General features: G+C 45.1%; 19 protein-coding genes across 40 annotated transcripts; 9 read left to right on the top strand and 10 right to left on the bottom strand.

Moving 5' to 3' along the window:
• Window positions 1-1,914: 1,914 nt before the first annotated feature.
• On the bottom strand, window positions 1,915-33,686 carry LOC103178753 (SEC14-like protein 1). 3 transcript variants are annotated; one of them, XM_042341102.1, is made up of 17 exons: window positions 33,675-33,686; window positions 19,509-19,578; window positions 18,381-18,530; window positions 18,132-18,263; window positions 17,485-17,613; window positions 16,102-16,342; window positions 14,370-14,482; window positions 11,858-11,887; window positions 9,489-9,678; window positions 7,559-7,647; window positions 7,218-7,288; window positions 6,575-6,746; window positions 6,281-6,415; window positions 5,799-5,936; window positions 5,397-5,645; window positions 5,067-5,245; window positions 1,915-4,148 (listed from the first exon to the last, which is right to left on the bottom strand). In XM_042341102.1, exons 2-17 carry the CDS (start codon window positions 19,569-19,571, stop codon window positions 4,043-4,045), a joined length of 2,187 nt encoding a protein of 728 aa, XP_042197036.1. In that variant the 5' UTR covers window positions 19,572-19,578; window positions 33,675-33,686; the 3' UTR covers window positions 1,915-4,042. The 3 variants fall into 3 exon arrangements, with proteins under 3 accessions (XP_042197036.1, XP_042197035.1, XP_042197037.1); XM_042341101.1 differs by lacking the exon at window positions 33,675-33,686 and adding an exon at window positions 32,186-32,245; XM_042341103.1 differs by lacking the exons at window positions 11,858-11,887; window positions 33,675-33,686 and adding an exon at window positions 32,186-32,245.
• On the bottom strand, window positions 30,233-38,642 carry LOC121850275 (mucin-5AC-like). The gene is made up of 6 exons (XM_042341169.1): window positions 38,636-38,642; window positions 36,174-37,440; window positions 35,924-36,063; window positions 34,714-34,791; window positions 33,675-33,758; window positions 30,233-30,315 (listed from the first exon to the last, which is right to left on the bottom strand). Exons 1-6 carry the CDS (start codon window positions 38,640-38,642, stop codon window positions 30,233-30,235), a joined length of 1,659 nt encoding a protein of 552 aa, XP_042197103.1.
• On the top strand, window positions 38,006-42,956 carry LOC103178752 (heme oxygenase 2). 2 transcript variants are annotated; one of them, XM_042340981.1, is made up of 6 exons: window positions 38,006-38,087; window positions 39,380-39,545; window positions 39,776-39,893; window positions 40,071-40,562; window positions 40,911-41,025; window positions 41,492-42,956. In XM_042340981.1, the coding sequence occupies exons 2-6, from the start codon at window positions 39,478-39,480 to the stop codon at window positions 41,611-41,613; spliced, it is 915 nt and encodes a 304-aa protein (XP_042196915.1). In that variant the 5' UTR covers window positions 38,006-38,087; window positions 39,380-39,477; the 3' UTR covers window positions 41,614-42,956. The 2 variants fall into 2 exon arrangements, with proteins under 2 accessions (XP_042196915.1, XP_042196916.1); XM_042340982.1 differs by having other exon boundaries at window positions 38,006-38,108.
• A 2,499-nt stretch (window positions 42,957-45,455) lies between these two features.
• On the bottom strand, window positions 45,456-55,422 carry LOC103178751 (dnaJ homolog subfamily A member 3, mitochondrial). Of its 2 annotated transcripts, XM_007893665.2 has the most exons (12): window positions 55,205-55,422; window positions 53,297-53,427; window positions 53,108-53,191; window positions 51,538-51,735; window positions 51,217-51,369; window positions 50,196-50,343; window positions 48,867-48,931; window positions 48,465-48,593; window positions 48,148-48,263; window positions 47,622-47,719; window positions 47,051-47,172; window positions 45,456-46,019 (listed from the first exon to the last, which is right to left on the bottom strand). In XM_007893665.2, the coding sequence occupies exons 1-11, from the start codon at window positions 55,401-55,403 to the stop codon at window positions 47,057-47,059; spliced, it is 1,437 nt and encodes a 478-aa protein (XP_007891856.1). In that variant the 5' UTR covers window positions 55,404-55,422; the 3' UTR covers window positions 45,456-46,019; window positions 47,051-47,056. The 2 variants fall into 2 exon arrangements, with proteins under 2 accessions (XP_007891856.1, XP_007891857.1); XM_007893666.2 differs by lacking the exon at window positions 47,051-47,172.
• A 4,035-nt stretch (window positions 55,423-59,457) lies between these two features.
• On the top strand, window positions 59,458-112,591 carry LOC103178750 (coronin-7). 2 transcript variants are annotated; one of them, XM_007893664.2, is made up of 28 exons: window positions 59,458-59,620; window positions 61,841-61,937; window positions 62,503-62,577; window positions 63,743-63,813; window positions 64,055-64,232; window positions 64,851-64,927; window positions 66,917-66,967; window positions 67,637-67,723; window positions 68,297-68,379; window positions 93,775-93,829; window positions 94,464-94,521; window positions 94,863-95,008; window positions 95,412-95,507; window positions 95,734-95,868; window positions 96,393-96,525; window positions 96,868-97,043; window positions 97,376-97,484; window positions 99,521-99,607; window positions 103,655-103,797; window positions 104,170-104,274; window positions 104,557-104,642; window positions 105,004-105,145; window positions 105,584-105,673; window positions 105,969-106,085; window positions 106,797-106,932; window positions 107,149-107,240; window positions 110,064-110,150; window positions 111,575-112,591. In XM_007893664.2, exons 1-28 carry the CDS (start codon window positions 59,561-59,563, stop codon window positions 111,581-111,583), a joined length of 2,781 nt encoding a protein of 926 aa, XP_007891855.2. In that variant the 5' UTR covers window positions 59,458-59,560; the 3' UTR covers window positions 111,584-112,591. The 2 variants fall into 2 exon arrangements, with proteins under 2 accessions (XP_007891855.2, XP_007891854.2); XM_007893663.2 differs by having other exon boundaries at window positions 62,500-62,577.
• vasnb (vasorin b) lies at window positions 72,200-83,451 on the bottom strand. 3 transcript variants are annotated; one of them, XM_007893660.2, is made up of 2 exons: window positions 83,085-83,451; window positions 72,200-74,772 (listed from the first exon to the last, which is right to left on the bottom strand). In XM_007893660.2, exon 2 carries the CDS (start codon window positions 74,754-74,756, stop codon window positions 72,786-72,788), a length of 1,971 nt encoding a protein of 656 aa, XP_007891851.1. In that variant the 5' UTR covers window positions 74,757-74,772; window positions 83,085-83,451; the 3' UTR covers window positions 72,200-72,785. The 3 variants fall into 3 exon arrangements, with proteins under 3 accessions (XP_007891851.1, XP_007891853.1, XP_042196918.1); XM_007893662.2 differs by having other exon boundaries at window positions 83,094-83,451; XM_042340984.1 differs by lacking the exon at window positions 83,085-83,451 and adding an exon at window positions 81,733-81,855.
• A 4,180-nt stretch (window positions 112,592-116,771) lies between the features above and the next one.
• On the bottom strand, window positions 116,772-125,940 carry anks3 (ankyrin repeat and sterile alpha motif domain containing 3). 2 transcript variants are annotated; one of them, XM_007893658.2, is made up of 16 exons: window positions 125,892-125,940; window positions 124,968-125,155; window positions 124,640-124,838; window positions 123,635-123,756; window positions 123,393-123,474; window positions 122,888-123,023; window positions 122,531-122,701; window positions 121,939-122,064; window positions 121,274-121,392; window positions 120,637-120,804; window positions 119,882-120,006; window positions 119,511-119,652; window positions 118,901-119,073; window positions 118,412-118,506; window positions 117,939-118,029; window positions 116,772-117,603 (listed from the first exon to the last, which is right to left on the bottom strand). In XM_007893658.2, the coding sequence occupies exons 2-15, from the start codon at window positions 125,135-125,137 to the stop codon at window positions 117,944-117,946; spliced, it is 1,914 nt and encodes a 637-aa protein (XP_007891849.1). In that variant the 5' UTR covers window positions 125,138-125,155; window positions 125,892-125,940; the 3' UTR covers window positions 116,772-117,603; window positions 117,939-117,943. The 2 variants fall into 2 exon arrangements, with proteins under 2 accessions (XP_007891849.1, XP_007891848.1); XM_007893657.2 differs by having other exon boundaries at window positions 124,968-125,293; window positions 125,892-125,932.
• Window positions 125,941-126,262: 322 nt separating this feature from the next.
• Window positions 126,263-150,808, top strand: LOC103178746 (dynein axonemal assembly factor 8). The gene is made up of 31 exons (XM_007893655.2): window positions 126,263-126,431; window positions 129,407-129,644; window positions 130,180-130,290; window positions 130,505-131,215; window positions 131,586-131,694; window positions 132,698-132,845; window positions 134,270-134,461; window positions 134,778-134,870; window positions 135,517-135,939; window positions 136,186-136,351; window positions 137,173-137,361; window positions 138,390-138,578; window positions 139,310-139,504; window positions 139,971-140,087; window positions 140,449-140,593; window positions 140,996-141,314; window positions 141,896-142,005; window positions 142,774-142,928; window positions 143,194-143,332; window positions 143,472-143,603; window positions 144,196-144,390; window positions 144,851-145,183; window positions 145,478-145,543; window positions 145,922-145,975; window positions 146,408-146,577; window positions 147,222-147,417; window positions 147,923-148,017; window positions 148,264-148,383; window positions 149,522-149,717; window positions 150,110-150,195; window positions 150,743-150,808. The coding sequence occupies exons 2-28, from the start codon at window positions 129,465-129,467 to the stop codon at window positions 148,288-148,290; spliced, it is 4,959 nt and encodes a 1,652-aa protein (XP_007891846.2). The 5' UTR covers window positions 126,263-126,431; window positions 129,407-129,464; the 3' UTR covers window positions 148,291-148,383; window positions 149,522-149,717; window positions 150,110-150,195; window positions 150,743-150,808.
• Window positions 150,809-152,592: 1,784 nt separating this feature from the next.
• Window positions 152,593-157,351, bottom strand: cunh8orf33 (chromosome unknown C8orf33 homolog). 2 transcript variants are annotated; one of them, XM_042340990.1, is made up of 7 exons: window positions 157,261-157,351; window positions 156,210-156,300; window positions 155,193-155,764; window positions 154,530-154,882; window positions 154,202-154,292; window positions 153,449-153,595; window positions 152,593-153,323 (listed from the first exon to the last, which is right to left on the bottom strand). In XM_042340990.1, exons 4-7 carry the CDS (start codon window positions 154,725-154,727, stop codon window positions 153,139-153,141), a joined length of 621 nt encoding a protein of 206 aa, XP_042196924.1. In that variant the 5' UTR covers window positions 154,728-154,882; window positions 155,193-155,764; window positions 156,210-156,300; window positions 157,261-157,351; the 3' UTR covers window positions 152,593-153,138. The 2 variants fall into 2 exon arrangements, 1 of the variants encoding a protein (XP_042196924.1); XR_006085523.1 differs by lacking the exons at window positions 152,593-153,323; window positions 153,449-153,595; window positions 154,530-154,882 and having other exon boundaries at window positions 154,210-154,292.
• Window positions 157,352-159,481: 2,130 nt separating this feature from the next.
• On the top strand, window positions 159,482-160,850 carry LOC103178743 (PDZ domain-containing protein 9). The gene is made up of 2 exons (XM_007893648.2): window positions 159,482-159,701; window positions 160,593-160,850. Exons 1-2 carry the CDS (start codon window positions 159,482-159,484, stop codon window positions 160,772-160,774), a joined length of 402 nt encoding a protein of 133 aa, XP_007891839.1. The 3' UTR covers window positions 160,775-160,850.
• A 1,547-nt stretch (window positions 160,851-162,397) lies between these two features.
• Window positions 162,398-172,143, bottom strand: LOC103178744 (cytochrome b-c1 complex subunit 2, mitochondrial). 2 transcript variants are annotated; one of them, XM_007893649.2, is made up of 14 exons: window positions 172,040-172,143; window positions 169,289-169,375; window positions 168,447-168,596; window positions 168,093-168,157; window positions 167,343-167,399; window positions 166,712-166,836; window positions 166,494-166,591; window positions 166,341-166,398; window positions 165,461-165,556; window positions 164,638-164,837; window positions 164,453-164,533; window positions 163,649-163,725; window positions 163,404-163,557; window positions 162,398-162,742 (listed from the first exon to the last, which is right to left on the bottom strand). In XM_007893649.2, the coding sequence occupies exons 1-14, from the start codon at window positions 172,106-172,108 to the stop codon at window positions 162,659-162,661; spliced, it is 1,401 nt and encodes a 466-aa protein (XP_007891840.1). In that variant the 5' UTR covers window positions 172,109-172,143; the 3' UTR covers window positions 162,398-162,658.
• Window positions 172,144-173,796: 1,653 nt separating this feature from the next.
• LOC103178742 (small nuclear ribonucleoprotein 13) lies at window positions 173,797-176,579 on the top strand. Its single transcript, XM_007893647.2, has 3 exons — window positions 173,797-173,960; window positions 175,867-175,987; window positions 176,131-176,579. The coding sequence occupies exons 1-3, from the start codon at window positions 173,958-173,960 to the stop codon at window positions 176,391-176,393; spliced, it is 387 nt and encodes a 128-aa protein (XP_007891838.1). The 5' UTR covers window positions 173,797-173,957; the 3' UTR covers window positions 176,394-176,579.
• A 1,091-nt stretch (window positions 176,580-177,670) lies between these two features.
• Window positions 177,671-186,101, bottom strand: si:ch211-256e16.3 (kelch-like protein 3). 3 transcript variants are annotated; one of them, XM_042340985.1, is made up of 10 exons: window positions 185,995-186,101; window positions 184,461-184,597; window positions 183,464-184,166; window positions 182,706-182,892; window positions 182,160-182,306; window positions 181,219-181,347; window positions 180,760-180,936; window positions 179,991-180,137; window positions 179,435-179,600; window positions 177,671-179,272 (listed from the first exon to the last, which is right to left on the bottom strand). In XM_042340985.1, exons 3-10 carry the CDS (start codon window positions 184,112-184,114, stop codon window positions 179,107-179,109), a joined length of 1,770 nt encoding a protein of 589 aa, XP_042196919.1. In that variant the 5' UTR covers window positions 184,115-184,166; window positions 184,461-184,597; window positions 185,995-186,101; the 3' UTR covers window positions 177,671-179,106. The 3 variants fall into 3 exon arrangements, with proteins under 3 accessions (XP_042196919.1, XP_007891830.1, XP_007891836.1); XM_007893639.2 differs by having other exon boundaries at window positions 186,031-186,097; XM_007893645.2 differs by having other exon boundaries at window positions 184,498-184,597; window positions 186,031-186,097.
• A 493-nt stretch (window positions 186,102-186,594) lies between these two features.
• crym (crystallin, mu) lies at window positions 186,595-194,318 on the top strand. Of its 4 annotated transcripts, none has more exons than XM_042340922.1 (9): window positions 186,595-186,678; window positions 186,969-187,259; window positions 189,007-189,154; window positions 189,788-189,850; window positions 190,573-190,674; window positions 190,975-191,158; window positions 191,480-191,601; window positions 192,279-192,363; window positions 194,251-194,318. In XM_042340922.1, exons 2-9 carry the CDS (start codon window positions 187,096-187,098, stop codon window positions 194,256-194,258), a joined length of 876 nt encoding a protein of 291 aa, XP_042196856.1. In that variant the 5' UTR covers window positions 186,595-186,678; window positions 186,969-187,095; the 3' UTR covers window positions 194,259-194,318.
• An 18-nt stretch (window positions 194,319-194,336) lies between these two features.
• On the bottom strand, window positions 194,337-199,374 carry anks4b (ankyrin repeat and sterile alpha motif domain containing 4B). The gene is made up of 2 exons (XM_007893635.2): window positions 199,084-199,374; window positions 194,337-196,223 (listed from the first exon to the last, which is right to left on the bottom strand). The coding sequence occupies exons 1-2, from the start codon at window positions 199,245-199,247 to the stop codon at window positions 195,086-195,088; spliced, it is 1,302 nt and encodes a 433-aa protein (XP_007891826.1). The 5' UTR covers window positions 199,248-199,374; the 3' UTR covers window positions 194,337-195,085.
• Window positions 199,375-201,127: 1,753 nt separating this feature from the next.
• LOC103178738 (peroxisomal membrane protein PMP34) lies at window positions 201,128-209,193 on the top strand. The gene is made up of 9 exons (XM_007893634.2): window positions 201,128-201,321; window positions 202,728-202,788; window positions 203,506-203,572; window positions 205,075-205,229; window positions 206,455-206,571; window positions 206,860-207,005; window positions 207,841-207,936; window positions 208,030-208,112; window positions 208,781-209,193. The coding sequence occupies exons 1-9, from the start codon at window positions 201,262-201,264 to the stop codon at window positions 208,911-208,913; spliced, it is 918 nt and encodes a 305-aa protein (XP_007891825.1). The 5' UTR covers window positions 201,128-201,261; the 3' UTR covers window positions 208,914-209,193.
• Window positions 209,194-209,928: 735 nt separating this feature from the next.
• dxo (decapping exoribonuclease) lies at window positions 209,929-225,731 on the bottom strand. 5 transcript variants are annotated; one of them, XM_042340919.1, is made up of 7 exons: window positions 225,520-225,731; window positions 215,382-215,872; window positions 213,908-214,134; window positions 213,201-213,420; window positions 212,302-212,437; window positions 211,102-211,196; window positions 209,929-210,320 (listed from the first exon to the last, which is right to left on the bottom strand). In XM_042340919.1, the coding sequence occupies exons 2-7, from the start codon at window positions 215,840-215,842 to the stop codon at window positions 210,191-210,193; spliced, it is 1,269 nt and encodes a 422-aa protein (XP_042196853.1). In that variant the 5' UTR covers window positions 215,843-215,872; window positions 225,520-225,731; the 3' UTR covers window positions 209,929-210,190.
• Window positions 217,994-222,840, top strand: LOC103178736 (serine/threonine-protein kinase 19). Of its 2 annotated transcripts, XM_042340988.1 has the most exons (7): window positions 217,994-218,144; window positions 218,292-218,467; window positions 219,036-219,181; window positions 219,409-219,644; window positions 220,139-220,236; window positions 221,133-221,280; window positions 222,365-222,840. In XM_042340988.1, exons 2-7 carry the CDS (start codon window positions 218,353-218,355, stop codon window positions 222,408-222,410), a joined length of 789 nt encoding a protein of 262 aa, XP_042196922.1. In that variant the 5' UTR covers window positions 217,994-218,144; window positions 218,292-218,352; the 3' UTR covers window positions 222,411-222,840. The 2 variants fall into 2 exon arrangements, with proteins under 2 accessions (XP_042196922.1, XP_042196923.1); XM_042340989.1 differs by having other exon boundaries at window positions 217,994-218,467.
• Window positions 225,732-225,918: 187 nt separating the features above from the next.
• rhot2 (ras homolog family member T2) lies at window positions 225,919-240,834 on the top strand. Of its 2 annotated transcripts, none has more exons than XM_007893628.2 (19): window positions 225,919-226,148; window positions 227,965-228,023; window positions 229,281-229,362; window positions 229,724-229,767; window positions 230,572-230,625; window positions 230,890-230,942; window positions 231,342-231,450; window positions 231,703-231,804; window positions 232,493-232,591; window positions 232,971-233,079; window positions 233,399-233,519; window positions 234,302-234,386; window positions 234,491-234,636; window positions 235,122-235,222; window positions 235,363-235,493; window positions 236,331-236,405; window positions 237,099-237,221; window positions 237,936-238,138; window positions 238,618-240,834. In XM_007893628.2, exons 1-19 carry the CDS (start codon window positions 226,112-226,114, stop codon window positions 238,733-238,735), a joined length of 1,851 nt encoding a protein of 616 aa, XP_007891819.2. In that variant the 5' UTR covers window positions 225,919-226,111; the 3' UTR covers window positions 238,736-240,834. The 2 variants fall into 2 exon arrangements, with proteins under 2 accessions (XP_007891819.2, XP_007891818.2); XM_007893627.2 differs by having other exon boundaries at window positions 236,328-236,405.
• The last annotated feature ends 2,044 nt before the right edge of the window (window positions 240,835-242,878 follow it).

Genomic DNA, 242,878 nt, shown 5'->3' with positions numbered 1-242,878 from the left:
AGCGTACCGTATGTGCTGCGAGCACACAGCAAAGTAATGTGTGCAGCAATGTAATGAGCATGCAATGATGTAATGGGGACATTGTAAGCAATTCAGAGAGTTTTGTGCCTGAACCTGAGATTATTACTTGTTTGGGGGGTGGTTAGGATGCATTGGCTTCATGCTGGGGGAGTGGTGGGGGGGAGGTAAGTCAAGGTAGGAAGGGCTGGAGGGAGAGGAGTCATGGGCGCAAGGGGAGGGGGGTGGTGGGGGGTAACAATACTTGTAATGAAAACTGCTCAAAACATTGAATCGTGTTCTTAGAGCACAAACATCTGACAGAAAGGCAGTGATACAGGAATGACTTTTCTGCTTGTTACAACCATGTGAGGGGGGCAGAATTATCCACAAATCTTTAAGAGCTACAAAAAGTGACTGCTGGTACTTTAAACGTTGAGTTATTCTCAGCATCAGTAGTGTAAAAAGCACATTTTATCAACACCAGGCAGACATTCCAAAGCACCCAAAGTTTCAAAGTTCTTTTAAAAAATGATCATGAAATAGGAGAGCTAAACTCTCATTGTATTAGTAACCTCCAGTCACATATGGACATTGTCCACAAGCAGAACAAAACTGTGGTCTAAACACACCAATCTTCACATTCAAACTGTTCATGACTATTATAACTTAATAAAATTAGTAAATTTCTATTTATAAACCTTCTCCAGCTATACAAGTTAAAATGCAAACATGTTAAATCCTAAATATTCACTCATTTAATTCCAACACTAAGTAAATCGAGTGAGTTGTATACATCAAAAATATAGATTTTAAGGCAGTTAATGTTGCGTTTCTACCAAAGGAGTGCGGGAAAAAGCATTACTGTCTAAGGCAGACGGAGAATTGTGCTGTGTATAAATTGAAAAATTATTGCTGATTTCTACCATTAAAGCCCTTTAAAGCAGAGATTTGAGAATAAAGTGAGGAAACATTACAGTATCTCAACCTAGTCACATGTGCGATTGCGAGAAATACATTTCCCATTATTATAATATTCACAAAATCGGATATGGCTGTCAACCCCACAGAATGGGGATTTTGTTTTGGTCAGCTGGTTGTCTGACACAAGGTGAACTCATCACCATGTTTAAAGGTATCAAAACCAAACAACTGGAAGTTCCACATAAACATGAAAGTTTCCCTCTGTCTGGAATGTATGCTCTCCCCGGAGGGTCACATCCTGCTTAACTATCAGTTTGCCTCTGTGAAAACTGTCAAGGTTACCACTGCTTGTCCAGCTGAGATCATTCTATCTATTAAGGATTGGGTTTGCAGGGTTAATGGCAGCTGAGCAGATAGAACTCCGGCTCCCAAATGATCCGCTATGCCAAGTCCTACTAACAATCAAGGATTGGTGGTCTGACAGCAACAATGTCACAGACCTCTGTGGTTCATGAAACAGACGACTGAGACTACTACAGTGGATCCGATATTCCTTGCTAAGCACGTCAGCTTGGAGCCAAAGGGCTTACTTACCTCTCATCCCAAGGAGCATGGATGCTAATTGGTCTTGGGAGAAGGGAATGCAAGTCTTACCCTGATAAAAAATGCCAACTCCATATAGATATATAGTGAGTAACCCTAACCCTTCTGAATAAGTAGCAGTTCTGTACATTTACACAGCACATAACTTTTTCCCTGTTAATTAAAATATAGGCCAGTTAACTAAATGTCGATATTAGAGAATCACATTAAAGTCTTAAACCTGAAGTGCAGCTTGGTGCACATGTCACATGAGAGGTTCAGGTGGTGAAGAAAGGCCCTACAGACCATTTGATCTCATCTTTCCAGAATACTCGCTCTACCATCCTCCTATTGCAACACAATTGTGTCTTTTTTAAAATGAGTCCAGCGTCCTGGCCTCTCTCACCCTTCCTGGTAACCTGTTCCAGTTATTAATTACCTTCTGGGTAAAGAAATACTTGGTGTTAGTGATGAGCATTGCTATTAAATGTTCCCACAGTGCTCCATTCGACAACAACTTGCATTTTACATAGCAACCTTCACGGGGGGTAGCTTCACGGAGTGCTCAATGCAAGGACTTGCCTGAGTGCGAGGAGTCAATTCTTCTGATGCAAACACTTGCTCGCGTTGACGTGGAGAAATGTTTTCCAAGGCTTTGGTTTGACATTCCCTGTGTTTTTCCGAGTTTGTCTTTTGCAAACGTTAAACAGTTAAACTGTTTGAACATCACTACAGCACATCTCTGGAGAAGAAACCAGTGCTGTGGGAGTTGTATTCAGATTCCCAATTTAGGGACTGTCCCAAAATGTGGAAAAAATAGGCTCCTCAAATAGAGCTGTGTACAACCTGAGGTCAGTGCATCGCCCAATTAATTTTAACAAATTCTTTCCCTGTTTTGAAAGACAGTAAAACATTTTTTACAAAATACAACTTGGGAGGTATGGTCATTTGATCATCTACCTTCCACAAAAGCCTGAAATAGCAGCACTCAAAGCGATATGTATGTATGTATATTTCTATGATGCACAAAGTAAAGAGCCCAATATCTGTTCTAAGTCAGACCAGCTCCATCATGGATATCAGTCATGGATAAAGTTTTATAAGCCTGGACTCACCTAAGCTTTGGTTTTACACCGTAGGATTTCTGCTAGTAGTACTCTGTAATCTAATTCGTACTGTGGTTATCCAGCCAGTTTTGGGATATTTAGTTGTCACCTGTGTACTAATACTAATTGCTGTCAAGCAAAGCTACTGTCTTTGTGGTCAAACAGAGCAGATGTATTTGTCAGCAGTCTCACAACTAGGTGAATAATCATAATGCTTGGATTTGTCATAGCGCATTTTATGTCAGGAGGACGTCTCAAAGCGCTTTACAGTATTTACTGTAAATTGTACAGTGACTGTATTTGGAGGCAAATGATTAATTTGGAGTGTTTCTGCTCCTGGAAACAAAGGCTATAGGCCATTTTGTGAATGTCACAAAGTGCAAACCCCATCTACAAAGGGTTAATGCGTTGCCTCGAGGATATTTGGAAGGGATTGTAAATGTATGCTAAGCACTGATGGTAGTTTTATGGAAAGGATGATATGTAACATTATAACTAATAAACTGGCTGAGTATAGAGTGTAGTGTAAAAGTGGTTTGGGTAAATTGGGGAATGAATAGCAGATGGATTAACTGTAGATAAAAATAAAAAATATACTTTTGTAATAGTACAAAAGTACTACAAGTAATAGTAACTATATGTTTTTAGTAATATAGACAGAATGAGGAAAGGATTCACTCTGATTATTGATCATTGATCAATCTCCGAAGGTTTCCAGTCAACACAAACCTGTTGTCAGCAGGATTGGAATTTATCTGAAATAACAAACTAATGGAACTTTGTACAGATCATTGCGAAGCCACGTTGGAATATTGTGCGTTGTGTTCGGGCTTCCAACCTTCACAAGAACACTGACAAATTGGAGAAAAGTCAAGTAGGAGCATGAAGGAGGATTCTAGGACTAAGGACTGAGGAAAGAACTTATTTTCATCGGAGAAAAGAAAATTGAGTGAGGCCTTGATCCAGGTTTCTAACATGTTGAACGGATAATGTAGACCTAATCCAGCTGTTTAACTTGGAGTGTGAGTAGCAGGACTGTTATGCCCAAGAAGTAGATGTGAGGTGAGCAGAATTGTGATTAAATTGGTTTTGGCACAGAGAAGTCTGATGGAGTAGAATATATCTGATCTATGGAAGGGATTCGTTTTTCATGCTTGTGATGTTCTTGTGTCTGTTAGATGAAAGTATTGAAGGTTGCCATAGTGATGTGATATTTGATATGAGTCCTAGGTCAGCTGAACCAGTCAGGCATGTGCTTCTGTAAACTGAGGATCGAGCCCTGATGCAAATACTACAGAAGGGCAATATTGCACTGAGGTGAGATAGCATTACAAAGACTTGGCACTCGTACTCAGGTTGATGAAGGTCTCCAGGCTGGGCCTCAGGCAGTTTCCTGGGCAGAGCTCACAGAGCGGTGCTATCGACAAGTGCTTCTATCTGGAGATAAGCGAGCTGCTCTGGGACTGGCTAGAAGAAGTGGTGGCAGCGCTGAGGTGGGAGAATCCACTCTGACAGGACTCAAGGCTAGTCATGGAACCCCTGAAGAGAAATAGCAAACAGTTATTACAACAAATAATCACATGATACTATTGCAATTTATACAGTGTTTGATCACATCAAAACATCTCAAAGCCCTCGCACTTTTAAGGATAATGACTCAACTGTTACGTAGGCAAACACAGAAACTAGAAGCATCCCACACTTAGCAGTGAAATGAATGATTAATTGGATGAGGGGTGATCCATAACTCCCTGACTTTCTTCCAAATAGCACCACAGGATCTTTAGATCCACCAGGTTCAATAATAATAATAATCTTTGCATTTGATATAGCGCTTTATCACATTGTTGAGAAGTCTCAAAGCGCTTCATAGAGTATAAAGTGGATTGACTGTGTATTTTGTGGATGAAATGTGGCAGTCAATTATGCACAAACTTCTGTCCCTTAAACCTCCTGACGTAGAATGATATCAACCCTGGGCTGAACAAGCAGCATGTCCTCAGTAACCATGAAAACATCTCAGAACTTGTTCCATCCAGACAAGGATAAGCAAAGTGCTTATATTGTACTAATGAAAGTCCCCATAGATAGAAAAGGGGAAAGATTTGGAGAGAATGTGGTGTGGATAAATCCATACGTGTTAATGGAGTTTGCTGCACCAGAGCTGTATAAGATACCCCAATCATGGGGTCCAGCAATATTGTCAAAGGAATATACCTAGCTCCATGAACATGGTGGGGGTACGGGAGACAGAGTGGAGTAACTCCAGATGCAGGAATGGGAAACGCTAGTGTCCTGGCTAAATACCCACCCACCCAACACAATTGCAGGAATGGGGAATGCCAATCTCTCAGTTGATTGCCCCCCCTTTCCCCACCCACACACACTCCCACACACACACATACCCCCACACAAACACAGGAATAAAGATTGCCCGTCTCTTGGCTTCGGTCAGACCTGAAATCCTCTGATGCTAGTACTTCGGTGTAAAACATGATCTTGCACTTATGGGAGGAAACCTGAAGGGAAGCCAGAACATCGTCCACGCGGGGTAGGGTGGTGGAGGAGATGGATGGGGAGCTGTGCATCTTCCATTGCAGGATATAGAAGCCTGGCCAGCGGGTCACATGTGAGCCCTGAAAACAGACGAGAGCAGTGAGTACAGACTGGGGCCGTCCCAGTGCAGCAGTGTCTGACCCAGTGGCTTGCTGATGCTGCAGCAGCAGATGTGATGCAATATGACTGACACAATAAAAATATGGCATATGGGCATTGCTGGGAACTTACCTGAACACTCTCACCCTCTCGACAGATGAGCAGTGATTCAACCATGCTGTAGTCCACGCCCAACACCCAGTTCCTTTCAATCAGCTGCACATTGTTGCCTCCAGGCAGTGGGACGAGGGGACTGCTGGAGTCTTTGCGACAAGGCTGAGGCGACCTTTTGGAGTGGAAGATATTAAACACCACATCTCCCTTCAGAATGTCGAAATCCCAGGTGATGACTGAGGAAGCTTCCAGAATCTCAATGACAATCTGAAAAACACAAAGTATCAGACACAATAAACACAACTGCTGCTTGTTCAGCAGAGTGAGGGCTATCGTGTGGGATTACGGTTTAAAGAGCTGGTGAATAAACTAGGACAGGTGTGGGAGGGCAGTGCTGGGACATGTGCTACCATTCCATACCTCGTGCGGAGCTCCTTTGAAGACGTTTGCTGATTTGTAGATGGTTTCGGTCCAGAGTTTGATGTGGTCTGCATACTCCAGCGCTTCCTCGGTCTGGTACAAATTCTTGGGAACCATCCCTCCCTCTGGGATACTGCACTGATACAGCAATGATAACATATAGAGAGAATTACTCACAGTGCAACTAGGGAAGAGACCCTAAGGCCTAAGGCTGAGATCCCAGCCTTCCAAGACCCCAACTCCCCAAGACCCAAACCCAACAAGATCACAGCCCCTGCGATCCCAATCACCCCTAGAACTCATCCTTAAGCCTTCCCCCATCACCACCCACAGAACTCAAATCTTTGCTAAAACAAGTCCCAATTCCAGAGCTCCAACCCCCAACTACTTGAGAACTCAGTCCCAACCCACAATTCCTCTCCCCCACCCCCACCCCCACACACACAGATCCCATATTGCTATATTGTAGATGTCACGCATACCACACACTCTCCGCCCAAGAAGTCAGGGATAATCTCCTTGTCAATGTAGTCCACCAGGCCCCCTGCCCCCTGGTAATTGTTGCCGCTGTAGATTAGGAACTTCTGCCGAGTGTTCTCATTAATGAAAGGGCTAACCTAGGGGAGAGAAAGGAGAACAATTCTATTGATCCGGCCTCAATAGTCATTCGCAGTTATGAATAGCAAACAACCTTATGAGTGAAAATATTTCATCCAACCTTTTTTTAACCCGACATTTTCAACAGCACCACCTAAGTGCAAGTTATTGTTACTCACCAGAGTCCAAAGCACAGGGAAGACTCTCGGGGCCCTGACAATGAGCAGCCTCCCCAGGGTCTCAGGATAATTGGCTTCGACCACCTCGATGACGCGGAGCAGAGCCTTCACTCCAGGGCGCCACAGGTGCCTCATGTTCAGTCCCTCCAGATCCACCAGGCAGGTCCACGAGCTGTCAATTCAGTCACAGATGGAAATTAGTCACCAGTAGTGACCTCCAACCCAGCCACTCCTTCCCACCACAATCTAATTGTCATTAATAGCAGCACAGGTGGCACTGAGGAATATGAACGTTTCCAGGATTCTCTCAATTGATAGCACTCTTGCCCCTGGGTCAGAAGGTTGTGGGTTCAAGTCCGATGTTGAGACTTGAGCTCGTGGTCTAGGCCGATACTCTTGTGCAGTAATAGGGGAGCACTGCATTTTCAGAAGTGCCACTCTTCGTTTGAGACATAAAGACCGTAGAACCAGGCTGTTGTTCAGGTGGATAGCGAAGACATGAAGTGGTGATTGGGACGATGTGTTGCTCAGAGCCTATAGCAGTGAGTGGGATGGCATGTTACTCAGACTGTAGGGTGAGTAAATGGTCTGTTACTCAGAGGCATGAGGGTGTGGAGGTGAGTGTGGACAGTGCTTTACTCACGTAATGGGGCGGCCAAAGACTTTGGTGTTCTCTTCACATCGCTTCTGACCATCCTCGTTAATTGAAAGAACCTTGAACGAGTGAAGAGAAGGGCAGAATTAGCCGATAGAACAATTCGAGTTTTTGTTCCCATTGAATGCATGTTAAGTATAAGTGGAAGCGCTTCGAGACAGCCACATGACGTGAAAGGTGCTATAGAAATATAAATTAAAGAACTGCATTTATAACTACAATAACACTTAAATAATGTACCATTTTAAATAGCGTGTTCCTAATCTCTTAATTTCTGATCCGCGTAAAGGAAGGATTTTGAGGCAATGGGCCAGGCCGGAGTTACTCACATGCCGGAGAATAGCCTCCTCTCCCACTGCCTTCAGCAGCCCCTTCGTGTCCATCTGACCCAGGCGCAGGATGTACAGTGGGCGGCCGTCTGCAAAGAAACAACCAGTGAGGCCAATAATTTAGCACAGCATGTAATATCTGAAACCCAAAGATGAACCTATAACCATTCGGCAGGAGGGAACCCTGCTTCTCCAGTGTTGGCAAACAGGCTGTTTTGTACCAGTAGGACATACCTAATCAATTGCTTACAGTTAGCCTTTGAAATGTCCATTGTCGATATTCGTTACACAATATTAAAGAAGCTATGATGGAGGACATGTCAACTTCCTCCCCAGGTCACCAAGAGTCTGGACACGCACGGCCCACAGAAATGGCCTGTCAATAACTTCTTTCTTTGCTTTTTTGAGAGGAACTAAGTGTGAAATATCCAGCGATCATTGAATAACAGAATTTCTGATCTTGTCTCTCATGACAGGAAGCGGTTAGTATTTCGGAAGGAAATTCAGACTTGAGTAAATAGCAGAAGTAAAACTAGACCCTAAGAGAGGAAGTGGAAGAAAACATTGGAGCTGAACCTAGAATCTGAGAGTGAGATGGAAGCCAGAGTCCAACAACAGGAGCGGAACCGAACCAGTCTGAGAGCGAGCGTGGAACTGAATGCGAGACCCAAGAGTGGAACTGAACCACAGTTGAGAGACTGAGTGGAGCTAAACCAAGGCTCCCAAGGAGCAGGAGAACACGATAGAACTGAACTGACAGCACACTGACTGATTCATTTATCAATCGCTCTATTGTCAGAGCATGTGGAGTCAGGGGGAAAATAGCAGTATCGATAGCAAGCTGGCTACAAAACAGAAAACAGAGAGTATGGGTAAAGGGTAGCTACTCAGACTGGCAGGGGGTGGGCAGTGCTGTTCCACAAGGATCGGTATTGGGTCCACTGTTGTTCACAATATACATTAATGATTTGGACTCAGTAATCAGCAGTACAATTTCAAAATTTGCAGACGACACCAAAATTGGGGGGAGTAGTTGATACAGAGGAGGACTGCAACAAATTACAGCAAGACATTAATAAACTTGTGAAAGGGCATTTTAAATGGCAAATGCATTTCGATGTGGTACATTTTGGCAGAAGGAATAAGGAAGTCACATACATCCTGGAAAATAAAAAACCTAAATGGGGTAGAGCAGCAAAGGGATCTAGGGGTACACATACACAATTCACTAAAGTAGTAACGCAGGTTAATAAGGCCATAAAAAAGGCAAACCTGGCATTGGGGTTCATTTCTAGAGGAATAGAAATGAAAAGCAGGGAAGTTATTGTAAATTTCTATAGAACCCTGATTAGACCAAACTTAGAATACTGTGTGCAGTTCTGGTCCCCACATTATAGAAGGTATGTAGAGGCACTAGAGAGGGTGCAAAGAAGATTCACAAGAATGATCCCAGAACTGAGAGGCTATACCTATCAGGAAAGGCTGAACATGCTTGGGTAAGGGGTGACCTGATAGAGGTCTTTAAAATTATGGAAGATTTTGATAGGGTAGGGACATAGGGAAGATGTTTCCACTTGTGGGGGGCGACCAAAACCAGGGACCATCAATATAAAATAGTCACAAATAGATCAAATAGGGAAGTTAGAAGAAATTTCTTCATGTATAGAGTAGTGGGAATGTGGAACATGCTACCACGAGGAGTTGTTGAGGCAAATAGCATAGATGTATTGAAAGGGAAGCTAGATAGGTACCTGAGGGAGAAGGGAATAGAAGGTTATGTTTGAAGGCTTAGTTGAGGAAGGGCAGGAAGAGGCTCACGTGGAGCATAAACACCGGCATAGACCAGTTGGGCCAAATGGCCTGTTCTGTGCTGTATATTCTAATGTATTCTAATGTATTGTTACGGTGACTGCTCTCACAGATGAGCTACCTCTGTCGTGGTGGTGCCACCCTCCTGTATAGTATTCCACCAGCACCTGGGGAGGTCTCCACATTTCCAAGATGTAGTCCACTTGGTACTGCTTCCGCCAGGTCAGCGACTGGCACAGGATCTCCCGAGCCTTGTCTATGTTGAAGTCCCGGGCCCGCAGGAACCGTAAAATGTGTTCGTCTTTGGGAATCTGCAACAGAGGAAGAGTCGCAGAACATTATCCAGAAGCTGGAACTTTACAAACTAATTGCGCACGAGTGTGCAAATGTATTAACATTGCACACGCTAACACTACACACACCAATACTCTTGGACTAACATTGCACTCACACTAACACTGTGCAAACCTGAATAGTATAAGGAGCCAAGAGCTGAGCATCACATCATCTTCCAGCCCACAGCCAAGACAAGCTGTGGAGATGAATGAGCAGGGATACTTAGGCAGACCAGGGTGTAACAGTGGACAGACATATCATTTTCAATGTTGAGACTACACTCTTTAGTGCTCTAAGTCGCTATGCTGTGTGAAAGACGCTACATAAATGCAAGTTGTATTATAACACTTGTCTATACCCACCAAACAGCAGGCAAAAGTGTAGAGCATTAAGCTTCACAAAACTACTGGACATACTTTTTGTCTTATTTTTCTGATACAAGTTTATATATTTTGTCTTGGAGTCTGGACATATACACTTGTATTAGAAAACAGATACAAGAACCAAATCTCAAAGCACTTCACACAGTGAAATTACTTTGACGTGTAGAGACTCGTCAGGTAGGCACATACCACAGCTAACCTGCCACCGATAACTGCTACCCAGGGTAATGAGGTGATGACTTGGTGAATTTGCATTCGGAAGGAACATTGGCCAAGAGAGTCCGGGAAACTTCCCTCTTCTCCCAAGTAAAGTTACTTGTAGTGATTGCAACTGCAAATGCAAAGGCCAGTCTGGCTGAGCCATGCGGGAGTCTAAACTACAACTTTCTGCAGACTCACATCCCTGCCTTGGCCACCTTTCCCTTCCAGGCACCATCATAAGCTCCTCTGCCATCAGCCACTGATATGCCACAGCCCGGGTCTGTCTCCTGCCACTCATTCTGCCCTGCACAACTAGCAGTCACCTCCCTACTTGTAAGCATCTGTCTACATATGTAAGCATCTGAACCAATAGCTAACTGGTCCCCTTCCAGACATGTGACCATACAGACCATCTTTTTATAAAAGATTTCAGATATTCAGGTTGTGATGGAATGGAATTAAAATACCTCACAAATACCTTGCTGTAAAATATCAACTAACCACACAGATATCCACTGCATAAATTTCTAGGTGATGACAGTCTTATGCTGCACCGTCTCAGATCTGTTCAGAAGCTGCTTGTTCTTACCATTGGGATTCTCTTGATGTGACCATGGACAAAATTACTATTTCTACACAGCAAACACATGCAACACTTCAAACCAGCACATGTCTATCTATACATGGGTCTAGAGGTGGAGATGGGCGAATGTATATTAAGCAACGTATCCAAGTGTGTACCTCTGCAGGTTTGTAGGTGCTTCAGTAGGCATATCTCTCTCAATACTTGTGAATGCATGAAAGTATACGTTTACATGTATTCAAGGATGTATGTGAAGGGTGTGTACTTGGGTTTAGCAAAGCGTGCACAGGTATCCTGACCATCTGTGCATCTCTGCACACATGTAAACACTAGTCCACATAGGTTTGTATGTGTGTGTGCACATGCATGTGTGCTACATTTATGGATATTAAATGCACTGATGCTATTTTCTTTAGACAGGGGGACAGATAAATGTTACTGTCTCCTCCACAACAGATGAAGTAAAAAAAAGTACACATTCAACCATGGAAAGTTTTTAACTCAGATCCAATAAGGTAGTGTGTTGAGACAAGTAATAAACAGCTTAACCTCAAGGGAAAGGACCTGTTACCCAAAAATATCTCCTGATCATAGCCTAAGATCACAGTTTCAACATTTAAGACGGTGCAGATTTTGGAAAATTCTTAAATTCAATCTCAATTTGAATTGCATCTCTTTTTGAGAATTAGGAAACTGGGAATGAATTTAAGAATTTTCCAAAACTCTGCACCATGTTAGATTTTAAGACAACAATCTTATGGCTAAGACTGGGTACATTTTCAGGCCTCTGGAGGTTCTGAGGTAATTGAAGCTCCTCAGTTTTATACTTGGCGTGCGTATGGCAACTGAGGAGTAGGTCAGTTTGGGGGCTGTTACCAGAGGACACAGTCACAGTCTGCTCCCCTGTCTGTGGTATCAAGCTCTAGTACTATAGGATACTGATCACTCGCTCGCACTAACATGCTGCGCATACAGTGAAAGCATTACCTTTTCTTGTTTCCAGTCACCTGCCTCAGACTACAAAGAGCACAGAGAAAGACATTTTATTGTGGTTCAGTACTTAAGGCAAGACTGGTCTCTGCAATCCTTTCCCACGCAACTTCACCACAGATCCAAACCTCAATCCTAATAAATCAGCTCGGGGATGAAATTCTTTGGCGAACCCAAGTGTGATCCTGTATCCTCTGTTACTGGGACAATTCCCCCAATAAATATAAAGCATATTCAGTTATTGGGTCCAATCAGACTCCCTTAGCTCCACGCTAATCAATCTAGTTTTAAACCTAATGATTTTTGGAGATGATTTTAACATTACAAAGAAGCATAGGGTGGTACATTTTCCCATGCTGAATGAGCTGGCATGTGTTTGCCCCATGTTGTACTTGAACAGAAATTACATCGCACAGGGAGTTCTGTGTCTTTTCTTGGCCACATATCTGTAATTTCTATTTCTCATTGGTGCTATTTGCCTCAGGGTTCAGCATTAATCCTTGTGCCACGTCACAACCTGACTTGCTGGTGCTGAGTACGGGTGAGTGACAATGAATGAGAATGTTTGGACTTAATAGAACAGACTCAGAGGCTCGACACGGTGCAGGAAATTTCATATGCAATTTCCTGACTGTTTGTGTCTAGCTTCCTGAAAGCACCAGTGACAAAGATGCAATGTGCAAGGATGGCACAAAGTGGTAGAATGCATAGAATCGCAGTGCAGCTGCAGCCAGCACTCCATCGCTGGAGTCATTGTTTGACAGTGCAGCATAGTAACTATGCATCAGCATTAATGTCACCAGGCCAGACACTGGGGCAGTTCAGCTGAAGCATAATGTTTATAACATCTACACTCGTCTCTGGTAAGGAAAACATTAGTAACTGCAGGACACCAGTGCCTTATGTACCTCGCATTCTCCTCTGACAGAATCCAGGAAACATTCCAAACTCTCAGACTTGCAACCAAAAAGAAAGTAGAAATCACGCAGTAGAAAGAACTTGAAACATGCCTTACAATAGATCTCTCTCTCTCTTTGAATTTGGTCACGAAGTGGGATTAATAGCTTGCTCTACACGGATCATCTCAATAAACTGACCATCCAGATCAACTGAATTGGATCATGGCATCATCTGGTGGTTTTAATCTTATCTGCATATGTTAAAATTACACTGGACATTAGTATACTAAGTTTTTTTTGATTAAGTTATTATGACTACACCTCGCCCTCTCCTCACCCAACTCCCTCTATCCTCCATTCACAACCCTACTGCCCTGCATGTCTTCACCTCCATTTCTACCCCCATTCCCTATGTAGGAAATTAGGGCAGAGGTTAAAAGAAATTTGGAAATAAGAATAAGAGGGTGATTTAGAAAAAAAAGGTAACAGTACCACAAATCCAAACAGCAGAAAATCTCTGTTTCTATCCACTTTAATCACGCACGTGAAACGCAACATGTGCCTCATGACCTATAACAGTCCAACTCTTGACAATCTTTGCCCCTAAGGTAACAACCAGCATCAACTTGTCTGTCTGTCTTCCAACCTTACCCCCTTTGAAAACCATTATCACCTGAATCCTCAATTCACGTATCCACCTGTAGAGCCCTCCATTCTCTCTAACCAATGAGTGTAGTTTTGGGCAGCACACTTTAGAAAAAAATCTTGGAGGCTGTGCAGAATAATTCCCAAGAATGACACCTGGATTGAAGGTACTAAAATACCAGTTTTAGGTACTAGGCTTACTTAGAAGCACAGTATGAGAAAATTGAGGCTATGCTTCTGGGAACAGAGAAGGTTGAGGGATGATCTGACAGAGTCATTTACAATAGTAAAGGGAATTGATAGAGGGAATACAGAGAAACTTGTATATGGTTGTACATCCAAAACAAGAGGGCATAATCTAGAAATTAGACCTAAACCTGATAGCAGTGAAATCAGAAGACATTTCTTAACTTTGAGCTATGGGATTGTGAAATGCACTTACTCAAAACAATTACTGCACAGTTGGTGGGAATTTTTAAAAGGGTATTGGAAAATACTGGGCTAGCAAGGGTATCACAGGGTATAGAGAAAAACGATGCAAATGGTATTGACAGATGGAGGCTCAAAGAGCTGAATTACCTGCACCTGTTCCAATATTTCTCCCCCTCTCCATCTCTAACCTGCCCTTTCTCTCCAAACTACTGGCACTCGTTGTCTCCTCCTAGTTACACTCCTACCTCGCTATTTGAGACTCAGTCTGGATTTCATCTCACCCACACCACTGGAGCAGCCCTGGTCTAAGTTCTCTCAGTCTGTGATCAGATTCTATGATTCATTGAGAAAGTCAGATTTTGATTACTGTGTATAGCTCGGAGTAGCATGCTTTATTTGCTCAAAGTATCCGAATTCAGAAAGATTTCAGCTTTGTTTAGGTCTAATAGTACTCGAAGGACAGCCACATGGAACCTTATCACCTGCCGAAGCTCCATTGCATTCCATTCGTCATACCTTGGGACGTCACATACCTTGCCCTTGTGTGTTTCCTGCAACCACTGGCGAAGTTGGATCAGGCAGCTCTCCTGCATTGGGCACAGATGGCCCAGATACCGCTCAATGTAATCAGCATCCAGTTTATCAGCTGAAAAATACACAAAGAGGAAAGAGTGAGTCCTTTATGCACAACATTCACATCAATGTATAGACAATAGTGTGGCCATTGCTGCCCTTGGGAATCCATCCACAACCCAAACAGCAAGTTCAGCAGTTTTGAATTTTGTTTATATTTTATATTTATATTTTCAACTCAACAGCCTCTGACGTGGTTCAACAGATCAGTATCCTCTGTAGATTGAGCTGCTAGGAACAGTATCTTTTCTGTTCCATTATCACGGGCATTGAAAAGGTGTGGGGGTGAACTTGGTATATAATACAATAGCTTGTTAGGCTTAGCAATACCCCAACGCACACTCTGGGGTCCCCAAACCTTGGATCTTCCAATCTGCACATAATACTCTCTAAATTAAATAAGCAGGATGTGTCCTTCAGTGAGGGTGCACGTTCCATTTCAATACACAGGAATTCCCATGTGTAGGTGGAATCATGGAATTCTCAGTTTAGTTCGGATGCTCTTAAGCATGTGTGATGGGTTTCCGTACGTGTCAGACACCTGGCTGACCAAAAAAAAGGAGACAATTCACTGTAATCATCATTCTGAGTAATCAGCTAAGAGAAACACTCAAAATATGACTGGATTGGCGCAGCTCTGCATACTCCACAGCACTGATTCGCATACCAGCTTCAGCTCACAATTCAGACCCACAACTCGTATACAGTAGCACTAAAACTAAGCTCATTCATAACATGCACAGACTATTCTTCTCAAACTCACGTATTGCATGGTTATCACAAGTGAAATGGCAAACTTCAGCTGTCCAGACCCAGTCACTAATGCTAACGTTAACAGAACGGGACAGCTCGGAGTCCTGTTGTTTAGAAGCGCAGTAACAAAGCACACACCATTCAAATGCATTCTGCTTGCTGAATAGTTTTGTGACAATGGCATGACAACCTCTTCGGTTGAATGGTTGATGTGGTTCTAATCCTAGTTCCAGCAATGTGCTGAGTTGCTTTTCCTTGTCCTTTCTATTTGGTGTGATGCAGCCAAACACTAAACTGGTTATGCATTTGAAGAATAAAATAAAACGGCTTGAGGTAAAGGGAATTAAGATTACAGAGATCTCCATTGGTAGTGTTGATTGCATGGCTATCTCCTGTGCTGTATTTCCTATTCGAATGAGGGACGCTTAAAATCTACACTTACTTCCTGTCTCATGCCTGTTGTCTGTCAGATGACTGATACTTTCTCAGTCTCATTTAGCATCTTATATATCTCTACAAGGTTCCCTCTGAGAGGACTCTTTTCAAGGTTGAGAGGCCTAGCTTATCTAATTGTTCCTCCTAGCTCACCCCTGTATCCAAGGGGTTCATCCTCGTAGCTCCCCACTGTACTGTCTCTAAGGTTTGTATAGCCCATATGTTCTACAGGTGGAATCCCACCACAGCACTGTACAGCTTGAGGAAGTGAAAGAGGAACAGAATCAGCAGAGGCTGTTTAAAAGTTTCTCCTAAACCATATGAAGAGGAACATTCAAACAACTGAAGCCCACAGTCACCAAGTGAGACAAGGCAAGACACTTGGCCTTACGCATCCAACACTCACCCCCAGGGGCAAAGGAACCTAATGGAACAAGTACTCACCGTCTGGTAGTGGGGTGGTTGCTTCCTGACCGCTCAAGCTCGGTATTGCTTCTTTGATGCTGCTGTGAGGCAGAGGTTCTGCCGGCTCAACCCTAATGTCCAGTGGTGGTGCCAGAGGGGGCCTGCTGGATTCTGCCACAGCCTCCACCGTAGTGATGGTGGCTGGAGGCGTCCATCGCGGAATATGTGTGATGCCCTGTGCTGTCAGCTGGTTCAGGTAGTACTCGATAACTTCCTTACCCTGAAACACCAAAATAGTGTTGCAAACGTATGGCCCAGTCTCCAGCAAAGAGCTGCAAGCAATGGCCATGATACAAGCCCGTCTTAGCAGCTTATCAAACATACCATTATTTGACTAACTGCCTGCTCACTTTTGATCCTATGAGAATGTGGCCAAAGACAATGAACATTAACAACAAAGGTAATGAACTGTAGAAGAAAAAGTAACTGTAAAAAAGCTGCCTTGGTGAGGCCAGAGGAAGGAGCCTGTGGGAGGGACCAAAGTACTAAGAGGAATTAGACACCTCCATGAAACAACAAGAACAAACTACATTTGTCCTTCACATCGGGAAGAAGTCCCAAGGCGCTGGACAGTCAAGGATTTGTATCCAAGCTGGGGGGTTAGATAAGGAGGGGTGAAGGGCATCCTGTATCTTTTGGCACAGCATTGATAACCATGCCACCTCCCTTCCTCCACCCATCCACCACCACCACAGGGTAGGAACTCATACAGGAAAGCAAGTGGTTGTGAAGGGGAGGAAGGGGATAAGGAAGTACTAACCTTAAAGATGTGACTCACATGAAAACTGCAGAACAAAAAATACAAAAGCTCTCTCCAAAAGCTCAACAAGTTTATCTAGTAAATAGTTGAACCACAAACACAGACCATGCCAGGTTTACGTCTCAGTCCATGCTATTACATGACCTCAGCTAGGGCAGCAATTGGGCTACAATTGGTCTCAGTGTCCCTAGGATTGAGAAGGGAAATCAGGCCTGCTACTGCTTATTGCTATCCAGAGAACAACCCCCCCCAGCAAGCAGTACGATGACTGGTTTCTAGAGAGGAATGAGTTGGTGTGTGGTGCAGATCTAGACTGGGTTGGGGAGAGGGGAGAGGCTTGGAGTACTCTACAGTTCAATTGTACTGTTGGGAGAATCTGAAGCATGATAGAATAGTGAAGAGGAGGAACATACAGATTCTACTGAACATGAGGAGAAGGTACTATGAAACTAAGCCGAAGCACTGTTGTTTATCTGTGATTATTATGTACAAATTCATAGATAAACAAGGAATTATTTCTGTACGTGAGCTGCTCTGTATAACAATGAGGACTTCAGGTGCCTCAGCAATGACTATGCACAGAGAGATGGCTGCTCTCCTACCCTCTTTATGTTGGCTGTGTATTGTTTCATTGCAATCTTCTCCACGGTGCTCTCAAAGCCAAAGAATGACTTGATGTCCAGCGATGCAGATTGTTCAAAGCAGGTCCAGTCATCATTGTCAGGGTGAACCTAGGGCAGTGATTAACACACACATTAAGCATGATGAAATACAAAGGAACAAGTTAAAATGCTGGGAAAGCACATAGGCAGAAAATGAAAAATTTAGTTGAGTCTAACAGGTAGGATAACATCTCAAAATCACAGGGCAATGTGAAACCTCAACAAGGTTGGAAATAGAGAATAGGAGGGAAATAACTCAAAGCTGAGTTGAAGAGGTAGTTTTTTTTAGAAGGGAATGTGCTGCATTATTGGAGGTGCTATCCTTCTGCCTGTTCAGGTGGCATGGCACTATTCGAAAAGAGAGAGTCCCTCCCAGTGCCTGGCTACAAACCCCCATATTGGTTTGTTGGGACATAGCTGTGTGCAAATTGGCTGCCACATTCACCTACAAAATACATGGTCACTAAACCTTACAGTATATCCTGTAAAGTGCTTTGAGAAGTCTTCCCAATCTGGATGGCGCTATATTAAATCTAAGGATTATTAGTTATTATTAATAATGCGGTGCTAGTCTCACAAGAACTCACTATGTAGCTGCAGAGCTCATTGACGAGGACTCTGCTGGAGAAAGTTTCATTGTGAGCCTCGATCCTCAGTGAACGCTCCTTCCAGTTCAGGCTGTTCTTCTGTATAAAATAGATGTACTCCACCCCTGCAATCTGCAACACAGCAAGAGAGTCAGTGTTCTGCATCACAGAGAGGGTACGTATACTGTGACACAGTGAGAGAGCTAGCGCACTGCAACACGTATACACTCTCTCACTCATACATTATACCTTCTTTAGTAGCCGTGGTGCATCTACGTTGAGTTTACAGCTCCGCTCCACCACATGCAGGGAGGTGTCCTCACTTTGGTACTCACTGAGAATCTCACTGCCGAGGAACACCGGGATCAGTGGGCAGGTCGGAAATCGCTTCTCATACGCCTGCAACCCAGAAACATTCCCTCAGCTTAGTGAAATAGGTATACAACAACAACAACAAGATTACATTTGTATAGCGTCTTTCACATCGGGAGGACATCCCAAGGCGCTGGACAGTGTGCAGTATTTCAGACCCGAGCTGGTCTTTTCATCAAACCTGAGCCTCTCTATAGGAATGGCACATGGGCATCGGGTGGGGTGGAGGTGGCATGGGGTTGGCATGGTTTAGCGTGGAACCTGGGGGTGAGAAAGGTTCTATGAGTGTCAACATTACTGGGCTGGGGAGGAAGAAAAGATGGAGTGGATGGAAAATCATTGGTCAGGGTCTCACACGAGTAACGACGGGCAGCTCAGGCTTCAAGTGCCATAGTAACAATGGACTGTGTGTCTGTCCTGAGGCTCTGCATTCTCATAGCCTGGAACGAAGAGCTGAGGAACACAATAGACTCCAGGCACCGCCTGGAAGAGCATTAGTAGGCTTAGGAGAGGAACACTGCAAGACACGCCTCACCAGATTGTTCCATTCACACAGTTCCAAATTCAGAAGCACTGGAGTTACATTGATAACATGGTATCAAAGCTTCTCTGTAAAAATCAAACTGATGAGAATCAGGGCCAGCATAAAGACAGCCTGGCGCATATGTGTGTGTGTTTGAGTATGTGTGTGTGGGGAGTGGGGGTTGGGGTGCTCACCAGGATTGATCTCCTTTCCTCACCAACTACTTACGGCTTGGTAATCACCCTTCACTGTGACGCTTGACCCTTTACCAAGGTCAACTGGTAAAATATTTATACACTTGTCACATCAACTTAAATAAGCAGTGTTTACTTCCCCAAAGCTTCCATACACAACGGGCAGAGCTGGTGAAACACACACCAGTATTAAATGTCCAGCAATGCTGGAGCACGCCGGGTAATCGCCCATCCAGCAAGCAAGGTTTGTGCCAGGACACTTCTCACCACCAAGGTTCATTCACTCACCGCCATCACCAGCTCAAAGGGATACTTGTAAACGCGGACCGGTGACTGGTACCTCTGCACCATCTTGCCTCTGCAATTCAAACAAACAAACACTGCATCAGCTTCCAATGCAGTAAAGCAGGGATTCACAGGACATTTGTCAGCCTGCTGATTCAACCCATCACATTCCTCTTTGCCTCAGCAACCTGAAACCTCCTACCATAGGCTACCAAACAAACAACAAAGAAAAAATACATTTTATAGCACCTTTAACATCGGTAGGACATCCCATCACCCAGTCACACAGCCCACCACCCAGTCACACACTCTCCTGCATCTCGTCTCCCAGACCTGCAACCTCCCACTCGTCTCCTTCTAGTAAGATTTGAGATCAGAATTTCTTTCCCTTCCCCCACACCCCACACCCAACACACACGTACACATATAAAGAGCTTGGTGAATCTTTGGTTAGGACCAAGGCTGAGGATCTGTACTGATGGTTTCTGAGCAATGGGGATTATCAAGCCCAGTGAGGCAGCTGATCTGCAATATAATGGAAGTTTCAGCATAGATTCTCGTGCTTGTGTTCTACCAATTCCCTTTTAATTTACTTCCCTTTTGACTATTTTTAATCGACAATCGTGATAATGCCTCCCATGCCTAATAATCCTTCCCTCACACTGCCTCTCTGAAACATTCTCCCCATTATTCCTCATCTTTCCAGAATGCCCAGCCTTCTGTCTTGCCATTATGGCATCTCTTTAATCACATAGTTAAGATCTCAAGATACGGAGTGACTGTATTTCCATATCTTGAGTTCTTAAGTAATCTCTGTGAAATCACTCTGTGAAATATGCTGACAGTGCCACCCATTCTCTGTGAGAAATGTTCCCAGTTATTCCCAGCAGGAACTACTTTCTCTGTGTGTACACGCACCCAGTGGGAATCATTTTCTATGAAATACGTTCTCGGTTATTCTCACGTGATCACAAGATCAGTTCAAAGAAGAAGGCTCTTCAGCCTATTTGATATAATCATTCTAGAATACTCACCTTACTGTCCTTCCATTCCAGCATCAAGCTACTTATTAAATCAGGCCAGCCTCGATTTGTGCTTACACTGATAGCATCTTGTCACTAGCAGTTACCTGGATAGACCTCACTGCATTTCCTGTCTCACCTAAAAGGTCCTGCCTAGCTGCTGGCACCAGTCCAGGAAGGGAGTAAGTACAGGTAAAGCCCACACTGTACTATAGGCCATCCCCCCTGCAACAAACTTGCTCAGTCAGTTCCTCCGATGTGGAAATCCTACATTCTTGTTCTGCATCAGTCAACAGCTCTAAAGGTGGGTCATCCGTCAATGCATTGCAGAATGGATGTGCACCACAATATTGGAATGTTTCAATCCTATTACATGCAATTCCAAAGGACAATGCGTTCCATTTTACAACGTGCATCAATCTGGAGCACTTGGGCTGGAAACCCCAACAACAAATTACTATCCTTGCACAGAACGTTTCCTACTTTCATGCACCAATAAGGGAATCAGATCTGAGATCTGAAAAGATACTTAGATAAATAAAAAAGCTCCTCAGGCCTATTTCGCCTCATCTTTCCAGGATACCCAGCCTTCTGTCTTGCCATTATGGCATCTCTTTAATCACATACTTAAGATCTCAAGATACGGAGTGACTGTATTTCCATATCTTGAGTTCTTAAGTGATCTCCATGTATCTCAAGGTACCTACATCATTCTGTTTTAATTTTTCATTATCACTGTATTCCACACATTCGGGGGCTTGATATACCAGAGACGCCACTGCTTTATTGGTTCAAGAATTGTGTTTATTAGTTTATTGGCTGCATTGATAATATCCACATCCAATTCTTGTGCCCACAATTTCCCTTTCCCTTTTAAACAATTCATGCACTGAACCATTGTGTTCCAGCTCACTGAAGCACAACTCCTGCATTCGTTAATCAGTCGCACATTTTTTCTCATGCTCCCCACACATTTCATATGCTCCCACTCAACATAATCACAATGGATTAAATAACAAGTCCAATGAAAGGTTATGTGGTTTTATTTTCTTAATTTACTTGCAGGATAACAAAATAACTCCAGCTAACATGAATGTGGGTCAGTTTATTAATACAACAGTTACAAATTGTGGTTAGTCTCACATGGATTTATACCAATCCACAATAACTAGATTCCATTGTTAGAAAATATCAAGCTGATAACATCTGATCAATTCTGTAACACACAGAGAAAGTGCACAAGGCTGTGATGCAAAAATGGTTTCAATATTCAAGTGTTCCACAGAGATAGCTTTCTCTACCCTGCCACCTCTAACACTCCCAAGACAGGTGCAGCATGGGTTTGGATACGGAGTAAAGCTCCCTCTACATTTTCTTAATGATGTGGCTTAACCCCATGTTCAGAAGAGTTCCAGGGAGGGATTTAAAACCTTTAACTATTCACCTTTAAAGCTATTCACAATTCCTCGAAGGGAGGGAATGTGAATAGTTTTAAAGGTGAACTGACTTCATTCGCAAATACAGGAAGCCTTGCCAAGAGGGATGTCCAGATCTCTGTGTGTCTCAGCAACACACTGACACTTGTGCATCTTGCTGTCTGTCTCCCAAACTGAAAGATGTTTGTCAAATATTATTCCTTAAAAACAAAACTTCTTTCATTCATTGAGCAGCAAGGTTCTAGTATCCCCCCAGATACTCCCTCTACATTTTCTCAATGATGTAGTTTAACCCTAAGTTCAGAAGAGCACTCTTCAGAAGAGCAACTGATAGTTACTGCAGAAACAGAACAAACATAACAGTGGGGCCCTCCTTCCCCTCAGGCTGTTGAACGGATCATTTCAACCTTCTGCTATTCTGTGGCTCTATTTTCATAAGGGAGGGATTGTGAATGTTTTAAAGGTGACCCATCTTCATTCACAAACACAGGGAGCCTTGCCAAGAGGAATGTCCAGATCTCTTTCACAACACAGAAACACTGGTGCATTTTGCCGTCTCCCAAACTGAAAGAGATTTGTCAAATATTGTTCCTTAAAAATAATACTTCTTTAATTCACTGAGCAGGAAGGCTCTGGTGGGGCCTCTGAGGCTCCTCCTTACCATACTAACATTTAATATAGTCCCTTTTACATCAAAATATCTCAAGGCACTTAAGCGTCACTTTAAAATGTAGTGACTGTTTCATAGGCAAAAGCGGCAGCCAATCTGCACTAGCAATGTCCCACAAACAATAAGAAGAGTATTTGGGGGGTGAATTGGGATAAAGGAGGAATTTGACCAGGACATACTCACACACAGTGAAACACTGGGAAATTACTAAATTGAAACAGGGCAGAAAAGATGGAGATTAAGGAAAGGATTAAAAGTGTAAAAAACTAGAGACAGCAAGGTACTGTGTGTTCTGCATCAGATGCTCTGTGCTTTACATAAGTCTCAGCCCCAGCATTCAAGTGTCGTTCTCAGTGCGCAGATGATGGCACATGTAAAGCCAGTTTAGAATGCGGGAAAATCTCAGAAAAACAGCACATTTTGTGGTTTTAAATTTTCGACTTCATAACATTTATTCTCTGAATCCCCAAATATCTTTCTGTTCCTGGATTTCAATGGGAACATTGCAGATGACTCAGTGTTTGTTTCAGGCAATTTACATGATGCAAATAAAACTATGATGCTGATTATCAAGAAACTGAAGGAATAAATGTCAATGGAATGTGAAGGAAGAGGTATGAGAATGGATAGAGATGGCTGGAAAATAGAAAACTAAGAGTAACAGTAAAGGGAAGTCCCTTAAACTGGCAAGAAGTAGGAAGTGTAGATTTACTAGGTTAGTACCAGGGATGAAGGCGATGAGTTATGAGGATAGGCTGACCAATTTGGGCCTATATTCTCTAGAATATAGAAAAATTAGAGGGGATCTTATAGAAACCTATATGATCATCAAAGGGCATGATAGAGTAGATAGTCGGAGATTGTTTCCCGTGGTTGGAGAAACTAAAACCAGGGGTCACAACCTTAAAATCAGAGGCCAGCCCTTTCGCACTGAGTTGAGGAAGAACTTCTTCACTCAAAGGGTGGTGAATGTATGGAACTCACTACCCCAAAGGGCTGTTGACGCTCAGTCCTTGAACATATTCAAGACTGAGATAGATAGATTTCTTATTGCAAAAGGGATTAAGGGATATGGGGATAAAACAGGGTTATGTTATTAGCTGGAGTTAGATTAGAAGATCAGCCATGATTGAATGGCGGGGCAGGCTCGAAGGGCCGAATGGCCTATTCCTGCTCCTACATGTTATGTTAAATGGTGATCCACAGGAATTCTTACAAGGACTTTTACTGTTCACCATGTATATAAATAATTTGGACTCAAAGGAGGTTTGATAATATAATACATAAGATATTTGCTCTAGAGAGCAGTCGTACATCTAATAGGGAGTTTAGAAGGAATTTCTTCATTTATGAGAAGTTGTGGTTGAAAAGTGTGGATTTTGGGGGAATTCTGACTTTTCTATCAGGGTTTCTACAACCTCTCACATTAACTCTGTTTCAGAACCTGGAACTCCCCACAAGTCTGAACACCATATCACAGTATGGGGTAAAATTTCACTTCAGTCTAGATTTTTTTTATTAACACAGCATTGCAGGGTTTCCAGAGTTTGGCAAATTGTTGAATCTAGTCTCGACTTTGAAGCAGTTTTTCTGTAGTTCTAAAAAGAAGCGCACAGAAAACTGTCTTCAAAATGAAAGTTGTATTTAAGAATTTGCCAAATTCTGTATGCTTCGAAATGGCTCATTAACAGTGTAAACAGAGTAAATCTAGATCAGGTGGAATTTCTACCCATGCCTATAAATGATCACAGTCAGTGTGTCTACCCTGAATAAAAGAAGCTACAGCTCCTAATCCTCAGACCACATCATGCTTGCAGCTTGGGTGGAGGAATATTTACAAAATCCATATTTGCATCAGAGGCTGGTCTCCACACAGGCTGTGACCTGACTGCTGCTGGTTTTGGAAAGAGATCTGTTGAATATTCTCTGGTGCTGTGGCACTTTCAGTACTCTATACATACATAACCAGAAATGGATCATTCTCCTATTTCAGTTTACTCATTACGTCAATAGCAAGCACTACAATTAGCCCAAGTCTCCATTTCACATCGTGTCCTGTAACACGATACAGACTTCTTCGAAATTAAGGCACGATTAAACTAAGGGATGGATATATTTTCACAGTGCAAGAGTTTAAAGACAGCAGGGGACTCACTTCATCGTATCTGGACTCCAGCATGCTGCAATAGTGAGCATCTCTGTACCACTCGCTCACTCAGCATGTCTGCAATAATTGAGATTCACGCAGAATACTACTTTTACATTATACGTTGCTTCCTGAGATAAGTCTGCCTCTGTAGATAATATGTAATGAAAAATGCCGTTTTCGCAGCACAAATTTGGCAGAACTGTAACAAAGTTCAACCTCTTATTGTTTCCCAATGAGAAAGGTCTGAGCCAGCATGATCAGAACCAAGAAAAGTGATATCAACAACATTTTCAATTTACAATGATATAGCACCTCTTATGTAGGGTAATGTCTCAAAGTGCATCACAGCGACAGAGTGAAAATGTCACCAGAGCCCCTCACTCATTAAAAATGTATGTTTCCTCTCTCTTACCCAAATGAAGGGCGCAGAACCAGATAATGACAATAATTCATCTTGTCAAGAACAGTAGAACAAGAGTACATGGCCTGCGATTGAAATGGGCTAAATTCAAAACAAATCTGCTGAAACACTATTTCAGTGAGGGACTGATAAATCTATGGAACAGGCTCTCTAGTGAGATGGTGGAAGCAGAAAGTGTTGATTCTTTCAAATGCAAATTAGATAGATTTCTTTTAGGAAATAATATTTTGGGATACAGTATATGAGTAGTTCAGGATATGACATGTGCATGTGACTGCCAAGACGGTGGAATGGAATGGACCGTAGTCTTTTTTTGACTAGAATTTCTTATGTCCCTTTGTAACCAGCAAAGCAAAGTAACCTGCTATTCAGATGTATCTCCTGGTGTTAGTTATTTTTGGCAATGAAGAGTGCAAAATTTGACATCAAGTCCTGGATGAGGCAACTTTCTCCAACTCAACGTCAGCAAGACCAAGGTCCTCCTGATTGGCTCACGCCAGCGCCTCCACATCTTAGGCGCTGGCAGCATCAGCCTCCACGGCTGCAGACTCAACCTCACTAAGCCAGTCAGGAACCTGGGTGTCTTGTTTGACCCTGAACCGTCATTTCTCCCCCACATCCGTGCCATGACCAGCACTGCCTATCACCAACTCCGCAACATTGCCATACTCCGCCACTGCCTCACCCCTCAGGCTGCTGAAACTCCATCCCATGGTCCCTTCGCCTCACTTCCTCCCTTGCCTCCTTCAAGGCCGGTCTCAAAACCCTTTTTTTCGATCATGCCTTTAGTCGCCCTCCCACCTCTTTGTCTTCCCTCACCCCTACACCACCCCTTCCCCATGCTCGGACCCCAACACCTGATTGTTCAGCGCTTTGGGACGTCCTCCCGACGTGAAAGGCGCTCTATAAATTTTATTGTTGTTGTTGCTTGCCTCGCAAGTGAAAGGACCTAGGTTTGATTCCTGGGTGGGGGAAATATTAGGCAAGTTTCCTTACTCCACATGCCTCTGTTGACCTAGCAGTAAATAGGAACCTGTTTGTTAGCCGATTGGCGGATCTCTTTTCCAGGGGTAATAACCCCTTCAAAAAAATTAATAATAATTTGGTCACTCAATCCATGACTATTTGTGGGACACTTCTGTGAGCAATTGGCTGCTGCGCTTCACCCACAAAATATAGTCAATTCATTTTACAGTATATTGTGGTAAGCGCTTTGAGACGTCTAGAAGATGTGATAAGGCGTTATATCAAGTGCAAGGATTACTATTATTATAACAACAACTTCAATGAGACAAATTTCATCCACACACGGCACAATCTCCTGATGAAAGCTCTGCATAGATATTCCAATTTCCAATCAACCATTCTAAAGATTCATCCAGCCTCTCTATTGAAGCCTGCTCTGCTGCCAACCCCCTGCCAACATTCCCCCTCCTCCGAGTAGCATAGAAAGCCTTGCTGGGAGTATTTGATCCTCTCAGTTTATAACCTTCATCAATGGGAGTCCACATCCTCATTTCCCGTGTGCTGCTATGTGTGTATCTGCTATGTCTTAATGTGTGTGTATGTATGGTTGTGCATGAGGGTACATGTGAGACAATTTTTTTTGTCTATGCCCGTGTGTTTGTGTGTGTGTGTAGTTGGGAGCAGGGAAATTCTTACGATTCCATTTTAATCTTATTTGATGCTTGTTAATATTGAACCTGTACCTCCAGTTCTGAACTCACAGTCCAAGTTGAACAGCCAGTTTAAATCCACATTATGAATGCCCCAAAGCGTTTCAGAATCTCAATTGTGAAGCTTCTTAAAAAATTAGAAACACAAAGCCTCTGCCACAGCTGCCCATCTTGCTAGTACCACTGTCCCTGTGCATGAGCAGCAGCAGAGTAAAAACATGTTTTAATACATTAACCTCAATTGGTTTTGGGAAAGGCAAACAAGCCCTCAGGAAGGTGACAAGCAGCAATCTGCTATCCCTTTGCATTAATTCCCTAAACTTTAAACCAAACAAGATTCTATGTTTAGTATATTGGACATTGCATACAAGTGCAAGGAGGCAGTGTTACATTTATCTACTGCCCTCTTGAAAGCTAACGTAGATCCTGCTTTAACCACCGCAACCAACAGGGCATTCCGCATCCTAACAACTCTCTGTGTATCAAAGCTCCTTCTTATTTCCCCTATTGCTAACCTTCCTAACTCCTTAAATTAATGTCTTGTGATCACTTACTCATTGTCCAGTGGACATCTTCCTATTAACTCTATCGAAATCTCCTCATTCTTCTCTGTTCCAATGAAATTAGGCACAATTTTCACCTTTTCCCCAAGGATTTGGCCTTTCAGGGTTTCATCTCTGTGTTTGCTTTACCAAAAAACACTGTGTAACTCCCTCCCTCACCTCCTGCTTTCCCAAGCAATCTATATCTGGAAACATTTCCCTACATCCCTCATCTGTGTCCTACTTTACTATGACTGATTTGCTCTACATATATCAGTGCTGTTGCTGCATCGTGTCATTGTTCGGGCTCCTGTACTGCACAACATACAGGTGCTCAACCTACTTGTGAGATGGCTTGATGCAGGAGAGAAACTCACCACTGCTTCTCCTTTGGGCTTAGCTGAACCTCCAAGGCAAATGCACGAGTTCTGTAACGTGCCTCCTAGACACTCACTACATATCACGTTACAACACGCTTTGGAAAAACATGCCGAGCATTGTTTATGGCAGATAATAATTCTCTCAAAATGTATTCATGTTTAAAGGAGTCTGAATGCTTCGTTTTTAAGAAAGAAGATACTTGTAAGATGCAGATAGTTTTTTTATCAATCGTTAGATTGCAAGTGTTATGATATCGTTCGCTGAAATTGTCTCTCACAGATTCGTGATGTAGTCCCTCCAGGCAACCAATGTATAGTTTTCAATTAACTGCTGCCAGCAGAACTAATAATGCCATAAGCTTACTTAGCATGAACACCCAATTTCAACACACTTAGATCAAATAATCCGGCAATTAGTGGGAAAAATCGTGTTCCACCACGCTGGATGCAGGTGTTTCAACATCTGGCTTGGCCTTGTCCAAGCAAATATACATTCCAATCTGGTGAGCTACATGTTTATTATTCCAGCAATGCATTCTCAAAGGCAGCCTCAGACAACAATATAGTAGGCACATAGAAAAGTCCAGGACAAGTTAAGACTATTAAAGTCCATTCTAGCTGGTCCCAATGTCATACTGCACTTGGCTGATTTGTGTATTGATCAACCAGCATAGGCATATATTGTCTGCCCACATTAGTGGAATGGGTCACTTCACTGGCTAAACCTTCCCATTATTAGCACCTGGTTAGCTTTTTATAACCAGATCCCAAACACCTACTGATGCCATGTTGATCCATCCCACTCACTGCATCCTATTGAATTTATTAATCCCAAATACTGAGTTTTATTATCATTAGTTGGGTTCAATATGTCAATTTACCCTGTTCTACTGTTTTACTAGGTCATTGCAGATTTCTTAGTTCCATTTCCTGGCCTTTTCTTCATATTCTTTAATTCTTACCTTCCAAGGTATCTACCCATCTTGACTTTAAACATCCCAATTCATTCTGCCTTTGTGGCCAATATGGTGACTCATTTGTGGGTCGATCAGGTTACAGCAAGGACGTGTCACTTTATAATAACCAGTCCTATCATCAACAGCTACTTGCATTGGGAATGCCAGCAGCTTTTGACTTGGCCAATTTCCTCCTACCACTCCCCACCCCCCAAATCATTCAGTTTTCGTCTCACGACTTATCCCTTCTCGCATTCTGTAAATATGTGACAATCTAATGTAGACGTTCCACTTATACAATCTCTTCCCAATAGGCTCTGTGGCACCCCTGAGATTTAGTGTCCCTAGAGTAAGAACATAATAGGAATAGGTGATAACACAAAGTCTGACCAATATAGTACTCACTAGCATTTAGAGTTACCAATATAAATTATCTTTTTGTCAGACCATTAAGCCTCATAATACGCAATTGATTTTATCTGTTTTTTGTCACATAGAGAGCCTGCAAGGATAAGTGTATGAACATGCTTGAATTAATTCTTATTTGTCAAAGCAAATGAGAATCTTACTTTAGTTTCAATAATAAAAACCCTTCCTTGTTATCTACCAAGGTGCAACTGAATGTCTCACTTACACTTTAAATTCAGAGGCTGATGCTCCAGGCACATCTTAGACTTAATCATAACTTAATCCATTTACAAAAGCATAGGGTTCATCATATAACAGCACCTAAACGAGCCATTGGCCCTTGAAATCTGTGCTGGCATGTGGAGACACATAGTCTAATCCCACTCTCCTGCTCACTCCACATACATATCATGGCTGTTTGTGGGGCATTGATATGCGCAAATTGGCTGCTGTGTTGGTCTACAAAAATACAAAGTCACTACAATTTATGTTAAATTCTGAAGTGCTTTCAGACATCCTCAGATAGGAAAGGTGCTATATCGAATGCAAACATTATTATTATTATTGTTTTTAATTTTCCTCATTTTCAAACAACTATTTACTGCAATTCCTTTTTGAAACAAATTATGGATTCTGCTTCAATGGTTTGTGATAGAGAGTTCTAAATTCCAACTATCCTCTGATTTAATACACCTTTAATTCTATTTGTGATTACTTTACATTTTTAACCTATCGTTGACTCCAGCCAGTGGAAATAATCTATTATTATTTACTCTATCACAACTGGTCATAATCTTGAACATCTCTATCAGGTCACCCTTTAACCATCTCAGCTGTAGAACAAAATGTGAAGAGAGCCAATCTTCAGTGAGACCAGACTTATGTCCAGGCCTGGAAATACATTTTATTCCAATCTTCCCACTGCGTATTGCAATGAGGGATGCACAGTTTATCCCAGCTTTCCTATTCAACTACTAAATGCAGAGCCAGCATTGGTCTGATGTTGGTAGCTAGCTGATCCTAAAAAGGAAAATCTGACTGCAGACGTTAGCTGCTTCACTGCCGTACTACAGAAACCTTAATCGGGGTTTCTGCCTGATCAGATTACTGTCTCTTGCTTCATAACCAGCACCATTGTAATTTAGCGGACCTGTAATAGGCATGAAGAGTGGAGAGTAACAGTGGCCAGCTCTGTAACAGGGACTAGCAGAGTGCTCGCTGTAAGGAAATTACTGCATGTTTCAGTTCACTGTGTGGTGTTATCTCAAATCAACAATGCGAGATTGCAGACTAAATTATTTCTGTTGGCTGCCTGCAGTGACTATTTATACATGCACAGTATGATTAAAGGGTATTATCTTTATTGAACGATATTTGGTAAATTTATTTTACCATTTTTCTCTCTGCTTTTCTTCTCCAGAATGTGCTGACTTTTTCTGGGGTAGGCACTAGTGGCTACTTTTCTGGGTAAGTGTTGGAAGGTTATTCAAATGGGCACAGTTTCATAGCTGAACACAATACTGTCCTCAACCAACATTTACACACCCTCAGTCAAGAGTCCCTAAATAGTGACCAGGAGCAGAATTCCTGACCTGTCACCTCAAAATCTTGGAGAAGAGCCAGGTGAAGGGCCTCAGGTACGGGGTGAAATCAGGAAACAATTGTTGGGGGATGTCATGCTTAGCGTTTTACAACAACAACTTGCATTTACTTAGCACCCCTCACGCGGGGTAGCATCCCAGAGCACTAAGAATTAGCTGTTCAATGTAGTAGGGGAAAAAAAAACCTGAGACCAGAAAGGAGTTCCATTTTCCTGAAGTCTGGAAAATGAATGAGTTACTATGAGAGCAATGAGATGAGGTTAGGTTTTAACACAGAGAGGATTCAAAGAAGAGGAATGGTACAGTTATGTGGGACAAGGATGTGTAGCATAGTCAGAAGGTTGTGAGTTCAAGCCCCACATTGGGACTTCAAACTCAAAGCCTAGGTTGAGTTTGCAGTGTTGGGGGGAAGCCTTCCTTCAGATGCAATGATAAACTGAGGTGCTATATATGTAGTTGGGCAGTTAAAAGAGCTTCTCAAACACAGAAGGGAATTGTTCCCACCTTATACTGGCCAAGAATCCACCAGAAAAAAATGTTATTCACTGAATGGTTGTTTTAGGGGCATCGTGGTGTGCAAATTTATCTCCACCTTTCGCCTACAGTTACGATACTACTACGCTTAGTTGTTAAAACAAAACGCAAAATACTGCAGATGCTGCAAATCTGAAACAAAAACAGAAGTCGCTGGGAACGGAACACTCGGCGGGTCAGAAAGCAGCTATGGTGAAAGGAAAGTGAGTCAACGTTTCGGGTCCACGACCCTTCGTCAGAACTCGTGGACCCGAAGGGTCGTGGACCTGAAACGTTGACCTTGACAATAATAAATTGGTCATTTTCAATCTACGACTGTTTGTGGGACGTCGCTGTGCGCAATTGGCTGCCGCGTTCGCCCACAAAAAATACAGTCAATTCAACTTTACAGTGCGTTCTGTGAAGCGCTTTGGGACGTCCTCCCGACGTGAAAAGCGCTATATCAAATGCAAGGATTATTATCATTATTATTATCATTATTATTATTATTATTGACTCACTCTCCTTTCTCCATAGATGCTGCCTGACCTGCTGAGTGTTCCCAGCCAACCTCAGCTGCTAATCCTGTGCAGCCCCGTGAGAGATATTTTAACGAAGTGCTCCGACGCCACCGTGCATCAAACGCAAGGATAAGGATTACTTTAATCTTCTTGGGAACTGCGTGACTCTCCGATTGTTTTTTTTTCCCGCCCCAGAAATATTTCGCACTGAAAGCCGGGACGCGTCCAGATTGGCGCGCCTGCATCTCTCGAATATTCCCGGACTGAAAAGTGCCATCGAAATGCTATTTAAAAAAAAAAGAAGAAGAAAAAGAACAAGAAGAAGAAGAAGAAGAAGAAGAAGAGGATCACTCTCTCTCTTTCTCTTTCTCTCTCTGTCTCTCACCAGTGCCGACACGATTCCTGCAGCTGTTTGGACCTCGCGGTTGGGATGAGCACAGTTGGGATGAGCTGTCAGCGCCGGACCCCTTGAGGGGGTGAGGGTGGGGGGTGGTGGTGGTGGGGGGGGGGGGGGGGTCTGGATGGCTGAGGGACTACTGCTGGTGGGATCCGATCGCTCCTCTCCTTGTCCGGTGTCCCCCCCCCCCCCCACCCCCGACGTTAATCCTGGTTTGCAGAGCCTGGAGCCGACTGTCAGAGCCGCGGACACATCTTATTTGGCTGCTGATGGTGATGGTGGTGGTGGTGGTGATGAATTACTGCGAGGGGTCCGTCTGTCTGTGTCTGTGTGTGTCTGTCTGTGTGTCTGTCTCGCCGGGTGCTTCTGCAGTCGCTCTCCTCTGACACCGATTGCTGTGTCGGGCTCAGTGACAGCCGGTAAAGCCGGTTCCGATCATCCCGACCTCGGGCAAAGCGGATAGGCTGTGGGGGGTGTGTGTGTGGGGGGGGGGGGGGGGAGGTGGGGGTGTGTGTGGGGAGTGGGGGTGTGTGAGGGCGGATTTGTACTCAAACCACACCCCCCAACAGCTGCCGCCGAGAGAAGGACCCGGAAACGCTAACGCCGGCAGTTATTTGGGCAGAAGTTTCGGGGCAGTAAAGTTTAGGAGAGAGCGGCGCAGCGCGGAGATGGGCATCCAATGTGTTGCCATCAGCCCTGAGCCTCTCACTGGGGTACAAACCAACCCCAACCCCAACCCCAGAGACCCGCTGGGGAACAGCCCACAGCCCACAGCCCACAGCCCGGGGGGGAGCCATGAGCTACAGCCAACACCCAGTCACTTGGGTTTACCATCGTTTGCACATCATTTCCTCTGTTTTCACCGAGAGAGCACTTACGCAACACCTCCCTCGGGGATGTCTCTGAGAGAGGTGTCATCTCCCTGAGCTCTGCCGCACAGTGCTGTGTATCAAACCCGGGGCTGTTCGGTGTGCACCTCGAATAGGTCCACATCGTATCGGTGCGACAATATTAAACCGAGGGACCTTTGACGTGCAACTTGGAGAGGTACGATGATGGATGTTAGACACTGGAACGTAAGGCTGTGGACCAAAAAACAACCAACCGGCTCAAAAACACCAGGCTCAAACCTCTGCCACCTGACTCACACATGGAAATTTCCCTGAATGTGCACTCTCTCCCTGGAGATATGCACTCACTCTGCTTAGCTAAGTCCAGAGAGGTATTTGGTCCTTGGCTCTCACCAAGGCTTGGTGACCCCAGCGGCACTCCACATTGTGTTGGGATACATAGAGCTGTTGTTTTTTTAAAAAATCAGAGAAAAAAACACACATAGATTGCCATTGAGAAGACTGTCTGTCATGCTCCACATTGCTTGTCCAACTAGGACCTCCCTATCCTTTAGAACTATTCGGTTCCAATGAGACAAAGTTTAAAAATCACAAAATAAATAATCATAATAATAAAAAATCTTCACCTGAGTTCTTGCCATTGTGGATCAACGATTTTCTTGCTAGAGGTACTTCAATCTTCTCTTGGAAGAGGAATATGATGTCTAAACCTGTCTGAGGATAGAGGAAGACAACGAGAGTCACATTCATAAGTGAATGTTTGTTTAGTTCAAGATAATGCAAGAAAGCACTTTCATTTTTATGGTGTACAATTTCAAAATGCTTGTCAAGTGTAGTGTAATGCACAACGAAGCCTCACAATCAGCTTTAAAGTAGATAGCCAGTATATCTGAAGGAATGTTGCCGAGGACAGCAGAACAAACATTTTTCATTTGAGATGGAATAAGCGCTCTGAGACGCTACCCTTCATGGAGGGCGCTATAATAATAATCATAATTCTTGCATTTGATATAGCACTTTTCACATCTTCTCGATGTCTCAAAGCGCTTCACAGCTGTAAAGTGAATTGACTGTATATTTGTGGGTGAAACCGGCAGCCAATCGCGCACAGTAGTGTCCTACAAACAGTCATAGGTTGAAAATGACCAATTTATTATTGTTTTGGGTTTTGGAGGGATTATTATTAGGTGTGTGGAGTAAGGAAACTTGCCCAAGGTTTCGCCCTCTGCCTGGAATTGAACCCAGGTGTCTCGCTTGCAAGGCGAGTGCTCTAACCACTGAGCTACAGGACTCCACGATACAAGTGCAAGTTGTTGTTGTTTAATAAGCTTCTGAGTAATAAAATATTAAGGCACATGGAGAAATAGCTGAAAAGTGGAATTGATAAAAAAGGGCAATTTAGAAAAATGGGTAGCAATGGCAACAATACGATGGAATAAATGTCCTCCTTTTATGCTGAATATTTCTTATCTTAACTCTACCTGAAGAAATATTCAGAATGAGCAGCAAGGGCAACACTGAGATTCAGAAATTAGTTAGTTATACAGGGTGACCAAAAAGTCTTGATAACTACCCCATTATTGTTTAATATTTCATCTGAAGGACAGCATTTTCAACAATGTTGTACTGGAGCGTCAACCTAGACTGTGGCTTGAACCCACCAACCTTCTTCATTGACAGTTAAGACAGCTACCATCTGATACAGGCTGACTCCCGCATGTGCCTCCACTAAGGGGTGATGTCCTGGAATTGGCAAACATTCTCCGAAATCAAATAAATAAGAATCATGTCCTTGACAGGTTGACTAAACACAACTATAACAAACCATCTCTGAGCATTATTCAAGGTATGGTTATTTCTGTTGAGCTATATAGAAATAGTTACGTTGTACAATTGTTAGTAACACATTGTCCAAAACGATACACCATGTGATCTCTTGTACTGCTTAATTTATTTCTTTGTGAAGTACCAATCTAATTCCCTCTTGAGTTTGCTGACACAATATGACTCCAACAACAACAACAAAATTATATTTATATTGCATCTCTCACGTCGGGTGGATATCCCAAAGCTCAGGACAATCAGTGTTTCAGACCTGAGCTGGAGGTCGGGGAGTTTGCAGAGCAGGGGGGAAAGGAGGGTGTCCGAAGGCACGGTCGAAGAGAAGGGACTTGAGACCAGTCTTGAAGGAGGCAAGGGAGGGAGCGAGGCGGAGGGACTGTGGGATGCAGTTCCAGCGGATGGGGGCAGAGAGGCAGAAGGCCCATCCGTCAATGGTGGGGTGGGCAAGCGGAGGACGTGAAGCGGGCTGGAGCCTGCTGAACAGAGGGAGCAGAAAGGTTGGTAGGGGGTTAGGAGGTCGGAGAGGTAGGGGGGAGCAAAGCCATGGAGGGCTTTGAAGTTGAGGACCAGGATCTTGAATTGTATCCTCTGTGTGATGGGAAGTCAGTAGTGTTGGGAGAGGATGGGGGTGATGGGGTCGTGGAGCCTGATGCAAGAGAGGACACGGACTGCAGAGTTATGGATGATCTGCAGTCTAGGGAGGGAGAAGATGGGGAGGCCGACAAGCAGGGAGTTTGCAGAGTCGAGCCTGGATGTTATGAATGCGTGTATGAGGGTCTTGGTGGCCTGTGGTGTGAGAGTGGCGGAGCCGGGCGATGTTGCGGAGATGGGGGAAGGCAGAGTGGGACAGATGTGGGGTAGAAGAGCTAGTTGAGGGTCAAACAAGATGCCAAAGTTCCAGACTGGCTTAGTGAGGTGGAGTGTTCATCGTTGCATGGTGAAGCTGTCATTGCCTAAGGTGTGGAGTGCCTACATGGAAAGTCGATTCCATATACTATTCATCATGCTTGAATCTGATTTGTGATTTATTCACCTTCTCTCTCCTGAGCTTGAAGTCCATAGCCTTTTGTTGTAGAGTTTGTGACTATGTTGAAGATGTCGAACAATAAAGCCTCATTGGAAGCCAGTTTGAACAGGGGGTTGGAATCCGGGTTGACGAGGCAGTGCTTGGAGCTTGGGTTGGAGAGCCAGAGATTGGGGTCCAGGGAAGGGAAGAGAAGTTGGGAACCCAAGATTTGGAAGGAGAGCTCGGGTTCCAGTTGAGAAGGGACAAGCTTGAGGACCTGGATAAAGTTGGGGTCCCGATGAGAGAGGCAACACTTGAGGAGGCGCAGTTTGAATTCCTGATGAGGGAAGCAGAACTTGGAGTTGAAGAGGGAGAGTCCGGGTTCCATATGAGGGAGGAGAAGCTGCGGACCCAATTTGGAGAGGAGGAGGTTGGGGCCCTGATTGTGGATGAAATGGAGGTCGGAACCTGGGTTATGCTGGTAGAGGTTGGGGCACAGGTTGCACAAGTGGAGGTTCGGGCCCGAGTTTCAGATGAACTTGAAGCCTGAATTTTAGAAATCGGGGCATGGGGTGTGGTGAAGATTGGGACATAGGTTGTGCCAGAGGAGGATGGGTCCCAGTTTGTAAAAGAGATTGGGGAGCAGGCTGCACAGGAGGTCAGGGCCTGCTTTGTGGATAAGGATGGAGCCCGAGTTATACTGTTGGATGGAGCCTGAGTTGTGGTGTTGGATGGAGCCCGAGTTGTGGTGTTGGATGGAGCCCGAGTTGTGGTGTTGTATGGAGCCCGAGTTGTGGTGTTGTATGGAGCTCGAGTTGTGGTGTTGGATGGAGCCCGAATTATAGTGTTGTATGGAGCCCGAGTTGTGGTGTTGGATGGAGCCCGAATTATAGTGTTGTATGGAGCCCGAGTTGTGGTGTTGGATGGAGCCCGAGTTGTGGTATTGTATGGAGCCCGAGTTGTGGTGTTGGATGAAGCCCAAGTTGTGGTGTTGTATGGAGCCCGAGTTGTGGTGTTGAATGAAGCCCGAGTTGTAGTGTTGTATGGAGCCCGAGTTGTAGTGTTGTATGGAGCCCGAGTTGTAGTGTTGTATGGAGCCTGCGTTGTGGTGTTGGATGGAGCCCGAGTTGTAGTGTTGTATGGAGCCTGCGTTCTGGTGTTGGATGGAGCCCGAGCTGTGGAGTAGAACTGAGCCCAAGTTGTAGAAGAAGCTGGAGCCCTAGTTGGGGAGCTTGGTACTTGGGTTGCAGAGGAGGTTGTGGCCTGGGTTAGAGAGTAGATGGGAATCTGATTGTGGAGAAGCTTGGTACCTGGATTATGGAGGAGATCAGGGTCTGGAACAGCGACAAACAGCTCCGAGCTTGGGACAGGGACAAGAAGCTCCGAGCCCAGAATAGGGACAAGGAGCCCAGAGCCTGGAATAGGGGCAAGGAGTTCGGAGCCTGGGACGGGGACGAAGAACTGAGTGCCCTGGATGGGGACGAGGAGCTCGGGATACGTGATGGGAACGAGGGAGTCCCGAGTCGGGAAAACGGGCCGAGGAGCTCAGGTCACGGTCGAAGGGGCAAAGGTCAGGCCATGGGGTCAGGGGAGAAGAGTTCAAGGCCCACGGTGGGGGTGAATTGTTTGGTGCCCAGGATAGGGGTAAGGACCTCAGGAGCTAACGGAGGCTGGTTTGGGGGTGGGACCTATGGCTTGTGGAGCCTAGTAATGGGTTAGGGTTGAAGGTGGGTGGGGGGTGGTGGGTGGGGCCTCTGGAGGAGGGGGAGCTCTGGTGTATGTGGTGGGGGGAGGGAGGGAGGGAGGGGTTGCAGGTGGCCGCCCGGGACTCTGGCTGAGGGCTGTGGCTGGTCCTGCGCCCGGTGGCTGGGGTGAGGGTGAGCGTCGAGGCGGCTGAAGGAGCACGGGGTGGGGTGGGGTGGGGTGGGTGGGGTAGTGGGGGAGGAGGAGGGGGTGTGTGTGGGGGGTGGTGGGGGGTGGGGGGGGGGGTTGAGGGGAGGCTGGACTCAGATTGTTGTCACGCGACGTCACGTCTCCGTGACAACCTCGGAGCGCAAGCCGGGGTCGCGTCAGTGGCACAGTGACGTCACATCCGCCGCCGTCAGGCGAGGCCCCGGAAGTCAAAGCAAAGTCGTCCGAGAGATCAACTTGACGGGTGAGCGCGAGCTCTCGACCCCGAACTGACCCGATAGTAAGTGTGGTTCACTGACAGGTAACCTGACCCCCCCCTCCCCCCCCCCCACTCTCACCCCCCCCCCCCTGACCCCTCACCCCCAACCGTCAGGTCAACACCTAAGCCGCCCCCCACTCACCCCTCACCCCCTCCCCTCGGCCTAACCCGCCGGTAACTTACCCCTTCACCCTGAGCCTCGCTCTCTCCCCTCGGGCTTCCCCCTCCCTCCCCCCCTCCCCCCCCCCTCCCCCCCCCCCTCCCCCCCTCCCGCTTGTCCTGTTCCTCATCCAACCTCTCACTTCCCTTCTACACTGAGAGCCCCATTTTCGCAATGACCTGCCCCCCCCCCACCCCCCCCCCCCACGTTGGTCCCAATATCTTCCCGTTGCCTCTCGCTCTGCCTTCCCTATGTATTTTTTCCAGCACTTGGCTCTGTGAGCCTATCGCCCTCATCCTCCCCCATCGCCATTGGCTCCCCCATCCCTTAGCAGATTTGAGTTCAAGATCCTCATCCTCGCCTTCACATCCCTCTGCGGTCTTGCCCACCCTACATCCTCAAAACGTACTCGCCATTCCCTTTGCTTATCGGGCACCCGCCTGTTTCATATCCCCTGCCCCTTGTGCCGGGTGGGCTTTCAGCCTCGGTGTCCCCACTCTGTGGAAGTTCATCTAGAGTCCTTCTGCCTCGCGCTCTCCCTTACCTCTTTCAAGGTCCACCTCAAGACCCCGGCTTCAGGCATCTTGTAGTGGAGTCCTGTAGCTCAGTGGTTAGAGCACTCGCTTTGCAAGTGAGAGACCTGAGTTCAATTCCAGGCAGAGGGCGAAACCTTGGGCAAGTTTCCTTACTCCACACAGAGCCTAATAATAATCCCTCCAAAAAACCGAAAACAATAATTAAAATTGGTCATTTTCAATCTACGACTGTTTGTGGGACATTGCTGTGCGCAATTGGCTGCCGCGTTCGCCCACAAATATACAGTCAATTCACTTTACAGTGTGTTCTGTGAAGCGCTTTGGGACGTCCTCCCGACGTGAAAAGCGCTATATCAAATGCAAGGATTATTATTATTATTATTATTATCTTTACCCTCCTCACTCCCACTCCCGGCTTGTCAGATTCTCCCAATGTGAATGGTGCTATATTAATATTAAAATTGATTTGTATTGTGTATTATTCTCGTTTTTGATACCCTCCCCCCTCCTCTGCCTGCCCACAATTTCTTTGCCCTAGTCTGCACTGCTGTTTATCTCTCCTGCCCTGTTGGAGGTTTCTGTTTGGGTGTTGAATGGTATCTCAAACTTTGTTACAGGAGCCTGGTCTTACCTGGAGTTGTTGCTGCTACCCTGCTTGCGATTCATGCTGCTGGTCAGTTTGTGTGTTGAGTCACAACGTTCCAGCTGCTGAGTGATGCTTGTGACTGAAGGGAAAGCACTCAGTGAGGTGGAAGATATTGGAATGGATGTGGATTTCACCAGGTTTGTGCTGTTTGTTTTTGGAAATCAACGGCACTTCCAATTTCTCGACTGTCTTTGACATGACCGCGGCTTTACTCCACCTTCGCCATTCTTCCGTGTTTGTGCCCTTTAAAGGTTCATGTACACTTGCTCTCTTCCCCTCTCCTGATCCTGTGTCTTACTCTTTCTGTACTGAGCTTTTGGCCAAGTGTTACAAGGCTTCTAATCCGTTCCCTTCTGCTTTCTTACAGTCCCACTGATCTTTCTGAGATCCTAAAGGAAGGAACAAAGGAAGCACATGATCGTGCAGAGAATACCCAGTTTGTGAAGGACTTCCTGAAAGGAAAGATACACCTGGAGTTGTTCAAGGTGAGCTGCACTGGAATAATCTGAATTTCAATCACTGATTAAAATTCTATGCTCAATTTCCACATGGAACGGGTGGGTCTGGGGGAGGTGGGTGGTTAACCCCAGCAGTTTATTGTGCTGGAGGAAATGTTGGTTCAAATGCACAGGTTGGCTCCTATATTCTTCCTCCTCTTGCAGCTGGGCACTGCGGCTCTGTACTTCACTTATTCTGCCCTGGAGGAGGAAATTGAGAAAAACCGGAACCATCCTGGCATCGCTCCCCTCTATTTTCCGGTTGAGCTACATCGCAGGGAGCCTCTGGAGAGGGACCTGGAATATTTTTTTGGGCCAGACTGGAAGAATGAGATTCAAAGCTCGGACGCAACCACAGCATATGTGGAGCGGATCCACTATGTGGGTGAGTTTGAGCCTGAGCTCCTAGTGGCTCATGCCTACACCCGCTATATGGGTGACCTGTCTGGGGGACAGGTGCTGAAGAAAGTGGCCCAGAGGGCACTGCACTTCCCCAGCACCGGCGAGGGCGTCCAATTCTACATCTTCGACAACATTTCGAATCCCACTCAGTTCAAGCAGCTGTACAGGGCTCGTCTGAACAGCCTAGAGCTAGATAGAAGGAACAAGGAGAGGGTTGTGGAGGAGGCCAACAGAGCTTTTGAGTTCAACATGCAGGTCAGTGTTCCTGAGGCATTCGGCATGGAATAAAAGTGTCTGCTTGTGGTCTAGAGTGTGACCTGTGGATCTCTTTACTCTGTGTGTGTATGTGTGTGTGTGAGAGAGACACTAAAGATTAAATCTAACCATGTAACTTGTGATCATGTAAGATTTAATACAAAGTCACTCCACTTGACAGTATATCTTGTGAGGTGCCACTTTGAGATTTCTCAACAAAGTGATAAGGTGCTATGTCAAATACAAGGATTATTATTATTTCTACACTTGATGCATTGAGCCACAAGGCTCCCATGCTACATGGCCATTAGGTGACCTGTCGAACCTTTCTCCCTCTCCCCTCTGCAGGTTTTTGAGGAATTGGACCAAATCGGGAAATTGTTGCCAAAGGCGCCGGAGGGTGGACATCTGATGCATGATGGAAAGGGGAATCCCCGCATGTGCCCGTTCTATACTGCTAAAGGTAAGCTGCCAGTCTGCAGTGGAGGTGTGCTGACTAGTCCCTTACCCTCATCTCCGCCCCTTCCTTCAGTGCCACATCAGGACTTGAGCTCACAGTCCAATGCAGACCTGGTGGTGCGATGCATTGCCTGAGATGCCGTCTTTTGTACGAGATGTTAAACCAAGGTCCTATCTGTTCAGGTGGACGATAAGATCTCATGATATTATTTGTGACAAAAGGAGTTTCTCCCCAAAACTGTCCCGATAAAGTGGCCATTCACGTTATGGCTATGTGCAAATTGACTGCCATGCTTTTTTTTTTACAAAAACAGTCACTCCACAAGAGTATTCATTACTGTTAAGCGACTTCAGGTGTTTTGAAGTGATAAGGTGGTAGAAAAACATGTCCTTTTTTCCTCAGGAGGATTAGGGTGGAGGTAAACAAGCTGCACGATGCCTATTGAGGATTGACTGTTGTTTATTTCCAGGGAATGTGGAATCATCTGAATGCCCATATCGGACGGTGGTATCGTTGCTGAAAAGCTCTTCTTTCCAGCTTGTGCTGGCGATTGTGGTGGCACTGATTGCTGCCACCTATTTAATGTTGTGAACTGTGCAGCGTAGAGATGAGGACAGGACTTGGAGAGCCCTACAAGCCCCCACCACCCACAGACGACTTGGATTGTGCTAGTTCATCCAGCAGACAGGGAAGCATCCCATCTGTATGTTCTCGTGTGAATGTTGCGTTCCTGCGCTCGAGACATTATTAAACCAACTGCATTGGAGCAGTGTGTAAGAGTACAGGTAAGCACAGAAAGGAGAGTGACTATTCCCAATGTAGCAAACTTTCTATAGAAAAAAATGGGAATAGTCAATTCCCTATGAGATTCTCGCCTCCGGGAGCCGGATAGCTATGTACGGAATCTGGTCCTTCCCTCAGGTCCAGGTCTGTCCTCCATCCTCAGGGCCAGGCCTAGTCGTACCCCAGGGCAGGTCTAGTCCATCCCCCAGGGCAGGCCTAGTCCGTCCCCTAGTGCCAGGCCTCGTCCATCCCCCAAGACCAGGTCTAGTCTATCCCCCTAGGACCAGGCTTAATGTTTCTTTCTACCACCACCACCACCCCCGGTTAGGCTTTCCGTCTGTCCTCATCTCCCCCAATAAGTCTAAGATGTGAGCAGGGCAGCCCTGATGGTGATGTGGATAGAGCTGCAGCTTACAGATCAGGAAGCTCACTGGTTCGAATTCCAGATCACGTTAAATTTGCTAGTCACTCGGCCACAGTCTCCAGACTAAATTATTCCTGCCCTTTCCAAGGTCAGAGAGGGGAAACCGAGCGAGCTTCTGCAGCACCCTCTACTGGTAGTCTGAGGGTTGCAGTTGGTTGAGATGGGCTCAGCCATGATGCCTTCTGCAACTCACTGTCAAAGCTCAAATGGACAGATTACCAGAGGCAACCAGAACCTGTGGAAAAACAACCCAAGATGAGGAGGCTGGGGATCAGAAGAGGCATATGATAATTGGGAGAAATTTTAGAAAAATAACTGAACACTTTTTTTAAAAAAATGTGATCGTAGCTGTGTGAAAGATACTGACTTTTAGCTGTCGTGCACAGGGCAAAGTTGTTCTGTAGGAGCCCCATTAATTCTCCTGTACGTGCTGCAATGTTCATTTGGGCGGGTGGCTGCTGAGGTGATTGTGTTGTGGGTTTAACTGTATTGGTTTTCTGACAATATGAGTCATGGTTGATTCAGCCTTAGAAACAGAAACCAGCCACCATGGGCTGTATGTGATTGCAGATGCTCAGGATTGGCATGCTCTGTGTGTCTGTGACTGCTTTTTGGGTGGACGATGCCAGTTGTGTTCACATCGCATACTTCTGGTGAACAGTCCCGCTTGAAAACTTTCCTCCTCCACCGTGCTTATGGCCACCTCCCCCCGGCTCGGAGTCAGGCCCCACCACTGTTAAGCACTCTGAGACACTACCCTGCATGGAGAGCGCTGTATAAGTGCAAGTTTTTGTTGTTGTTGAATTGAGAACAAGATTGCTTAAGAGAACATACATTCATGAGACCGATGACATTCCATTGCTGTTTTTAAGTTAATTTACACAAAGTGCTTCGATGTATACTGTAGAGTATAGTCATTGATGCTCTTACAGGTATATGCGGTGAAGTTTTTGAGATGTTGCTTTTGAGATGTCCATCCAATGTGAAAGGCGCTATACCAAATGTAAGAATTATTATTTATTATTATCATATGAACATCAGTATTTTATTCAGTAATGGAATGCTGGTGGTGTCCTGTATGTATTGAGCTGCGTCTGTCACCAAGAGCTATTGTCCAGCAAGGCTCAAGGTCAGTTTGCGTTTGAAAGGTAATTTGCAATGAGGTTTTTCAGCAGGGTGATATACTTAGTTATGGGAAGCCCATATGCTCTGGCCGGGGGTGGGGGGGTAGAGAGAAGAGAAAGAATGAGGAATCCTAAATCTCAATGCAGTATTACTCTCTGACCAGTAATCTTTTATGCAGTTGACGTGTATGTTGTAGCTGGATTCAAGCTCAGTCACTCAGTCATAGATTCCAAGTATTTTAATCTACATACTGTAGCTGAGTTGGCCACTTGCTCATGTTTAATTCAGGCAACTTCTAATGATTGTTTAGTTTGTAGCAGTGCACCTTATCTGCCATAAGCTTCTGCCGGTTATTTTTAAGATCAGGAATTCCTGAATACACTTGATTTCAACTTAATAGTTAATTCAATGAAAGGTGATTGGGAGGGGCACAGCACGACTCTACATGCATATAATACAGTCGAACCTGTTCAAGCAACCACCTCCATTCAGCAACCACCCCGTTAAGAACCACCCTGGACAGTCCAGTTAGCACGCTAACAAACCCTTACTCAGAGGCCACCCTTATATAAAGGCCACTTTGGCCCAGTCTCCTGAATGGTTGTTGAAGATAGGTTAGACTGTAGTTAATAAACGGGTTCCAATGCCATTCACGTAATCAGCAATATACCCGGGGAGTTCGACACTTGGTTACAGGCTGGTTTCCATTCATGTAAGCACACAGGACAATTCTATTTAGTGTGAGGGAGACCCCTCTTTTCTTGCTGATATGGGCATGGCTATCTAACTTGCACTGCTTCTCCTTGGCTCCTGAATGGAGTCTCTGATGCATGTTAACTATAATTCTCAGAGACAGTGCACAGGCTGTTCTGCAGGAGACAGCTGATTAGAGAAGCTCCTCCCAACTAGCATTCACGTATGTACTAATCGAACCGCCCATCCTCACTTTACATGAGAGAGAGACTTCATCTGTGAGGAAGCAATGGCTACATCTCATTGGGACATGCCTTCAATGCTGTTCTCTGGACTTGCACTATTTTGTGTTTTCAAACAACCTACAATTAAAGTGATTTTAAAAAGCCTCTGCCTCATGCCTGGATTTGTGCTGCTCTCACATGTTAATGTTTAAGTGAATACATCAAATGGTTAAAACAGCAGTTGTATGCAGGACAACAGCTGGCAACTGCTGCCCTCCCACTGTGTCTTTGAAAGGATTAAGGTTTCTAAATTGGATTTTATCAGATGCTTTATACTGTAATATGTCAATAACCTAACAATTTGAGGCCTGGAGTATGGGCAGTTACTAGTCCAGTTACTAATACAACTATGGAGATGACTGTATCCTATCTATTGTGTAATTTGTAAAACAAGAAAATACCTCCAAAAGCTAAATACTCTGTGACCGTGTTCTTCCTTTCCCCCCCCCACCCACAAACACACACACTCTATTCTCCATAAGTGCTTCACATTAGCGACTTATTGATTTCTAACTTATGCCTAATCCCTTTTTATAATAAACCTCTACCAAACACTGGGAATTTTCTGTCACAAATCATTCGTGAAATGGTCTGTGAATTCTTTTAACTGGATGCAATTTGTACCAACCCATGGGATACCCATCTGCTTACTGGCTGGACTAAATACAACTTTGCCTGTGGGTGTCCAACACTGGCTTCCCTTCAGCTCTTTTACAGCATTTCTGAGTTATGAACCAAGGTGATAGGTGGGGAAATGCAAGGGTTCAGGAATTGTCAAACAATTTCTAAAAAATAAACATGCTCTAGTTTAGCATTTCACTCCCTGTTTTATTGCAGTAAAATAGAATGGTAGATTGTCTACATAGTTTTTCGGGGTTGGGGGCAAGAGAAGAAATTGAAAATTTCCATAACTTCCCACGAGATAAATCCTGTCACTCAAATCTATCCAGTCTGGTCCCTGTGGGAAGGTTTGGTGGTGCCTGTAACAGGTGAGTGGATGGAAGCAGACCCCAATTTCTTGTGAACGGAGGGGAGAGGACTGGGCAAGTTTTTAGTGATTACTAAACACACCCCCAGTGAGACCACAACTGGAAGCGACTATTCCTTAAAGCCACACTCGTCAGTCAGGTTCAAATAAGTTTATTTCTCATTGTTGGCCAGGGTCTCTCTGGCCAACCCAAGCAATCTGGGATCCTCAGCTCACTATCAAAGAGCGACACATTCCCCGGCTACAGGCTGCACCCACTCTGCACAGCCAGAGTTAATTAGCAACCCTTGGTACTCCGAGGAACCTAAAACAAAACCTAATCACGTTGAACCCATCAGTTTGCTTTGCAAACATCACGATGGGCTCTAACCTGGAGCTTGCACTGACCATTCCAGGTCGTAGAGCTACAATCAGTTTATTTTGCCAGAAACAGAATTAAAATAAGTCTTCATTGTGCAAGAATGGATTACATAGTGCATCTGTCACTGAATTTACACTGCTATTGACCACAATGTACAGAACCAAAACAACAAAAAACAGGCCTTATCGGGAAATAACAGCCAAGTCTCTGGGGTCTTGTTCTGGGTACAGGATGACGGGGTTCCATCAGTGTATTGGCTAGTCAGGGGGTGAACATATCCTCAGGCAGCGTGGAATTTGTAGATCTGATGTGGGAGCTAGTTTCCACTCCTTCGCTTTCCTAGAAAACAAGAATAGCAGAGAAACATGATTTTTTTCATATAAGCAGTTGTAAAATTATAAATTGTTTTGACAAGAGTAAATAATTAAAAAAATCCACTGATCAGTGAATTCAAGACATGAATTAAGAATCATCAAAAGAAAAAAAAGATGTAATGATTGCTTTGTAAGTTTCAATGCAGTGGCTTTAAACTAACTAAAGTATCCATATACAAATCCATTGGCAAGAATCCAGCCTCAGTTATTCAGCACATGACCTTGAAGAGGTCGGACACAGTAAACTCTTCCTTTAGATTACTGACCAGGAAGACCAGACATGTTTGTTACTAGAGATGAGAGGGAGCTTGACTGAGAAGAAACATAACTTGTCGCTCAGTACTACAACACTCCAGAGAGGTGACAGCTCAGGGCTGGATAAGCCGGTCAAGCTCCCATAGTGGAAGGTGAGATGAGAGAAAATGGGGGGGTGGGGTTCGAAAAGATTACACAAAAACAGAGAACACTGGTGAAACACGGCCTATCAGTATTAATAGAGATAGCTCAATATTACAGGTACATCCCTTAATCAGAACTCTAGCATTTCCCAATCTGAAATTGATGTATATCAGAGATGCAACGGTGGAGAATTTACCTCACTAAAAATTACACTGAAAATTCCCCCAAAGCCCTGTCCGTTCAGTTTGAAATTATATCCTTTCTGGGAAGGGGTTTGGAACTGGCTGAGGAGATGCAAGCAAAGCCATCATGTCTATAATGTCCAAGGCATTGCTACCTGTTTGGCTCATCTTGGAAGTGCAGACATGTTCATCCCTGCAAGCTGTAGTGCTGACAAGTCAAGCACTCGTTGCAGGACAAGTATTGAACTGCATGGTTGCCATTAGCATAACATTATACTCTTAACATCAATGCTTCATTCATTTCTTGCCATCAGCTGGGAGGCTGAATAGCAGGGTACACTTTGTGCTGGACTGAGTATTGAACAGTAGTGTAAAGGTACAATGATAAAGGGAAAAACAAAAAGAGGTTTCCTACCTCTTGTCAGCTAAACATTCGCTTTAATTTGGTAAGAAATCCCTCCTTGTTTTCCCCTGGCTCAGCCTCAGGCTTCTCAGGCCCCTTTTCCCCCATCCCAGTATTCGCCCTGGCATTAGTGCCTAGATACAAACAGTCAAAACTCAAGTTCAGAAAAGAAGGAACAAAACAGAACAGACACCCCTAGAAATCACAGAACTTTGGCCCATTAAAGTCTGTGTTGGTATTTTTATCCACTTGAGCTACCAAGTCTAATCCTATACTCCTGCTCAGTCCCCATACACTTTAATATTCCTTGTCTTCAAGAATCTATTTAATTATATTTTCAAAGAACTGTGTCTCAACTATGGTTTGTGGATGTAAATATCTTGTGAAGCACTCAAAAGATGTTATGGGAAACTGTTTATACATGATAATGACCATATCCACTGTAAAGTATCAGACTTATAACAGGAACTCTAAACTGGAACAGTAAAGGTCAGCACTTGACCCTTTGCACACACTGCATGTCTGTGCAGTGAAGCACTAGAAATCCCCTGCCACTAGATAAGGTTTCCAAAACACTTCTCACCTGTAGTTGTGTTAGTGACTCCATTTACAGTGCCTTCTACTTCACCTTCATCTTCAGCATAAGCCAACATCAATGTTCTCTGTCGGTCACTCAACTGCCTGCCAAGCACATAAAGGAGAAAAGTACCAGTTACTGTATAGGTGAACAGATCAGTGCAGCGACATTATACCCGACCAATTGACACTAAAAACACCTAATGTTTGTAATCAGGAATAAGGGCTTTCCAGTGCCATGGAATCTTTAACAGGTAGGAGGTTAATATCTTTTTCAAAGGATGGCATCTCTGTGAGCTTTGACTCCACAAAGATTCTATCCCAGAAGCCTGGACGCTACTTACAACCAAGCTGACACTTATCTTCAGATATGATGACCCTCCAGACAACTATTTGGTAAGTGGAGCAATGGCTGCTCACGGTAACATTCAAACTGGGGCTGCCCAATATCTCAGTCACATTGGAGCCCTGGAAGTAGTATGGTTATACTTTCACTCCCCCCCACCTCCCCTTTCCCACCTATGAATACTTACTTTGGGATTTTCACTTTGATGTGGATATAGTGATCCCCGTAACCATAGCTGTTGACCTTTGGAATACCCTTACCACTAAGCCGAATCTTCTGATCCATCTGAATTCCTTGCGGAATCTGAAAACAGAAAACATTGATAATAATAATCCCAGCGTTTGATACAGCGCTTTATAATGTGATCGAGGCATCTCAAAGCACTTCACTGGATATACTGTGTATATTGTATAGCCAGCGTGAGAGATGGCGAACATAAAGGTTCACGAGGCTGGCTCAATGGTTCTTTCAGCTCCGAGTTTGCAGCTCAGTGATGTTACTCACCGTGATGTTGATGGTGTCGTGCAGCCCCTGGGTGCGTGCTGTGCCTCCCAGCACTGCCTGGGCAACAGAGATGAACAGGTTTGAGTGGATGTCAGCTCCTTCTCGTCGGAATGTTGTACTCTTTTGAACCTAATAATTTGAGAAAAATTCAAAGCAATTAAACAAACTCTAGACAAAAAATTCAAAAGTCACAATGCTTTCTGATCGTCTAGTGGTTCGAGGGATCAATTAAATGTAGCACCGAGTCATCACACAGACCAAATGGTCCCAAGTTCCCTCCCTGGTATGTACTGAGTTAGCTAATCACATCTAGAAGATGTGAAAAGCGCTATATCAAATGCTAGGATTATTATTATTATTATAATCCTGCAGGACTCAGCCTCGCCTCAGACAATCACTTACCCTAAAGGTAATGAAGATCTCTTTCTTTCCCACTGGCATCCGCACGGTCTGTCCGTCCTCCACACCTGCAAAACATTATAAGTGTAGACTGAGAGCTCACAATGGCGAGCACAGTTACCTCCAGCACAACTGTGGCCCCAGAACAAACACTTCTGCAGGTAAACTCGCCAATATCTGGTGGCAAATCAGACTGGGTTCCCCACTGACTGTGAAAGCCAGGAAAAGCTGTGATTACATGATAAGAACCAATATCCAGATACCAGAGGCAGTCTCAAATTGTCATCCCAATTCAGAGAAGTGGAGATAACAAGTAGAAACAAACTAACATCAGATTGAACTAATATAAATCCATTCCCTCAATTCCATACCGTACGGATTATAGCTTAGTCAGTTGCATATACTGACTGCATTACTGCTAACACTGACCTATTGTAAGTTTCATCCCCATCCCATTGCACATACCCTCTCCAGCCAATCACACATTACAGTCTCCAAACCCAACACATATTTCACCTCCTGAACCCACCACAAATCCCATTCTTCCTCATCCCTCCACACATCATCTTTTGCTCTCAGCTCCTGATGGACAACAACAAAAAGGAAGTTAATTTGTATAGTGCCTTTTACGTCGGGAGGACGTCCCAAAGCATTGGACGGACAGGGTTTCGGACCTGAGCTGAGAGTCGGGAGGGTGGAGGGCAGGGGGGGGAAGCAGGGAAATCAAAAGCACGGTCGAAGAGGAGGGTCTTGAGATGGGTTTGCTTGAGATGAGGTGGCAAGGGAGGGGGTGAGGCGGAGGATCTGCAGGATGGAGTTCCACAGGGGCCAGCAGAGTGGCAGAAGGCCCGCCCACCAATAGTGGGGCGAGCGAGGCGGGGGACATGAAGCAGGCTGGAGCCTGCTGAGCAGAGGAAGCGAGCAGGATGGTAGGGGGTTAGGAGGTCGCAGAGGTAGGGGGGAGCAAGACATTGGAGAGCCTTGAAGGTGAGGACCAGGATCTTGAACTGTATCACTGTTTGATGGAAAGCCAGTGAAGTTGGGCGAGGATGGGAGGTGATAGGATCACGCAGCTTAGTGAGGGAGAGGACGCGGGCTGCAGAGATCTGGACGATCTGCAGCCTATGGAGGGAGGAGTTGGGGAGGCCAACAAGCAATGAGTTTGCATAATCAAGCCTCGATGTAATGAAAGCATGTATGAAGGTTTCGGCGGCTGTGGTGTGAGACAGTGGCAGAGCTGGACGATGTTGCGGAAGTGGGGGAAGGCAGAGCGGATCATGGCACAGATGTGGGGTAGGAAGGAAGGATAGTTGAGGGACAAGCAGTGCTTACCAGCGGGAACTGGTACCACTAGCGTCTTTCTCTGCTTGCTCTGACCACTTCCTCGGCACAGGACGCATGGAGTAATCACGATGGATCCGCGACCACCACATCGCCGGCACGTGGAGCGCATCACAAAGGGTCCTGTGTTTAGAGTTTCCTGCAAGAAGAGAGCCACAGAATTACACAGGACTCATTATTAGGGAAGCACTATATTCTTGTAGGAAATATATTTGGCTGAGACTACCTGTTCAGGGGGACACTAAAGATATCATAACATAATTGGAAAAGAGGAGCGAGTTTCTCGCTGACAAAAAATCCTATAGATTAATTGGAACTTCACTCCTGATTGTGGATCTTGCTTTGCACAATGGCTACGATGTTTGCCTACAAAGCAATCACTACACTTGACAGTAATTATTGACTTTGACATAACATGATGTAAAATTCCAAATTTTACTTTAACTTTCATTCATGTCCAAGAAATGCCTGGCTTCTGAAAGGAACTCCTCGTCTGGTGTGATTAACCATGGTCTCAGCCATGTCAGAGAACAGAAATTAGCATAACGTACGCAGCACAGAACGACCTCGTATGAAGATATTTAATCGCCTAATTACAATTAAGTTTGCCAGGCACAGAAGCTAACTAAAGAAAGAACTTGCATTTTAACAGCACTTATAACGTCAAGACATCTCAAGCAATTACTAATACAGCTTAAGCTCTTTAAATGTTACGTCTAGATTAGAGACCAGCAAAGGGTACATCAGCTGAAGCAAACCTTGCTCTGAAGCCAAGTGTGAACACCACATTCCTGCCATGCAGAAATCCTGATCCATTTCTTGGCAAACCATTTAAGGAACTGCAAGAATGAATAATAATCCATGCATTTGCTATAGTGCCTTATGCCGAGATTTCTCAAAGCACTTGACAGGATTTTACCGTGAAACCTGGGGTAAAGTCCCATCACCCGTAGGTGAACGCACATTGCGCTGTGCTCAGGATGACTGAGACGGTCTGCAAGCTGGCACTCACCATGCCGGTTCCATTGCAGTAATGGCAATGCTGAATTTTAGTTCCTGGCTCATGACCTTTGCCATCACACCTCTGGCAAGTGTCCTCAAGGTTCACAATCATCTCCTTATTCACTCCCTTCGCAGCCTGTATGAATGTCAGCTCCATGATGTACTGAGGAAATAGAACGTAGAGATAACATTACACATCACAACTGTGAAGCTGGAATGATGCTCAAGGTAAGGTACACCACAATTCCCCTCCCCACAAAGTCCCTCCCAATCAGGACGGCCTGAGCGCTGGATTGCAGCTGGGTGAATATTGGTACCGAGTCTCTCTCACCTCTTGGGGTTGGTCAAACATGTTGCTGAAATCTCCAAATCGAGATCCTGAGAATTCTCCGAAGATACGCTTGAAGAGCTCCTCGGGATCCATGGAGGGGCCAGACTGCCAATAGTGGTGCTGCCCGGCTGTACCAGCATCGAAGCCCGTAGTTCCATATGTATCATACTGTTTACGCTTGGCCTCATCACTCAACACCTGGAACAGTACAACGGCACAGAGCGTCAGCAGAGCATGTGAGTATCTCACACTATCTCGCACCCACCACAAGGCATGTGCTGTGGAACAGCTCCCAAAGTAAAACACCCACATATCACACCTGTACGTGGTCCATGCTGCTGCAAACTACTCTGCTAGATGCAGCCATCTGCACTCTTAACATGAGGATCAGCCTGATATAATCTTGGGAAAGCAGATATTCTTTAACAAATCGTGTCACTCTTATACGACCACTCATACTGGTAGCAGGGCCATCATAGTCAACAGCATCAACTTGCATTTATACAGTGCCCTTCATGCTGGGTGGCATCTCGGAGCGCTTAACAGTGGTGGAGTCAAGCCCCATCAACAACAACAACAAGATTCCATTTATAGAGCGCCTTTCACGTCGGGAGGACGTCCCAAGGCGCTGAAATCCTTTCCTCATCCAAAATCCATAGAACGTGCAACAGAGGTTCTCTGGACAGTAATCAGGAATTAGAACTTTAGCTGAAATTCCACTCTTCCCTAGCCCAGTGGGTGCTGAGGTCAACTGTAGCCCTGATTGCTACTCTAGCTGAGGAGCCATGGTATGTCTGCTGAGCAATAAAGAGAGACTCTTGGCCTCAGTGTCTTTCCTGCTAAGTTGCATGCTGGTCTAACATTCTATACAATCAGTAGCAATAACTTTCACTGAAGGACAAAGGTCAATTTGTTGTTCTGGGGGAGGTCACGTGCCAGCACCAGCGAGTCACAAGGCTACCTCACAGCATTCGGCTTCCTCTTCAAAATACAGTGATGGCTTTTGCTGAATAGTTCCCTGTACTTGCCGCATACACAGTCCAGCTTACAGAGGAGTGGGTTTCATCTATCCCTGACCCAGCAGCTCTCAGGCAATGAGGGAAAACAAACAGCCATTTCCCACAACAATGGAGAGCTAAGATCATGGCTCCGGGATACTACTGAGTATGAAGCGTGCTATATAAATGCAAGCTTTTGTTGTTGTACCCTACTTCTGACAGCAATTCAGGAGGAGCTCAGTCTAAGCATACTCCTCCTAAACTCAGACAGATTGAGGAGAGGTATGGAGAAAAAATGACTCAAACCCTCCTGTTTCTTTTCCCCCCATCTCAGTGCAGACCCTAACCACACTCTCTCTTCCACGCTGTCCCCGACGTAGAGCACAGACTCTTCCCCAATGTATTGAACACCAACACATCTATCTGCGGTCAGGCCACTTCTCTTGTTTTCTTGGCAACTATAATTGAGGAGCATACATTCTCGCTAATTTGGCATTCAAATGATATCTAGTAAGACTCTGGAAGCAGTGATACACCCCAACTGGAAACAAAAACATTGCAAAATCTATTACCTCGTAGGCTTCTGCAACCAGGGAAAATTTCTCCTTTGCCTTTGGGTCTTCTTTGTTTGTGTCAGGATGATATTTCTTGGCGAGCTGCATAAAACCAAGAGAAAGTGTTACACTTACAGCCCAATGTTACAAAGAGTTACATCAATCACATTCATTGTTAAGACAGTGCTTCCAATCACACTCTCCTACCTGATAATATGCTTTCTTTATCTCCCTCTGGGTAGAGCTTCGTGGAATCCCTAGCACTTCATAGTAATCGCGTTTGGCTACACGAGCGGAGGTGTGAAACGCAGAAACACAGACAGCCGGCTGTGCGTAACCTTAAGAAACAAGAAAGAAACATCCATTGGTTTTACTGCACAGACTGGTTCAGTGTTGAATCGTACAAAGACGCTTGTTTTTCTCTCCTCCTCCTGACTCAGCAGCCTTTTAAAGGTGCACCCACTCATACAAAAACCTCAAGAGCAGTAGCAATGGCACAAGGTTAGCGTTCCTTCAAAACATCTCTTCAATGTCTTTGTAGCATTGGTCACTACAAAATCCCATGACAGCCCTCAGTTGGTTGACTCCAAGTGGAGTCGGGAAGCCTGAATTTCAGATGTTGCTGGTGACACTGCTGGCATCCTGGCACTTAAAATATCACAGTCCTGCCACTTGGCTTAAACCCAGGCACAAGCAAAAATCCTTCACAGGGTTAAATCTAAAAGTTATTCATTCCTACTGACAGCCTGGTTTATCAGGAAGCTTTTTTCAGCTAGTGATCACCTTTCCAATAATGGCTAGAGGATACCTGCAGCCTGGCTTTGAATAGAACAATGTGTTTGGAGAAGATGCCCTTCTAGATATCCATCCACAGAACAAAGGTCACATACACATATGCTTGAAGATGAAATCATCTCCAAATTCTAAAAGTTCTCTAAGTGAAGAAATTCTATCCAGCCTCTCCTTCTTCTGCTTACAATCCTCAAGTTATACCTCTTATCAGAATACATACGGGAATTCTTAAAAATATATATATTTAACTTGTTATATAGAACCCTTCTGAATCTTAAACATTATTATTATTATTCTCCTGTCAATCTGCTCCAATGGAAAAACCTCTAAGTTAACTACCCTCTCTTCAGTCATAGATTGTCTCATATCCTGCATCACCTAGAAAATCTACACTGGTCCATCTCTAGAACATCCTTTCTATAATGGGATGAGTTGAGATTGAGGAATGCAAGCAGCCATGTCTCAATTTCCAATTGGGCACTGCGCTGGATTTTGGGCACAGGACAAAAGCTGATTCAATACCATCTGACATCCAGCAGATACAAATAAAGAATAACAACAACTTGCATCTATATATCGCCGAGTAGGGTCCCAGAGCACTTCATAGAATCATAGCACAGGAGGAGGCCAGTCAGCCCGCTGTGTCTGTGCCGACTCTTTGAAAACAGCTACCCAAATCAATCCCGCTCTCCCCATAGCCCTGCGAACTTGTCCTGCCCAAATAATTATCTACTTCTCTCTTAAAAGTTGTGAGCGAATCGTCTTCCACCGCCCTTTCCGGGGGAGTCTGACCCATTACACCTAAACTGGAAGACTGTTTGTGGGACATTGCTGTGCGCAATTGGCTGCCGCGTTCGCCCACAAATATACAGTCAATTCACTTTACAGTGTGTTCTGTGAAGCGCTTTGGGATGTCCTCCCGACGTGAAAAGCGCTATATCAAATGCAAGGATTATTATTATTATTATTATTACTGTGCTCTAATCATTTTGCCAAAGCGGCCGTTGCGGCCATTGCGGCCGAACTGAAATAGGTTAAAAAGGTCCGTGTAGAACATATAATAATAATAATAATTATAATAATCCTTGCATTTGATGCAGCGCCTTATCGCATCGTTGAGACATCGCTCAAAGCGCTTCACAGAATGCACGGTGGAGTGTAGTGACTGTGTATTTGGTGGGTGAAAATACCGTCCCTCGCGGCTGAGGTGAATTTGTGTGAAGGTGCTCCCGAGACAGCCCTCCCGACATTTACAGGCGCGGTGATGTCGAACGGTCGTTACTGAAGCCCCTGACGGCTCTGACGTCCACACGTGCCGGTTACCTGACAGCCTGAGGCGCGGCTCCGGGCCCAGCCTCAACCCCCCCAGGCCCCCAGCAGAGCCCGGGCCGTGGCTTTTCCCGAATAAAGTACATACGGTGCGGGACCGGAGCGGCCGCAGAGCCGCCCCGGTGTCGAGCAGCGCGGCCGGGCCGCGGGTGGCCGACAACAGACGCGAGTAACAGCGAGCGGCGGCCGCCATCTTGTTACTCCCCCCCCTCCCTCCCTCCCTTCCCGCCCACTGCGCCTGCGCCTCCCGACTGCCGCCCACTGCGCCTGCGCCTCCCGACTGCCACCCACTGCGCCTGCGCCTCCCGACTGCCGCCCACTGCGCCTGCGCTGAGGGCTCTCAGTCAGTCCCATATGGTACAGTTCATCACTGCACTGTCTGCACTACAGGTTTATTTATTCAGGAGTTATCATATTCTCCCCCACCCCCCCCCCTTTTTTTTATATATAGTGTTGGTAACTGATCCTGTCTGGGCAAGACAAGTTTGCAAAGGCTATAATAATAATAATAATAATAATATGTAATAATCCTCGCATTGGATTACAGCGCTTTTCACGGCTTCGAGACGTCTCCGAGCGCTTCGCCGACTACGCCGTAAAGTGAACTGACCGTGTATTTTTTTTTTTTGGGGGGGGTGGGGGGGGGGGGACGGGGAGGGCGAAACGCGGCAGCCAGTTGCGCGCAGCGGCGTCCCGCAAACAGTCGTCGCGGATTGAAAATGACCCAGTTTATCGCTGTTTTTGTTTTTTGGAGGGATTATTATTGTTAGGCGGTGCGGAGTAAGGAAACTTGCCCGAGGTTTCGCCCTCTGCCTGGAATTGAACCCAGGTGTCTCGCTTGCAAGGCGAGCGCTCTAACCACTGAGCTGCAGGACTCCACGCTATGGGGAGAGTGTGGAGGAGTGGGATTGAATTGGATAGCTCTTTTCAAAGAGCCGGCACAGACACGATGGGCCAAATGGCCGCCTTCATGATTCGATGATTCTGTGACCTTTCTTGGTCACTTCATGGCTGTTCCATGCTTTTCGTGCTTTCAGCATCCAGCACTTGTATTATTACAATGCACGTGGAATACATGCGGTTATAATATCTTTGCACTTAATAAAAGAACTTAGAATGTCAAAACATCACAAAGCAATTCACAGGTATTTGAAATAAAGCACAATTCAAATTTATTGATGTTGCATTTGTAGGAGAACGTGCAGCCATTTTTCCATTTGATATATAGATTGGAGAGACCCCAAGCATCTGCCTCAGTGCAATATAGGCATGTTGTCATTTCACATTTACCTAAGGCGCTATACCGAATATAAGGATTATTATTATTCAGACAGAAAGTATGAAGGGTTCCTCTAAAATCACTCAAACAATGATGTGGAAATGGCCAAAGTGAAAATTGGGAGAAGTGACTTTGAAAGTTGCAAGAACTTGTGTGTTGTCATATTCTGCTGCAGGAGCTCCTCCAGTTAATGGGTAACAACTCAGTCAATACTGGATAGCTAGCCTGGTTTTACAGTCTCTGTTCCTCTTACAGGCAGTTTCACTCACTCCAGTAGGTGACAGTGCATGAAGAGAAGGTTAAAATAAAGTTCCTTCTCAACGCTATTCTGGTCTCTAGATTCATACACTTTATGTCTTACTTTATATACTCCTCAGACCCACTTGTTCCTATTCATTTTATCTCTTTCTATCGCATATGTTTTTTGGTTCATTCTCTCTTTATTCTTCTTGCCCTCTTTTTATTAATCAGACTGTACTCCCTGCTTTCCTTTCTCAGAAGTGTTCTTAGTTTCTTAGAAGGTTTCTTACAGTTGATACTGTAGTCAAATGATGTAAGGATTACTATTTTAGTTACTTTGTGTTTTTCCAATATGCTCTCTCTCTCTACAACCCCCAGCCTTTCTCTCTCTTTCCTCTCCTGTTGCCTATTTTTTCTTTTACTTTTACTTGAGTTTACCTTTTCACTGACCTCTAGCACTTGCTGTATTCAGGCCAGGCCACTGTGCACTGCAGGATATTTCTCCCTTACTGATACCTACTGGGTTTCAGTTTGGCTCAATTGCTGGCAATCACGCTTTTGGGTCAGCAAATTTTGGTTCAAGTCCAGTGTCAAGGCTTGAGCTCATAGTAATAGGCTCACACTCCTTTACATTATATATTACAGTGAACGCCAATGTATCTGCATGTCTGTTCATCCACACGGTACTCCGATTTGCGAGCCTGCAAGGTACCAGCATAAATAAAGTGTTTTGCACATGTACTAAACTGCACGCTACATTTTGGGTTACAGAAGCCGAGCAACTTCATGAGCAACTTCACAATATTCAGTAACATGCTTTTTTGTTGGTGGAGAAGGTAAGTATTTTTACATCTTGAAATCGTGGGTTGCAGACAGAGATAGAAAGTTAAAGACACTCTCAGAGAGAGAGATTAGCAAGAGGTGTGGCACATACCAATACTATAATGATAGTAACCTGCACACATGAACCAGCACCAAATAATAATAATAATAATCCTTGCATTTGATATAGCGCTTTTCACGTCGGGAGGACGTCCCACAACCCTGAAGGGAGCTGGACTGTTCAGAAACTAGAAGAGACAACACTCCCAAATGCACAAAATGAAGTCTGTATGTGTGCGACTGTGTGTATGTATATAGAGTTCAATAGAGCTGGACTTTGGAAAAATATTATTTTAAATTGTAAATTATGGATTATACAGACAGTACCACACAAAAGCATGGAGGAAATTGAAAAGGGGGATTTAAAGGTTGACTATTTATCCTCGCTATGCATAATGCAGACTTACAGAAATCTGATTTGCCAGAATGGGGATTTGGTACAAGTGAGTTTGAAAACAAAAGTGTTGTGGCACACTTTCAGAGATTGTTTAATATCAATGTTTCGAATTATCCTTCTTTATATGGATCTGTCACGGTACAAAGCATTAAAATCAAAAGTGAGTGCCTCCGTTATCTCTTATCCAACTGGAAGCCCTGATACTGTTAACAGTCCAGATATTTAGTCCTGTAGCTCAGTGGTTAGAGCACTCACCACTCACCTTGCAAGTGAGAGATCTGGGTTCTATTACTGGCAGGGTGAAATGTTGGTCAACTTTCCTTACTCCATGCGCCTTTGGTAACCCAGTAGTAACTAGGAATCCTGTTGTTAGTCGATTGGCGGATTGCTTTTCTGGGGTTAATAATGCTTAAAAAAAAATTTGGTCACTCAATCTACGACTGCTTGTGGGACACTGCTGTGTGCAATTCGTTGCCCCGTTTCACAAATATACAGTCAATTCACTTTACAGTATATTCTGTGAAGCGCATTGAGACATCTAGAGGACGTGAAAAGTGTTCTACCAAATGCAAGGATTATTATTTATTATTATAGTATAACTTTTTTTTTAGTGTGGCTGTAGTTAACTTATATTCTGCTTGATCTCCAAATATCTGTACTGTCTACTTATCCGCAAAGGGATCGGTAGCAATTAGCTTCTGAGGGGAAGGAGTTTCAGATTTCCACGACCCATCGCGTGAGAAGCATTTTGAGATGTGTTTGGACTTGACTCGAGGCGCTACACAAATACAAGTTCCTACTGTTCCAGGGAAGGCTCTGCCAAACGTGACTCGAACTCGGAGCACGAGACACTGTGGAATCTGGTCTTGTGGCTTCCGAATCGCTCACTGTGCCCCCTCCCCAGACAGACAGAGATACACAGACAGACAGACACACACAGACAGACACACAGACAGACACACACACAGACAGACACACACAGACAGACACACACACACAGACACACACAGACAGACACACACATACAGACACACACACAGACACACACATACACAGACAGACAGACACACACACACACACACAGACAGACACACACACACACACACACAGACACACAGACACACACACACACAGACAGACAGACACACACAGACACACACACAGACAGACAGACAGACACACACACACACACACAGACAGACACACACACACACACAGACAGACACACACAGACACACACACAGACAGACAGACACAGACAGACACACACACACAGACACACACACACACAGACAGACACAGACAGACAGACACACACACACACAGACAGACAGACAGACACAGGAGGGATTGCAGCCTCAGGGGCAGTGATGAGAGTTGTCACCTGGGGGGCGGGGCTTGTGCTGTGATTGACATGTGGGGGGGAGTCAGTCCCAATAATCGCTGACGGAGCGATCGCTGCTGTCGGGGACCCACACGCTGAGGCTGAACAGTCGCTGTCGGAAGCCATCGCCGTTGGCGGAGCCGCTCAGTCGCCGGAGACACAGCGGCCATGAACCGCTTCAGAGTCTCCAAATTCAGGAACACGGCGGCGCAGGTCCCGCCGCGGGCGGTGAGTGAGTGAGTGAGTGAGCGCTCAGCCCGAGGGCGACAGAGCGGCTCCCGGTCACTGCAACAGCGCTCTGAACAGGGACCGCCCGGACCTGAGGGAAGACAAGAGGGGGTCAAGGCTCAGGGGGGGGGAGGGGCTAACCTGGGGGGAGGGGCTAACCTTGGGGGGGGGGGGGAGAGGGGCTAACCTGGGGGGGGGGCTAACCTTGGGGGGGTCGGGGCTGGGGGCAGGTGGGTCGGGGCTCAGGGTGGGGGATCGGGGCTGGGTGGGGGGAAGGGTCGGGGCTCAGGGTGGGGGATCGGGGCTGGGTGGGGGGAAGGGTCGGGGCTCAGGGTGGGGGAGGTGGGTCGGGGCTGGGGGGGAGGGGGAATCGGGGCTGGGTGGGGGTAGGAGTGTCGGGGCTCAGGGTGGGGGGAGGCGGGTCGGGGCTCAGGGCAGAGGGGTCATGTGGGGGAAGGGGAAGGAAACAGGACAGGGGGAGAGCGGTTACGGCTGTGGGGAAGAAAGGTCATGGCTGTGGAAGGGGGGGTCATGGCTGTGGAGAGGGGGTCATGGCTGTGGAGAGGGGGTCATGGCTGTGGAGAGGGGTCATGGCTGTGGAGAGGGGGTCATGGCTGTGGAGAGGGGGTCATGGCTGTGGAGAGGGGGTCATGGCTGTGGAGAGGGGGTCATGGCTGTGGAGAGGGGGTCATGGCTGTGGAGAGGGGGTCATGGCTGTGGAGAGGGGGTCATGGCTGTGGAGAGGGGTCAACCTGGGGGAGGAGTGGTTGGGTCAGGGTCAGACGTGGATGTGGAGTCCGAGCCGGAGAGGATTAGGGTGGGAAAGGAGGCATAGGGTGGAGGGACTGAGGAGGGGCACAATGACTGAGATGATTACAGGGATGGGTGTTGCTGAGGATGTGTTGTGACAAGGTTCTTGGTGCATTTTGAGTCCTGTGCTTCCTGACTGCCGGATGGGATGTCTCCTCAGCTCTTTGCCCTAAACCTGTTTCCCCACTGGACGCATTGTCCTCCCGGCGTGAAAGGCGCTATACCAATGTAATTTTGTCTATTGTATTGCCGCAGAGGGCCTGTACTTTGAGACTGTGTTCACCGTGAGCGATGGGACAGGTGCTTTGCGAGTATGGGTTGCAGGCAGCGAGCGAATAGTCACAGCTCCTGATAGTGATGGATAGGAACCAGGTTGTTTTGCAGTGTAACCCAGATTACCGCACCGCACTACACCACGCTGATGTTAATTCCCTGCGTATGGATTTGATGTGATCAGCTAATGCAGAGGCACTACATACGTCCAAGATGTTGTTTTTTGTTCCTTATTCAAGAAGAGAGTTGGCTTTGCTGTGAGGAGTTGACCACATCCTTCCTGTCTCTTTGGTTGCTAACTGCTGCCTCTTTGCCTGTGAGATACAGAGAGAGGAAATTACAGTTTGCAATAGCAGGGATTGGGCCGTGCTTTGCTTTGACCCATCTTGTCCTGCCCACAATTTAACAGATAAATTGATCATTCACCTCATTGTGGCTTGACAGGGAATTGTTGACAAGTGTAGTGACTGTGGAAGGAACTGCGGGAAATTTATGCACAGCAAAGTTCTACAAGTTGGTGATTGACCAATTTACGTGGAGGATTGTTGGCCAGGGCACTGAGAAAAACTTCTCTTTACAAGTATTATAGGACCTTTAAACAGGCAGATGAGATCTTGTTTTAATGTCTCGCCTGAAGGATGGTACCTCTAAAATTGCAGTGTTCTCCCAGCACTACACTGGAGTGTGAGCTGAATTCCTACACATTTTTTTTTTCAGCTGGAGGCAGCTAAGGCAAACTAACGCTTTATAATTCTGCTTACCATAATCTGAAAGCTACAGATAGATTCCAGATCTAGTTACATTAATTCTGAAAACTACAACATGTGAACATCAGTAAAGTGTGTGTTTTTGAAGAAACTTCCTGAATACATATATACGGGACTGAACTCACAGCTGGTTAGCTAGTCAGAGAGCAATAGACTAGAAAGTGACCCGATATAGAGAGAGAATGAGATTAGAGTCTTAGACAGATATACTGTGAGTCATGGGGTACAGACAGATGGACGACAGTCATAGGGTACAGAGAAAGCAGTCACAGCATACAACAAGGAAGAGAGAGAGAGGATTATGATTTGATGTGAGACAGAATGATGCTAATAGGAGGAGGGTGTCATGGTTCTGTAATTTGGTCTGCAGGCCTGGATCACTGACATCAGAGCAGCCCCTGCTCCTTCATGCAGCAACCACATCAAATCAAGCAGCACCCTCATCGCCTTTAGTACAAGCAACCCAGGTATGTGTACGTAAGAGAGAGAGTGTGGCAGCCCAGGTCAGGGTAAGTGAGTAGAGAGGGCCAGGTAAGTACGTATGTGCATGGGTGACTGTTTTGCTCATGTTAACCATGAAATACAGATGGAAATGGTTGTGCTGAAAACTAATAAAATGAAGGGGTGTATGTATATTAATAAGCTAATAACATAGTAGAGCTTTCATGAGCCCACAAGTGCCCACGCTGAGTGTGAGGCATTGGATTATGCCACTCCCACACACCCCACTCCTCCAGCATAAGGGTGAGACATTTAGAGCACACATACAACAATAACAGATAGGGATTTGCACCCGAGCTGGGGATTGGAAGCAAGAGGGGTGGAGGGCAAGAGAGGGTGACCAAAAACACGATCAAAGAGGAAAGTCTTGAGACGGTCCTTGGAAGAAGGCAAGGGAGTGGGATTGGGCTCGGGCGAGGGATTCCAACCATACACATACCCACCACACCCACACTGAGCCTGAATGTGGAATGTTGCTTTGTCTCAGCAGACTGAGCTCTGAGAATCTTTTTCTATCCTGTGCTCAAGCAGGAAGTCTTGGAATTGTGCCTCTAGAAAATGGAAACCGGGAACAGCAGCTGGTGTCTGAACTTCCGTGCCATGGAGGTAAGCAAGAGAAGCAGTGCAACAACAACTACAATAACTTGGATTTATATAGCACCCTCCTCGCCAGACGGCGTCTCAGAGCGCTTTACAGTTTCGGATCCCGGGGGCGAGCCCGGTGGAGGGGGGAAGGTGACCAAAGGCGCGGTCGAAAAGAAGGGTCTTCAGCAGAGACCTGTGCAACCGTCAGGGCACGTGGCCCTGTTCATCACCCGTCGTTGTCCCCCTCACCCTGCGCTACGGTTTTCCAGTGCACTTCTGCCACCACCCACCTGGTACTCTGCGTGCCACCCCAGCCTGACAACCTGCCTGCTGCTATCTCGCAGCCTGGCACCTGCCATCATTCCCCAGCCTCGAATAATGCTGTAGTTTTTCGTGGCTCGATTCATGCCCTGGGACACCGCCCACCCCACTAATTACTAATTGTCCTCTAATTGCTGCTGTTGTAACTCAAGCTACAATACATCCAACCTTCCCTACATTCTTCCAGAGACAGCTCTTAATTTATACCATTGTTTCTGATTCACCAACTAGTAGGAATAATCTTTCACTAACTATTCTCGCCAATCTATCAGAATTTTGAAGACCTTGATTAGATCCCTGTGACTCCGATACAGTAACATTCTGTGAATCTCCACTGAAACCTTTTCTTGCGTGATTTCCTTTCTGTGTTACAACCGCTGACTATGATAATAATAATAATCCTTGCATTTGATATAGCGCTTTTCACGTCTTCTAGACGTCCCAAAGCTCTTCACAAAATATGCTGTAAAGTGAATAGACTGTATATTTGTGGACTAATCAGTGTTGTAGATAAATGTAACTGTTAGACTAACTGTTTTGTGTTTAGATTCAATGACCAGATTATAAACCCAGGATCCATTTACCTTTTTAAGGATTTTTCTACTGGGTGTTGAATGGCTTTTCCTTGCACTCCCACCTTTAAAGAACAAACCGTTGATTGTCCAGCACCTTGGGACATCCTCCCGAAGTGAAAGGCAAATTACAAATGTAATTTGTTATTGTAAAGATCTATGTATCTGCACCCCTATTCAGCAGCATCATTAAGTTACCATTCTGGGTAAACCTCCTTGCTTTGTTCTTTTTCCCCAAAATGTACTGCTTCACCTTGATCAAAAACATAATTATTTTATCTCTCTCGTTACAGATGCAGTGACAGATTTTGACTTCTGCCCATTTGATGATTGGCTGTTGGCCACGTGCTCAGCTGACGAGACGGTAAGTGCCTCTTTCTTATAACAACCTGGGCCCTTCGCATAGGATAACATCTCGGTGCATCTTACAGTGGCGAGGTTAGAAGCCGAGCGAGGAGGAAAGGGGAGGTGATCATAGGCGCAATAGAAGAGCTAGGGTTTAAAGTGGGATTTAAAGATCGAGAGCGGGCAATGTGGAGAGCTAGAGGCTACGCTGGTGAATGAGTCTTTGTCATTCCTCATCTCTCTCTATTTCTCATTGTCAGGTGAAACTCTGGAGATTCTCTGGGTCTTCTGCAAAGTCGGAGGCCGTTGTCACCCTCGGGCCTGAAGCTGTGAGGATTGAATGTGTGCTCTTCCACCCCGCTGCAGATGGTGTACTCACCACTGGAGCAGGCAATACAGCCAAGGTCTGGGACCTGACTCGACAGAAAGCTTTCGTAGGTGAGAGTGGGATGAATCTTTCCTGTGCATGAACATTCATCCACTACCATTACCTTAGAGTGGGGCCTGTGTGTAATCTTGGTGCGCTAAAGCAGGGCCTGTGGGCATTTTAGTTTCTCATTCCTTGATGCTGATCTGTGCCCTTCAAGGCACATTCTCTCTTGTCCAGGCACCATGCTTTAGCTCCCTCCTCCTGCTCTGCCTGAGTGAGGGTATCAGCCAGAAGGCTGTGGGTTTGATCACCACATTGGGTCTTTGAGCTCACAGTCGAGACTATCACTCCACTTCAGTGCTCGTGCTGTGTTGTATTGTCAGCAGTATCATCCTTCAGACTCTTACCAAGGTCCCACCTGTCTGTCCAGGCAGATGTTAAAGAGCCCATGACACTGTTCAAAAAAGGAAGGAAGTTTCTCTTGGTGTCCTGACCAACAATCCTCCAGATAAAATTGGTCACTCACTTCATGGTCGTTTGTAGTACGTTGCCAATTAGTCACTACACTTTACTACAGTAAATCATATGAAGCACTTCAGGATGTTTTGATAATGAGATAAAAAGGCACTGCATAAAAATGCAAAGATTATCATTACATAATGCTGAAACCTTTTGTCTGCTGCCAGCTCTCGAAGACCATGGTGACCAGATCCAGAGCTTGTGTTGGAAACAAGATGGTAGCCTCCTGGGTTCCTCCTGTAAAGTAAGTGCAGCGATGAAGGGGAGAAAGAGCGTTTGGGGGCGGTGGGGAAGGGAAGGACCTGGTTAGAGGTACTATAAAAACTGTCTTCCCCTCTCATTTCCCACATGAACTGGCTCAATTGGTCCCTCAATCCTCTACCAGCCCAGATTCTGATGGTAAAATCTCATTTAGCCCTTCTTGTGACATCCTCCTGACGTGAAAGGCGCTATACAAATGTTATTTTGTTATTCTCAGCCCTTGGACAGTGGGAGAAACTCCCTTTTCCTTTTAAGTAGTGCCTGGGTTCTTTAACATCCACCTGAGCAGGCAGGCAGACAGCGCCTACAACAATGCAGCATACCAGCAGCACTGCATTGGAGTATCATCCTAGATTATGTTGAGTTCAAAATCTATGATCCGGAGCTTGAACCCGCAACCTTCTGATTCAGAGGTGTGAGTGCTACCGACTGAGCCAGGCTGACACCCACCCACTTATTCTTGTTGGTGCCATTCTTCAGATGAGACATTAAACTGAGGATCCATCTGCCTGGGTCAGCAATGTGGCCATCATAACTTTCCCTTTCTCACCTTTCCCTTGTATGCTGAAGCTTGGCTCAGAAATTAGTACAACAGAAATACAACCTGCTACAAAAACAGAAGTCGCTGGGGATACTCAGCAGGTCAGGCAGCATATGGAGAAAGGAAAGTGAGTCAACGTTCCGGGTCCATGACCCTTCATCAGAACTGGGACATGTTGGGAGGGGGAGGCTTTTAAGGACTACCTGATAGGGTGGAGGCAGGGCAAGGAAGACAAAGGGGTAAATGGGGTAGAGGACTGGGGATGATGGGTTAAAGAGGTGTTAATGATGCAAAACAAAGGGGGGTGGATTGGCAACAAAACAGAGAGAGAAAAGGTGCGTCTGGGACCCAGATGATGTGGTAATGCTCACAGAAGAGTGGGAGGGGGAAGGTGAACTGTCATGGTCTGAAATTGCTGAAATCAATATTGAGGCCAGAAGGTTGTAAGGTCACTAGCAGATAGATGAGGTGCTGTTCCTCGAGGTTGTGCTGTGTGGTTCATTGGAACATCATAGGAGAGCAAGGATGGAGAATACAATCTGCTATCCTCTTACTGGGCACCAGGTAGAGCTGTCAGAGCTCTGTAACATTAAGCCTGGCTGCAGGATAGGCTGTAGCACTCTGTGTAGACATTAGATGGTGCTGTACTCTCTTCTCACTGCTTGTACGGGCTCTGGAAATCACAAGATTGATGTCTGATTATACTTATAAAGATTTACACAGAATGTACAGCACGGAAATAGTCCACGGTGTTTATACTCCCCACCCGTCCTTACTCCTCCCACGCCCTTCTATTCCCCTCTCCCTCATGTGAAGGTCCAACTTCCTCTTGAATGCGTCCAGACTATCAGATTAACCACTGCTTCAGGCAGCGGGTTCCTCAGTCTCACTCCCCTCTGCGAGAAGAAGTTCCTTCTATATTCTCTTTTAGATTCCCTAGTGGCTATCTTATATTATGTGATAAATGTAGCTGTGTGATAATTGATAATGTGGGTTTGCTGCTCAGCTGCGCTTTCAGTGTCTTCCTGTCCGCTCATTGAGCTCCGGCCTGCTCCATATACCCCATCCTGCCCGCCTCACCATCGGCGGTTGAGTGTTCAGCCTTTCTTCCTTCACCCTTGGGATGTCCTCCTAACGTGAAAGGCACTATACAAATCCAATTTTGTTGTTGTTGTTGGGACCCCAATCCACAGTCGCTTCGCTTGCCCCCTCCCTTGTCTCCTTCAGGGAGGTCTCAAGACAATCCTCTTCAACCGCGCCTTCGGTCATCCGCCTACTCCTATCCTTCCTGCCCTCCAAACCCCTTAATCCCAAATCCCAGCTTGGATCCAAATCCACTGTCCAGCGCCTTGGGAAGTCCTCCCGACGTGAAAGGCACTATACAAATGTAACTTGTTGCTGTCTTGCCAATTTGTAATTTGCCTTTTTCAGGATAAGAAACTGCGGATCTTCGACCCCAGAGCAAGTTCCTTGGCTGTGCAGGTACGAGAATGGAGAGTGAGCAAAATGGGGCCATGTAGTGGTGAGCTTGCAAAAGGGAGAGCAAGAGGCGGGAAGTGAGTAGAGAGGCGCATGAGAGAAGGGGTAGAAGGATGCACTAGGTGGTGGGCGAGTAGAAAGGAGAGGAAAATCAGGTGCAGCAATTCTATCATGTGTCAGAATATTTCGGATACACTCAGTGGAGTCGTGTGCCGACACTGGGTTGTTTGTTCTCCCTTGTGGCAGCAGGAGGGCGGGAGTTTTGCTCTCCTCTGCTCCAGGCAGTCCCACAGCTGTGCCTGCCTGTGCTGTGAATCAGTGCATTGCTATAGTTGCTGATTCAGGTGGGCAGTGTGTGTGTGTGGGGCCGGTGTTTTCTCTGGCATGGAGTCACTGTCTGGTTCATATCACAAACCCTGAACAACAGGCAGCGCAGGGCTGTGACTTGTTGCTCACTAGGTCCAAACAAGGCAGCAAAAAACAAGGCAAATGGTATGCTGGGCTACACTGGGAAATTATATTCTACAGTGGCATTCCATGGGGCCACTGTTATTTACTATGTAGATAAATTATGAGGTTTTAGGAATTGAGGTAACAATATCTCTATCTCATTCATTAACTCCCTCACACACACACACACACACACTTTTCTTTTTTCTTATTATTTTCTAGAGCATTGAAGGCCACAAGACGAACAAGGATTCCCGGGTGATCTGGCTCAGTTCGACGGAGAATATCATTTCAACTGGATTCAGTCAGGTAATAGGACTGCAAGTGTTTGAGTCAGCATGTCAAATCTTCGAGTAACCTGGAAATTTGCTATTAAGGGCAGGAATCAGATAAGCTTATTTAACTTATCAGTGAGGATCTTTCTTACCATCATTTGAAATGGAAAACAAAGAAGTGCAGTTCATCTATGAGGGGTTTAGAACTGAGGTTTGTATCCTGGGGCAGCACCGAACTTCATCCAGTCCAATGCTCCTATACAGCAGCAATAGATTCTGTAATTACCAGGAGATGGCTCAATGCCACTGCAGTGCTGTGTGCTGCATTCTGTTACTTTCCTTAAACTGACTGGGCATGTGTGCAATGCTATATCCACTCGCTTCACACCAAATGACCAGTGTGTGTGGCGCTAACTCTCTCCTCCATAAAGACTAGTCCGTGTGTGTGCAGCACGATATTTCTTTCTCCCATGCGTACCAGCGCCTATCTGTGCAGTACTGTATCTCTTCCCCTTGGCAGGTTGGATTGGAACGCTGGGGATACTGCCTGTGATACAGGACAGATTGGGTCTTCCCCACATTGACCATGCACCTCTGTCTGTTCCAGCTTCGAGAACGGGAGGTCAAACTGTGGGATACTCGCAAGTTCACCTCTTCCATCAGCACATTGACACTGGACAGTGCCCAGGGGTAAGTGGCAGCTCTGACGTGCTCTCTGTGCAAGTTATATTGATTTGAGGCTTTGCACTTGAGAGTCACAGTTATCCCTGTTAACGGGTTAATTAATGTCTATGCAGACTTTCTCTCTGCGGGAGTGAATATGCAGTGAATATGCGAGGACAGCATTTTTCACATGGCCAAAAACAACAACAAGATTACATTTGTATAGCGCCTTTCACGTCGGGAGGACGTCCCAAGGCGCAAAAAGGGACAATGTCCCACATAAAGGTTTTTATAGAAGGTGACAGGCAAGTCATAAAACAAGTCAGCAGCACAGGTGGTAGAATCCTTGTGAAAGGATTGCAAAAGGGGAATGAAAAATATCTTGGGAATTAAAAGGAGTCGGGGTTATTAGATGATGTTGGCAAGAATCTTTTGAGAAGCTGTATGGCTTGATGGTCCATTTCTGACCGAGTCTGGGGCTGCATTATTAATTACAATGTGGCACAGTACAACATTGAATTTATCTGGAACTTGATGTAAAGCACACCCGAGCCTCTGTGGGAGGTGATGTGTGACAGGCTGGAAGTGTGAGTGGATGTGGAGGGAAGTTGTGTGGGAGTGGAGGGAAGGTGTGTGGGAAGAGGATGGCAGAGGCTTGACAGGTTTACTGGGTGATGTAGGAAGGGTGTGATTTCTTGTATATTGCACAATTGTGCTGGTGTCGAGGATTGCATGGAGCTCAAGGTAATGCCAAATGTCTAAACGTCTTCTACATGATGTTTCCTGGGACCATGTGTATCACAGGACCCACCCAGCAGTGAGAGGAGGCAGATCTGCACTCTCAGCTCAGACACTGGTGCACTGTTACTTACACAGAATAAACACGATAATTTTATTTCACGCTGAAAAGTTTGTCATATATTTACGCTTCTTTGGTGAGTATTCATTCAAATATTCACAACACATACTACTGCTGTTGAAAGATAACCCCTAACATACTGAGTGTTGTATTGAAAGATGATCCCTAAAATGTACTGGAGTATTGCTTTTGGAAGATGATCCCCATGCCTTTTAGAGTTGACCCCATGGGGCTCACATTCTGATGGAGGAATGTGAAAGGGAGGGGATGGGGGGAGTTCTTCACGTTCATCTTATTGTGACAGGAAGGGAGTGTTCAAACCAACGCTGCCTTAGTCTGTTCCTCTTCTAGCTGTCTCAGCAAATATCTCCCCACGCAAAAGTACTCCTTCAGAAAGACAGCAATGCCGGGGGAGAGTGTGTGGTGGAGGGGGAATCTGGCCAGCCAGAACTGCCGTGCAAAGCTGCTAATTCTGTTCCTGTAGAGACCACAGAACTGCGTACTTTTGGGATTAAGGAGTTTGAGCCAGTTACTCCTCCGCCTCCCCCGCCTTCAGCTTCTGAGATGTTTTAATTCAAAACAGGCTGCAGTGAGGCAGTCGATGAGAAAGGTTTGTATTTGATCGTTTCCTTCTGAAGTACCTGAACAATCCCCCTTCAGGCGCCGAGTTCCTCACTGGGTGCTGTCATCTAACTCAGGGCATCGTAATGATTTACACACCTTGGTTTTTAGTATCATAGAATATTAGAGGTGTTTGTCTAACAAGCGAAAGGACCCGGGTTCGATTTCCAGGCAGGGCGAACCTTAGGCAAGTTTTCTTACTCCACACGCCTCTGTTTACCTAGCAGTAAGTAGGAACCCATTTGTTATTTGATTGATGGATCGCTTTCTGGGGGTTAATAATCCTTCCAAAAAAAAATGTGGTCACTCAATCCACGACTGTTTGTGGGACACTGCTGTGCGCAATTGGATGCCGCGTTTCGTCAATAAAGTATACAAGTCAATCCACTTTACAATATATTCTTTGGGGCACTTTCAGACGTCTCAACGACATGATAAGACACTATATCAAATGCAAGGAGTATTATTACAGAAGAGAGGAAGGCCACTTGGCCCATCGTATTTGTGTCAGCTCTCTGAAAGAGCTCTTCATTTTGTCTCACTCCCCTGCCCGTTCCCCAATACCTTTTTAAATTTTGTATTCAGATATCTGTCAAATTCCTTGAAATGCCTTGGTAGCCCCAGCCCAGCCCCAAGGTTCCTGGTGTGTAACCGGCACAAGTTGATGTCAGTGTTTGGGCTCAGCACTGTGCACTCTGTGCTTGAGAGCTGATTTACACTCATGTTGTACGTCTGTACAGTCCAGTAAATGAGAACAACCTGGGACTTGCTCGGGGTCGGACTCGCTGGTAGCTGAGAATACTTTGTGCAGAGTTGCTTGCAGTCATCTGGAGCCAGTCCAGTGGTGCCCATTGTTTGAAATTCCTGAGCTAATCTGCCTGCAGCTCGGACGCAGGTCCTGGACATTTAATTAGCCCCAGCGAAGAGAGGTGTTTGGCAAAGCTGGCAAATTGAAATCAGTTGTTTTGCAGTTGTGGGCTGGCTACAGTCCCGCCTGTGTGGCTGCTCACAGGAATGCTATTCACAGCTTGATTTCAGTCACTCACGGCGAGGCACAGCCTCATGGCGGGTTTTACACGGAGACTGGGATGGTGGGAGGTGAGAGTGGCATAGCCATGTCAGACAGGACTGGAAAGAATATCCTGGAAACAGTACTGAAAATAGCAGCAAAACTCCCATCGTTCTCCCATTTCTGTAATATGTGAACAGAATTTATCATATACACCCCATTTTAACTTCCTGCTCATTCTGCACCCCCTGACCCCCCCTTTCTGTCCTGTACTCTGACTCGTCCTCTCTATCCGGTACCTTGAACCCCTCACCACCAATCCTGTACCACTGACCACTCCTCTCTTTCAGTTACCCTGACCCACACACTATCCTGTATCATGATCCCACTCTCTATAATGTACTTTCTCTGTGTCCCATTCTTGATTTCCCCCTCCCCTTGTTGTGTCCCATCTCTTTTTATCCCTCTCTAGGACACTTTTAGCTTCCTGTGCACACCGGTTTTGTACAAAGTTAATTGGAAATAAAAATCATCTTCTTTAGAAAAATATTTTATTTGAGTACAAATATTGTATTGTACATAGTGTGCTCTCCCGGGCAGCAGTAAACAGCTAAGGCGACAGCATAGAGTTAGTGCTACAGTGCGCAGAGCAGGCTACAGAACACAGCCTAGATTATAGAGTGCAATCAGTTCTGTAGCAAATAGCCCAAGCAACAGCACATATCCAGGTTACAGCACATAGCCCAGGCTAGAGCACACAGTGATGGTTGTTGCGTGCAGTCAGGCCTAGCGTACCCAGTCCAAGCTACTGTATGCAGTCAGTGCCATATGGTACAGGTAGCAGTCCCCGTGGGGTGGCACATGTCTCCTGTCTGGTTCTCAGGGATGCTGTGGCAGTGACTGTGCTAACTGTGGGCAGTGTTTTTTTTACACGTAGGCTACTGCCACTCAAGGGCTAGTTGCTTCATGATATCTGGCTTGCAAGCGAATGTGCATAAGTGTTTGCTCGTTGGCAACAATGGTATTTACAGTTTTTTCCTTCAAAGTTTCACCTTCCTATGGATTGAAATAACATAGTGATCCTGGGCTGTTACCAGCCTGAGCTCTATGCCAGTTGCGTATGTCCGAGATGAGACTGACCTGGCATGAGCTACAACCTCTGGGTTGAGTACTGTTCCAGGACTAACTATCCTTTACCCTGATGATTACATGGGCACCCTCCAGTGTACTCATTCTTTATGTATATGCAGGGCAGTGAGCAGGTGTTTGTACTGTAATGGGCAACATAGCTGAGACCCAATTTGGACCACATCTGATATCCATGTATGTGCCGGGGGGGGGGGGGGGTGGGGGCCAGAGAAGAGGCCTGGGGGAGGGGGGAGAAGTGGGGGAAGAGGGCATCTCTGGACATTGATCAGGTGTAGCATCCCTAGTTGGTGGGTTTTGCTTCCCTACTCCCTAAATAAAGTCATTTTGAGGCTAAGTATATCCCTAACTGAGATCAACTGTCTGTCCAGATCGGGATTCAAACCCCCAATTTTCCTAGATGTACATAGCTCAGTACGGCACTGGATGGCTCTTTTATCCACCAATCTATCAAGGGCACATTATATTGTCCTGACACTCTTGAAGTGGTGAAACGTGGAATGCACATTGTGGCTGTGAGGCAAGGGAGGTGGAAAATTTCAATCTTAAGAATACTCAGCATCCTGCTAACGACTGTCAGCAAATGGGCTTGTTTTTGTATCCTGGTGGCTCAGTGTTGGAGTTGGTATCTGTGTAGTTGTTCTGGATATGTTTGGATCCCTCCCAGCTCTTTTCTCCTCCACCCCCCCCCACCCCACCACCACCACCACCACCCGATAACTGGAACGTTTGCATTTGAACCAGTCCAGAATTTAGTCTGTGAAAGTGTCACTGCATTTTCTTACTACCTTTTGGAGATCAAAGTTCGCATGGTTTCAGAGGTGCAGTGTTATTGTTGCTGAGTGAGTCGGGCATCAATGGCATGTGACTCTGCAGGGCTAGGCCTTCAGATTCCTTTGAGTGACAGCGGGCAATCTCCTCGTTCTGCAGGCAGGGCTTCATCCCTTCCATGTCGTAGGGAGGTGGATCCTCTCCTAACCCTGGCTGTTTCAGGCCCTGCTTCCTCCGGTAGTGGAATATAGCAGCCACCAGGATGATGCCCAGGAACACGGCCGCGATGGTAGGCCCGAGCACCATGAGAAGGTTGCTCTTTGTCTGTACGAGTGGAGCCAACCGCAACATCTGCCGGGTCTGTATAGTTGCGCAGGGATCATTCACTGAGTCTGTCCTCCCCAGCACTCCAACACAGATCTGATAGGTTGAGTTGGGCTGCAGGCCTCGGACGCTATAAGTGGCGAGGGATGTGGGGATGTTAAGAGACACAGGCCTGGGGTCGGGTCCTGACTTGTTTTTGTAGGTCAGTCGGATTCCTTTGAGGTACATGGCGGACACTTTGAAGGGCTGCAGATCCAGTGTGAACGAAGTGCTGGTTATCTGCGTGACATTGACAGCACTCTTCTGATGGATTTGTTGATCCACCTTGTTGTCTCCCGTCTCACAGCGCTGACCAGAGAAGCCGGGCTGACAAACGCAGACGTGGTGCCTATATCTGTCCAGATGACAGACGCCGCCATTCAGACACTCTGTGGACGGGCACAATTGGACCTTTGGACTACTCTGGCGGGGTGCAGGTGTGACTTCTCTGGCAGTTGGCCCATCAAGGGAGAAGGCCATGCCTGCTGGGTGGGTGACTAGATGGCTGGGCAGATGCTGCTGGAGAGTGGTTGACAAGGAGGACAGGGAGGTGGTGGTTGTCGCAGGCATAGTCGTGGTGGTCGGGCATCCAAAGTCCTCATATCTAAGTGTGTGGAGAGGTTTGCCCGCATTGCCCGGTGGGAAATGGCATCGAGTCTCCTCCCGGCTCTGCAGGACATGGCTCGCTCTCACCCAATGGATGAACCAGTGCAGCTGACAGACACAGTTATAGGGGTTCTTGGCAGCTGCCAAGAACTTGAGATTGGGAAAGAGACCAAAGAATTCCTGGGGGACAGTCATGAGACGCAGGCTGCTGATGTCCAGCTTCTGTAGATTCTGGAAGTGCTTGAAATCCTCGGTCTTCAGCTGAGAAATCTGGTTATTGCCGGAGATGTTGAGAGCAGTCAGCTGGTCAAGGTGTCGCAGGGCGGTCACCGAGGACAGCTGGTTCCCCGACAAGTCCAGCTCCTGAAGGGTATTCATGTTGCTGAAAAGGTCTTCGCCCAACTCGCTGAGACCAAGCCCGGCCAATCTAAGCGATTCTATTTCAGGTGCTCTGATAAGCCTGAGCTCTGTAGCCAGGATGCTATTGCGACTGAGGTCCAGGAGCAGGAGGGTGGGTAGTTGCAGAGGAGGGAGGCTGTGCAGCTGGTTATCTTGTAGCTTCAGCTCAACCAGTTTCACCAACATCTCAAATGCCCCTGGCTGGATGGTTTGGATCTGATTTTTCTGCAGGTACAAGCGCTCCAACTGTTGAAGCCCAGCAAATGTCTCGTTGTTGATCTCTGTAACCTGGTTGAAGGAGAGGTCTAGGTTGGAGAGACCCCCGAGGGGCTGAAAGACAAAGTTGGGGAGAGCTGCTATCTTGTTGTGTGACAGATCCAGCAGCTGAAGCTCTGGGAGTTGTGCAAAGTCCCCCTCTTGCACGCTGGTGATGGCGTTGTGAAAGAGGTACAAGTTGGCAGTGTCGGGGGGGATGTCACTCGGAATGGCAGAGAGAGTTTTCTTTATGCACCACAGCATCCTTCCATTGTCACAGTTGCACTTGGCTGGGCAGCATTGGACTGGCACTTGGCCCACCAGCAGCACCAACGCCATCACCCCGACATAACCATCCCACAGAGTCGGCCTCATCTTCCGCAGCTGATGTCTGTCGGGGAAACAGAAAGCCATCAGAGATACGCAGCAACTGTAAACCCTGCAGCCAGTGAGAATTTTAATCACATCAAACATCCCATTTTGATTCCAATAGATCTGTCCGGGACTCCCTGCTTCTCACTCCACTTAGAACCTTGTAGTTTAGGGTACGTTTCCCTTCCTTGCCCTACTTTAATTTTCTCTGCATAAAATTCCATTTGCATTCTACCTGCTCACTCTTCTATCCACACCTCCTTTTTCTGTTGTGTTCCTCCTCACAGCCTTGTGCATTAATGGAGAGTGGGGAAGAGAGGAATTGGGCGGTGGCACGGTACTCACAGATAGAGGCAGTTTGCTAATAGAGAGGGAACAGAACAGCAGTGGGTGGGTGCAATTTTTTTTAAAAAATAGCATTTTATAGCACATGAAGGACGGCATTCCTGTTAATTCAGTGCTTTCATGCTGCTGCACTGGAGTGTCAGCCTAGACTGTGAGCTCAAGTGATAGGAGTCATTACAACAACAACAATTTGCACTTATATAGCGCCTTCCACACACGGTAGCATCTCAGAGCGCTTAACAGTGGCGGAGCCTGACTCCGAGCCCGGGGTGGGGAGATGGCCGTAAGCACAGTTGAAGAGGGAAGTTTTCAGGCGGGACTTGAAAGAGGCGAGGGGGGGGGTGGGGAGGGGCAAGGCGGAGGGATTGAGGGAGAGCATTCTACAGTTTTGATTCATTCGAGCGAATTGGACAAGTATATTGTTTGTTCCAGAACATTGCTCATTGCACAACAGAGTGGATGGATGATGCTACGGTTTAAGAGTTTGCTGGAACTCTCCCACCGACGTAACTCAAACCACTGGGGCAGCACCAAGAGTTGCCTTTAGTCCTGGGGAAGGCACCTCACACCAGAGAACTGGCCTGGCCTGCATCACACTGAGCAGCAAACTGGGAGGGGGTCACAAAGTAACAATCCTCTCCCAATCCCACAAAACACGGTGTGCAGTCAGAAAGCCGTGGTCTCATGCACCTTCTCCCCCCCCCATCCCACCTCCTCCAGAGATCGGTCTGTGCCGACAGGAAATGTTTTTGAGGCTGACTGGGGGAGGTCAGGATTCCAGAGCCTTTCCTCCGCACAGTATTTTTAGAAAGTTGGAATCGTTCTGAACAGTTTCCAGACCACATCAGGAGGCTTTTAAAGAGAGGAATGTTCAGCGACAGACTGGATTAACAAAGAAGGAAATTTAAATAATGAACCAATTCCCTGAAGTCACTCCAGTTGGATCATGCAATTTCATGGCAGCAGGCTTCATCTCCTGGTCAGGTATGAAAGAAACTGTCCGGACAAGCAGTTTTTGTAGTTAACACTCAAATGCTAAGGTTCAATTTGGCACGTCTCACCTTAACGGAAATATTAAACCTACTGCTGCCAGTTGCACAGTAAAGATCCCACTACCGTATTTGAAAGAAAGAATTAATGAGAATTTTAATGACACTTAATGTTGAATTGTCTCGAAGTGCCACACAGTATTTACTGTTATTTGTGATGGTTAGTTTTGTAGGCAAAGTTGAGCTGGGGGTTCTTTCTGTGTCCTGGCCAATAATCCTCTTTCATCCAGATTAGCAGAGTTCAGAGGCCCTAGGTGGGATTTCAACCTGTGATGCAGGGAGCTGTGCCATAGTTTGTTATTTAACCAATGTACATAAAACTTCAGCCACCAATGCAACTGAAATTGGACAAGCATTCAATAGTGAGCACACATGTATGCACTTAATTCAGATCAGGCTCAAAGCGGATTGCATGACGGAGGCACAGCCAGACCGATCCCATTCCTCTGGGACTGGAGGAATTCACAGTCGGAGTTCCAGCCCAGGCTCCCGCCTCTCACTCACTCTATTCTGCTTCCAAAACCAATAGAACGAAGTGCTGTGCCTCAGGGTAAGATAACAGAGCCGTGGCTCTTGCTCTGTTATTCTAATGGGAGCGAGAGAAAATCCTGAGATGTTGAATGTAATTTGAGAGGTTGGTTTTAGCCCATGTCGATGTCAGGAGGACAAAGCTGAGCTTTGGAAACTTCCTGCTCAGACTTTGATTGCTCCTGTGTATAGTGAACAGTTGCTAAGGGTTGACCTGGCTGAGCACAAGCACAAACAAGAGGGATCTGTGGGTACAATATACAGTACATTCAAAGTGGAATTACAGATAGAGGAAGGAGATGGTAAAAAGGGCAAATAGGACCATTGAACATAAAAACAAGGAGGTGATGATAAATCTGTATGACATCTGGAATGTTGTGTGCTGTTTTGGGGGCCATATTCTTAAAACTCACTCCAGTTGGATCATGCAACTTCACTGCAGCGGGGAGAATACTATATCTTTGGTGAATATACGAGGATGATACCAGAAATGAAAGGATATACAGTAGTTGTGAGGAGAGGCTAAAGAGTTTAGGACTCTTTCTATCAAGAGCATAGAAGGTTAAAGGGGAGAGAGGTGATACGGTAGAAGTGTTTTAAGATAATGAAAGGGTTTCAAGGAATTCATTGGAAAAACTTTTTCTGCTGGTAGGTGATTTGAGGACAAGAATTAGGTGATTTTAAAAAGAAAAGTGAGATTCAGAATTTCTTCTCCCAGAGAGTTGTCAGGGTATGGAATGATGTGCCAGGGTGACTTTTAGCCTTGGATATAAATTAGACGAGCATGTACAGGTATTAGAGGGGTATGGGCAAGAGCAGAGAATTCAAACTGGGGGTGATGGAGGGATTAAGGAACTTTCATAAGATAATGCACATTGGACAGTGTAGAAGGAGCTTTACTCTGTATGCAAACTGTACCATAGCCCTATTCTCATATCCCTCCCTTCCACTCTTCTGCACTTGGGACTACTGCTCAGCATCAATCACCCTTGGTAACTCACACTTTCTGTAACTCTCCCCAAATCCTTTCACTTTCTATCTTCACTCCCAGCTTTCAAAATCCTCTTTAAGAACTGTACGAGATATAGAGCCTGTCTGTCTGCACAAAACTGAGATGAGTTATGGACAGGAGTCGCCTTCCTCACTCAGATCAAGGAGGGTGTCTGTAGCTCAGAGCGGAGACCCCTGGATGCCCTGGGACATGGACAGTACTGCGCTGTGCATGGGACCCGGGTCTGCCTGCTGTCTGGTGATGGTTGATGTGGTGAATGGCCGCGAATGAAAAGCAGCCACGGACAGAACTGAGAGGGAGCTGTAGAGATCCAAGTCTCATGTCTGTTCAGGGGAGTCTGTGTGGGAGTAAGTTGTGCTATCTGTTAATTCAGCCTGCTCACCCCTCGCTTCCCGACATCCAGCTGGGATGGATCCAGATTCAGACATTTGGTCCCTGACAGCTTTGGTCGGCAGCAGTAGTTTAACATGATAAAGCAGTCACTGAGCACAGAATGCTTTCATCCTGTTTGTTTCCTCCCATCGGACAGAGTCTGAAACTCCTATCAAATAACTCCCAGGAAGCTGGCTGGGTCATTTGACCCCAGAAACCAGTCCTCTCTCAGCTCCCATCATTAATACTGTCCATCGTCGCCTATGAACCAAACCCCAGTTCAGTAAAGTCAGACCTATGAAGTGCAAGTTAGCATTGGGTTTTATTCAGTGCTGATGGCTCCTGGCCACCAAAATTACGTTCTTGTGTAAGCACTCTGGGACACTACCCTGCGTGAGATGTGCTATATAAATGCAAGTTGTTGTTGTAAAATCTGCTTTTTCTTGTCCTTGAGCTTTGATTTAACTGAGTTGGAGTAAGGTGGACAACAGGCCTACCTGCAGCCCAGGATGTGATGTGTGATTGATCCAGTGGTGAAAGTGTGGCTGTGCGATTTGGACAGGAAGTGTGAGCCCAGTGAGTGTAAGGTGCTGCCAGGGGAGTGTCAGCTCAGAGAAAAGCCTCATTGATTCTTTCAAAGTGGCACCATCTGTAGATGGTGAAGGAGGGAGAGGAGGGGAGGGGTTCGAGGAAACCCAGTAATGTGATTAAAGGACTCCCGTGGAGAGGGCTCCCCACCCTCCTGCCCCCGCCCGAGACCCAGCTGGTTGCACTGGGAGTGACAGCTGCCAAGAGGGGAGGGGCTTGAACCTGAGGATTTAAGGGTAACAGGATTAGAAAACGGTGACGCTTTAAAGAGAATGTCTAATAAATCTCTCCATTAGCCCAGACAATGGGAGCTGGAAGCAGGAGGCCCCTTGGCCTGCCGTCTTTGAGATATCACTAACAATCCTACGAATGGCGAGGTTGAGCTGGCTTTGACGGCCTTGCTCCTGAGTGGAGCTCTTGTGGCGGGGTTCTCAGCCCCAGTTCCCTGCTGCTCGACTCTTCCCGTGCAAACTTCAGTCTCCCAAAGACAGGGGATGGGGCAGCTGACAGAAACCCCAGCACAATGGTTCTCACAGGGGAGTCTGCACTCACAGGGGTGTCTTGTGCTGTATCTAGGCTCCCGCCCAGTAGGCAAGACATAACACCAGTTCACAGGGTGTATCTGGAAACATGGGTAGTCTGTAAAGTCTGCTTCACAATCTAATAATAATAATCCTTGCATTTGATATAGCGCTTTTCACGTCTTCCAGACGTCTCAAAGCGCTTCACAGAATATATTGCAAAGTTAATTGATATAGGGTCTTATCATATCTTCAAGACGTCTCAAAGCGCTTCACAGAGTATACTGTAAAGTGAATTACAACAACAACAAGATTACATTTGTATAGCGCCTTTCACGTCGGGAGGACGCCCCAAGCCCCTGGACAGAGTACAGCAAATATAGTAATAATTCACTATATTTTGTGAGCGACTATGCCAAATGTTTCATTTAATTTAATTTCCCTGTTTTTCTTCAAATGTCTTACCATCCAGAAATACCAACTACTGTATCTCTCACTTCTTGAACACCTGAAACAACTGTTTCTGGCTGTATTATTATTTTTTATGTTGGAGTTGAGTTATACATTCTAATTTTTAATTATTTATCAATTATAATTGACTTATAAGATCGGAGTTGAGGTGGATCAGCCATGTTTCAATAGAATGGCAGAACAGGCTTGAGGTGCTAAATTGCCTGCTCCTATTCCTGTGTTCCATTCCATACTATCATCGCACCATGTAGATTCGATACTTTTTGGACTCCCTTTTCATCACTTTATCTCTACATTTAAAGTCCTCTTCTCCCCAGAGGGGAGATTCCCCAACTGGAGTGAAGCGTTGGTCCTTACAGACGTTGTCAACACCCTTCATTATTTTGAGCACCTCCTTCAGATCCTGGAACTCAGAGCTTGCTCAGGGTCAGTGAGGCGAGTGAATTAAAACGAAGCAGGAGTGAGTGCCCGTCGCTGAGGCACAGCCTGGGACTGCGTCTGTGCAGTTCCCTGGCTCTGAGCCAGTTGCAAACTTTCAAGCCAAACAAAAGCCCCCAAACCAACAGCAAATTGTGGTCATTGTTCAGTGACGGGACCTGCTCAGTGACCAGCTGCTTTACAGTCTTTGCTGGAGACTTGCCAATACCACTGCACCCTCCTCACAGCCCAGCACACTAACCCTGTAAAGTGGATTGACTGTATTATTGGGCAAAAAAATACTTCCCAACCACAGATCTATCTCTTTTAAAAATCCCAATTTATGCTGTCTCTTCAGTCTGGGTGATGAAATGTTTTGTGATCTCACTTCTAAACCATCGTGAGCTCTAATTTTATTATGTCCCCCAGTTTGGGGTCTCTCTAATGCAAAGGGAAGGCATGTACACCGCCTTTTCCCCTTAATCCCCTTACTTAATATTGACGTGCTTTGAGACGCCTCGATGATGTTGATAAGGCACTATCTCAAATGCAAGGGGATCAAGGGGAAAAGGAAAATGGAATTAGAAAATGTACTAGTAAAACCAGTGCAACTGGCTGAATGACTTCCTGCTCCGATGTTAATTGAAAAGTTTCTCTTAGTGTCTTGCCAATAATCCTCCAGGAAAAATAGTCATTCACCTCATTGCTGATTGCTGTATGCAAATTGGCATCCTTGTTTGCTGCAAATATAGTTGCTACAATTACTCAGGAATCTCTTTTCTGTTAACACAATATTCCTCACACCTGTGATTCATTATTTTTTTGCCAAATTAACTGTAATTTCCTCTTGAGTTTGCTGAAACAATCTTGGCTCCCTGGGTAGTCTGTCTGTTCCACATAATCACAGCTCTCTGTGTAAGTTCATTACATTGCTACCAATGTCGTTTAGAATCTTGAATACCTTAATAATATCTCCCTCGAGTCCTGACTGCCTAATTCCAGCTCTGTTTAGTTACCCTTTGCTGCATCATTCCAATACCACAGTGTGCTTACTGTAACACAGTGGCCAGAGTTTTACATAATACTCTGGACCAGAGCCCTGTACATGTTCATCCTAACTCTGTGTGACTTGTGCTCTATTCATTGCACTTTGGGATGTCCTCCCGATGTGAAAGGCGCTATACCACACGTAAGGATTATTATTCCTTTAGCTACACGCCTCAAGTTAAGATCCACAGCTGACTTGATGGGGCGAATGGCATCTCTGTTCTGTACCTTTCTATGATTCTGGGAGTGAAGTCAGCCGCCTTGATCCCAGCTTTGCTGGATAAGCTGGAGGCAGGAAGCTGTGAGCTGTTAGTTGTACACATCTGACATTCTCCATTGAGCGGCTCTGGCCTGGGTGCAGTTTAGCGGCTGACCTTTAAGGAAGATTAGCCTGGGTCAAACCTGCAGGCCATTCCCCCCACAGAACCCTTTTCTCAGTCTCTGCTTTTTTTAATTAAACAACAGTGGCAGCTGAGAGCCTGTTTGCTTTGCTGTGTCACAAACGCCTGCTCAGCACTGACCTCCCTTGCTGCTGGGCTCTGAAGTGCACCGCACCCCTGCGTACCATCCTGAGGTAATGAGAACATTATTACACATTCCACTCTCCACAGCAGCCGAGAAACACTAACCTCTGTTTAAGGAACACATGAGCTGTATTCACAAAGCTCCACCACAATACCGCGAGGGCCACCACACGGGCTCAGAGCTCCAGATCAATCCCCGCAAAGGTGATTTGTTTTTTTTATCCTGTTTTAAAATATATGATTTGATCTGTAATTATTATTTAGATGCTGCCCAAATCAACAGCAACATTGGTGGTCTCTGATGCTGTACTTGCAGAAGGCACACATGCCTTTCGCCCACTCCTGTGCAAATCGTGTTGCTTTAAAGCCACTCATTCGAGGTAGACTGAGAACAGAGTCTGCCGGTGACCTAAGCCGGTTCCATTCCTTTAATACACTTATTGCTTCAACAGTGTGACTGAGGCCCACTGAATAAACAACTATTCTGCAGTTACATGGCGTTAACCTTTACCCTGATGAATAACGGCGACTGGGAAAGGTACATTACAAGACAAAGCTGTCTTGTGCTGTAACTAAAGACTGTACAGACTGAGGGATAACTCCCCTGTACTGTAGTAGAACACTCTCTATGGCATTATATGGTTACGTGCTTTCTCTCTCTTCCCCCCCCCCATCCTTATTCTGTACTTTTTTTCACCCCCCTCTCTCTGCCCATCTTATCCCTCGTTCCACTCTTTTACGACCCCACCCTGTGCACTCTCTACTCACTCCCTGCCCGGACTCGCTCCCTCTTGTCCCATGATCTAGCCTCACTCTCTCCAGCCGTTTTCTCACTCTATCTCGCTCCTACTAAGAATGCTCTCTCTCCTGTCAGGCTCTCGCTCCCTCGCTCTTCTGTTATGCTCTCCCTCTCTTCCCCCCCCACCATTACACTCTCCCTCTCTCCCCATCATACATGCTGCATCTTTCTATCTCTTTCTTGTACCATATGTGCTCTCTCTCTCTTTCTTTCTCTCTCTCACCCTCTCCTGTGTGTTCAGCAACAAAATTATATTTGTATAGCGCCTTTCACATCAGGAGGACATCCCAAGACACTGGACAGAGAGTTTCGGACCCATGCGTGCTCTCTGTCTTTCCTCGGTCCCCTGCTCTGACTCTCTCGTCCCCTGCATGCTTTGTCTCACTCTATCTTGAACGCTCTCTCTATCTTGGTCCTATATACTCTCTCTATTACTCCCCCGCTCCCTCCTTCCCAGTCACTCTGCCTCCTTCCAGTTCCATACTTGCTCTTTCTCTCTCTCTTTCTCCCTTTCTTTCTCCCATCCTCTGCCCTAACAGAACAAGGATCCTGTGCAAAAAAAAGTGTGAAATTTCAGGTGCAATTTCCTAGTAACCGATGGTGAAAAATGTAAGACCAAAGTGGCCAGTGATTGGTAGAGAAAGGTGAGGAATCTTACCTTACTGACCTCAGTGAAGAAAGGAAAAGAGTTGCTTGTACAGTGTGGGGGTGGTTTGTGAGTGTTGAACCCGCTATGGGGTAAGTGGAGGTGCTCCAGCACTGGGTGCCTGCCCTGGGCTCACCTTCAGAGGCTGCGGGAGTTGGGAGGAAACACACTGAGCAGCCCTGTCCTAAACGCACTCCTGTTCCAGTCCTGAGGCTGTCTTAATGAATGCAAAATATGTGGCTGCTCAGAGAGGTAGCAGAGAGCAAGGGAGGGAGTAGCATCACTAACCAATTGTGATTGGAGGGAGTACACAGGCTGAGTGAGCGGGAGTCCGTTAACCCTCAGAGTGCTAAAAGGGCTTCCTTTAAGTTCTCGAGAGCTGTTTTTTTCCAGTCTTCAACTAGTGTTGTTTAACTAGACGTTTAAACCGAGGTACCGTCTGCCCGTTCAGGTGGATGCTAAAGAACCCTTGGCACTGTTCAAAGAAAGAAAGAAGATTTTCTCCCAAGTGTTTTGGTGAACAATTCTCCAAATAAAAAAAAACTCATTCACTTCATGGCTGTGTGTGGAACATTGCTATGCATAAATTGGCTGATGTGTTCACCTACAGTCACTACACTTCACGGAAAAGCATTTTGACATAAGGAACTAGGTGAAATGCAAAGGTTATTGCTCTCTGCCCTCCATTACACCCTTTTAGTAAAAATAATCTTTGGCTTCTATAAGCGAGTGAGAGACACAAGGACAAGATCGAGTGTGAGAGACATGAGGAAAAGGAGTGGGAAGGAGAGAGAGGGTGTATTGTGAGGATACATAACTACTGGTAGTGTACAGCAAAGGCTGATGTAAGACTTTTGCCCGCTGATCAAACCGCTCTCTTGAGCCCCACCTCTCACTATAATGACAGGTTGTGGGAAAGAGTCAGCTGCTTCCAGGAGCCCTGGTGTCATTTAGAAAAGAACAGACGTGTATTCTACCACGTGTCATGGACGAGCAGTAAATGTACCTCCAGCTTCAGAGTGCAGCCCAGGCCCTCTTGCATCCACTGTGCATACCAGCCGCGCACCTTCTACATGCAACCCCCATGGGCCCAATGCACACGCCTCCCTAATGCATGCGCCACTCATGCATGTGCCACCCATTCACACTGCGGCACATACCAGCCATGCACGCTAATGGAATGCCCTCTCGACGCTCAAGGTGCTACGCAAATGTAATTCGATGCGGTTGTTGTCGCTTGCATCATTGCTGCACCTAAACTTTGTGCCTACTCAACAAGTCACGAGACTTAAAGTAAAAGTGATGGCTGTCCTAGCGCACGGATATGGTGACAGCCAGTCTTTCAGGGACGCTCGTGTACACTGGAGTGATGGAAAAGTACCCATCTGTTGTTTTTGAAACCAGGCCATACAAGAGCAGCCTCAATATTACATGGAATCCAGCCAGCTCCACTCGTTAATCCGTTGTTTTCCAAACACAGCTAATTCCGCAGACTTTTATTAAGTGTGAATTTCGGATCAATATAAAGAGAATTAGGAACTTTGTTTAGAGACTGGCTCGTGCAGTGTCCGGGCCAGTGATGGAACTCGTTGACCATGTTCGTTGCAGGAAGTACAGCCTGATGCTCTGATTCCCTTTCTCCCAGGTTCTGACCCGGTGCTACCTAATCTCTGACCTCTTGCTGCCTCCTGTCCTGTGATGCTTCACAAAATAGTTACACATTGCACATAGTGGAGACTCTATGTCCCTGTGATATCACCCACTCACCACCCTATTCTAGGGCAGACAACAATGCGATGGGATTGGGGTATGTGGGCAGGGGATATGCCAAGAGCAGCCTCAATACAATAATAATGATAATAATCCTTGCATTTGATATAGCGCCTTATCAGGTCGTTGAGACATCTCAAAGCGATTCACAGAATATACTTTAAAGTGAATAAACTGTATATTTTTGTGGGCGAAACGTAGTAGCCAAACAGCCAGACACAGCAGTGTCCCACAAACAGTGGTGGATTGAGTGCCAAATTATTATTATTTTTTTGAAGGGATTATTACCCCAGGAAAAGCGATCCGCCAATCGACTAACATCCAGGTTCCTACTTACTGCTAGGTAAACAGAGACATGTGGAGCAAGGAAACTTGCCTAAGGTCTCGCCCTGTCCTCTCGCTTGCGAGGCGAGTGCTCTAACCAATGTGCTACAATAATACATGGAATCCAGCCAGCCCCAATCATTAATCTAATGGAAGGGTGAGCTAACCTGAAAAATAATAATAATCTACACATTTTATACAATGCCTTTCGTGTCAGGAGGGTATCTCGAAACACCTCACAGTGTAAAGTACAGTGACTGTATTTTGCAGCAAACGTGGCAGCCATTTTCACCCAACAATGTCCCACAAACAGCCATGAAGTGAATGACTGATGATCATCAAATGGGGAAACCTGTATAAACTTATACAGAAGATGGAGGCTGGAGACTGGGGCTCTCACTTTAGAGTAGCTCAGGAAGGCCTGTGGTCGAGGCTGCATTGGCCTGTGAGGGGGACTTTTCTGTCTGCTGTTGGGCTGTTTGTTAGCGCAGCCTGGAGCTGTCCTGTTGGACCTCGGGCCTGAGAGCTGGCTCGGCAGTGGTGAGGCTCTGGAGCTCAGTGCCTTTCGCAGGCTAGCAGGAAGGAGGAAGGTTGTGGGAAAGTGTTCCGCTTGTAGTCTATTCCGTGTGGAATTGTCAGCTTGTTCCCATCCTCCAGCACACGGGGGCGGGGGCTAGTAGGTGAGAGGCCACTTAACTCATCAGAAGCCCAGGATGGTGCAAGTTATCTGGGCATGTTTGAGTGGGGCAGAGAGTAACGGGCCCCTAGAGGTGGGAACAGAGATGTTAACCAGAGCAATCAGGCCTGCTTCTCAGTGGTGGGACAGACACACACTATTTACACAGAGCAAGAGAGAGCCCCAGCTCTCACAAGCTGGTCAAGGCTAGAGAGCACTAACCCAGTGTCTCCCCGCACTCACTAGATATAAGGCAATTTGATTACTCCTTGTGTTCCTACTCTGACCTTTCGTCAGCCACTAAGGGTAGTGAGGGAGTCTCTGTAACACAAGATAGGAAATGCATGGAGTGGGGGGGTGGGGGTTGCGGAACAGAAAGACAGGACAGGAAGTATGGGTATTCCATGTTGTAATTTCAAACCTTTATAATACTGTACACAACATTATTGCGTGTCATGTAACCAATGTATTGATTGTCAGTCTCGAGTGATGATTAATGTTGCTCACACCTGGTAGAATGACACAGAATGATATGGAATGGAAACAGGCCAACCAGCCCAACTAGTCCGTGCTGCTGTTTCCCCTCACCAGCTGTCCTATTCCCCTCACCTATACTCCTCTGTTCCCTTCTTCCTCTTGTACGTATCAAGTTTTCTCTTAAATACATTCATGCTATTTGCTTCAACCACAGCTTCCAACAGCAAGTTTCACCCTCTCACCACCCTCGAAAGTTCCTCCGATTGACAAAACTCATTATCTTATTTTATGCCCACTGTGCAAAAAAAACTCTGTTTCTCTGTCTTATCTGCGATCAGTTTAGCAATATCATTTGAGGACAGAGTGAATAATGTCTTTGGAAGAGCAGCTATTCAGCCCGTCAAGCCTGCTCTACCAGTTTATTTAGATCAGGGCTGATCTTTATTTTTCTAATCCCATTTCCTTGCCTTTTCTATTTCGAAAGCCCTTATTTCGCAAGTCAGAATCTATCAGCCTCAAAAAACAAACCTCAATTGATTCTTCATATATGGTCCTCTGGGTGTTTCATTCCACATTCTCTATGTGAAGAAATTGTTTCTGCATTCACTTTTAACCAGTTTAGCTCTACTTTTACAAGACATTGCACTTGTATAGCAAAGAATGAATGCCTCAAAGCACTTTGATTTCAGAAATATGCCCTCTTACTCCAGATTTGTCAACCAGAGGGAAGAGTCTTCCCCAACCTAACTTGCCAATGCTGTTTATTATTTTAAAATCCTCAATCAGATCACCTTTAACCTCCTCAGCTCTATAGGATACAACCCAAATACACCCAGCCTCTCATCATAGGAACACCCAGGTATTAATCTCGACAATTATCACTGGAAACTCTCCAAGTCTTGCATATCCTTCCTAAAGTAGACTGTCTAAGACTGAGCACAATACTCCAGATTAGTTTTGTGTGGTTGATGAGCGGAGATTGATGCAGCAACTTGTAGGCGTAATGGTCAGTGCAGGTCGTGAGTCTGTCTCAACTCTGAGTTTGTCTTGGCGGAAGGAAGTCAGCTGAATAAACGAGCGAGGGGCATGGTGATGAGGGTGGGGAAAGGTGAGCAGAAGCAGTGGAAGTGCTGTTTGTAGTCACTGGGGGAGAAGCAACCGCCTAAAGCCTGGATTAATTCTATGAGGAAATAGAATTTGGTAAGTCATGCAGTTTGGCTGTGATTCTGTTTTGGTCTCGGACACAACTTTTCTCTGTTATCCCATTAATAAAACACATCATCCAGCTCTGGAGTGTGAAAGGACAGTGCCTCATTTGTTCCCATAAAAAAAGATGGCATCTAACCCACTGCAGCAACTAGTCCCAGAGTTTGAAAGAGCAGGGAATTGGGTCTAGGATGGATGGCTTCAGTGGAGGAGCAAATATCAGCCCTAATACAGTGGGTGTCTCACTGGCCTCTGACTGTATGTCAAAGCTTTCTTTAGCTCATGAACAACAATATGCTTTTTTTATTTTCCCATAAAATCCCCTCAGGCAGGATAGTTCAGGAAGGGTTTTTGGTGTTGGTTTTTGCTCAATGTCTTAGTGGTTACTAGCTGTTTTGACTCTGACTGTCATGTATCTTGACACGTGCTGTGCCATGGTAGTTCTGTAACACAGGGACAGTGCCACACGCACAAGTGCCAACTGTGGGATCAATGGTGCCATTGAGACCGTGCTTGGGTAGCGTGGAACTCAGTAATGACAGAGCACCGCAACCATCAGTTACATCCTATAATTTTAGGCTTGAGGTCTGGGGTCTGCGTGTCCTGTCAGTGTGTGGCCAGGCAAGGCCCCAGAACTAGGCAGCGTTTCTTCTGCATTCAGTCTGAATCCAAGGTCCTGCAAACAACTGATCCTCTGCTGCCACCAAATTAGAAAGTGTAAAGTGCCTGGGCATTGCGTGCATCATCATTAAACAGTGACCTGATCGGATCATTGGAATGAGAGTCAGGTGGAGCAAGTGCTGTGGGGCAAGAAGGGGATTCACTCCTTTTACCTGAGGAAATCATGCCCCACTGTCTACAATAACAACAACAGTAACTTGTGCCTTCACGTGGGACAGTGTCTCAATGCACTTAAATCCAGGGTCAGGTCGTGGATTGTGAGAGCTTTATTTGTCTAACAGAATCCCTGTTCGTAGGGGACCCCTTGCATCAAGTAGACTCTCTGAGCCCCCTACTCATATGCTGGAGGTTCAGCAGATGTAAATGCTGTCTGCTGGCTGGGGCCACTGATGCTGTTCAGCCTGTGCTTGCACTTGGCCTGGGTCGGCCTGACTGGGTGGAGCTCAGTAATAACATGCTGCCATCCATTCCATCCTGTAATTCAAGGGAGAATAACTAGGGACATGGCACCCACATGTCTTGATAATTTATACCTCTCAGCGTCGAATTAAAAATAGCGCAACCCAAACTGCAAATTATAATTCCCCCTGCAGCAGAGGGGAATCTGTTCTTTTGTTGCTGATTATAGGTGGTTCTGTGCAGCCATTGATCAACGCAAGAGTTTTGAAAAAGGGATAGGCCAGTGGGCAGATATACACTCAATTGTGACAGGCACAGCTGTGGTGCTGAGAAATATGCTCGAGTCTGGAATTCTGCAGAAGCTGATTCAGCGGAGTCACACTGCATTACTTGTCCCAACCTTTCTTCACTTTATTAGTAATAATAATAATTCTTGCATTTGATATAACGCCTTATGACATCGTTGAGACAGTATACAGTATATACTGTAAAGTGGATTGACTGTATTTTTGCGGGAGAACCAACAACTAGTAAACCAACACATATGATATGACTGCAAAGCACAGGGAAGCTTTCGATTCTGTAGAATAAGATTGAACGGGAAAGAGTTTGATATCTCATAGTCTGAGTCTCGTCACCCCTGGGCCCCTGTCACCCCTGCACTATAATTACTACAAGATTTCGTGATATCTGTGGTGAAATTTCATCCAGATTAATATTTCCATGGATTGTTGATGTATCATGAGAGGAGTCTCAGCTCTCCAGTTAACAGTTTCCATCTGTGATTATAATCACTTAATGAGCTGCTCCCAGAGGAACAGTAACAAACCATTGCATTGCAGTGGGGAAGTTTACAAAAGCAAAATTTCTGGTTTCACAGAATCATAAAACAATCCTAGAAACTCCAGCTAACTCTGTCCCCCCCAGTGGAACTATCAGTGTAATCCCACTCCCCTATTGGTTTCTGGACCCAATTAAATATTTTAGTAGCCAGAAATAACTACAAGCTAGCTGGATTGTGAGAATAAAATTCAGAGCATCTGATACGAGTTAGTTATGTGTTGAGGGAGCATTAATATTCTGTGTAAACCATCCGTTTTATGAAGAAGAGGTGGAACTCTGGCAAGATTTATGCTAACATGCAAGGAAGTGCTTTTAAAGCATTCTGTTTCACATTTGTTCTTATTTCATCTTCTTCATTAACTGAACTGAGCAGGGAAAGGGAATGTAGAATATTGACCAAAAGCATGGTCAAGGAAATACATTTTTGAAGGCAGAGAGAGAAAGAGAAAGGAAAATTTTGGAAAGGCGTTCAGGAGGAGAGCGACATACCACCATGTCTCTGACTGAATGCTGAATCCACCCCTCGTTTAGTTCACATCTGAAGATCTTCCTCTTTGACCGTGCTTACGGTCACCTCCCCCGGCTTGCCATCAGGCCCCACTGTTAAGTGGTCTGAGTCACTGCCCTGTGTGAAGGGCGCTACATAAATGTGAGATTTTGTTGTTATTGTTGAATGCTCGGCCAGCAATGGGAGTTGGAAAGGAATGAGGAGCAAGCGACAATCCACAATCAGAAGAGCAGAAGGCATGGCCAAGAGAACAGGGTGGCCAGAGATTGCATAGATAAGGCGGGAAGAAACTCAGTCAGGATAAGGATCTTAATGTCATTCCGCGGAAGTCAATTGAGCTTGGCAAGGGCAGGTGATGACAGTGATGGTACCTTGCTCTACTTGCAATCTCAGTGAAGAATCATTTGCCAAATTTGTGAATCGCACGTAGGCAAAGTATAAAACAGCCCTTCCCTCATGTCCCCTCTGCCCAGCCCAGGCCTCCCCTCCACTTTTTATTCTGTTTTTACATTTTTGCCCCAGTGCACGTGCATTAACAAATGGGTTAATGTTTCTGTTGTTCTCCATTATCTGCCTGTAACTACCACTAAATCCATTTTCTCTGCCTCTTTCTTGCCTCTGTTCAGTTAGGTACTGAACAAAGGCAGATTCACTGTGTCCCAGGAGAATGGATTCATTGTGCAAAAAGCCAGAGATAATATTGTTTTTTGTAGCAAGCCCAGCATGCACAACTGAGCCGGCCAAGAGCACTGAGCTGCCTCCAGAGTACTGACTGACGGCCCCTAGCTAGCCCTAGACATTTTGCCTTAATTTTAAGGTCGTCCTCTTGTGAACAATTGACCCACCAGGTGTAAAAATCTCTCTGCTTATTTTAATAATGCCCTTTATAATCATTAACACTCAATTAAATCACCCCTCGAGCTTCTCAGCTTCAGTGAAACCATTTCCCAACCTAAGTATCCTTTGGCTATAGCTGATTTCCCCTTCCTCCCGTTCCATTCCAGGATTATTCTTGTGAATCTACGCTGGAATCTCTTCAAACTCATATCCTTTTGGATTGTGGTCTCGAGAATTAATCTAGTATTACTGTACGATATCAACCCCTTGGCACAGGTTCACTCTTCACAAGTAACAAGGATCCTGATAGGGAGAGAGCTGCCTGTGCGTCACAAGAAGTGGTGATGCTGGAAACCATTGACCTTGTTGTTGATTCCGTGACCCCCAGATCTTTGGTGACAGCAAAGTACATCCAACAAGATGAGACAGGGTAGTCTGTGTTGAACTGTGTGGTCTTGTCTCTCGACCGGCTACATAATAAACATGTCTCATCTTTTCATTCGCTGATTCAGGCAAAAAAAATTCTACCAAAGACAGCTAGCCTTTGAGTGTTTGAGCTCAGCCTCTGAGCTCTGCTTGGTTCCATATATGAGCAGGCGTTCACATCAAGGGGCTTTCATTTCAACAGCTTATCACAGATTATTTTTCAAGTCCGTTTTCACATGAAGTGTTTTGCCGTCAGATTCATGAGCTCACGAGCTGACCGCTTTCCATCTGACAGCCCAGCTCGGGAACCTTCACAACCTGGTTTTGGGGAGGAGCGTGTCATGATGATAACGTGTGCTTCTTTCACTCAAAATAATCGTCTCAAAGCACAAATTGATCAGAAATTAAGTTGTGTAGGTAAACACAGCAACTAATCTGTTCCTCCCAACAAGTCAAGTTGATTTGAGTTCATTTCTTGAACATTTGTGTGTAGGAAGAGAGCGAGCAATCCTGCATTTACCATCTGCTCAGATACTGTACCCTTCTTTGGGACACTGCCAGACACTCATGTGACTGAGTGTGGGAAGCGTTGAGGTTCAGTGTATAAGTATGTAGTGTGGGAATAGAGCAGTGTTTGGTTTTTTTGTGGGGATCGGGGTGGGACCTGGCTCCAAGCCCTGGGAGAATGCATCGATCTCAGTTTGTTAAGGAGAAAGGAATGAGGGGGTCAGGGGCTGGAAGTGCAGTACTATTTGGGAATCAGGACTGGAGCTGCTTTTAAAAGAGCCACAAAGTCTTCTGAAACGTAGTAGAGCTGGGAATGGGCCCCCTTCCCTGACCAAACACAATTATACAGCCGGAAATAACACTTTCCAATATCATGGCCAGCACAGCACTCCCAGTGTGTCAGGGGAACATTGAAACTGATTATAATCCTGAACTGTGTGTTTGTTGGCGTGTGTATGTGTGGGTGTATATTGGAGTTGGTGTGTGTGTGTGGGGCGGTGTGTGTGTGTGTGGGGCGGTGTGTATGTGTGTTTGTGTATTTGTATTGGGGTTTGTATGTATGTGTGTTTTCATGTGAGTGTGTATTGGAGTTGTTGTGTGTGTGTGTGTGTGTGTGGTGTGTTTGTGTGTGTGTTTGTGGGGAATGTCTGTAGAATTCCGGGCTGTGATTCAGTGCCCTGATGTGTCTGTTTGGACACTGGCACATCTGACTGCTGACTACTGCGACTGACAGGCTCATTCTGCCCTTTAATCTCAGAAGCAAAACTGCTGAAGTCCGGCAAGGGCCGGGCAGGTGAGCGAGTGGTGGGAATAGATATCTCACAAATACTCTGGCTCCAAATTCTGTTTCTATTTCACAGAAGGAAATATTAATCTTGGGAGAATTCCAACTAATGTTTTTTAGATAGAATTCTCCGGTCTGGCACAGAACCCCCTTCCCCTTCCCCTCCCTCCTCTCCCCCTCCCCCCCCGCCCCCCCCCTCGAGTGAGTAGTGAAGCGAGTTTCTGGAGCAGCCTCAGTGAAGGGAGTGGGTGAGGCGGCTGAGAGCTGTACCTGCTCTATATATTAATAATAATCCTTGCATTTGATTCAGTGCCTTAACACGTTGTCAAGACATCTGTACTGTAAAGTGACTGTGTATTTTCCAGGCAAATGAGGTGACTAATTTGTGCACAGCACTGTCCTACAAAATCACCCAAGATTCAGCCTTCTTTTATCCAAACTCATATGACCTTATATGATCTAGTGTGCTGAGCTTTGCGGAGAAAGCCTGGGCTTGTCAGTTCTGCACATTGTTTCATCGTATCCTGCCAGAATATCCTCTCCGCCATTTTTTCCATTCCAACATCAAGCTACTTAAATGAGCTCAGCATCTGACCTCAACTATCCTTCCTGGTAACCCTTTCCGAGTGTTAAGTACCTTCTGTGTCAAGGAATACTTTCTGGGATGTGTTCCTGAAATTTCCCTCCCCCATGTGACCCAGGGAATTCTGGCACTGGTGACGGGACCTGTGAATAAATGCAGGTTTACAGCATATGCTGTGACCTACACTGCCCGCACACTAGTTACATGTTACATATTACTCCTGTCTGTGGACTCATAGAATCAAAGAGATTATTGTACAGCAGAAGGTCATTCATCCCATCGAGTTTATGCTGAATTTAGCTCCTTCACTGAAGTTCTTTGCTCTGGTCCTTTGTTTTTGTATTCTTCCTTATCAAATATTGATCCAATTTGGGCTGTGTGTGTGAGGGGTGGGGGGGGTCACTGTGCTGCGGTTTCCGCGTGTGGAGGAAGGGGGGGGTGCTCTCTGTTATGTGTATGTAGGGGGATCGTTTGCGTGGGGGGGTGATGGGTGTCTCTGCTATGGGTGTGAAGAAGATCTGTGTGTGCACGGGATGGGTTTGTGTGTGTGTGTGTATGGGGGAGGTTCTCTGTGTTTTGTAGGTGGGGGTGGATTTCTGTGTTATATGTGTGTGTGTGTGTTTGGGAAGGTTTGGGAAGTGTGAGTCAAGCTGATGTGGTTTATTCCTGATCTCTTCAAAGGGTGCTCATGCCACTGTTCGATGCTGACACTGGGCTGCTGATTCTGAGTGGAAAGGTAAGTCATGGTGTGACAGCAATTAAAGCACAATAGGAGACCAATCACCCATCAGACTGATGCTCCACTGCTTTTATCCCAGTGCCTGATCTTGCAACACACCCTTTGCAATATTTATCCAATTCTTTTTCAAATCTTGATGTGGTCTCGGCTTCAAAAGCCGCTTGTGGGAAAGAATTTCATGATCTGATAACTCTTTGTGTGAAAACTAATCTCCCCTTAACTCTTTAAGTGCCAATACTGAGCTAATGCAATTGCTTACGATTTGCCACCAACAGGACTAATCCTGTGATTTACAGTGTGCCATTACCTCATCCTCAAAATCAGGTGTGAGGGAATCACCATGTGTTACTCAGAAGAGTCACTGAGGTAAAGATAATTATCCTGTCACAATACCCACCTAACCAGTTTTCCATTCCAACATCAAGCTACTGCTTAAATAAGCCCAGCATCCTGGCCTTATCCACCCTTCCTGGTAACCTATTCCACTTGTTAATTACCTTCCGATGCTATGATGGGAAGAAATATGCTTGGCTGTGTATTCTGGAAGGAAAAGATCAAATGGGTCAAAGGGTTTTCTTCATCCCGACCTTTCCTGTGATCCAGTTTCTAACAATTTGTTCTCCCCCCTCAGGGTGATAGCTTTCTTCACTGTTACGAGGTTTCTGCTGCACAGGCTGCCATTACTCAAGGTAAGCATTGAGACTCAATATGGCAACTCCTGATTCTCGACTCAAAGCATTGCCTGCTCAAGATCAGGGCTGGGGGAGAGCAATCGAATTGTCGGAGGTGCCGTCCTTCAAATGAGACATTAAATCAAAGTCCCATTTTCTGTTCAGGTGGATATTAAAGGTTACAAGACACTATTTGAAATTGATACTGACTGGCACTTCAGCAGAGTGACCGGCTGCACAGTGGGGTACAGGCACACAGTGGGGTTCAGGCACACCATGAGGTATAGGCACACAGTGGAGTACAGGATCACTGTCAGCTTGTGCTTTCACGGCTGATGGTGACTTTGTCATTTTGCCAGTGAATCAGTGCCTGATGGAGGCCAAATCCAAGGGGGCCGCCCTGGTGCCCAAACTCATCCTGGACGTGATGGCGTGTGAGGTTCTTCGCGTGCTGCAGCTCACAGAGAATTGCATCATCCCAGTCACCTACACTGTACCCCGCAAGGTAATCTGAGGCCTGCCCGGGTCTCTCACATGTGTGCGTACCTGTCTCTCTCTCTCATCGTACTGATGACCCTCACTCCCTATCGCTCTATACTTTTTGGTTAGTTTTTTTGTTTCTCTCTCGCTCTCGCTCTCCATCTGTATATACAACTCTTCCATTTCTCAATGCTGTTGTATCCGAATTGTTCGGCTCTTTTTATAATAGGAGTGGACATTCCTTGTTCACCAACAATCCACCATTAAACACACACTGTCTCCTTGCTCACTGACACACGCATATCACACTGGTTGGTTTGTACTCATCGACAAGTGCGGCAACTGTACTTAGTTCACTGACACACATTGCGTCACGATCAGCGAATGACTCCACAAGTTATGCTTTGTACTGTGTTTTTGTGACCAAGTCCCAGAAGGAATTCCATGAGGATTTATTCCCTGATACAGTTGGTGCCATTCCTGCTATGGCTGCCCAGGACTGGTGGAGTGGATCCAACAAAGAGGTGAGGTTGAAATCAGCATCCATAACTCAGTGTGGGTGTGAGAGACTGTGTATGTCTGTGTGTAGTGTGACTCTCTGTGTGTGTGGGTGTGTGCGTGAGTGTGTAGTGTGACTGTGTGTGTGTGAGTTGCTGTGTGTGTGTGTGAGAGACTCTGTTTGTGTGTGTGTATGCCTGTGTGTGTGTGTGCACTCTCAGCCTTGAAACTCACAAGCTGCTGTTTCATCAGGTGCCGAAAGTGTGTTTAAACCCAGGAAAACGCACAAATCAAAGTTTCAGCTCAATTGCTGTCCCCGGCCCTCGTGGGCCACCAGAGGAGACTGTACGACCTGTTGTAGGAGAACCAGGGCCCAAAGAGCAGCCGGTAAGAACTTCACTCAACAGTCACACTATACAGCTCTAACAGCATGGGTTAGATATCCCATAAAACACCCTCTGAACAGTCCCACTCAGCAGTCCCAGGTGGGCTACAACTGGAGCTAATACAGAGCTCCTGGCTGTGTTGTTGTGCCAGGGTTGTCCCAGAGGCTATCTGCTAAAGTTAGGTGTGGAGTAATTCTAACGGGGTTAGATGTCTGGCTTTTCATCAATGTCAGCTTCCATCCCAAATATCTGCACCGCTGACAGGAGTCAGAGAATCTGAGGATCACACCACAAACAGCCTCCCAGGTGAATAGACACAGACCAGCTTGGGACAGGGCCTGCCTGAGAGAACATAGCACTTTCCCTCCATGGCTGTGACATCTTCTCTGATTCTCCAATTCAATCTCAGTTTGTGTGTCTCTCATGAACACTTTTCAGCCAAATTTCTAACATGTACTTCTTGTTGAATGCTTACACCTCTGTATGTTCCAAGCCGACTATCACTGCTTCTCTGTCGCCTTTCAGCTACAAAGCAACCAATCACCATCCTCAAGCCCCTTGACCTCGCCATCTATGACCTCTCTCAGCAGCACCAGTGGAAAGTCGAGTGGCTTCGTAACCAGCCCTCAGAGCCAGAAATCCCTGCACAGTCTTTTTGGTAAGTTAGAGAGAAACGGGACGCATGCTGACAACATTGGAAGCTGTTAACTGTACTGCGTGTGGCAGCTGCTTTATGGAGCATTAGCAAAAGGTGATTGATCTGAATGAAGTAGGAGAAAGCAAGTTCAGTACTAAACAGAGTAATTCATTGTAGATGCTTAACTTTGGTGTCACCTCACTGTGTCTACATGGGGAGTCACGGTCTGTATGTGGGGGCTAGGGGTGTGTGTGTGTTTAGCATCAGATGTATTGTCTTTATCAGTGTTACTGGGTGCAGGAACCGTGAAGAGAGGACACGTGTGTGCATTGGTTGATCATGTCTGTAACTATTGATCCTCAGGCTCCAGCTCCAAGTTCCGACACGTGCAGGGGTTAGTCAGCCATCGGGACACACACATCACCAACCTGAAGGGGCTGAACCTGACCACCCCCGGGGAGTGCGATGGCTTCTGTGTCAATCGGGAGCGAGCTGCTATACCATTGTCCATATCAGGAGGGCAGATCGCTGTCCTAGAGGTAAGTGTAAGATGGACACCAGGAAGTATTTCTTTACACGTAGGGGAATTCACAGTTGGGAGTGGGTTACCAGGAAGGGTGTTTGAAGCCATAGATTTCAGAAGCAACTTGATGCCGTGATGAGAAGATGGTTGTTTTGGAAGGCCGAAGGACCTCCTCCTGAACCTCTTGTGGTCTTATGAACCTTGACGTCTCTTTTTGGTTGCACAAGTATTGGCCCAGCGCCTTGCGACATCCTCCCAACGTGAAAGCTGCTATACAAATGTAATTTGTTGTTGTTGTTGATTGATTCATTATACATGGGGTTTGTTTAACCCTTGTGCCTCCCACAGCTCTCCAAGCATGGCCGATTGCCAGATGGCGCTATACCCACTATCCAGAACACAGCGGCCGTGGTGGACATGAGCTGGGATCCGTTTGATTGCTCCCGCCTCGCTGTTGGTACTGTCTGCCCTCTTAACTATAATTTTACGGTGAAAATTAAATATAAATTTTGTTGTAATCAAAAATCGGATTTTCCTTGAGTTCATGTTGTTTGTTATGAAGGAGTCCTGTAGCTCAGTGGATAGAGCATTCACCTCTCAAGCGAGAGACCTGGGTTTGATTCCTGGCAGGGCGAAACCTTGGGCAAGTTTCCTTACTCCACACGACTGATAATAATCCCTCAAGAAAAATAGACAATAATAAAATTGGTCACTTCAATCCACGACTGTTTGTAGGACACCTCTGTGCGCAATTGGCTGCGCACAAATATACAGTCAATCCACTTTACAATATATTCTGTGAAACACTTTGAGACGTCTAGACACATGAAAAGCGCTATATCAAATGCAACGATTATTATCATTATTATTTATTATTATAATCTTGTGACATTGTTCAGGGTCTCAGATCTCATAGTGCCTAGGGAGGGTGGTGGGGGGAAGGGGTCACATGTACAAAAGTGGCTTAACTGTTAAAATCACTCCGCTTGCTTCCTTAGCTTTCTCTCCTCGGCTCTCGCTGACATCGCTCTGTGAATCGTTTTCTATTCTGCAACAACAACAGCACTCAGAGTATCAAGCCAGTTTCTAATTCATTACACTATAGAACATGCTTTAATCCCGCTCCCGACTGTACTCCATACTATTTAATACTCTTCCTTTCCAAGTACAGTAACTACCTGTCTCCATTTTTGAATATCTCAATTCATTCTGCCTCAATGGCTCTCTCTAAGGCAGTGCTTTTCACATTTCCCCACGTGAAGAAATGCTTTCAGATCTTCTAACTGTCCTAGCTCTGATTTGAAGATCACTTCCCCTTGTTTTGGATCCCTCAACCAGAGTTGTTTACTATCCACCTGAGCAACTTGAGTGCTCATCTTTGAGATAAGGTGTTCAACTGAGGTCCAGTCTGCCTGTACAGGTGGACATTTAAGAAACCATAACACTATTTGAAAAAAGTTTATTCTGTGGTCATGGCCAACAATAAAATACAATTGGTCATTCACTTTATGGCTAGTACTGTGTGCAAATTGCTGTGTTCATCCACAAAATACAGTTGCTACACATTGTGGTAAATCCCATGAAGCACTTGGAAACATCCTCTCGACGTGAAAGATGCTGTATCAAATGTAAGGTTTAGGATTATGACTTTAGCTTCTCATCATGAAGAGTAAACCTCTTCCTCCCAGGTATTAATCAAGTGAATCTTCACTGGACTAGTATGATGACAGGATGCCCAAAATCCAACACAATACATAACACTCCAGATGTGGTGTGGTCAGCACCCTATATAACTGCAGTAGCACTTTCTTGCTTTTACGTTCCAAACCTTTTGTTATAAAGCCCATCAATCCACCGCCTGCTTCTTTGCTAGATCCTTACTTGCATTCCCTGGTTTGCTGTCACTCAGCCTCGTTCTCAGTGTTACTTCACAATGTGTTATCCCTTCCAGCTCGTCCGTCTCTTTCTTCTCTTACTCCTTGGACACTGATTTCCTGATGCATCTTTCCTTGTCCTCAATACCCTAACTGTTTCCCAGTGCCAGGCTGCGGACGGACTGACTGCCTCGGCTCTTCCCTCCCTCTCTGGCTCACATTTCCACCCTAAAGGTGATTTGGCGCATGTTTTGATCATTCCATATGTAAGCTAAAAGCTACTCAACGTCTGCGCAGGCAATTGTGCGTGCGTGAATGCGTGTGTGGTTGTCCCACCTCAAACCTGAGCAATGCAGGCCTGTAAATTCCTCTACCTCTCCCTCCCTCCCCACACCTCACTCTCAATCTCGTGGCTCTTGCTTCCAGCGCTCGGGGCCTGCTAACTCCAGTACTGCAGCAAGTGGCTCTCAGCGAGCAGCTCCCCCGCTAACCAGCTTGCTCAGTAACCAGCACCCGAGGTAACCTCAGTTACATTGTGCTCTGATTGATCCCATTAGCCTTGATCAGCCGGGAATCTGCAGAGCTCAGTGTGTGACTGTGTTTGACTGTTTGATTACAGCCGGGGAGGATGCAAAGATCCGGGTCTGGAGAATTCCTGATGGAGGACTGACCGAGATTATCTCAAAGCCTGAGACAGTGCTTCCTGGTGAGTGAGGGGCACAGAGTCTCTCCAGCAAATGAAGGGTACAGAGTGCTGCACAACAACAACAACAAAATTACATTTGTAAAGCGCCTTTCACGTCAGGAGGAGGTGGGGGAAGGCAGAACAGGTCATGGCGCAGATGTGGGGTAGAAAGGATAGTTGAGGGTCAAACAAAATTCCAAGGTTCCAGATTGTCTTAGCAAGGTGGGGTGTGCAACCATGGATGGTGATGCTGTCAGCGTCTAAGGTGAGGATCGCTGACGGGAGCCAATCGGTAGGGCCTCGGTCTTATTGACGTTCAACTGACGAAAGTTAGCTCTCATCCAGGACTTGATGTCTGACAGACATTCTGCCAGGACAGCAGTGGGTCCTGTAGTCAAGGGTGGAGGCAGAGGGGTAGAATTGGGTGTCATCCGCATACATGTGGAAGTTGACTCCATAAAGATATTGAAGAGGAGGGGACCAAGGACAGAGCCCTGAGGAACGCCACATGAGATGGTCCGGGGATTTGAGGAGAAGCCGTTTGTGGAGATGAAGTGGTGGCGGTGTGAGAGGTAAGATCTGAACCAGTCAAGGACACCGCTGTGAAGATTGAGGTGAGAGGAGAGGCGGTGGATGAGGATATAGTGATTGACAGTATCAAAAGCAGCAGAGAGGTCAAGGAGGACGAGGAGGCCGAGAGAGCCCTGGTTGCAGATGGACAGAATGTCTTTTGTCACTTTGACCAGGGCTGTTTCTATGCTTTGGTCGGCACAGAAACCAGATTGGAGGGGTTCGAGAAGGGAGTGGCGGGAGAGGAAGGAGCCAAGCTGAGAAGCAACAACTCGTTGCAGGACCTTGGAGAGGAAAGGGAAGTTGGAGATGGGGCGATAGTTAGGGAGTAGAGAAAGGTCCAGGAGGGGTTTTTTAAGGATAGGAGTGATGACAGCATTTTTAATGGGGTGGGAACAGTACCATAGGACAGGGAGAGGTTTACAATGTCAGTGAGTAGAGGGACAAGGAGGTGGAGCTGGGAGATCAGATGAGGGATAGGGATGGGGTAGAGGTAGCAGGTGGTTGTTTTTGGTGGTGATGAGAGAAGAGGGGGAGCCAGGTTCAAAGGTGTGGAGGGAGGGATGGGTAGGGGCCAGGGTGGGAGGAGGAGATGTGTAGGGAGTAGCATCTGCAATGGCAGAGGCAGCTGAGTGGATTCCCTCGACTTTGGATTCAAGAAAGTCCAGCATCGCCTTGCAGTTGGCATTTGAGGTGAGGATGGGTGAGGCCTGAGAGGGTGGGCGGAGGAGTCGGTTCGTGATGAAGAAGAGGAGCCTGGGGTTGTCCTCAGCCTTCAAGATTGTCTTGGAGTAGAACGACGATTTAGCGGAGGGGAGGGCAGAGTGGTAGGATTTGACATGATACAGCCAGATCTGCCGATGGATCGTCACGATTTATCTAAGCCAAGTGCGCTCAGCGGAAATCGCCTGTCCTTTAAGGAAGCGGAGGTGGCTGTCCAGTGACTGAGGTACAGAGTGCAACCCCCCACCTGCCTAATAAAACAAGAGAATAGTCTCAAAAACTTACGTCTCTAATGTGTACGCACATTATGGAACTATTTGGCTTTGCCTCATACTTAGTTCAGTCCCACAATGTCTTGGCCAAGGTTTGACTCCAGCCACTACTGGTCCCAAATCCAAGCTCTCCCGAAGAGCAGCAGTTTATTATTACTCAGCCCGGCCCATGCCAGTCGTTGTGTTGTCAGCCAGCTTCAGCCACACACCGAGTCAGGCCTCGCTCAGCAGCTTCATCAGACTTCAGCTCACAGTCCAGACCGACAGCAGCAGTACTGGGGGGGAACGCTGCATTGATGAAAACGCTGACATTCAGATGAAACATTAAAACTGAAGTCAGGTCTGCCTGTTCGTTAGATGGATACAATACCCAATTCAAAATTACATTGGAATAGTGCCTTTCACACCGGGAAGACATCCCAAGGTGTTGGACAGTCAGGGATTTGGCCCATCAGGGGGAAGGAGTAGTTGGGATAAGGGAGGATGGAGGATAGGTCAAAGAGGAGAGGCAAGGGAGGGAGCGAGGCGAAGGGAATGTGGAATGGAGTGCCAAAGGATGGGATGCTAAAAGATGACATGACGCTTCTGGAAACAAGTAAGATTCCCTTGTAATCTGACAGTAATTCAGAGTAATCAGTCATTCACTTCATGATAGTTTGTGGGACTTTGCTGTGCGCAAATTGCTGCCGCTTTAGTCTGTAGAAAAGCATATCTAGACTTAATATCAATTACCTATGAGGTACTTTCAATCATTTAGACATGATAAGGCACTATGAAATGCAAATCCTTTCTTGGTGTACATGCTACAGTATAATGAAGTGATTGTGAATGAAAAACCATTTGTGTTCCATTAGTACTGGCAGGCTAGGCTCCCTTTATTATGAATAACACATCTCTGAACCTGGGAGCAATGCCCATATTCCAGCCTGAAACAACTATGTTTTTCACTCTCAAAATCTTAACACTTGGTCACAGCGACAGAAGAAGGGAGGTCACGAAAGGAAATCCACACCCAACATGAACACAAACACATCCCCAGGAGAAATCACTGTATGATGATTAAGTGTAGTTTTCATCAGCCGAGTTATCTGACACATTCAGAAACTCATCACTCTGCTTAAGAGTCTCCAAAACAGAACTTACTGAGAGTTCCACTGGTTCAATTTGTCTGGTATAGAGTGCGCACTCTCTCCCCCGAAGGCGCTACCTGTTTAACTAATCCTGGAGAGTTTAGCTGCAGGTGGGCAAGAGAGTTTAGGTACAGGCTTGGGGACCCCAGAATGTTCATTTAGGGTAATGCCGGAGTTTAACCGACTAAAACTATGCAGCTTGTCATTGCAAAACACTGCCAAGCCTCCACTGTTTGTCTGATAACTCCTTACCTGTCAGTTATTCTCTGGAAATACTCGCTGAGCCAAGGGAGTTGGGGGGGAGGGGAGGAGAGGGAGCCCAGGTAGCGTATTGATAGAAGCAAAGTTTTTTTTTAAAGCTATAATTGAGGAAGGCGGTGTTAAAGTGCTAAAGGCATTGAAGTGACAATTGCAGTTGAATTATCAGGATATGGTAGATGCATTTGAATAGATTGTACTAAGCTGCCAAAGAGAGATAGTTACGTTAGCTCAGCTATAATGGCATTCGCAAAGCTGGAGCTGGTAAAGTGCAGCGTGTTTAATCAAGAATGTTGCAATTCAGTCTGTCAAACCTTCCCTTGTTTGAAGGCATATCAGCTATTCCCATAAACAGACACCCATCCCATATGGTGTTGACCAGCAAACTCTCCTTTGGTTGGGAATCAGTGACGAAGGTCAATGAACTCAGGATTGTTAGCAGAAAAACATGAGGGAAGATTTTAAATGGAATTTCTTCACTCCCAAGGGTTGTTAGGATTAGGAATCCATTACCACAGGTTCTGTTGAACCTGGATCAACAGAAGTTTTTTTTCCAAAGGGAACTGAATAAGCACCCAAACAGCAAAACAAAATTAAGGAAGTTGGAAAGTGGGTTTAATAAATAAAAAGGTGATTTAGAAAAACAGATAGAAGTGGCACAGACATGCTGGGCCAGAAGATTATTGCTATGTTTGTATTTGCAGCATTCTCCTTTTTTATATTGGGTGCTCCACCCTTGGCAGCCGTGCTTTCAGCCACTGCACCCCAAAACTATGGAACTCTGCCTCAATCCTTCCGCCTTCAGATCACACCTGAAGATCTTCCTCTTCAATCATGTATATGCTTCCTTCCACCCAGCTCAGTGTCAAGCTCTGCTACTGTTAAGTGCTCCGAGACACTACACTCTGTGAAGGGCGCTGTATAAATGCAAGTTGTTGCTGTTGTTGCCAATGCTGGGGATAGTTTGATGGTTTGTTACTATGGGGGTCAGGCAGCCCCTGTGGAATGCAAAGGGTGCAATAAATAGTGTATGTTGTGATGTTAACCCTGTGGGGGCAGTTCTCTGTACATCACTTTGTACTGAGATGCTGTTCCTTCCCCTCGTTCTCTTCTAGGGCACCCTGAGAAAATCTACTCCATCAAATTTCATCCATTGGCAGCCGATATCCTGGCCTCGTCCTCGCATGACATGACAGTGAAGATCTGGAATCTCGATACGGGCAAAATGGTGATCGAGTTGAAGGGGCACAAGGACCAGGTAAAGAGAGATCTGTGCTTGCATAAAAAATACCCTGCTTTAGCATCACTTGTTGTTTATAGCACAGAAAGAGATTGGTCCCCATTGGCCCCCCAAAGAGAAAGCCCCCATTGGAGCTACCAAACCGTATAGTTAATCCACTTTACAGTGTATTCTCTGAAGCTCTTTGAGAGACCTCAACGACGTGATATGGCACTATATCAAATTATTTTTTATTATTATTATTACCTCCTCAATTTACCACTCCACTTCTCTTTCCCCCTGTGTGTCTGTCCTGGTGCTAGCTCCCCAGTTGGAGCTATCCAGTTTGATCCTGTTATCCTATTCTTCCTTCTATCTGCCGCCTCGACATTCTCTTCTCTTTTGTTCCAGATCTTTAGTTTGTGCTGGAGCCCGAACGGGCAGTTCCTCTCCACTGTCTGCAGAGACGGCAAAATTCGGATTTATGATCCTCGCCGCTCAGTGAGCCCATTGCAGGTAACAGCAACCGCTCTTCTGTTTGTGTGTGTGTGTGTGTGTGTACGTGCCATGTAGGTTTCTGTGCGTATGCACATATGCCTGTGAGAATGTGGGCTTGTATGTGTGGGCTTATGAGTGCATGCATGTGAGATTTTATGGATTTCATCAGCTAGCTGTTGTGTTTGAGTTTATTTCTTCTTTCACCTATTCTCTGTGTGGGTGGTTATACACACACTACTCCCTGTGCCACGGAGCACTGCCCAGGTGTTGCTAACACTAACACTCCTCCTTGTTGTGTAGGAAGGCCCAGGTCCCGAGAGGAATCGTGGTGCCCGGATCCTGTGGGTGTGCGGTGGCCAATATCTGCTGGTCTCCGGCTTCAACAGGTAAACCCGGGGGAGTGAGGCCAGGGGATGTAGGAGTGAGGCCAGGGGTGTCTAAGAATGAGGCTGAGGGATTGGAGTGAGGCCAGCGGGGCTAGGAGTGAGGCCACAGGTGTAGGGGATGACAGACCCTGCTTGCTGGGGGCGGGGTAGGGGGATGTGGGTGGGGTGTTATTGAGGTTGGGTAAGGGGCACAGGGGCAGCAGAGAATGACCAAAACTAAAGTGCCTGGGCAGTGGGGAGGCAGCAGCCACACTTACATTGTTAATTAGAGAAACAATGAGCGGCTACCAGGCTGGGATTGGGAGCTGTGAAGGGAGACTTGAGGCACGTGGCTGACGCTGCCCATTTCCTGTGCCCACAGCCTCAGTGAGCGACAGGTCTACCTATACAAAGCGGAGGCTCTCTCAGCGGGTGTTGTGGCCACTGCCAGCCTTGACATGGCTCCGTCTACGCTCATCCCTTTCTACGATGAAGACACCAGGACCGTTTTCCTCACTGGAAAGGTAACGTCGGGTTGCAAATCTCGGTTATGCTGGGACGGGAGCCTTGGTTGTGTGAGGTGCACCGTGCCAGCAGTAGGGGACAAAGGTTGTGGGAACGATGGAGGAAAGTGTGCCGGCAATGGGGGAGTGTGCCGGCCTGCGAGGTTCTGTGTGGGGCTGTGTCAGCAGTGGGGGAGAGTGCCGGGCTGTACTGGTGGTTATAGTGGTGGGATGCGCTGGGTCAGGCTGGGCTGTGTCTCATCGGCTCTGCTTTTTGACCGTGCTTACGGTCAACTACCCTCTCCCTTTCCGCCGGACTCGGGGGTCAGACCCCGCCACCGTCGAGCACACTGGGACGCTACCCAGCGTGAAGGGCGCCATATAAATGCAAGTTGTTGTTGTTGCTAACATGTTACAGTTCCTCTGACATGTTCCTCTGACTGGCACTGCGTCTCACAGGGCGACACCAAGGTTTGCATCTTTGAGATCCAGACGGAAAATCCACACTTCTTGGAATGCAGCACTTTCTGTTCGGCGGACTTGCACAAGGTACAGGAGAGCGCTGCACTGTTTACCAACCAATACAGTCACTACACTTGACGAGATTCTCTGTGAAGGGTGTTATAGACGCTATACCGAAAGCAAGCATTAAGGATTATTGTTCAATTGATTAATAGTAAATTTGGAATCTTTGCACTCAAGAGTTTGCATTCATGTCAATGCAAGGCGGTGGGGGCAGCAACATTGGGATGGTTGAGAATGGAGTCAGTGCTGGGCGTTAGTTTGCTGACCCAGCGGCTCAATGGCTTTACTAATCTGTGGCTGTTCCTTTGCTGCTCTCCAGGGCTTTGGCTTCCTGCCCAAGACTGAGTGCAACGTGCGGGAGGTGGAGTTTGCCCGCGCCTGGCGCCTCAGCCACAGCTCATTAGAGATGGTGCTGTTCAGCGTTCCTCGAGTGAAGGTACTTTGTGTGCTCAGTGTGTGACAGTGAGGTGCTGGCCCTGTGGGAGCACTTTCTGCCCTTCAGTGTGTCGGTGGTAACCGAAACTACACAGATTCACTGTCAGCCATGATTCTTGTCAAACTCTATCAATGTCAGTCAGAAAGTTGTGCATTTGAGCCCCAATGGTGCTCACAGTTGAGGTTGACAGTAATGCTGTGCTGGGAGCGTGCTGCATGGTCAGAGGTACCATCCTTCGGAAGAGACTTTAAGTCGCGTTGCCGTCTGCCTATTCAGGTGGATATTAAACATCCTGTTGCATTGGAAGAAGAGCAGGGAGTATCTTGGTATCCTGCTCGATATCCCGCTAGAACACTTTTACCTCTATCCCTTTGCCTTGCCCCTTCCTTGCCCAGCTTTGCACCTGAAGAACTTCCTCTTCATCATGCCTACAGTCTCACCCCCCCCCGGTTCAGCTTCGTGCTCCGCCATTCTCAAAGCGCTCTGGGGCGCTACCCTGTGTGAGGGACGCAATATAAATGCAAGTTGTTGTTGTTGATATCCTGCTTGAAGTAAAACAGGCTACTGGGAATGTTGGGACAAAGTCTGCTGGGTCTGTCAGATTTCAGAGCAATTCTCCCACACGCACCCCTGCAGCTCCTGGGCTGTGTTTACAGTGTTGCCCTCGGCCTTTCTTTGTCTAATTATTATTCCTGTTTTCTGGCCTAACAGAAGGAATTCTTCCAGGATGATATTTTCCCGGAGACCAGTGTTTGGTGGAAGTTCGCGCTCTCCGCCTCCGCCTGGCTTTCCGGCTCCAACCAACAACATCAGAAAATCAGTCTGCAACCCAGCAATATGACACCAGGTAGGTCAGCATGTCAGGTACTCAGTGGCTGCTCTACACAAGCTTGTATGATTTGCACACTGGTGTGATGTTACATGGGAATGCCCACAAAATATACAGTCAATTTACTTTACAGAATGTTCTGCGAAGCACTTTGAGACATCTCGAAGACATGATAAGGCGCTATGTCAAATACAAGGATCATCATTATTATTATTATTATTATTTGACCCACAGTCAGTGCCGCCCCCAAAGAGGCTCCAGTCAGGAAATACCCTACCTCAGCGTTCTACCTGGAGGAGAAAACAGACGATCAGAAGAAAGAGGAGGTAACGCGTTTAGCCAAGTAATGTGTCTGTACTGTGATAATTCCTCATTCATTCAGCCATTATATACCAGTGGATTTTATGTCAGCTGACGGAGGAAGCTCCACTGTCTCTCTATAGTCCCACTCTGGTTAACCACCCGACTCTGCTGTATAACAGCATCACTCTGGGTTTGGTCACCAGCTGATGCTAGAACAAGCTATGTGCCCCCAATCTAATCCCACTCCCTACTCTTTCCACGTTACCCTTCCCAGTTTTTCTCAAACAGTTGTCCTTTGGGATCTGTCAGACATCAAGTCCTGGATAAGAGCTAACTTTCTACAGTTGAACGTCAACAAGATCGAGGCCCTCCTGATTAGCTCCCGTCAGCACCTCCACACCTCAGGCACTGACAGCACCACCATACAAGGATGCGCACTCCACCTTACTAAGGCAGTCCGGAACTTTGGTGTCTTGTTTGACCCTCAACTATCCTTTCTACCCCACATCCGTGCCATGTCCCGCTCTCTCTTACCCCACCTCTGCAACATCTCCCGGCTCCGCCACTGTCTCACACCATAGGCCGCCGAGACCCTCATACACGCATTCATAACATCCAGGCTCAATTACGCAAACTTCCTGCTTGTCGGCCTCCCCAACTCCACCCTCCATAGGCTGCAGATCATCCAGAACTCTGCAGCCCATGTCATCACCCCCACTAGGCTCCACGACCCTATCACCCCCATCCTCACCCGACTCCACTGACTTCCCATCACACAGAGGGTACAGTTCAAGATACTGTTCCTCATCCTCAAAGCCCTCCATAGCCTTGCTCCACCCTACCTCTGCGGCCTCCTAACCCCCTACTATCCTGCCCACTTCCTCTGCTCAGCAGGCTCACATCCCCTGCATTGCCCATTCCTCCATTGGTGGGCGGGCCTTCTGCCACTCTGCCCCCACCCTCTGGAACTCCATCCTGCTGTCCCTCCCCTTGCCCCTTCCTTGCCTCCTTCAAGACCCATCTCAAGACCCTCCTCTTCGACCGTGCCTTCAGTCACCCTCCTTCCCCCTCTGCCCTCCACCCTGCACGATCCTAACCCACAGCTCAGGTCCGAAACACTAATTGTCCAGCACCTTGGGACGTCCTACCAACGTGAAAGGCGCTATACAAATGTAATTTTGTGGCTGTTTTTGTTGTTGTTTCATACAGTGTTCACAGTCTTGAATTTCACATCTGTTTGTGCTAACGTGTTCCATAGTCTAACAGTCTTGGGAAAAGAATCAGACCTTCCCATTTGTTTTCCTTGTGATAATAAAGTTCGGCCTCTTGTTTCTGACTCAAGATTGACAAAGTTAGTTTGACTCAGTCTGGTGAAGGGTCGGTAAAGACCTCGGGACACAAATTAAACATTGGAAAGTTAAGAGTAAGAAAGGAAGTCATCTGGAACTTTTTGTTAAGGCGTAAATTGTGGAATATGTTACCAGGGAAGCAGACATTATGCTGTCATTTGTTTGAGGCATTTTGGAGAGAGCTTATAGAGAGATGGGCTGAAACCAGTCAAGACTGGCTGTTGGATCTCACTTATTTTTCTGCTCTTAAACATTCTTATGTTCAAACTGGTGCTATATTTAGAGAGAAAGTGAGTCAGAGAGAGAGAGAGAGAGCGAGAAAAAAACAAGCACACATCTCAGACAGACCCATATGCCAGACAGAGGAATGTCCTCTTCAGAGAGAAGATAGTGTCAGACTGAAAACACTGTTCCCGAGCTGACAGCAGACTTGCTTTCGTTGGAGAAGTGAAGTTTCAGAGGAGACGTGATCCATGTCCTAGAATGGTGAAGGTACGGATGTGGGCAGGTTAATTCATGTAACTGAATCAAAGTCCAAAGAACTTGCATTTTTATAGTGTAAAATACCTCAACTCACTTCGCTGGTAATTATTGCCAAATGTAGTAACTGTTTTTGTAAACAAATTTTCAAACTTCTTGGAACGTACCTATGGCTCCCTCTCCTTCCGCTCAGCATCGACCTCAGCCTCGTCCTTGTACACAACAACAAATTGCATTTATATAGCGGCTTTCACGTCGGGAGGACATCCCAATTGCTCCAAGGCGTTAACCCACATGTGCTATATAAACGCAAGTTGTTTTTATTGCCATTTTGGACACTGCAAGGTCCCCCACACAGTTATGTTGTGAATTTATCTGAAGGCTGATTGAGTAGGACATGGAGAGAAATTCTCTTTTCTTTTGAATCGTGTCATGGAAACCTGGATGTCTTCCTGAATAGGAAGATGAGTTCTCGATTTGACAGCATCTCTGCCAATGAAGCACTCTTTCACAACTTTGTTGGAATGTCAGCCTGGATTGTAAGCTCAGGCCCCGAGGTAGGTCTTCTGACCCAGTAGCAAACGTGCTACCAACTGAAATACACATGAGCTGGTTAATTATCTGCAAGCAAATTACGGATACTGGGATCTGTTGCAATGGACAGGGTAGATCGATGCGATGGTCTTTTGTTTTTCTTTACTTCTGTTCCAGTCTCCCTCGGAGTGTGACACTGTCAGTGGGTCTACTAGCACTTGGTATCCAGTACGGTCTCACCATTCTCCTGGTATTACTGAGAGAGAATGGCAAGAGGGGTTTGACCTCCTGGCTGGGATTCCCTCCCACCCCTGTTCATTTAAAGAACAACCCTAGGGAGTAAGCTGCAAATAGCACTGGTGTTGCGATACACGGCAAAGCAGCTGTGAAGTGCTCCAGGATGCTATCTCGTATGAAGGGCGCTATATGAACGCAAGGTGTTGTTGTTACACTTCAGGGTCTCACTACATTCTCCCCCTGCAGCTGCTGAGTGCAATGGTGGCAAAGCTGGGAAACCTGGATGACCCCCTTCCTCAGGATGCATTTGAGGGGGTGGACGAGGAGGAGTGGGTGAGTAAAGTCAGTGCTTCTCAGGTGCAGCACCAGGGTTGGCTAACGTGTCACAAAATCCACAAAGTATAAAAACACCACAAGCCACAGAGTGCCTGCCTTGTGGTAGCTATGCAGCTGCATTCTACTTTGGGTGGCAGATGATTTTTCTACATTAAAAGGTTTGACTGATTAAGACACATCACGCACAAACACTCACACACAAACATACCCACACAGAAAGTTGGGATAATACATGGACATGGATTTGAATTTGGCTGAAGGGAATGAAGCAGAGGTTAGTTGTTAGGTGAGCTTGCTCAGTAAAAGGTCTTTACATTTTCATATGGCTTCAAAAATCAGGGGAAACTGAGGAATCAAAGAGGCAACAAAGATCTTGCAAAGAGAACTTGATAGGTAGAGTATGCACCTACTCAATAAGACAGAACCTGCCAAACAAGCTGAACAACATATATGTTTGATGGTTGACTCATCATTCACCATGTCAAAACACCATAAGGCACCAATTAACACGACAAACAGGATGCTTTTTGTTTCGTAACATAAGAACATAATAAGAACATAAGAAATGCTAAATGAAAAAAGACCACCTTCCTGACGGTCGCATGCACACATGTCCCAAACTACCTATGTATTATATCCCATAATGTTATTTCCTAAAAGAAAACAAAATCTATCTAATCTGTGCTTGAAAGAATCAACGCTTCCTGTTTCAACCGTCTCTCCAGGGAGCCTGTTCCACAGGTTCACTATTCGCTCACTGAAATGGTGTTTGTGTAGATTCGTTCTGAATTTCCTCCCCTTCAATCGCAGGCTGTGTCCTCCGGTTTTACTATACTGGACAAGTTGAAACAGCCGGTCACAATCTATACTGTGTTGCCCGTTTAGAATCTTAAAGACAGCAATCATGCCTCCTCTCAATCTTCTCTTTTCCAGCATGAACATGCCCAATTTACTTAGTTGCTCCTCATAGTCCAGTCCTTCCATTCCCTCAATCATTTTGGTTGTCCTTCTCTGTATCTTCTCGATTTCTCTAATATCCTTTTTGTACTGTGGTGACCAGATACTCTAAGTATGGTCTCACCAATGATTTATACAGTGGCAGGACTACCCACTATTTCGACTTGCTATTCTTGCTCCTTCTGTCTCCCTCTTTCTCTCTCTGTTTTTTAATTCATTTTCTCTCTGTCTCTTCCTCTTTCTCCATGTTTTTCTCTATCTGTCTCTCCCTGTTTCGCTCATTTCCTGTGCATGTTGTTAATATCACAGCTGTCACCCTACTGCAGATTAATCTCAGTGGTTAGGTGGTGCAGACTGCATAGCTGTTTATAGGGTTACAGGTGACTTGTAGTGTGTTAGAATGACTTGTTACTCAGTGGTGTACCCAACCCGATCACTAACCTGTCACTCTCCTGGTTTTGCAGGACGAATAGTTCACCACGATTGACCTCTGCACAGCACAGTGTTTCATCTCCTAATGGCTGAGCTCAGCCTTTCTGTCTGCCTGAGTGCCATTAATCAGAAGTGCACTGACAAACCCCTAGCCTGCTCCCTGAACCTCAATGCAGCTTGTTCCTAGCTCCCCATTGAGCCTTGCTTTCCATTGCAACTTGCTTCCTATTGTAGCTTACCCTCCATTGCATCTCTCTCCCCAACCCCATCTGCCTTGCACCTCACGTCCTCTGCTTTATCCCCCCTCATTTCTTGCTCACTCTCAAGTACCTAAGCCTCACTCACTGCTCACACCTGTGCCGCACTCCCCAGCCACACACAAGCGTGCCTCATTCCTGGTCCCCTGCAGGCACAGCTGGACCTTCCACCCACATCTGTTTTGCATTTTGCCGGTTTCTTTACTAATTGGCAATCAGGGTTTGATAAATAAAAACCTTCAGGTTAAAAAAGGGAATTTTGTTGTGCTGCTTCTTTCTTCTGCTGAATTGGGAAAAAGGTCTGCAGTGTATATCAGAACCTTTCCTGTGCCCTGCCCAGGAATGTGAGAGCAGCCAGAAAACAAAAACCTTCACAAGAGTGAAATTCTCAAGTCAGGGACAGATTTTAGCTTTATAGAGTTAAGCTACTGAGAGGAAAAGAAGCTCTTTAGGCGAAAGAAGGAAACCAAATTTTCAGGCAACTTGTAGCAATTAAACACATATCAATGCTACCTCTGTTTTTCTAAATCACTCTTTTTATTAATCCCACTGTCCAGCTCTCTCCTGATATCCCTAATGCATCAGTTCTGTTCCTTATCCTGCTCTGTTCTGAATGATTCTATTGATCCAGACTCAGTAGCCACATAACATACTGATTTCCACACACTGTAACAACCCTCTGAGTGAAGAAATTCCTTCTAACTGCTCCCTTCATTCATTTTTCTGTTAACAATGCTGAGACTGTGCTGCCTTGTTACTTTTTCCCCAACTAAAAGTAATAGTTATTCCCCATCTACTTGTCATGGCTCTTCATTATTTTAAATACCTCCATCATATTTCCACTCAATCTCTGTACTCAATCTCTGTGTAATTAATGTACAGAAAAACAGCTGCCTCAACTCGAACAACTGACAAAGCTGCACCAGCCACAGCACTTTCCCCTTGGACACTGTGCAGGGACGGTACAGGATGTGTTGCTGTGAATTGTTTCCTGATATAAACATTGCAGGAAAAAAGATGGGTTCGGTCTGGACAGGGCTCCTGTTTTAATCCCTTCACGTGCGAACATGAAAGACTTTGTTTCCAGGAGTGTGTTGGAATGGTTCACAGGAAAAAGTGCTTCCTCACCTCAGGAGGAGCCAACACATCTCTACTCTTTGTAATGAGTTGTTCAACCCAAGCTTTGCCAAAGGCTGGGATCAGCCTGATTCCTGGGCTCACGGACACGGAGTGGCTGACCATCGATACACTCGATGCTAGGAAACATTACTCCTCTGACCAACTACCTGTCAGACATCTGGTCTGATTCATGTCCACTGCCACAGGTGGGCAAGCTTTCAGACACTTTACCCCTGCCCTAAGGAATTCTCTTTCTGAATTCCCCCACCTTGCCAATCAGTGAGAAGCGCTGTCAGTCAGTGAGACTCACTGTCAGTCAGTGAACACTGAGACAATGCTTTACTCTTTTGGGGCCACTCAGGGCGCCCAGGATGAATCTCTGCAGTCGGGAATAAGAGCTTCCAAGCATTTTACTGCACACATATCACATTCCCCAAAGGAGATTGAAGTTTCTTGAATCTTTAAGAAACTATAGGTATAATTAACCAGGACATCCTGAAACTCGAGGAGCTGTCTAACCTGCTTTATTTGAAATATATTTTTCCAGAACAGGGTGCAGCCAAATGGCATGTTAGCATTTGCACGTCTGTTTGTTGTAATACTCCCTCCTTCGCAGCACTTTTCTCCCTCTCCCTTCTCAATCACTCTGCTCCTGATCCTCGTCACTCCCCATTCAATTCTGCTTGATCCCTCTCTTGATCATGCTGATGACCTTCCTTTCCTAAACACTGTAGACAACTAGAATTACAGCTGCGTTTAGCTCACGTATGTCAGAGTGAGACAGGAAATGGTCAAGCACTTGAGGGTTAAACAAGAGGGAGCATCTGAATTGAGCTCAAAGTGTGAAATGTGCTGGCATTCTGCCCTGGACATTGAGGATACTTAAAACAGCCATTGTAATAACAACAACAAATTACATTTGTATTGCACCTTTCGCATCGGGAGGACAACCCAAGGCTGTGTACCATGAAATATTCTTAAGATTTCTAGTTGCAGAAACGTGAGAAACTGGAATTAAATCTAACTATATATAGAGTAAGATACAACTGTGAAAGCAGTTGCACAGGCTGTCCAGAGCAAAGGAGGATCTACATTCTGCAAACAGCACAAGGATCTGGGCCAACTTCATTCATAAAGTGGTTTCAGTTATTGAAGGTGCAAAATGAGGTGGATTATAGACTGGTTGCGGCAGAGTTAACCTGTACAGTGTATCAACAATAACAAAATTACATTTGTATAGAGCATTTCACGTCAGGAGGATGTCCCAAGACGCTGGACAATCAGCATAGTGAGCGGGAGGTTAGCAGGGGGTTAGGAGGTCGCAGAGGTAGGGGGAAGCAAGGCCGTGAAGGACTTTGAAAGTGAGTACTAGGATCTTGAACTGCATCCTCTGTGCGATGGGAAGCCAGTGGAGTCGGGCGAAGATGAGGATGATAGGGTCACGGAGCCTGCTGCAGGAGAGGACACGGGCTGCAGAGTTCTGGATGATCTGCAGCCTATGGAGAGAGGAGTTGGGGAGGCCGGCAAGCAGGGAGTTTGCATAGTCAAGCCTGGACATTACGTATGCGTGTGTGAGAGTCGCGGCAGCCTACGGTGTAAGACAGTGGTGGAGCCAGGTATGTATCAGTATGTTTCACTTGTGTCTCCAGTTGGGTTAGGGCTTTGATTTATGGATGATTTCACTGACCGCTGAGCCAGTAAAAAGAGGCATAAATTTAAGGATTAAAAATGAGAAAGATGGGATTTCTTTTTTAGATTCAATAACAACTTTTAAGAGAGAAGTGATTTGATAACTTTTAAGAGAGAAGTAGATAATTATTTGGGGAGGATAAGTTTGCAGGGCTATGGGGAGAGAGCGGGTGAATGGGATTGATTTGGATAGCTCTTTTCAAAGAACCGGCAGACATGATGGGCCTCCTTCTGAGCTGTATAATTCTATGATTCTGTGATTATTAAAGATTGTGAAATGCTTCAAAGAAAATAGCTATTTAAACCAAGCCCGTAACAACATTTAAAATGGAATTGGCTTAAATACATAGACGAAATATTGAAAGTTACAGGGGGAAATGAAGAATGAGATGATGAGAGGAAACAGTGGGGAGGGGAAGACGAACATCACATACACATTTGGAGGATACCCTCTGTACAAGACACCAAGATCTCTGCTGACACTCTGAAAGAAATATGAAATACAGATCAGTAGGCACCGCGCAGCTTGTGGATCAGTCCCTGTGTTGTTCATGTTTCAAACACACACACACAGACCTCACCTACAGTACTAATCTTGCTCCCCTTTCAGTGTCTATTTCTGTTGAGTGTTCAGTCAATAGCATACAAGCGCCCTCTAATGCTGGATTATTCAACGTACATGCATGGCACTGGCCCATTGGATGTACCCGTATACCGAGGCAAGCAGGAAATTACTGCCCTACTTTGTGTATCTCGTACCAAATTGAGACCGGAACAACTGCACTGCAGCTAGTGTGAGCACTTAGACATTTTCTGTATCGGAGGCTATTACGTCCACTTTACCTGTACCATTGTTTTCCAAATCATGTTTCAGAAGGGAGTACTCTCGTTTGAGGTCAGAAGGGGTTAAAGTCCTAAAATGGGACTTTGAACTCGCAATCTAGGCTAGGCAGAGGTGCTGACCTACAATTCTCTCTTCATAATAATAATCCTTCCATTTGATAAAACGCTTTTCACGTCTTCTAGACATCTCAAAGCGCTTCACAAAATATACCGTAAAGTGAATTGACTGTATATTTGTGGGTGAAACGCGACAGCCAATTGCGGATAGCAGTGTCCCACAAACAGTGGTGGATTGAGTGACCAAATTATTATTTTTTTGAGGGATTATTGTCCCCAGAAAAGTGATCCACCAATTGACTAATAACCAGGTTCCTCCTTACTGCTAGGTAAACAAAGGCGTGTGGAGTAAGGAAATTTGCCCAACATTTTGCCCTGCTGGGAATAGAACCCAGGTCTCTCACTTGCCAGGCGAGTGCTCTAACCACTAAGTTACAGGAGTTTCCCAATAAATGGGTCCGTTTACTTCATGGCTGTGCACAAAGTGGTTGCTACAACCAGTGTCAACTTACAGTAAATTCACGTCACAGCAATTCCATGTTGCTGTTTATACACATGGTAGCAAATGCAAGTATTACTGTATTACCAAATCACCATCTTTTTACTAATCCCATAATCTAGCTCTTCCCACAGCCCTTAATATTCTTTTTTTTACCCCTCCACTTAAGTGTTTACCCAGTTGGCTTCTAAATGATTCCATTGATGAAGCCTCACTAGGCACTTATGATGGGTAGTGAATTTGAAACTGACAACCTTCTGAGTGAAGGAATACCTCTAACCTCTACCGTATTTTCTCAGCAATCAACCGAGATTATACCCGTTACCAATTCCCCAACTGAACAGTTTTCCCTCACTATCCAGTCCTGTCGCTTCAGTGTACTAAACACCTCTATTCTATCCCTTCTGCTCCAGTGGAAATAGCTCCAATTTTAGCCTCTCATTTCATGCACTTGTTTCATACCCAGTGTCATCTGAGTGAATCTGGACTGCACCCTCCATGTGTCTAGGTCATAGATTCTATAATTGAGAACCCAAAACTGAACCCAATACTCCCAACTGCAGCCTAAACTGTCTTCTACAATTTCAATGGGTATCTTACTTTTAAATCTATTTCCTCAGTTTAAAATGCCAGAACTCATTTGCCTTCACGATAGCTTTCTGTACCTGTCACCCCACGTCCAGTGATTTAAGAAGCCATCAGCAGACATCCCAGTGTCCACGTTAGGGATGAAATCCATTGAGTTAATTTAAGAAACAAACACAGTTTTTTTCCATTGAATCTTATTTTATTTCCTGGATAAATGCTCGTTGAATCATCCACGTTTGTTCTGGGTAATCTCATACACTGCAGCTATACTGTGTATATACTATACAGGCAGGGCTGCTGCTCTAACATTGTGATTATTTGAGTAGATAGTATTTAATGCAGTAATTAACAGAGAGGCCCCTTACATCTCCCCTGCCTCACCAAAAAAGTCACATAAACATCCCAAACACATGGAAAACCCTCACCCACTCAGGGCTGCAATAGCAGGAGGTTATTATAGGAAGAAACTGTATCCAACATAGAGTGCCCTGCACATGGCAACACACTGGCCTATTACCAATAAACCATTGGCCAAAAAGCCATTGGCAGACATCCCCGAACAATGAGAGCTTTGGACTAGTACATTTGCACCCGTTTCTCTGCAGGGGAACAAAATCTCAAGTCAGTTTGAGACCCACACCTGGTCTTCACGCTTGGGTAGACTTGTCACCCAGCAAAACCAACATCCATCAAACATTGATCAGCACTGTGAGAGTAATCGCACTTTGTGAACAGTCCCCATGGCCACATTTGCTGCTCAGAGCAGGCCACCCATTCCGAAAAGCACAGACCAATCAGCAAGCTGACGGCTGCTTGTCTGGGAAGTTTTGTCCCATGGGAGCGGCTCCGGTTCCAGGCCGGGCTCTGGGCAGTCGTCCCTCGCACCGATAGGCGTCACCATCGTCTGCAAGTCTGGAGCGAGAGCAGAAATGTTCCTTTGCTTCAGGCACTTTCACCCTCCGTCCTGTCAGAGAAGACTGGATTTCACACATTCCCTCCAGACCTCAGGCTTTAAACATCCATGGAACAGAGAAATAGAAAATATTAAAACGCTGGCAACAGCAGAACTGAAGATTCCACTTGCACTCACACAGCACATTTCATGTAGGATGATCATCTCAAAGAGTTTCGAAGAGATGATGGGGAGCCTGGCATGGATGAGGTAATGGACAGCTGCAGAATTCTGTATGAGTTGAAACTTACAGTTTAGAATGATGGAGAAACATTCATATCTGTCATGCAAGAGTCCCCAGTAAAAATCACTGGATGAGTACTGATCAACAAGTTTCTCCGCTGGGGGCAGAGCTGGGTTGTGAAGAGCAACAGGTGGAACATGCAACTCACCATAGTTAGAGGTCAGCTCTCCGTGTCCACTCCACATTGTCTGAATTCAGCAGTTTTTCCAGGTTCTGTTCCACCACACGCAAAGCCTCACCTGCAATGTACATATATCCGCACACACAGTGAGACAGCCTCTTAATAATAGCAGACCAGCTCCCGGAGACGCACAGAGACTTGCAATCCTCATGGTGAGGGCAGACAAGCAGAAAGCAGCGAAAAAGAGGGAAGACTCCCAGTTGCACCTCCGCCTGAAGAAACGAGCACAGAGGAGTTTCCTACTGCAATGGAACAATAGAGAAGACAGTACCAGCTCTGGTACAATAATCTCACTCATCTAATTCAGGACTTTGCTGCCAAGGTTTGCTCACAATACCTGCTATTGTGTCTGTTATAAGCTGTTGTGGCACATGCAGCTTCTAACAGGACAGCAAGACTCCCTCTATTGACCATATCCAATACCCAAAGCAATTACTCACATTCCTTAGGGATCCTGGCTTGCTTCCTGGACTGCATGCTTCTCCTCTGCCCTCCTGCATCGATGGACCGGGCTGTCTGCTCGGTCTGGGACTCTCTGGGGGAAGGGATGATAGGAATGAGACAATCTTGCTTTGCATTAGCTCCCGTGGTCCCACATATAGTGGGTTGGAGCCAGTGACAAATCCCCAGCTCAAAGTGCAGCCCATTAACGAGAAACACTGCAATGGGTTACAGCAATTACTCATGGAGACATTCTCTTACACAGCAGGATTCTATACCACCTGGAACATCAGGAGACTTCACCTGGGCAGAATCACTGTGTGTGCCAGTGGCCAGTCTCACCTCCAGTGACAGGATTGATAATAGGTAAACATAATACTGGTCACCACTAGACGTGGCAATCATGCTGCACGTCACCAGTTTGCTTCTCTGCTGTACGCTAGCATGATGTACTTTATCCCCGCCGCTCCCTGGCCCTGCAAACTCACTGGACGTGCTCTAGGATGATGGCACCGTGCTCACAAAGACCCTGCGTCTCTTTCACCCGCTTCTGGTGCTGCTGCCAGGCTATTTTATCCTCCATCAAAAAGCTTTCCACAATGGTGCGCAGCTCCCGTTCCTGAGTCACCTGCCCCGACAGCATCTCCACCTCTTCACATTTCTACAGAAGTCAACAGCACAAGGCACAATGGCGTGAAATAACACAGGAAACCAGCCACAGATGATAATAATCCTTACCATTGATTATAGCGCTCAGAATGTCAGAACATCACAAAGCACTTCACAAATTATTGCCAAATATATTGTCTACGTGTAGACAAATGCGACATCTAATTGGCATGCAGCAACAATCTACAAGCAGCTGTGAAATGAGGGCCTAATTTATTTGGAGAATTGTTGGCTAGATGAGAGGAGCAGCTTCTGGATAATCACTCAATCTGCTCGAGAATCCACTGGACCTAGGACAGGATTGAGCACTGTGTGGGTGACACATGCATTCACCCACTGAGCCACCAGGAAGTCGCTGGTGCCAAATATATCGTAGTGGCTGGCTGTTACATACACACGCGCACACACGCACGCGCAGAGCCTTATTACCTTGTGCAGCTGAATGGCCATTTCCTGCATTTCAGTCTCGAGGCGATCGGCGTAGACCTGCTCCATTGTGTGGCTGAGAGCTGGAGCATTGCTGTGCCACCGGGCAATTGCAGCAGCCATCTTCCGCTTTGGTCCAAATAATCTGCTCAGACACCGAGAATACACACACACACACCTTAGTAACCAGGTGACCAACTATCCTTCTAACATTCCCTGCATTACATACGCTTTTGAGGATTTCTACCCATTGGTGGGTCTCACGTCCATCAGTGTTTGGGAGAGCACTGAGTGGCTGATTTCACATAGTTTGTGTGTCTGGGAGGGTTTGTGGCCTGCACTTTGTGCGAATCCTGCTGATGGCGAGTACTCACGTGATGCCAACTTCTCTCAGGTCGGCCTCAGTCAGAGTGAGAAAGACCCTCAGATCCACATCCTGCTCCTCAAACACGCTCAGGTACTTCTGACAGCCGATCTGCTCCAGAAACTCAGCCAGGTCCTGTCACATGAGGGGCAGAATTCAATAACAGTGGGGAAAAAGGAGAGGGATTCTAGAAAGCAATTTAATACGTAAAGTCAATCAGCCCACGTTAACATCGAGACAATTTTCAGTCCAAAGAGACTTTGTTTAATATTTGTTTAAACATGCTAATTAGACAAAGCAGTGGGGCAATTCTGGATTTTCTCCCGATGGCGGCAGCACCTCATCATCAAGACCCAGGGTGTGGCCTTGGGTTGTATTAGTCGAAGGCAGCTCTTGGAGACCTTAATCCAAGATGAAGGCCCAGCAGTAAACCTGGCTTTCTGTTTCAATTATATTAAATGTAAAAACTCTCCACTCCTCAAGGGAGAACTCAACAAAGTGACGTCCGTGCAGCAAAGGCAAACCAGGGAGATTCGATCTCATCAAAAGGACAGCTCCTTACAGTGCTCACTGGAATGTCAGCCAAGACTCTGAACTGGAGTCCTAATGTGGGATTTGAACCTACACCCTTCTGAGACCCACTGGCACTTGGGCACACGTGACCTGATTGCAGTGAGCAAGCCCGTGACCTGCCGCAGTCTCCCCCATCCACCCCCAGCCCGATCCCCTTGCATTAGATCTCTGAGCAGGTTCCATGCCAGGTACCTGCGGTCCTTGGTGTACCAGCTCCTCCTCGTTCTGACTGGGAACCCGCTGACTGGGAATCAAATGAACTTCACTGTGACCAGACTGGGGGCTGCTGCTGCTGCTCCCGTGCCCTCGCCGGGTTCGCAGCACTCTCCTGGGAGGGGAATGATTGGCCTGGTCAGAGTCCTTAGAAGGGATGAAAGAGGGTTTACAGAGTGAGTGTTATTAAAGGCATTCCAAACATTTGCTCAATCACTGCAGCTCAAGATAGATGAAGGCACCGTAGCCAGCCAAGCTCGGTCAGAGCACACCTAACACCAATCAGCTCTGCTCCTAATGTTAACAATTATTTTTAAAAATCTCTAGCTATAATAATAATCCTTGCATTTGATATAGTGATCTACTCTCAATCCCATCTCCCCTCTTTTCCCAAGAATATTTCTATCTTTATTCTTCAGGTGTTTATTTAATTTCTTTTTAACCAGTATAATTGTTTCTGCTTCCGAAGCCACTTGTGCTAAACAGATCCAAACTCTATTAACCTTTTGTGTAAAAATATTTCTTCTGACCCCCACCCCCTTTATGTCTCCAGTAAACACACTGGAACTGATGTCCCTGGTCCCTGGCTTCTCACCACAGCGTGGCAATTCCTCACCTCGTTGCTCTCCAGGGATCCTTCGCGGCTCACGCCCAGCACTCGAGCCAGGCCCTCGCTGCAGCTACTGCTGCTTCTGCGGATGGTCATGGCATCATTGGTGAAGAAAGAGTTCTCCTCTGCATCAGGACAGCAGACAGTCAGATAAGCTTTCCAAACAATTCTCATCTAACCAATCTATTCCCCTCCTGAGGTGCCCTGGCTCGTGTTGGGGGGGGGGGGGGAAATCCCAGCCAAGCCTGATCTGACCTCATCCAATGTTCCACTTGCACGTCCAGCAAAGAGTTTTTGGATAGTGAGCCTTGGTTAATTCCCCTCCCCCTCTTTCCTAACTCAGGAGCCCTAAAGCCATTAGTAACTCTGAATGCTAATAGCACTGCTCAAAAACACGCTGACAGGGAAATATCCTAATCAAGTACCTGCTCCAGATGACAGGCTGGATATTGCCAAGTAAGGCATTGTCAAGGAATATCCACTTAGATGTGGAGTGGGCACACTATGTGAAAGGCACCTTATCTAACAAAATGCACAATTTGGTATCATGGGCGAGGTAGGCTTATGTCAACTATGGACAGCCTTAATCTCTGACAGCCTTTTGCATTGTAGAGGAGGGCTGGGCTCTTAACTTCCCAATCTCAAGGTAACTCGGCAGACCCTGCACTCACCTCTGCTGCTGTTGCTTTCTACATCCTGTTCATTTATGGGTGAAGTGACATCTCGGTTCAGGATATCCTCGTCTCCATCCTCTACCTCCTTGTTGAATGTGAGGTATCCCTGCGGAGGAAGAGACTCTGAGAGACAGAGAGAGACGTGATGTACTGGGGGATTCATAAATATGAAACCTTCTGGTAACAGGCTGTGAATCACGCTGACCCACGAGATCCCTTCATCCTCTCCACATATAATAATAATTAATCCCCCCTCCAGCCCGCTCTGCTCACATTCATCAGACTTACCGGTCTGCTCCACATCCCCCGCCCTACCATCGGTGGCCGGGCCTTCAGCCTCTCAGCCCCTAGGCTCTGGAACTCCATCCCCCAGGGTCTTTGCCTTGCTTCCTCCCTTTCCTCCTTCAAGGCCGGTCTCAAGACCTTTCTCTTCGACCGTGCCTTCAGCTCCCCTCTCGACTCTCTACCCCCTCCTCGCCCTGACCATTTCCCCTTTGCTCGGGTCCCGACCCAACTGTCCAGCGCCTTGGGACGTCCTCCCGACGTGAAAGGCGCTCTATAAATGAAATCTTGTTGTTGTTGTTGTTACCATATTGCTGCGACCACCCTTCAGCTCTGATGCCTGTGATCTGGGCCAGTGCCTGAGGCCCATCGTGAATACTGGGACCTCTCGGTTTCCGTGCATGTGGTGGGCGGGGGTCCAGGTGTCGGCTGCGGGGTGGGCAGGACTCATCGGAGGAGCTGAGATCTTCGTATAGACCTGCAGTCAACAAAGGAGGTGAAGCCCCCGTCAGTACTAACACACGCAATACCAGTTAGCCTCTTTCCTCACACTGCCCAGACAACACTGAACCTCAACCACACACATACACACCAGCTGTCAGAGGTATGCTCACACGTGTGTGCATAGACACTAGGACTTCGCTCCGCAGCAGCGTGCTCATACCTGGATCCCGGCGAATTGACTTGGACTGTGGGGCAGTGTGCAAGTCGATGAGGGTGGTGATCTTCACGTAGCCGTACGTCAGTGCTAACAAACGAGCCGTGTCCCCACTCCACGCCTTCATGTCCACCTGGACACCCTGTGCCAGAGACCAGAGTAACATTGCAATTCAACTACATGGGCTTGGCTCTGAATTACAGATCGTGCAATTAATAGAATGCCCATAACCGGAGCTGCAAGCCTCCTACTCAGTCAGCACAACACCCACACTCCCCCCATACTCCCAGACAGCATTCCCTTTTTCTCACCTCCCCTTCTCCCAGCCAGCACTCCTTGCTCCCACCAGCCAATGCTCCCCTCCCATACACATCCCCAACTCACCCTCAGACAAGTTACTTTACATTTCCTACATTGAGTTACGTTTTCCACCTGCTGACCCAGTTTACTCAAATATCAAACACCGACTCTTCGCTCATCCATTCCATTCTATAAACCAGCAGAAACATACATGGTTCAGCAGGTACTGGACGATTATTTCATGGCCTGAAGCCGCAGCTTCCATCAGAGGGGTGAATCCACACAGAGGTTCCCTGAAACCAGAGACGACAGGTTAGACAGTCATCATGAAGGATTGCAAGGGACGCCCTTGTGGGTGGGATAGAGAGGTCAGAACTGGGTTTGGGGAAGTGGGGGGGGGTGAGAGTATAACTTTGTGCAATACTTTTTTTTAAAAAAAGGCTACTTTCTGACCTCAGATTTGCGTCAGCTCCATTGTCCAGAAGGAATTTGACCATCTGTTGGTGGCCAGTGCTAGTACAGTGGAAGAGCGCTGTCCAGCCCCTGTTGTCCTTCATCTCCAGCTCAGCCCCTTGCTGAAAGACCAAGGGGGAGGAACATGGTGTCAATAACAGCCCTAGCTCTGTGCTTTATATCCACTTGTTATCAGAGTAAACACCAGACCAGTCAGGTCTGGGTGGCAAATTTAATGAAGCCGTAACGTTCAGAATAAAGTCTAACCCATGTGTATACTACAGCGCCACTGGCCCCCAGCACCACCAGACTATACACGTTGCTCGTTTCACAGGGTCCAACCCCACCCCAGTCATCTGATAACATGCCAGGATTTACATGGATTATACTGCACGGAAACAGGCCATTTAACCCAACTAGTCTATGCCGGTGTTTAAACTCCACGAGTCTCCACGCATACCTTACTATCTCCTACATTCTTCTATTCCCTTTTCTCTCATGGCTAAGGCTGTAAGAAAGTCATGATTTTTTGGTCCAAAACTTGGGGGGGGGGGGGGGGTTGTTAAAAGTTGTTTAAAGCGATACTCATTTGTATATCTCTCTCTTAAATGCATCTATACTATCTGCTTTAACCAACTTTGAGCAGTGAGTTCCACGTTCTCACTACCTTTTGCATGAAGAAGTTCCACCTAAATTCTCATTTAAATCCCTGAACTGTTATCATATTTGGTCCCCTGATTACAGATTTTCCAACAATCCTGTTATTGGTGGGCTTGCAACAATCTGTGCCCAGATGTCTGCCAGTTTCACTCTTGACCCACTCCAGCTGACTACAAGGACCCAGCTGGTCTCTGGCGGAAAATTTGGATTCGAGGAGACACTGGAATTCACTACATGAATAAGAGACTGGCACTGTCCTTAGCTTACAACTTTCCACAAGTGAGGAGATTTCTCGAAACCTGGGAGTCCAGGAAAGCAGGACTCACCAGGATGGAGTCAACAAACCTGCAGAAGGAAGTACGCAATGCTCTCGTTGCCACAGCTCGCTGCCAGCATCAGAGAGCTCTGCCCTTTATCCGTCACCAGGTTGACATCCACCCCCTCCTCTAGCAGCAGATGCGCTATGGTATCATGGCCTATGTAGGAAGCATACATCAGAGGGGTCCAGCCACCACGGTTCTTCCTGTTCAGATTCACGGTCCCTCTGTCAAGGGAGAAGGTAAAGAGATTACCCTTGCAGTCTGGCTGCCAGCCTGAAGAGAGAATGCCCAGACCATTCCCCCCACCCATCCACCCACCCATCTCTCTCTGTGTCGCCACAAATGTCCCTTACCTTCTGGCGCACTCCTTCACTACCTCGTACTGTCCGAGGGAGGATGCGGTGTGCAGATCCAGCGGCACCTCCAGCTCCTCGCAGCTGATGAGCTGTTCGAAGCCGTGCCACATGGACAGGCTGCGATTGAACAGCTCTGTCTCACTCGACTCATCGCTCAGCTCAGACATTCTGCACAAGCAGAGCTCCTGCACAAGCAGAACATCAGCCTATCAGAAAAATACCGGACGCCAACACAGTCCACGCGAACAGCCTCGAACGAAGTACCCCAAATCCAGAAGGCTTTGCGACATCCTCCTGACGTGAGGTGAGCTTTAAAATGGAAACTGTTGACGTTCAGGACATAAAAAAAAAGCGTGGTTATGGTTATTATCATCACTATGATCCTACTGGCAGGTGTGTATCATGAGGCATCACAACAACAACAACAAGATTGCATTTATAGAGCGCCTTTCACGACGGGAGGATGTCCCGAGGCGCTGGACGGTTGGGTCGGGACCCGAGCATTGGGGGGGAAACGGTCAGGGTGAGGGGAGGGGGGGGGAGGGAGCGAGGAGGGGGTAGGGAGTCGAGAGGGGAGCTGAAGGCCCGGTCGAAGAGAAAGGTCTCGAGACCGGCCTTGAAGGAGGAAAGGGAGTCCAATTCTTAGGGAAGAGTGAAGATCCCACTGCACTGTCACATCGAAGCGCTTCAGATACCGAGGACAGTGAAGCCCTTAAGATACTCCACCCTCCACACTGCCCCCCACCCCACCCCCACCCCTCCCCCCACTCAGCACTCCACACCGAGCAGATACTGACAGAGTGAAGGTTCCCCCCATCACCAGCACCACCACAACAACAACAACTCGCATTTATACAGAGGCGCCCTTCTTCTTGTATAAAAATCCCTGCTTCCAGCCAGACCCCCGACCCGGGCACTTACCCGAGGCAACCGCCGCAGCTCTCAGCAAACCCGACCCCTGGGGTGGGGGGTGGGGTGGGGGTCGGGGGGCGGTCAACAATCCGCCCGGGGATCGGCCGCCGTCCTCGACAGGTCCCGGCGGGGCCGCCGAGCAGCGGAAGCCGCGGTTGTGGGTAATGTAGTCGGGAATGGGAGGCGCGAGCGGACTACAGTTCCCACAATGCAGCGCGCGCCGCCGCCGCCGTTTTGAGTGACGTGGGGCCGACCCCACTCAGGAGGCGGCGGGGCCCCGGTGGGCACGAGGCGAGGGTTTGACGCTCTCAGCTGACCGTTTACGTTAGTTTTTCCCCCCCCCCCGTGTGTGTGTGTGTGTGTGTGGACATCAGTCCCTTTCCGCAATGTTCACCCTGAAAGGTTCAAAGTTTCAGCCCCGGTGACCTTTGACCCGAGGCGGGCGGTTTGAGCGCCGGTTAGTTCCCAGACTGCGGGAGTCAGAGAGAGAAACAGAGAGAGACGGCGCTGCGCGGCGCCCGGTACTGGACGGCGCGGGGCCGGTGAGAGGTAATAGGACCGCGTCGCCCGGCAGACGGGGGAGTGGGGGGGAGACACCACAGGCGAAGGAGGGGGCGAAGCTGTCAGGTCCTCGGGAAGTGGTTACAAGAAGCGGCGCGTGTCCGGTTGCCATGGTGACAGCCTCAAGCTTTTGAGGGAGATGAAGGTTTGAGAGCGCCCGGTGTCTGGGGGTCAGAGCGCCGGGTGTCTGGGGCTCAGAGCGCCGGGTGTCTGGGGCTCAGAGCGCCGGGTGTCTGGGGGTCAGAGCGCCGGGTGTCTGGGGGTCAGAGCGCCGGGTGTCCGGGGCTCAGAGCGCCGGGTGTCCGGGGCTCAGAGCGCCGGGTGTCTGGGGGTCAGAGCGCCGGGTGTCTGGGGCTCAGAGCGCCGGTGTCTGGGGCTCAGAGCGCCCGGTGTCTGGGGCTCAGAGCGCCGGGTGTCTGGGGCTCAGAGCGCCGGGTGTCTGGGGCTCAGAGCGCCGGGTGTCTGGGGCTCAGAGCGCCGGGTGTCTGGGGCTCAGAGCGCCGGGTGTCTGGGGGTCAGAGCGCCCGGTGTCTGGGGGTCAGAGCGCCGGGTGTCTGGGGCTCAGAGCGCCCGGTGTCTGGGGCTCAGAGCGCCGGGTGTCTGGGGGTCAGAGCGCCGGGTGTCTGGGGGTCAGAGCGCCGAGTGTCTGGGGGTCAGAGCGCGGGTGTCTGGGGCTCAGAGCGCCGGGTGTCTGGGGGTCAGAGCGCCCGGTGTCTGGAGGTCAGAGCGCCGGGTGTCTGGGGGTCAGAGCGCAGGGTGTCTGGGGCTCAGAGTGCGGGTGTCTGGGGGTCAGAGCGCCGGGTGTCTGGAGGTCAGAGCGCCGGGTGTCTGGGGCTCAGAGCGCCGGGTGTCTGGGGTCAGAGCGCCGAGTGTCTGGGGGTCAGAGCGCGGGTGTCTGGGGCTCAGAGCGCCGGGTGTCTGGGGGTCAGAGCGCCGGGTGTCTGGGGGTCAGAGCGCCGGGTGTCTGGGGGTCAGAGCGCAGGGTGTCTGGGGCTCAGAGCGCCGGGTGTCTGGGGCTCAGAGCGCCGGGTGTCTGGGGCTCAGAGCGCCGGGTGTCTGGGGTCAGAGCGCCGGGTGTCTGGGCTCAGAGCGCAGGGTGTCTGGGGGTCAGAGCGCAGGGTGTCTGGGGGTCAGAGCGCAGGGTGTCTGGGCTCAGAGCGCCGGGTGTCTGGGGGTCAGAGCGCCGGGTGTCTGGGGGTCAGAGCGCCGGAGGTCTGGGGCTCAGAGCGCAGGGTGTCTGGGGGTCAGAGCGCAGGGTGTCTGGGGCTCAGAGCGCCGGGTGTCTGGGGGTCAGAGCGCCGGAGGTCTGGGGGTCAGAGCGCCGGAGGTCTGGGGGTCAGAGCGCCGGAGGTCTGGGGGTCAGAGCGCAGGGTGTCTGGGGGTCAGAGCGCAGGGTGTCTGGGGCTCAGAGCGCAGGGTGTCTGGGGCTCAGAGCGCCGGGTGTCTGGGGCTCAGAGCGCCGGGTGTCTGGAGCTCAGAGCGCCGGGTGTCTGGGGCTCAGAGCGCCGGGTGTCTGGGGCTCAGAGCGCCGGGTGTCTGGGGCTCAGAGCGCCGGGCGTCTGGGGCTCAGAGCGCCGGGCGTCTGGGGCTCAGAGCGCCGGGCGTCTGGAGGTCAGAGCGCCGGGTGTCTGGGGATCAGAGCGCCGGGTGTCTGGGGGTCAGAGCGCCGGGTGTCTGGGGGTCAGAGCGCGGGTGTCTGGTGGTCAGAGCGCGGGGTGTCTGGGGGTCAGAGCGCCGGGTGTCTGGGGGTCAGAGCGCCGGGTGTCTGGGGGTCAGAGCGCCGCGTGTCTGGGGGTCAGAGCGCCGGGTGTTTGGGGGTCAGAGCGCCGGGTGTCTGGGGGTCAGTGCGCCGGGTGTCTGGGGGTCAGAGCGCCGGGTGTCTGGGGGTCAGAGCGCCGGGTGTCTGGGGATCAGAGCGCCGGGTGTCTGGGGGTCAGAGCGCCGGAGGTCTGGGGTCAGAGCGCCGGAGGTCTGGGGGTCAGAGCGCCGGAGGTCTGGGGGTCAGAGCGCCGAAGGTCTGGGGGTCAGAGCGCCGAAGGTCTGGGGGTCAGAGCGCAGGGTGTCTGGGGGTCAGAGCGCAGGGTGTCTGGGGCTCAGAGCGCAGGGTGTCTGGGGCTCAGAGCGCCGGGTGTCTGGAGCTCAGAGCGCCGGGTGTCTGGGGCTCAGAGCGCCGGGTGTCTGGGGCTCAGAGCGCCGGGTGTCTGGGGCTAAGAGCGCTGGGTGTCTGGGGCTCAGAGCGCCGGGTGTCTGGGGCTCAGAGCGCCGGGTGTCTGGAGGTCAGAGCGCCGGGTGTCTGGGGATCAGAGCGCCGGGTGTCTGGGGGTCAGAGCGCCGAGTGTCTGGGGGTCAGAGCGCGGGTGTCTGGTGGTCAGAGCGCGGGTGTCTGGGGGTCAGAGCGCCGGGTGTCTGGGGGTCAGAGCGCCGGGTGTCTGGGGGTCAGAGCGCCGGGTGTCTGGGGTCAGAGCGCCGGGTGTCTGGGGGTCAGAGCGCCGGGTGTCTGGGGGTCAGAGCGCCGGGTGTCTGGGGGTCAGAGCGCCGGGTGTCTGGGGGTCAGAGCGCCGGGTGTCTGGGGGTCAGAGCGCCGGGTGTCTGTCTGGGGGTCAGAGCGCCGGGTGTCTGTCTGGGGGTCAGAGCGCCGGGTGTCTGTCTGGGGCTCAGAGCGCCGGGTGTCTGGGGCTCAGAGCGCTGGAGGTCTAGAAGTTTTGATGATGTGACAAGGTGCTATATCAAATACAAAGATTATTACGTGATCACACATGGTTTATGCAATTATTAATAGACCCCATTATTTAATTGCTTCTTTTACATTTTGCATTGTCTTGAAAGAGAAGCAGTAATACAGTCCTCTGCTAAAAGAGCTTACAAATATGTGATGTAAATACTATACATCTTATATTTTATTTGTATTATATTTATGAGCAAAAATGTAAATGATGTTTCATTTTTAATTGTTTGTTTTCAAGACTACCTCCTAGAACTCTTGTGAATGAACGACAAAAGGAAGCAGCGTCCTGATTAAAGATGACCTCAACTGATGAGGACCGTAAAAATGTGACACAAGTAAATGACAACAGTTCTGAGTTTCCGACAACAATGATCGATTCCCTAAATCCTGCACAACAGAATCTCAAATCACATTGGGATGCAATATATGCAGCGGTTAAGGATGAGATACCCTCCCTGGATTCAGACTCTTCACTTGTAAGTCAGTGCTCATTGGATTGAAAACCAATACTGATATGTACTTTATAGAGGGCTTCACTTCAGAGACAAATTAAGATAGATCGAAATACCATCTCCACTTGTTCATTCACAATACTTTTATGTTGAACAGGATTTTTTCAACAATGTTAATTGTAAGTAAACCTATGCATTGTCCTTCCTTAACTAATTTAGTTCCTTTCTTAAAGAGTTCTAGTACATCTGTGAAGCATAGACTTTAGCTTCTAAATACACAGAGAACAAGGAGCACATCCCTTATAGACTCTACATTGAGGGATATTTCAAATAGCAGATATCAAAAAATACTGACTTAATCACTGTCAATTTATGATATCAGATCAGAAACCAGTTTCATTATTCAACCGTTTATTACTGTCTTAAGTGTGATCATGTATGCAAGCACACTCTGATGAATGTAAAATCAAGTTGGAGCAGAAGTGGTGCTAGTGTTGCAGTCTATATGGTTATCCTAAAATAAGAGTTTAAGTGTAATCTGTTTGTTTCCTTTGTACAGTCTGATATAGAAGATGGTGAAATTGCTATTTTCCAGCGACATAAGTCAAAGCAAATTACCTCTTTACCGGAAGATCTGATGGATTTATCCTTAGATGATCCAGTTCTTGAGGTAAAATTCAACTGGTTTAATACACATGGTTATAATAGATGTTTCTAAATTGTAATTAACATCCCCTGTGATAGCTTGTGGGCCTTGCTCTCTATTGTTTAACACATCTGTATTTCATTCTGGTTTAGAATTATTGTCAAATGTTAATAAACTTGTTAATAAATGCCCCAATCTTTAAAATACTTGTTGATTAATGATTTTATGATATCTGCAGGAAATGCTGGAATCTGTAAGGTACTCACCAGTGGCCTGTGAAGAATACTGCACCACAGAGCCTGATATTCGAGAGAGCTTCGGAATTGAGATTTCCAGAAATAATAATAACACCAGTGCTGAGATTGATACTCATCCTGAATCGCCGGAACAACTAACAGGTTTTAGCACAGATCAGAACAAAAATCTCTTTGAGGTAAGAAGAGAAAATAGGCCACAAGGAGAAGAGTGCTGTGTCCAACAAGGAAATAAAGCTGGGGGAGACCCGTGTTTATCAGAAGCACAATTAGTTACTAGGAATCGAGAAGAAAGCCAAAGATTCAATGCCAGTGGAGATGGAAACGTAGATTTCTGGCAAATGCTATCCTCAGCATGGCTATCCAGAATTGAATCTCCACCTTCAACAATATCAACAGCCTCTGTGCAAACTAATGCAGCAAGCACTTCTGATACCATCCAGCAAAAGGCAACAACCACTGAAAATAATTTAGCTGCCATGAACCTATGTGAAAAACTCGCCAATCGTAAATCAGTTCCACACAAAACTGCACCACAAATCTTTAATGCAGCGACCAAGGAACGTATATGCACTTCAGATACTAAAATGAATGTCAAAATAGATATTTGGAATAAAAATGCATCTAAGAAGCAAGAAATACAAGGAACAAGTACAGGACAGCAAAGCAAAAGATCACCCATACTTTCTTTAGAAGTGAGTGATAATCATTTTTGTATTCTATTCACATCCAAAGGATTGATTATTTAAGAGCGCTGATTACATAAATAAAGGTATCTTCAGCTCTCACTAAAACTGCACATTTGATTAGTTCAGAATTAAACCTGCGAGGATTACATACAACTTTTGAGTGATGACCAATAGCTTCTTGTCTCTGAAATGTTGAGCGTTATGGGTAGAGGATATTGTCCTTCTTTCTGGACATTGATATTTTCTCTCCAAACTATATTTTTGTTTGTTTTCAAAGTAGTTATAAGTGTGAGTATGTCGAGTCTGTTTCAGATACAGTAGTATTGGGTCAGATCCAGTGAGCTGACCATCTATTGCTGTGGACTTTGTTTTGCAGTCTATAAGCCAAGTGGATCTGGATAGAATCCTCCAGAACTTGGAGCAGATGGAAGACAAGAACATTAGTGTTTTAGAGGACACTCCTAATAGCACTCCATCCACCTCTGGTAACAGATAACATTTCTCAAATGAGTGGTTATTTTAGGATTTAGTTATTTTAGTTCTCTCTCAATTTATCCTTCGTAGTAGGCTGCTTAGTTCTGCAGTCTTCCAAGCAGGCAGGTGAGTTGGTCTGAGTCTGACCTCGCTGTAGTTGTCCAACCAAGAGTGGGATAGTCTGTGGCAGTCAATACATTCAACCCATGTCAGCCAGCACAGTGGTTTGTCTGGAACCTTCACCACAATGTAGCCACCAACACTACTCTACTCCTTTAATGGCTTCCTTATTAATATTAGATAACTCGTTAACAAGCTATTTATCAATCTTGCACCTTACCTGTACCTCCTAGAGAAAATGTCTAGCATTATTTGTTTTTATTTTAGATAGTATAGTTGCTGGCAGCCTTTGCTTTCCAGCAAATGTTCTCGTCCCCCACATTCCTATGTAAAGTAAAGACTAGTAGCTCATACTCCCTAGAAATACAGATGCTGTAGCAGTGGTTAGCCCTTTTACCAATCTCAGAAATGTACAGATGCCTATTTCCTTGTAGTGCTACAGTACACAAGAGAAATTTGCTATCAAAGTTGATTGTAAAATCTTCAATGTAAAACAAATGAGTGACAATAATTATTGCAATTGAGTCCATAAATAGTTTTTAAAAGGGAATTGGATAAATATTTGAAGCAGATTAAGACTGGGTGTGGGGAAAGAGGAGGGGATGTGATTAGTTCCAGTAGGGGCGAGCACCAACATATATACAATGGGCAAAATTGTATTGTGAAACCTCCTTCTAGGATGTATACATTCTTGAGCAAATTGTTAGAGCATTCAGTCAGCAACCACTGAGTATGCAAATACTTCTCCAGTTCCTAGTTATGGGTAACTGTGCACTGTATTATCTATTTGCCATTTGTAAAAAATATCTATTGCTTTATTTTAGCAAAGAAAATCCAAACTATGGGCAACTTTACCGCATTTCTTACTGTAGATTATCTTACTTTGCTCTGCAGCACGTTCTTACGCCAAAAGCCAGGAGAAGCTTATGGAACAGCTGACTTTGCTGGCTATCAGTCAATCTGGAGGAATGCTGAAAGAGCTATCGGCCAAGCCCCCGTGTGATGAACAAGACCAACCCAACAAGGAAAAGTGCAAAATCAGGTGTGATTGGGGAAAAAATGGGCAATTCCAAATATTTTGTTCATATTACTGACACTAACCTGCTTTTTGAGATTGGAGTCTATAATGTACTTTGCTATTGATTTCTTACGAGATTTCTTAATAAGGAATCCAGTGGTAATTCCTTCTGGTAACAAAATATATTGTGTGGCCTCACACGAATTCTGCTCCAAGAGTGTACACGAGAGTAATTCACAATGTGTTGTAAATCTTACCGGTAACTTACTCTGGAACTCCACTCTAACACAATCTCCCTCAGGCATGTTGGAACAGAGTTTCTGCAGGTCAGAGTATTGCATATTGCTAACTGCAGGATTCCAGTTTTGATTCCTGCTTTCGACCCCATTGCCTGGTCAGAATCGCAAAGCTGCACTTACAAGGGTCCTTAGTTACATCCCTCAAATATGTTTCAAAGTTTAATATTGGAGTTCAACCTCATTTTGGTTTCAGAGATCAATCCAACAGTAATCTCTCAATAAGATGAAAACAATCTTGCTGATTGTTTCTGAACTCCTTCCCCTCTGGGCTTCCTCCTGCAATGACTTATCCTCCTCAGTCACTCTTCTCCATAGCTCCCTCTTCTTCACTCTCGATTCCCTTGCTCCCCTCACATCCCGAACTGTCTCCTACTCACATAGGTCACCATGGTACACCAGCCACCCGTTCCCTTAAAGCACAAATGCGTGCTGCTGAACACACCTGGCTTAAATCGAACTTAACGGTCCACCGGCAGATCTGGCTGGACCTTATCAAATCCCACCACTCCACCCTCGCCTCTGCTAAATTGTCGTTTTATTCCAAGACAATCTTGGAGGCCAAGGACAACCCCAGGCTCCTCTTCTCCATCATCAACCGGCTCCTCCACCCACCCTCTCACTCCTCGCCCATCTCTGTTCTCTCCCGCACCAGGTTTCGTGACCCTATTACCCCCATCCTCGCCCGACTCCACTGACTTCCCATCACACAGAGGGTACAGTTCAAGATCTTGGTCTTCACCTTCAAAGCCCTACATGGTCTTGCTCTCCACTACCTCTGTAACCTCGTAGCCCCCTACCATCCTGCCCTCTCCCTCCGCTCAGTGGGCTTTGGCCTACTTCACGTCCCCCGCTTCGCCCACCGCCCCAACATTTGCAGATGGGCCTTCTGCCACTCTGCTCCCACCCTCTGGAACTCCATCCCTCAGTCCCTCTGCCTCACCCCCTCCCTTGCCACCTTCAAGACCCATCTCAAGTCCCTCCTCTTCGACCGTGCTTTCGATCTCCCTGCTTCCCCCCCTGCCCTCAACCCTCCCCAATCCCAACCCTCAGCTCGGGTCCGAAAAACTAACTGTCCTGCACCTTGGGACGTCTTCCCAAAGTGAAAGGCACAATACAAATATAATTTTGTTGTTTATTTTTAATTATCAGCAGTTCCTCATTTCATACCATCAGTCCTGAAGAAGGCAAATATAGCTGGAAGAAAGCAGAGAGCCTGGCAATAAGAAAAACTTCTCCAATTGTTCACATTGACCTGCGGAATTGGGAGTTGGAAAAGACCACAGAATCGCAGACAGACAACAGGAACAGAAGACAAAGGCCTGCATGGCCCAATTCAGAAAGGTAGTGAACTAAACAGTGCCATACAGCACGGTAAAACATTACGTGCAGCTTCTTTTATTGCTTCAGTTATATCTGGCATCTACCAACTGCAAGTATTGAATATTGAAAAATGTAACTACAGATTAATAATACTTGAAATTGACATAGCACCTTTCACATCGGGAAGACAGCTCAAAGTTCTTCATAGGATTTACTGTCATGTGTAGTGGCTGTATTTTGTAACCGAATGCAGCAGCCAATTTGCAGACCAGAGAAATTGATATGATGGTGAGTTCCCAGTCCTGATTTTTATTACCACGTCCATTCCTCTCCACAGTTCTAGTTCTACTGAAGAAGAGGAGAACATGTCACCCCAGGACCAGAATAGAGTGAAGAAAAAAGAGTGTCTGGCTTCAGGGAATGATCGCAGGTATCAAACATGCCAAGTCTACAAAATACTAGATTAAGCATGGGAATTTTCTGAGGGTATAATTTGAATTTGTACTGTCAATCCATACTGTTTGTACTGTCATTTTAATTCAGACTGTGGAGTTGAAATTGAGGTGACTGTATAGATTTGAAGCAAATTAACAGTCTGGAAGGTAAATCCAAGCTATATATACATTTTCTCCCAAATGTAGTATCCACGTGTACTAAAGTACAACAATTTTATCTTGGTTACTACACCAACAATTTACATTCTATCACGGGGGGTGGGGCGGACATCTCAAAGGGCCACATATGACAATTATGGCAAAATGTGGTTGATAAGGCTCTGAAGACAGGCTTCAAAGGTCGGGAGGGAGGGAGCAAGTCAGAGGGACTCGAGGATGGATAATGCAGCACACATCCAGCACTGTACTGGGCTGCCAATCTGGACTGTGACCTCATGATTCAAGCTCCAGTCAAAGTCACAACCTTTTGACCCAGAGGTAAGAGTACTGGCAATTGAGCCAGCTGATACCAGCAAGAGAAGGAGGTGCATTCAGCGAATACTAACATCTGTATTTAAAGATGGATAATCTATTGTTGCTTAGCCATACTGGTAGTACAACTTGTATTATTTGCTGTACTAGGTGGAGTGGCTGTACAGGTAAAAGTATGTTGCTGAGCCAGCTCCGAAAAGCATCTAAGGAACCCCTGAAAATGGCAGACAGTACTGTGTCCATATGTTGTGCTGGAGAGACTGGTACAAATCTTGCAGAAGAAAAAACACTCCAGAAGAAGAGAAGAAAAGCAAGGACTGAAACCACGCTTGTTGATCACAAACAGGGCAACGTGTCTGTGAGTGTGGTGTCCAACACAGAGAAAGGAGGTTTGGGAACACTTAATTCATCTAGTGGCCAACAGATCTTTGAACGTAAAGAAATAGTTCCTCTTGAGACAAGGTTGAACGACACTTCAGATGCCTCTATTCATACTGTGCAGCAGAATAAACCTAGAGTGCTTGAGGGAGAGCAAATCACACAAAGGAAAGGAGAGTCTGCAAATAAAAACAGGTACTGGGGAAGTGCACGGTACTTTCATGAGTCGCCCTGTTTTCTAGCTTTATTTGTAATACTTGTATATTATAATCCAACAGATATCAAAGTAAGATTGAACATTACATAAAAATGTTTCTGGACAATTACCAATGTTCCTCCTTTCCTTCTTCAACTCTTGCAATAATGAGATTTCTCTGTAGTTTTGAAAGTAAAGTTAGATGTAATTATAGGATTCTAAAATGCTTCAATTTAAAATTTAAGCACTAGTCACAAGGTGAAGCCTAATGAGCAACACAGAAGAGAACAATGCAGAAAAGAGCAGCAGAGCCGTCAGCGACTACAAAGACACCTCAGTAACCTGAAACCACTGAGTTCCGTGTCCGGGAAGCAGTTGACCGCAGAGTCTACACCTCTGCTCTTCAGCACGGTGAGTGGGGACGGCAGGGGTGGGAGGGTGGGCAGGTAGGCAGGCAGGGGAATGACACAACAGTGCAGCAAATACCTGCAACAAGTACAGTATTTGCAATACCTGTTTAGTTATTGTTTCATTTACATTATTGATACCCATTTGCTCACTTTCTAGCAAAGCTTCAAAGAACTGAAAAGTTTGTGTGCATTCTGTGTATTGTTAAGTGTAACAAAACAGAAGTGTAGGAATTATTGGATTTTGATTAAAATGAAGGTTTCTATAGGATTCTAAATAAAATGTGGTCTTTTGTCGCTCTCTTAGCAATTTGGCTTCATGTTCCTCATCTGCTTTTAGAAATGTCTACTTGCTCCAGCTATCACTTGAACAGCTGTAATCGTCCCATTGCTTCTGGGAAATGATGGTTATTCAGTTTCTGCAAACATTATTTAAAAAAAAAAACTTATTTTATAATAAACAGACTCATTTGGCAACACAATGGAGGCTGGCATTGCCCTGCCTCTAGGCAGACTCTTGCAAAAGCAGACGCAATTCTACATAGTCCCCAAGTCTCCTTTCTGTGATTTGGAATACTTGGTAAATTTTAGCCATAATTTGTGGTAATTTATTCCATTAAGGGAGCAGCCTTTACCCTCCTTACAAAAATAGGGTCCTATGGGTATGATACAGTATGGGCACAGGGGAATGGTATGACATGTATCAGGCTAGTTTTACCCCCATTTGAATGTTTGAGTTGATATATTGAAAGATGGAGGTGAAACTGTATGCAAAAAATGAAGAAGGTGATGTAACTGTTTTTATCTATTTGTGATTTTGCTCAGGAGGCATCATACTTGCCTAACATCAGCACGTTACCTCCGAGAGGAAGAGATGAAATGCTTTTACTGACTGTCCACCTCTCCAGCTGTGGACAGATGGTCCCTAGTGGCCAGCAGACTGGACGTTTGCTGGACAGTGCACTGACTGCAGCCAACATTTACAATGCTGTGGTTTCATGGGTCCTTTCACTGGTGAGTTTCTGATTGAGACTGAATGATTCAACCAGTGTTCTAGCTGTAGAAATTCTAGGCTTACTAGTTAATATGTAATGCGTGTAATTGTGTGCATTATGTGTATTAAGGGTAACAAACAGCAGTGTGGGAATTATTGAAATTTGATTAAAATATAGGATTTTAAATAAAATGTGGTTCTCTGTCTCTCTTTTAGCAATTTGGCTTCATGTTCCTCATCTGCTTTTAGAAATGTCTATACCTCTGTCGATTCACTAGATTTGTTATTTTTAACCATTAGGAACAGAGTGACTTTGTTTTCTCAAGATCCTGAAGTGATCCGCTGCTTGACTTAATTTAAAACATTTTTGTGGAATGAATTTACATTCTTTTTGCTCCTTCACATGTTCTCATGCATGCCAACATCTGCACTGATGAGCACGTTCAGACATCCCGATATAAGGAAAACTATTAAACTGACCAAAAATATTTTCAAGTGTTGTATAACTACACTATAATGTAGTTGTCTGGCTCTAATGTCTCAGACTGCATTATAACAAAGCTTAAAAAGAATGACTAAAGGTTATCAGGTTGTTGCTGGTATCACTGACAACCCCACACAGCTTTTTCCATTCACCTTTGCTTTTCACGTAATCCGGAAGTGCTTCATACTAATTGATGCTTTGTACCTAAAATGGGAATGTGTTCCATCACCTTAATAAGTACAGAATAACCTTGTAGTTGGACTCTTCAGAGTTCGTGGCACTGTCAGAATTGCCTAAACTAATTATTGCCTTGGAACTTGATACCGACCCCGACCCCTGACCCCCAGCTCAGGTCCGTGACTCTGTCTGTCTAGACCCTTGGGACGTCCTCCCGACGTGAAAGGCGCTTTACAAATGTAATGTTGTCGTTGTTACTGGAAGCTAAACAAACTGGGGAAATAAAACTACGTCATTGTATTTGAAAAATAATACTGTAAGAAAATTAAGTTGCACACTAAGACGAGTGGATTGTATTTATGAAGTAACTCTTTTTTGGTTGATTAGGTGACCGTTCCTACCTGTTCTGTGAATCGATCATATGGAGATTGCTCTGAAGCTGAGGTGGTCGCACCATTTCAGGTGGTGGGTCTCCAACAGACCTGGCGTGAAGATGGGCTAGCTTTTTACGTCTGTGTGATACCAATGTGTGAGGGTTTTGTCCAGCCTATCTACAGCAGGAATCGAAAGAACAGGGTCAGTGATGCCCTACTCAACTATGAAATACTTTAGCGTGCGAGTATTATACTGATAATATGATAATAATAATCCTTGCATTTGATATAGCACCTTGTCACGTCATTGAAACGTCTCAAAGCGCCTCACAGAGCACACTGTAAAGTGCAGTGACTGAATATTTTGTGAGCGAAACGTTCCAGCCAATTGCACACAGCAGTGTCCCACAAACAGTCATGGATTGAAGTGACCAATATATTGTTATTATTTTTTTTTGAAGGGATTATTACCCCTGGAAAAGCGATCCACCAATCGACTAACAACACGGTTTCTACTTACTGCTAGGTAAACAGAGAGGTGTGGAGTAAGGAAACTTGCCCAACATTTCGCCTTGCCCGAGAATCGAACCCAGGTCTCTCGCTTACTAACTGTGTATTGTGCTGTTAAGTTCTTAATGATGTTGAGAAACTGAGAGATCTAAGGGCAAATACAGTACATCTTTAAAGGTGAAATGAAATGCAACAGAAGTATCTTTCTGCTACAGTGTAATTTTGAAACCCTATGAATTCTAATGTCTTTGCCTGCAATATTGTCCAGCCAATTCCTATGCATCCATCCAGTCAGTTTGAAGGTGGGCAGTAAATTGATGTCATTGTCCCCCAGAGGTTTCCTGAGGGTTCGGAGGTAAGTGGCTGATTATGTGATTGCTGACTGGCTGTCCGGGTTTGCCTCTTCTCTTTGATTATTTTCAGGTAAAGGAAGAGTTAAGAGGCACCTCTGCATTTTATCAGCTGGTTGTGAAATTCCTATCACAAACTAGTCTGAAACCAGTGATCTGGTGGAGTGAACAGCTGAACAATCGTCTTTCGGAACAATTGTGTCCAATGCACGTGTGCCTTCCTTCTGCTCGCCTCAGCTCCGTGATTTCTGTCAGTCCAGACACTAAGGTCAGCCAGTGGATAGTGTTTGAATATATTGTGGCTAGTGGTGATATATGGGATTTTTTTAAAAAAACCTAATGGATTGAAAGCTTTAAAGAATACTTGTGATATAGAGTAATGCTTTATTACAATTTAGCAGTGTTATTTGGTGTATATCCTATTTGATGGCTAAATGTCCATCATTATAAATAATACTAATAATGCTTGCTTTTGATATAACGCCTTATCACGTCTTTGAAACATCTCAAAGCACTTCACAGAACATGCTGTAAAGTGTATTGACTGTATATTTTGTGGGCGAAAAGCGACAGTCAATTGCACACAGCAGTGTCCTGCAAACCATTGTGGATTGAAGTGACCAATTTATTATTATGGTTTGAAGGAATTATTACTAAACTACAAATCAATTATGAATAAGTTTGTCTTTATGGTTTGGATTTAATTTCATTCTTAGTTTTTGGCTCTTATACAGGCCGTTGAAAAAGTTTTTAAGGTTCAGATTGGGTTTTACTGGCAAACAGTGGAGACCGAGGAAAACTGCTGCCCCAGTGCCGAGGAGATTGGGGAGAATTGTAAGGAGAATCCTGAGGTATGGCAAGGTGATCATTCGCTTCCTGGGCCTAATAATTCAGGCATTAATAATGTGATAGGGAGAGAGTTGTCCAACGTAGGAGCATTAAAGTGCATAATCTCTGTGCCATAGGAGCCACTGGGCGCAAATTCTAGTGTTGGTAAAAAAAAATCCAATAACAGTACAATGACAATTCCCATTAACAATACTCCAAATCAGAAAGAACCCAGTCTCAGAGAATTTTCCTATCCAACGAATAATATTATAATAGAATAATTCTGTTAAAAAGTACTGATTTACCAATAGCTAAGGATGCACAGTGGAACTTGGTATCAGTCGATTGATTGAAGCATTAATTCTAATATTTCTCTACTCTCAGGTTACCATGGCACTAGTGTTTGAGAACTTGTTCAGTGATCCCATAGCATTTCACCACGTGCTGCAGCTCATCCTAAGCAATGGTATAGATATCTGTGGTCTTCGACTGCTGTATCCAACACATAGCCTCCTGACTGACAGCACAGGTAAGGGAACTGCAGCACCAAACACCTGTGGTGATTTTCCGTGATTACGCTAGGAGAGAAAAGTATCTCATTCAGGGAGTATATTTGCAAAGGCTGCACATTTATATGTAATTATTTATATTGGGTGGGAGGGTGAAGAGTTGAGCATTTAAAGGCTTATTGAAGTTGTTTGAATGGGCTTAATTGTTATAATGTCGTGTGCTGCATTGTTATGGCAGACTGAAGTGTTCCCACAAAGTCTACTGTACACAATGAAGTGGCCACTAAAGCTTCATTTCACACACTAATAATAATCCTTGCATTTGATCTAGCGCCTTATCACGTCTTCAAGACGTCTTTACTCCCTTTAAGTGCACTCTAACGTACATTTCTGTGTTCTCATTCGGATTTTGGTTTCTTTAGGTAAACTGCCTTCTACTTATTGCTCTGATGATACAAAAACAATGCCTGTATTGGCATTGGCACTGAGAGGTGCAAATGCCCGTGTATTGTGGATGGACATTGTAGGACCATTTGATCCTGGGGTAGCCAGTGTGACAGATCGGCATTCCATAAATGCGTTGTACTGCAAGAGTCGTAGTGAGCCACTCCTTTACTCCCCGCGCCAGGAGAGTCGTATCTACTGGGAGCTGTACGTGTGGTTCGGTGGGAGGGTTCCTGAAGATGGGATTGTGCAAGTTGGCATTCAGAATCCTGTCAGGAGGACCAGGTTCAGATCCAGGTATGTGGCACCCTGTACAGGAAGGGCGTGTTTGTTCATCCAATGCAAATAAATCTAAAACAGGCGTCTATCCCATTCATATATGAGCAACAGGATCCATCGTACCTTTCACAGAATCAGGAAAGAAGGGTCATTAAATCTAGGTTTGTCACTTGAGAGGGAAGGTAGCAGAAATAGCTTCTCTTAGATGTTATGTTTTCCTACATTAGAACACTGAATCCTTTGACCGTGGCAACACTTAAAAATGAATAGGACACGTATTCGAAGATAAACAAAATAAAAGGATGTGAGACTACAGTAAAAAGCTGAGAGCCATTTAGATATGAAAGCAGTGGCAGCTCCTAAAATACAAATTGACCACAGTTTTAAACAAGCAATTCTTCCATCAGGAATTATACTGTTACTGTATCAGCCTGTTTTCTCTCTTTCTCTAGCTCTCTGACTCTAACTTTTGTTCTCCTACAAAAACATAGTCACTGCACTTCACCGTAAATCCTGTGAAGCTCTTTGAGCCATCCTGCTGTGAAATGTGCTATATCAAACATGCCAATTATTATTATCATTTAATTCTTTACTTTCAGATCAAACAGTCCACAGCCCACAGGAACCCACACAAACTCCAGACAGGATAGGGGTGCACAACAGATTATACCCTGCAGACCTCCTGCTACAGTTGTTGCAACCATCAAAGGTAAATGCTCTGCGACTCCCAACACAGAGAGAAGAAACAGCGTGGGGCAGATTTAGTGGAAGGGAGGGAGATGTGGTGATGGAGGTGAGGAAGTCATCAGTGATGGTCAGCTCGGAGATGTCACGACCTAATGTAACGATGAAATCAAGGGAACTGGATTCTGTGTTTGCTGTTTCATACTTTCCACAGACTCAACAAGTTTCTGAACACAAAAACAGAAGTCGCTGGGAACACTCAGCAGGTCAGGCAGCATCTATGGAGAAAGGAAAGTGAGTCAACGTTTCGGGTCCACGACCCTTCGTCAGAACTGCATCTGTTCTGACAAAGCCTGACCTGCTGAGTGTTCCCAGCGACTTCTGTTTCTATTTTCAGATTTTCAGCATCTGCAGTATTTTGCATTTTCTCAACAAGTTTCTACCCTATTCTAGACCGCAAACCATTGAACAAATCTTTCAAAAGTTCAAGTTGGAGACACTACCTGAATTGATACAAGTGATAAGGGAATGGGACTTGATGGTTTTATCACTGAGCAGAGCTGTCCACTCTAATCTAAAGAACTATGGATTAAGTTGGCAAAGGTTAAATATACTAAAGGAACAAGCATCCCGTTTGAAATGTGATTCAGAATGCATGGTATCAGGTTAAACTTACTCTACTGTAACTGGTGCTTTCTGCCAAGAAATCAGCAACCTGAAGGCCACAATCAACAGGATTTCACTATATAGTTATTTTTGATGTAATTTGTTTGTTTCTTTTTCTATTTCCTAGCTGACCTACTGCTGCTGGTATCGCCTGCTGTGCCTCTGAATTGCTGTGGTGATATCCTGTCAGTCTGTACCAGACGGGGATTCAGTCTGCAAGGTGTGCGACGTTTGCGTCTGACTCCAAAGCGAGCCAACAGTCTCGGCATCGGGAGTAAGCAGGTACAACAACAACATTCCATTTATTGAGCGCCCTTCACGTCGGGAGCACGTCCCAAGGCGCTGAGGTAGGAAACGATTGGTAAAGCATGGATTTTAGTTGGGAGCATGTTTGCTGTTAGTCTTATCAAATTGTTTCTCAATGAGTTTCAAAAATTGTGACATTTTGCCAGTACTAGTGGAAGGCTGTATGTAGAGCAATGAAAAGTAACTGCAATCTACTTTTAAAAAGCGATATTGTTATCAATATATTTCTGTTAACTTGCAGATCTCAGTGTTTTGTCGAACATCCAGCAATGGATCCTTAACTTCACAAGGCTCTGCTGTTGATGAGTTGCCTAGTCACTGTTTTTTAATGCTGCTGAGAAAAGAGAATGTTTGTCATCATGTTCCCAGTTTACTGAAAGGTACAGCGTTGAAATGATTAACCGATATGGCTTTTTCTTTGCCTCTTTGTGTTGACCTTTGTAGTTATTGCCATCCCTGTGTTTCTACAATTTCAGTCAGGAGTCGTTTCACAATGTCTGGGTTACTATTCTTCTGCAGGATTAATGAATGAACTGTCTGAACAGGGCTTGATTGGAAGTGTACAGAGCAGACTTCCCCACATCACTGAATTTGATATTGGATTGTGTTTTCATGTGGTGCCTTACACTGACCACATTCTGCAGGGACTAGGTAAGGACTTTCCAGTAGCCAGGTAAATATCTTTTTCAAATCATAACTTAAAATAGCCTAACAGATAAGATGGTTCAAGCTGGACAAACAGCAGGAGGCTTGCCAGACAGGGCTTTCAAAGATAAGCTATGTGGTTTTAGCTGGTTAAAAATCAGCAGTACCCCAATCCACACTCTAGCATCCCTAATAGATAAGTAGGGTATGTCCCTCTGGGAAGAGAGCATTCTATTCCAATATACAGGAATTTCCATATGTAATTGGAATGCATGGAGCTCTGTTTGGTTTGGATACTTTTAAGCATGGTGATGGATTTCCATATCTATTTAAAGGCATTTTAAAACACGACAACGCTGGAAGCTCAATGATATGTTTTGAAGCACAACATCCTTCAGAAATAATTCAACCTCAGATTAGGTCTTTCCTATAACTGACCCATCAAGTGTGATTCTGGACATTTATAATCTATCTACATCTTCATCTGAATGTTACCCTTTAAAACGTTTACTTATATATTTCAGATATGGTTCAGCTTTGTGTTCTTAGATTGCTCTCAGTGATTCATTTACCATTATGTGATTGTTGCCGGTGGCAGGAGGAAGTCTGAGTGCAGTGGCTGACTCTGCCAGTCTCACACTGGATGTGCTCTATAAGCACAGCTACATGTCCAACCCCGAACTGGAGCAGGTTGTCGTTCTCACAATGACTGGGCACAAAACCATGAAAGAAGCCGGGATCGGCTTGCGGGAGCTTCTGCGTCCTACAGTGAACCAATCACAAGGTCAATCTGGTAAGACCATTTAACATATATTAAAGGAGGAGTAAAGTCTAGCAGAAAAACTTTATCAGAGGTAAGAATCGCCTTACCTTCCAGTGCAGCAGGCTTAATAATTTTGTTAAATGGAGAAAATGTATTTTGTGAACTTTTCACTAATCAGAAAATCAATAGCAAGTAGTCACACAAATAAAATAAACACAATGAATTAAAGTGGAAATTCAAAAAATATTTCTTTACACAAAAGATGGTTGGATTGTTGTTAAGGCCAAAAATTAGAAAAGTACAAAAATTATTTGAAATGGGATTTATGTAGATACCTGAAGGAATAGTGAGTAGGAACATGGATTTCAATTAGGTGACTCATGTGGAAAAACGTTAGTGCAGATTTGATTCACTAAATGGGTTGTTTCTATACTGCAGCATTAATGATCCTTTGAATGTCTTTTGCTAATTTCTGCGCTTACTTCCTCAGAAAACAATATGGCAGATGGAGGTTTTGAACTGCTAGGCTTGAAATGGTTGCCGCATCTGAGCAGCAGCCAGGCCAAGGAACTAACCCCATTTGAAGTGGGCGACCGACATTGGCAGGGTAGCATTGACTGCCTGGTGTCCAGCCCAGCTCTTGTATGTGTGCTGCGGCGGGTCCGTGCCTTTGGTGTGTTGGCTGAAATTCTAAATACAACTAACTCCAAAGTCAGTCTACTCAATGCAAAGCAAAGCAACCTGGAGAAAATCATGTCACCAACTCCAGAGATAGCTTTCCGACAAGCTGCTTTATTCTTCACTGACCGGGAACTAGTTTCAGGTATGATGCATACATATTACGTAACACATCTTTAACTCCGAGTGAGGAAGATCTAATCTATAAGGGATGCAGTTACAACATAACCAGAAATAATCATAGTTTTCCACTGATCCATTTAACTGATAGTTGCATTGTTTTGACATTTCAATATTTCGCCCACAAAATCTGCAGTCAACTCACTTTACCGTATATTCTGTGAAGCGCTTTGAGACATCTCAAAGATGTAATAAAGTGAAGTGCTATATCAAATGCACGGATTATTATTATTCTGTACACACTTTCTACTGTCCTCAGATCCAAGTGCCCGACCGTTACTGAAGTACATTGCACCCTCTCTCAGCTCGGGGAACACTGCAACAGGTACATGTAATCAATTGCTGACTCTGACTATATATCACTGTGTGTTTGTGTATCTTTAATATAGATTTATAACAGCTGAAAAATCTCATCCGCATGATCTACAGTGAAGATAATGGGGTCCATGATTCGGACGATGCTGAGAAAAGTGTAGATCGTATTTATGCACAACTAAATAAAGAGAATTATAAAAACATAGTATTAAATGATGATTTTTGTAGTTACCATCCATGTATTACTTTCACTGTTGCTATTCCTGTTGACCTTGCAATGTGCTGTAGGTATTGTTGTGCCTTAGCTTATGCATGTGACTATATTCCTCATTACTCCTTTGTATCCACCATTCCTAGCTGACTCTTATCAGACCTCTTCCTGTTTCAGGGAAAAGATCACAAGCTATCAACAAAGAGTCTATCTTTACCTACATGTTGCTTGGTAAGCGCTGGCTACATTTACAATGATTATTTATTTTTCTTTGTTAGCTCTTTCCCATTGTTGTTTTTGTCCTTGAATCACAAAATCTAATTTTGGTTCTCTCTTCGTACTTTCTTTCTTAGTCCTCTTCCATCATTCACTCTTCTTTTTCTCTTTTCCCTCTAATCTGTCTTGTTTTTCTTATGTCCCTGGCTCCCCCCAGCCCCGTCATTGCATTATTCGTTCACTCCGCGATCATTCTATCTCTTTAGTGTTGTAATGATTTGAAATTCACTGGTGAAGCTAGGCACGCAAATATCAGGTTTTAATAAACTTCTCATGTACTGAATTGGTTTATGTAGAACAGTGGCTCGAATAGTTTTGCTATTAGAGCTCAAAAGAATCAGAAAACTCTTTGTGACACTTATCCAACCTTACTGCTATTTGTTAAAGGAGCCCAACCCTTGCTTACTGTGCTGGTGATCAAGCCCTCCACTTTGCCCCGGCATTTCTCCAAGATTCTCCACAAACTAGACCTGGAGCACTTCTATATTGTTGGTATGAAATTGGTCAGTCTGGACAAAGAGAAAGCCTCCCTTCTGTCTCCGTCCAACATACAACAGGTAGTATATGTGGCAATGAAATAATTTGCTTTCTTCCAAAGGTATGGGCCGTCCTCCTGACGTGAAAGGCACTATACAAATATAATTTTGTTGTTGTTGTATGGCTCTTGTGTTTCTAGTTGTCTGTTCCTGTATCTATACTGAACATACAGAGATTAGAGAATGCCTGCATACTATATAGTTCCCAAAAGTGTTAGGTTTTCACGTTGATAAATTGCTGTTATAAGCTCTGAAGTTTCAGTGAGCAATGAACCATGTCTTTATCTGCTGGTATTCCTGAAATATATGATTTTAAAAATATAGATATTAAATAATACCCTGGAGAAATTAGCGTTTGATGCATCTTGGGTAAGGAGGATGTTTTGTTATGAGAATGGACTAAAAGTTAACACCATGTGCATGGTTTTACAGTTATTTTTCTCCATGAAACAAAAAATAGACAGTGTGGTTGCTGATTTTGTAAGCATAAGTATATTTGGGCACGAAGTCTGAGATGAGAGTTTGATTACTATTTTATGGTGAAATTCGATTGAAGTCAAGTCAAAAAGCAGACTTCACCATCCAGTGTTTCAGCACTACCTATGAGTTACTTGGTGAGATGCATTCTGATCTCTTAATAACTGAAATCTAACATCTGTTTTCAGGAACCGGATTTGATGAGCCGCAGTGTTGATTCCCTGACCTCAAGTCCCTCAGCCATTTTGTGTGTTCAACGAGAAAATGCTGTGAAAAAGCTGCTTGACTTGCTTGGACCGGAAGATCCCCATGAGGCCAGAGCCCTGAACCAGTTCCTATGGAGAGGTCACTGTGGGACAGACCTCGTCCACAATGGCTTCTATGGTACGTCATTTAACAGGTTTAATACAACGCATGTCCATTATTCTTATTTTACTAAGCATAACTAGGATGGATCTTGTTGTACCCAAGTTGCTTCATCACTAAATCTACAACTCTTTATCCTATCTATCCATCTCCATCTTCTGAAAGACTCTCAAGTGACTATATTTGGTCTTCTCAGGTCATTTATTCCATATTCTCACAATTTGTGTAATATTTGTTTTCTGGATTATTATGCCACTGAATCAAAACTTAATAGGGGTTCATTGCAGACTGTCTGAAGTACTATTACTTTTATCTTAGAGCTCTGGAACGCCAACCTGCAGGAGGGGCGCTATATAAATGCAAATTGTTGTTGTTTCTGAAATGTATAGATTTAGAAAAGCCTGGGTAGCAGAGTAAAACATCTCTGTAAATTATGCTGGTTGGTGTCTGCCATCTCTGGTACAGGATAACTCTGTGTACAACTGCAGTGATGCTGTAACTCTCTGTGCTTTCTTATTTCCAGGTTCCCAATCTTATAAGACTGCAGTCAGGGATGTGCAGATGTTTTTCCCGGAAGGACTGTGTTGTGAAGAGTCTCAAATGCTGCAGAATGAACAGGTGAAGCAGAGGTAGACGTACAGACTGGTTAGGACACTCTTTTGGCATAATGATGGGTTTCTGCTCGTGTCAGACACCTGACTGACCTAAAAGAAAATAATGTATTGCTCAAAGCATTAACTTGCCTTGACCTGTATATTAAATATTGCTCGGAATTATCCTGGCCTTGTGAGGCAGCATTTCCTCCTGAATTGCCTTGGCTGTAGAGTTCAGTAATTAATTTTTGTATCTGCTTCTCATTTTCAGATTCTCACAAAAAAAAGGATTTGCTGATCAGCCCTGAATTCACACATAATCGCAAGCTTGTCAGACGTTCCTCTCTTGCTGAGTCCCAGGCAGTAACTGTTGCATGGAGTGGACAACAAGGTAATCCCATCAAACCTTATAGAATCCAAATAACAGTTGATCAACTTGCAAACCACAAATAAATAGGAGTTCTGTACATTTAGGTGCAATGGCAGGATAACTGCTTTCTGAATCATGTTTGCATTATCCTTAAAATAATATTTTTTGACCAAATGTTAATTATTGCTGCACTCACCTAAATTCACCAAAGTGAGAAACTCAGAAATCAATCAAGTGTATAGTATGATTCACAGTGGTACAACTCCCTCATAGACACAACAATAAGATTAGGAGCCAATTGATTTGATTTTGAGGATCAATTTGGATTAGGAAGACAAAGTTTCCCCTTTAATACTGTCAAAGGACTTTATAAGGTCAGGCTCTAATCTTTTACACACTTGTTATAATAGGAAGGATTGAAAGACACAGGATTGCTTTGGCTCATGTCACTTTCATGTGGAGACAGTACAAGCTCTATATGGGAGCCCTTAGAAAGTGAGGACAACATGAGTGCTCAATTTAAATTTTTATCATTGATATGGATTGCACCTGGAGGGGAAATTGTTAGCACTTTGCATTGTCCTCCCATCTCCAAGGCTTGTTTAAAATCCAACTCGGACAGAAAGGTAATGAAGTAAATGACCAATTTTATTTGGGAGATTATTGGCCAGGACACTAGAGAAACTCCCTTCCCTTTTTGAGTAATGCCATGAGATCTTTAATGTCCATGTGAACAGGAATATGGACCTCAGTTAAACATCTCATCCAAAGGATGGCAATGCCACACATCACTAGAACTGGATTTGGAGTGTTAACAACTCACTTTGTGAGTTCAAAGTCCTGATGTGGGGCTTGTAACCATAACCTTCTGGTTCAAAGGTGATAGAACCAGCAATTGAGCCAGGATAATATACTATCTGGGAAATAATATAGAAATCGATTGCACAAAGATGAAGGAGATTCAAAAATTGCTGTCTTCTTGTTTATCTCACTGGTGTATGACTACTGCCATTTGTATTCAGTCCAAAGATATGTGTGTGTGTATATATATATATATAAAGATTATAAAAAGTTAAAATGTGTAGTGCATTTCAAATCATTTTCTAATGTAATTATACTAACATTTAACATCTGGCATCTCTGTCCCCTTTTTCTACAGGCCTTTGTCAGACACTTGCTTGTTGCTACCCGGTCCCTTTTTCAGCAGGAGCCACCATCCACCGTACATTGAGGTTATGGATCACCTGGCAGGAAGCAAATTTCTGCTGATGGGCGCACGGATGGGAGTTCTAGACCTGTCCCAAGCTCAGCATGTAGCGAAGCTACTCACTACTCCAGACAGCAGCTCGACAATGGTATACACCCACAGACCTGGGGGCACTCAGAGGGGCTGCTCATGCAGTGTAACCATAGGTAGGGTAGGAGAGAGATACAAGTACTGTGACAAAAATAATCTCAGTATTTAAATTGTGTTAGCAAATTTCCAAGGTGAATTAGTTATTTGGCAACTAAATTATTTGAAAAGATTGAGAGAAGTGATTAATTATTATGGACCCTTCAGGCCATTTCATCCTTTCAGAACATCCACTCTACCATCCTGCCATTGTAGCATCAAGTTGCTTTTTCCTGACTGCGCTTGGGATACAGGTGTGTGACGTGTGCTGATCTGTCACGGTCCCACTGTATCTGCGATGCTGTTGTCTTTGGCAGGAAATGTTGTAAATATACTGTTTGCTTTTTTTTGCAGTGCTCATTGCTCACAAGTGGTCCCTGTTTGTTTCTAGCTCTGGAGAGAGATAATGCCATCTCTTGTTTCCACATACTGTTAAACAGGTGAGTATATTCTAATCAGACTCCCAATGGTAATGGGCTCTTCCTGTCACTGTCTGCAATGTTCCTTGTTCTCTGTTGATGTGGAAATGCACTGGGAGATAAAACAACCCTGAATTACTTTAGCATCTACTTTCGAGTTAATGTTAATGAGAAAGCTGGTGCCTAATGCGATTCTGATATGAGAGGAAGGTTAGGAGGCAGGGGCATTGCAAAATACAGTAGTAATTTAGAAAAAGATCTGCATTGCAATACCACAATGTTACAAAGATAGGATGACCATGCTACCTGTTATGGATAGTGCAATGTCAAAATACGCAGAAGCCTAGTGTTTAAAATATGGCAAAATGTGCAATGCAATTAAGATCTGAAACTCTCTTGTAGTGTGTGCTCTTATTTTACCCATTATTTTCACTTCCTGTGGGATGAAGAGCCTACACAGTAGATAAACCATTGCCTGAATTGGTAGGAAAATCAGAATTTGAATTAAAACCAATCAGCAATTTGTTTAGGTCACAATTATCTAATCAACACTTCTGCTCTGTTTCAGCATCACGTGGGACAAATTGCAGCTCCAGGAATACCTGCAATATCTCATCTACCCAAAGACTGAGAAACAGGCAAGTGATCTGTATAGCATTCTCCAGCACAGACTTCATTAGCAACATTGGGGATTGTCTGGCCAGTTTATATCCTCATACGTGTGGTCACACATCAACCATCTGACAATGCAGTGCTGGGGTGTCAGTCTGGACTACAAAGGAATGGAGATTATGTTCATCATAGCAGTTCCGTAATCGCTTAGAATGCATTTGCTAGCTCCAGGCTTCTTCGTGTGATGCCAACACAGCATTTAGGAAACATCCTTATGGTAGAAAATGCCAGAGGCTGGCAAGCACAGATAAGAGATAAAACAGTGTTAAATGTGACATTAATACCTAGTTAAGCAAGAAAGTACAGTACAAATGTCTCATAAGCACTGCACTAGGTACAATGTGAAGTTAATAAGATTTCACATTCCATTGAAAAGTAATGATACAGAACAAACACGTTATTCACCATGTAAAGATTGGGTTAGATTGTTGCTTGCTAGCTCTGGGATTATTGCTAACTTACTGTGTTTGCGTTTCTGACAGGCGGAACAATTACTGTGTTGTCTGTTTGATACCCTGGCTCCTCAGAGCATTCATCGGATTCTGCACCAGGATTCCAAGCCTGATGCAGGAGCAGCACTTGTACTGTAATCGCTGGATTCCTTCCTGGCTGTTTGTCTCAGAGCATCTGTGGACTAGGAGACAATTCCCCAACTTCACAGTATATCACCAGATTCACTTCTCCCCACAAGGATCTGAGGAAATGGTTTCAAGTAACATAGAAAATTATTTTACTCTTGATGTACGTAACTTTTAAGTTTATGTTCACTTTAAGGTTCTCACCAATTTTTATTTTACCACATTTATTGTTCTGTTTGTTTTATTTAATAATATGGGCCTGATGGAGCAGTAATACCGTTCTTCCTAATTCTGCTGGTATTCAATTTGTAAAGCATTACCACAGTTTGCTCCCCAGCAAGAATCAGAGATTAACTTTGTCTGAGCCTATCTATCCTCTGGAATCAATATAGCAGCAGCATGTCATGAAGGATTTCATGTTCAATCATTTCCTACAATAGGGAAAATGTACACCTGATTGTTCATTTAAATTAACAATTAAGTTTCCTGCATGCTTAGTTTGATTTTATTATTCAACAGTTTATTTTGTAAAACTGAATTTTCATATCCTATAACAAGAGATCCCAAAACAAAGAGCAAGGATTCTGCTTTTCTATTTAACATTAAATATTTAAATGGATTCTGTATCTTAGTTCTTCAGGAACAAATAAATCTATGTAAATTGCTTTTTGTGATGTTGTATTCCTCAGTGACATTTCTGTACCTAGTCAGCAATGGCATCGGAAGGCATGGCTCCAAGTGCTGTGGTATCTCATTATTGCAGTATAGCTTGGCTCAATTTTGTTCACCTTCAGTCTCATACGGCAACTGGTGAGTAACCATTGTCCCATCAGAATGCATTTCCACAGTATGAGGCGAAGTGTAATTATTGCCTTCCATTTGCTCAAGTTCAACAAATGAAGCTGTGCTAGTGATGTGGCTACCAGCAATACTAAATTAATTTACTGCTTCATGAGCAGGAAATTAAGACTGAGGCAAAACTGGATGCCTTTGAATACTGTATTTAACAATAAATCCTCTGGCACAAAATAAGCCTGACTGTTCGCACTTTGCACTAATATCTTGTTTGCAGGATGACAGCTCCAAGCACTTTACAAAGATGATGTGATCAAGACTCTCCTCACTTTCAAGTACCCCCATATGAAAAAAAATTCAAGAAGTATAAGCATTGGTTTACTCTTTTTTTAATAAAACTTAGCCAGAAACTGGAGAGTACTGTTCAACTAGGCAACATTGCTTGCAAAGTCTGGCATCTAGGAAGCTGCAAATAGATTTTCCTCTTCAAGCAGTTTACACATCTACTCCCTCAGCCAAAATACTGAAAGTCAACAACTCTACAGAGCTGCACACATGATCAGTAGTTCATAGAAAAGGTCATCTAAAATGTAAGAGGTTTCTAACATGATGGTCCACACCGCTCCGGAAATAAATCAGATTGTAGAAGTGTTCCCAATGGGTTGGCATTACTCAGATTTGTTATTGAAGGAACCTGCTGGATATCCCACTCTGAGACCCGTACAGACCAATCACAACACTCAGCCTTACACCAATGCTGCCTGGTTTCACAAGCCAACAGTAACCTGCATCCAGGAGTCCCGTCATGTACATTGAGTATTACAGAGGTGGCAGACTTCTGGTCTACAGGTTTGGATCTGAAACTGACTACATTAAGGTTTACAAATAGAGGCTGGTGAAGTGTACATCAAATCCATTTTCAGAAGAAATTAAAGCGAAATTCTCCTTGGCCGGTTTGGAAGAAACCACTCTCCTTTCTGATACCAGTCTGTGAATCTGTGGTGCAGGATTCCTGGGAATGCTTACTGCTCTGCGTCGCACATTTCCGGAATACTTTCCCTTTTGGCGTAACTCCATCTGTTTTAATACTGGCACATTTTGCAGCTGAAACAGGAGAGACACAAATTGCAATGAGCCGTGGACCAGCCTTTATCCTCACCCCCCACTGCTACCACAGCACCACCAATCACCATGTACTGCCATGTCAGACGGATTAAAGCTCCTCTCACCTGTCTCCATTAGTTTCAGCTGTCTCTGCCAATCTACCTCCATTTTCTTCCTGTAGTCTCCAAACATTAATCGCATGAGCTGCCGCTTTTTGACGAGTGGAGCTTTCTTACTACGCAGGGTCCTCACAGCGCGCAGTGCTTCCTCAGCTGAAAGGCAGAAAGCAGTAAATCAATAATCCTGACAGCAGCTTTATACAGGCCACAGCTCAAGGCAGAGCTGGGCTCTGGCAGAGGCCACCGTCTGGTTTTACAGAACAAACAATTCCCAAATCTGATTTTCTCAAACATAGTTGTGAGATTTGTTAGTCTATCTAACTGCATTGTCAATTTTGAACTTTTAAATAAGAGAAAGTAAACCCAGAATAATACTTTCAACTCAACTGAAAAATGCCACCTTGGACCATAATCACCCTCCCAGTGCTGCATTGGAGCATCAGCCTCGACTGAGAGCTCAATACCCGATGTGAGGTTTGAAGCCCACTGCTTTCTGACCTAGATTTGAGAGTGCTGCTGCCTGAGTCAAGCTGACACTTGCCAATCTGCTGTCTGGTGGCACAGTGAGAACATGTGAATCTCTGCTATGTTGAAAGCCAATGACTTCTCTAAACTATGGTTCCACATGATTAATGCAGAACTGAAACATCATATGCAATTCCAGCTCTGATCAACAACAACAATTTACATTTATATGTTGTAGCGCCTTTCGGGTTGTAATCACAAACAGTCGGGTGATCTTCAGCTCCAAGCACACACCTTGTTTCTGATTGCTCTTCTGAGTGCGCAGCCCCAGCTCCAACTGTTCAATACACCAATCCACCTCCCGCTGCAGTTGCTCCTCTGGAGACTGGAAGTGGGGAGAGAAAGAAACGTAAGCTGTGTTGGACTTAAAACATCTACTCTGTAAAGAATTTATGGACTCCGCTTCAATACAGATTGTGGCAGAAAATTCCATATTCATATCCATTTTTGTTCTAACCTCCTCTTTAACCAATGGACCAAAAAGTTTGCAGACTACTATACAACGCTATCTGCTTCATTAGCTGTGTAAACTACTTCAATCTGAACAGGATGATCACCTTACCTCTTCTGAGCTTGAATCTGTGCCCCTTGCTGTAGAGTTTGTAGTGATGTCAAGCATATTAATGGAGTTTAGTTTGTTTATACCCCTTATAATCTTAAAGCGTTCAATAAGATCTTCCCTGAGCCTTCTCTTCCCCATTGGGAACATTGAAAGCTTCTGTATTCTCTCATCAGAACTGAGCTGCCTAATTGTAGACATCAATCTTGTTGCACTTTCTTTAGTGTAAACCAGTCCTTACTGTAATACGACAAACAGAGCTGTGATGAAACATCGAGTTGGGTTTGACTCTACAAGTCCAGCGTTACGTTCCTGTGTATCCTTGTAGCTCTATATCCCAAGATCCTTTTTATAATCTACAACAACAAACAACAACTTCCATTTATAAAGCGCTCCTCACACAAAATAGCATCTTAAGATTTATCCACTGCTACTCGCAGGTCCCTCTCCTGTGTAATTATTTTCATTTAGTTGTCATTCCTACAGCACTCTACCACCCATACAGCCACCAGACCAAACCTTCAATCCAGTTTTCTGGATTCAAATATTGGTCCTGATATATTAATCCACTGTACCCATCAGGCATCCTCCTTCTTCCCCCCCACACCCATACAAACACACACCTCCCCATTACATCCCACTTTGGAAAGTTTTATGTATCCATACCAGAGATGGTTCTTTGCTGGAGCTCCTCCACTGTCCTGGCTTTCTCCTTCCTGATGTGCGTCCTTGGGTGTGTTTTCAGCAGCTGGCTTGTGTGAGATTTTTTTTTCTTCTTTTTCTTGGTTTTGGAGGTAACATTATCAACTAATTTCAGGGCTTCAGATGTCTGAAAAGCTGGATTCTCATGTCCCACTACCGCCGCCAGCTTTTCATCAGTGTCTTGATTCCCAACTGCTCCTGAGCTGACAGCGTTGTACAACAGACATCAGGTAAGGCTATTTGCTGAGGGTCACCAGCAGCCTCAGGAATTGTAAATGTAAACGTCTCTTGGACATCAGTTCCTGAAGGGACGGCTGGGAAGTCATTCCCTTCACTTCCATTCAGAGATTCCTTTATGGCCACCCCACCGCTAACTGGTCTCTTTCTCTCAGAGTTCAGAGTGACTCCAGCTGCCTCCTCACTTAGGTTTGGTAACCCAGTGAAGTTGACCTGGAAGCTGTGGCCAGACTCCTGGACCCTCGGCTCGACCCTATCTGTCGTGCTCCCAGCACAATGCTCTGTCTGCGGTGGTATTGCTGTGTAGAAAGAGACGAATGGTCAGCAACTGATGGTTTAAGAACAAGAAATTATAATTTCACTCAACCAGCACTCTTCTGACAAATCACAGCCCCAAAGTAAATTCTCCCCTGTATTTCTCAGTCCCTCAAAAGCACACTTGGCTGTCTTTGAAACCCATTCATGCTGTCTGCTGCAATGATTTCACTGATAATTTACTCCAGATATACACTTGAGTATATTCGCTAACTGCATTCGATGCACTCATTGCAACTTCTGGGGTGAAATACTGAAAGCTGTTTACTTGATGAGATGGGTGAATAGCTATTTTGTTTTCCAGCTCTCACAGACCAATCTCATAAGTTGCTTTAATACTCTCATGTAAAACTCTCAGTTCTACCTGGGTTTCTTGTGTTGTTTCCCCTTCCCGTAGGTTTGAAATAAGTTACCTTATCTACTGCCTACCTTGCTTTGATGACACATCGAGTTGGGTTTGACCAGGTTCAAGCTGCTGGATGCACCATTTCAGATCCTTCTGGAAAGTCTCTTCAGGAGGCTGTGCCAGGGACAGGAAGGTTCAGAGAAAATCGCGAAAAGCGCTAACAACAGAGCTAGGAGATCCAGACACTCACAACTTACTTAGCATTTCCCAAAATAAAATCAACTCAGTTAAGGGGCAGACTAGAGTTCAGAAGGGTCAACGAGCAGCATTGCCTCAATGTACGCACAAGTGAAATGCTACACAACCGATGTCACTTTAGCACTGTGCATAAAACATCCCCAATGGAGATGTGACTCGGAAGGTTACGGTTCCAGACCTGACCGACAGCGGCGCACGGCCACACTCTCTCTACAAAGCGTTTAATCCACGAAACCTGACATGGAAGTGCTGGGACAGGACAGAAAGGGCGCTTCACTCCGTAGCCAACCCGTCCTGTAGCTGACGAGCAGTCAATCAGTGGATAAGTGGGGGGGGGGGAGGGGGGAGGGAAATGCATTTAAAGAGACTGAAGTGAGGCAGTGGGAGTGGAAACCCTGGGCTGACATGGCTGAAAGTGCTTGTATTCACAACAGTCGCTCTGAATTTATAACCAAACACCTCACACACACACACACACACTACACACCACACACACACTACACACATTGTACCACAGTGTGCGAACTGGGACTGTGAAACCGTTCAGAGTAAATAACAACCCTCGCGCTCGAGACACAGCGTCTTCCCGGGTCAATGCCCGGCCTCAAAGCCACTCGCAGGGGACACGTCTCGTGGAGGAGATGTGACTGTATCTTTTGTGGGCGAAACAAACGCGGCCAAACAGCGCGGCTCAGCTCTCAGCGCGGCGTCGCGCGGCGCCGCGTCCCGCCCACAGGCCCCGGCGCCATTGCTGCGCCGCAGAGTTCAGCAGCGGCGCCCGCGGCCTCTCAACCCGCAGGAGGGTCTAATGTTCCGGGCGGGGGGGGGGGGGACTGGGGATCCCCGGCCCGCGCCGCTCTCGGGGCTCAACCTCACCTCCTCCGGCATCACCGCCGCCATTCAAACCCTGTCCTCCCCCCACCTTTCCCGCGGGTTAAAAGGGTCCGTCACTCAATCCCTTCCCTCCGGCCCAACGGTCCGTCACTCAAACCCTTCCCCCCTCCCCCCATCCCCGCCGGCCATTACTTTCATACAGGGCTTTCAGTCGCGCTGGGCATGCCGGGTCAGCTCGCCGCCATTGTTCCCTTTTCTGCTTCGGGACAAACCTGAAGGGAACAGCAGTGATGGAGGTTCCTCTGCTGCCTGGTTTTGTGTGTGTGTTTTTTTTTACACACACACACACACACACGCACAGTTATTATAACTTGGTGTCCCACCAAAAATGCTGGTTCAAGCAGAAACCAGTTTTTAAAATAAATTAGATAAATATTTGAACACAAGACGCGACTGTGTATATATATTTTTTGGGAAAACCTAAGTGAGAAAGTCACAAAAATAACTTTCTTTAAGTTTGTCCCCCGCCCGCCCGCCCGCTCCCCTTTCCTCGGGGCAGAAACACTGATTAAAATATGAAACCCAAAGTCCACTCAAACCGATAAGGGACTAAAAACAAACAAAAAAAATGGGCAATGACAGATCCAGTGAGGTTCATGCAATGGCTAAAGTGGAATGGGGTATGATACGAAACATAACCTTCAGCGAGCCAAATTGGGCATAATGGACCAAATATCCATCTCCTGTGCTGTGAAATGCTCTTAATTTCTGTCCAATATTTTTATCTACATCCCTGAAAACTAAGAAGTCAACTATAGTGCCCCTTATCTCTTGGAAACCTAATAATCTCAAGATGTGTTATTGAAAAGAATGGTAGTCTCTTTGGGAGGAGATGGGAGCTCTGAGATTCCAGACTACTGTAATAACTCACACTTTTTGACAGGTGTCAATTTTTTTCTCTGGATTCCTCTTGAGTGAGATATTAAAGCAAAACCCTACCTGCCTATTCTTGAGGTGAACATCAACAATCCCAAGACACTTGGAAAAGAAAAAGAATTTCTCCTTGGGTCCTGGATAACAAACATTAATTGCTCGTTCACCTCTTGGTATTTGTGGAAGCATGCACCCACAACTTTGTAATCCAAAGGCAAGCACAATCAACTGAGTCAAACTGACAACAGAGAGAGAGGATCTGAATCTTGTCTGTCCATGGAAGCATGCTTCAGTAATTGATCAATCACTATCAATGGGTAGCATTGGTACAATGGGTAGCAGAAATTTGAGCCAATATTTAAAGTTATTTTCTAGGATCAAAAGACAAACTCATTTACTAATTTGCATCAATTCCAATACGGACACCATTGATTTGTAAATTAGGAATATAATTTGGGGGGATATTTAGTACAATGTTAAAGCATATTGGAGTCTCTCTGATTCATTCATTCATTCATTCAACACAGGCTCGCAACGTTCCAGAATTATCAATGTTCTATACTTGAAACATTCTTAAACTGTTTAAACTTTCGTTGCCATGGTAGATTTTATTTCATAGCTCATTGCTGAGAGAAAGTCATTTTACAGTAACTAGCAATAACACATTTGGTTAAAGTATTAAGCTCATTAAGCAGCACAGCCTTCTTCCAAATGTCTACTCAAGAAATGAAAAGCTCTATTGTCTCAATGATAACAGAGGATGATGATGAGAGGTGTCATGAAAAAAGTAAGCCCCAAATAAAATCATTCGCTTCATGGCTGTTTGTGAAGTATTAGTTACTGTGGCGAAATTGGCCATCACATGCACCTACAAAATAGTAATTGTACTTTACAGTGTAGCTTTGAGATGACCTCCTGATGTGAAAGGCGCTATATCAAATATAATGATCATTATTTTTATCAACAGGAGCAGCGAATGAAAAATATAGTGTAAGTTTATAGTCTGAAAGAAATGTAGCGTTATTGGGAAACAGAGTTTCTGCTAATATTTAAAGTTATTTTCCAGGTTCAAAGATCAAACTATATATCTCTCTAACCTTCATGAATTTATCGAATTCCCTTCGAAATATTGCAGTTGACTTGACGTCAACTTTGTTGCACATTACACATCCTAAAATCTCTTTGTTCAAAAGCATTTCTTCCAAACTTCCTATTTGTGCTTTTTAAATTCTTGAGTTTTGCTGATTTGTTAATTAGTAGAGATAATCTTTTGCTGATCGGCTTTGTTTGTTCAATATCTGTGACATAACATATATGATAATATACAAGCATGAACAATGAAAAAAGCGAGACTATTGTACATTATGTTTCAGAACAAACTAGGTTCATAATAAGGGATGCTGACGAGAAACAAAGTACCATTGTACATGCGCCAATCAAGAAGGGGCTTGAAGGTCTGGGATTGGTGGTCATTCAGAATGGATGTTTTCTGCAAATTATCACAGTTATTGAGGATGGACCTGCGGACAAATCAGGAATGTTGAAGCCAGGTATTTTAACACCACATCCCCACCCCAAAAAAAACACTAACATGGTCATCTGTTGTAGAGTAGTATTTCCTCTCACTCCACTCAGAAATGTGAAAGCCATTAATCTCATCACAACAATACAGAGTGTCTGTGTGGATGATATCAGCTACAGATTTGATCAGAGCAACTCCATCATATATGAATGACCTGTGTTCACAGACTCAGTAGTGTAATGCTGGGGAAAGACTATAGAATCAGAGGAGGCTGAGAATCCATTGGGAGCAATCACAGATAATACAGATAAATTAAATAAAAATAAAAGCCCATGGGATAGAATTTGCCAAGTGCGAATTTAACAATGGACTCATCCACTATTTTGACAGGCGGTCAGACTCTCACCTCAGGCAGAATATTGTGATTTCAAGCCACAACCAGCGACTCTTGTGAAGCATTTTGATACATCCTCCCGATGTGAAAAGGTCGAAATCACATGCAAGGATTATTCTTTTTCTTAAAAACAGAGGGAAAAAAGGGAGTAAAGTTGGCTTTGTTCAGACTGGATTAGAGATTCCATTTGCAGCAAATTGTGAGCGAGACTAGTTTATTTACAGAACTTTACTGAAACTGAAACAGTCCATCAAGTGATAAATACTGAGACCCATTTAAGAATTGAACACGGTCGAGGTTAAAGAACAAATGTTTCTATTGACCTGAATGGTTCTTTGAAGGTCAAGTCCCAATGTGAAGTTCGAATCCACAAACGTTTGACCCAGATGCAATAAAGAGCTCCTCCAAGAGAGCCGGTCTGGCACTTGTAATAAAGTTGTAATAGCATGTTACACCAGACATTACAGCCTTTTCCTTTATTTTACATACAATTCCCGACTGAGCTTGTCAATTATTCTTCTGCAGGGGACATCATAGCTAAAATCGGAAAGACAAATGTCCTGGGCTACAAGCTGCGGGACCTGTGCGATTTAATAGAGAAAATTCCAATGAAAACTGAAGTGGAGGTTACTGTATACAGAAACTACCTTGAACTCCCGGATGACTGGGAAAATGAAATTGAAAACTTAAAATCAATAGTACGGTAAGGTGCAGAGCCACCAGCAGCAGACAGCAAGCAAATTCAAGTTTGTCGATAGTAGAAGTTCCACATTAAAAATGGTGGTGCATACTTACATATCCAGATATTGTTGTGATGATTGTAAGATGTTAAAGCCTTTCTGATGTCACAGCAAATGCCTGTAGGTTGCAATCTGGGAGCACGTGGCATCAGTAACATCTCAAATCATATGTTCAGAGTTCATGATAATTTAATTTCATCACAGTCTCAAATAGCCTGGAGATCAGCACTGTGTGCAATCTTGCAGTACCATCAAGTCTCTCTCCACGCTATTTCATACTGCCTTATTTAGTCTTTGGTCTTAATCTACTACTATACACTTGAAGTGGACAAGCACTTATACGCACAACTGGCTACCTTTCATGACTTCAGACGCCCCAAATTATTTGCGTGTTAAAATTTAAGTTGGTGCGGAATTTTGAGACATTTGATGCAAAGGATATATAAGGACAGAGGGCGAGTAGAGGAGATTCGAATAACCAAACCTGTTTCTCCTGTTCCAACAGTCCTGAAACAGACACACGGTCAAGCAGCGAGGATGACAATAACATCACTGTGAAATTTAATCACTTTACACCCGTCTCCTCAACATGGCACACCCCCAGTGTTAATCTGCCACCAGTCTCCAGGGCATGGCACCACTCAAAGACAAACTACAGAGTGCTGGTCGTTGGACCACAAGCCGATTGCGACATCATCTTCCATCATTCTTTTGAGGACGAGCCCAACCCTGAATTTCTAAAGCACAGCCCTAAGCTTTATCCCTATTGGTCTCAACAAGCTGACACAATCTCACCTTCCTCATCTTCCTCATCTACGGATGCATTCTGGGAGGATGAACTGCCTTCAGATGAGAGGTCGCAAACAGTCTCTCCAACTCTCCAGAAGAGAAATGTCGGTACCGATGACCGCAATAAAAAATATTCAAAGAGCAAGCTCCCTCACAAGAACCCCAAATCAAAACCACCCGAGACAGGAACACTGAAAGGCAAACATGATGAAACATCAATGACTCAGCTAGACAGTATCCGTAAATATCACTGAATGTCCAACCCCATGCAATAGACTTCTCAGCGGAGCTTACAATCCACTTGTCGAACCATCTTATGACAATCCAAACACATTGACATATTCAAGACACGGAAGTTCCCATGACCAATCAGGACAAACTACGTGTGGGAGATACTTACTCTATCAGTGTTCTGCAACCTTTAAAGAGAGTTGCTGTATGTCTTTGTTATAAGATTTAGCTGTGTTCCTATGTACACCTGCCATCGATGCTGTTGTTTCTTTACACTTCTCCAGCTTTTAGTCCTTTGTCAACCATGCTCTGAATCACATTCTTACACATTCCTTTGACATCCACAGCTTTCTCACAGAATATGGATTTGGGGTTCTCAGAAGCAATTATCGGAAGAAGCTTTTGCTGTGCTACCTGTGTCCAAGTGTACATTTTTCTCATGGTTTTCTGTTGATTTAGAAGAGGTTTGAATCCCATCCCCCTCCGATACCCAGTTCCGAACCCCTACTTGATCACAATTTGTGCCATTTTTATATCAAATTAAAAGAAACTCTATTCTACCAAACTTAGTATGTTAAATCGAATGATTTATTGATGGGAGGACAATTCTGAGACAAGTAAACTTAATTTACAACAGATGTATAGAGAGCTGCAACAACATCACTTTCCCAGCCACTTACCTATGTTTAGTTTCAATGTGACAAAATAAAGATAATGACATATGCTACTCAGCAACTTTAGTGGGGATAAAAGGGTAGTCCTTGAGACCAGTCTTATGTTAGCAGATATAAAGTACAAATGCAGCTCTTCAGGATGTTCTGCTGATGACAATCACAGCTCATTTAGGAACGGTGTGTTTTCCAGGTTACCGCAGGCTGCCATCGACTTTTTACCAGATACAAACTTCTTTGCAGCCTGTAAGAGAAAGAATGAGGAGGGGGAAAAGAGAGATTAAGGAAACTTGGTCTCTGCATTGTTTGACTACAGTTACTATATGTTTCAGTATTATAGATGCTGTATCAAATATGAGATTACCTGAACAATCCTGCAACACAAACCCCATCCCCACATCAAAATAACTTTCTGAACAGAATCAGGAAGCAAGCCTTTGACATCGTCAATCTCTGTACTTAACTGAGTTCAGAACAAGTTGAATGTTGCCCTGTCCCAATAAAGTTAGGTTCAGTAAAAGCTCATTTTTTTTACTTTGAGATTCAAGATATTAGCAGCCCTCATGGCCCAGTAAGTAAAAATAACAGCATCAAAATGGGTTTAGAAATTCTCTGTGTGCCTCCCCCCCACTCCAACTTCTGAATAATTGTACAACTCAAAGATGGTTGAATATACTCAGAGCCACCACCTTAGGATTCCTGGGCAGCTGGGCTGCTGCAAAGCAGAAGCCATTTACAGGGTTTCCTTATGAAGTGGTATTGAAAGGCCCCAAAATCCATGATTCAAAACTTCAACAGCAACATTCCTTAAATAAGGAATGGAATACAAACAAGATTACCACAATTTTGACTCTATGATTTGCCAGTTGGTTAACATGTTTTAGACTAAACCAAGTATTACTTACATTCTCCACGTCATTGAGAGACACTGAGTCGATCTCCTGTAGCACCCTGGATGTGGGTATATACGTGCCAGATGCCAGCACCTGAGAGCCAATCTCATCCAAGAGTCCGTCAGAGGTCTCCACGGCCATCAAAGCCTTGGCTTTCAGTTGTTTCCTGTAAAGTAACAGTCTCAGTCACTCAAACCACCTCGGGATTAGAGGTGCAGCTATTAATGCAAAGGCAGAGAGTTAACTATCCAGCTTACTTGGCCTGTGCGATATCAGCCTCGGTGACGTTGCCTTTTGCAATGATGCCGATTTGAGCCAGTGCAGTCCCGATGACCTGAAATTCAGTTACAGTGTAAAATTAACACATATAAAGCCACAAATTACAGCAACATATTCTTTAAATACTGCCCTTCTTGATAAGACAATGCACTTCACCAGCAATCCGGCTTTAAAACGATTCAACAATTGAAAGTTTTAATCAAGTGCGGTATTTTCTAATAGTACTGTAATCTAAGAATTTTTATTAAAATTATTTTAGCCCCAAAATTGGGAGTTTTAGGCTCAATTCAAATTCCAAAAGATTTGTTTGGGTGTATTTTAAAAAAAGGCTGTTCTTGGACGGCAGAGGTATATGATAGTTGGGTTTTCAGAAACCGTGACCAACCGTATCACCTTTTAAATCGACCCAATTCAGCACTGAAGCAGCTGATAATACCATTGTGTCACCAAAAAGAATGTGAATGGTCTTGAGACAAGGCAGCTCAGTTCATGTCATGCAATACAATGATCAGCCTTATTCGTACACATTCTTGACACCACTGGATATTAGAAGGGGAATAATTGTTTATAATATGGCAATTCAGCCCATGTTGGTCACTGTTATCTTTTATTAACTCACTTTCCAGCTCTTTTCCCATATTTCTTCATGTTTTTTTGGGACATGGCTTGGTCAGACACAGAAAACGTACACAGCTAGAATTGTAGGCAGGAGCCAACTTTCAGTCTAGAGCTTGTTACCAAAGTGTCAATTTAAAGTTTCCAACAAAAAGTATCATACTTACATCATTTACTGAACCAGGCTGTGAGATGATGTAAATGCCAAACAGACCAGAGTCAGAGTAGTTTGCATTAAAAACTGAAACCTGTTCGGAAAAAAAAAGGTCAAGAGTCTGGTTTGATGTAGGGCAGATCGAAAAACTGAGTAAAACAGAAGAGAAAGGCAAATTCAGAACAAGGCAAAACTCACATCAAATGGGTCTGAAGTTTTCTTTGCAATTGCCTGGTGCAGCTTGCTGGACACATTGCTGCCTCTTTTGATGTATGGACCAGGAGCCAAGATGTGCTGCAGCACACTGAATGCGTGGGCCTCAGCAGTTCCTGCTGCAATACCCTCTGCTACCACAGCAGCATGGACCAGGCTAGCAGAGCTCTGACTGCGGACGTCACCTGGCAGAAAAGGACGTCGAAAGTTCATGTGTTAAGCTATTTTGTTAAACGTGTACTTACAGGAACACGTTTCAGGAGAGCAATATGAGTCTCCAGTATCCGTTCTAATCCAAGTACCCTCAAAACTTGATTGAGCAATTTTGGGAGTCCTGTAGCTCAGTGGTAAGAGCACTCGTCTTGCAAGCGAGAGACCTGGGTTTGAGTCCCAGCAGGGCAAAACTTTGGGCACGTTTCCTTACTCCACACTCCTCTGTCTACCTAGCAGTAGGTAGGAACCTGGTTGTTAGTCGATTGGGGAAATCGCTTTTCCAGGGGTATTATTCCTTCAAAAAATAATAATAATTTGGTCACTTCAATCCTCAACTGTTTGTGGGACGCTGCTGTGCGCAATTGACTACAACGTTTCGCCCACAAAATATACAGTCAATTAACTTTACAGTATATTCTGTGATTCGCTTTGAAACATCTCGAAGATGTCATAAGGCACTATACCAATGCAAAGATTATTATTTAACAGTATATAAATGCAAATGTTACTCTTTAATATTCTGTTATAATCTCTTCAGATCAAGAAAGTTTTGCTGAACAATGGAAACAAGTCCACAAAAGCACTGGCAGCTTACCTCCACGAAACTTCGCCTTGGCTCCTGCTGTGCCAGTACCACTCCTCATGTTCAGATAATGTTCCCCCACCTGTTTCAGGATATCATGGTTTACCCCTGAAGGTCACGACAGGATGGGGTGGGAGGCAGAACATAAAAATACATTGAAACAATCATCTAGTTCATGCTGAAACAAATTCTAAAGTAAAAAATGAGCAAAATACTCAGCTGTAGGAATGCAATTTTTCAAGCCATTTCATCAGTTTATTGGATAATGGCAGATGTTTTAATCCCATTTCCCTGCCTTTTCCCCATACTTCTTGATACCCTTACTTGACAGTATCTTAACTCGCTTTTAAACCCTGATTCTGCAGCTACAGCCTTCTTGGTACTCATAATCTTCTGTGGGAAAAAAATATTTTCTGATCTCACTTCTAACTGGTTTAGCTCTAATTTTAAGATTATATCTCCTTGTATTAGATCCCTCAACCAAAGGGAAGAATCATCCTCTCTCTAACCTGTCAATTTGCTTTTGTTATTTTAAATACCTCAATGAGATTTCCTTAAATCGAAGAAATACTACCCAAATTTACCCAGCACAGTTACGTTCCTTTTATCCCAGGTATTAATCTGTACATTTAAAAGCAAAACTCTTATTATGCAAAATGTTACTTTACTTTTAATTTCCATGAGTAACTAGTATTCCTATATCCAGTTAGTATATCCCAAACCACAAGGTAAAACTCAGTTCAATCAATCTATTGTTAAGGCAGAATCCATGAAATTGTTTAAAAGAGTTAGATAGATGATTGAAAAAGTGGAATGTTAAATCTAGTTATTTTGGTTTTCTAAGCAAACCTGAGCGTGAAGCTACAGCTAATACACCTAACTTGAAACTTACCCAATCCAACAAGAGCCATCCTTCCACTTGTAAAGTTGTTTTGTACAAACTCATGGAGCTGTGGAGACAAGAAAGCAACATTAAAACTTACAAAGTTTTAATTAAAAAAAATGAAAGTTTTGAGAGAAAGCTTGCTTCAATGCTTTGCCTCACCTTATCTGATGTGTGCTGACCAATCATGTATTGAGGACAGTACAAGGAATTGCTGAGGGCGTTACAGTAAGCAGCTGAATGCAGGTTCTCTAGAACAGCTACAAATAAGGAAGACAAATTACTTGTCCATTGGACTTAAGAGAAGCATCATATCCAAGGTTTACTTGGTTAATTATAAAATGATAAACCTGACATTGTCTCATACTTTCAAGCCTCACCTATTTGTGGATTCTGAAAGGCAACTGCTCTGTCTACCTTTATTCTGGGAGGGAGGGCAGACAGCTCCCAGGGTCTGAACTCCTGAGCAGCAGTAACATTGATCAGATATTCCATTACAGTATCACTGAAACAAATGGGAAATAGTAATTAGAGATGCCACAACAGGAATTTATGTACAACATAGCCTGATTGGATATATAAACTACTGATAATGGGGCTTCACACAAAATAGGCTACATAATTGACTAACCAAAACCTTCTTTAATCGGGCGTTATATTATGGAAATGATACGGCACTGTGCCAGCTCTGCTTTTTCTCTCTGCCTTGCTTTCGGTCTCCCACTTTCTCCCACTCTCTCCAACCTTACACTGTTCCTATAAAAATTTGCATAATAAACATTGCACACCCACGTTGCTGATTCACAGTTGAATCCTCCCCTCTCTTTTTGAAAAGTGTTGTAGGACCTTTAATCTTTAAAGTTGAAAAAACACAATACACCAATTGAATGGTTTGAACTAATTTAGTTAAACCAACGTTTTACCTTGTTATCCCATAATTAAAAAACAAAAATATCCTACAGCTCAAAACTTCTAGCTGTCCAATCTGACTGCAAAGATGCCAATACTCACACATAGTCCCGTATACAATCCACAGTGTAGATCATATTGTCCCTCGTAGATGTCACGCTATGAAGATAGAAGTAGATACAAAGTTGGCTCTTACTTTTCTAGATTTTTTTAAAAATAAAAATTAGTCATCTGAACCTCCTGACAACAGCTTTTAGAAAAATACCTACACATTTCACACAAAGCAAAACACATTAACTAGTGAGGCACAATAATTATTCGCACCATCAGAATGGAGCTTTATTTTTTGCACTTACACATCAGTTATGTACGAAATGAAGTATTTAATCCATACCAACTAACACAATAGATGTTAGTTGTACCAAAACTCAACCTGCTTGTCTCTTCCTTCAAGATGACAGATGTCCTGCACTATGTCCCTTGATCTAGGCTTCTCAATAATAAACTAAATTGGGAATAAGGATTGAATGCAATTAAAGAATGATGTCACGAAAATCTAATTTTCCTACAGTTAAGTCTGCTGATAATCCAGAGACTATGTTTTTTTATTACCATTTCCCCAACTAAGGGAAATAGTTTTTCCTTATCCATCCTTCGTACTCCTTCACTATCTTAAATACCTCTTATCATATCCCCCATCTGCTCCAGTGGACCTTGCTCCAATTTAGTTAGCCTCTCTACCCATATTGTATATTGTCTCTCACCAGGTATCATTTCTAAAGAATCTGTGTGACAAGCATGATGATTCACCAGAAACAAATTAGTAAATAGTGGTGCATGACAAGCACTTACCTCAGGGTGCTACCAACAGCTTCTATGCCACGGGTTATTTTGAATGAAGAATGTCCCTTTGTGGTCTGTAAAATAAAACAAGTATTCGCAGGAAATGACTACTGTAAGTCAGATCCCTAGGCACTGCAGAGCTACAATCAAAGGACTTAAATTTCTACATTATAGGTGCTGAAATGCATTACATTCACAGTTAAGTCCCAACTCTGGCACATTTGGGATTTCAACTATAAGTCACCAGGAGAGAATCATACATCCAAAATGCCCAACAGATAAACAGGAGTCATGGATTTTTAAACTGCTGCAGATTTAACATTATACTTATAATAATCCTTGCATTTGATTATTTATACTTACCATGTTTGCAGCCAAACGCAGAGCATGAGTGATACCCAGATTCCCCGCATTCTCATATCTACTGCCTGCCTTTATGAAGACTCCAATCTTTGAGGTAGGGGAGTAATTCTCAAGAGAAGCAATCACCAGCCCACTGGGTAACTTGGAAACCTGCAGAAGAATACAAGTTCTAATAACTTTCCCAACTTTCAAACGTTGTTTCATCTTCAATACAAGTAAAACATTAATATTTCCATTTTGACAATGTTCCAAAATGTTATTTTTATAACTTCCAGGCAAGGCTGCCCTAATAATAATAATAATCTTTACATCTGACATAATCTTTCACATCAGGAAGACATTTCATAGCATTTCATTGAATTTACTGTTTTTGAAGGCAAATTTGATTTACTAATGAAGCCATTCTTCACATCAGGTTAGATTTTAATTTTAAAATATTTGTAAGATTAATGATTTAAATCTAAACATTGCATCAAATTTTATAAAAGAGCAATAAAGCTTTAACAATATTGAATGTCATTTTTCATGAGTGATGGAATCCATAGTAAATATTCAGATTCAAACTGTACATGTCATTTGCTGCAGTAATCTGTTTCAATATTTTATCTCCAGGATTGTAAATAATTAAAAATGGAGAAATAACCATACTGGAATAAAAAAAAGTTAGTCTGTAAAAATAGCCAGGGTTCATGCTAGAAGCTTTTGCAACATGGACATCTTTAGGCGACAAACAGCTTAAACTGGCTCGTTCCTTGACGTTTTTGAGTAGCTCACTCAATGGGGTGGTTGAGGCTGAATAACATTTCTAGAAAACGAAACAAGCAAAGCCAACATTTACTGACCTGGAACTCCTGAGCAGGAAGCTTAACTCTCTGGGAGGCTGCCGCAGCTTCATACTTAAGGGCAGCTCTCGCTGAATAAAGTCTCTTCTGAAAGCAAAGATTCACATAAGCAAAACAAACAAGCCTATCTGCCAGGAGCTTTATATGGCATTTCACTGATATTCTCCTCCTTTAAAATTTTAATGCCAACTGTGAGATGATGCTGGATGTCTTCGAATCCAAAGTCGAGAGAATCCACTCAGCTGCCTCTGCCATTCCACCTGCTACACTCTCCCCATCTCCCCCTCCCACCCTGGCCCCTACCCATCCCTCCCTCCACACCTTTGAACCTGTCTCCCCCTCCTCTCTCATCACCATCATAACCCACATGAAACCGACCAGCTGCTCCCTCGATCCCATCCCTACCCCTCACCTTACCTCCCAGCTCTGCATCCTTGTACCACTACTCACACATCATAAACCTCTCCCTGTACACTGGTACTGTTCCCACCCCATTAAAAACCGCTGTCATCACGCTAATCCTTAAAAACCCCTCCCTGGACCCATCTCTACTCCCAAACTACCGCCCAATCTCCAACCTCCCTTTCCTCTCCAAGGTCCTGGAACGAGTTGTTGCTTCCCAGCTTCAATGCTTCCTCTCCCGCCACTCCCTTTTTAAACCCCTCCAATCACGTATCCGTGATGCCCATAGAACAGAAACAGCTCTGGTCAAAGTGACAAATGACATTCTGTAAATCTGCGACCAGGGTTCCCCTCGGTCTCCTCGACCCGTATGCTGCCTTCGACACCGTCGACCACTCAACCCTCATCCACCACCTCTCCTGTCACCTCAACTTTCACAGCTCTGTCCTTCACTCGTTCAGATCTTATCTCTCACACTGCCTCCACTTCATCTCCACAAACGGTTACTCCTCTAGCCCCCACACCGTCTCATGCGGCTTTCCTCAGGGCTCTATCCTTGGTCCCCTCCTCTTCAATATCTATATGCTCCCTTTTGGTGACATTATCCGCAGACATGGGGTCAGCTTCCACATGTATGCGGATGACACCAAACTATACCTCTGCCTCCACCCTTGACTACAGGACCACTGCTGTGCTGACAGAATGTCTGTCGGACATCAAGTCCTGGATGAGAGCTAATTTTCTTCAGTTGAACGTCCACAAGACCGAAGCTCTCCTGATTGGCTCCCATCAGCGCTTCCTCACGTCAGGATACACCTTCCACCTTGCTAAGCCAGTCCAGAACCTTGGCGTTTTGTTTGACCTTCAACTTTCTTTTCTACCCCACATCTTCGGCATAACCTGCTATGCCTTCTCTCACCTCCGCAACATCGCCCGGCTCCGCCACTGTCTCACACCGAAGACCGCCGAAACCCTCATACACACATTTATTACATTGAGGCTTGACTATGCAAACTCATTGCTTGTCGGCCTCCCCAACTCCTCCGTCCAAGACGGGAGCGCTCCTCGCCCGACTCCACTGGCTTCCTATCACACAAAGCATACAAACATTCCACGCTCTCATTTCAAAGCCCTCCATGGTCTTGCTCCCCCCTACCTCTGCGACCTCCTAACGCCCTACCATCCTGCTTGCTCCCTTTGCTCAGCGGGCTCCAGCCTACTTCATGTCCCCCGCATCGCTCGCCCCACTACTGGTGGGCAGGCCTTCTGCCACTCTGCCCCCACCCTTTGGAACTCCATCTCGCACTCCCCGTGCCTCACCTCCTTCAAGACCCTCCTCTTCGACTGTGCTTTCGATCATCCTGCTTCCCTGTCTCACTCCCTGACCCCCAGTTCGGGTCCGAAACTCTGTATGTCCAGCGCTTTGGGACATTCTCCTGACGTGAAAGGCGCTGTACAAATGTAATTTCATTGTTGTTGCTGTTGTATGCATTATTATTTTTAACGGTTTCACATCTCACCAGGAAAGATACCCTTCAGAAACCCGTGACTGGTCGGCCACTCCACGTCCTACCGATGAGTACTGCAGATCCTCCACGCTCAGGAACCAGACTACATAGCGCATCGCACAATTCCAACATCCCGTAGCCAAGCAAGTCACCTTGGAGCCAATTCAGCTGCAAGGAGACCTTGCGTACCTACACCCTGCACACCCCCCCCCCCACCTACCCTCCCTCTGCACATCACTATAAATCACCGATTATTTCTAACCTTTAAAACACACACAAAAGGACATTTAAAAATCACCGTCTCTGTCTCTGTGAGGCATTGACGTCAAAAAAACTGACACTGAGGGATCTGCGAAGGACAAAAGAATATCCGGCGACAAAAAAAACAGCTGAAAAACCAGCTGCCGAATAAAGCCGCACTACGGCCATTGCGAGCTCGGGCTCGGCCGGAGATCCACTTGACGATGTCAAGTTATAAAAGGACGAGGGATATAAACCCCGACCCGGTGTGACCTTCAACCACGGCTCCGCTTCATTCAGGATTTCCTCTCACCGACAACCCACCCACCCCGCGCGAACACAAAACGGAGCGCTCCCGTCGTCAACGGCCGTGTTATCTTCGGGTCTATTCGCTGTGTGGGGGGTGGGGGGTGTGGGGGCAAGTCCGGCTCCATGGCAACCCTGGGGGTCCCCGGCTCGGTTCGGCTCAGGTCGCCGCTAGGCCCCGCGGCGGTCCCGGCCTCGATTTGTGCGCAATGGGTGACACGTCGGTGCTGGTGGCTGTTCCGTTAAGGTTCACGTTAACGTTCACGCCGCCGAACGTTGAACGGCGGCCACTTACACTGAGGCTTCTCAGGCTCCCGGTGACTCCCCGCACCGACCCCATCCCCGCCGCTCCAGCACTCAACATGGCGGCGCCCACAGCCCCGGGAGCGCCAGGCAGCCAATCACTTGCCAGCGGCAGCGGCCAACCAATCACTGGTCACCACCGCCGCCACCAGGCAGCCAATCACATACCGAGCAGCAGCGACCAATCACGTTCCAGCTAACTCCACCTGCCACATGCAGCAGCTATCCAATCAGCTGCAAAATGTATCCCCCCCTTTCCTTATAATAATACTAATAATACTCCTGGCATTTGATGCAGTGCCTTATCACGGCTTCAAGACGTCTCAAAGAGCTTCACCGGATACACTGTAAAGTGAATTGACTGTATATAACAACAACTTGTGTTTACAATAACACCACAACAGGGAAGCGTCTCGGAGTGCTGAACAACGGCCGAGCTGGGGAGAATGGGGTGGCTATAGGCATGGTCAAAGAGGAAGGACATCAGGAATGATCTGAAGGCGAAGGGATTGAGGGAGAGAGTTCCAGAGGTTTGGCGCGTAGTGACTGAAAGCCCGGCCACCAATGGTGGAGCAGAGGGGTTGGGGACACACAGAAGATCCAAGTTAGCTGAGGGAAGGGGGAAGACGGAAGAATGGAGCATGAGCAGGTTGGAAAGATAGGGATTTGTAAGAACAATGCTTACATTTGATAGTAGGGTCTAATCTGCGCCTAATACTTTCTGGATTTAGGTAGACAGGATGAGTCCCTCCAGGAAGGGAATTATCAGTTTGGTTTGGATACTCTTAAGCAGGGTTATGCATTTCCACATGTGTCAGACACCCGGTTGATCAAAAAAGGGTAAGCTAATGGATGTAAAACCTCCGTAATATCGCCCGACTCCGCCAATACCTCACCCCTCAGGCCACTGAAACTCTTGTTCATGCCTTCATTACCTCCAGGCTCGACTATACAAACGCCCTGCTTGTCGGCCTTCCTAAATCCTCCCTCTACAGGCTGCAGATAATCCAGAACTCTGCAGCCCGTGTCCTCTCCCACACCAAACTTTGTAACCCCCATCTCCCCTACTTTCGCCCGACTCCATTGGCTCCCTATCCTTCAGAGGATCCAGTTCAAGATCCTGGTCCTCACATACAAAGCCCTCCAATGGCTTCACCCCACCCTACCTCTGCGACCTCCTAACCCCCTACCAACCCGCCAGTTCCCTCCGCTCAACCAGCTCTGGCCTGCTCCATGTCCCCCAACCCACCCGCCCCACCATTGGCGGGAGAGCCTTCAGCCACTCTGCCCCCAACCTCTGGAATTCCATCCATCCTCCAGTCACTCCGCCTGACCCCCTCCTTAGCCTCCTTTAAGTCCTACCTCAAGACCCTCCTCTTCGACCGTGCCATCGGCCACCCCCCCAGCTCGGGTCTGAAAACGCTGTACTCTGTCCAGCGCCTTGGGACGTCCTCCCGACGTGAAAGGCGCTCTATAAATGGAATCTTGTTGTTGTTGTTAAGCTATCTTCAAAACGTTTCCCAGTGTTAGTTTAAGATCACAGTCAGGTGTTTGCTCAGTTCAGCCTTAAAATGAAAACCTACTCCTGGTTAATTTACAGCCGATCTGCTCGAAGAGAACGAGCGCGCTCTGAGAGCCCCTCCAACGCTAACAGAGGTGCAAAGCCTCCCCTTCTGTTTGTGGGAGGGGCTCGAGGTGTTGCGCCTGACCTGTCCCACCCGGGCAGAGGTGGCGCTGTTGCCGGAGGTCTCGCTGTTGGTCAGTCTGTGCCAGAACCGGCGTGCGTCAGGGCGGGTGAAGCGAGTCCTCCGTGAAGCAGCAGCCGAGAGGACGCGTGCGACAGCCTGAGCGGCAGCGACCACCACCACCACCGCCACCACCACCACCGCCACCTTAACCCGCCTGGAGAGATGGTAGGCCCGGGCGGGAGCAGTGTCTGGAGTGGGGAGGGGGGGAAGGGAAGGCAAGGGGCGGCCTCTTTTCCCCTCAGCCACCACGTGTGTTCGCGGCGGGCGGTGAGGCCGAGGGAGGGAGAGGCCGAGAGGTGGGGGGGGGGGGAGAGAGGAGATGGCTGGAGGAGGGACCCTGGGTGGTGGTGGTGGTGGTGGGAGGGAGGGAGATAGTAGGGCGGCGGAGAGCGAGGGTCATGTCGGCCTGACTAACCAGCGGAGGATTTGGTGCTGAAAGAGGCTCCGGCCCGGGGTTAGGCCTCGGTTACCAGGTAACGGCAGCCCCCCCCCCCCTCCCCCCACACTGGCTGCTGAGGACCTCACTCCCGTGGTGCGGTTGAGAGGGTTCCGGGAGGTTCACGGTGTGACTTCGGGTTTGGCCAAACGGCGGAGAGACGGTAAAAGCACTTGTATTTCCACGTGGTTTGTATCTCGGGGCTCCCGGAAATTCACGGACACTGACGGTCCCCACTCTTCGTGGAAAATAGTCTGAATCATTTGCCCCGGGACTGGTTTCACCGTTGTGGTATTTTGTCGTGAGAAGAAACCGTTCTTCACCCACTGGTTTCGAAGACCTGCTTTTGCTGCTGTTGGGGGGCTCCGCACTCCGGGAAGAGCGGTTACGTGAAACGCGGCGGTAACCGGGGCGAGACCTCGGGCAGGTTTCCTCACTCCACTCCACGCGCCTCACCGCCGTCCCTCCAAAACAAACCAAAACAATCATACATTGGGTCATCTTCAGTCCACGGCTGCCCGCGGGGCGCCGCCGTGCGCGGTTTGGCTGCCGCGTTTCGCCCGCAGGTATACGGTCGATTCACTTTGCGGTCTGTTCCGTGAAGCGCTTTGAGACATCGAGAAGACGTGTAAAGCGCTATATCGAATGCAAGGATTATTATTATTATTATTACAAGTCGAGAGTTTCTCTGAGAGGGAGCATTTTGAGCTGTAGGGCAAGTGGAAACAGCATTTCAAAAGTGTCCATTGAGACCTGGTTGAGACAGACCAAACGTTATTTTACAGTATATTCTGTGAGGCACTTTGAGACGCCTAGAAGACGTGAAAAGACACTATATCAAATGCAATGATATGGGATAATTATAGCAGCTGGCGAGCAGTAATTCAGTCTGTGCTGATTCTGGACTGGGTTGCTAATAAATATGGACACTCAATCCTTATGGTAATGAGGTTGTTGTCATCTCATATTATTTTTGGATGACAATATGCCTTAAAGCGACACTGAAAAAGCCTATACCACATGGTGAAGCAGTGTGTGGATGTTCCAGTACTGTGCTAACGTACAGCATATTTCAAGTTTCCTCTGTTTACTCATGTAATGAGTTCCTAACTTTGTTGCAGTGTAACATTTTCCCGTGGGGAAAAGGGTCATACTCCATGACCTATCTGATGTATCTGGATGTAGGGATACAGAGCAGTAGGGACATTTAGAGGAAAGCTCAAGCATTGTATAAAGGAATCTTGATAATTGGAGATTAAGTCTTTTGACTACTGTAAGACTGTTGGCATCTTTGAATTTATTGTAATGCCTAGAACTAATGTCATTTAACTGGCAATTACTGTGAAACACATAACAGACAACTGAATGTTCTAGGTGCTCAAATGCAAGTGTGAAAGACAATTATTGGTGAAGGATTCTTGATTACAACTTCCAAATTTTAACCTTATGTATAGGCTTTCACACCAATTCTAGTTTAAAGAGGTGTACAGTCGAAGGTCACTATTGTTGAGCTGAATACAACTTCAAATAAGATTCTTTTGTGTTTTTTTTAAAAAAGTAAAATAGCTGAAATAAAATACTGCAGTTGCAGTATTTTTCCTTCTAAATTGTGATAAATTGTTTATCCATCTTTAGACTGAACCAGACGTTAACCCAAAGGCTTATCCCCTTGCGGATGCTCAACTGACGAAGACTATACTGGATCTTGTACAGCAAGCTGCAAGCTACAAACAGCTTCGAAAGGGTGCCAATGAAGGTATGTATTTTACATTTGTTTCAGAACTGGCCTTTAAATAAATATGGAATATTTTGACTAACTGGGAATCTGATTAGATGAATTGTCATTTAGTGGTTCAACTACTGAGTTGCATTCCTAAACTACAATATTTTTCTTTCCAGCCACCAAAACATTGAACAGAGGAATTGCTGAGTTCATAGTGATGGCAGCAGATTCTGAACCATTGGAGATCCTTCTTCACTTGCCTCTTCTGTGTGAAGATAAAAATGTACCTTATGTTTTTGTAAGGTCCAAGCAGGCTCTGGGCCGTGCATGTGGGGTTTCCAGACCTGTCATTGCATCTTCAATAACTGTGAAGGAAGGCTCGCAGCTGAAGCCCCAGATTCAGTCTGTTCAACAATCAATTGAACGGCTGCTGGTTTGAATTGCTCTGATGTTGAGTGGGGTTGATGAAAACCTGACAGGATGTGGCTTCTAATACTCAACCATGTACATTCCACTTTATTTTTAATAACTGCTTTGGAACATAGTACAGTATTGTCTAAATAGGCAAAGTTGCAGTGTATTGTAATTCCTTTTTTGAATAAAGGAAAATTTTGTGTCATGTTAACTGGTGTTTACACAGTTTAAGTGGTTGTTGTCATGTAACTGATATGACTGGTGCATTTGATCAAAATGTTTTCACCTACTCCAGGATTCTTTCTTTTGAGATGCTTTTTCAACTAACCCTAACTGATATTGCTAATATAAAATCAGTGTTATTAAAATGCAATTTCACATCAAAGAAAATACCTAATGTGGCACTGGGAGGAGGGGAAGAGGCTGTGGAGGAAGTTGCAGCTATTATGCCATTGGGGGAGAAGTGAACATGTGCTGCTAAAATTGAATTTAAAGCACTCAACTTCATAGAATCATACAGCACAGAAGGAAGCAATTCGGCCCATCATGTCTGTGCTGGTTTGAGTTGCTCTGATGCTGAGTGGGGTTGATGAAATCCTACCCTGCTCTCTTCCCCCAACCCCTGCAAACTTGTCCTCCCCAAATAATTATCTGATTACTGCTGTCAGATACTTAAATTGATTTCATTTTATACTGGGAGCACTCTTACCTCAAGAGTCCAAAAGATGTAGGGTCAAGCCTCATGCCAGGACTTGGAATCAAACTATGCTGCCGCTCCCAATTCAGTGCTAGGGACATGTTGTATTGGCAGATGTTAAACTGAGATCCCATCTGCCTGTGTCAGTGGATGTGAAACATCCCATTCTCCTAGGGAAGTAAGATTAAATGTTTCTACTGATCTAAAAGTGGTGAGAGTGAATGACCACCTGTTCCTATGTCAGAACAAGCACTCAAGTTACCAGAAAGTTACATGAGAAATGTTGCTGTGCATTGATTGGGACTAGCCTGTTAATGTTATCACACAAAATACAACTTTACTAGTGCTAATCTAAAACAATCAATACAACTGTTGCCATCCCTCCTTGCTGACTCACTCTGCAACCTGAAAGGTGTTTCTATAATTGCAATTTATTGCACTCAAATGTGTTGAATCTCTGAATCTTAACATATTGCATAGCAAGTGGTGAATCATGTAACTGCAATTACGTGAACTCACTTGCAAGTGTGTATGTACAGATGTGAAGACAGTTTCTACAATGAGAGCAAAAGGAGGTTCATAGCACAATAACTAGCAAGTCAAAATGTAATACAAAACCATTTATTATAAATTTAGGTACAATCATTTTACATACAGATTAAAATTTTAACATCTTTATTCACTTATATTTTATAGCAAGTATACAACACACACAATTACAAAACAGTGCATTTATAAACCCACAGGGTTATTCATCTGAAATTAGCTACAAAAGTCTTCATTGCAGAGCCTGTGTAAACCCTGTTCATAAAGCACTCCTAAACTGCCAAAAGTATATTTTACTCGGTTTGGATCTTCATTAATCAGTTTTAAACATTCCATACTCACTTGTTTCACAATTCTAGATTTACACCAAGCATCATTCTGTAAAGTAGATTTCCAACAAAGTGACAAAAGAACCCCTCCACCCACCAAAAAAGAGATTGAAACAATGAAATTAGGGATCATGCAACTGAAAATTAAAAAACTTATTCTAATGTCAGGCATCAGCAGCTTTTAAGAAAAATCTGCCTCTCACTCATATTTGACACAGCAAATCAAAGGGGAAACATGAAAACATTTAACAATTTGATTTGTGACAGTTTATCATGTTCTTAACTGATAAGGCTTTACAAAATTTACAGTACCCCATACTTCAAATTGAGCCAGGAATTTGGGAGCACACTAGGCCACTAGGTGGCTTTGTCTCGTCATTTAGTAGCCCAGTGCAAATCAAATGCTCTCATCCATCATAATCGAAGTGTAAAGGTTTCTACCCCAACCCCCAAGACAGTGGTCAAATTGTCTTGGTTGCCTTCTCTGGGAGAAGTACCACACACACATTCCCAATACATCAGATATTAATTTGCACATTATGGGTACAGAATATTTTAAGATTTTGCCACAGAAGATAATGTCCATGTCAAACAGACAGCAGAGGGACATAATAGGAGGCAAAACTAGCTTTAGTTCAAAATAAAGATGTAAGTGCACAGCAGGTTGATCAGCACCTTAAAGAGAAAACATTAACTTTTCAGGTCAGATTTCACCTCAGAATTTCTGCCAGTTTAGATAGGGTTATACCTGAAATCCAAATCCATTCTTCCTTTTTAGGTGTTGATTGACCTGCTGTTGTATGCTTCAAACATTCACAATTCTCGTTTCCGTTAGTTTTCCCTCACATTGACAATCTGAGGAAGAGACTGAGAGTCCAGCAGTCTCACAAGGGTAGAGATAGTTTGCACCTTTCAAATGGACTTGTGTACCTAAGCTACCTTTTTGTGTAAGTACCACCAGAGTGCCAGCACGTCCGCTATATGAATACTCAACAGAATCATACAACTTAGACTTTAGTTTTATACAGGCAATCCAAACATAAAAAGCCAAAAAGTCAGGGATTCATGTTGGGCTGAGAGAATGTCTGGAAAGTATAAAGCAGGGTCCTTCTGTGCTTGTAAAAATCAAGCTAGCTTACTCCTATACGAAGTACAGATCACGACCGTCAGTTGCGAGCACCTTGTTCAGCTGTAGTACTGTGTTGGCTGGGCCACAGATCTTTCAGTACCTGGATGGAGACGCAACTCAACCAACTTCGGCTAGTGAGCATCTCTCCAAATATCTCCCACTTGCCACTTTCTTCACTGTACCGTTCTATAGTGTCGTGGTATCTGAAAACAGAGATATCGACCAATGAATGTGCAACGACAGAGACTCAAAATATATTGATGAAAGGTAGCATTAGTAAATAGCTTTATTAATCTTTATACTCAGACCATTAGTCTTTTAGGTTAGGGAAAAATGAAAATAGTTTGCCAACAATTTACACCTACCGATCCCATCCTTCCTCTCCTCCTAGTATGTAGATTTTGCCATCTATTACCCCCACACCTGGTCGGTACCGCCGCTCGTTCATAGGAGCACACATTTGCCACGTGTTGGTCTTTGGGTCGTATTGTTCTACTTTGTTGGTGTTCTCAGTGGAAGCATGCCAGCCACCTGTCAGATACCCAACAAACCAGCTCATTCACATGTTCCACCTGTCCTCCAAGCAGTGTCCAGCACAGCCGCCCCCAAACAGTTCATCCAGAACATCCAATCCTCAATCACACCAGCAGAACATAGGACCATTATGGTTCATCTGGCTGGTCCCAAAGTAATACATGTGTATCCAAATGACAATTACCACACAATGCTTCCTCTCAACCACTCACACCTGCTCTTGGCAAACAGCATGACCTGCTGAAACAGGTAACTGATTAATTGTTAACTGAGGCCTTACCTGGGGGGATGTGGGGTGGAGAGGGGGAGACAACTAATTCAATGCTGAGGTCCTGCCAGATCGTGAGATTCCACAGACGATGGGTTACTAAAGATGAATTATCTTACCAATAACATAAATCTTTCCTCTGAGGACGCAGGCAACTGAGCCAGAGCGTGGAATTTGCATTGGTGCCAACTCTGACCAGGAATTCATTTGAGGATTGTACACTTGAAAAAGATCAATGCCATCGCCGTCCTCCAACACAGCTCCACCTGTGAGATCAGATAAATGAGAGAACCCTGCACCAGCTTCAAGAATTTGTAATTCAAATCTGTGATTGTGTTCTGGATGCCTTTCACTCCTCCATCCCAAATTGGTCGAACGATTTATACTGTCTGGCTGCTTTAGAGTTTCCCTTATTTGACCCAACACCTCAACTCTGCTCAATGCAGGCGCCAAAAAGCTACGGTAAATTCAGCAACTTCCATCAGAACATCAATTTGAACATAGAACCTCCTTGTAATCAACCACCCCCTGAATCTCAATTCAGGGCCAACTCACTAAAGTGCGAGATTAACCAAACACACCAATTGACATCAGCTATTGCAGGAGCAAAAGGGATGAATGGACTAAATGGCTGCAGCTTGTATTCACTCATTGCCAGACCAGTTCCTTGGACTGAGGTTCACTATTCAATTGAATCAATTTAAGTCCCGTTTGCCATGCAATTGATGTAGATGTGTAAAGCTCTTGGAAAGGTTTCCCTTTATATGAAAAGGACAATATAAATGCACTTTATTGATTGATGAACCAACATTTTAAACATAAGCAAGTTAACTTTGACCTCTGCCACGAGCTGACATTAGTTATGACTAGGATTAGGAAATCCCTTACCTGCTACGTACAGAAGCCCATCCAGTGCAACCACAGCTGGACTGGTAATTGCCATCTTTATGGGTTTCAGGAAGTGCCACATGTTAGTGTGTGGGCTGTAGCATTCAACAGAATCTAGCCTCGAGGAACCTTCCCACCCACCGACTGCAAAGACAAAGCCATTCAACATTGCAACACCTGGGGGAAGGAAAGAGCCGGCCTTTGTTACACGTGGACAACTAAATCCAGGAAATGTTTGACAATGTTCCCATAGGCCGACGGGTCAAGAGTCAAAGTTGGAAAGGTATTAGTACCTGGTCCCTGGAGCCTCGAACCAGGTACAGCATATTAAGGCTTAAAATTGGGGAATTTTTCTTTACAGAGAAAATTGGGAGAGCTCCAGCACTACTGGGGGTGGGTAGGTGCTGATAATTTTGAGTGCGAGTGGGAGGGAGGGAGAAAATATAAAAAGAGGTGTACCTAGTTCAGAACGAGCCACATTCATCGGTGCCTTCTCATGCCATGTATCAAAACATGGGTCGTATTGCCACAACTCTCGGCTGGCAGAACCATCAGGAAACTCACCGCCAACCACGTAAAGAGTTGAACCTACAGAAGAAAACGAGAAAGTGCTACAGCACAGAAACAGGCCACCTTACCCATCAATTTTCTGTTGGCATTTCTCTTCCTAATCTAATCCAATTCCTCCACTCGCTTTTCATACCAATAATCCCATTTCAAGCATCAACCCAATTCCCTTTCACAATAATCTATGGTCTGCTTTAACTAGTTTGTGGCAGAGAATTCTCTTTGCAAAGATTTTTTTTTCTAACCTCCTGTTTTATTCCTTTATGATCTTACGTTCCCATTAACCAAATACTTGGGGGGAAATACCTATGACCCCCATCTGAACCCTTCATAATGCTGAAGATCTCCATCAGGTCATCACTTAACCTTCTCAGGAAAGGATCAAAGGCTTTAATGCAGAACAGCAATGACACATGAACAGAAAAGACAGTCAAGCTCAAGTTTAAAAGCCTCCAGGAGAAAGCGAACACCAAGAGAGGAGAGATTCTACAGAGTGGAAAAGAATGAGTTGAATAGGAGATGGTGCAACAAGTCTAGATTTTAATAGTGAGGATGAGGAGGGTGTGAGATGGTATATTTGGAACTGGGGGGAGAAAAAAGGAAAGTTAGGAGAAGCCACAGAAGCTCTGAGAAAACCAAAAATAGGGTTGTAGGAGCTGGTGAAGGAATGTGCACTTATGTATTTTTATTCACTGCTCCCTCCTGTAATCCACTCGAGTCTTATGAATGATTCAAAATAAACACTGGTTATAATTGCACATATCACCCTGGAGGCAAGAATGAAGGACAGAAATACTCAGCTCTTCAAACAATCATAACCCCTCGCTTTGTACCTGATGCAACAAGTCCATGCTTACTGACAGCAAAAGGCAGACACGCCAGGCACTTCCACTGATGGGCAACGGGGTCAAAACTTTCCACACTGCGCAGAACCACCTTGTCATCTTCTCCTCCGACTGCCACAATAAGCTCCATTAGACCTTGAGAGAGAAAGTGCTCTATAGAACTCAAGAACGTTAAATCAATAGGAACCACAGAAATGTGCCCCCAGATTTAAATAGAGGGCTACTCATCCCATTGTTAGTGAGACATTGCTGGTGCAGGTTAGCTTCTGCAATGGTTAATTAAGGCACTTAATTTTCTTGATCAACTAATCTCCTTCTATGAAGTGCTTTGAGATATTTCTATTACTTCATAAAAGGTTGTAAGTGGCTGTTGTGGGGTTGATAAAGGAACTGATAGATGACCAAACATTACACATATGATTGTTGATTAATGTAGCCAGGAAAGTTAGATTGGACATCCAGAATTTAGGGGAAAGAATTCATGAATTAATTCAATTCTGACATTTAACCTCCTCCTCCTCGCCTTCTACTCACTGGTGGATTTCCGAGGCCGTGTGCGAGCATTGAAGAGCTCCCCTCGTCGGTCCTGTAATAGGAGGTAATTCTTGGCTTCAGAGATCAGGTGCTGACATGGCAGTGAGTCTTGCACTGCACTCTCGGACTCAACAACATCATGGATGTAGTAAGGGCAGAGCAGAGGCAGGCGAACGTGCTCCAATATCTGAAAGTCAAATTACAAGAATGACATCTGTCAAATTTAGTTACCTTTGGATGCCTCAATCCAACTGCGTTATTAACATTTCTATCTCATGATCTCCGGTCTTAAGTTAAACTCACACCTCCATTGCTACATTTTCCTCTCCCTCAGGCCATGTTTTCTATCCATTTAAAAACTGTGGCTAAAATGAGATTACTGAGACTTCAATAACTCTCACAACTTCTAGCCTTTATTTTATTGCTTCCACTGCTCCCAAACAATCCTACTTCATTCCTTCTGAAATCAAAACAGTAATCTTGTACACTTCCTCCACACTGTGCTGATGTAGAAGGAGTCAGTGCCCCTTCAGTAATGTATGGCACTAGACACCTAAATAAGAGTGACCTCAATGAAACAAACATATCGTCTTGGTGAGAATAGAGAGGTAGATTTCCTGCATCAAAAAGAATACAGTCACTACACTTTACGGAACATTCTGTGAAGTGCTTTGAGATGCCTGAATTACGTGATAAGATACTATATCAAATGCAAGGATTATTATTATAGTGCAGAATGGAAGAATATGCATTATTACCTTTTCAAAGTGCTGTTGTCTGGATTGATCTTTCTTCAGCCAAAGCAATACAGCTTCGAACACAATTTCCTCTCTGGGCACGTTCAACTCGTCGCTGCTGATCAGCTCGGTGAGTTTTTCAGCAGTGAGGGAGAGGAACTCCTCCTGTTTGCACACCACATTGAAATGCTGCAGGATGTAGTCCAAGCTTCGAGCCTGCAGCTCCACACAGGAGTGAGCCTCCGCGAAGCAGTGGATACCCACACAGTTAGTTTCATCCATGTGGTGCTCCAGGAACTTGCAACAGGCTTTGCACACTGGCATGATATCAAGCAGGTTAGCGGCAGCCAGCAAACCCTGGACATTTGCTTTAGTGATGTGGACCTGGCCGGTATAGGCATAGCCTACCAGTCTCCAGATCATCTGGTGCTCCACACCATTGATGGCCACTCGCTCTTGCCGAGACTCCATCAGGTCCGTGGAGAACATGGCCCGGAAGTAGGAACTGAAGGAGGCAAGGACGATACGATGGCATGGAAATTCATTACCATCACAACACAGTATCACGTCGCAGAATGCCTGGTTCTGCCGCAGACTATTCATCCCATCCAAGACCCTGTTGGAATGGTTGGATTCTTTGAACACGTAGTTCTCGCTGTCTACTTGGCTCATGTAGAAACCGGTGCCCTCAATCTCACCACAGCTTCAGCTCACAATGTCTCCCCTTGATGTAAGAACACAAGAGAATACAAATGAAACACTCTAAACCTAGCAAATAAAGGATAGATTGTCAAAACAATTATACAGCAACTTCAATGCCTCAAAGATTAAATTCTACAGGGAATATGGAATTCTCTGCCAAACAAAATGCAGTTGAGACAGAATTAAAAAGGGAATGGATTAGATTTGTAGCATTAACATTACATGGTAGTGGTAGCAAACAATAAAGCTTTTTGGGGTAGGAGAAAAGCTATATTTATTCTATAAAGTTTGTTTAAATAACAGAAATATAGCTAACCAGAGTTAGATTGAAGTAGTGTATGAAATGGCTTTACTTTCAGAGCATGTTTAGCTTCTACTTTTAGATCAGAATCTATGTCAGATCTTCCTCTGGGATAAGTTGAAAGGAGTTGGAATATCCTACTTGCGTCAAACCTGCAACATAAAATGGATAACAGTTGTGGCATCACAGATTCTCCCAACATAAGGACACAGACCAAACACCAGTCATTTTTTAAAAAAACTGAATGAGGAAATCAATTCTTGTTGCTACACAAATAAACTTAAAATACTTGTTGACCGGAGACAACTCGTTTCTTTGTGGTTAAAATAAACTGTGGTGAAAAACCCTGGAAATACCATCATCACCTGTTGCTATCTTTCCCCTTCACCCCACACACACACACACACCCTGTGCCCCTGCAGCTATGTTACAGCAAAGTAATCAGAGCCAGGTATCATCCCAGAGCAGAGGGATGAGGAAATTAGAGAACAAACGTCTCCAAGAATACCATGGAGTCCCTGAGACTTAGCTCTCGTCAACCACACCTAAGATTTTCCAGGATCGGTCAGCAGAAATCTATCCGTCTGGGAAGAGGGTGCACTCCACTCCAGACAAAGAAATGTGTATATATATATATATATATGTGTGTGTGTGTGTGAAACGTCTGTCTGGTGTGGAAAACATCAAACACTATACAGGGAGTTTCAAGATACCCAACTGAAGAGAAACAGTGTCAAGAGTTAAAGACCTTCAAGTGTCCACAGTGACTGGGAGGAGACAAGTGGCTCAACAGCTTATGGCCATAGGCGGTGACTGAGGACACCCACCAAGTGCCCACTGACCAGCACCAAGTGCCCACTGACCAGCACCAGGTGCCCACTGACCAGCACCAGGTGCCCACTGACCAGCACCAGGTGCCCACTGACCAGCACCAGGTGCCCACTGACCAGCACCAGGTGCCCACTGACCAGCACCAGGTGCCCACTGACCAGCACCAGGTGCCCACTGACCAGCACCAGGTGCCCACTGACCAGCACCAGGTGCCCACTGACCAGCACCAGGTGCCCACTGACCAGCACCAGGTGCCCACTGACCAGCACCAGGTGCCCACTGACCAGCACCAGGTGCCCACTGACCAGCTCCAGGTGCCCACTGACCAGCACCAGGTGCCCACTGACCAGCACCAAGTGCCCACTGACCAGCACCAGGTGCCCACTGACCAGCAGCAGGTGCCCACTGACCAGCAGCAGGTGCCCACTGACCAGCACCAGGTGCCCACTGACCAGCACCAGGTGCCCACTGACCAGCACCAGGTGCCCACTGACCAGCACCAGGTGCCCACTGACCAGCACCAGGTGCCCACTGACCAGCACCAGGTGCCCACTGACCAGCACCAGGTGCCCACTGACCAGCACCAGGTGCCCACTGACCAGCACCAGGGCGGCCACACCAACACTACTGAGACCCTCCCGCAGACACGAGCTCAGCAACACCTCTCTCTCTCCCTCTCCCCCCACACACACACACACACACACATATATACACACACACAGTGACCGCTTCTCTCCTGTTCTCCTTCACTCACTCCCAGTCAGCACCGGAACCAGCGATCCCCTCCCACCCCCCGCTGTTCCGTCTCCTTAACCTGTCCCCCCGCCGCACTTCCGCTCCCCCTCCCCCTCTCCTCCACACACACACACACACACACAGACACACACCTCCCCCTCCACACACACACACAGACCCTCCCCCCCCCTCCACACACACACAGACACCTCCCCCCCTCCACACACACACACACACACCTCCCTCCCCCCTCCACACACACACTCCCCACACACACAGACACCTCCCCCCCCTCCACACACACACTCCCCACACACACAGACACCTCCCCCCCCTCCACACACACACACTCCCCACACACACAGACCCTCCCCCCCCCCTCCACACACACACAGACACCTCCCCCCCTCCACACACACACACACACACACCTCCCTCCCCCCTCCACACACACACTCCCCACACACACAGACACCTCCCCCCCCCCACACACACACTCCCCCCACACACACACAGCTCCCCCCCTCCACACACAGACACCTCCCCCCCTCCACACACACACAGACAAACGCACACTTAGAGACAGTTACTTCTCGAGGGGGGGGGGGGGGTCACTGAAATGGGATCAAGAGCAGGAGCCCTTCTCTGCTGCTGCAGCAGAAAGAAAGTAATGAACCAGCTTCCTTGTTTAACCTTTATTTACTATGTTGCATGAAATGACCCCTTGAGAAAGTCCCTCGCCCCCTCCCTCGCCCCCTTCAAGACCCATCTCAAGACCCTCCTCTTCGACCGTGCTTTCCATCTCCCTGATTAGCCCCCTGCCGTCCACCCTCCCCAATCCTGACCCACAGCTCACGTCAGGAGGACGTCCCAAGGCGTTATATAAATGTAATTTTGTTGTTGTTATTGTTGCTCAGAAAGTTTTTGGCAATCAAAACTTTGGTTAAACATTACCAGGAGGTGGAGACTGTAACAAATCAGAGGATTTCAACAAGCGCCACGAGTCGAATGGGAGGCCAGGAATATTATTCAGTACATCTATAGGCAGGAGCAGGTAGGCAGAAGTGCAAAGCTCACTTTAACAATGGCTGATGCACCTATCTTCATTGGGGCAGCTGAGGTGGCTGACTTGCTGCAGTATGGTGCATTGCTGCCGGTGCTGGAGAGAGCGCTGGTTGACTTCAGCAAGCATGACGGTATGGTGGTGCAGCCTGTCCGCAGCACAGTCCCTGTGGATAAGCATAATGGGTAAGGAAGCGATTTGACTACCACACACAACACATTGCAATAAAAGCAATTTGCCTAAACTGCTGCTGCATCAATTAAATAAAGTTCTCATGCCTAAAATCTAGCGTTTTTTAAAAAAAATTCTAAAGGTTTTCTTTGACGGTGTGACAATGGAGCTTGATAAGGGTAAGGCTGTCAATGTATATCTGGATTTCAGTAAGGCCTTTGATACAGTTCCTCTTGAGAGGCTGATAGTGAAAGTAAAGAAAGCGTGAAGCAGTGTAGGTATGTTACAATGAATACGTAATTGGTTGACCAACAAAACCCAGAGGGTGGTAGTACAGAGAATGTCATCAGACCAGGAAAATGTTACCAGTGGAGTTCTGTTTTGGGACCTCTTTTGTTTAATATATTTATAAATCACCTGGAACTAGGAATCGCAAGCACAGTGGCTAAGTTTGCAGATGACACCAAGCTAGTGAAGGTGGTAGATTGCGAAGCTGAACAAGATATGTTCAAATCTTCCTGTAACCTATTTGAGAATTGTGCAGATCAGTGGCAGATGGAATTCAGTGTGGAGAAATGTAAAGTACTTCACATGGGGACAAAAAAATCCTGGAAGGGACTATTATTTGAATGGTAGGAAAATAATTTGTATGGAAAATAAAAAGGATCTGGGAGTAAATAATAAATTGAAGGTCTCCCAACAATGCTCTGTGGCAGTGAGTAAAGCAAACTAGATGAGATGTATCAAAAGATCAATAGCAAGCCGAAATAGTGGGGTAATCCTGCCACTGTATAAATCATTGGTGAGACCATACTTAGAGTATCTGGTCACCACAGTACAAAAAGGATATTGGAGAAATTGAGAAAATACAGAGGAGGGGAACCAAAATGATTGAGGGAATGGAAGGACTGGACTATGAGGAGCAACTAAGTAAATTGGGCATGTTCACGCTGGAAAAGAGAAGATTGAGAGGAGGCATGATTGCTGTCTTTAAGATTCTAAATGGGCAACACAATATAGATTGTGACCGGCTGGCACGAGCCAATCGGGAGGGCCTCGCTCTTGCTGACGTTCAGTTGGAGAAAGTTGTCCCTTGTTCAGGACTTGATGTCGAAAGCGAGTCGGTCAAGACGCCAGTAACCCTGGAGTTGATGGTGGAGGCAGAGAGATAGAGTTGGGTGTCATCCGCATACATGTGGAAGGCGAACTAGATGGACCTTGGTCTTTTCTCGTCTAGCATTTCTTATGTTATGTTGTTATGTTAAGTTGTTGTTTCAAATTTGGCAATTTTTGGGTGTGACAAACTGGCCAGGCAGTGAGTAAATGTACATGTGTGTGGGGGGTGAGGTTCATCGCTTCAGTTCTGTTTACTGTTAAAAAATCATTATGCAATCCTTAATAAGTAACAAATTGCTCAAAATCATAAACCACAGAGAGTTTTTAAAAAAATGAACAGTAGAAGCTTGTGGTGGTTTGGTTTGGATTGAGAAGTTTGCTGAGCTGTTGTGTGGTCAGTTTGAGAAGTCTTGGAGACGTGATAAGGCCCTTTATCAAATGGAAGGATTATTAATATTATTACCATTAATATAAAACTGAGCTTGACACACTAAAAAGTCCCAGTTTTATTCCTGCTCGTTTTCTCCAGTGGCTTCTTCTTTTGCTCCTGCACGATCGCCTACGGCTCTATCCTTAATTCGTTTTATGATACCCTCACAACAATGCTGAATGTTCTACTTACAGGATCCTATTTACTCTTTACAGGTTCCTTGGAGTGATGCCGGCCTACATGACTGAATCTGACACCTTAGCCACAAAGATTGTGCGGTTTTATCATCAGACGGCTTTTGGGACCTCCTCTCATCAGGCAACTGTGCTGCTGTTCAACCCGAGTGATGGCAGCTTGAGAGCTGTAGGTCGTGTTAGTGCACAGTACGAACACCTTACACTGCTCCAGGGTCAACTGTCATGAGCTTGATGTGGTTATTCCCCACTCCCCCAAACTCCAGCAGTACCCCAACAACAACTTGCATTTATATTGTGCCCTTCACTCGAGATAGCATCTTGGAGCACTGAAACACACACTCTAGAGTGTCCAAGCCTTGGCTCTTGCCAACTTGTGCCTAGTCGTTTCTGGAATTGGGGGAAAGAAGTCTTTGTCCCTCCAGGGAGTGAATAAGCATTCCATTCCATTTACACTATGATTGACGTTCATATAAGGAAATCGCAGTCTGATTTGGATATTCCTTCTAAACCACGCTGGTGTGTTGTTATAATAATAATAATAATCCTTGCATTTGATATAGCGCTTTTCATGTCGGGAGGAGTCCCAAAGCGCTTCACAGAACACACTAAAGTGAATTGACTGTATATTTGTCGGCGAAAGTGGCAGCCAATTGCGCACAGCAATGTCCCACAAACAGTCGTAGATTGAAAATGACCAATTATTTATTATTATTTTTGGTTTTTGGAGGGATTTTTGTATGTGAACGACACTCAGCTGAGCAAAAACAAAACTAGTCCGAACCTTTTTGTGTATGTCTAGATCATGGATGGAACGGTCATCACGGAAATGAGGACTGCAGCAGTTTCTGCCATAGCAACCAAGGTAACCGGTCGCACAATATCACAATATTACTTGTGTAGTTTACACTTTGGTTATCTACTTCTTTGAATAAACAAATAAATGGGATATAATATTCCCTCAGGGTAAACCTTCCATTAGGTTGGGTCTGCAGGAGGCATACACTGTTGTTTGTATTGTCACAGTGTGTTGCTCCTGATGATGAATTGCCCATCACAAGCTTCAATTATTTGGTTCACTTATTTGTGATAGTCTGTGTTTCTCTCCTCTGTGACTCGTACTGCGGTAACATCCAAAGCTATCCTCCAGGCCTCACACAAGTAACCAGAATTTATATCTGAGCTTCAATACTGAGAGGGTGTGTGACTGCAGGGGAGATGGGGGAGGTTCTGCCAGTCAAACCCAAACCCCTTTTATCCTCGATCCCCCTCCCCGCCAACACACACATCACTGGATAATCAGGGAAGCTCCTGGCTCATTTTTCTCCTCCCTAGTGCAGTGATGCGAGGCCCAATTGTAGCGCTGACTGCTGTCCTGGCTGGAATTAGTAACTTAGCTCATAACAGGATATGAACAGGGAACTCTCTAGATCTCTATGATGACGGACGTCTCAGTTTCCATCAAAGTAAAAGCTTGCCCCAAGCTCGCCATCAGACAGGAACACTGAATTAGCGTGTTCAGCACTTGGTTGCTGTGGGTTCAGTTGTGGTTTAGCATTTCAGACTTGTTCCATTTTTTACATTCAGTACCTGAAGCCCGACAGACTGGAGACGTTGTGTATTCTGGGTAGTGGAGCACAGGCCATCAGTCACTACAACATCTTCACTCAAATGTTCCCCTTCAAGCAGGTACCTTCTATACGTCTCCTCATGCTTTACTGTTAATGTGTGAGGGGAAAGCTTATTCTTTACTAGTCCAGTAGTGCTACAGTTGAGTGCCGCGGCAGCAACACGGTACATTAACAGCATCAGTTACATGTGAGGATCCATGTCTGTGAGTGTGTTGGTGTGGGTCTGGAGGTGTATTTTTTTTTTTTGGGGGGGGGGGATTGTGTGTGTGTGTGTGTGTGTGTGTGGGAGGGAGGGAGGGAGGGGTGGGGGTTGTCACTGCTATTTCACCCTGACGTGCTGTGGGTTGGTGCAACGCAGGTGCGAGTGTGGAGCCGGAGTAGAGAATCCGCCGAGAGGTTTGCTGGGCAGGTTCAGGGGCAGGTGCAGGTGTGTACCTCAGCACGAGAAGCTGTGCTTGGGGCTGATGTTGTGATCACGGTCACCATGGCATCAGAGCCAGTCCTTTTCGGAGAATGGGTGAAGCCAGGAGCCCATGTTAATGGTGAGCACAATTGGCCGATGCGTAATTATGAAGCATTAATAATTCCCATTCTTTCACGGAACGTACTTTCACAGGTTCCCGATCAGCCATCCCACAGATAAATTAGTCATTGACCTCTGGGCTGATGCAAAATAGTTGTCATATTTGCCTACTTTAGAAGTTACTACACTTGACCGTAATTACTGGAAAGTGCTTCAAGACATTTCATTGTTGAGGTGCTATCAAATGCAAGTTCCTTAAGTTAGAATCTGGTAACTTGAAATCTTTTGAGATGAACACCTCCTTGGTTTGTATAGCGCTTGGGTTTGTATTTCCTTCCAGCCGTAGGGGCATGCCGGCCAGAATGGAGGGAAATGGATGATGCTCTGATGAAGAATGCTGTGCTGTATGTAGACAGCAAAGAGGCTGCATTGATGGAGTCGGGAGATGTCATACTCTCTGGGGTAATAACGCTTTGTTCTTGTGTTTGTGGTCTTGCAAATCAGTGAATGTTTTCTTTAATTCTCAAACCTATGTTTGGCTTTGCTTTGTTTCAGAAAATTGGTCCGATTGTGGTCAATGATAATTTTTCTCCCTCCAGTCTTCTCCCCTCTTGGTCTCTTGACTCATACTGGGGGCTGGTTACCTTACCCCCAAGCAAACATTCTGCATATGTGAGCCAAGACAGTGAGTGTCGGAAAGTTTCTGATGGTGGGAGTTGCACAGCCAAGCCCAATCCTCTTCTCACTTGGCATCCACACACTCACCACTCCAGCAGGGATCTTTCTTTCTCTGCACACGGAACACCCCCCCCCCCCCCACCCCCCCACCACCTTCCCCTGATCCCAAAGCACAGAAACCAGATCAGGAGCTGAGAGCAGGGAGGAAGTCAGAAAATATACTACATTTTAAAACAAAAATTAAGATGGAGTCTAATGTTATGCCTGTTATGTTAAATGAGAGCTTTGAGTGAATCCAGGGATTGAATTGCCACAGCAGTCTTGTTAGACTTGACCACAGCACTGAATTCCCACAGTAAAAATGTACTAATTGAAGGTAATCGCTAAACAGCTTCTCGCAGAAATACATGGAACAAATATCATGCCTTAGCTCAAAGCCCTTTCTCTGTGGTTGCTTCCAGGCTGATATATTTGCAGAACTGGGAGAAGTGGTGAAAGGAACCAGACCTGCCCTGTGTGAGAAAACCACACTTTTCAAATCACTGGGTAAGAACAAGCAGGAAGCCTACACAATGCCCTCCATTCAGTTCTGCACCGCTTCATGCCTCTTTCCTTTCAGTACACACTGTTTAATTGAGTCTAAACAAAAATTACTTTGGACCAGTCTAATTCACTTAGCTCATCATTTTAGCAGAAACTGAAAGAACGGATGTTAAGATAACAAGAGTTATGAAAATTGAAAAGCAACCTTAATCTCCAGCCTCCTGTCCTCGCTACCATTCTCTCAGACTTCCCAAACCACCTAAACCACACTGCCCAAAATTATAGTATATGCTGTGATGATTATCACAGGGCAGCCAGTGTTGCACCCACAAAATACACAGTGAATCCAATTTACAGTCCATCCTGTGAAGCGCTTTGAGACATCTCACTGATGCAATAATGCACTGTATTAAATGCAAGGATTATTATTATTATAGATAACCTGTTATTTATTATAACCTGTTAATGACAGGTTTGGGACTGAATCTCCCCTTCCCTCCAACGTAGAGAATGGTTTGAGACTTTCGGCCTGGTTTTTCAGGGAGCGGGAATCCCAAAGGGGGTTGTTTCAGGACGCCTGCCGATACTCCTAACATTTACATTTTGAGTCTGAAATCCTGTGGGACCGATCTTCAATCCCAAACCTTATAAGGACCTGTTTTAACCACATCTTTTATCCTTGAAATAATTGTCACATCACATAACAGACAAATACAATTGGTCACTCACTTCATGGCTTTTGTTTGACGCTGCTGTATGAAAAATTGGCTGCTGCATTCATGCCCACAAAATACAACTACTTTTTACAGTAAGAAGCTTCATGTGAGCTCTCTGAGAAATCCTCTTGACGTAAAAAACACTTAGTCTTAGATTCATTATCTCATACCACATGGTACTTTTCACCCATAAATCACTATTGAGATGCAGATCCACATTTGTAAAATGTTTGTGGCACTCTTGCACACTTGACAGGTGTGATATAAATGTTTTAAACCAGCAAGTGTCACAGCTGAGACCTCACTCCTGGATGTGTAAAGGAGTGTGTAAACCGGGACAGTGATTAACACACTGATCTTTACCTCTCAAACCTGGGCTCCAATCCAGCCCTGATAGATGGGATGAAAGCCTCCTTTGTCTGTTGGCTGTAAACATTCTCTGCATAATGAGTTTGGGTCAGTTTTAACCCAGTTCCCAGTTAATGTTGGCTCACATCACAAAACTGCCTTTAAATGTCCAATCTTACTCAAGAGGCTTTAGGGGTTACCATTTTCAGGCTGTGGGTGAGATAGGTTATTGCGACTCTGTAGAGGAAGCTTTACTGCATAACTAACCTGTGCTGGATGGGACAGTGTAGAGGGACCTTGACTTTGTAACTAATCCGGGCTTTACCTGACCTAGGAATGACACTAGTATTGGGGTTTTTTGCTCGGTGGATGAGTGGGTGGGTGATGATGGCGGACTGGTCAGTGACAATGAGCTTGAATGATGTGCTTGATTCTTCCAGGAATGGCTGTTGAGGATGCAGCTACCGCTAAGCTGGTATTTGATTGCTGGCTAGCCAAAAAGAAGCCAAAATTGTAACATCAAATACAACGATCATTTGAAGAATAAAATTCACCTCATCCTAATCATCCATGAAAACAAGTTATTTGTATAACTCCTTTTGTGTGGGGTTTGTAACAGACACCGATCCTCCTCTATGATCTAGGCTTGTTCTCATCCTTATTGTCTTCAAGCTCACCTGAGCCTTGCACTGTCTGAAACACGGTTGGTTTATTGGGAGTTATCCTCTTCCTTGTCTTGTGCATTAATGAAACTAAAAATCAGATCATTGGTCAGAAATTTTAAAAAAAATAAAAACTTTTTTTGATAAAATTTGTGTTTCTCAAGGTGTGTGAAGTATATCCAAAGATCCCAAGACATAGCCTATTGTGCAATCATTTGGAAGCAGAGAGTAAATAAATAACAAAACAGTGTTAATGTCAACCAACTTTAAACTTTATTACCACGTAATTTCTTACATCAAATGACGAATCAACATTCTGCAGGACAAATTCATTCCTATTAGTTTCAAGGTATGTGGAGCTATCCTACTTCATTTGTGCTTTTATTGTGCCTGGACTGTCAAAACTCCTCAAAAGCGCTTTATGAATGTCTATATGAAATGAAACTGTCATAAAGCTAAACAAAAGTGTTATAGAAATACAGGAATTGGAATGTTAATATTTTTCTTAGCTGTGACTTCCAAAGCACCCGACTACGTGGTTTAAACACATTCAAATGATTTTACTCTTGTAGCATTCTCTTCTCCCAAGTTTAGCTTTTCATGATCCAATGATTCAACTGAAGATAATGTGACTGTTTTGATGCACTTCAAAGTTGTCAGTAAGAGTGAGAGGCTGTTGCTTTATTTGGCTGTGCAGCGGTGGGAGAAACTCAAAAAGGACAGACCTGAATTTCTGATGTGTGTCGGAGGCAAAAGACTTCCAGTTTCAAGTGTTTTTTTTTTTGCTAATCTCCCGTCCTCCTACCCACAAAGGCGGTAACTAATGCAGGAGTAGTTTCTGGAGGGGAGATCAGCCATTCTGCACAGTTAAGGCCAGAAAATTAATGGTAGAAGAACTTTCTTTCACAAAGGGACCTTTAACATCCACCTGAACAGGTAGAGGGTACCTCGGTTTAATGTCTCACCCTTTTGCTAGCTTGGTGTTTAATACTGTGCTGCTTACAATACAGTGTCTATCAGTTTTTGGGGATTTTTTATGATCATTTTCCGTTTTTCCACCGCAGAAAGCAGCTTTTTCCTTGGGCCAAGTGGCAACCGAATGCCTCTCAGATCATCATCGGAGCATAGCATGAGGGAGTCCAGGTCAATCTGTTCTCTTGCAAGGAACGGGATGAACTCCATCATATTCTGCGACGCTAGAAAAGCTTCCAGGGGTGTTGTCCCAGGTTCATCATCATCCAGCCCTATATCTTCCTCATTCCAAGGTAATTCCTCCTCCAGGTCTTCATCCACATCCTCAAGGTTTTCTGCCATCTTCAAACCCCAATCAGATTTCAACAGTTCATTCCGTAATCTCGAGCCAGCATCCTCAATCTCATTCTCGGTTGACATCTCCTCTTCTATACCCATACCTAAGGTAAAATTTCTTCTGAAGAGCATATTTCCCAAACCAGCCCGTTTGAAGAGGGACTCATGGCCAAAATGATCACCATCTTCAAACTCCCGTGCTTCATCTGATCTCTCTGAGGCTCGATTCTCCTCTTCACCGAACACATCTATCACGTTGGTCCGTAGTCCGTTGCTGCCTTCGTGGCTCACAAAGATCACATCCTTCCCCAGTTGCCTTTCCGCGGTGGCCTTGCCTTCTTTCTTCTTAAGCTTCTTCTGCAAACTTCCTTTCATGAATGAAGGGGCAGTGCCTGATCTTTGTGATGTGCTCACCTTGGAGAAATGGTGACTCAAGCTGGACACGGTTTCTCCGTGCATTGGGCCACTGCCAGAGCTACTGGCTTCCATTTCCCGGGTGTATTTCTTGTTCCTTCTGTTCTCGTGCTTTTTCTTGAGTCGCTCGCACTCCTTGATCTGCTTCTCGGCATCCTTTCTAGCCTTCTCCTTCAGCCTGGCCACTTGCTTGGGGTGGGTGATGTTTTGCTTGGTTGCCGCGGTGTCCAGCAGACGGACGCACTCCATCCGGTCCTTGGCGGCGGCGGCATCCATGGCGGAGTGGAAGTCATTATCCAGTGCCCAGATGTTGGCACCAAAATTGATTAAGAATGTGACAACGTGAAGGTGGCCATTGGTCGCAGCATGATGCAAGGGGGTATTGCCCCAGATATCACAAACATTGGGTTCACCTCTGAAAGATCAATGATAAATAAATTGTTGAATGCAGTGTTTTATAACACACATTATCGATACACTTTCCTTCCCTCATCTGTCTTCTTCTGACTGTATCAGGGCCAGTTCCACCCACATCAGCAATCCTCTGACACCTCACTTAAGTAGACATTTCTTAGCCTTGTCCTTGGACACTGCACTTGGGGGGAAGATTCAGCCATCACAGCTAGTTCTAATATTGTCCTCACTCAAGATTGTTACTCACATTTGTGAGGCAGCAATAAACTAGGCAAATGCAATGCTGGGCTACATTACTAAATCAACTGAGTTCAGTTCCCCAGAACTCACACTCAACCGAATAGATGTGTACCGTATATGATTCTGAATCCTAGCTGATTTCTCCCTCCCTAGCCCAGGTGAAATAAGACTATATGCAAATACTGTTCCAGCTGGGATCGGCAAGCTCCAACAGACCAAACCTGGGGTCTTGTCGGGCTCAGTTCCACACTGTGGTGTGTCATTACTCTCTGACTCACCAGTGGAAGGTTTAATCCTCTTTATTATTGCATGTGACTGTGAAATCATCTGCAGTTTTAATCATCAATTTATAACTCTAGCTCTCTATTTTATGTGGAGTAACTTTGACCCACAAAGATCATCACTTTAATGTTGCAAGTTACTGGTATGATCACACTCATAGAATGGAGTTTGAACCATACAGCACCATAACCTTCATAGTGTTAGTGTACACCATTCCCAGGAAACTGGTGTGGTTTTAATAACATGTTCAGGTGAAGAATTAAATCTTGTACAGGAACCACCAGGGATGACAAGATTTAGGACAGAGGTGAGATATCAGAAAGTGTGGTTAGGTGACACCAAGCTTGGGGTTCAAGAGCTTTTTCAGTGGAGGAAACCGAAGGCTGACTGGAGGGGGGAATTTCCACAGCCTTGAAGTGCTGAGAAAGATTAAGTTAGAGTGGGAGACAGTAGATTGATTCTGGATTTGATCACAGAGGGTGCAGTGAGGATAAAGAGCATATGTCACAGGGGATTCAGAGTTTGGGAGGAGCAGAGGAAAGTTCTGGGAAGCTAAACCAAATATTGTTTAAAATAAGAACATGAAAGTCTGTAATGCAGTGAAGAGGTGAGAGAAGGATTGCCCATCAGACCACAAGCCTTTCCTAGTAATCTGTCCTAGAGAGAAAGAGAGAAAGATGGGATTGGAAGTGCTTCCCAGTTGTTAGAAGCATAGAAATAGTTTTGAACCAAACCTGTAATGACACTTCAGCCTTTGCAAATGGGGAAACAGTAAATGGTATAAAAACCTTTATAAAAACATGACAAAGCATGGTGAGATCTAAAATTGGATGTTTTCTAATGGGATTCTGTAATAATGAATCTGATTCACATAAATGAGCACTTCTTCCAGCAATCAACAATATGTCATGTCAATCCACAGGAATTTAATTTAGGAAATAGACCCCGTCAGAGTGGAGTTCCCAGGAGTCGGTGTGACGTACTTCCATTTAGCAAAAGGATAGCGAAAGCTTAGCAAAAGACTTATTTGTTTGACTCGAGATCCTTATCAAGAACGACAACAAAATGACATTTATATAGCGCCTTTCACGTCGGGAGGACGTCCCTAGGCGTTGGACAGGCAGAATTTCGGACTCGAGCTAAGGGTCGGGGTGGGGGAGGGCAGGGGGTGAAGTTCCAGAGGGTGGGTGCAGAGTGTAGTGCAGAGTGGTGAAAGGCCCACCCGCTGATAGTGGGGTGAGCAAGGCGGGGGATGTGAAGCAGGCCAGAGCCCGCTGAGTGGAGGGAGCGAACAGGATAGTAGGTTAGGAGGTTGCAGAGGTAGGGAGGAGCAAGACAGTGGAGGGCTTTGAAGCTGAGGACCAAGATCTTGAACTGTATCCTCTGTGTGATGGGAAGCCAGTGGAGTTGGGCAAGGATGGGGGTGATAGGGTCAGTGCGGGAGAGGACACTGGCTGCAGAGCTCTGGATGATCTGTAGTTTGTGGAGGGAGGAGTTGGGGAGACCGACAAGCAGGGAGTTTGCATAGTCGAGCCTCGATGTAATAAAAAATTTGTTTACAAAAAAAATACATTTTAACCTCAGAGATATTCATTATTACACCTCAGAAATATTTGGAAAAAAGGTCACACTCCTGCTTGGACAAAGTATCTGGATTCTAATTATAACTTATTCTTTATACTTTATACATTTGCCCAATAAAATGTCAAAATGTGACATTTACGAAGTTTAAATTGTGGGTTGAAATCAAATGAGCGCATGAATTTCATAATTCAGCCTCTTGAACAATTATTTCAGTTTCAACATTTCTGATACAGTATTTTTAGACCACTTTTTAAAGATTGAGGAAGAAAGAACTCTGCCTTTCAACGATGACACTTTGATACCCAGCATAACATTTAACCAACGTTTACAACAGAGTAAAATCTAAAACCTGCTGTTATTTTGAACTCAAAGCATTAGTTTTTTTTTAAAAAAAGACTTTCACAAGCTAGATGGAAACATAAATCACAGTGTTTTTTTTTAAAAAAATAACCTTTGTTTTTGGTGGGGTGGGGAGTCTCAAATGGGTTGACAGTGGTGTTATAATCAGGATAATAATCCTTGCATTTGATATAGCGCTTTTCACGTCGGGAGGACGTCCCAAAGCGCTTCACAGAACACACTGTAAAGTGAATTGACTGTATATATAGGATGGTAACAACTTAGCTCTTTGAAAACAATATCCAAATGATAATATCCAAAATAATCATATTTTGGGGTGGTTAGCAAATTGCTAATCACTTGCTAACACCCCCACACCCCCCCCCACACACACACAGTTCTTTGTCCATACACACCCTCTGCTGCAGATCAGCTGCAAAGCCTCCACTTGGCCATGATAGGCAGCCCACAGGGTGGGGGTCATCCCATCACCATCTGGAGTGTTCAGATCCTTCCTGGTGGCTTCTTTCAGAAGAGCCAAGTAGCCATCCCTGGCGGCTTTGTGGTACCTTTCCGACATGGTTGCAATCCCCTCTCGGACACTTCACATGATCTGCTTCCCAGGGCCAAATGGGGAAAGGCTGGAGCTGTGAGCGAGAGAGAGAGAGAGAGAGAGTGATCACCAGCGCTCAGGGAGGAACACTCAGAAGCCCACAGGCAAAGTCCACTCTCCACCAGCCAGGGCACAGCAGATGCTGCAGGCGTTAAGGTAGCCCCGAGAGTGACAGTAACTTACCTCCTCTGCTCCCGTTTGCAAAAGGACACCTTCCAAATAACTCTCGCAAATAACGTGCACCCAATGCCTTAATGCGGTTGTAAAGCGTGTGTTATACTGGATTGACTGTCTTCTGATTTGCAATTCATTTGAAGGTCCTGTCCTAACCTCAATCCGTTTAAAAAATATTAATTTCAGCCTCTTCTGAATTATGCTCGAGTTGCAACACGTGGAATATCTTTCTGTGTTTTAATTGCATTGAAGTGCACTGTCATTCCTGTAACTTCGAAGAGTTTGGCTTTGGGTAACCACGTTAGCTTGTGGTTTTATTTTGCTGATGTGGAGCTACCTTAACAATATACTGATGGACCTTTGATTCAGGGCGTGGATCAGCTGCTATGTACTGTGTGGTCACTGTGGTTCCACCTTGCTCTGACTCCAGGGAAAGATTCAGAAAAGTTACTTGAAGTGATAGGGTGAGGCAGTGCCCTCCAATAATAATAATAATAATAATCCTTGCATTTGATATAGCGCTTTTCACGTCGGGAGGACGTCCCAAAGCGCTTCACAGAACACACTGTGCCACCGCTGTGCATTTTTATGTCCTTGTCCATCAGGTGGAGTTCCTCTCACCTGTGAGATCAAGCACCAGGTAGAGAGGTTTATGCTCATATTATATAGGCTGACACTCCAGTGCAAAGCGTGGCATCCTTGGAGATGCTTTCAGAAAAGACCTTAAACTGAAACCCTTTCTGCTTGTTCTTCGGTTAGCTGTTAAATATCCACACAATTCGAAAAGAGAAGGGAGTACTCTTGCCCCAAGAACTGCCCAATAATTCTCCACCTAAATTGATCATTCACTTCATGGCTATTTATGGAAATTTACTGTGTGCAAAACAGCTACCGCCTTTGCTTACAAATATGCAGTCATTACACTTGCCAGCAATTGCAATTTCCTGTGAAAAGCTTATCGGTCTTATAGGATCATAATCCACCTGTTTAATATAGTGCTTGTAACATCAAAAATGTCTAAATATGGTTCACGGTAATTACAGTGGGGAGACTAGACTTTGCATAAATTGGGACCATCCCCATTGTGGATATGGAGGCAGAGTAGATAACTGGATATAATGCAAAATATAAATTAGCTACAGTACTCATTTAAAACAATTGTTGAAGGAGAAAAAAAGGGAGAGAGAAAAAGTAGGGAATTGGATGTAGTCAACACCAACATAGGCTGGGTGGGCCGAATGAGTGGCTCTCTGTGTGTTGTATTTTTTGAAAACGTGTGATAATCATAATATATGTTCTTGGAGATGTCTCCCACCCCCAAAACAATATAATAATTTGGTCTCTCAATCCACGACTGTTTGCGGGGAAACTACCGTGCGCAATTGGCTGCCGCGTTTCGCCCACAAATTATTACAGTCAATTCACTTTACAGTATATTCTGTAAAGCGCTTTGAGACGTCTCGAAGGCCTGATAAGGCGCCGTATTCAGATGCAAGGATTATTGTTAAACGCTGCGAGGCAACGCGTCATGATCTTTCTTATTCAAATGTTTTGCCTAAAGCCCATGGTGGCAGCCATTTGAGACGGCCTTGATTTTATTACCCTGTGCATCACAGATTGATTTCTTACATTATCTGTGGTTTGGTTGGACGGTACAGGAGTGTCTTCGGCCATGAGAGGGCGGGCAGGAGCCAAGTGGGGGCCAGTGTATACTGCAGTGATGTACATGGTCTGATCCCACGGGGAGGAGCTGCTTTGCAGGAAGTTTCTCACTCGCTTCGTTTCCCTACAATCAACAGGGATAGCAATGGGGGGATCCTCGATGACATCCTACCGGACCCTTGTCCATGCCCTGTCCGGAGCAGCGGTAAGTGGACCAAGTATGCACGGCCCTGATTGTTGGAACTAAATCAAACCGGGGTTTATACTCCATCCACCCCCAGTGTGTTCTTGATAGACACACAGAGACAGACAGACAGAGAGAGAGAGTGGTAGATCCACACACGCGGAGAAGCCAGTCACTCTCAATAGATGCTGTTCGTATTGGCATCGCTGCATTTAATCAGCCAGGGATTCTCAGAGTAGATCGCATTTCAGTAAAAATCAGATCAGGAAGTGTTAAATCCAGCGATTTCCCAGCAGCATGTGGTTTGATTGCACAATTTAATTGCTATGGATAAATTATTTCTGGATTGCAAGCAGAAAATCCGAAGTTGTTTAAACACAAGTTGTACCACTTTAAACAGCTTAATCCATGAAATAAGTGGTTGTGGGTTGATAGCATGAGTGGGGGATTTTGAAAAAAAATTACTTTCATGTCTAAATTATTATAATATTAAATGGAGAAATTTCTACCGATCACAAGTAGAAATTGAGGATTAATAAGTGAAGCTTGTTTTTAGAATGACCAGCTAAATAATAATAATAATCCTTGCATTTGATATAGCACCACATCACGTCTTTGAGACGTCTCAGAGCGATTTGCAAAATATACTGTAAAGTGAATTGACTGTATATATTGGGGGCGAAATTGCCTTAAGATTGTTTTGCAATAATAAATAAAAGGGAGGAGTAAAATGTCCTTTTCCATCAAATTCTTGAAGTCGCACTCTGCTGAAGCGATTGGCATCTTTCAATACGACTGAGCAATTGGTGAATTCATGTCCCTTCATCACATATTGTAGAAAGTAGAATAAACCTGTAGAATAAATTGTCAGACCCCTATTTCATGAAGATTGTGCCCTTTAATTACCCAACCACGAGTCAGCTCTATGCTGTAACATGCTGTACTTAGAGTTACATAAAGTGACACAGCACTGAAACAGGCCAACCTGCCTGGAATAGTAATACTGTACAGCACATTCCTCAAAGCTGAGGCGCTCCCAGCACCTACTCCAGGATTTTGTATTTTTGTAAAAAAAAATTGACAACTTGTCGTTAAGTTAAAATATCCCAACTTTTTAATGTTGTGCATGCGCTCTTTAATTTCCTCTCCTACCTTTAATCTTCCTCTCACAGAATATACAGTCAATTCATTTCATAGTATATTCTGTGAAGGGCGTTGAGACATCTCAACAACGGGATAAGGTGCTATATCAAACTCAAGGATTATTATTATTCTGTGAAGTTGGCTTTTTACTCTGGGAGTCACTAGTTACAAATCAGGAATTAGATCCCAGTGTTAAATGTTGGGAGATGACGGGTGTATAATAATAATAATCCTTGCATAATGCGAGTAGGAGTAATCTGCCTCCTGTCCTTTTGCATCTGCAGGGCAGTGTGACGGCTATGACAGTATTTTTCCCGCTGGATACTGCAAGAATACGTCTACAAGGCAAGTGCATAACTCGGGGAGAACCTTTGCATTGGTAAAGTGCAGAGTCTTTACAGTAGATAAACCATCTTTCTAGACTATAATCCATTTCCCATATTTCTGGAACCATCTGATCACCGTTTCTATGTAACTAATTCAGTTTTGTTTTAAATAAAACTTGAGAGTGCATATTCCATTCCAACAATCTTATCTCTAGGATTTTTAATGTGTAAGTGGGATGCATGGAATTTTTAGTTTGGTTTGGATACTCTTAAGCATGGTGATGGGTATCCGCAGATGTCAGATACCCGGCTGATCCCGAAAGAAAGAAATTCCAGCTAGATAACGACAATAACTTGCACTTATGCCATGTGTTTTACTTGGAGGGGAAAAAAATATCCAAGCCACTTCATAGAGACAGAGAGACCTGAGCTGGGTGGGAAATTGTGGGTAGGTGGGAAGTGGATACAGATGCAGAGTTAATGAGAGGTTTTTTCAGACAGGTTTTCAAAGCAGAGAGGGAGGGTGTCCGATAGAGCAATTTAGGGAGAGAGTTCGCCAGAAATCTGAATTTTATCCTTCAGTTCCAAACCGGATCAGCGGAAATTCTCATCTCCCCCCATAAAATCTTATAGCACGGAAGAAAACCATTCAGCTCTTTCAGGGTAGGACTGGTAAAATATTTCTTGAATGTATTTATGTTTAATTCACACTCTTCTGACTTGTATGTTTATCCAGTGGATGATAACCGGGAATGCAGATGCACACCTCTGCTGCTGGCGGAGATAATCCGAGAGGAAGGCCTGTAAGTGAGAAACCTGTATATTTTGTGGGCAAAATGCGGAAGTCAATTGCGCACAACAGTGTACCACAAACAGGCATGGATCAAGTGACCAGATTATTATTTTTATTTATTTATTTACTGATTTATTTTGAAGGGATTATTACCCCCGGAAAAGCGATGTGCCAATCGACTAACAACCGGGTTCCCACTTACTGCTAGATTAACAGAGGCGTGTGGAGTAAGGAAACTTGCCTAATGTTTTGCCCTGCCTGGGAATCAAACACAGGTCCTCTTGCTTGTGAGGAGAGTGCTATAACCACTAAGATACAGGACTCCACCAGCATCATTTTATCAACGTTTTACCAGCGACCAAAGTAACCCTAAAACTAATGGGGTCCACCCACATTCCAAGTTGTGATATGATAATCAGCCCAACACAGAAAATTCTGACCTGTCAATATCTGGCCACAGTTGTATCACCCCCCCACCCACCCACCCACCGGCTCGCTGCAGACTTCATCCCAAATGTCCTTGTCATTTGTTTGGTGTTAACTCTGTTGAATTGTGAAATGTTCAGGATTTTATTTCAACAACAGACAAGACACAATGATGTGAACTGTGTCAGCATGTCCCTGCACTACTTGTGAACTGTTGTACATCTTTGTATTTCCTCCCCCACCATAAAACGTTTGCTGATCGTTTTACTGAGGGCTCTGCCGCTTTAAGTGGAGTGCAGTGACAATGGGACTCCTTGTCTCTGGTTAATGGAAATACAATGGATTCTGTTCAACAGCTTCAGCTGTTAGATAATCATATACAGCACCCACAGAGTCTAGGCCAAGAGACTAAGTGCCAGATTCCACTGATGGTGTGTGTTGTTACTGATTTCAGTCAGGGTTACAATTGCCTCGAGGTTGGAATAGGGGTAGAATAAGTGAAGGTGTTTCCTCTGGGTTGATGTCCATTTAAAACACAGAAATTATAACATGAAAGATGCTGGCCTGCAGTTCAGTGGTCACAGATCACTTTCTACTCTTCATGTGTGAGCTGACAGTGCATGTTGGCAAGGGGTAGAATGAGAGAGATAGAGAGAGATAAGAGCATAAAGATTGCTAGATGAAAGAAGACCAAGGTGCATCCAGTTTGCCTTGCACCATCCTGGCACTCGCATGCACATGTCATGTCACAAACTATAATCCTTGCATTTGATATAGCGCCTTATCACGTCTTTGGCACGTTTCAAAGCGCTTCACAAAATATACTGTAAAGTGTAGTGACTGTGTTTTGTCAATGCTGCAGCCAATTACGCACAGCAGTGTCCCACAAGCAGTCATGGAATGAGTGACCAAATGATTATTATTAACCCTAGTATTTGAAGGGATTATTACCCGCCCGGAAATCCTAGATATTGTGTGTCGGAGCAGTGTATTGATTTATTTTCACTTTGGAATTGACGCTATGGACTGTACTAGTCTTGTCCATTTTCTGTGTTGCTAAGCCTCTGTTGTCCTGTTCTGATACAGACTGGCCCTATACCGAGGATGGTTCCCTGTGATTTCCAGCCTCTGCTGCTCAAACTTTGTCTACTTCTACACATTCCACACTCTAAAAGCAACGTGGGGGAAGGGGAACACCCGGGCCTCACCCGGCAGAGATCTGGTGATGGGGTGCATTGCAGGTATACAGCAACCCTTCAGTGGGTGAGCAAGTGGCTGGTCAGCAGAATAAATGTGATGCGGGATCCCAACATTACATAGTTGAGAGACTTAGGAAGCAGCCAGGGCTACAATTGGCTTCAGCATCCCAGGGTCAGGGAGGTGGAATCGGCCAGGGTTCCTGTTCCTGATCATTATGGAGACAACCCCAGCTGGGCCTGCTCAGTTCAGGACAGCATGAGATTTGGCCATGATGTACAGCACCTCCTCTCCCCTTCCTCAAAGCGCTTCACAGGATATACTGTAAAGTGGATTGACTGTGTCTTTTGTAGGCGAAAAGTATTGTGGGTGACAATACTTGCTATCCAGGCTGAATTAAAATAGAGGGATAGTGGGCACTCGAGCAAATTCTAACAATAATGTCTCTGCCTGGTTGAGCTTTAAGATCCTCTCCCCCGCATGCTTTGCAGCAGAAACCGAGGCTTCAACGCAAGTGATTGTGCTTTCAGAGAAAGGGGTCTGTGTACTGGACTGACCATCCACAGCACATGGGAAGGCGAGGCCGAGAGTAGGACAAACATTTCTCTCCTCCAAATTGGAATTCTTAACTTTCTTGGAAGTTGGAAGTGGGGGGGGGGGGGGGGGGGAGGAAGAATTGAGGTGAGAGGTGAGATTCAACATCAATGTGCATTTATACAGCACCTTTCATGTAAACTAAAACATTTGCAAGTGCGGAATAAAATTGATTCTAAATGAAGTGAATGTAATATAAATAAATAGAAATATCCGACTGCCAGCCTTTGGCACTGCTTGAATTTCAAACTTGTCCTTTTGTTTTAGTGAAGCCAGACGAGAGCTCGGTCCTTCAGTGAATACTGGGTAACAGCCTGATGCAGTGCTGTACCATAACATAACACATAGTATTTCTATACATCAACTCTACACTGAATAATAAATATACTTCCTTTTTGTACAACAATTTATGTTAAAGCTTCAAAGTGCTCCACATAATAACATTTAAGTTTAATGACTATTATGTAAGCAAATGAGGTGGCTAATCCACCCCAGTAATTTCTTCGACCACGATGAGCTGAATGGAGATTAATCTGTTTCTGGAATGGATTGGGATGAAAGAGGAATATTGGGCAGGACAATTGCACTCGTTCCAAATAGGATCTTCAGTATGTTTTTATTTACAAATCTTGTCTTGTAGGTATCGAAAATAACTGGCTTGATTTGTTTTGTCAGGAGCTGTTAATGTTCTCATAACCACACCAATGTGGGTGGTCAACACCAGACTGAAACTACAGGGAGCAAAATTTAGGAATAAGAAAATCCATCAGACTTGCTACAAAGGGATGTTGGGTGAGTAGTACTTTTCGTATTCGCTGAATCTTCGTGAGACCGATCCCACAGGGTGGAACTGAGACAAACTCACCAGGGAGGCTACAGGATAAATCCGGTCTGTGTTGTTAGCTGATCTCACCAAGAGATGCATTATGTTTGAGAGGTATGGGGAGGTGTGTTATATCAGAGGTAAGATGTTATACTTGAGCTGTAGGGTGATGATGTATGGAGTGTGGGGAGGTGAGTTAGGAATGTTAGGAATCCTCAGAGCTGTAGGAATGTGTGTGAACTTAATATATTTTTTAGATGCATTTCAGCAGATTGCTAAGCAAGAAGGTGTGAAAACTCTCTGGAATGGAATCCTGCCATCCCTCTTCTTAGTCATGAACCCTGCAGTACAGTTCATGCTGTACGAGGGACTGAAGAGAAAAGCTATGAAAGGAGGTAGAAAGGTACGAGCGGCCCTTAGTATCTGTTGTGCTGCACTTCACAGGATTTACTGTGAAATGGAGTGACTGTGTATTTGTTGGCAAACACGGCAGCACAATTGCGCAAACAGCCAATAAATGAATAAACAATTTTATTTGGGGGATAGTTGGCCGGGACACCAGGAGTAACTCCCTTTTCTTTTTGAATAATGCCATGGGATCTTTAACATCCGGCTGAACAGGTAGACAAGCTTAATGTCTCATCCAAAGGATGGTACCTCCAACATTACAACCCCCCCCCCCCAAGTACTGCATTGGAGTGTCATCTTAGACTATGTGAGTTCAAGTCCCGATGTGGCATTTGAACTCACAACCTTCTAACTCAGAAGGGAGAGAGCTACCACTGAGCCAGGCTGAGACATGACCCCACTCAGAGACCGACCAGCGATCCCCCATTGGATATTGATCATCATGAAGATTGGCTGCATCCCCCCCATGAAACAGCTTAGGCCATTAATGGCCCCAACTACTGCCCTGGCTGAGCTCAGTAACTCAGCGGAGTCTATGGATGGAACTTCAGTTTAGTCAGAGGCTGGACCAATGAAGCCGCTGGGGAAGCTTGGCTGAATACTGCCCTCCCCCACCCCGACCCTCAGCTTGGGTCTGTAACTGTCTGTCCAGCGCCTTGGGACGTCCTCCTGAGGTGAAAGGCTCTATACAAATGTAATTTTGTTGTTGTCGTAACTGTATGCGAGTGTGTATGTTACTTGACCCACTTTCTCGACGTGAACCTGTATTGATTTTACAAGCACTGTTTTAATACTTTAATTCTTCTAACAGATGTCATTTTTTTTTATAGATTTCATCTTTGGAAATATTTTTGATGGGAGCTCTGGCAAAGGGAATTGCCACGACTATCACTTACCCCTTACAGATTGTGCAAGCAGTACTGCGGGTAAGAAAAGCAAAGAAAAATCTCCAACAAGCAGACGTCAGAACACAGCGTTGCAAATAAAAAGTTACAGAAAGTTTATTCTTTTCTTCACAGTTTGGACAGAGTAACACAGGGTCACAGAGGACATTTCTGGGGAGTTTCCACACAGTGCTTTATCTGGTATCTCAGAGGATTAAGTAAGTGGCATGAATTAAGTATCTCTCCTTCTCTAGTATGTCTCACATAGTGCTTAAGGGTTTCCAGCTGCAAAGATCGTGGAAGCAGTTTTTGCATTTGTCAGAACTGTCAATGTTTTCCTCAGGTGACATACACCTGCTGCCTATACACAGAAAATACAGGTGCTGGCTGTCTGAACCAGGTTTTTAAACACCCCTAAGAGTGTGCTGGTACAACTGGAATTGAACCAGGTGAGCTTCCTGCTGCTGGTCAGTTGGGACCACTCTATCCATCAAGAGTTGGGTTACAGCTTTATCAGCAGCTCAGTGGGAAGAATCCAGTCCCCCAGCATGATATTTATATTGCTGAGTCCTATCAATGAGCCACCAGTCAGCCTGGTCAATATCAGCAGTCCCCCCAGAGAACTGCAAAGCAGTTTGGCTCAGATATTGGGATCATTGAGGCTATCCACAAGAGTAAATTTAACTGCTCTTTTTTGCCAAATGTCACTCACCCAGAGCAAGCCCACTCCCCCACTTGGTCTCTCTCTCTCTCCCCCGTTTATTGATATACATTGCCAGGTGAACGTGAATAAAATCTATAACCATTAAACTACCGATAGTTTAAAAGCAGCTACGTATCTTCAGTAAATTGTTCAAAAATCTTAACAGGCTTTTCTTACTAACAGGAGACATGGTTTGCTGGGTCTCTACAAGGGTCTGGAAGCCAAGTTACTTCAGACGGTTCTCACGGCAGCTCTTATGTTTCTAGTCTACGAGAGGATTGTAGGTGCCACCTTCAAAATCATGGGATTATCGTAGACTATGCAAAAGGTTGGAGAACTCTTATCTGGCCACCGCTTTGCTAAAGTAACGTTTAGAAAACATCTGTACAACTTTCTTTCCAGTGAGGTGTTGGGCGTTAACTGCCAGGTTTGTAATGTAGAGAAATGTCAGATCACAAAAATCAGTCTGTATGAAACGGAGTGGGGATTCTAGGTGGACAGCCTGTAACTCTGGGTGGGATGATTGTTTACTCAGTAAAGCTTCAAAAACGTGAATAATTTTGATAAGGTAAATAGAGAAATTTCTACTGATCACAAGGTGCATAAATTGAGGATTAATAAACAAAGCTAGTTTATGTTTAGAATGACCAGCTAAATAATAATCCTTGCGTTTCATACAGCACCTTAAAACATCATTGAGACGTCTCAAAGTGCTTCACAGAATATACTGTAAAGTGAATTGACTGTATATTTTGTGGGCAAAACACGACACTACTGTGTGCAATTGGCTTCTGCAATTCACCCACAAAATACACAGTCAATTCACTTTACAGCATATTCTGTGAAGCGCTTGAGACGTCTCGAAGACACGATAAGGAGCTATATCAAATGCAAGTTATTATATTGAGTGAGCATAGGATCTGGATCAGATGTGATACTCTTCTTACACTGTAAGGAATGGCTATGGTCAGGTGCTGGAGTGTGGCTACCAGCCATGAAGCTGTAGCCCAAACATGTCGCGTCCAGCAGAAAACTGTTAGAAACTGCTTTATTTTTAAAAAATTGAGATTTACACATAATGGCATTCTGTACATTCAGCCCTTTTGAAGTGTGCACTGAAGAATAATGCCTGATAGAAGAATGATCTTAAGGTATAAAAAAAATTCTCCTTCAGAGGTTAATGGGTGGCATGTTGCTGGCAGTGATCCAAGGCAATGTTGGCAGCTAAGCAGCCTGTTTGGCCAATTTGAGAGGCACAGAAATACCTCAACCCTGTGAGCTAAAGCCCTGACTGGGTGGATGGTCATAACAACAAATAACAGGCTAGGCAGTCAGCATTCATATAATTTTACTGCTCGCTTCTTAAACAATGCGATTGACTGTGACATTTGCACAGTAAAACAGCAACAAAACGGAGTATTTTATAGGCGGGAAGACCCAGACTATGTATGTTATAAAACGTTTTATTATGAAACTTTTGAATGGAATTTAACTCACGACTTTTTACAGATTATAAAACAGTTAGTTTACAGACAGTCTCCTGTCCCAGCCCCATTGCGTACTTATTCGGATGATGGAAGTGCTTCTTATTCACTATGGATTAATCACCTCTCCGTACAGTAACTTTTCCACATACCAGTCTGGGAGGAAGGAATACACAGAGTCCATATGTACTGTATACGAAATATCTTTTCCGGGTTGCCAGGAAAAAAGATGCACCAACCTGTCAAGAAAGGTTACAGAAGAGATTAGCTCAAGATCTGTGCTACTGATCGGAGGAGTGTTAAACAAGGCCTACACGTGTGTTTTAAGTTACAATAGGGAGGTGGAGGCAGATTCCATCAGCAAATGCAAGAGGTAATGAGATAGCTGATTGAAGGATCTGAGATATTAGTCTAGGAATGTTTACTTTGGGAGCAGCCTGATGAACTGTTGTTTCCAGGCCTATGTATTTATATCATGGCAAACCCAACACAGTGATAGCAGAGTCTGCCTGATGAGTAAGAGGAGGACTGTAAATTATCTAGTATTCAGCCAACTAACATGCCAACAAATTGCTCAACTAACTGACAATGAACTCTACGCTCATATAATTAAATGACTCCCAATTATTGGAAATCAAACTAAAACCAGAAATACTGAGGTTTATATATTCACCGAGCTCTGGTCTCCCTTTGAGACCTTTCCTGGATACTCTCTGGTGCCAATTTTAGCTCCACCTGCTGCCCTAGCTGAGATCCACTAGCTCAGCACAGATCCTAAGAACATAAGAATTCGATAGGTGAAAGAAGACCAAGGTCCATCTAGTTCGCCTTCCACCATCCTGTCCCAAACTGTATTCTGTCCCATAAGAACATCCTGTTCTGCAGAGTTCGGCTACTAAATGGATACACTCTCCAAGGCATCAGAGCTTCATTGTAATGCATAAAAATGCAATATTTTATCTGAAATGGCCTTTTAGCAGAACACGAAGATAAAGCGAAGGAAATGGATTAGAACTGTACCGGTGATCATCCTGTGTTACCACCTTCTTCACAAAGGACAGGAAAGCGTCGCAGAAGTTCAGGCAGACGGCTGGCTTCCAGCAATTCCGCTCGTTCTATATAAGGAAATGAGAAAAAACAAAATAAATTCCCACCGGTCCATGCATTCTCATAGCACGAACAACTGAGTGTTGAATTCTATAAGTCAATCATTTCTGTGTTAAGTAAATTCAAACTCCCTGCTCACGAAATCATTATCCAGATTAGTCTGTGGGCCTTTTGCAAAAGGCTGTTAGCTGTAGGTTACACAAACCAGTTATTATAGTACATCTCCATAAGCTATATTGTATTTGCAGTGTTTGTACTCATTGGAATGTCCTCCTGAATTGAAAGGCTCTATACAAATGTCATTTGTTGTTTGAGCTGATAGCCGAGCAGTGGTTGGAAGTTGCTACAAATGAAGGGAGAATCAGCTAGAGTTTCTGCTGCTGATGGCTGCCCAATTACACAAGCTGCTACACGTGTTTGCATGGACGAAACACTACACTTGACAGCAAATATCTGTGAAGCCTTTTAAGACATTAACCTTCTAAGCGTGATATCAAATGTTCTGGTGGGATTGAGTGCAACTTACTTTAGGATGCAAATAGTAAGCGTAGGTGTGAGGTTACAGTATTTAAGCAGATACTTTTATACTTTTACTGGCTCAGTTGCCACTCTCACCTCCGAGTCAGAGGTTGTAGGTTCAAGCCCACTTCGGGACTTTGAACTCAGTGTAGGCTGATGCTCCAATACAGTCCTGTACTTCACATGAAACTTTAAACCAAGGTTCTGTCTGCCTGTGTATTGTAATACATGAATCAGGAGTGGAATTGCTGTGCAAGGTTTTCTGTGAGAAGAAGACACTTCCATGGGTTGTTTCCAAAAGTCACACCCACCCACTTGGTTCATATTCTCTGCTTAACTGTAGCCCTTCCAACCAACGCTGTAGTTGAATCAGCTCACTTAGAAGTCTAGGGATTGTCTGTATGATCATTGCACATCAGAAGGTACATTCACACACTGAGCCAGAGGATCCTCATATCAAATTACTCATAGTCAGAAGTCTCCTCTATATTGTAGCCAATTTTAAAGAAAATGACCAAGTGCAGATTTCTCCAGATTTAACATTTGATTTCTTCCCACCTGCTTTGAATCCAATCTATTCAGCTGTGTACAAACCTTGACCAGGTGATGGATCTTCATTGTGTCGAAAGATTGAAGGGAGACAACCTTCCCCTCGTCATCTCTGAAGCCTGCGATTATCCGAGGTACCCCGGGCAGGAAGGACTGCGCCCACCACTTGATCAGTTTAAACCTACCAACAGAAGGTAGACGGTCAGAGCAGCCAACCCATTCCAAGTCACAACAAATACAGTGAATTTACGATTTTTTTTATTGTTTCAGTGGAGCCAAAACGGCAGTGGAGCAATCAGCTGGATCAATGTTACACAATCGGATCAGATATTGTAGGACAGGACACTAACTTTCAGGGCCAGTCACAGTAGTATCCAGCTGTCTAGAATGCTACAATACTAAGCGATGGGAAGTGGGTCTGCTGTTCCTCACAAGTTTAGCTTCTGGTTTCAATCATATCTCTGCTGGCAGGAAGTATCCAAGTGAAGGCCAGGCATGGGAAGGGTAGAAAACCAGGACCTCCCAGAATAAACAGCCTCCTAATAGCAATTCTTCGCTTTATCTAACAGAGAAAAAAAGGGAATACTCTTGACTTCATGTCCGAGACTTCTGCTATTAAAAACTGCTATTAAGTTCACATTTCTTGATGGAAAAAAAATGTTTGGCCCAAGCAGGAAAGGCTTTGTTGACAATAACCTTCCACTCAGTGTTTCGCTCCCCAGTTCATTCCGTGCTTGTACAATTTTCCTCTGAAAAGCAGCAAACTTGTTTAAATATGAGCTTCCTGCTTTAAAACCCACTCGTCACTGCAATGCAAGTCGCATTACATCTACAGCCTCTGTACATCTACACAGCTTGTTCAGAACCGTTTGGCATTTAGAATGCACTGAAGCTTAAACTGCCCGGTGTAAACGGCAGAGGCAAAGACTGCAAGGAATACCAACCTATGAAAGTTCCTTTGTTGGTTGGGGTTGTACATCTCTCTGCTGGTCTTCAGCTCCAAGTAACACTGTGGGGGTTTCTGACTGGGACAGGAGATATCTTTGCAATCCACCTCACCAGCAAACACGAGGGAATGGCTGCTCAGCCGGGTTCGGACCACAGTGCAAAATGCTTCATTGGTGTTTACCACACCAGCTGGATTAGGATTTCCCTGTGGTTTATCTGAAAGAAGGAATAATGTGAATTCCTAAAAATTTAATCCAAACCTTTCCTGTTCATTAGTTGGTTTATAACATACTATTAAATAGGAAAAGCTTGAAAACTAAACAACTGCAAACTAAGTATCTATCTCCATGTTCTTCAAACATAGGAGCTTTTCTGAACCTGATGAGTTATACTAATAATAATTCTTACATTTGATATAGCCCCTATCACGTTGTTGAGACGTCTCAAAGCGCTACATAGAATATATTGTAAAGTGGATTGACTGCATTTTGCAGGCGAAGTAAGGTAGCCAATGTCACAGTAGTGACCCACAAGCAGTCGTTCAATTTCAGCAGGGCAGCTTAGGAAAATGGCCATCTCCCATTCCTAATTTCCTATGTTTCTAAATCAGAAACCAACAATATTTTACAAACAGGCCCTTACAATCTTTTGATAGATCAGATTTTGCCCCAACACAAAAGAATATTGGAGACCACACTCTCACCTGCACACAAGTACTGCTCAAACTTGTAGCCACCATACATCAGCTCTTCCTGCATCTCCGTCCTGTGCTCCCGCTGCCGCTTGGCTTCTTCAGTCTCCACCTCACTCATGTAATATGTGCCATTGAACAGGGTCACCGCCATCAGCCAGCCCTCTCGGGACTCGTACGGTGTGGTCAGGATTTTCGTCAGATGTCCCCTCCACGTGATGAAGTCTGTGTGCAACTGACTGCAATTGAAAGGGATAATGGAACAAATTCATAAGAAGATACACAAAATTCCATCCAATCCACAATAATCCTTGCATTTGATATAGCGCCTTATCAAGTTGAGACATCTCAAAGCTCTTCACAGGATATACTGTAAAGTTGATTGGTTGTGTACTTTGTGGGCGAAATGCAGGAGCCGATTGCGCACATCAATGTCCCAAACAATGGACTGAGTAAACAATTTTATTTGGGGGTTGGTGGTGGTGGGTGGGGGGGGGGGGGGGGGAGATTGTTGCCCAGGACACCAGGAGAAACTCTCTTCTCGATTTGAATAGCATCATGCAATCTTTTAACATCTACCTGAACAGGAAGACAGGACCTTGGTTTGACGTACCATCCAAAGGACAGACAGTAATCAAGCCTTGCAAAATTAGATAAATAAATCCAAGTGACTAATGCAAAGTTCCCCCCACCCCACCACATCTACAGGTCTCTCCCCTTCTTTCCAGAGTGTTGATGTGTGCCCCCTCTAATTCCACAGGCACCTGCTGTACCTTGCTCCATGTGGCCATTCTGTACGAACCCAGACAGTAAATGTCAAAAGGCTATTCACCTGTGAGGAGCATCAGAGATGAGCCAGACTGCACATACCATCCACATTCAGAGAACTTTACAGAGGTATTACTGGAAAGTGCAGCAGGAACCTCAGTTGTTATTCAGGGATGCTGAAACCAATACCTTGGCTGAGAAAAAGGGAGTTTCTCACTGTGTCTTGGCTAACAGTCCTCCAGAGACTAAGTCATTCACCTCATGGTCATTTGTAGGAACTTGCTTGTGCAAATGGGTGCTACAAAAAATAGCCTCTGCAATTGACAGGAATAACCTGAAGCTCTTTGAAATCTTTCAGTACGATCACCCAGTAAAAATATTTTTTTCTTGAAACAACTCAGAATATGATAATTTAGTAATAAATAATCTTTGAATTTGATAATAGTGCCTTACAATGCCATCACTTTCACAGATAAATACTGTCAAGAGTAGTCCTTTATGGGTAAACATGGTAGGGGATTTGGGCACAGCAAGATCCCATAAAAAAATGAAATGAATCAGTAATTTATCTGGAGAATTGTTGGCCAGGACAAAAATCTCATTTTAATATTTCATTTAAAGAAATGCATCTCTTACAAGGTTGCACTCCTCCTGTGCTAGAGTGTTAGCCTAGTCTACAAACTAAAGTCCCAACATATGGTGTGGACCTACAACTTACTTCCCAACAGCAGGTGACTTGCCATCTGCAGACATGGGGAATCTTTGCTTGTTCACTAAAACCCACTTCAGGATATGGTCCAGTTTCTCCTTAATATGTTCGTTTCGCTTTATGTATCTGTCTTTATACCCATCTCGCAGGTTAAAGTTTGGGTTCTTGCTGGACGGTTCCACGTAACATTTAAGCTGTCTTCCATCGTTGAAGAACTGTCTGTATGAATCTAATGAAAAGCATCCGATTTCAACAGGCTGCCTGTAATCTGGGAAGCTGCTGTCATACGTAGCCACTTCCACGGCAAAAACATGTCCGTGCTTATGACCTGTGTTTCTGTTCATATTTGAAGAGTATTGTTTATCAGAATTAAACCGCAGTAATTTAATCCGATCGTCTCGTGTGTCTTCTAGTTTGCGTTTGATGGATCCTCTGGACGTCTCCCCACTAGTATGGAAATGCTGATCCATATCTTGATGCGTTTGTGTAGATTAAAGAGCCTGGAAAAATGACAGAAATGCTGAATAATTAAGACATTATGCATCACAGGAACAGAGGCTCATCAAGCATGTTCTGACAGTTTAATCCCACATTTGAACCCATTTCTCTCACATTCCGTCAATCTTTAATACCTATATTTCACAGGTATCTATTTATGTTCCTTTGAATAGTCCAATTGATTCTGGATCTACAACCTTCTGGGGTAGTACACACCACATTCTCACAACAAAATTAATATTTTTGGATCAATGTTCTGTACAGCCCATTTAAGATACAGCTTTGCTGCCACTGTCTTCAAAGACAAAATGAAAACCTCAGTGTCTCCTCATTTACAGTACAGCAAACGCCTCAGTATAATAATAATCCTTGCATTCGATATAGTGTTATCACGTCTTCGAGATGTCTCAAAGTGCTTCACAAAAAATACTGTAAAGTGAATTGACTATCTTTTGTGGGCGAATGTCCAGTGCAGTGTACACATTAACATAAATTAATGCCCGACACGTCTAGCAGTCAATATATAAAACAAAACACCATCAGGCATGATTGAGGAAAGGGAAATTTAAGAATGTTGACAAAAGACACGGTTAAAGTGTTATGTTTTTAAGAGGCTTCTGAAGGTACCGTCATTCAGATGAGAAGATAACTCAAGGTCCTGCCTGCTGTTTGGACGGATAATGGCAGGGCACTATTCAGTAACAAGGGAGATTCTCCCAGTCTTCTGTCCAACAATCCTCCATTTAAAACTGGTCATTCATTTTGTGGCTGTCTGTTAGACATTGTTATGCACAAGTTACTTGTCTCGTTCACCTTCAAATGCACCCAATGCACTTTACAGAAACTTTGTGAAACACTTTTGAGACATTCTTGATGTCATAAGTGCCATTTTTTTTTGATCAACCAGGTTTTTGACACGTGGGGAAACCCATCACTGTGCTTACAAGTATCTAAACCAAATGGAGGTTCATCCATTTCACCTATACATGGAAATTCCAGAGATATTTATTGGAATGGCATGCGCACCCTCTCCACACAGGGACGAATCCTGTTTACCTAATTCTGGGGAGTACAAGGCACAAATTGGCAAGAGTCAAGTCTTAGGGACGCCAGGGTATGCACATCAGCACTGCCCTGGGGTACTGCAGACCCAAATGACTCAGGAATTGCACTACTGAGACCACCACAGAGGATTGGTTTGATTCTGACACTCCCTTGTCAAACATGTTACCTTGGAGCCCTCCTTAAGAAGCCCCTGCTATTGCTGCCCCCCCCCCGTTGCACAGTCACTTGACATCCTGACAAGTGTGGGTTTGAGCCCTCACAAGGCGGATGGCAAGTATCAGAAACTCCTTGCAAGCTTCCTGGGGGGCAACATCCCTCGGCATGAAACAATAAGCGCCATATCAGATGCAAGGATTATGATGAGGAATTAGAATTTTTCTCGGCCCTGGAGGATCCACCCCCTCTGATTGGGTGATATAAGCTTCACTGGAAGATGCCGCCATTTGTGGTGAATACAAAATTAAGCCCCAGCGCTGACAGCAGTGGGTGCAGTTCAGGGGACACATTCCAAAGACCACAGCCCAATGCTGTGTCAGCTGCTGCTGCCGCCGCCCCCCACCCACCCCCCACCCAGTGATGTCTCCGTACACGGCCCCACTCGTGTTCAGTCACCAACCGCCGTCAACACAGTCCGCGGGACAGGGGTTTGCTGGTCAGTACCTGAGGCCTGGGCCTCACACCCACCGGCGGCTCCGCCCTCACCTGCAGGCCCAGGCCTCGGTGCCTCCCGCGCCCTCCTGAAGCGGCTGCGGTACATCTAACACCTCACACGAGCGACGCGTTTCGAATAAGCGAGGCCCAGGACCTGCTTTAATCGGGAACGGCGCGTGTGCGTGTGTTACTCATTGAGGTCGCGGGGAGTTCGCGCAGCACATAAACAGCACAAGAACCACGGGACGAGGCGCGGAAAGAGTGCGCAGGCGCAGAGCCGCCGGTTCAGACCGGCTGGCCGCGCAGGCGCATTGACGCCGGCTGCGGCTGCGCAGGCGCGGGCGCCGACGACGTCGTCGGGTGAGGCCGCGCGGTGACGTCGCTTTTCGGGCCGCGCAGGCGCAGTGGTGTCGGCGCAGGCCGGCTGCGCAGTCGCAGTCCGCGTCTGTCCACGACTCCCCGGGAGTGGGGAGTTCGCCCACTCACCTCTGCTGTTGAAGCGGCCTCTGAAGGACTGAGACCCGGGAGGGGGGGAGTCGGCAAGTGCGGAGCTCGAGTGTGAGTCCCTCTCCGCGAGTCCCTTAATTGTAAACGTAGATATAAGATTTAAGTCAAATTCAGTCTATGTTTCAGTTCACTTCCGCTTCATAAATGGTATCAAAATGCCCTCAGATCTCAACTTTCTTATATAAACGTCATGTTTAGGCTCTGAAGGACACCGCCACATAGTACCCCATACACGTCGGTGCTTGTTCCACTTGCAGCCATGAATCGGAAGAGGATATTGATCCCCCAGATCTTCAAGCAGTTTAAGAAGCGCAGACTGGGAGCGGAGGATGGCACAGTGCTCACCGATAAGAGTGTCACTCTGGAATTTGAAGGTACTTTAGGCATCTTTTAGAAAGTTGCCACTTTGTTTTCAGTCCATATGTGTTCAGTGGTAGTATTTCGATTGTGGGAGGAGGAAGGCTTGGCCTTTATCACTGGAGAAAAGCATTCAACAACAACAAAACAACAAGATTCCATCTATAGAGCGCCTTTCACGTCGGGAAGGACGTCCCACGGCGCTGGACAGTTGGGTCAGGACCCGAGCATTGGGGGGAAACGCTCAGGGTGAGGGGAGGGAAGGGAGGGAGCGAGGAGGGGGTAGAGAGTCGAGAGCAGAGCTGAAGGCTCGGTCAAAGAGAAAGGTCTTGAGACCGGCCTTAAAGGAGGAAAGGGAGGAAGCGGCGAAGGCCATCATTCAACAATGATGCCCGGGAATAATGAATTGGTGGGTTTAAAGACAAGTTTTTTAAAAGCTACCTTTACCAGCTAGGCTGTTAGGGGAGCTAGAACTTTCTTTCATGATGCAAATTAAATAACATGCAGTTTGACAATTTTCTGGAATCTTAACAGTGGCTTTTTGAAAATAAATACTTCTTAAAAAAAGTTTTACTTTTTTTTTAGATATGCCAAATGATACCAAAACTGGGCTACTGTTTCTGGTGAGATTATTTCCCCGTAAATTATTTGACGATTGTCTTCCTCCAATTGTCCTCAAACACCAACTTTACAGCATTGTTAAAGACAAAACAACAGTTGATCGTCAATTGGTAAGTTATGTTGCTCTGAACTCTTGTTGTGGAAGTTGGATATAAATTTGTCTTCAGTTAGCCAGCCTTAGCCTCTTGCGGTCATAATTTTTAATTGGTAACCACAAAAAAAGTTAGTTGTTTCATTTTGGGATAGACTTACCCCTGGTCTGTTTGTTTAAGATATGTAGCAAATAGGATATGTGTTACTTTATTTTAACCTAAATAATCTTATTGTTTTAACTCAGAATGAGCTGAAAGATCTGGGAGTCATTCGAATGTTCAATCTTGGATTTGACACCGATGTGTTTGGCATTGTCTTTAGCGAAGATTACAAAAGCAAAGTTTTGGCTGCAACAGCGACAAAAGAGAGTTCAGCGACAGTGCAGAGGTTTTTAGAGACAGTATTAACGTCCTGTACAGATATTGGTTTCAACCAAGAGAAAATGCTGAAAGAGTTCTCTTTTCAGGACCAAGAAATAACGTGAGTTCCAGGTAGAGCTACTTCTGTATGTCAGAGATCTGTTGCTTTCCTCTTGCTAAATGTCATTTGGATAATATTACAAACCCTTGTAATACAAAAAGTACTTAATTTTTCTTTATGTCTTTCTGTTATAATCCTGTTCCTTCACCCCATAGATTAAATACTATTTGTCTGAATGTGCATATTGTGTATCTCTCTCCCACCCTCTTTGTTTTTCTTTTTCATTCCACTCGTGTTCAATAAAAACCCTTTTATAATATAAATTGGAAAACATTTAAAAAATTTTGATTTGAACAGTTTATGTACAAATCTAAGATGCACAAAATGTATTTTTGAAGCACAAACCTTGACTTTGCAATCTTAATCAAACATCATTTAATATTTCTGCCCATGTGCAAGTCAACCACTCGTATAAATTTCTGCATGGCTGAAGCTGATCATTCTAGTTTCCCTTTGGTTTGAATGTTTCAGATGTTGTATACATTATTCTGCAGACAGCTGGTGAACGCAGGGGTTTTTACAGTACGGGACGTAGGAAGCTGGTGGCTTTCAATTCCGGGTGCTGGTCGATTTGTGAAATATTTTGTGAAGGGTGAGTTGCATCAATATTCTGGATTAATTTGCAGATAGACTGTTCAAGCGCTGTATAAATGTAAGTTGTTATTGTTGGCAAACTCCAATCTGCTATACTCTCCCCTCCCCTTCGTCCCACCATTGGGACTATGGGTGGAGCTACAATTGGCCTGGGTTGGAAAGAAAAAAAATGACAGTTTCCCATTGCTGTGTGGCAAAACATTGTTTTTTTTAGTAAAAAGAATGAGACAACAACAACAACAACAACAACAAGATTCCATTTATAGAGCGCCTTTCACGTCAGGAGGACGTCCCAAGGCGCTGCACAGTTGGGTCATGACCCGAGCAGGGGGGAAATGGTCAGGGTGAGGGGAGGGAAGGGAGGGAGCGAGGAGGAGGAAGAGAGTCGAGAGGGGAGCTGAAGGCACGGTCAAAGAGAAAGGTTTTGAGACCGGCCTTGAAGGAGGAAAGGGAGGAAGCAAGGCGAAGGCACTGGGGGATGGAGTTCCAGAGCCTGGGGGCTGAGAGGCTGAAGGCCCGACCACCGATGGTAGGGCGGTTGGGGCGGGGGACGTGGAGCAGACCGGAGCCAGAGGAACGGAGGGTACGGGCAGGTAGGTAGGGGGATAGTAGGTTGGAGAGGTAGGAGGGAGCAAGGCCGTGAATGGCCTTGTAGACATGTGGAACAAGAATCTGTAAAGGGTTTCAAAATGGAACTGGATAAGTTCCTGGCAAACCTAAAGGATTCAGGTTATTGCATTTACATATTGACTTGCAGAAGAAATGTTGTGGCTGACTCGATGACCTACTCCTTCTTGAAATTGGGATTGAGTTATTTCAAATGTTTTCTCTTTTCGAGAATTTTAATCACTGATGTGTTTCTTATAAAGATTTTTGTTATTTTTTTAATTTCAGGCCGTAAAGCTGTTCTCAATATGATACGGAAATCCAAGTATAAGGAAGTTTTACAATCGGATTTAGAGCTTCGGAAAATAACCTGCACAGTAAAACTAGGGATCCAGTATCAAGTTCATGACATCATTGGAGCAGAGTTGGTAAAATGGTAAGGTGTTTCCCAGTATAAAATAATGAGCCTTGAAGCAGAATTGAACAAAGATGTGTGCGCAATGAGGCAGAGACGGAGAAGAATTTGGATATGATTTCCAGTCAACATACAGTTGGTACAAAACAAAGATCAAATATTAAGCTACATCTTTAGAGCATCTGAAGAGACAAAATACCTTATTTTTATGAGAATTATGAGAGCCCATATTTGGAATATTATGAACAGTTTGAATTGGAGAAGGTTCAGAAGAGCTTAAAAATGCAAGTTCTTCTTGTTCTGAATAATCTATAGTTGTAGAATTTCTCTTTTAAATGTAGGTGAAATGTTTTATTATTTTAATGTCGAACCCAAGACACACAGTCAATACACCACCAAGCCTGAATAAGAGTAGCAGACAAATGGTTGACATTCACAAGGATATGATATGCCTTGAAGTGAGATACACTTAAGTGTGACTGGTGCTACAATGCAGGTTTGCTTCTACGCCTTGCCACAATGCAATGGTTGGGAGAAATGGTACACGGAGAGGTACAAGTGTCCCACAGGAAAGGAGGAAATGTATATGGATAAGTTGCATATGCTTGCTCTTGTGCACCCCCTAGCATCTACATTGTAGAATAGTAGAGCTAAGAACAGACTGAGGAGTGACATAAAACAGAGACATAGCAAAGAGAGAGAGGAAATGAGGGAGAAATATAGGTTTAACTCACTTAAAATATGGCATTGTAGTTTTTTGCTAAGTATTTGCAATGTGTGTTTTAATAATGGACTATAAAATACTTATCTGTTGAAAATCAAAGTGTTCTCTTTAGTTCAAGTTATGGAGAGAAATGAACCATTAGAGTAGAACTATTGGAAACCAAATCCGTAGAAGCACTTAAAAGGGAATTGGATAAAAAGATGAAGGGAATTAATATTCAAAGAAATAGGGTAAGAGCAGGGGAATGGGATTAGAAGAGAGAATTGCAATAGAGGAGCCAGCATCAGCACAGACATAAGTCAAATCAACTCTTGTGTTATGAATGTTCTATGATTCATAATTAAAGTAATGCCGAGACGTTTCCATTTTCCTTCTAACCAGCATTCCAACAACTACAGGAACATTGTTACGCTTGAATGATACATGAACAGGTGACTTCCCTGGAAACAGCGTGGACCACTTTGAGCAATCCTGTCTCTGGCAAGAATAGACTGATGGCATTTTCAGGAGTGGAACAGACAACTATTGGGAAAAAAAGAAAACAAAGAAAGAAAAAAAGGGAAATGTTTACCTAAATTATTAAAAATAATATGTTACAAGAAACTGAACACCTAGCTGTGAAGCAGCAAAACTATATTTGATATGAAAGTGCAGATAAGCTCGGTTTCCTAGTTATCTTCACTTTGCCAATGTATATGTGCTACTCTACATGCATTGTAATGGAACGCCACTTTGTTTCACCAATATTTTGAGAGGTCTCAATGACGTGAATAGGTGCTAAATCAAATGCAGGGATTATTATTATATTGTATGGTGTGCTTGAGGGAGCAATGTGAATAAATCAATAATGCAACGCAGAAATTGTGTTCTGGATTGCAAAGATATCCAATGTACAAGTACTATCACACGACGGTGGCCTAGAATTTCTGGAATGATCTCTAGTATCAGGCACATCTTCTTTGAGGCGGAGAATAGGGATATGGGGACAGTATGGGTGAGGTCGAGTTTAACAAAAAAATGAATGAAAAATAATCAATGAATGGGAAATGTGAATGTGGCTACATCCTGATTCAATCTAGCTGACTGGAAAATAACATCTACAAATACTATAATGGATCATGTGAAAAGGGGAAAACACTTTAGAAAATGTAAAATGTAGGTAGAGCAACCACAACAACATATATTTATATAAGCTGTTAAAACAAAGGAATATTTTAAAAGTTTCAGAAAATGAAAACAAATTGAAATGTAATGAATTAAGTTGGCAAAATAACAGATGGTTGTTAAACATTGAATGGATAGACTTTGTTATCTATCCAGAACAGATTTTTATTTTCAAGGCTGTTACTCCATGGAAATGGATTCAAGTAAATAGCTTTTGTGCAAATCAATGTCTGACAACAACAACAACAAAATTACATTTGTAAAGCCTTTCACGTCGGGAGGACGTCCCAAGGTGTTGGGCAGACAGAGTTTCGGACCCAAGCTCGGGGTCAGGGAAGATGATGGGCAGTGGGGGAAGCAGGAAGATCGAAAGCACGGTTGAAGAGGAGGGTCTTGAGATGGGTCTTGAAGGAGGCAAGGGAGAGGGTGAGGTGGAAGACTGCAGGATGGAGTTCCAGCGGGTGGGGGCAGAGTGGCAGAAGACCTGGCTACCAATAGTGGGGCGAGTGAGGCGGGATGTGAAACAGGCCGGAGCCCGCTGAGCGGGGGGAGTGAGCAGGATGATAGGGCGTTGGGAGGTCGCAGAGGTAGGGGGGAGCAAGACCATGGAGGGCTTTGAAGGTGAGGACCAGGATTTTGAATTGTGTCATCGGGCGAGGATGGGATTGATGGGTCGCGGAGCCTAGTGCAGGAGAGGACATGGGTTGCAGAGATCTGGATTAACTGCAGCCTGTGGAGGGAGGAGTTGGGGAGGCCGTAAAGCAAGGAGTTTGCACAGTCAAGCCTCGATGTAATGAAAGCACGTATGAAGGTTTCGGCGGCCTGCGGTGTGAGACAGTGGCGGACCAGGCGGAGGTGAGGGAAGGCAGAGGGGGTCATGGCGCAGGTGTGGGGTAGAAAGGATAGTTGAGGGTCAAACAAGACGCCAAGGTTCCAGACTGGCTTAGCAAGGTGGAATGAGCAACCGTGTATGGTGATGCTGTCAGCCCCTGAGGTGAGAAGGCACTGACGGGAGCCAATCAGGAGTGCCTCGGTCTTGTTGACATTCAACTGAAGAAAGTCAGCACTCATCCAGGACTTGATGTCTGACAGACATTCTGTCAGGACAGGAGGGGTCCTGGAGTCAAGGGCGGAGGCAGAGATGTGCAGTTGGGTGTCATCCGCATACATTTGGAAGTTGACCCCATGTCTGCGGATGATGTCACCAAGAGGGAGCATGTAGATATTGAAGAGGAGGGAACCAAGGACAGAGGCCTGAGGAACGCCGCACAAGACAGTGTGGGGGCTAGAGCAGAAACCGTTTGTGGAGATGATGTGGAGGCGGTGTGAAAGGTAAGATCTGAACCAGTCAAGGGCAGAACCATGAAGGTTGAGGTGAAAGGAGAGGCGGTGGATGAGGATAGAGTGGTCGATGGTGTCGAGGGGCAGAGAAGTCAAGGAGGACGAGGAGGCATAGAGAGCCCCGGTCGCAGATGGACAGAATATCATTTGTCACTTTGACCAGGGCTGTTTCTGTGGTGTGGCGGCACGGAAACCCGATTGGGGGGGTTCAAGAAAGGAGTAGTGGGAGAGGAAGGAGTGAAGCTGAGAACAACTTGTTCCAGGACCATGGAGAGGAAAGGGAGGTTGGAGATGGGGCAGTAGTTTGGGAGTAGAGGCTCCCAAACAAGACCGAGGCTCTCCTGATTGGCTTCCATCAGCACCTCCACACCTCAGTCGCATCACCATCCATGTTGCACATTCCATCTCACTAAGCCAGTCTGGATCCTTGGCGTCTTGCTCGACTCTCGGTTTTTAGTAGTTTTTAGTATTCTTTCTAGTTTTTTATATTTGGAAAGAATGCAGGATAAATTGTGCTGGATCTGGAAAGCTGCGTGAATTGTGTGGGATAGCATCTCGGCGATCTGATTACAGTGTACGTAGAACTAAAATGTACAACGCTGCACATAGGATAAATCTAATTGGAATTTGAGTTGAAATTATTAAATGAAGGAGGTACGGTATGAATTTCAAATTTTAAAAATGGAATTTCATGGAAAACTCATTCACACACGAATAAAGCCCAGTTGGCGACACCCGGATTTACTTTACCAAATTGTACGGACGACTGCACTTAGTTTCAATGCAGATTGTTGTAAGAGGAGGAGCGGCGGGCCATCTCCAGCCCAATCACTGATGCCAGGCACCAACCTTACTCAGATAGACACTGGCCCTTAACAACCAGTCAACCATCCTCCCCACCTGCACCGCCCTCGGCAACTGAGCACTGTGTTTAGCAGCGACGGTCTTCTCCCTCGCAACCAAGCACTGACCTTCGGACCCAGGCAGCATTCTTAGCAGCTGAAGCACAGCCCCAGCAACAATGCACTCACCACAGAGACAAAACAGTCCCCAGCAATCCACGCCATCTTTGGCCACCATTGCTCTCTCAGCCTTGACGGCCCGGCCACGGTCTTCAGGTAAGAGTGACTGATGCCTTTGCCGCCTCAGACCAATTCCTTCATTACCTTTTTTGTCTTTAATAAGGCGATTCTTACAGTTCTCGCTCTCTTTTAAGCGTGAGCCCCGCAGAAGTCTTCTTGACCCCAAGGTCAAACATCATCGACCTTTGACTCGCGTTTGCCTTGGCCGAATCTCTCCGGAAACAGCCGAGTGTCCCCGAACGCTCCCCGGAAACGGGCGTTCCGTTCCCGAACGCACCCGGAAACGGCCGAGTGTTCCCGAGCGGATCTCCGGAAGTCACCGAGTGTGCCCGAGCGGTCCCCGGAGGTAACCGAGTGTGCCCGAGGGGAAGGGGTCTCAGGAAGCAGCCGAGGCTTTCCGAGCGGTTCCCCGGAAACAGCCGAGTGATCCCGAGCGCTCTCCCGAAAGGGCCGAACGGGCGGACGCGACCTGTTCCCCGGTCTCCGGAGCCAATAACCGGGAAATAAATTCTACCGAGAACTGGCGTGAAAGGCACCGACCATGAGGAGGGACGTCAGGATCCTCCTGGTGGGAGAGCGTGAGTACAGCAGCAGCCGCCACTCACTCACTTACACACTCACTGCACTTACACACTCACTGTACACTGCCCCACTCACTCACTCACTTACACACTCACTGTACACTGCCCCACTTACACACTCACTGTACACTGCCCCACTCACTCACTCACTTACACACTCACTGTACACTGCCCCACTCACTTACACACTCATTGTACACTGCCCCACTTACACACTCACTGTACACTGCCCCACTCACTTACACACTCACTGTACACTGCCCCACTTACACACTCACTGTACACTGCCCAACTCACTCACTCACTTACACACTCACTGTACACTGCCCCACTCACTCACTCACTTACACACTCACTGTACACTGCCCCACTTACACACTCACTTACACACTCACTGTACACTGCCCCACTTACACACTCACTGCACTTACACACTCACTGTACACTGCCCCACTTACATACTCACTGCACTTACACACTCACTGCACACTACCCCACTTACACACTCACTGCACTTACACACTCACTGTACACTGCCCCACTTACACACTCACTGTACACTGCCCCACTTACACACTCACTGTACTTACACACTCACTGTACACTGCCCCACTTACACACTCACTGTACACTGCCCCACTTACACACTCACTGTACACTGCCCCACTTACACATTCACTGTACACTGCCCCACTTACACACTCACTACACACTGCCCCACTTACACACTCACTACACACTGCCCCACTTACACACTCACTGTACACTGCCCCACTTACACACTCACTGCACACTACCCCACTTACACACTCACTGCACACTACCCCACTTACACACTCACTGCACACTACCCCACTTACACACTAACTGCACACTGCCCCACTTACACACTCACTGCACACTACCCCACTTACACACTCACTGCACACTACCCCACTTACACACTCACTGCACTCTACCCCACTTACACACTCACTGCACTCTACCCCACTTACACACTCACGCTGTTCACTACCCCACTTACACACTCACGCTGTTCACTACCCCACTTACACACTCACTGCACACTACCCCACTTACACACTCACTGCACACTACACCACTTACACACTCACGCTGTTCACTACCCCACTTGCACACTCACGCTGTTCACTACCCCACTTACACACGCACATAGATTGCCATTCTTGCACTGTCTGCAGGTTAGGACCACCATGGCTGTTAAAGCTTTGGGTTGCAGGGTTAACATGAACTGAGCGTGAAGAATCCTTGACCCCCAATGACAAGGGTCTGCCCCTCCCAACTCCTACCAATAATGTGCCGGACTCTCAGTGCCCCTCACTATTGTGGACATGTCTGGCTCAGGAACCTGACTATATTTATGGAAGAGCCCACAGCACTGATCCCACATCCCAATGGTCACTGAAAGAAGAGCCAAGATCCCGGTGATCGGGCCAATATTTCTTGCTCATCAAACTCACCTAAAGACCTGGAGAACTGGTTGTACCTCTCATTGGACTGTTACTAGTGCACAATAGCCACCACGTTTGTCCACATGTTGCACGGAAGCACTGCATTGAATGGTCCCTTTCTGTCTGGACAATTTCTATAAGATTTATTACACCTCAGGATAACTCGCTGTGAGAAGCACTTTGAGGTGTTTTGATGTGATCAGGTGCTGGTTCGTGAGTATTATTTATTGGTGAAGATGTATTGGGTGTAACTGAGGGTTGACAGCACCTGTAATGAAGCACTGCCACTGGGCTCAGGAGCTAATAACTCTCCCGTTTCCTCCCTTTTCTCCATTCTGCAGCCAAAGTCGGCAAAACCTCGTTGATCATGTCGTTGGTGAGTGAGGAGTTTCCCGAGGAGGTGAGGAGCGCAGTGAAGGAGTAATGGGAGGATTGAATGTTTCGTGGGGGATGGTGGGTGGGTGGAGGTTCCTGATTAATGGGATGGCGGAGGGTTCAGCTTCAAGCTTTCACCCATCTGTCAGTTTGTATCTTTGGCATTTCAACACACCAGGTATCCCAGGCTCGTATTGCGTACTTGTTGTGTAATAAGCCTTACATCTGATATGCAAGCATTTCAAGCAGACAAACCTCAGTGGAATCGTTGTATGAAACACAAACCATTCTTCATTGGCTAATGATCTTAAAACCTTAAAAGCTAATGCTTTTGAAGCAGGAACCTGAGCTCTATTTATATTCGGTGTCGGTACAAGTATACGTAGATGTGTGGATACCTGTGTGTGTGTGTATATATAGAGTCTGTCCTCCAGAGAGACCTGTGACCTTGATCAGAGGTCTGATTGCTCACCGATTCCACATATGGTCAACTTCCACCAAAGGCTGATGTGTGGAAGGCCTGCTGCCAGTGTAAACTAACCTGCTTTCCAGCTGCCTTCCATTTATCACAAGTAACATAGGAATAGCCTCTAGTTTCATTCCACACACACCAGCAGCACAGACAGAAATCCCACTCACTGGGGCTTTCACTCTCCCTAATATTCTGTTGCCCCTGATCTGGAGTATTGGGTTCCTTCACTCATGCTTCAGGAATTACTGCTTCAGAAATAGAATCCCTGTGTTTTTTTTATTTATAATTTGTTTTACCATAGGAAAACAATAGCGCAGACAGATTTGTGATAGTGTGAGTTAGACACAAAGTAAAGCTTCCTCTACTCTGTGCCATCTAGCACTCTTGGGTCAGTCTGGTATAGCTTAGACACAAAGAAAACCTTTCTTTGTACAGCTATATCCAACTTCCCCAGGTCAAATACAGCATTAAGATGCAGTATGAAGCATAATAAATGAAAGCTTTTCCACCATTGAATGCTGGGATGGAGGGAGAGATAAATGAGCAGGTGATAAGGCTGCAGGAGATGCAGAGGAGGGAGAGGTAAAACTGACGGTTTATACTGAACAATATCACAGCATATCACAATAGTCGCTGAGGTTTGGTTAAGGCACCAGAAATATTAATAGGGTGATGTGTTCACAGGATACCCAATACATTTGGTGCCTATTTAAAGCGAGCAGGCTGCCTCCTCCCTATGGTTCAGTGAGAAGAACCTGATGATGAGCTGTCTTTAAGCAGATCCTTTACTGTGTGTTTGGTTTGTTGCAGGTGCCTGCCCGCGCTGAGGAGATCACGATCCCTGCAGACGTCACTCCAGAGTGCGTTCCCACCCACATCATTGACTACTCAGGTATAGAGTCAGCACAGCTCCCTCTACCACACCTACCATCGATATAATCATCAAACTGCAGGGGGTACAGCAAGTCCTAGATCATGGTTATTTCTGAGCTCCTGATTCTCCCATGGATAGGCACATTATAAAATGTTGTGACCAGGACCCCATTGAAAAGAAAAAAAACTTGCCTTTTGATCTGTGGCCCCATTCTGGGCCTGAGAGAATAGAATGAACACAGACTCTGGTATCTTAACCCTGTAGATTAATGTATATAAATCTCACACGGGTGCATGCATGGGCCTGGCTTTATCAGGGTAGGTATGCACAAGCGGGGAACGCTCCTACATGCTGTGTAACCCTCCTGATCTGTTTGCAGCCTCGGAGCAGACGGACGAGGAGCTCCAGGAAGAGATTAAGCGGGTGAGTGTCCCCGACATGGCCGGCCACTACGGTGTTTGTTTAGAATTGATCGTGGTTCACAGGCATTTAACCCCTCAGTTGCTTACTGTGTAAGTTAAAAGTGCACTTCCATCTGTTTGGTCAACTCGAGTGCACAGATACCACACACAGTACATCTTGACAGTCAGAGGTCCAGACACCAGAGTCGGGGGTTACGGCCTGTTTGATCTCATCCTTCCAAGATATAAGACCTCTTGTTGAAGCTATTTTGTAAATCAGTCCCAATGTTCTGGTCTCGAGCAGCCTTTCCAGTGTGCAGTTCCAGTAACCTGTTCCAGCTGTCATGTAAACTGATCTTTGTCCTCAACTTGGTTTGGAAGGTTTATGAATAATAATTGATCCGCCAGTAGTGAATTGTAGGCTGGAATCAAGTTGAGAGGTTCAGGGGTTTACTGTTTTTGGTCATTTAGGTGTCTGACCACATGTGGACCCCTATCACCAAGTTTCCAAGTTTCAGCTTTTTTAAATCAGACTTGAGAGTTCAACATTGCAATTGTGGACCCTGTCTAACAAACTTCCCACTACTGTTAAGCACTCCAAGATGCTACCCATGCATCAAGACCCAGTACAAAATCACATCGTTGTTCTTGTTGTTGGACTTATCCAGGTAGAACCATCTTACCCATTCGGGCTTCGGAACACTGAAGAAGTACTTCATCTGAACTGTATCCTGTTTGTGATGGTGTTGCTTGCGATGTCCCAAACAGGTTGTGAAAGATACTAACCTTGGCACAGCTATCATTATCTGTTGTTCTTGCTTTCCAGGCAAATGTAGTCTGTGTGGTGTACGACGTAAACTCAGAAAGCACGATCGAGAAGGTATGACATCTTTTCTGGTGTCTTACACATGGTAACCTGCTAAATTAGCAACACAACAACAACAACAAGATTCATTTATAGAGCGCCTTTCACGTCGGGAGGACGTCACAAGGCGCTGGACAATAGCAGTTTGAGTTTAGCATTTAATCTGAGTTTTCAACAGAAATAAAGTTCTGTCAATCAGATTTTCCCCCACTGTTTTCTTGTACATACTATGTATGTTGAGATTAGTGTTTTAACCGCTCTACTGGTGATGTTTTACAGATAAAAAGTAAATGGATTCCTTTGGTGAATAGCAGTGCCAACCAATGGAGCAAGTGAGTATAGACCTTGTACATCAGGAGGATGTCCCAAGGCACTCACTCAAAATCTATCTCTTCAACTGTGGTCACTTCTCCCTTCTCCCTTTCCCCTGCTTGGTGTTCGTTCCTGCCACTCTTAAAGCACTGAGATATTATTTTACGTTAAGATCGCTGTTCGAATCTGGAACGCATTGCCTGAAAGGGTGGTCGAGGCCGATTCGATAACAACTTTTAAAAACGTGGTGGATGGATATTTGAGGAGGTCGGGTTTGCAGGGTTATGGGGAAAGGGCTGTGGAGTGGGTTGATGATTGCTCTTTTCAAAGAGCCGGCACAGACTCGATGGCCGAATGGCCTCTTTTTGTGCTGTACTATTCTATGATTCTATATAAATGCAAGTTGTTGTTGCTCCTAGAATTCCAGTAATCCTGGTGGGGAACAAGTCAGATCTGCAGGGTGCGAGCTCTATGGAATCCATTCTTCCCATCATGAACCAGTTCACGGAAATCGAGACCTGTGTGGAGGTGAGACGCATAGGCGTTGGAATTTGGTGTCTTGCTAAATGGGTTTCTAGAACTGACCTAGAGTGTTCGACAGCCTTAAGACTGCAGAAACCTTCTATTCGTTCAGCCATCAGCTCCCCATCCCACTGACATATCCCCATCCCCCCTTATTACTGCTCCCGATCCTCTTTCTATCTCAGTGTGTCTGTCCCTCTTCTGATCTGTCTATGTCTGACTCTCTCTCCTGATCTATTGTTCCGTTTTGCCTTGCAGTGCTCTGCTAAGAACCTGAAGAACATTTCAGAGCTGTTCTTCTATGCACAGAAGGCTGTGCTACACCCAACAGCGCCCCTATACTGCCCAGACAAGAAAGAGGTAAGATTGGAATCAGGGACAGAGAATGGAAATAGAGGGGGTTTGGGGCAAAAGACTAACAGAGTATGACAGAAAAAAGCACACAGACCAAATTGGTGCTGGATGTTTCAGGTACTGTCACTTGGGGGGCTGGATGTTCCTGACATAAATTAGCTGTCTCAATACATCATAGGGATGTCACCATTATCCGAGATGTGGAGTCCTGTAGCTCAGTGGTTAGAACATTTGCTTTGCAAGCGAGAGACCTGAGTTCAATTCCAGGCAGAGGGCGAAACCTTGGGCAAGTTTCCTTACTCCACACCCCTAATAATAATCCCTCCAAAACCAAAAACAATAATAAATTGGTCATTTTCAATCTACGACTGTTGGTGGAACATTACTGTGCGCAATTGGCTGCCGCGTTCGCCCACAAATATACAGTCAATTCACTTTACAGTGTGTTCTGTGAAGCGCTTTGGGATGTCCTCCCGACGTGAAAAACGCTATATCAAATGCAAGGATTATTATTATTATTAGATCAAAGCTGCTACATAAATGTAAGTTGCTGTTCTTCTGAAGTGAAGCCGAGCTGGCAGTTGGCTTCATTTTATTTATTGTGTTTAGCATTTCAGAGGCAGGATTTTTCCTTGGTAATAAGTACACAAACAAAAATCACCTATTTGCCCACAACTTTGTGCGTGTATTTCAGCTAACTCCAGCTTGTATTCAAGCTCTGACAAGAATCTTCAACATCTCCGACCAGGACTATGATGGGATCCTTAACGACACTGAGATGAATTTCTTTCAGGTATTAATAGACAATGAGTAATCTGTGGGTATGAGATTGTTTATGAGGCACAGTGACTCGGTGTGTAGTGTGGTGATTCATAGAACATTTATAGCACTGGAAGAGACTATTTGGCCCATCGTGCCTGTGCTGGTGCCAGCTCCCCCATTGGAGTTATAAATTCTAACCCATCCTCTTGTGCTTTCCTCGTCATATCTGTGCTGGTGCTCGTTCCCCTTCCGGAGCTATTTACTAAAATCCTATTTCTCTTCTTTTCACCCATATCTTTTATTCTCAAGTATTTAACTCAATTCCCTTTCAAATGTGGTTGAGACTCTGCTCCAAAAATAGTTCTGGTGAGGTATTCAATAGACTAACCCCCCTCCCTCTTTCTGCTCAGCAACATTGCTTCAGGAACCCCTTATCCCCGGAGGCTTTGGAAGATGTCAAATCTGTCGTCTGGAAAAACGCACCTAATGGGATCAAGGATGACGGACTAACGCTAAGTGGTGAGTGACATGTGTGTGAGCTGTGTCATTCTGTGGACAGTGTAGTGTTTCCCCCGAGTATGGGAAGGATTCTTGTTAATTACCCTATTTGAATAAGGAATTAATCCGTATGCCAACTAAAAGTTCTCAACAGCTACCCAGGGGTACTCCCTACTCATCCCACTCACCAAATGAGAAGCAGATTTGCTGCTGTACTCAGGAATTTACACCTCATGCTTTCCCTATATCGTTGAGTATATTGGTTACTGCTTAGGTGAGAGTAAGAGCATTGCTAAGTCACACTCCACTTGTCCTATTCTGTACACTCCTCTTGCCCCAGGTTTCCTGTTCCTAAACATGCTGTTTATCCAGCGGGGGAGACATGAAACTACCTGGACTGTGCTCCGAAAGTTTGGCTGCGATGATAACTTGGAGCTGATAGATGACTATCTGTACCCGGAGTGAGTAATGATAACAATAATAATCCTTGCACTTCATATAGCACCTTATCACATCATCGAGACATCTTAAAAGCGTTTCACAGGATATTCTGGAAAGTGATGTGACAGTATTTTGTGGGCAACTCCAGTGACTAATTTGTACACAGCAATGTCCCATAAACAGCCATGAAATAAATCACCAATTTTATTTGGGGAGTTGTTTGCCAGGATATTGGGAGAAACTCCCTTCTCTTTTCGAACACTGCCATGGGATCTTTAATGTCAACTGAACAAATTGACGAAACCTTGGCTTTTAACATCTCATCTCATGAAATAAAAGGATAGCACCTCTGACAATGCAGCACTCCCCAACATTGCACTGGAGTATCAGCCGACACATGACACTTCAGTCCAGGTCAGAGAGAGCTCTGCATTGTTGATGGCACATTCCTTTGGACGAGACATTAAAGTGAGTTCTTGTCTGCCCGTTCAGGTGGATGTTAAAGATCCAATGTTACTGTTACAAAAGAGAGGGAGTTTCTCCCAGTTTCCTAATCGACAACCCTTCATTTGAATGATTGTTCATGATGGTTTTCAGCTCCTTGCTCTGCACAAAATAGCTGCCCTTTTTACCCACAAAAACAGTTACCGCACAAATAATTACTGTGAAGTGCCTTTCATTGTGATGAACTGCTATTAACAATGCAAATTCATCTTTCTGCTTAACCCAGTAGCATCTGCTCATGATCACATGATGTGTAGATCACATTTTCAACCTGGTTGAATGTTTGTATTAATTCCAGCCTACAAGTCCCTCACAACTGCACGACTGAGTTAAACCATTATGGCTACCAGTTTCTCCAGCGCATCTTTGAAAAATATGACGTGGTAAGTGGCCTTTCCTGGGATAATCAGTGAAAGCTTCATCGTGGGGAGAGGGTAGCCGGGCTGCCACCGATTCATGTCTCACCTGTTGATCTCCATATGAACAGGATAAAGATGGCGCCCTGTCTCCAACTGAGTTGCAGAATTTGTTCAGGGTCTTTCCCTACTTCCCCTGGAGCTCAGAAGTCTTCAACGTCGTGTGCACAGACAGCAAGGGCTGGCTTACACTACATGGGTACCTCTGCCAATGGACGTAAGCATTGTCCACTGCAAATATCTCTTGTTTCTTCTCATTGCACCTTTAGCATTAAACAGTGTTAGCGAGGCAGTTATTTGTTCCCTGAGAAGGTGAATAAATGAAGGAGAGTTTCAGGCAGTGCCTGACCCCCTGGACCAATTGACCATGTGTTTGCAAAGGCCATTTAACCTAAACAATGCTGTGCTTGCTGAGTAATGATAACGATAATAATCCTTGCACCATGTGTTGCCACACCATTGATATTTGTACTCCATTGTGCCATGCATAGGTACCATATTGTACTATTAATTAAGCTACACCAGGTATTTGACACACCATGTATCAATGTTGTGGTTACTCCCCACCCCTTCGATAATCTTGCAGTTTATACTTACTCCAGTAATAGAAGAATATGTGTTTAGTGCTGTGTTACCTAGGCTGCTCTCTCACTCCACATTGTGATATGCAGGCTGCTTAGCTGCTCTGATCTCATATACTAGGTTCACAGCTTACTTGGATGTCCATCACTGCATGGAATACCTGGGATACCTGGGATTCACTACCATTGCCAATCAGGAATCCCAAACTGCAGCAATCACAGGTACGGAATAAGAAAACCTATTGCAGTACAGAAACTGGCCATTTGGCCCCTTGAGTCTGTGCTGGTGNTTTTTTTCCACATGAGAACCAAGAGTTCTTAGAACTGAGATTAACTCTTTTCTTTTTGAAAAAAAACTTTAGTGACTCGGAGCAAGATGATCGATCTGGAGAAAGGTCAGACTCAGAGAAATGTCTTCCTGTGTAAAGTCATTGGACCCAAAGGCACTGGCAAGACAGCTTTCCTTCAGGCCTTTCTCGGCAAGAACTTACTGGTATGTTTGTTGTGGCCTCGAGATTAGGGGAAAGAACATGGCATCAATGTTAAAGTTCAGTGTGCGAATATTATGGGGATGGGAACTTCACCGAACCATAGAAATCTACGATTCAATAATAGGTCATTTGACGAATTGTCTTTGTATCCCTGTTTATTTTTCCAATTAACCCAATTAGTCTAATCCCAATCCCTGTGCTTTCCTTGGACCTTTTCTCCATAGATGCTTAAATGCCCCCATGTTCCAACAGACCCTCCCTGACCCCCCCCAAATCATTCCATATTTTGATAACTTTCCGATGGTTCAGTGGGTAAACACACCATGAACTGTGGTAATGAGCCTGTACAGGATTTTATCCCTGGTCTGTGTAACAGTGAGGGGGCACCAATTGGTTTCAGCATCAGTCAAGTGGGGAGTGGGGAACAACTAGCCAGTGTTCCCATTCCTGATTGTCATTCAGTGACCTCCAAAAAAAATTCCCCTTGATTTTTCTTCTTTTTTTATATGAAAAATTGAGCATGAAGAAATGTGTTTTAATTTCATAGATGTAAAAAATGAACAGCTTCAATCGCCCTTACAGATGGCACATGATAGACCCCAATATCAGTTCATTGCAATTTGTGATCAGCTTCTGTGTCATAACATTCTGACACAGTGACACCATTTCAATGGGACAATTCACCAAATTTCACCTGTTACAGATGTTACTCAGTTCTGCACATAGAGATTCACAGAGAATAGGCATAATAGTAATAATAGCATAACTATAGTAATAATAAGTCTAGGCGGGATATTATTAGCTAGGCGGCTAACTGTTGTTGATTTTGTATTCAGAAGAATGATTCGGCTGGAGACTTCTCTGATTACACTCTGAACACTGTGCAAATCAACGGCCAGGACAAATATTTGATAGTAAGTACTGGGTCATACTCCACAAGCGCTGAACAGAGAATGATTGGTAGAAGAGATTAGTCAGTGGATTATATCAGTTGTGTATAGTGGATATTAATTTGCCTGTAATTTGTGCCAGATGTCAGCTTGTCTAAAAATTGGTAGGAATCTCACCTCTGGGTCAGAAAATTATAGGTTCAATTTCCTCAACAGGGTTTGCAATGTTAAACCAAGGTCCCATTATACTATTAGAAAGGAGAAGGAGTTTCTCCCGGTGTCCCAGCCAACAATCGTCCAGGTTAATTGGGTGTTCAACACATGGCTATGTGTGAAACTTTACTTTTGTGTGTAAAAGTAACTACCGCATTTGCCTACAAATACATTCCACAATGCCTATTGCAAAGCACTTTTGAGGTGTTTCATTCTGAGATGCTATAAAACTTGTAGTTTTGTTCCATTTATTCTACACCACTCCAAAAGACAAATGACTATCAAATTCTTGAATTACACATTTATTTTCAATTCTTTATCTTTGCCGGGAAGGGAGATGAAACACCACCTCCACTCTGCCCAGCAGAGGGTGAGCAAGGACACAAGATCACAAGTCTAAGCAGAGGCTTCCATTGTGCACTCAGCACCCTCCACTCAAACGTTACTCAGTATTGGCTGGAGCTGAATGTTTTAAGTTAATTCACGAGTGTTTCTTTTTGGCAGCTTAATGAGGTGGATGTGGAGACCGAGTTCCTGAAAGCCTCAGTTGCTTCCTGTGACGTGGCTTGTCTGATGTACGATATCAGTGATGCCAAGTCCTTCAACTATTGTGCCAGCATTTACAAGGTGAGCTTACAACCAGCACAATCCTGTAGAGTGGGACCATTGATTTCAGTCGTTAAGGGTTGGTGGGAGCATTTCCTATTCAAGCTCATTATTCAGAGATGTGAAAAGCGGATGAAGATGAGGACTGTATTGGAGTTAGGTTGTGATATCCTCCAACTTCCTGACTCGCACATGACCACTTGAGCAAGGTCCTGGAGGGCTGTGGAACTGCAGGTTTTGCGTGAGCTAGGATCTTCAGGAAAGAGGGGAGAGTGCAGAAGTTAAGTCACTGACTGTCAGTGTGTGAGCTCCAGATAGTGCTCAGAATCATCTACCCCTCCATGCTGTGCAAAGCTGCATTGTGGTACCAGTTTCCCCCAATAAACGTGAGACATTGGTATTTGAACTCACGGACTTGGCTGACATTCCAGCCCATTACTGGGGGATCCCTGCATTGTCATAGGTGCCACATTATTAATGAAACTGAGATCCTATCTGTCTTCTGATAGCTGCTAAAGTTTTCATTACAGTATTGGAAAAGAGAATGGAGTTTCTCCCGGCGTTCTGGAAACCAATCCTCCAGATAAATTGGTCATTCACTTCTTATTGTCTGTGGGACTTCGCTGTGTACAAATGCTCATTTTGCCTTCAAAAACAGTCAATACACTTTATAGTAGTTAAAAATGCATGTTATTTCTTTATACGGGAATGGCATTAGATTCTTTTTTTCTACAGGAACATTACATGGAGAGTAGAATTCCGTGCATTTTTGTAGCATCAAAGGCAGATTTGCCAGAACAGAAACAGGAACACGGGATCACACCTGAGGAATTCTGCTACAAGCACAGACTTCTGGCTCCGTACCACTTCACCTGCCGCAGCCCCGAAGGTCCAAACACACAGATCTTCTCTCGTCTCGCACTCGCTGCAGCCTTCCCGTATGTATCCTGGAAGATTTTTAATCCCGTTCTGGGGAAATTGAATACCGAGCGCTGGGAGGATTGAGGACACTTTGTGCATTGTTGGTGACCACACATCTCTTGAGTCGGAGATTCTTGGGTCATTGCAAATGGGTGGGCAAGAAGATCTTCCTGTTGGGAAGGTAAAATGCCCGTATTCCTTAATACAAGTCTTAGGTGTGGCAATACAATGCATTTTGAAATACACCCCTTCCCTCCGATTTCTGTAAAAAGGCACCCACACCTGGCTGAAAAGCCTGGGACCCGCATCTTAAGTTCTCTCTGAATGTAATTTTTTTGTTACTCGGGGATTATTGTCCTGTCTTAACCTGTGATAGGACAGTGAATTCTGAATCTTATGGCTGGTCTTTTGCTTTCTGACAACCTTTGCAGACTCCAGTTGGCATCTAATGTTCCCTTTCTCCCACCTAATCCTTTGTTCTATCACCTGTCTCCAGGCACCTGAACGAGGCAGAGCTGAGCACGTCCTCCTACTGGCTACGGGTCACATTGGGAGCCACAGCTGTGGCGGTCCTGGGACTCGCTGTCTACAAAGCCCTGGCAAAGCACAAATAGCAGGAGATATGCTTAACACTGGGGTAGTGCGTGAGTGACACTACAATCCCACCATGCTGTGGGATTTTTATTTACAACTGACCAGGAGGGAGAGAGAATAATCACTCTGGCTTTGAGCAGGAACAGGCAGAAGAACAAAGACTGGGACTGTTTTCCAAGGGTTCACGTTTGTTGAGCAGCTATTCAGCAAAGCAGCAAGGCACGGACCGGTCTGACTGTTGGCAGCTACTGAAAGCATAACAGGAAATCGCTGTGATCCTAGCTGATAACGAATGTCAGTCAATGTCATCCCAGATCCTTTCACTGATGGAAGAAAATTGTGCTGGTAGTAATACTCTGCTTGTTGCATGTGGCAGAGGACACTCCCAGGCAGGAGAATGGTTCCCTGTAATGAGCTGGGTCAGTATCCTAACCTCCACATCTCCAATCCCTCATTGCCTTGTTCTCGTCGCTTAGAGCCCATGGGATCCGCTTGCCACCTGATTCAGCGAGGCAACCATTGCTTTGCAGGGTTAAGGTTCAATTCTACAGGGTGACCAAAACGTCGTGATAACTGCCCTATTAGCTAAAAAAAACACAAAAATATAATTTCTTTAAGACTTAATTGTAATGGTATCACGACTTTTTGGTCACCTTGTAGATAGCACATCGAAGACTTCCGCTTCCACCTAGCATTGGCCTGTAAGACCACTTTGTCTGAAAATTTAACACCAATTACTTTTTTTTGGAAACTTATTTTCACATTTCTTAAAAACTAAGACCGTATTTAAGAATTTTCGATAATTCTCTCAGCTTTTAAATTTGAAGCTAAGATGGTTTTGCAGGTGGGACTTGGGGGGACTCTAGTTGTATAATAATGATTAGAAAATGATTGCAAGTGAAGCTGTGCTGTACTGCGGCATTCTATGAGGGGAACGGACTGGAGTAAATGATAGGAAACTAGTTCCTTTTCACACTATTTTTATACTGGAATTTATGACTTGCTGCAAATTGTTTCGGTGTCTTGTTTTTTTAAGAGCCGAAAGTATTGATACCTGCTATATCGGGGCAGGTGCTGCCACCATCATCCAGCTGCCAGTGGAACATTCAGGAGAGAAAGAGGGGCAGATGGTTGCCTACTTGGGGGAGGGGGAACCTGTGGAATCCCAAAACAGTCTCCTCTCTCCCAACCCCACACCACTCTCTTTACCCGGCCATTTTCCAGAGGTCTGGGAGCAGATGGCTCTCGGCAGTAAAGTGATGCACAGTGTAAAATGAGAGGAAGGTGGGAGAAACACAGCAAGCCATTTGCATGTGGAGACAGTGTAGCTGGATTTTGCTGGACAAGGTCATGAAGTGGGCCACAGCCCCTGTATTTGGAGGAGTGTATACTTAGTCAATCAAACGATGCTGAAAGAATCTCAAACTCACAGAACAGCAACGTTCGGTTCTCTTTGTTACACTCGGAAATATTTTGCTGGTCATTGGAAGGGTTTGATCCTGTTCTGACACACAGTCCCACACATGTGCACAACTTCCTTATTCCCTGGTAGTGATTGAATCCTTATTGGGTCCTGTGGCTGTGAGTGACTGAGAGGAGTCTGCTGCTAGTCCATAACTTGAAAATGTCATCTATTTACTGATGTGAAACTCTACTAAATACTCCTTGCTCTTGCATTCCAAATGCACAACCAAGTACTAGAGGGAGACTTAAGGTAAAGTTTCAGGTCTAACCCTTCATTGGAACTTGCTCATTGCACGTGACTGCCTTTTTCCCAAAGTCTGCTCATCCCAATTCTGATCGAGGGTCACATCCAAGATTTCTCTCTCGTGCTGATCAGTCTCCTGTCATTAACAGTGGTTTCTGGTTTCACATTTTTCAACATTTGTGTTTGATTTCTAAGTTGAACCTGATTTGGACTTTTGTGAAACGATTCATTACCTCTTTGCCCTTAATGCTGTGCTCTATAACTTGATTGCAACCTTAAATCTCTCTTCTTTCTGTCAAGAATGTCTCAATTCTTCTAGTCAGTAACTGGAAGCTCTGATCTCTGGAATTTGAAACTCTGAACACTTTCTGTATGTGTCTTTTAACGAAAATACAAGATATATTTTTCAAACTCTGTTTTGACTTTGTTGCTTATTACCAGCTCTTTTATATGGGAATTTAAATATTGGAGAGAACTTGCATTGTATAGTGTCTTTTATGTTGATGAAAACTCAAAGCACTTCACAAAATGAGGAATTCAAAATGAAATTAAGTGAATGTTGTGGAGGCAAACCTGATAGCTAATTTCTGTCAGCAATGTCCCAAACAACAATTAACTGAATAGCCAATTGCTTTAAATTAGGGTGAATGAGGGAGGAATATAAACCAAGATAAATGGGAGAAAAACTCTACATTTCAATAAATATTAGTGGGGGGGGGAATGTTACATTTATCAGTGTGCTGTAATGGATTAGACACTGAGACAATGAGCTCCTCTTATTTGAATTGCTCTCAGCCCCATTCTCCAGGCTGTACGCTTCTGATCCCCTGATCATTCCTTGCTCACTCTGAATCACCATCAATCTCTGCTGAAATCCTTCTCTCCTTGCCTTCAAAATCTTAACTTCTATCTCTGACTTTCATCAACATCCTTAAGACTCGCCCTTTGCTCCCTGTTTGGAAATCTGAAAGGTGCTATCTGGGTATTGCTGGATGTTGAATTAACCTCTTTTTAAAATCGTATTTGTTTGACTGTAGCTTGTCAACCTTCGAAACTGTTAAGATACGAGAAAGTCACTCTTGGACTTGTTTCCGCTGGATCTGCGTTAAACGTTAATCTTTGACCTGGGTTGAACTCAGTTAATGATTATTAAGTGGCTGTGATTACATGCTTCCTAGAGGAGAGTTTGCAATTGGATTTATAACCATATATTAATTCCTGAGCTTAGGAATCCCTCTCCCTGCTCACACCTTCCTACTGACACCATCTGATTCCTGCAGACCTGAGCATCCAAACTATAAATCATGGGAGACGCACTCAAGTCCTGATGTGGGACTTTGTAAAATATATTCAGAATGAATTTGTAATTTTGAAGGATTCAATGCAGAGACATAAATTATTACAATAATTGAAATTAAATGTATTAATGGATCTATGTATTTCTGTAACCAAACAACAGCTTACTAGGTACCAGTGTTACTCAAGACCCTTTGGATACTGGAGAACCAGGCAAAGTTACCAGTTGGATTTCTCTCTGGAACGTGATTTTAATATCAGTTTCAGACAGAATTGCAATTTATTACTATTATAAGAAATAAGTGGTGGCCTTATTGCATGTTTAACATAACCACTTAAGAACGTCCAGAATGTTGCTAAATGGCTTGGGGGGCTATCTTTAAATATCTGGGAGTTTGATGTTAATTTAACAATGCTGCTGGTGGTTCCGAACTCTTTCATACAACCTTTAATTCAGATTTAATAGAATTTCATTAATCAACCAATTAATTAGCTTGCCCAATGAAACTAATTACAATGAAGCACTTTGAGATACTTTGGCATGAACAAGCACTATAAAAATTCTTTATTTCACTGCTCCCCCTGACTACAGCCGACTGATCAGAGTCTGTGCGCCATCTGGAGCTATGTGAGGGAAGTGTTGCCTGTATGTCTTCAGTTAAAGTGATTTGCAACACAGGGAAGAAGTGTGTCATATTCGTAAGTGTCATTGTGAAGATGCGGGACACATCCATACATAGACTACGTGTGTAGAATACACAGACTGTGTGTGCAGGACCCACACAGGATACATTTACAGGACACGCAGACAGACCGAGTTAATTAATTGCAATGGGTGCGGTGCAATAATTCTCTTTTATAGTTCCCATAGCAGGGAATTTTAAAGTCACCCAAGGTGCCCGTCATTGATCCTTTTCCGTGACCTCTTGTGAAAGGGGGCACAGATGCCAAGGGCAAGCATGTCCCTCACAGGCATCAGCTACCAACCTAGTGTACAACCTGTTGCTCTATCATAACCAAGTGGCAGCTTGGCTCAGTGGGTAACATTTTCAGCTTTGGGTCAGAGGTTGTAGGTTCAAGACTCACTTTGGGGCTTGACCTCCAGTCTATTGACATTTCAGTGCAGGGTGTGGGGGTGCACTGCCTTTCAGAGGTGCTG

Source organism: Callorhinchus milii, unplaced genomic scaffold (genome assembly GCF_018977255.1).
Source record: "Callorhinchus milii isolate IMCB2004 unplaced genomic scaffold, IMCB_Cmil_1.0 Scaffold16, whole genome shotgun sequence".
Classification (NCBI taxonomy): domain Eukaryota; kingdom Metazoa; phylum Chordata; class Chondrichthyes; order Chimaeriformes; family Callorhinchidae; genus Callorhinchus; species Callorhinchus milii.
Note: the sequence above shows the minus strand (reverse complement) of the source record. Positions and strands in the feature narration are given on the sequence as shown.

What these genes read in the sequence shown, in the direction of transcription:
- cunh8orf33 (XM_042340990.1), bottom strand. Translation starts at nt 154,727, where the DNA reads ATGTCTACAATTAGGCAGCTCAGTTCTGATGAGAGAATACAGAAGCTT. An exon ending in CAGATTCAAGCTCAGAAGAG is followed by an intron (nt 154,293 to 154,529) that starts GTAAGGTGATCA and finishes CCCCACTTCCAG; the next exon opens with TCTCCAGAGGAGCAACTGCA. An exon ending in GCTGAAACTAATGGAGACAG is followed by an intron (nt 153,324 to 153,448) that starts GTGAGAGGAGCT and finishes CTCCTGTTTCAG; the next exon opens with CTGCAAAATGTGCCAGTATT.
- LOC103178750 (XM_007893663.2), top strand. Translation starts at nt 59,561, where the DNA reads ATGAACCGCTTCAGAGTCTCCAAATTCAGGAACACGGCGGCGCAGGTC. An exon ending in CCTACACTGTACCCCGCAAG is followed by an intron (nt 95,009 to 95,411) that starts GTAATCTGAGGC and finishes TTTGTGACCAAG; the next exon opens with TCCCAGAAGGAATTCCATGA. An exon ending in CTGGTCTCCGGCTTCAACAG is followed by an intron (nt 104,643 to 105,003) that starts GTAAACCCGGGG and finishes CTGTGCCCACAG; the next exon opens with CCTCAGTGAGCGACAGGTCT.
- crym (XM_042340921.1), top strand. Translation starts at nt 187,096, where the DNA reads ATGGCTGATGCACCTATCTTCATTGGGGCAGCTGAGGTGGCTGACTTG. An exon ending in TTTCTGCCATAGCAACCAAG is followed by an intron (nt 189,851 to 190,572) that starts GTAACCGGTCGC and finishes TTTTACATTCAG; the next exon opens with TACCTGAAGCCCGACAGACT. An exon ending in CACACTTTTCAAATCACTGG is followed by an intron (nt 192,364 to 193,864) that starts GTAAGAACAAGC and finishes TGATTCTTCCAG; the next exon opens with GAATGGCTGTTGAGGATGCA.
- LOC103178751 (XM_007893665.2), bottom strand. Translation starts at nt 55,403, where the DNA reads ATGGCGGCCGCCGCTCGCTGTTACTCGCGTCTGTTGTCGGCCACCCGC. An exon ending in TGTTTGACCAACCCCAAGAG is followed by an intron (nt 51,370 to 51,537) that starts GTGAGAGAGACT and finishes CTATTTCCTCAG; the next exon opens with TACATCATGGAGCTGACATT. An exon ending in ATCAAAGTGAAAATCCCAAA is followed by an intron (nt 47,720 to 48,147) that starts GTAAGTATTCAT and finishes TGTGCTTGGCAG; the next exon opens with GCAGTTGAGTGACCGACAGA.
- rhot2 (XM_007893627.2), top strand. Translation starts at nt 226,112, where the DNA reads ATGAGGAGGGACGTCAGGATCCTCCTGGTGGGAGAGC. An exon ending in ACTGCCCAGACAAGAAAGAG is followed by an intron (nt 231,805 to 232,492) that starts GTAAGATTGGAA and finishes CGTGTATTTCAG; the next exon opens with CTAACTCCAGCTTGTATTCA. An exon ending in TGACGGACTAACGCTAAGTG is followed by an intron (nt 233,080 to 233,398) that starts GTGAGTGACATG and finishes CTCTTGCCCCAG; the next exon opens with GTTTCCTGTTCCTAAACATG.
- dxo (XM_042340919.1), bottom strand. Translation starts at nt 215,842, where the DNA reads ATGGATCAGCATTTCCATACTAGTGGGGAGACGTCCAGAGGATCCATC. An exon ending in TGAGCAGTACTTGTGTGCAG is followed by an intron (nt 213,421 to 213,907) that starts GTGAGAGTGTGG and finishes TCCTTCTTTCAG; the next exon opens with ATAAACCACAGGGAAATCCT. An exon ending in CAACAAAGGAACTTTCATAG is followed by an intron (nt 212,438 to 213,200) that starts GTTGGTATTCCT and finishes TTCTGTTGGTAG; the next exon opens with GTTTAAACTGATCAAGTGGT.
- LOC103178753 (XM_042341102.1), bottom strand. Translation starts at nt 19,571, where the DNA reads ATGGTGCAGAGGTACCAGTCACCGGTCCGCGTTTACAAGTATCCCTTT. An exon ending in AGGAGGCTATTCTCCGGCAT is followed by an intron (nt 7,289 to 7,558) that starts GTGAGTAACTCC and finishes CACTCGTTCAAG; the next exon opens with GTTCTTTCAATTAACGAGGA. An exon ending in CTAGCATCAGAGGATTTCAG is followed by an intron (nt 4,149 to 5,066) that starts GTCTGACCGAAG and finishes ATTTCTCTTCAG; the next exon opens with GGGTTCCATGACTAGCCTTG.
- LOC103178742 (XM_007893647.2), top strand. An exon ending in TCGAAAGGGTGCCAATGAAG is followed by an intron (nt 175,988 to 176,130) that starts GTATGTATTTTA and finishes TTTTCTTTCCAG; the next exon opens with CCACCAAAACATTGAACAGA.
- LOC103178744 (XM_007893649.2), bottom strand. Translation starts at nt 172,108, where the DNA reads ATGTTGAGTGCTGGAGCGGCGGGGATGGGGTCGGTGCGGGGAGTCACC. An exon ending in CAAGGCGAAGTTTCGTGGAG is followed by an intron (nt 164,838 to 165,460) that starts GTAAGCTGCCAG and finishes CTTTTCTGCCAG; the next exon opens with GTGACGTCCGCAGTCAGAGC. An exon ending in AGCCTGGTTCAGTAAATGAT is followed by an intron (nt 163,726 to 164,452) that starts GTAAGTATGATA and finishes ACTGAATTTCAG; the next exon opens with GTCATCGGGACTGCACTGGC.
- LOC103178743 (XM_007893648.2), top strand. Translation starts at nt 159,482, where the DNA reads ATGAACAATGAAAAAAGCGAGACTATTGTACATTATGTTTCAGAACAA. An exon ending in ATCAGGAATGTTGAAGCCAG is followed by an intron (nt 159,702 to 160,592) that starts GTATTTTAACAC and finishes ATTCTTCTGCAG; the next exon opens with GGGACATCATAGCTAAAATC.
- vasnb (XM_007893660.2), bottom strand. Translation starts at nt 74,756, where the DNA reads ATGAGGCCGACTCTGTGGGATGGTTATGTCGGGGTGATGGCGTTGGTG.
- anks3 (XM_007893658.2), bottom strand. Translation starts at nt 125,137, where the DNA reads ATGTCTGAGCTGAGCGATGAGTCGAGTGAGACAGAGCTGTTCAATCGC. An exon ending in AGGGTGGTCGCAGCAATATG is followed by an intron (nt 122,065 to 122,530) that starts GTAACAACAACA and finishes TCTGTCTCTCAG; the next exon opens with AGTCTCTTCCTCCGCAGGGA. An exon ending in TGGCCATTCAGCTGCACAAG is followed by an intron (nt 119,074 to 119,510) that starts GTAATAAGGCTC and finishes TGACTTCTGTAG; the next exon opens with AAATGTGAAGAGGTGGAGAT.
- LOC103178738 (XM_007893634.2), top strand. Translation starts at nt 201,262, where the DNA reads ATGGGGGGATCCTCGATGACATCCTACCGGACCCTTGTCCATGCCCTG. An exon ending in TTGCTACAAAGGGATGTTGG is followed by an intron (nt 206,572 to 206,859) that starts GTGAGTAGTACT and finishes TATATTTTTTAG; the next exon opens with ATGCATTTCAGCAGATTGCT. An exon ending in TTGTGCAAGCAGTACTGCGG is followed by an intron (nt 207,937 to 208,029) that starts GTAAGAAAAGCA and finishes TTTTCTTCACAG; the next exon opens with TTTGGACAGAGTAACACAGG.
- LOC103178752 (XM_042340981.1), top strand. Translation starts at nt 39,478, where the DNA reads ATGCTTGTGACTGAAGGGAAAGCACTCAGTGAGGTGGAAGATATTGGA. An exon ending in TACACCTGGAGTTGTTCAAG is followed by an intron (nt 39,894 to 40,070) that starts GTGAGCTGCACT and finishes CTCCTCTTGCAG; the next exon opens with CTGGGCACTGCGGCTCTGTA. An exon ending in CTTTTGAGTTCAACATGCAG is followed by an intron (nt 40,563 to 40,910) that starts GTCAGTGTTCCT and finishes TCCCCTCTGCAG; the next exon opens with GTTTTTGAGGAATTGGACCA.
- LOC121850275 (XM_042341169.1), bottom strand. An exon ending in GGGACCCCAACTTTATCCAG is followed by an intron (nt 36,064 to 36,173) that starts GTCCTCAAGCTT and finishes CTCCAACCCAAG; the next exon opens with CTCCAAGCACTGCCTCGTCA. An exon ending in CTTAACTGTCAATGAAGAAG is followed by an intron (nt 33,759 to 34,713) that starts GTTGGTGGGTTC and finishes ATCCTCAGACAG; the next exon opens with GTTTAGACATCATATTCCTC.
- si:ch211-256e16.3 (XM_042340985.1), bottom strand. Translation starts at nt 184,114, where the DNA reads ATGAGCCAAGTAGACAGCGAGAACTACGTGTTCAAAGAATCCAACCAT. An exon ending in GACAACAGCACTTTGAAAAG is followed by an intron (nt 182,893 to 183,463) that starts GTAATAATGCAT and finishes TTTGACTTTCAG; the next exon opens with ATATTGGAGCACGTTCGCCT. An exon ending in TGTGGCTCGTTCTGAACTAG is followed by an intron (nt 180,937 to 181,218) that starts GTACACCTCTTT and finishes TCCTTCCCCCAG; the next exon opens with GTGTTGCAATGTTGAATGGC.
- LOC103178746 (XM_007893655.2), top strand. Translation starts at nt 129,465, where the DNA reads ATGACCTCAACTGATGAGGACCGTAAAAATGTGACACAAGTAAATGAC. An exon ending in TAGATGATCCAGTTCTTGAG is followed by an intron (nt 130,291 to 130,504) that starts GTAAAATTCAAC and finishes TGATATCTGCAG; the next exon opens with GAAATGCTGGAATCTGTAAG. An exon ending in GCATGGCCCAATTCAGAAAG is followed by an intron (nt 134,462 to 134,777) that starts GTAGTGAACTAA and finishes TCCTCTCCACAG; the next exon opens with TTCTAGTTCTACTGAAGAAG.
- LOC103178736 (XM_042340988.1), top strand. Translation starts at nt 218,353, where the DNA reads ATGAATCGGAAGAGGATATTGATCCCCCAGATCTTCAAGCAGTTTAAG. An exon ending in CAACAGTTGATCGTCAATTG is followed by an intron (nt 219,182 to 219,408) that starts GTAAGTTATGTT and finishes GTTTTAACTCAG; the next exon opens with AATGAGCTGAAAGATCTGGG. An exon ending in GGAGCAGAGTTGGTAAAATG is followed by an intron (nt 221,281 to 222,364) that starts GTAAGGTGTTTC and finishes CCTTCTAACCAG; the next exon opens with CATTCCAACAACTACAGGAA.
- anks4b (XM_007893635.2), bottom strand. Translation starts at nt 199,247, where the DNA reads ATGTCGGAAAGGTACCACAAAGCCGCCAGGGATGGCTACTTGGCTCTT. An exon ending in CAGCTGATCTGCAGCAGAGG is followed by an intron (nt 196,224 to 199,083) that starts GTGTGTATGGAC and finishes TTGATCTTTCAG; the next exon opens with AGGTGAACCCAATGTTTGTG.